General features: G+C 43.1%; 1 protein-coding gene across 1 annotated transcript; it reads right to left on the bottom strand.

The window, feature by feature from the left end:
• Nucleotides 1-110,735: 110,735 nt before the first annotated feature.
• On the bottom strand, nucleotides 110,736-270,465 carry EPM2A (EPM2A glucan phosphatase, laforin). Its single transcript, XM_075862833.1, has 5 exons — nucleotides 270,215-270,465; nucleotides 265,558-265,818; nucleotides 124,360-124,534; nucleotides 121,084-121,325; nucleotides 110,736-112,315 (listed from the first exon to the last, which is right to left on the bottom strand). Exons 2-5 carry the CDS (start codon nucleotides 265,811-265,813, stop codon nucleotides 112,038-112,040), a joined length of 951 nt encoding a protein of 316 aa, XP_075718948.1. The 5' UTR covers nucleotides 265,814-265,818; nucleotides 270,215-270,465; the 3' UTR covers nucleotides 110,736-112,037.
• Between the last annotated feature and the right edge of the window lie 17,893 nt (nucleotides 270,466-288,358).

Here is a 288,358-nt window from a genome sequence, read left to right as displayed (position 1 = left end):
ACTCAGGCTAGATCCCAGATAGAGCTGTGATCTATCCTGAGCTTTAGCCTTTAGGAGCAACAACGTATGAAATACATACTGGCTACTGAAGTTCCTCCCTACAAGGACGTATGACATTCATCCTTGGCAAGGAAAGGGTTAAACCCGCCTGAAAGGGACAAACAAGCCTTAGTTATCCTACCCTTTGCTTGCCCATAAGTCATAGTAAAATCATGAAATTATCACAAAATTCATATTACCCCTGGAGTACAGAAGTTCATGTTACCCCTCTCCCTGGAGTCATCTGCAGCCATACAGGAACAGGTAGAGGATCCCAGCAACTCCTCCTTTCCCTGGACACTGTAGGCATGCTGGCTAGAGCTAGAGCTGTGATCTAGCTTGAGCTTTAGCCTTTAGGAGCAACAACGTATGAGATACGTCCTTGGATACTGAAGTTCCTCCCTGTAAGGATGTATGATATTCATCCTTAGCAGGGAAAGGGTTAAACCTGCCTGAAAGGGACAAACAAGCCTTAGTTATCCTGCCCTTTGGTTGCCCATAAGTCGTAGTAAAATTATGAAATTATCACAAAATTATAATTATAACTGGAAAAGTCACATGACAATCGCGACAATCACAAGGCCTGAGACCATTAAACGTTTCTAAGTATAAATGTAAATAAAATAATTAAACTTGCAAAATTTCACAAAAAACTTTCTCTCAGGATTAATTCCACTTTTTCAAAGCAAAGCTATTTTACAACATAGATATGTAAATCCAAAGACTATTGATTTAATTTAATTACAGTGGATTGATTTTCAGTTAATTTTATTCGACCTAGCCCTAACCTTAACAGTAGTTCAATATAAAATGCAATAAACTACTTAAAATGTTTCTTAAAAAATTACTGTAACATTCCAAAAATCATAATATGATTTTATTTGGATTGCAATTAAAACTTATAAAGTATTTGATAATTCAATAGGAAACTGTTAATGAGATAAGTGTTCTTCTTAATAATAAAGCTAGCCATCCATATACACAGACAACTTTGGACATGTGTCTAAAATACAAGGGGCCGAAAAAATTCAGCACCCTTCATTTCACACCCTTAAATATGTAAGCCACATCTTCAACAAAATACCTAAAATAAAAGTGGATGACAGAAACACCTATTCACACAGTCTGGGACAGGCATATACTGTACACTACCACTATCAAAAAAATCAATATAACCAATATGGGCCACAATACATTGACTATATAGTGGTCAGATACAAGTTATACACAGGTACAAAGTATCATCACGATGCAGACTATACAAGAGGATAAAGTACTGACTAGACACGGGCAGAATCAACAACAATTATATCCAGTGACTCACAGGTGACGTTTACTTTAATTGGAGAAGTTCATTTTCCTTTTCTTCTCCATCCGACCCGGACAGCCATGACGACTTCTCCCAAAGACTGTAGAGTTTGCTGCCCAGACGTCTTTCGTCCCTCGCTTTTACTGACCATTCCTACCCTCTATAGCAACACAAATTCAGATCTCAGACCAGACCCCTAAATAATCCAGACCCCAGACTAGACCTCTAAATAAATGTTAATTGCATAAAGTGACAGTAACCTCATGGCTGTTAGCTATTCCAAATGATCTGAAAAAAGACAAGCCACAATTCAACCCACACAAGTGTGTAGAATATATCACCTATCGTAGTCTCTTCATATACTGAGCAGATGTCACTTACAACAAATATTACTTATAGTGAATCCATTAAACACCTCCCCTAATTAAAAATAACCCCACCTAGTAAATGTGACAGGATTCAGAAAGTAATCACTGCCATGTGCCCCCTACTGCGCATGCACCAGAATCTCTCAAACACTATTTCGCATGCCCAGAGACCAGCAAATCACAAAGGCCAGGTCAGGGTTACCAGAATAAAGCATTCAGATGCTGTCATTGCAACCATGAATAGTTTGTTGTTTTGTTTTTTTATTCTAACAAGATCACTTACCAACGGAAATTGTTAGAATATAAAGGCATCAAGCAACAATCTCCCTAACTACTTGAAGATAAGACCCCAACAGGCATATGAAGATAAAAGGTATAGTCCCCGTACTATGATTCATTATTATGGGGGCAGTAAAGGGAGGATGTGATAAAGAATATAGGGATGTGATATCTGAATTTGTTAAATGGAGTGTGGATAATGGGTTGGAATTAAATATTGGAAAAACAAAAGAAATGATTATTGATTTACGCAGGAAAAAAGAGATAGTGGTGCCAGTCTCTATTCTAAATCAGGAAGTGGAGAGAGTGACATCGTACAAATATTTGGGTATATATCTGGACCAGAAATTGGATTGGATCGAGAATACAGAAAAGGTGTACAAAAAGGCAATGAGCCGGTTGTATTTTTTACGTAATTTGCGCTCGTTTAATGTATGTGATAAAATGATATTACTGTTTTATAACTCTGTGGTCGCTAGCGTTATATTTTATGGTGCTGTCTGTTGGGGAGGTAACATTAGAGAAGCTGAAAAGAATAAATTGAATAAGGTGATCAAAAAGGGAAAAGCGATCATGGTTAGTGAGGTGCCTTTATTTGAGGAGGTATTAAATAAAAGGTTATTAAGGAAGATTAGTGCAATTAAATTAGAGGAATTGCATCCGTTGCATAGCATTTTAATCGATAAGCAAAGCCGTTTTAGTGATCGATTGCTACAATTTCGATGTAGGAAAGAACGATTTAAAAGATCTTTTATGCCAAAAGCTATTGCACTTTATAATATGTTTTTGTAGTGTGTGATGATGCTTTTTAATACATATTTTATTATATGTTGTCGATGTATGTTGTATTGTTTTTGTATAATATGTACTATAAATGGGAGTTCCAACTGTAAACCAATTTCCCTTTGGGGATAAATAAAGTATCTATCTATCTATCTATCTATCTATCTATCTATCTATCTATCTATCTATCTATCTATCTATCATGAATGCATGGCATTAAAGAATTCATTAGCAATAAGTTGTATTTTTTAAAACAAGCCCTCCTAGTGGTATCCCCTCCTAGTGGTATCATATATAGTTTACATATCAACCCGATCATAGCACTCCAAGTGCTTACCCTTCGCGCCATTATTCTATAAATGGCAGTTTAAGAGCCAGACACAAGGTGCAGCCTAGGAGGTTGTAACACTGAGGTCTCTTAACGATCCCAATGCCCAAATTGATGCCTCGAAGGCAAGTCAATAATAAGATAAATGAGCAGTTTATTGTAGAAAATAAGAAAAAATAAGGTAACAAGATAAACAAAATAAAAGGTTTAATGTATAAAAGCCCTAGTGAAATAACAAATGACTTAACGTGACTCCAATCCCGGAGGAGCAGCGGGTATGGGGGACAAGAAAATAAGACGTCAAAGCTAACCATGGTCAGCACAAAAACTCCTCACAGGCAGTGGTGTAACTATAGGGGTCGCAGCGGTCGCTATTGCCCCTGTTACTATAGTAACTGACAGTATACTTACACTCCTCGTCCCGGGGAGCAGCGGAGGTCCTGAAGTCTCTTCGTGTCATTGCATCACGATGCTGTGCGGCGCGCACAACATCCCGACGCAGGATGGAATCAGGACCTTTGCTGCGACCGGAGCCGAAGAGGAGGGTAAGTATACTATTAGGGTATGTTCACACGAGGGCGTCCGTAACGGCTGAAATTACGGGGATGTTTCAGCCTGAAAACATCCCCGTAATTTCAGCCGTAACGGCATGTGCAGGCGCTTGAACGCCGCGTCAATTACGTACGTAATTGGCGCTGCTATTCATTGGAGTCAATGAATAACGGCTCCAATTACGGACAAAGAAGTGACAGGTCACTTCTTTGACGCGGGCGTCTATTTACGCGCCGTCATTTGACAGCGGCGCGTAAATTACGCCTCGTGTGAACAGACAAACGTCTGCCCATTGCTTTCAATGGGCAGATGTTTGTCAGCGCTATTGAGGCGCTATTTTCGGACGTAATTCGGGGCAAAAACGCCCAAATTACGTCCGTAAATAGGCCGTGTGAACATACCCTTAGTCTGCTGGGCCCCGGGTTGTCCAGTCCCTAAAAATTGGGGTCCCCCTCAGGATAGGCCATCAATAGCTTATTGGGTCAGGGTTCGACTGCCGGGACCCCTGCCAATCAGCTGTTTTGAAGGGGGTGCAGCGCTCGTACGAGTGTTGCTTCCCCTTCATTCTGGTCACTTGCTCACACTGTGAATCGCATGAGCAAGTGACCGGAATGAAGGGGAAGCACTGCTCTTACGAGCGCTGCACCACCTTCAAAACAGCTGATTGGGGGGGACCTGACAGTCGGACCCCGACGCATCAGCTATTGATGGCCTTTCCTGAGGATAGGCCATTAATTTTTAGGGACTGAACAACCCCACCATGTGGTAGGCTTAGATGGTGTGATCCTGTCTGCTGGGCCCCGTATCTAAGCCAACCACATGGTAGGTTTAGATACATGGCCCACGTGTGATCCTGTCTGCTGGACCCTGTATCTATGTCTACCACAATGTGTTACTAATGGTATTTTTTGTGTGTTTGTGTTTTTATTACAGGTTTGGTCGTTGGACTACGTCGGATTTGAGGACTACTTCATTGACGGCTTTTTTTTATTCTCAATAAAATTATTAAACGAGGGTTATGTGTGGGATTTTATTTCAATAAAATATTTTTTTATGTATTTGTATTTTTTTTTACATTTATAACTACCTTAGTAATGGCCTCTGGCCTCAGCGTCCATTACTAAGGCAGGGCTTTGTGTTAATCGGTGTAGAGGCTAACACTAACCGCTACTATTACCCCGGTACCCACCACCACCAGAGGTGCCGGGAAGAGCCGGGTACGATCCAGTACCTGACCATCTGTAGTGATGGTCGGGTACTGGGGTGACTGCAGACTGATATTATTAGGTTGGGAAAGTCCAAAAACAGTGGGCCTTCCCACCCTGGTAATGCTAGGCTGCTATGTTGTATCTGACTGGTTATAAAAAATGAGGGGGACCCCAAGTAATTTACAAAAAATAAAAAAATAACCAGCCAGATACAACATAGCAGCAGCAGGCTAGCATTACCAGGTTGGGAAGGGCCACTGTTTCTGGCCTATCCTAGCCTAATAATAGCAGCCTGCGGCGACCCCACTGCCTAACCCTCGCTACAGATGGTCGGGTACTGGCGGTGGGTAGCGGGGTAATAATGGGGGTTTAGTGTTAACCTTTTCACTGGCTAACATTAAGCCCTGCCTTAGTAATTGACACTGTCAATCAGCCACCAGCCATTACTAAAGCGTTAGTAATAAATTTTTAATTAATAAAAGGAAATAGAAAAAATATTTTATTGAAATAAAAAAAAAACACAACCCTCATTAACCATTTTATTGAGAATAAAAAAAACGCCGTCATCGAAGTAGTCCTCAAATCCAAAGTCCAATAACCGAACTTGTAAAAAAACACAAACACACAAAAATAATTAGTAACACTTAAAAAAGCAAAACAATACTTATACGTACCTTTCCTGGGTTCAGCGATGGAGCCGCAATGTCAACGAGCTGGGCCCTATATCTAATCCTATCATGTGTGATAAAGTATGCTGAGCCAGTGTATCTAATCCTATCCATTGCTATAGGGTCGTAGAGCTATATATATGCTGTCTCCTATATATACATATACATTAAAAAAATTAGGGGACACACATATGTATTGTGGCTATTGCAGTGGCGGATTAAGTAGACCATGGGCCCTGGGCTGTTACCCAAACTTGGGCCCCCCTTCCGCCCTGCCGCGCCGTAACTATTTTTAACACTACCTTTTTGGGCAAGCACTAACAAATGGGTGTTACAATTACTGACAGTATCACACTGTGTAGGGACACATCCTCCTGACAAGGGGAATTGTTTATCAGTCCTGGACTTCAGAAAGACTTTTTTTGAAATACAAGGATTTCCCATAATAAACATGTCAGGAGAGGTGACAGATTCTCTATACACCGCGTTCCAAATTATTATGCAAATGTTATTTTTCGCTGATTTTCCTAAATAGTCGATGCAAATGACAGTCAGTATAATCTTCAAGCCATCAACCGTTGGAGTATAATGCAAATTTTATTGAACAAATCTCCTAAAGATAACAGAATTTTTTTTTAGAAGTAAAAACCTCAAAATGCACTGTTTCAAATTATTATGCACAACAGAGATCAAAACATTTTAAAGGTTGTAAAGAAAACTAAAATGGTAATTTGTTGAACTTGCAGCATCAGGAGGTCATATTTAGAGAAATCAAAAGCTCTCTCAATCAAAAAAAACTTAACAGGCCAAGTTACATGTTAACATAGGACCCCTTCTTTGATATCACCTTCACAATTCTTGCATCCATTGAATTTGTGAGTATTTGGACAGTTTCTGCTTGAATATACCGTATATATCGGCGTACAAGACGACTTTTTACACCCTTAAAAAAATGTCAAAAGTGTGGGGTCGTCTTATATGCCGGATATTGTCTACATTAGGGATGCACGATGCAGCCGCACAGCTCAGTATAGTAACACATGAATGTATGGGAGCGCGGCTGCGGCTGTGTAATTCAGCCACAGCCCCGCTCCTGAGTCATGATAAGTTCGCGGGGTCAGGATGATGCAATGCGGCCAGCGCTGCACTAATGAGCGGCGGCACTGGAGACAGAACATGGCGGGCGCGCTACAAAACACCCCCATGTTCTGTCTTCAGTGCCTGAACTGCCGCTCATTAGTGCAGCGCCAGCCGCATCACCTCATGCTGACCGCGCGCGCACTTCCTGTCAGGAGCGGGGCAATGGCTGTATTACACAGCCGCAGCCCCGCTCTATAACGGCGGAGATCAGAGAAACCTCTCATCTCTGCCGTTATTCCCCTGAATGCTGCGATCACAGCTGACTGCAGCATTCAGGGGAAAGTGAGAAGGGGGGATGCCCCTGGATCGCGTCACAGGGAATTCCTGACGCGATCGAGGGCCATACCATATATGGGCAGACAGCCCAGGGTCTATTGACGGACCCCAGGGCTGTCTTACCATATTTCATGTTGTTAGGACATACCCAAGTATGTCCTAACAACTGCCTGTGTATTATCCGTCCACAGGTTAATGTACTGGCACATATCTGATATATGTCAGTACATTAAAGTTTAAAAATAAAGTAAAAACAAAGTATTGTTAAATTTTTAAAAAAATACACCTTCACCTTTTTTACAATAAACATTAAAATAAGTCTCAATACATAAAATACACACATTCAGTAATGGCGCGGACAACAATGTTTTTGCATCATTTATGATGTGTACGCTGTAAAAAAATGAAATAAACACGGCTTTCATTCACTTATTAATGTGAGGCGCGAGGTGCGATGAATTTACCCTCCATGTTCCTCACATTAATAGTAATTAACCCCATCATGTACCTCGCACATTAACCCAATATGACTGAGAAACATGATGGGATTAATTACTATTAATGTGAGGCGCGTTCAAAATTCATCACACGTCGCGCCTCACATCAGAAAACGGAAGAATTTTTTTTTTATTACTGTTGGCAAAAGTATCGAAATTGGTATCGAAATCGCAATACTAAACGAAGTATCGGTATCGAAGTCCAAATTCTGGTATCGTGACATCCCTAGTCTACATATTGTCTACACACAGGTTGTGTGTTACCTTGTGAGCCTGCAGTCCGGTACACAGGCTCCCGGGATGCACGGAATCCGCCACGGATCTGAGGGAAGCCGGTATTAGCCGCCAGGGAACATCTCTGTAAGATCCTCTGGCCCGCCCTTTCCTCTCATTCCCTGCCTCTCAGATCTCGCGCGATGAATCAGCCTATCTGCACATGCGCGAGTTCAAAGAGACAGAGAGTCCTGGGTCCTGCCGCCGATGGCCATAGTGAAGCGCTCCTGCACGAAATGGTGAGTATATCTTAAATTCTATATTTTAAGGGTAAAAGTTGGGGGTCGTCTTATACGCCCTGTCGTCTTATACGCCGACATATACGGTATTTGCAGGATGTCAGAATAGCCTCCCAGAGCTTCTGTTCTGATGTGAACTGCCTCCCACCCTCATAGATATTTTGCTAGAGGATGCTCCAAAGGTTCTCAATAGGGTTGAGGTCAGGGGAATATGGGGGCCACACCATGAGTTTCTCTCCTTTTATGCCCATAGCAGCCAATGACACAGAGGTATTCTTTGCAGCATGAGATGGTGCATTGTCATGCATGAAGATAATTTTGCTACGGAAGGCACGGTTCTTCTTTTTGTACCACGGAAGAAAGTGGTCAGTCATAAACTCTACGTACTTTGCAGAGGTCATTTTCACACCATCAGGTACCCTAAAGGGGCCTACCAATTCTCTCCCCATGATTCCAGCCAAAAACATGACTCCGCCACCTCTTTGCTGACGTCATAGCCTTGTTGGGACATGGTGGCCATTCACCAACCATCCACTACTCCATCCATCTGGACCATCTAGGGTTGCACGGCACTCATCAGTAAACAACACGGTTTCAAAATTAGTCTTCATGTATTTCTGAGAAACTGCAACAGTTTCTGTTTGTGAGCATTGTTTAGGGGTGGCCGAATAATAGCTTTATACACACTTTCAAACCTCTGGAGGATCCTACACCTTGAGGTTCATGGGACTCCAGAGGCACCAGCGGCTTCAAATACCTGTTTGCTGCTTTGCAATGGCTTTTTAGCAGCTGCTCTCCTAATCCTATTCATTTGTCTGGCAGAAACCTTCCTCATTATGCCTTTATCTGAATGAACCCGTCTGTGCTCTGAATCAGCCACAAATCTTTTCACAGTACTATGATCACGCCTAAGTTTTCGTGAAATATCCAATGTTTTCATACCTTGTCCAAGGTATTGCATTATTTCACGCTTTTCGGCAGCAGAGAAATCCTTTTTCTTTCCCATATTGCTTAAAACCTGTGGCCTACTTAATAATGTGGAACGTCCTTCTAAAGTAGTTTTCCTTTGATTGGGCACACCTGGCAAACTAATTATCACAGGTGTCTGAGATTGATTATAATGATCCAAAGAGCCCTAAGACACAATACCATCCATGAGTTTAATTGAAAAACGAATAATTAAATGTTTATGACACTTAAATCCAATGTGCATAATAATTTGGAACACGGTGTGTATATCTAGTGACTCACAGGTGACGACGCCTCCGGTTCTAGTAGTTTTTTTCCTCTTTTCTTATCCATGCGGTCCAAAGCTCATGACGACTTCTCCCGGCCATGACCCATTTCTGCAGAATTTGCCACTCAGATGCCTGCGGCTCCTCACATTTCCAACATTTCCACACCTATAAACAAAAATAAAATGATCATGGTGCCACATACTGTGCCCCTAAATATAATAGCACCAAAGACTGCGATCCTGAATATAAGAATACCAAACACTGTAAAACACCACATATACACGGCCCCCTGTACATAGTGCCACACTCAGCTTTCTGTACATAGTGCCACACACAGCCCCTGTAGATATTACACTCCACCATAGATAGCGCCACACACAGCCCCTGTAGATATTACACCCCCTATAGCTAGCACCACACACATCCACCCGTAGAGAACTTTACACACAGCCCCCAATAGATAGCGCCATACTACCCTCCCCCTCTTGTAAATAGCGCCACAGAGCTCCCCCCTGTAAAGAGCGCCACATATATACCGCTGTGGATAGCGCCACACAGCCCCCCTTGTATAGTGTCACACAGCGCTCCCCCTTAGTATATAGGGCCACACAGCGCTCCCCCTTGCATATAGGGCCACTTAGCGCTCCCCCTTGTATATAGGGCCACATAGCGCTCCCTCTTGTATATAGGGCCACTTAGCGCTCCCTCTTGTATATAGGGCCACTTAGCGCTCCCCTTTGTATATAGGGCCACATAGCGGTCCCCCTTGTATATAGTGCACACAGCGCTCCCCCTTTGTATATAGTGCCACACAGCGCTCCCCTCCCCCTTGTATATAGTGTAACAGAGAACCCCCCTTGTATCTAGTGTCACAGAGCACTCCCCCCCTTTGTATATAGTGTCACACAGCGCTCCCCTCCCTTGTATATAGGCCCACACAGCGCTACCCTCCCCCTTGTATATAGGGCCACCCAGCACCCCCCTTGTATATAGTGTCACGTAGAACTCCCCCCTCCTTGAATATATGCACAGCGCTACACCCACGTAAAAAAATGAATATATATTTTACTTACCTTGCTGCATTCTCGTGGCGGCCGCTCAAGCTGGACGCATGTGAAGCCTCCGGACTAGACGCATGCGCAGACCGGCGTGATGCAGTACCTCATCACGCCGGCCTGCGCAGGGAGTCTTCCCAGCACCTGATAGGCTGCAAACCTAATGTGGCCTGCAGCCTATAATATTCGTTTGTATCTGAGGACTCAGATACAAATGAATGTGGCTGCCGCTAGCACCGGGGGCCCCCTCCGGTGCTAGCGATGCCACCGGGCATGAGGGGGCCCGTGCAGTCTTGTGCGGTTCAAGCGGCCATGGGCCCCCTGGGAGCCCGAACCGCCCTAATGATAATCCGCCACTGGGCTATTGCCCCTGATGTTTTAAGACCTTAGTGACGTCCCTGGCTGCTAGAGCTGCATCGTTGGGTCACTTAGAGGACCCAGCGATGCAGCTGAAAGCTACGGGCTGTCTACCATGAGAAGAATTTGGGAGTGGGTGGGGCCAAGAAGAACTTTTGCACCGGGGCCCATGAGCCTTTAGCTATGCCCCAGCTCACAGGCTTTGCGGTCTTTGACTTGTTATAGTTTAAATGATCACATGCTTGAGCAGCACAGATTGCTCCAATCAAATCAGCTTCTAATACCTATCCAGCTATATGCCTAAAATTTGTTTATAACACACACATATATTCTAAGACTGGCTAATTCCAGCAAGTGATTAAAAGCGCAGTTTACTTGGCCTTGCAGTTACAGAGAACATGTCAGATAGTAGATTATGAAATGCAGTCTGGATTCACAAAAAAATGGAAGGAGCCACACTCTGAGGATATACTATAAACTGCATTATACTACAGAGGTGAGAGGATCACTCCCCTTCGCGCACATAGTGCTATCCTGCCATGAGTTCAAGATGAATCCATCCCCAAATGGGGGGAAAAATTACTTTACAGGAATGGTAAACAATTAAAGAAAAAGTGGATACTAATTTGTGTCGACATGGAGCAGATATGGAACAAGCCAAAAGAATGAAATACTTTAGAGACATAGATGACTACAATCATGGACGTATGTCTAAATGGCAATCTTCAGGGAACCATTTTCAGGAGGCTTTTGCTTTAAGTGGACGGAGACAAAAGCCAAAGTGGGACCATAAACTGAACAGATGACCACGTGCTAATTTTGGCCACACTACATGACTCAATCTATTCTTCGGCAAAGGCCCCAAGGACAGGGACATTATATATCTTGTCGCAGGGGCATTATATGAAACTGTATATATATATATATATATATATATATATATATATATAGAGAGAGAGAGAGAGAGATATTTATATATATATATATATATATATATATATATATATATATATACATATTTTTTTAGACAAGTAATACGGGATTTATTACTAAATGTTTTTTCCCTTAGTGTACATAGGAAATCCTAGAATACAGGATTATTTTTTTCCTTCCAGAAATCGTCATGTTTTGCATCTCTCACTGGTCACATGATCGCCGGGACGCCGTTAGTGGCAGGCTGCTGCTGGGTCTTACTAGACCCAGCACAGCCCTGTTAGTGACAATCGTCACTATGAGAGGGCTGATTTCCCCTGTAACTGGGGCTGCTGTGCAGCTCCAGTTACATTGGTAAAGCATGGTGTAAAAGAAAGAAAAAAAATATATAGAGGTCCCAAAAGGTCTTTTTTGACCTTTGAGGGACAGACCACAGTAATAAAAAAATAGAAGTAAAGTAAAGTGCAAAAAAAATTAATAATAAATACACATAAAATACCCATCCCAAAAAAACGCTCCCCTCCCGCCAATCATTGTCGTAACGCTAGCCCGGACCCAATTACCCTAATATAGACATGTAATATATTAACATTTACGGTATACAATGACGATCACAAATAAAAGGTCTATTTTATGGTAAAACTAAGTTATTACCCCAAAAAATAGCTGAACCGTAAAAAAGCTTATTTTTTTACTATTATTTTCAAAATTTAAGAATAAAAATTCTAAAATATCAAAAAGGATGTGTATAAAAACGATAAAAAAAAGAAACCTGCATTGTCTACAGAAAAAACATCGCAAAAATCACGTTGTTAGCCCAACAAATAAAAAAGTTAGAGCCATTTAACTAACACGTGCTAAAAAGGGCTAAACGGTGTCTGGTCCTGAAGGTTTTGTGGGACTGTGTGGCGTTATCTACAGGGAGGACTGTATGGCGTTATCTAACGCCATACAGCCCCCACTGTAGAGAACGCCATACAGCCCCCCCTGTAGGGAACGCCATACAGCGCCCCCCCTGCAAGGAACGCCATACAGCACCCTCCCTGCAGGGAACGCCATACAGCGCCCGCCCCTGCAGGGAACGCCATACAGTGCCCCCCCCTGCAGGGAACGCCATACAGCACCCCCCCTGCAGGGAACGCCATACAGCCCCCCCTGCAGGGAACGCCATACAGCCCCCCCCTGCAGGGAACGCCATACAGCCCCCCCCCCTGCAGGGAACGCCATACAGCCCCCCCCCCCAAACAAAATGCGACCTATAGTGTGTCCTACAAATAACATGCATCCCCTATCCACAGGACAGGGGATACATGTGTGATCGCTGGCATTGATAGGGAGAACGGGGGACCGAAAGTCCCCTGAAGTTCTCCATCACAAACCTCTGACTTCCGGTGTCTGTGTCGGCAGCTCAATAAAAATGAAAGGAGCACTGGTCACGCATGCGCACAAGCGCGACCGGCGCTCCATTCATTTCTACGGAGCTGCCGACACAGACCCCGGAAGTCCGAGGTTTGTGATGAAGAACTTCAGGGGACTTTCAGTCCCCCGTTCTCCCTATCGCTGCCAGCGATCACACATGTATGCCCTATCCTGTGGATATCCTGTGGATATCCTGTGGATAGGGGATACATGTCTTTTGTTTAATGGCAGAGCGGGGAGATACCTCCCTGCTCTGCCGTAGTGTTCAGTGGCGTCCCGCTCTAGTAGGCATAGCGGCTGCTAGCGGAACCTGCGGCCATGGTGGGGGCCTGTGTCGGCGGGAGACACGGGCCCCCTCATGCCGCGGGCCCCGTAGCAGTCGCTACGGCTGCTACGGCGGTAGTTATGCCACTGGTCCTAGTTATATGCAACCCTGATCTCCATTTTACACTTCTTGTAAGAACATTTTATGTATCGTGTTCTTGTTTTATCATATATACATTAAGGTACAGTGTATTCTTTGTTGTTATTGGTCATTCCCTTTGTATTAGCAAATAGAGTATTCCCCAGATAGGTGCATTGCACCACTGTATTACAAATTTTGGATCATACTCTTCTTATGCACTAGTCTCTTTATACCCTATCAACCACACTGGTCCACAGTGGCTCTTATACAGTCCAATGTCATATTGGATCCTCTACCATTTTTAACCCCTTTATGACGAAGGACGGATATATCCGTCCTATGCAGGAGTTAGTTCCCGCAAAAGGACGGATATATCCGTCCTCTGATCGCGCGGGTACTGACAGTGTACCCACGCAATCAGTGGCAGGAGCACGGCTGTTATACACAGCCTGGCTCCTGTCACAACTGTCGGAATCGAAGCGCGCTCCGATTCCAGCAGTTTAACCAATTAAATGCCGCTGTCAATAGCGACAGCGACATCCAATGTGTTTGATAGAGGGAGGGAGCTCCCTCTGTCACCCCATCGGCGCCCCCGCAAAGAAATCGCAGGGCGCCATCGAGTTTCCAAGGCAGCCGGGGGCCTTCAGCAAATCCCTGTTAGGCCATGCTGGAGGCAATGATAGGCAATAATGCTTTGGTATACTCAGTATACCAAAGCATTATATATGCGATCAGCAGATCGCATAGTGAGGTCCCCTGGTTGGACTAAAAAAAAAAGTAAAGCAGTTAAATAAAGTTTGTGGAAAAAAATAAATAAATGAAACTCAAACCCAAAAAGTGGTTTTATTTAGTAAAAGTATGATATCCCCGCGATTGTAACGACTTGAACAATAAAATTAACACATTAATTAAACCGCCGGATGAAGGGCGTCCAAAAAATACGCAAAAAACTACGGCAAAATTCTCTCTTTTCTCCCATTCCCCCATAAAAAATGTAATAAAAGTTAATCTATAAGTCCTATGTACCACAAAATAGTACTAATGAAAACTACACCTTGGCCCGCAAAAATAAAGCCCACATTTACGGAAAAATAAAAACGTTACGGCTCTAGGAATGCGGCGATGCAAAAACAAGTAATTTTATTCTAAAAGGTTTTTATTGCGCAAACGTAGGAAAAAATATAAAACCTTTACATATTTGATATCCCTGTAATTATGCCGACCCATAGAATAAAGTTAACATGTTATTTACGCTGTATAGTAAACGGCGTAAATTTATAACGTGAAAAACAATGCTGGAATATCTGCTTATTTTCAATTCTTTCCTAAAATAAAGTTAATAAAAGTTCATTGATATATTATAAGCATCTAAAAATGTAGCAATTACAAAATACAACTCGTCCCGCAAAAAACAAGCCCTTATACGGCTATAATAAATACCTATATTGAACCAGACCTAACAATAAACGTTATAGTAAACGTCCACACATATCAAAAAAGAACAGACAATAAATACCTATAGCTGTATGTGAGGACAAATCGTAACTCCCCGAAGGGAAAGAATAACACCAAGTACAATCAGTAACTTGCAAAAAATATACACTCTTTATTATAATATACATAAGAACATGTTAGCCATCAGGACCTAAAAACCACAAACAATTAAAATACGCAATGTGGAAAACATAAGGCTACTCACAAATGGCATATATACAGTATTCAATAATGCCATACAGGGTCGCTCTGATAGTCATGCCATAAATGTATGTATTACAAGAATAACAGACACCTGAAAATAGGTCTCCAAAAACACATGCTAAAACAGAACAATGTAATACAGACCCTGTGAAGAATGGTATGCAGGAAAAACTAGTAACCAACACTAAATGGTCAGTGTAAATAAAGTGGTATAGAGACCAGGGTATCACCAAAAATCAGAATAGGTCCCAGAAGCCATACCAACCCGTATATTGCATATCAAGCCAAAAAATGAGTTTCCACAGCAAGAGCCCCGACGCGCGTTTCGCGGTAGCTTTTTCAAGGGGTACTAACTAGTGAGGTGACCAGCGTTGTATTTGTACTCAGTGGTAGGAGAGGTATGTTCAAAAATAGCCAATAGCAGTACAAATCCCCAATGCCGAACACCTGAAATATATCAGGTGTTCTGCATTGGTGAGTCAAAATGCCATACAATTACCTGAACTCTGATCAGTGGGCAGCAACAGACGCCATTGCCGATGTCGAGTATACGTCTGAGGGATGAGAACGCGCATGCGCGTGCGCATCAATCCAAAAGCGCCGCAGAAAAACTGTCATCGCATATGGATGACGTATCGCGCCATAGTGGCCATCACCTTATACGGCTATGTTGACGAAATAAAAAAAAAGTTACGACTCTTGGAATGCGACCGTGAAAAAACAAAAATAATCCTTGGTCATTAACGCGCAAAATGGCCTGGTCATTAAGGGGTTAATAGTATAATTCTGTATTTTCTATTTTTGTGTACTAATAAAGATTGTTTTGTTTTTTTCCATACTATTGATAGTCTATGACTCCTTATGTTCTCTTGTTTTATGTAAAGCTCAGGCAATGCAGAAAGGGGCAGAGTCTTTCTTCAGAGGCGTAGCTAGGTACTCCAGCACCTGGGGCAGAGATTCAGTTTGTCGCCCCCCCCCAACCTCTTTCCCGACATCTCCTTCCCCCTCACCGTGTTTGTTTTCTCTACCAATCGACGCGTCATTTCTTTTCCACATTTCTTTTTATATAACGTGAGCATAAAAACATTTGTATATTTTACAAGCAATATGGTTCTATACACAACACCAGAACCAAGCTCAGTACATATATATACAGCACCAGCACAAATACAGCTCAATTTAGTGCAACCCCTTCCGTATAGGTGTGTACGGCGTAAAACTACAGCTCCCAGCATGGCCCGAACAATGATAACATTATGCTGGAAGTTGCTGTTTCACAAAAAATAAATCCTATCATAATCATACCCCCCATCATCTCGATGCAGATCATACAGTGACTACATTACTGATTAGAGGCAGAATAAACATTTACATTAAGTGACTCACCGGTGACGTCTCAGATTCTAGTTCTTTTTCTCGATCCGGTCCAGACCTCTATGATGACTTCTCCCAGTCACAGCCCATTTCTGCAGTTTGCCGCTCACATGTCTTCAGCTTCTCACTTTTCCAACATTTCAGCACCTATAAATAAAGATAAAGTTCTCATTATACCACACACTACGCCCCTATATATAATAGCGCCATACACTGCACCTCTAATTATAATAGCACCATACACGTGTCCCACACACACACTGTGCCCCCTGTAGATAGTGCCTCCCATAGAGCCCCCTGTAAATAGTGCCCCCATATAGCCCACCCTTGTATAGTGTCCCACATATAGCTCCCCCTATAGTGCTCTACAGATAGCCCACCCCTGTATATAGCCCCCCTCTATATAGTGCTCCACGTATAGCCCAACCTTGTATATAGCCCCCCTGTAGATATAGCCCACCCCTGTATATAGCCTCCAGTAGATATAGCCTACCCCTGTATATAGCCTCCAGTAGATATAGCCCACCCCTGTATATAGCCTCCAGTAGATATAGCCTACCCCTGTATATAGTGCTCCACAGATAGGCCAACCCTGTATGTAGCCCCCTGTAGATATAGCCCACCCCTTTATATAGTGCTCCACATATAGTCCACCCCTGTATATAGTGTTTCACAGATAGCCCACCCCTGTATATAGCCCCCCTGTACATATAGTCCACCCCTGTATATAGTGCTCCACTAGATAGCCCACCCCTGTATATAGTGCTCCACAGATAGCCCACCCCTGTATATACTATATACAGGGGTGGGCTATATGTGGAGCACTATATACAGGGGTGGACTATATGTACAGGGGGGCTATATACAGGGGTGGGCTTTCTGTGGAGCACTGTAGGGGGAGCCATTTGTGGGAAACTATATACAGGGGTGGGCTATATCTACAGAGGTGGGCTATATCTACAGGGGTGGGCTATATCTACAGGGGTGAGCTATATCTACAGGGGAGCTATATCTACAGGGGGGCTATATCTACAGGGGAGCTATATCTACAGGGGGGCTATATACTATATAGCCGCCCTGTAGCTATAGCCCACCCCTGTATATGGTGCTCCATAGATAGCACCCTGTAGATAAACACCTCTCCGTAGATAAAGCCCCCCGCGTGTAGATAAAGCCCCCCCCGTAGATAAAGTCCCCCTTGTAGATAAAGCCCCCCCCCCCCGTGTAGACAAAGTCCCCCCTGCAGATAAAGTCCACCCCCCGTAGATAAAATTCACCCCCCGTAGATAAAGGCCCTCCCCTTGTAGACAAAGTCTTCCCCGTAGATAAAGTCCCTCTTGTAGACAAACTCCCCCCTCCGTAGAGCCACACACTTTTATTACATTTAAAAAAAAAAAAACAACAACTATTTAAACTCACCTTATTCCCGCTCCCACGCCGTCCGGCAGCAATGGAGACCTGCTCTCTTCTGCGCAGGGGTTGAATGCAGCATCTATGAAAGGCGCTGATTGGCTGGGAAGGATGACTTTCCCTGTCACTCAGCGCCTTTCATCGACGAAAGCTTCACTGGTACAAAAGGTACCAGTCGCTTCCCCGATGCAAAAGCGCTGAATAGCCGGGCACGGAACGTGCCCGGTCATTCATTGCTTCTAATTGTACCTGTGTCCTATAGACACAGGTACAATTACAGTGCAGGAGGAGGGGGCGCCGGCGCCCCCCTCTAAGTTGCGCCCGGGGCACATGCCCCGCCTGCCCCCCCCCCCTAGCTACGCCCCTGCTTTCTTATAGTCCAGGGGGCTCGTGGGCTAATTTGGTACTTTAACTCAGACTGAGAGCTACGTAATGGTAAGAGCAGAGTTCACAGCAGCGCAGAATATTTCAGGAGAGGAGCGTGCAGATTCAGAGCTGCTGTGAACTCTGCTCTTACCATTACGTAGCTCTCAGTCTGTTACCTCTCCTCCACTCCTGTCCTCAATAACACCTTCACATGATTGGCAAGTCACCACCCAGCACAAGATCCGCACGCTCATCTCCTGAAATACTCTGTGCTGCCTTAAACTCTGTGGACAGGTCAGGATTCTGTTTATTTTAAATGCTGCTGGGGAACCCGCTCGATCCACTATATAAGGCTGCGCCTCCATCCTCTTCTGCCCCAGTCACTTATTCCCATGCACTGTAGCGCAGCCTTCTATAGTGGATCGAGCGGGTTCCCCAGCAGCATTTAAAAGAAACAGGATCCTGACCTGTCCACAGAGTTTAAGGCAGCACAGAGTATTTCAGGAGATGAGCACGGCCGGGCACGGCCGGCCACGGGCAGCCGGTCGTTTTTCCGAGCCGTGCTCCCGTTATAAAGTATAGGAGCACGGCCCGTAAAATAAAAAAATAGAACATGTTCTATCTTTTTAACGGCACGGGCAACTTCACGTGAGAAAATGGGAAGGTACCCGTGGCTAACAGAAGTCTATGGGCCAGCTATTTCGGGTCGTAATTGTGTGCATGAGGCCCCGTAATGACGGGTGGCTACATGTGTGCTGTTACTGACACGTCAGTAAATAGTCACTGTCCAGGGTGCTGAAAGAGTTAACTGATTGGCAGTAACTGTTTCAGCACCCTGGACAGTGAATTCCGATCAGAATACAGAGTAACCTGTAAAAAAAAAAGACGTTCATACTTACCGAGAACTTTCTGCTTCCTCCAGTCCGGTCTCCCGGCCGTTGCCTTGGTGGCGCGTCCCTCTCGACATCCGGCCCGACATTCCTGGATGACGTTACAGCCCATGTGACCACTGCAGCCAATGGCAGGCTGCCGCGGCCTCTGCAGCCAATCACAGGCTGCAGCGGCTTCTGCAGCCAATCACAGGCTGCCGCGTCAGGAAAGAAGGTCGGACTGGAGGAAGAAGAGGGACTCGTCACCAAGACAACGACCGGGTACGTATGAAATGCTTTTTATTTTATTTTTAATCAGCAGCCTCTTTTCTCTATCAGTGATTGATAGAGACAAGTGGCTGCCGATTTGTATAATATTTTTGACCGGGTTCGGTCAAAACGTGTTCGGCTGAACCCGGTGAAGTTTGGATTTGCTGCGAACCGAACTTTTCCCGATGTTCGGACCGAAACCGGGTTCGGTTGTCCCGGTTCGCTCATCTCTACTTATATTGTAGGGATATGAATATTGTTTTGAACTTATACGTTTATCTGCTAAGGGGATAAGTTTTTTATGTTCATATAACTCTGGGCATATGTGCTTATACTTTTTATGATTCATGATTATGACCTATCTGTTTTTTCCATGAGTGATTTGTCCTTGAGCCTGACTTGGGTCTGAGCTAGGACTTGGGTCTGGAACATGGTTGTGCATTTTTAAATATTCTTAAATCTGTCTGTGTTCTTTTTTTGTATTATGTAATGTGTAATAACGTGATTTCATTCGTATTATAGGTGCAGTCTGATATACTTGTTTTCTTACTGTGGAATTTTTTATTAATTATGGTGTCTGATATAAGGTCTGAATTCATTTTAATGTCTGATGTCGGGACTGAATTTATTTAGGGGTCTGGTCAAAGGACTGGATTAATTTGGAGGCCTGGATACATTTTGGGGTTTGATCTGGTGTCTTAATTTATTTTGGGGTCTGGTCTGGGGTATGTCTTAATTTTTAAGTTCTGGTATTGGTCCCAAATTAATTATGGGCCCTGGTCTGAGGTCTGAATTTATTTTTGGATCTGGTTTCTGAAATTATTTAGTGGTCATGCCTGGGGTCTGAATTTATTTAGGGTCTTAATTAATTTTGACTTCCAATCTGGGGTGTGATTTTATTTTGGAATCTAGTGTATGGATTCATTTTGGGTTCTGTCAGTGGGTCACGCAGGATCCACCTGTTATCCATCACATCTAAGTTCATATGATTCAGGTCTTAGCGCACGTTACAGCTGCTCTGTATGCAGAATACAGAGCAGCTGTATCTCAAAAAGTAAAAATAATTTTTAATAAAAACTTATTATAAAGTTGCACAAAACACACTGATTGACCTTTTTATTAAAAAAATTAAATTGCTTACGAATGTGTACATAGCTTTAACCACAAAGAAAAGTAAGGAATAGTGGTGTAATCTATATCAAAACGGACCCTGTTTAATACAAATAAAAAAAATATTATGAAACTCTGATAGCTACAAAAGGAAAAGAAGGGGCTCTATACATTAATTATAAGTGTAGTGAATATTATCCAATAAGGATTTATTTTCCCCATGAGTGAAATTGATAAGCCCAATTAGCCAAATACCACAAAGTCAATCAGTTGATAGTATGGGGATACCATACTCACTTGTTTCTAGAAAGACTGTCCCTAAAAAAGTGAGGGGAAAGTGCTTACTTGAGTGGGGCAAACTTGTAATGTAATCGCATAAGAAGGTGGCCGTTGTTAAGGGTAATTATTTGGAACATTTATTATAAACCGGTTAAACCGGTTAAGTGCAATCAATTGAGTACAGAAGCACTTCCAACAAAAAAATAGCCGACTCCCATATATCATATGCAGAACAAGAGGACAATGAGTCACAAAGCCATAAATAAATAGAAAATAGTATAAATTTTATTATAATAAAAAAAGAGGATCTAAAGAACATTGTCTGTACGTGGACCACACACACAGTAATAGTACAATCACAGGTAGATGTTCATTGGTACACACGGAACAACGTTAAATACCATGAGGTTAGAAAGGGCACCTAGTTCAGTTGTATATACTGTAATGGTATCATATTGTTAGAACATGACATATAATTTAAACAGAAAAGTATAAATTGTACGTAAGACCATGTATGGAAACGAAGAAGAGATGCCCGAATTGCCACAAGTGCATAAAATCAGGATGTCCTGTAATAGCCCCAAGTATGAGTCTATACCCACTTAGTAAAAACAGGGGGGTCCGTGTGAAAAATCTTACCCATGGAGTCAGAAGGAGTGTGGCGGTCCGCAGAGTGATTACAGCGCCCAACGCGCGTTTCGCAAATACAGCTTCTTCAAGGGGGTTGGAACATTTATTGTAGCGTGACTATGGGGATTGTTGTCTCTGCAGAGTATCACATTGGTAATTCTCTGCAATCTACCCTTGTATTAATGGGGTACTCTCATCTCAGAAATGTATGGCATATCCACAGTATATGACATAAATGTCCGATAGATGCGGGTCCCACCTCTGGTCTCATCTCTAAAACTGGGCCCCCTGACCCCTGTCCTACCTTCTGCCGCTGTTGCTGGGCTCCAGCCGCTGTCTGACGAAGTGGGTGAATTTTCTGGAAACAGCTTAGTGCTTATTGCTACCCTGTTCCTGGAACTCTAATGGAACTCTTGAAGACAGTAGACAGTGGCCGTACTCCAGCAGCAGAAGATAGCACGGTGGTCAGGGGGCCGCATTCTAGAAAATATCCTGTGGTTATGCCATAGATGTCCGAGATGTAAATACCCCTTAAACACAAGTGTTGCGCTGTTAAAGTGGTAATAACCAAACTAATATTTGATGGTACAATATTTTAGGATTTGGAACACCACTTATAATATTGCCTAGGGCAACACCGGCCCTGTGGGTCTAGTGTGTATAAAGGTCTGCTCTCGGGTCGGAATTAATTTGTCTGATGACAATCAATTGTCAGATCATGCTGGGCGTTGGCACAGAAGTGTTTTTTTTCCTGTGATTCGGTTGGAAAATGTGCCCTTACCATAATTTTTACACATAGCTGATAAGCAAAAAAACTGAAAAACAAACTTGTATAAACATTACAGCACAGTCACTTTCTGACCAGTTCACATTCAATAACAATATCTCTTTTTAAAGTTTATGGCTGGGTCTACATGGTTTGCTGGAGACTTGACCCTTCTACATTGAGAGGGGAGTAATCCATGGTGAAAATCCCTAGCACAAACTTACTTGTTGCTCATTTTAAAATGTTCACCGCAGGAAAAAATTTGGCATTATGCAAGGGAGATTTGTTCAATTCTCATCCATATGGCGAGACTTGTAATCAGGGCCGGCCTTAGGCCTGTGCGAGACTCTCTATTGCCGCCCCCTACACAAACCAAAAATGAACCACATATATGGAAACGCACATACTGGAACATATATACTATACATACATAAAGACAGATATTTAGACATACAGGCAAACTGGAATATATACATACAGGTAAATATATATACCTACAGACACATATACACACGCACCGGCAGATAAATACACAGACAGGAACATATACAAATACATAAAAGGCACATACATAAAAGCACAAAGATACATTCACAAACAGACCCATATATACCCAGTACAGATAATGTAGTAAATTTCACATGAAGTCCTACATAACACCACAGATAACACAGTGATAACTCCCTGAGTACAGATAATGTAGTAGATTTCATGTGCAGCCCTATGTAACACCACAGATAACACACAGTGATAACTCTCTGAGTACAGATAAGGTAGTAGATGTTACCTGCAGTCCTATGTAACAACACAGATAACAGTGATAACTCTCTGAGTACAGGTAATGTAGTAGATGTTACCTGCAGTCCTATGTAACACCACAGATAACACAGTGATAACTCTCTGAGAACAGATAATGTACGAGTTTGTAGCCAGATGTATGTATACAAAATAAATATTTTTATTAACATGTATTAACCCCTTCCCGACATTTGCCGTAAATGTACGTCATGGAAAGCATTGACTTCCCGCAAAATGCCGTACATTTACGGCAAATGTTTGGCACCGGTTCAGAAGCTGAGTCGGTGCCATCATCGTCGGATCTCAGCTGTATCGTACAGCTGACATCCGACTGTAATGGCGGGGACCGAAATTAGCTTAGATCCCCGCCATTAACCCCTTAAGTGCAGCGCTCAAACGCGATCGCTGCACTTAAGGTGTTTTCAGCTCATTGGAACCCCAGCAATGAAATTGCCGGGGTTCCGGTGGCTGCAATGGCAACCGGAGGCCTAATACTGGCCTCCCGGTCTGCCTAGCACCGAAGCCGGTCAAGATCCGCCCGGCGGCGGAGCCTGATCGGCTTCCGTAGCTGCCGGCAAGATGGCGCCGGGTCAGAAGCTGATCCGGCGTCATCAGCGGTGGAAGTCAGCTGTACTGTACAGCTGACATCCACCTGTAATGGCAGGAACCGGAGCTAGCTCCGATCCCTGCCATTAACCCCTTCGATGCAGCAATCGAAAGCGATTGCTGCATCGTAGCGGTTACTAGCAGATCGCCAGCCCTGACAGGCAATCAGGACAGGCGACTGCTGTTATGGCAACAGGAGACACAATGGTCTCCTGCTCTGCCATTACGGAAGCCGATTTAGGCCCCGCCGGGAGGCGAAGTCTAATCGGCTTGTTGTCAGTGAATGATTGACAGATCTAATACATTGCACTACATAGGTAGTGCAATGTATTAGAAAAAAAAATATCTGACCATTGGACCTTCAAGTCCCCTAGTGGGACTTGAGAAAAAGTGTAAAAAAAGTATAAAAAAGTGTAAAAAAAAGTGCAAAAAATAAAAGTTTGAAAACAATAAAAGTTTCAAGTAATCAAATAAAACGCAATCCCCCTTTTACTCTTATCAAGTCCTTTATTATTGAAAAATAATAATAAAGCATACGTATTTGGTATCGCCGCGACCGTAACGACCTGAGGTATCAAAATATTATATTATTTAGTGCACGCGGTGAACAGCGTAAAAAAAAAAACGTAAAAAACTTTACCAGAGTTTCTGTTTTTTGGTCACTTTGCCCTACAAATATTAGAATAAAAAGTGATCAAAAAGTCGCACGTATCCAAAAATGGTACCAATAAAAACTATAGCTCGTCCCGCAAAAAACAAGCCCTCATACACCTCCGTCGATAAAAAAAATTAAAAAGTTATGGTTCTCACAACTTGGCGACAGAAAAAATACATTCTTTTTACAAAAGTAATTTTATTGTGCAAAAAGTTGTAAAACATAAAAAAGTGCTATAAATTAGGTATCGCCGGAATCGTACTGACCCGCAGAATAAAGTTAACATGTAATTTATAACGCATGGTGAACGCTGTATAAAAAAAACTAAAAAAGCTGTGCCAGAATTGCGTTTTTTTGTTTACCTGGCATCCCAAAAAATAGGATAAAAGGTGATCAAAAAGTTGCATGTAACCCAAAATGGTACCAATAATAACTACAGCTCGTCCCGCAACAAACCAGCCCTCATACCGATACGTCTATGAAAAATAAAATTAGTTATGGCTCCAATAAGTCAGGAAATAAAAAAATATGCAGTTGTGCCCGAGGGGAACATTTCTTCTGTTTCAAGAGGCGATTTATCAAGGACCTAAAATTAGGGAACCACGAAGGGGAGAGCCCAAACATATCCGCTGGAAGCGACGGTGCCCGTATTATACCAGGACAACACTTTCCCAGCAAAATTCCCCAAACTACAAAGGTGCGGAGTGTGGACCAAAAGGGGCATAAGAAAGGACGCCATTTATCAGTGCGACACCGGCCTGTGCAGAAAGGATTGCTTCACAGCATAACACACATCTATGGATTATTTTTTTTTTTTTTTTTACCCCATTATTATACCACCTGACTATGCCCATTATATACTCCGCCCCGCTTACATGTACCCCCACATTATAAATGTAAACACCAGCAATACTCAAACAAGTATAGTACCAAGCAAAATCCGCTCTCCAAAAGCCAAATGGTGCTCCCTCGGCTCTGGACCCTACAGCGTGCCCAAACAGCAGTTTCCTTCAACATATATGGCATCGTCATACCTGGGAGAACCCTTTTAACAAGGTTTCCATAATGGGGCCACTTCTCAGGGGTTTCTTTTTATTATTTCACATCTGACCCTCTGCAGTTGTGAACCAATACTTTGTAAATCGCCAAATTAGGCCTCCACTCCGCATGGTACTCTTCACTCCTGAGCCCTGTCATATGTCCAGGCAAAAGATTAGGGTCACATGTAGAGTGTTTCTAAAACCAGGAAACACCGCATAATAATTAGAAAGCTGTCTCGTTATGGTGGCACAAGCCGGCCACCACATATTGGCATATCTATGGAAAAAAATCCAATTTTCACTCTGCAACATTGAGTGCACACTAATTTCTACAAAACACCTGCAGGGTTAAAATGCTTACTACACCTCTTGGTAAATGCATTGAGGGGTGTAGTTTCCAAAATGGGGTCACTTCTGGGGGTTTCCACTGTTTTGGGCCCACAGGCGCCCAGAAACCAATCCAGCAACATCTGCACTCCAAATGGCGGTCCTTCCCTACTGAGCCCTGCCGTTTGCTCAAACAGCAGTTTATGACCACATATGGGGTATTGCCGTACTCGGGAGAAATTGCTTTACAAATGTTGGTTTCTTTTTTTCCTTTATTTGTTGAGAAAATGAAAAAATTTGCGCTAAAGCTACGTCTTATTGAAGAAAAAGGATTGTTTTTACTTTCACTGCCCAATTCTAATAAGTTCTATGAAACATCTGTGGGGTCAAAACGCTCACTACACCCCTAGATGAATTCCTCAAGAGGTGTAGTTTCCTAAATGGAGTCACTTTTTGGGCGTTTTCATTGTTTTGTCCCCTCAGGGGCTTTGCAAATGTGACCTGGCCTCCGCAAATCATTCCTGCTAAATGTGATCTCCAAAAGCCAAATAGCGCTCTTTCCCTTCTAAGCCTCGCCGTGTGTTCAAACAGCTGGTTATTACCACATGTGGGGTATTGTTTTACTCGGCAGAAATTGCTTTACAAATTTTATCCTTCACTCCTTGTGGAAATGAGAAAAAATTAGCTAAACCTACATTTTCTTTGAAAAAATTTAGATTGTCATTTTTACGGCCTACTTCCAATAATTTATGCAAAAAACCTGTGGGGTCAAAACACTCACTATACCCCTAGATAATTTCCACAATGGGTGTAGTTTCCAAAATGTGGTCACTTGTGGGGGGTTTCCACTGTTTTGTCCCCTCAGGGGCTTTGTAAATGTGACATGGACTCCGCAAACCATTCCTGCTAAATGTGAACTCCAAAAGCCAAATAGCGCTCTTTCCCTTCTCAGCTACGCCGTGTCTCCAAACAACCGTTTATGGGGTATTGTTTTACTCGGGTGAAATTGCTTTACAAATTTTGCGGTGCTTTTTCTCCTTCAGTCCTTGTGGAAATTATAAAAAATTAGCTAAACCTACATTTTCTTTGAAAAAATTTAGATTGTAATTTTCAGGGCCTACTTCCAATAATTTATGCAAAAAACCTGTGTGGTCAAAACACTCACTATACCTCTAGATAATTTCCTCAATGGGTGTAGTTTCCAAAATGGGGTCACTTGTGGGGGGTTTCCACTGTTTTGTCCCCTCAGGGGCTTTGTAAATGTGACATGGACTCCGCAAACCATTCCTGCTAAATGTGAACTCCAAAAGCCAAATAGCGCTCTTTCCCTTCTCAGCCACGCCGTGTCTCCAAACAACCGTTTATTGCCACATGTGGGGTATTGTTTTACTCGGGAGAAATTGCTTTACAAATTTTGCGGTGCTTTTTCTCCTTCAGTCCTTGTGGAAATGATAAAAAATTAGCTAAACCTACATTTTCTTTGAAAAAATTTAGATTTTAATTTTCACGGCCTACTTCCAATAATTTCTGTAAAAAAAACCTGTGTGGTCAAAATGCTCACTATACCCCTAGATAATTTCCTCAATGGGTGTAGTTTCCAAAATGGTGTCACTTGTGGGGGGTTTCCACTGTTTTGGCACCGCAAGAGCCCTTCAAACCTGACATGGTTCCTAAAATATATTCTAACAATAATAAGGCCCCAAAATCCACTAGGTGCTCCTTTGCTTCTGAGGCCGGTGCTTCAGTCCAGTAGCATGCTAGAGCCACACGTGGGATATTTCCTAAAACTGCAGAACCTGGGCAACAAATATTGAGTTGCATTTCTCTGGTAAAAACTTCTGTGTTCTAAAAAAAATTGTATTAAAAATGTATTTCTGCAAAAAAATATGAAATTTGTAAATTTCACCTCTACTTTGCTTTAATTCCTGTGAAATGTGTAAAGGGTTAAGACATTTTCTAAATGCTGTTTTGAATACTTTGAGGGGTGAAGTTTTTAAAATGGAGTGACTTTTTGGGGGTTTCTAATATATAAGGCCCTCAAAGCAACTTCACAACTGAACTGGCCCCTGTAAAAATAGCCTTTTGAAATTTTCTTGAAAATGTGAGAAATGCTGCTAAAGTTCTAAGCCTTGTAACGTCCTAAAAAAATAAAAGGATGTTCAAAAAACGATGCCAATCTAAAGTAGACATAAGGGGGATGTTAATTAGCAAGAATTTTGTGTATTATAACTGCCTGTCTTACAAGCAGATAAATTTAAATTGATAAAAATGCAAATCTTTGCAATTTTTCGCTAAATTTTGGTGTTTTTCACAATTAGATGTTACCTGCAGTCCTATGTAACACCACAGATAACAAACAGTGATAACTCTCTGAGTACAGATAATGTAGTAGTGTTACCTGCAGTCCTATGTAACACCACAGATAGCACAGCGATAACTCTCTGAGTACAGATAATGTAGTAGTGTTACCTGCAGTCCTATGTAACACCACAGATAACACACAGTGATAACTCTCTGATTGCAGATAATGTAGTAGAAGTTACCTGCAGTCTTATGTAACACTACAGATAACACCATGATAACTCTGAGTACAGACAATGTAGTAGTGTTACCTGTAGTCTTGTGTAACACCACAGATAACACAGTGATAACTCCCTGAGTACAGATAATGTAGATATTACCTGCAGTCCTATGTAACACCACAGATAACACAGTGATAACTCTCTGAGTACAGATAATGTAGTAGATGATAACTATACCCACAGACACATATAAACACACAGAGGCATATATATAAGGGCAGCAGAGTATATAAGGGACAGCAGGGTATATAGGGGTCAGTATGGTATATAGGGGTCAGCAGGGTATATAAGGGACAGCAGAGTATATAGGGGCAGCAGGGTATTTTGGGGGAAAAGGGTATATAGGGGCAGCAGGGTATATTGGGGCAGCAGGGTATATAGGAGGAAGCAGGGTATAGAGGAGGCAGCACAGATATCTGCATTTTATCTGTTCTACTTTAATATTTAACACACTTTTACAAAGAGACATAAACACATGCAGAGACAGAGACACATACACAAACACACTGTAACATATACACATACAAAAACAGAGACACATACTGTATACACAGACACATACTGTATACACACAGCGGTCACGATCACAGGTTTTTGCAGGACGGGCTGTGGGCGGAGCTTCCTCCTCTGCTCCTCGGCTGTTATTTACTCCGTGTGTTTAACAGCAGAGCACAGAGTAGAGGCAGAGCCCAGTGGCACCCCCTATATGCCGTTAGGGTGCAGCGCCCTGTGCGATCGCACAGCTCGCACACCCCTAAGGTCGGCCCTGCTTGTAATTCCTATGTGTGAACCTGGCCTCGCAGTTCAGATTTGTGCAGTATAAAAGTTATTAAAACTTCTAGTGACTATATTTAATTCAGCCATTTCTCAACTACTCACAAGTTTTAGGGAGAAAAAAAAACCTCATGTATCCCTGTGGCTAAGCTATTATCAAAGTCTATTTTTTATGACAAAATCAATGGCAAGTAGGAAATATACGCCTTGCAGGCATCATGGAATCAAGGGCAGTCAGGGAAGGACAGCTTCTCCTTGTTGTGAGGATATATTGAACCATGTTTTAGAAAAGATAAAGGGATATCTGATTTTTTTATTATTATTATTCTGTGCCACTGAATAGAATAATAAACTCTAGCATTCATTTCCTATTTGAAAAATGAATCCCCGGGTTTTAGAAGTAGAGCTATATTTTTATGGTCAATTTAGGTTGCATTTTTTAATCTAACATATGTTATATTTATAGAGGACATGTTAGCTCTTCTCACATTGCAGTTTTAGTAAATAATTGCATTTCCCATGAAATACCAATGCTGGAGCACCTTTTTTTCATAACTCAGCATTGTGCCATTCCTCAGTTATAACTCCTGGAAATGTACAAATAAATTGACAACTGGCAGCATAGGTGTTGTCAATAATTTGACATTGTCAGCACTGATTGGGATATGCCCTATTTGCAAGGGGAGCATTCATAAATGAATAACCGAGGAATGGCACAATTCAGATTTCTAAAAAAATATATAAAACAAATATTCCGGCAGTGTTATTTCATGTAGAATGCATGTATCTACTAAAACGGACATGGCAGGAGAGAGGACAAATCCTCTTTAATCTTTTTGTTGGCAGGGATTTTTGGACATTTTGTTACTCTGGTAGCAAGGACAATTTTTTAAGCTTTTGCACAAATAAAACCTAAATAATAAAATAAATAAAAACAATTCATACCCATATATTTTCAAAAAGTGGACAACCAGCACATTGTCAAAATGGCACTCAGATCTTTATACACACAGACACCTTAATGCAATTTTGCATCAAAATGTAATCTTTCATTAAAAAAAACTGCATACCTGTTAATATTTGTGTCTAAAAATATGACCCAAGCAGAAAATTAGGAGCATAACACAAAAAATAAAAGTTCAATATGTGCAGAGTTCATACATACCACTTTTGCCTATATCTACATGCCCATATCTTCATAAAATCACCAGAACTGGAGAGACCATAATCTGGTTTGAAGATGGAAATTTAAAAAAAGTAACCACTTATAAAACATGGGGATTACACACCTTAAAAACTGAGTGCACCCCAAACTCTATATTTTTCCTGAAAGCAGACAACCCGACAATTGCAGTCGTCTTGGTGTGCTGTTAACAGCCATGTCCATCTTCATATAACTTTGAAACAAATAGGAATTATTTTAAATAAATGTATTAATTATACTGTACATTTATGCCTAAAGTTCACATATAAGACAAAATTTACACATAAAATCAATGTAAAAATGCTTTACCAAGGTGTGCAAATTTCACATATCCCACAAGTATCTACATCAGTAAGACTTTGTGCTCCCAAAAATGCTGAAACGGAGGAATTGCAATATTTGGCACAAATACGTGATGAAAATATATACCGCATACGGAAAACAGCTTCTATGCTACCACCATTTTTTTTTTTTTAGAGTGCACAGCATACCGTGAATAAAAATGCACCTTTAGAATTGATACTCACAAATCTTCACAAAACTTTGCATCAGTAATCTCAAACAAAGATTGAAAAAAAGTTCAAGTTTGCGACTAATAAGCTTACTCAAGCAGACCTGTTATGCAAATAAAATGTACTCTGCAACTGTTAGATGTGAAGAGTTCATGCATACCACATATGTCTGCGTCCACAGGTGAGTTTTAAATAAATAGCAAAACCACAGGGATGCACCAACCAATTTTTGCATGCAAATTAAATTGCGGATTATATTTGTATATAGTTTGGCAAAACCCTAAACGAACTCTAGCTCTAATCCATTATCAAAAATCTCTAAACCTAATTCAATGTATTAACTAAAACTAGTTGGAAATGATCACTTACACCCTAGCAGGTAGGCACTTCTGTAGCCAAAGATAAAGTGAGATCTGCATATACTTGCAACTCTGACTTCAACCCATGCTTCTAAAAACTTTAGCTCAGACTAAATCACAGCTAAATCTTCGATCTAGGTATTGTTTTGAAGCTAAGAATCTTAGCTCTAGCTGAAATCTAGATTGGAGGTGAAATTTTTAAAATTTTTATTTTTTATTTTATGCCAGTGGCTAAGTGCGACGTTTCAGTCACATTGACCTTATCGGGCACTGAGCCATGCTGGGGACTGTTGTGAAATTCCTTTGGCAAGCGAGCATTTGAATATAAGCACCAAAAGGAATTTCACAACAGTCCCCAGCACGGCTCAGTGCCCGATGAAGGACCGAAACGTCGCACTTAGCCACTAGCATAAAATAAAATTTTTTAATTAAAAACATCCCACCTCCAATCTGTGTGCCGAATACTTCTTCATCAATTCTGTAATGGGTTGGGTCTCTTTTCATGCACCTATCTGATCTAGTGCTATCTGAACCTCCACACATCTAGATGAATCTAGACTGAGTTAGAGAAGGTTGAAGTGAGAGCTGCATATTTTTGCCACTTTAACTTCAGCCGTGCAGGGAGGAGAGAGGTGGACGTTCTGGCAGTGTGCATGGACAGGAGAAGAATCTGTGATCCTGATCCTGTACCTGTATGACTTCAGATTACCCTAGTGGGAGGGGTAGAAGGTTTTTTTGTTTGTCTACATTTCACATATGGAGGTATGTTTTTTTTCAGAAAAGGAGTGAAAAAATCAGTAGCTCATTTAAACATCTCTCTGTGCAACATGTAAATATAGCATGAAGAAAAACAAGGTACGATCCATTGCTGTTTGGTGATTAAAAAGGATCGATATTCCCACTTTTATTGGCATAGAAAAATACAGTGATTGTGAGTAGGTTGAAACCTTGTGGGTGGAATTTCAAAGGGAGGTAAACACTGAAAAAATTACTTTTGGTGTAATCTATAGACCCCCCCCCCCCCCCAATATAACTGAGGAGATGGAAGTTCAGCTACAGTGAAGGAAATAAGTATTTGATCCCTTGCTGATTTTGTAAGTTTGCCCACTGTCAAAGTCATGAACAGTCTAGAATTTTTAGGCTAGGTTAATTTTACCAGCGAGAGATAGATTATATAAAAAAAAAAAAAAACAGAAAATCACATAGTCAAAATTATATATATTTATTTGCATTGTGCACAGAGAAATAAGTATTTGATCCCTTTGGCAAACAAGACTTAATACTTGGTGGCAAAACACTTGTTGGTAAGCACAGCAGTCAGACGTTTTTTGTAGTTGATGATGAGGTTTGCACACATGTTAGATGGAATTTTGGCCCACTCCTCTTTGCAGATCATCTGTAAATCATTAAGATTTCGAGGCTGTCGCTTGGCAACTCGGATCTTCAGCTCCCTCCATAAGTTTTCGATGGTATTAAGGTCTGGAGACTGGCTAGGCCACTCCATGACCTTAATGTGCTTCTTTTTGAGCCACTCCTTTGTTGCTTTGGCTGTATGTTTCGGGTAATTGTCGTGCTGGAAGACCCAGCCACGAGACATTTTTAATGTCCTGGTGGAGGGAAGGAGGTTGTCACTCAGGATTTGATGGTACATGGCTCCATCCATTCTCCCATTGATGCGGTGAAGTAGTCCTGTGCCCTTAGCAGAGAAACACCCCCAAAACATAATGTTTCCACCTCCATGCTTGACAGTGGGGATGGTGTTCTTTGGGTCATAGGCAGCATTTCTCTTCCTCCAAACACGGCGAGTTGAGTTAACGCCAAAGAGCTCAATTTTTGTCTCATCTGACCACAGCACCTTCTCCCAATCACTCTCAGAATTATCCAGATGTTCATTTGCAAACTTCAGACGGGCCTGTACATGTGCCTTCTTGAGCCGGGGGACCTTGCGGGCACTGCAGGATTTTAATCCATTACGGTGTAATGTGTTACCAATGGTTTTCTTGGTGACTGTGGTCCCAGCTGCCTTGAGATCATTAACAAGTTCCCCCCGTGTCGTTTTCGGCTGAGCTCTCACCTTCCTCAGGATCAAGGATACCCCACGAGGTGAGATTTTGCATGGAGCCCCAGATCGATGTCGATTGACAGTCATTTTGTATGTCTTCCATTTTCTTACTATTGCACCAACAGTTGTCTCCTTCTCACCCAGCGTCTTACTTATGGTTTTGTAGCCCATTCCAGCCTTGTGCAGGTCTATGATCTTGTCCCTGACATCCTTAGAAAGCTCTTTGGTCTTGCCCATGTTGTAGAGGTTAGAGTCAGACTGATTAATTGATTCTGTGGACAGGAGTCTTTTATACAGGTGACCATTTAAGACAGCTGTCTCTAATGCAGGCACCAAGTTGATTTGGAGCGTGTAACTGGTCTGGAGGAGGCTGAACTCTTAATGGTTGGTAGGGGATCAAATACTTATTTCTCTGTGCACAATGCAAATAAATATATAGAATTTTGACTATGTGATTTTCTGTTTTGTTTTTTTTTATATAATCTATCTCTCACTGGTAAAATTAACCTAGCCTAAAAATTCTAGACTGTTCATGACTTTGACAGTGGGCAAAGTTACAAAATCAGCAAGGGATCAAATACCTATTTCCTTCACTGTAGATGAATGTAAAAGACACTGTATCAGGGTGGTTTCAAAATAGTAAGTATCGAAGCCTACGCGTTTCAAACACTGGCTGTGTTCTTAGTCATGGCAGGTCTTTCCCTATTATCTGGTCTAAATAAATTAGAAAAAAGGAGACACGGCGCCACAGAGGGACAAATGAGGATCTTATAGGATGATAAAAGGAGGATAGATGCGACAATTCCGCTCACCTCGGGTGGTGGACACCAATCGGTGTCAGAAAGGCTTGGCAAGCTGCAGCCAGGTCCACATCACAGTCAAACGAGGTTTTCTGTCGATCTGTAGTGCGATTCAAAATGAAGAAAAACGGGACCAACGGCGCTGCTTGAATAGATATTACACAACCATTGTGGTAGGTAAAGTTGATAAGGGCTTTATTGTTTAACAAGGCTACGCGTTTCGACGCCGAACTGACGTCTTCCTCAGGCCAATGCAGACTGTGCGGTTCCTGCCTCATTTATACATCAGGGCGAGGAAAAAAAAACCGCCAGAAGAAACAGGTCAAAGGTCACATAAACAACGGATACAAAACGATTTAGGAAATTTTAAAAAACACAAATGTATAGTGATTCAGTATAAGAAAAACAGAAGTAAAATGAGTTTGGAGGATGTTTTGTGTGTTAGAAATATATATACACACAGTGCTGGTGTCAGAATCATCTGACAGGTCATTACGGAATTCCACTCAAGAATCTCGTGTGTTCAAAATGTAAAATTCTGTGTATACGTCGGACTGTATGCACAAACAGTCACATAATTATTTATAGGTATAGACTTTTTCGGATTTTGGGAGATGTTAACATAGAAACAATATCGACCACAGGAGTGTTGCGTCAAAGCGTCCTTGGTTACTGAAGAACAGAAATACTACGGAGGCCGTGAGGGGTCAAACAGGCTTTAAATGGGCCGCATATTGACACGCATAGGAACGCGGTTCTCAACGGTAAGGAGTCAAGAGGAGACCAAAGCTCCGGAGATGGTGAGTGACACAATATCGTAACGAAAAAACATTTGAAGGGTTATAAATTGATAAAAACCCATATTATAGGTAGATAATATAGATAAAAAGGATAAAAACCTATTATCTAAAAAATATGTATATCTCTGGTTTATAGATTTCATAAAAAATAAAGGCATTTTTTTGAGAATTATAAAGCCGGATTATAAGAGCCTATTTTTTTATATCCGTAAGAATTGAGTTAAATATCAGTAAATATACATTTATAAAAGAACTAAACATAAGAATAAGGTACACTTTTTATATAAAAGACCTTATATTAATATTATCAGAGGAACCTCATATCTGTAAGCGGGGTCAGGGATTATAGCACATTAATGTGGGTGAATATGAATATCATAATTGATATTTTCACCACAACGACAGGGGTTATATAGCTGAGGGTGCTTATTTTATTTGTGGTTTTATTTTTTTCCTATTTGTTGGTTTTCATTTTCATTTTTATTCTAAAAGGGACTCCGTAAGGTCGTTTAAACCATTTGGATGTAGAGTTTCTAATTTGTAAATCCAAAAATTCTCCCTCTGCTTAAGCCTGATGAATCTATCTGGTAGGTCCGCTGGTATCTGTTCGATTGTAGTGACCTTAATGTCCGAAAAATTACATTTATGTTTGAACATACAGTGGCTGGACACACTTTGTTTTAAAAATCCCTTAGTGACATTGAACCTATGTTTGTTGATTCGATTTCTCAAAGTTTGTGTGGTCCGACCCACATATTGGAGTTTACAAGTGCATTGAAGTAAATAAATAACATATGAGCTCCCATAGTTTAAAAATTCCTTTATCATAAATTTTTCCCCCGTTATTGTAGAATGATATTCCTTGCATTTATTTACAATGTTATTACAACATAGGCATCTATTTTGGCCGCATCGAAATGAGCCTTTCAAATCTATTAGTAGGCTGTGGTTGGTTGTTTTCATCTTGCGCAATTTACTGGGGGCTACTAGATTTTTTATGGTTTTCGCCCGTCTATATGTAATATTAGGTCTGGCTGGTATCAGGGGTTTTAAAAAAGGATCATTTGTCAGAATATGCCAATGTTTTCTAAAGATGGTAGCGATGGTATTGCTTCCTTTATTAAATGATGTTATAAAGTTAGTTTTAAAGTTTTCACAACCTGATTTGATATTAATGTTTGGAGGTTTTTCTTGGATACAGTCATTTTGTGTCAGGCTCCTGGCTTTTGACTCTGCACCTTTGATAAGACTTTTTGGAAATCCTTTCTCTAAAAATCTCTGGTTTAAAATCTCACATTCTTGGTCAAAGGCTAAATTATCTGAGCAATTTTTCCTGATTCTTCGGTATTGGCCGAATGGGATATTTCTAAGCCATGGGGGATAGTGTGCGCTTTTGAAATCGAGATAGCTATTTACGTTAACCATTTTAAAATGAGTCCTGGTTGAAAAAAGGCCATTATTCTTTCCGATCGTTAGATCTAAGAAATCAATATTTAAATCTGAAAAATTGTGAGTGAAGGTAAGGCCAAAAGTATTATTATTTTAAAGCTTTATAAAATCACTAGCAGACTCAGAGTCGCCCTTCCATATAAAAAACAAGTCATCGATAAAACTTCTATAAAACAAGATTTTATCTCTAAAAATATGTTCACTGAGTATGCGGGCTTCCTCAAAGGCCCCCATATATAAGTTAGCATATGAGGGGGCAAACCGTGTCCCCATTGCACATCCCTTTAATTGTTTATATTATCTGGTCGGTATTGTCCCTAGCCGTCGAGTGCTGACGAGTGCTGATGACGTCACGGCTCTCTTGGCAATACCGACCAAATAATAGGGAAAGGAATACAGAGGGAGAGATTAGTACAATACAATACAAACTAATCTTACCATATCCAATAATAAGCTTTCAATCACAAAGAGATCGAGCGAGTGTAGTTTCGACACCACTCGTTCATGCTGCCTAGCTGTCAAGTGCTGATGACTTCACGGCACTCACGGCTGACACTCTGAATGTTACAAGCACGATACAGCCCATGATCTCGACCTCGCTGTTTGGAGGTGTGTGGCTACGGACTGGGAGCTTGTCTACCCCAGTGCAGTGAAAGCTGCGATCCCGGTCTCGCTGCTCGTCTGACAGGTCCTGGAGCAGCGACGCCCGGGATAATATACAAAGTCTGGATGCACACAACGACGGACTGGGAAACTTACCTTCTCCCAGTGCAGTCAAAGAGATATATAAGTCCTGACACACACAACCACAGACTAGGAAACTTACCTTTTTCTGGTGTAGTACATCTTAGCTGCTTGTCTGATACAGGCTGCAGCTTTAACCCTATGTTTGTGTGAATTCATGGACCAAGTTATAATTACAATACTAAGCTTTTTGGAGTACGCCCTCCTGTTTCTGGATGATGAATAGCCATGCAATGGCTTCTTAATCAATGGGATTTGAAGTACATAAAAATACTTGCAATAAATGAAACAATAAAAAAATAAGAAAAAATAAAAACAAAACCAAGAAATAAATAATAAACAGTTGGTTGGGGACATTGCACAACAAATTCCTTTTCCTACAACAGTCGGTATCAATAAAAATAATTGAAGGCGACATTGATAATTCTTGCTCTATTTTTCCTCTTTCCCCATACACATAATTTCTATAATTCAACTAGGTGGTGTACACCAGAGCAAGAACGGTTACTATAATTTTAAACTTAAAATAAAGAAATAAAATAGGAGGTTCACCTTTCCTAACCTTTCCTATTAATTAATTTATACATGGTATGCTATGTGATCTCAAATGTAAATTTTGGTAACATGGTAGATGTTTGTCACGTTCCCGCTACCCTCTGATTTTTATGCTAGTATTGGTCTGCATGGGACCAGCCTAGCCCTTTATATTACATGTCCTAATAAAAAAAACTGGCTAGATGATATGTGCTGACCACTACTGGTACCGTAAAAACCAGCGTAGAAACCAGCGTAGAAACTGCCACCCAGTGTCCCTTGTAGATGGTGTCCCACACTGCCTCCTGTAGATAGTGCCAAACACAGCCTATGTAGATAGTGCCACAGTTCCCCAGTAGATAGTGACACACACTGCCTCTTGATAGTGCCATACACAGCCCATGTAGATAGTGTGACAGTGCATCCAGCAGAGTGCCAAACACTGCTCCCAGTAGATATTGCCACAGTGCCTCACATAGCCCCCTGTGGATAGTGACATAGTGCCCTCTGTATATAGTGCCACACACCCCCTTTTGAGATAGTGCCACAGTGACCACTTTAGATAATGCCACAGTGCCCTCTGTAGATAGTGCCACATGGCCCTCTGTAGATAGTGCCACATGGCCCCCAGTAGATATTGCCACACACATTCCCCTGTAAATAGTGCTACACACAGCCTCCTGTAGATAATGATACACACAGCCCCCCATAGATATTTCCACACACTCCCCTTGTAGATAGTGCCACACTCCTGCTGTAGATACTGCCACACACCGCCCTGTAGATAGTGCCACTCATGTTCCCTTGTAGATAGTGCCACACTTGCCCCCTTGTAGATAGTGGCACACATGCCCCTTGTAGATAGTGGCACACATGCCCCCTTGTAGATAGTGCCACACTACCCCATTGTAGATAGTGCCACACACTTTTGATGAGCTATAAAAAATAACACCCCTGCATGTGACAACAGAAGAGGAATAATGCTTTCTGCTCCTGCAGCCCTCCACCTGTGCTCTTCACAAAGGCTGAAATGAATGCTGCAAGTATAAACAGCTCCCAGTTCAGCCTGCTCTAGCTTGGGATAGATTTCGGCTAGAGACATAATCCTAGTTTGTTTTAAAGAAAACATTATAGCCTGAGCTAGGGCCTTTAGTAGCAAGGACATATCAGACACATTCTTAGTTACTGAAGTGCTTGAAATGAAATGACTGCCAGGGCTTATGAGATATATCCTTAGAAGAGAAATGGTTAATAGTCATTTTCTGTTCGGTCTCCATTTAAAGAGGCTCTGTCACCAGAATAAAAATGCTCTATCTCCTACATCAGTTTATCGGCGCTGGAATGTAGTTACTAGCAATGTGTTTTTATTTTAAAAACAATGTTTTTTAACAAAGTTATGGCGTTTAGAGCATTTATGCAAATGAGGTCCTTAATGCCCAACTGGGCGTTTTTAAATTTTTAACCAAGTGGGCGTATGACAAAGAGGTGTATGACGCTGGCCAATCCGCACCATACACCTCTCTGCCTTACACCCAAGCTAGATTCACTGAGCAGCGTGATCTTGCGAGACCGCGCTGTGACGTCACTTCCGTCCACAGGTCCTTCATCCCTGCGTCTGAAGACAGCATCTTTAGTCTCCCTCCAGGCCGATGAGAAGTCCCAGTCGTCGGATCGGTAGTAGCAGCAGCAGCAGCAGCCTGGAGGGAGACGAAAGATGTTGTCTTCAGACGCAGGGATGAAGGACCTGTGGGCGGAAGTGACGTCACAGCGTGGTCTCACGAGATCACGCTGCTCAGTGAATCTAGCTTGGGTGTAAGGCAGAGAGGTGTATGATGCGGATTGGCCAGCGTCATACACCTCTTTGTCATACCACCACTTGGTTGAAAATTAAAAAACGCCCAGTTGGGCATTAAGGACCTCATTTGCATAAATGCTCTAAACGCCATAACTTTGTTAAAAAACATTGTTTTTAAAATAAAAACACATTGCTAGTAATTACATTCCAGCGCCGATAAACTGATGTAGGAGATAGAGCATTTTTACTCTGGTGACAGAGCCTCTTTAACCACTAAGAGCTCATATTAAAAGTGTTTTTTTTCCGGCTTATAAAAAAAATACAGTAGAGTACTTATATATGTGTCTGAATGCTCACCTGGTGATGTCACCATACTGGCGCTCAGAAGAAGTAATTTTTTTTTTTATCATCAAACCAAGCTCTGTTCTATACCTTTGTTTTGATGCTGCCAGAGCTTACTTTAGGTGAGATTATCATGTAAAGGACTACAGTTTCCAGAATTCTTCTCCCCTCTCAAACATTGCCTCTATTAACAGTTGCCTGCATGGCCCTTTATTACAATTCTTATGGCAGTACTGTAATTACTTACTGTCTGCTACTGAGACACAGTTCTACTGCTATAGTCTGCCCTATCCACTGCAAGGCAATTGAAATACAATCACTCCAGAGAGAGGGAAAGGGGGGAGAACAGGGAGCAGTGGAGGTAAGAGGCATGTGATGCGTGACATCTCATATTACAGGGACCGGGAGAAGGGAGATGAGTACATATTCAGTGTACAAAACATCACAAGAGAAGGGGATAAACACCAGACACAGGGCCGGCCTTAGGTTGGATGGCGCCCTGTGCGGGACTCCCTACACAAACTAAAAATTAACCACATATATAGACACGCACATACTGGAACATATATACTATAAATACATAAAGACAGATATTTAGACATACAGGCAAATATACATACACACATCTGGAATATATACATACAGGTAAATACACCGTGTTCCAAATTATTATGTACATTGGATTTAAGTGTCATAAACATTTAATTATTCGTTTTTCAATTAAACTCATGGATGGTATTGTGTCTTAGGGCTCTTTGGATTATTGTAATCAATCTCAGACACCTGTGATAATTATATAACCTAGAAAGAGAGGATGCTATAAAGACACATGATGTACAAAAAATAGAAAAATACTTTATTAGCATACATAATGTAAGACAATGAACAATGTATAAAAGCAAAAGAATCCATAGACCAACAGTTTAAAAAGGGACACAGGACTGAGTGTCTATCAGATATTCATAAATAGCAGATAAGTATCTGTGATTAAACTTCCAGAAAAAGACATATATAATAAGAGACCATATATGAAAATAAGAAATATATTTATATGAGTTTGTGGGAAAAAGACAGAGCCCACATTACGATTGCAAATTTGTCAAAAGGCCGTATATATGTAGCACTAAATAAAATACTGGCAGAACATTTATGCAAGGTATTATAACCACATAAGCATAAATGGAAAGTAAACAGACCATGCATATGGTTGAACATAAATATACACAGTCACTATACGTGTAGAGAGATAAATGCTGGAAGAGAAGTCAATGGATATACAATAAGAATGGCGTATTTACATGGGATGAAACATACCCATATTGAGATGCCAGGAGAGACACACACAGCCAGCGTCCACCCCCAGACGAAGGCATTTGCGCCGAAACTCATATAAATATATTTCTTATTTTCATATATGGTCTCTTATTATATATGTATTTTTCTGGAAGTTTAATCACAGATACTTATCTGCTATTTATGAATATCTGATAGACACCCAGTCCCGTGTCCCTTTTTAAACTGTTGGTCTATGGATTCTTTTGCTTTTATACATTGTTCATTGTCTTACATTATGTATGCTAATAAAGTATTTTTCTATTTTTTGTACATCATGTGTCTTTATAGCATCCTCTCTTTCTAGGTTATATATATTCCATTGCGATGCTTTTGGGTGAACGCCCTTGGATCAGCCCGTGTTACTTTCTTTAATATACTTTTCATTTTGTATAAATTAGTGGGCTATAATTGATTCATGCTGCTCCTTTCGGTTTGACCTGTGATAATTAGTTTGCCAGGTGTGCCCAATCAAAGGAAAACTACTTAAGAAGGACGTTCCACGTTATTAAGCAGGCCACAGGTTTCAAGCAATATGGGAAAGAAAAAGGATCTCTCTGCTGCCGAAAAGCGTGAAATAGTGCAATACCTTGGACAAGGTATGAAAACATTGGATATTTCAAGAAAACTTAGGCGTGATTATCGTACTGTGAAAAGATTTGTGGCTGATTCAGAGCACAGACATGTTCGTTCAGATAAAGTCATAATGAGGAAGGTTTCTGGCAGACAAATTAATAGGATTAGGAGAGCAGCTGCTAAAATGCCACTGCAAAGCAGCTAACAGGTTTTTTTAAGCCGCTGGTGCCTCTGGAGTCCCGCGAGCCTCAAGTGTGCATAAAGCTATTATTCGGCCACCCCTAAACAATGCTCACAAGCAGAAACTGTTGCATTGGGGTCAGAAAAACATGAAGACTAATTTTCAGACCGTGTTGTTTACTGATGAGTGCCGTGTAATCCTGGATGGTCCAGATGGATGGAGTAGTGGATGGTTGGTAAATGGCCACCATGTCCCAACAAGGCTGCGACGTCAGCAAGGAGGTGGCGGAGTCATGTTTTGGGCTGGAATCATGGGGAGAGAGCTGGTAGGCCCCTTTAGGGTCCCTGACGGTGTGAAAATGACCAACTGCAAAGTATGTAGAGTTTATGACTGACCACTTTCTTCCATGGTACAAAAAGAAGAACCGTGCCTTCCGTAGCAAAATTATCTTCAAGCATGACAATGCACCATCTCATGCTGCAAAGAATACCTCTGTGTCATTGGCTTCTATGGGCATAAAAGGAGAGAAACTCATGGTGTGACCCCCATGTTCCCCTGACCTCAACCCTATTGAGAACCTTTGGAGCATCCTCAAGTAAAATATCTATGGGGGTGGGAGGCAGTTCACATCAAAACAGAAACTCTGGGAGGCGATTCTAACATCCTGCAAAGATATTCAAGCAGAAACTGTCTAAATATTCACAAATTCATTGGATGCTAGAATTGTGAAGGTGATATCAAATATGGGGTCCTATGTTAACATGTAACTTGGTGTGTTACGTTTTTTTTAATTGAAAGAGCTTTTGATTTCTGTAAATATGACCTCCTGATGCTGCAAATTCAAAAAATTACTATTTTAGTTCTCTTTACAACCTTTAAAATGTTTTGATCTCTGTTGTGCATAATTTGAAACAGTGCATTTTGAGTTTTTTACTTCTAATAAAAAAATCTCTGTTATCATTAGGAGATTTGTTAAATAAAATTTGCATTATACTCCAACGGTTGATGGCTTGAAGATTATACTGACTGTCATTTGCATCGACTATTTAGGAAAATATGCGAAAGATAACATCTGCACAATAATTTGGAACGCGATGTATATAGACATACAGACACAAATATATATACACACACACACACACCGGCAGATAAATACACAGACAGGAACATATAAAAATACATAATAGGAACATATATACAAGCACAAAGACACATTCACAAACAGACCCATATATACCCAGTACAGATAATGTAGTAGATGTTATCTGCAGTCCTATGTAACACCGAAGATAACACATAGTGATAACTCTCTGAGTACAGATAACGTTGTAGATTTCACATGCAGCCCTATGTAACACCACAGATAACATACCATAATAACTGAGTACATATAATGTAGTAGACGTTACCTGCAGTCCTAAGTAACCAGGGCCGGCGTCAGAACCGGCAAACCCGGGCTACCCATGGGGGGCCCACTCGGCAACTGGGTGCTAACGCTGCCATCATGGCCCCTCCAGAAGTGGAATCCCCAGCCAGAGTCTTGCCAGGGATTCTGCTTCTAAACGGAGCCATGTCTAGGAGGCGGAGTAACTACCACTATAGTAGCCATAGCGGCTGCCACAGTGAACGTGGCATGAGGGGGCCCGTGCCGCCTGCCATCACGGCCCCCCTCATGCCCAGTGGCTTTGCTAGCAGCCGCGTATGGCTGCTACAGTGGTAGCGACACCACATTCAATAGTATCTGCATCCTTAGGATGCAGATACTATTGAACGCTATGGCAGAGCAGGGAGGTATCTCCCCACTCTGCCATTTACTACGCTACAGACTCCCAGGCAAAGTGCTAATAGCTAATAGACTCTGGTTCTCGGGAGGCCCTAGACATCATTGTCCATATATGGACAGTGATGTCAGGAGCAGAACAGTGTCCCAGGCAGAGTTCTAGTAGCGCTCTATCAGGGACTTTGGTTCTGGGGTTGCCCCTGACATCACTATCCATATATGGACAGTAATGTCAGGGGCTTCCCCAGAGCCGGAGTACTGGAGCAGATCCCAGAGCTTGGGACACTGCTCTGCTCCTGACATCACTGTCCATATATGGACAGTCATATCAGGGGCTTGCCCAGAGATGGAGTACCGGAGCTGAGCCTTTACTAGCGCTCTGCCCGGGACTTCAGCTCTGCTCTGGACATCACTGTCCATATCGCAATGAGCAATGCTCTGGCTGGGGATTCCACTCCTAGCGGGAGCCCCAAAGGTGCTACCTACAGGGAGGGGGCTAGGTGTCCCTACCCGGGAGGGGGCTGTGTGTTGCTGCCAGGCAGGGGAGCTGTGTGTCACTACCAGGTAAGGCGTCTGTGTGGCACTACCAGGGAAGGCGTCTGTGTGACACTATCTACAGAGGGCACTAAATTTATCGGGGTACAAACTGGGGGCCTAACATATATAGGAGAATAGACAGGGCCTAACATCTATATGGAGGCACAAAGTGACATTTTACTGCCGCCGTGAGTTCCCCCACAAAGGGGCCTACTAAGTCTGTGTTACCCAAGGGCCCACATAAACCTGGAGCTGGCCGTGTATGTAACACCACAGATAACACAGTGATAACTCTCTGAGAACAGATAATGTAGTAGCGTTACCTGCAGTTCTATGTAACACAACAGATAACACAGTGATAACTCTCTGAGTACAGATAATGTCGTAGATGATAACTATACCCACAGACACATATAAACACACAGAGGCATATATATAAGGGCAGCAGAGTATATAATGGGCAGCAGGGTTTATAAGGGGCAGCAAAGTATATAAGGGGCAGCAGGGTATAGAACGGCAGCAGGGTACATAAGGGGCAGCAGGGTATATAAGGGGCAGCAGGGTATATAAGGGGCAGCAGAGTATATAGGTGGCAGCAGAGTATATAAGGGTCAGCAGAGTATATAAGGGACAGCAGAGTATATAGGAGGCAGCAGGATATATAGGGGCAGCAGGATATATAGGGGCAGCTGTGTATATAAGGGGCAGTAAGTTATATAAGGGGCAGCAGGATATATAAGGGGTATCAGGATATATAAGGGGCATCAGGGTATATAAAGGAAAAACACAAAGAAGGCCATACTTACAAATGGACACACACAGGTCAGGAACGCTGATGAAGGAGAGTGAACAGGTGCATTAAATAATAATAATAGCTACTCCCACTAGTCTTGAGGGGAGTGGTGTGTGATACATGGGATGTGTAGTAAAGAATAATAAATGAATAGTGTATGTGCAAGTGATAATAATATAAGTGAAATATAGGGGGTAGTAATGAGTAAAGTGCCTAAATAAAAATAAATGAATAATGGGGTGCAAGTGTGTGAAACATGGAGGGATAGTGTGTAAGTCATGAGGCGCAGCGTGTATAGCCAGGTAGAAGCCTATTTGTGACGCCTTGATAATACATAGAGTGGGCTACCCTGCTTGCTATGCCAAACAACAACACACCATACTCTCCCAGCATCAAAGACCCGGCTGTGTCCAAAAGAAACAAATATAAGTAAGAATGAAAAATACCTGGGGTATTAGTAATCATTTTGGCCAAAAGGACGCAAGCTCGCAATCCACGACAAGGATCACCAGACTTGGAGGATATATAAGGGGTAGCAGGGTAAATAGGAGGCAGCAAGGTACATAAGGGCAGCAGGGTATATAAGGGCAGCAGGTTATATTAGGGCAGCAGGATATATAGGGAACAGCAGGATATATAGGGGCAGCAGGATATATAGGGGGCAGCATGGTATTTGGGGCAGCAGGGTATATAGGGGCAGCAGGGTATATAGGAGGCAGGACAGATATCTTCATTTAATCTGTTCTACTTTAATATTGAACAGACACTTTTACAAAGAGACATAAACACATGCAGAGACACACACACACACACGCACTAACATATACACAAACAAACGCAGAGACACATACTGTATACACACACACACATATACACACAGACCCACATAGAAACTTACCATCTCTCCCTGCTGACAGGATCACAGGCTTCGTGCAGGATGGGCTGTGGGCGGAGCTTCCTCCTCGGCTCTTATTTACTCTGTGTGTGTAACTAAGGACCGAGCACAGAGTAGAGGCAGAGCCTAGTGGCGCCACCTACATGCTGGGAGGGTGCAGCGCCTTGTGCGCTTGCACAGCTCGCACACCCCTAAAGCCGGCCCTGACCAGACACATGGTCATGTGAATGCATTTGAGACTGGACTGCAGAGACATTTCTGCTACAGACAGTACATTAGTAAGTGACTAATTTTATTGCGGTTAAACAATTTTTACACAATTTTTAAATATTAGAAAAATGTACAAACAGCACAAATGTATAGCAGTTCAGACAATCCTAACCATTTGAAATTAACAACACCTCTAATTATCTATTAACCCCTTAAAGACCGCCGATACGCCTTTTCACGGTGTTCATTAATAGTCTTTATTCTAGGCCGTCGCATTTTCATGGCGGCCTAATAAACTACCTGCATGGGTATCCCGTACATGCTGGAGCCGGGGGTCGGCTGTCTGATGACAGCAGTACTCCTGCTCCAACGGTAGCAATCGAAGTTTACTTTGATCACGGCCGTTTAACCCCTCAAATGCCGTGGTCATTAGCGAGCGCTGCATTTGAGTTGTTTACAGAGGGAGGGAGCTCCCTCTGTCACACATCGGCGGCCCGCAAATGCAATTGCAGGCAGCTGGGGGCCTAACAAAGGCCCACAGGTCTGCCCTGGATATATACCTATTAGGCTATATACCTAATAGATGCCTGTCAGTATTATACTGACAGGCAGTAATGCTCTGGTGTACGAAGTACTGTATATCAAAGCATTATATCTGCGATCTAAAGATCGCATAGTGAAGTTCCTAGTGGGACTAAAAAAATTATTAATGCAGAATAAAAATTAATAAAAAGGTACACGTAAAAAAAAAAAATTTTTTTTATTTATTTAGTAAAAGTGTAAAAATAAAATAAAAACTACACATATATGGTATCCCCGCAATCGTTATAACCCAAAAAATAAAGTTAGCATATTATTTAAACCTCAAGGTGAACGCCATAAAAAAAAGGCAAAAAACAATGGCAAAATTAAGAACATTTCCCATTCCCCCGCAAGAAATTCTAATAAAAGGTTAATCATTAAGTCCCATGTACGCCAATATGGTAGCAATGAAGTCCTGCAAAAAACAAGCCCTCATATGGCGACATTGACGGGAAAATACAAAAGTAATGGCTCTCGGAAAGCATAGAACAATGGCTAAATTGCAAATTTTTTTATATCCCCCCAAAAAAGTCAATAAAAGTTAATTTAAAAATTCTATATACCCCATAATGGTGCCATTGAAAAACACAACTCAACCCACAAAAAACAAATACTCATATAGCCATGTCCACGTGAAAATAAAAAACGTATAGCTCTTTGAATGTGTCGATGGAAAAACTTAAAAAACTGCTTGGTCATTAGGGCCCAGAATGCATACAGGGGGAAGGGGTTGAGGGACCTTGTTGTATTTACTTTATATCTTCAGGAAAACAATATTGAATTAATGAATTGCCGCATTAGAGCCAATTAATAATAGCAACGTGATTTTCTGTTTCGTAGATAACAGGCAATAAAATTAATGTTTTGTTTAGTTTCTGTAATGGGTTACTAAACCATTTATGCAGATTTCAACCTTGCATAACATAAAATAGGTATAATACTGAAAACAAGCTAACATTTATTATTAGAAGCATCTGACTTTATTAATGTCCAAGGGCTATGTTTAATACCTCATAGTTTAGTGTTATGTTATGACCATAAAAAATCGCAATCTGGCAACCCATAATAATATATTATAATAGCAGCAATAAAAATCAACAGAAATGAAGATAACTCACATATTGGATATATGTTGACAAACAACCCACAACAGCTTACAAATAAATGTTTCTCTAAAGTAAAGCATTGATAGATATTGACTCTATGGTCAGCAAATATAAAACCCAATATCTTTGTAATATGTTCTGTTATTTTTATTTTTTTTAAACTATAGATGGATTGACAAGAAGGACAAAAGCGCTTTATATTTGGGGTGCCTCTCATCCAATATGCTGACTCCCTTTCGTAATGTTGTAGTTCTTTAAGTTTGGTGAAGATGTTTTTTAGAGAGGAGGAATGGGAGAATACCAACTGAATGCAAGGGTCCATTTAGTAGCTGAAAAGATGTGAGATATCAATTAGTGAAGCCGTCTCATAAGACCCTCAACATCTGCATTAATGAAGGCAGACTAGAGAGATATTGCATAGAGTATGCAGTTTAGAGTTATTAAGATGCTCAGATCATTTTCACTATGTACACACTACTGGGCAAGTCCACCAGATGTTGGCTATAGTGGCGACCCTATGCTATTGCAAAAGCAAGTATTGGGGTAGGCAGGTTTAAAATTAGATAACCTATCCAGGGTAAGTTACCATTTTATAGTTGTACTACACAGTGAAACGTATATACAGTACAGTTTTATGTAGTGACACACAGATGACCTCTTCTTTGATTGGAGTCGTTCAATGCCTATTTTCTTCTTCTTTCCTGGCCCAGACTACAATGACAATTTCTCGTGGTCACAACCTGTCTCTGCCCGAAAACTCACCACCCTGCTATCCTCAATGCCCCAGTGCCTACACAGTAATCGTGCCCCCCTTTGTGCCCCACAAAGCAGTAGTGTTGCCTTTTCTACCCCACAAAGTGTTAGTGATTCACACAGTAATAATTCCCCCATTATGCAAAATAGTAATGCCTTCTTTATGCCCCAAACAACAATACCCCATACTGATAACTAACCCATGTGCTCATGCACAATAAAAATCCCCCTTTTGTGCTCCCCACATAGTAGTAACACCCCCTTTGTGCCCCCCATAGTAATAATCCCCCTGTGCTCCCAAAAATTAATAATTCTCCTTTGTGCATCCACAAAAACTATAGTGTCCCCTCTGTGCCACACACAGTAACAATACTCCATGCAGTCTGCACTGACTGTGGGGCTTGTAGCCACCTGCTGTTAATTCCTGACTCAGCCCTTACTTATTTTATATTGTTCCACCTGTGCAGCAGCACTTTAGAGTACCAGAAAAGAGGCGAGAGGGGAGTAGGAATCAGGATGCACAGGCTGCAACACGCCGCACTGTGCAGGATGGAAAGCATAAAATAAATAAGGGTACAGACAGCCATTGTGTGTTGAGGTGGGTCTGTGGACCCCTCAGTCTTAGGGACCCGATCACAACTGCAAATCATATAGCTACGCCACTTCATGTATGATACTGTTCCAGTGTGAATGACAGATCGAGCCTGACCATATAATATAGAGATAAGTTACTTCTATCTGGAGGAGTAACAGAAAAGTACCTCACAAAAAGTTATTTGTGACCTATGGTTGAGGACAGAAATGTTAGAGCTGTAAATATCGATAGTATTCCCCTGATGGGATTTGATAGTCCTGTCGAAGGGTATCAAAAGCCAGGACTTTGCTGTCCCTACATAATTTATGCAAAATGGTCAGTCCTTTGTGAGACCACTTCTGAAAATCAGAGGGGCAGAGAAGGGAAACCTGGGTTATGTAACAGAGGTTGTAATATGGAGGGGCATGATATGTTTATATGTTTATATTTATTGTCACTATCTGTGGGTGTATGGACCCACTGGGCCGCACCGCCATAGCGGTATGGCAGCTGACCGAACTACAGTGTACTAAGTCAATATATATAGTCCAAGCACAAGGGTACATGTAATAGTCCAGACAGTAGCAACGGCTAGGCACAGATGGGATCTTGACGGCAGGTGATGCAGACGAGACAGATGACACCAGACGTGGTGTAACACAGCAGACATGGCCGAGGACAGAATTCGACTCCAACACTGTAGTGGGCACAGGAACAACTACAACGCGGGATACAGGGTGCGGGTAGCAGGCCACGGGAACAGCGGGAACAGGATCACACTAAGGAACCATTTGCAAGACTAACAGAGGAATACGAACAACGCTCAGGCAAGGAGTAAAAAGGCAGATCCCTTCTCATAGTCCAGGGTGATCATGGGCTAATTACTGATTATTTAAATGTGCGTGCACTGGCCCTTTAAGTCTGGGTGCGAGCGTGCACGCGCACCCTACGGGACACAGCAGAGTGGAGCGAAAGTGGAGGAGATGGCGACCAGCGCTCACAAGTCCATGGCTGCGGCCGTCGAGGGGGGAGTAATCCCGACGGTCCGCGGCCGTGGATGTAACATTTATCACTGTATGACTTTCACACAGTAAGAGAATGGTGGACTATCTTGTTCGTTATAGTAGGCGAATGATTCTCTAGGGATAGGGGGACCCATCAGCACCATCAGTTATGACAGAGAGGGGGTGAGAGACTCAAATAGTACCAAGTGAACTGGAAGGGAATGAATCTGTAAAGCCTGCCCAAATAGGGAGCTCTAACCAAGCACATTAGTTTGGGAAAATCACCATTCTAATAGCTGTATAACCAGCCTGAAATGTGGTAAATTGAACACACCTCCAGAATGGTCACAATAGCGCTTCTCTTGGTTTCACTGTGATGATGTCACAATATTGCTCGCCTGGATTCCCAATGGTAATTGACTGGGTTTTGCTGTGATGATGTCATAATGGTACTGGTCTGGGTTCTACTGTTTTCTAATAGAAGCAACCATCTTGGCATAATTGCATAGATACAAATTAATTGGGTCACAGGATATTTCCATGCTTACATATGTCAAGTTTGATGCTTTCCATTGGAAGTCAAAGTCCCGTGAGAAGTTTTTCTAGAGTATTATTATTATTGATTTGGCACAGATTTGGTAGGGTTAAACTTCAGACTTAAAGAGGCTCTGTCACCACATTATAAGAGGCCTATCTCCTATATAAGGAGAGGGGCGCTATAATGTAGGTGACAGCAGTGCTTTTTATTTAATAAAACGATCTGTTTTCACCACTTTATTAGCGATTTTAGATTTATGCTAATGAGTTGCTTAATGCCCAAGTGGGCACATTTTTACTTTAGACCAAGTAGGCGTTGTACAGAGGAGTGTATGACGCTGACCAATCAGCGTCATGCACTCCTCTCCATTCATTTAGTCAGCGCATAGGGATCCTTTTAGATCAGTATGTGCTGTCTTATTAACACATTAACAATACTGAAGTGTACGGGATGTCTATTCACAATCTCTGCACTTCGTTACTGTTTCTATGGTAGTTACAGCAGAGCAAAGCGTAATCTCGCTGTAACCTGTCATTTACTGTGAAATCAGACAGAGTAACGAAGTGCAGGGATTGTGAATAGACATCCCGTGGAATGTCTATTCACTGTCTAAACACTTCAGTATTGTTAATGTGTTAGTATAAGACAGCACATAGCGATCTAAAAGGATCCCTATGCGCTGCCTAAATGAATGGAGAGGAGTTCATGACGCTGATTAGTCAGCGTCATACACTCCTCTGTACAACGCCTACTTGGTCTAAAGTAAAAATACGCCCACTTGGGCATTAAGCAACTCATTAGCATAAATATAAAATCGCTAATAAAGTGGTGAAAACAGATAGTTTTTTTAAAATAAAAAGCACTGCAGTCACCTACATTATAGCGCCCATCTCCTTATGTAGGAGATAGGGCACTTATAATGTGGTGACAGAGCCTCTTTAAAATAAAGGCTCGTGGGAACAGAACATCGTAATTCCCATGGGCAGATGTTTGTAGGCGTATTAGGGGCGTTTTTTCAGGCATAATTCGAGGCGTAAAACGCCTGAATTACGCCTGAAAACACTGCGTGAGAACATACCCTAGAAGTGCCCTGACATTATTTCAACATGTACTTGCCTTGCCCTTTAATTTTCCAAGTCTTCATTTTCTGTGAATTAACACAAACATATTTAGTATGCAAGCTGCTATCCTAAAGTAAATACATGCAATGTGTAGCAGCGAGATAGATGCATTAATATAAATTATACATTGAAGCTGGTTTTTAATTAAATTAAAAGAATGTAGATAAGAGATTCTGCAAAGGAAAAATATTTATTTCACCTATTTCTTTTTGGGAAAGAGATAGTAAATTTTACGGAAGAGTAACTATAAATGTGTGTAAATGTATTTGTCACCAGAAAATAATTATTGCAATGTCTCCATCTGCACTGAAGGGGCCAAGAAAAGGTCATGAAAACAATGTGGATATGCAGGGTACCGATGCCAGCTGTCCAATCAGTGTAATTAATATTTTGCCATAAATAATCCACAATGTTCTTGCAAATGAACTAATTATATGATTTGGAATAATGTTCCTTGTATATAAAAATTTAAAAATAGACAGTAATTCAAAATTAAAGGCAAATATACAGCTCACTAATTAGAGCAAAGCATCATAGGCCAATGGACCAGACCATGTCTTATGGCATAGCTGGATTTAGTAAATTTGATCTAAGGTAACACTGTAATGATTATTAGGATTTACAGCAGACATTAGATTAGGAGCTTATTATTTGGAGAAATTCAGCTTGCGTGCTATTTTAGTTGGCAGGGATCTGTGATTTGGCAAGTTAATTAGGAAAACTACAGCATATAATTCTAGTGTGGAACTAATCTTCAAGGCCTGAGGTTCAGCTGGTTAGTAGATAGGCTGCAACTATTGTTTAATTTCTTTAACTTTAATAAAGTAACAAATTCATTGTTTTTACTAAAGATGGTTGCCAAGCGACATTATTCTACTCTTCCGGTTTAGGCATAAATCCGAGACCGTTTAAGTGTCTTTTTCATTCATTGTGTGAGAAAGAGACCTAAGCTGTCTCAAAAGCTTGCATCTGTAATCTATTCAGCCCATAAAAAAGTTATCATTCAACTACGATTCTTGTCGCTACAGATGGGTAACAGTGTGCGAAACTGTGCTATGGTTGAGGTATACATCTGCATAACCAGGGCTTTCACGGGGATGTTTGAAGTCCTTCTTGAACCGTTCTTTGTCACACAGTAGCTCAACCTCAACAATCTACTTGAAAGTTGACTTTGCAACCATGTGAATGTAGGAACATATGCAGAATTTAGAAATAACAAAGTTCAATATTGGAAAATAAATATTTCATCAACCTGTGGGAAGAAAAAGCAAAGGCTTGGTACAATGGAAAATCGACAATAGTTCCATTGTGGAATCTTCAAGGACTGATGCAAAAGATACTTGCCTACTGACATTCTTACACTCTTCTGATTTAGGCAAAATCCTGCAAAAATCCTTCTTGGACCTTTGCTCCTCACACTGATCTTTGTATACCACCATATATTTTCTCTGCAGCATGTAGCATTACATGCCTTCCCTTGGCAAATCAATTGCCAACTATCTAATGCATGGATGGGCCAGATCCACCAGAGTGGGGGGTTCCCAAACGGTGGATTCCCCTTCTATAACATCCATGTGCACAGAATTTTACAGACCATTTTAAGCCTATCCCCAAATGCTTGTATCTTTGCTATGTGAAGCATTGCCTTTGAGTGCCCCCCACCCCCCCACCCCCCCACAGTGAAAATTTAGAGGAATGATGCCTGGAGTCCTCATAGGCCATTCTCTGAGACCATAGACCAATGCAGGAACCTGTAAACTACTCCCGAACCACCTCATTAAAAAGATTTATTTTAAGGTGATGATGTTGTGCAGAAGATGATATCATTGTGATCTGGAAGAAGAAAGCCCTTGTGAGGTCTGCACCAGTTAGTGAAAATATTTTTGTCTGGAGTTTTACTTCATGTTAAACTTGTGACTTACATATGAAAGACTTCACAACTTTTGCTTATCTATTTAATTAAAGTGCATCGTCAGATATTTATACTGTCCTGTCTGAGGGCAGCTTAAAGAAGTGATGCACATGCTGTTTTTAGCGTGCTGTCACTTATTAGTTAATGTTATTAGAATATAGAACTAATACTTGCGTTTAAGTCCAAGTATGTTCACATATATATATATATATATATATATATATATATATATATATATATATATATATATATATAAAAACAGAAAGGCATAAATAATTTGATGTTTTATTAATATAATGATCAAATGTTTTGCAAATGGAGCTACAGTTTTGAAAAATAAGTATATTCTCATGATTCTGTGGGGAAAAGACAGCAAAGATCAATGGAAAAGTTACATACAAAAGCTAATAAGATGATCTTTGCATTCTGCACCATTCTAGAGAAACATATACAGTAAAAGTTGAATTTCTATATTGAGAAAAGAAGGATATGTTTCAGAACAATTCCTCAAAGTAGACCTTAACACAAAGGGATGAACAGAAGAGCAGCACGCTCAGTGATAAGCAGGAAGGAAATCAACAGGAACCTTTCCCTTAGGGAGCAAAATATCAAGAGAACGAAACAAGAGTTTTTGTCAAAGTCAAATTTCAGATTTTATTTTAAAGTATCATAAGAGAAATACTAAACTCAACAGGGTCTGTAACACAGTAATTTAATTTATAGCTATATATTTTATGCCAAACTAATTTTAATCCCTTAAAGACCAAGCAATTTCTGACCTTTAGGGTGACACAAAATCTTTGAATATCAAAATGAATAACCTTTTCTTTTTTTTTTTTTTTTTTTTTTGCAACAATGCAGCAACATGGGGTATTGTTCTTTGAGGGTCAAGTTGTAGTTTCTATATGTGTCATTTTGGTGTAGCATATGTTAGCATTTCATTTTTACTCATTTAATTTTGGTGGGTAAAGAAAAAAAACATTCTCCCATTTTGTTTTTACATTGTTTATCGCTGACTTAAAATAGGTGTGTGTGTGTGTGTATATATATATATATATATATATATATATAGCCTACCTATGTTGTGATGACTATGGGGATACTAAATATGTAGGGGTTATATTATTGTATATGTGTTTTATACAAAGAAATATTCCTTTTTTTTTTTTAAAGAAAGTTTGTCATTTTTATAAAAAATAAAAAAAACACTCGAAGACTTTCATTTAACATAATTTTTTTTAGTTACATATACTAGGAATACTTATGGATACTAATTAGCATTTAGAACAGCTATCCAGGATTAAACCCTCATAAATATAATCAGTGCATAACACGGGGCCGTTCTAGAAGAAAACTTCAATGGCAAAAATTAAAAAAAGAAAAAAGGATTTTAAGAATACGTTTAGCACTCATTAAGGGGAAAATTCATACAAATGTATTAATTAATCTATGAAAAACAATTAATTACCATGCAATTGCCCTCTTGAATAAAGATACAAAAATAGTTCAGAATTACAAAAAGAACCGTCTATTTTCCCTTGTTAGGGTAACTCATATAATATAGCAAAACACGACCATATCAATCCCTTTCTGTATCTCGTATTCATCAATATACATAGACAATTCATAGTGTGCAAGAAAGTTATGTCTGCATGACTGTAGTGAAGATATAATAATAAACTCTGTTGCTTTGGATTGAATTTATGTGTTCACTAACAGGATTTTACAAGAGATATACTCCTATATAATGCCACAATCAGATCCAGGACTATTATGTCAAGGTGCAGAAAGGGGGTTACTACCCAACACTTGAAATGTATTCAGTCGGTTGCTTTTCAGACAAAAAAATCCATATTGGATATACAGCATGTAGTGCACGGTACAAGAGGAAAGAATCAGACATAAAGATATGAAATTGGAAAGTTGTTACTAAAACGTTATCTATTTTTGCATATAAGAAAAAAGTGGAGTCTCACCACATGGAAACGTTACTAGGCAAGTACTGAACAAGCAAAACAGAACAAAGGTTTAATTTTTGTAGCAGTGGGGATTGTGATTTATATATCCTGAATGTAAACAACCACTAACTCTGTAAATGGGAAATTCAGACAAAGGGATCTTCTGATATACGGTATCATAGATACAAATGATCACATTGGTAAAGTCTGTGATCTTGGACCAACCTTTTCAGAACAAAAGGGGTCTATGGAGTACGCAAAGTCCTTTAGTATTGTCAGAGATTTCTACACCCCTATGTTTTTAGTATTTATAAGTTATAGTCTGTTATGTTTTTTATTATAATGCCCATCTATTTAAACTGCGTTGTGTGAGTTATTACCAGTGGTAAAAAAAAATCTATGAGCAGTGCTAAAGGGGTTTGGACACTGTGTAATTTTGGAAATAAGCGGAAATCTGTGCTCACGGACTACACTCATTATCTGACATATGTCTTTAGCATGAAGATAAGAATCAGCAATAGTATCCATGGTCTTTAAAAATGGACCCTTTGTGAGGGCTAAAACATTACAGTTGTAACATGTTGATATGACAATAAACGACAGATATGTATGTTACAAAGTCAGTGGCGGATTAAGTAGACGATGGGCCCTGGGCTGTTACCCAAACTTGGGCCCCCCTTGCGCACCGCCGCCCTGTCGCGCCGTAACTATTTTTAACACTACCTTTTTGGGCAAGCACACAGAGTATTTTACAGGAGGAATATCTGCCTCAAAATTCCATTTGGAAGTTTGAGGCAGATTTTCCTCTCCCTTCACGCCGATTTTCGCTGAGTTTTTCGCCAGCGGCCATTGAGCGCCGCGGGCATAAAACACAGCAAAATACGCTTTTTCTGCCTCCCATTGAAGTCAATGGAAGGTCAGAGGCGGAAACGCCCGAAGATAGGGCATGTCGCTTCTTTTTCCCGCGAGGCAGTTTTACTGCTCGCGGGAAAAAGACGCAGACACCTCCCATTGAAATCAATGGGAGGCATTTTCGGGCCGTTTTTGACGGGTTTTGTGACGCGGTTTCCACATCAAAAAACTCGTCAAAATACTCAGTGTGAACATAGCCTTATAGTACTCTACCACACGTATACGAATAGCAAAGTGTCCCGAGGTCTGGTTGAGACAATTGACTTCAAGGGGAAGAGAGGCTGATGTGAAGCGACGGCCTTGGTGTAAATATAGAAAGAGATGCACTATATTTAGGCTCTGAATACGGATTGCATGTCTATATATCTTTCACACTTTATATAGGCAGATGCAAATAAATCTCACAGAAAAGAACACTGCTTTGTTTTGGAAAATAAAATGTGTTTCTATCATGGTTTGTCTCCTGTGCGCTGCAGCCGTTGTCAATATACTGTGTTGCAGAGGAACTTTTAGAGGAATGTCAAGTCGGCAGGCTCTAACCATCTAAGTGACTCCAGAGGACTCCATGAAGGGGGGAATAACCCCCCTATCCCATCCCCCATAGAGCCCTCAGTATTTATTATACAGCAGGGGGGGTTGAGCGTGTAACTAACTGCTGAGTGTCTATGGAGGGAAATTATTGTCCCCCCATAGAGTCCTCTGCAGTGAGTTACACGCTCAACCCCCCCTGCTGTATAATAAATACTGAGGGCGCTATGGGGGATGGGATAGGGGGGTTATTCCCCCCTTCATGGAGTCCTCTGGAGTCACTTAGATGTAAATGAAGATGGAGACAAACATGAACACTAACCTTCTCGTCGCTCGACCACCGCCCTTCTCGTCTGTTCCTCACTGGCGGTACGTGAAGCGTCAGAGGGGCGTGTTCTACCGCGACTAGCAGACGCAAGTCTGCTAGTCCATAGCCATCCCCCTCCTCATCAGCACTGCGCTGGCGGCTGCATTCTGTTGCAGTCCGCCCGCCCCTCCCTCTCAACAGCCATTAGCGGCGCTACTTCTGAACAGCCATTAGCGGCGCTACTTCTGAACGGCCATTAGCGGCGCTACTTCTGAACGGCCATTAGTGAGTCCTTAAGCGATTTAAAATTATGTGCGTGTCGGGCTGCGATGGGCCCCCAGGGAGCCTTGGGCCCCGGGCGGCCGCCCGAAACGCCCACATGATGATCCGCCACTGTACAAAGTGAATACTGTTTCTGATTCTCTACATAATCTACATGATCAATTATAGATGCATTTGGGCAAATAGTACTCACAAAGATAAAAACCTAAGCAATCAGAATTTAAAAACGTGGTATGCCAGTCTCCTACCCGACCCTGAGTTTAACCCATTGGCCTCTTCCCCGATGGGGTGAAACCCAGGGCCGGACAGGAGTCTGGCGTGTCGGGTGTTTTAAAATTTGATGTTACTTGATTATGTTTTTATCTTTGTCAGTACTGTAGCATTAAATACTTTTTCTATATGAAATTGGTGCAGTACTATTCTTGTAAAGGATCTGCCAGGCACAGCTTCGGGGTTAACGCCCATAGATAATCAGTCTGCACCAGCTTCTATGTCTGTGAGACTGACTCCATCTTCCACCACTCAGGGTGGCAGGCTTAGGAGTGGGAGAGCCTATCACAGCCTGGCCAGACGGAGCTAGCTCCCGCCCTCTGTCTATTTATACCTGCCTTTCCTGTTCCTCCTTTGCTTGTGATTCTTCTTGTTTGGTTTCCTGGCCCTGCTGCAGCTTCTTGTACCATTGTCCTTGCTTCATATTGACCCCGGCTTGCTGACTACTCTCCTGCTCTGCGTTTGGTACCTCGTACACTCCTGGTTTGACTCGGCTTGTTTACTACTCTTCTGCTCTGCGTTTGGCACCTCGTACTCTCCTGGTTTGACTTGGCTTGTTCACTTCTCTTGTTGCTCACGGTGTTGCCGTGGGCAACTGCCCCTTTCTCCCCCTAGCTCTGTGTACCCTTGTCTGTTTGTCTGTCGTGCACTTATTGAGCGTAGGGACCGTCGCCCAGTTGTACCCCGTCGCCTAGGGCGGGTCGTTGCAAGTAGGCAGGGACTGAGTGGTGGGTAGATTAGGGCTCACTTGTCTGTCTCCCCACCCCCGTCATTACAATTCTATGCGCTATATTCTTTTTGAGCAGCAGGTTCATAGGTGGGTCCCGAGATTTATCATCTTAATTTGCAGTAGAACCACAGAACCCCTCTGTTTTCAATCAAGAGAAGAATCCAACATGTTTGTTGCTAACCGCATGGTGTGATTAGGAAGTGTAACCTTCGGAGGATAGCTTAATATGGAATATTGATTAATAAAAATGGACAAAATTATCCACACCGATCACTATAACGAAGGGATAGAAGAAAACTAAGTGCTGTGCCCCTTCAGCCATGACCTGCTTTTTTTCTGTCTCTCCTTTGAGAAGCGTGGTCAGTGTTGTAGGGGCCATGGACTTTCTATAAGCCCATACACCACTATGCTTAGCTATTTCAGGCGCACTCAGGTGAGCACTTCTCCCCTTTACTTCCAGCAATTGGTGTGGGTCTCATCATCCTCAGCATGTCACTATAACATCATATCAAAGAAAAACACTATACTAACTGATACAGGGGCAGATTAAAACCCAGTAGGATGCGCACAAGCCACAATATTATATGAGGGAGGTCGTACCCGTGCAAAATACTGAGCACCCAGACACACGTCTACCACTCAGGAGGGGGGTGGCTGCTTAGTATTATAATTACACACAGATAAGGTCACTATGAAATGTCAAAAAGTTTTGGAGACAGTAAGTATATGTTAATGTTTACTAAGACAAGTAAAGAGGCTTTATATGGTCTTGAAAAACTCTTTTTTATTTTTTTTTACATAGGTGATATGGTTGTTGGATAATTTTATTCCTTAAATAAATTACAATGTTTTCATTTCTTTTTTAGTGATACCGGCCTATAGGCTGGGACTACACCATGGCATGGAGTCACAGTACAATCACGACATTACTGCGACTCCCACACAACTACAATGTTTTTCTTTGAGAGGAAAAGTTGAATTGTAGGAATTCTTGCAATTATCATGTGACTTTCTCTCTTAAGAAAACACTGAGATTCTCTAAAGTTTCACAGATTACTTTATGTCACCATAAAGCTCTACCCCTATAGTACTTTTGAATGTATTTAATACTATAAACAGTTCGTCCAGAATTTGGACAGTGACACAAGCTTTGGCATTTTAGCTGTTTACCAAAACATATTGAATATACAGTCATATAATCAATATGGGCTTAAAGTGCAGACTCGCAGCTTTAATTTGAGGGTATTCATATCCTAATTTGAGGAAGGGTTTAGGAATTACAGCTCTTTAATAAGTAGCTTCTTCTTTTTCAAGGGACCAAAGGTAATTGGAAAATTATCTCAATTAAACAGGTAACAGGTCTGGAGTGGATTCCAGGTGTGGCATTTGCATTTGGATGCTGTTGCTGTGAACCCACAACATGAGGTCAAAGGAGCTCTCAATGCAAGTGAAACAGACCATCGTTAGGCTGAAAAAAAATGAAGAAATCCATCAGAGAGATAGCACAAATGTTAGGAGTCGCCAAATCAAATGTTTAATATATTCTTGAAAAAAAAAAGAGCGTACTGGTGATCTCGTGAACTCTGAAAGGCCTGGACGTCCACAGAAGACAACAGTGGTGGATGATCACAGAATTCTTTCCATGGTGAAGAAAAACCCCTTCATAACATCTACCCAAGTGAAGAACACTCGTCTGGAAGTAGGTGTATCATAAAGAGAAGACTTCACGAGAGCAAATACAGAGGGTTCACCACAAGGTGCAAACCATTAATCAGCCTCAAAAATAGAAAGGCCAGATTAGACGTTGCCAAACAACATCTAAAAAAGCCAGCCCAGTTCTGGAACAGCATTCTTTGCACAGATGAAACTAAGATCAACCTGATCACAGAATCCTTTCCATGGTGAAGAAAAACCCCTTCACATCTACTTAAGTGAAGAACACTCTCCTGGAAGTAGGTGTATCAGTATCTAAGTCTACCATAAAGAGAAGACTTCATGAGAGCAAATCCAGAGGGTTCACCACAAGGTGCAAACCATTAATCCGCCTCAAAAATAGAAAGGCCAGATTAGACTTTGACAATCCAACATGTAACGAAGCCAGCCCAGTTCTGGAACAGCATTCTTTGGACAGATGGACCTAAGATCAACCTGTACCAGAATGATGGGAGGAAGAAAGTATTGAGACGGCTTGGAACGGCCCATGATCCAAAGCACACCACATCCTCTGTAAAACATGGTGGAGGCAGTGTGACGGCATGGGTATGATTGGCTGCCAAAGGCACTGGGTCACTAGTGTTTATCGATGATGTGACCAGGGGTGAACCTAGCCCGTCTGCCGCCTGAGGCGAACTATAAAAAGGCTCCCCCCCCAAAATCTATCGGAGTTTCCTCATTCCTAGCTTTACACATCAAACACGCAATATATACATTTTTTAAATAGGAAAACATTTGATGTTTATTTGTTAGGCCCTGTTCACACAGAGTATTTTGACAAGTTTTTGGGCGCGGAAACCGCTCCGCAAAACTCGTCAAAAACCGGCCGAAAATGCCTCCCGAGAAAGAAGGGACATGCCCTATCTTCGCACGTTTACGCCTCTGACCTCCTATTGACATCACTGGGAGGCAGAGAAAGGGTATTTCGCAGAGTTTTTTGCCCGTAGCACTCAATGGCCGTGAGCGAAAAACGCGGTGAAAATCGTGGCAAACGACGTGCAGGAAGGACAAAATCTGCCTCAAAATCAAAAACAGAATTTTGAGGCAGAATTTTCCTCCTGCAAAAAAACTCAGTGTGAACATAGCCTTAAAGTGCTGTTTGAAGTATGGAAAATATTTAAAGAATTATTCTTACTGCCAATCAGTGCAGTGCAAATAGTACAGTCTGCACTGCCCCATATCTTTCCTCGGCAGCCGGTCTTATTTGCGGTGTCACTCTCTGCAATTACATTCAGGCCAGTCCAGGAAGGATTGCACTTAGCGCAGTTTTGAAGCGGCACGTCCTGGGCCGGTTTCTTTGCTCTACCTGCTGTATTGTAGTGGTCTGCCTGTGCTGGCTTGATGCCAGTGGTGGATTAATATGATCTTAGGCCCTGGGCTGTACACAAGTTATGGGCCCACATCCCACACGTAAGTATCACCTACATGTCAAAGTGCATCACATGCCACTCTGCAGACTGTCTCTTAGCCTGATCATCTGCTGCTACACTCACACTTCCCCACAGCCCCCACCACAGTAATGTACATAGATTGTAACACCAACATTACCAATAATACCCCCATACTGTTACTGAATAATACCTCCATACTGTTACTGAATAATACCCCCATACAGTTACTGAATAATACCCCCATACTGTTACTGAATAATACCCCATACTGTTACTGAATAATACCCATAATACCCCATACTGTTACTGAATAATACCCCCATACAGTTACTGAATAATACCCCCATACAGTTACTGAATAATACCCCCATACTGTTACTAAATAATACCCCCATACAGTTACTGAATAATACCCCCATACAGTTACTGAATAATACCCCCATACGGTTACTGAATAATACCCCCATACTGTTACTGAATAATACTCCCATACTGTTACTGAATAATACCGCCATACAGTTACTGAATAATACCCCCATACTGTTACTGAATAATACCTCCAAACTGTTACTGAATAATACCCCCATACTATTACTGAATAATACCCTCATACTGTTGCTGAATAATACCTCCATACTGTTACTGAATAATACCCCATACTGTTACTGAATAATACCCCATACTGTTACTGAATAATACCTCCATACAGTTACTGAATAATACCCCATACTGTTACTGAATAATACCTCCATACAGTTACTGAATAATACCCCCATACTGTTACTGAATAATACTCCCATACTGTTACTGAATAATATCCCAATACGGTTACTGAATAAAACTACCAAACCATGATCACATATTACTACAACATTGTGTCAGAAAAAAAACACCATTCTGTTAGTGAATAAATCACACTATATATAGAACAATATTACCACCATATAGTGACCTTATAGAGGTAGTTGCCAGTTATACACAAGATATTTGCAAACCATATAAGTGATTACAGTATAGTTATATCGAGTGACTATTGTGGCAAATTGAAGTTTTTAAAATTTTTATACTGCTTTTTTTTGGTAGGTTCCGCTGGAGCGTTTGGACTACGTCGTAGATTCATTGGACTACTCCGATGATCTACTTTTAAAAAAATAAATAAAATGGTGAAAGAGGGTTGCATGGGGGAGTTTAGATTTCGATAAAAGTTTTTCTTGTCTGTTTTTTTTAATACTTTATTATGGCCTTAGTAATGGCTGCTGTCTGATTGAGAGTGTCCATTACTAAGAAGGGGCTTAGTGTTAGCCAGTAAAAAGGCTAGCACTAACCCCTATTATTACCCCGGTTCTCACTGCCGCGAGGGGAGTACGATCCAGTACCCAACCATCTGAAGTGACGGTAAGGCAGCAGGGCGGTCACAGGCTGGTTTTACCAGGCTGGGAAGAGATAAAAAACGTGGCCCTTCCCACACTGGGGATGCTAGGCTGCAGCTGCTTTATTGTATCTGGCTGGTTGTGAAAAATAGCGGGAACCCCACGTCTTTTAAAAAAAAAAATAATAGAAAAAAAATTACGTGAGATCCCCTCCATTTTTCATAACCAGCCAGATACAATAAAGCAGCAGCAGCCTAGCATTACCAGGGTGGGAAGGGCCATGGTTTTTGGCCATTCCGAGCCTGATAGTACCAGCCTGCGGCCACCCCAGTACCCGCCCTTCTCTTCAGACAGTCGGGTGCTGGATCGTACCCAGCTCTTCCCAGTACTCCTGGTGGCGGTGGGTACCGGGGTAATAATAGGGGTTAGTGCTAGCCTTATTACTGTCTAAGGCCTCATGCACACGACCGTATTTTTTCCCACCCGTAAATACTGGCGTAAATACGGGTCCGGTGTCACACGTATTCCACCCGTTTTGCACCAGTATTTACGAACCCGTGCCCGTAAATATGGGTCCGGTGTCACCCGTATTCCACCCGTATTTACGGGCACGTTTTTGGCGGCAAAATAGCGCTGCACTAATCGGTAGCCCCTTCTCTCTATCAGTGCAGGATAGAGAGAAGGGACAGCCTTTTCTGTAATAAAAGTTAAAGAAATTCATACTTACCCGGCCGTTGTCTTGGTGACGCGTCCCTCTCTTCACATCCAGCCCGACATCCCTGGATGACGCGGCAGTCCATGTGACCGCTGCAGCCTGTGATTGACCTGTGATTGGCTGCAGCGGTCACATGGCCTGAAACGTCATCCAGGACTTCGGGCCGGATGTCGAGAGGGACGCGTCACCAAGGCAACGGGCGGGAGACCGGACTGGAGGAAGCAGGAAGTTGTCGGTAAGTATGAACGTCTTTTATTTTTATTTTTTACAGGTTTATACTGATCGGTAGTCACTGTCCAGGGTGCTGAAAGAGTTACTGCCGATCAGTTAACTCTTTCAGCTCCCTGGACAGTGACTATTTACTGACGTCGCTTAGCAACGCTGCCGTAATGACGGGTGCACACATGTAGCCACCCGTTATTACGAGAGCTCCATAGACTTCTATGGACTGTCCGTGCCGTTATTACGGCCTGAAATAGGACATGTTCTATCTTTTTCAACGGCACGGGCACCTTCCCGTGAGAAAACGGGAAGGCACCCGTCGCCAATAGAAGTCTATGAGCCCGTTATTACGGGTCGTGATTACGACCCGTAATAACGGGCGTTTTTACGGTCGTGTGCATGAGGCCTTACACTAAGCCCCTTCTTAGTAATGGACGCTCTCAATCAGACAGCAGCCATTACTAAAGCGGTAATGAAGAATTAAAAAACAGAGACATAAAGAAATGTATTTTATTGAAATGACAACTCTTCCACACAATCCACTTTAACCATTTTATTAAAAAAAAAAAAGAAATAAAGCTTAAATCAGCGAAGTAGTCCAACAAATCTACGACGTAGTCTAAATGGTCCAGCGGAACCTACAAAACAAAAATTAGCAGTATGAAAAATAAAAATAAAGTTGGCTGCCCCCACAGAAGTACAAACATATGAATAAATAGCTACCTTCGGAAACATATTAAAATAATTAGAAAAATTAGGCCCATAAAATAAAACATATCAAATAAAAAAATTAGAACACCTTTCTTTTAAAGAGAACCTTTCATCTCCCCATACATGTGCAGCTGAATGCAGCATGTAATGGGGAGGGCTGCACAAACTCTGGGGCACTTTAGATTTTTTTCTTAGCCTCCTTCGTTATTTAGATATCAGTGCTGTAATATTTGGTGCCCGATATTTAAATAACCCCATGAACTGTCAATGGGGAGGTAATTGGCAAGGGGGCATGTAACATCGCTGTGACACTGTCCAATCAGCTACGGTCAGCGTTACAGCAAGAGCTGGAGAGAGAGCGTGTGCACGCGCAGCTCCGCCACCACTAAGGAACACAAGAGGAGAAGAAGAGTGTGAATTCTTCTTCTTCTGTTCCATGGCATCGGAGCTGTGCGCGCACGCACGCTCTCACTCTTTAGCTCTCGGCAGACAAGGACGACAAGACTGATCTCTCACCTGAGATCACAGTCTTGTACTTGCCTGCCGAGAGCTGAAGAGTGAGAGCATGCGTGCGCACATGATCTCCTCCCTCCAGCTCATGCTGTTGACATTGTCTGTAGCGGATTGTGTCACAGCGATGTTACACGTCCCCTTGCCAATTACCGCCCCATTGGCAGTTCATGGGGTTATTTAAATATCGGGCGCCAAATATTACAGCACCGATATCTAAGTAAGGACAGAGGGTAGGAAAAAATATATAAAGTGCCCCAGAGTTTGTGTAACCCTCCCCATTACACGCTGCACTCAAATGCAAATCTGTGGGCAGGTGAAAGATTCTCTTTAAAGTGTAACAACCTTTTTAAAAACTTTTGACATGTCAGAAGTTTTGATCAGTGGGGTCCGAGCACTGAGACCCTCCACTAGTCGCTAAAACTAAGCAGCAGAAGTGCTCGGGTGAGCGGTGTGCCGCTTCAATTCTGTTTGGCTTTCCTTGGAGCAGTGTACGGGCTCAATAGAAAGTCTAGGAGTCCGTACACCGCTCACTCGGCTGAAAGTCGATTATAAATGAAGCGGCACAGCGCTCACCTGAGCACTTCTGCTGCCTCGTTTTAGCGATCGGTGGGGGCCTAAGTGCTCGGTCCCCCACCGATGAAAACTTCGGACATGTCACTATGATATATAAAGATATCTATTAATGCAATTGGTGCAAGTTTTAATTACTTTTTATTGAAAATGATTTGCACTTTTTGAGATACAGCCGCTTTGTATCCTGTATACAGAACAGCTGTATATAGCGCTCAGACCTCAATCTATTAGGTCGCCTATTACCGATCACATCTAAGTTATAAACTTAGATGTGATTGGTAACAGCTCGATCCTGCAGGACTGAAGCTGAATCAGTCAGTCCCGCTGACCTGACGGATACAGGATACAGCACTATATACATTATATAATATATTTATTTTAATTAGCGGGGGCAGGTTTATGGGAAAGGATTAGGGCCTGTTCACATCAGCGTTGGCTTTCCGTTCCGGGGTTCCGTGGGAGGTTTCCGTCGGGTGAACCCCGCAACGGAAAGTCAAACTGAAACCACAGCTTCCGTTTCAGTCACCATTGAAATCAATGGTGACGGAAACATTGCTAATGGTTTCCGTTCGTCACCATTCCGGCAGGTTTCAGTTTTTGTGACGGAATCAATAGCGCAGTCGACTGTGCTAATGGTGACGGAAACGGAAGCTGTGGTTTCAGTTTGACTTTCCGTTGCGGGGTTACCTCCGACTGAACCCCAGAACGGAGAGCCAACGCTGATGTGAACAGGCCCTAAGGCTTCTTTCACACTAGCATTAATATACGTTTACCTCTCTTCCGTCAGAGGAAGAGAGGATCAATACGTTAAACGGAAAGCAACGGCTCCATTAGAATTACCATTGCTTTCAATGGTAATTCTTTTGTATCAGTTGCTTTCCGTTTTTCTCCGTTCGCTAAGTTTCCGTTTTTTTTAAAGGAAACAAAAGTGAAGTCTGCAGAACTTTTATTTCCGTTCAAAAGAACGGAAACCTAGCGAACGGAGACAAATGGAAAGCAACTGATACAAAAGAATTACCATTGAAAGCAATGATAATTCTAATGGAGCCGTTTCTTTCCGTTTAACGTATTGATCCTCTCTTCCTCTGACGGAAGAGAGGTAAATGTATATTAATGCTAGTGTGAACAAAGCCCAATACAAGTAATATATTTTAAAAAAAAAACCCAGCTGTGCTTTGAACCAGCAACCTCCATATATAAGGCAGACAAGCTAACCACTACTCTATAGAAAGCTTCATAGTCAATGCCTGTGAAACTGTAGTAGTTGAGGGTTTATTCAACGACAGGCACTATTAGTCTCTCCTGTCTGTCTGCCGCGTGTGGGTGGTGACTGGCCAGAGACTCACAGTCAGACTGGCTGCCGCAGCTGCCGCAGCTGCCGCATGCAGTGCACACTGGGAGTGACTGTGAGACTCACCAGTCACAGTCACGCTTGTAGCTTTCCCACGCTAATTAAGCACAGGACAGCTACTAAGCCAGGAGTATACTGCAAGGGGGGGGGGTCTGGGGCGTTTTACTGACAGCACAGGGCTCTATAGGGGGTAAAATGCCCAGACTCCCCCTTGCAGTATACTCACGTCATGGGTCACGGATCCCGGTCCCAGCAAGGAAGGAACGTACCTCATGCTGCTCGTGCTGCTCGTCGCTCCTCCTGCAGACTTGCTCCTCTCTGGCTGCATACAGCGTCAGAGAGGAGGAGGAGTGTTTCAGATGTTCGGCACGTCTGCTATCTATGTGCGTCTGCATGGCCCCTCCCCCTGGTCCAGTCCGTCCCGGGCTGAAAATGCCCCCCGTTTGGGTAGGCGGTGCCGCCTGAGGCCGTCGGCTCACCTGGCCTCATGGCAGGTGCGGCACTGGATGTGACTGAAGACAGAAGCAGCCGGATGAATTCTGAAGTGTTCAGGGATATACTTTCTGCTCAGATTCAACCAAATGCAGCAAGGTTGATTGGACGTCGTTTCACAGTACAGATGGACAATGACCCAAAACATACTGTGAAAGCAACCCAGAAGTTTTTTAAGGCAAAGAAGTGGAATATTCTGCAATGGCCAAGTCAATCACCAGATCTCAAGCCGATCGAGCATGCATTTCACTTGCTTAAAGGGGATGTGTCGCTAGAAAAAGTATTATTTTTTTTAGTTAAACAGTTAGTGTATAGGTGATTAAACATTGTTCTATTTTTTTTATTTTTTTCACGAGTCAGGAAATATTATAAATTAGATTCTAATTTATAATATTTCCCAGCGCTGGTCACTAGATGGAGCAATTCCCACATTGCTTTATGCTGCAAAATTTGAGAAAACTCACTCGCTCTAGTGAGCTCTCAGAATCCCCCCTCCTTTATCCTGGCTAGTGCCGGGAGAAAAGAGGGGATTGAACGGTCAAACCTCCTACACTGTGTGTTGCCATTTTTTGAGCTAACACACAGTGTAGTAGGTTAACATACAGTAGTAAACACACAGTAAAACACGTACATACACAGACCTAACTTACCTGCTCCTGCCGCCGCCGCTCCCTCCGGTCCGTCCGCTCCGTCTGCTACCGCCGCTACAAGTGCACAAGTCCGGAAGCTGCGACCGGAAGTAGCAATCTTACTTTCCGGCCGCAACTTCCGGTCCACAGGAAAATGGCGCCGGACGTCGCACAGTTCAACTTGGACTGTGTGGGAGCGGCGCATGCGCCGTTCCCACACAGACGGCGTACAGCATAGTGGATGGAACGGGCCCCGTTCGCATTCACTATGGGACTGTATGTGCCGTATTCCATGTCTGTATGTGTCGTTAATCGACACATACAGAGATGTAAAAAAAAATGGCAGCCCCCATAGGGAAGAAAAAGTGAAAAAATAAGAAAAAGTAAAACACAAACGCACAAATAAATAAAAAAATGTTTAATATAACACTAAAATCAAATTGATCTAAAAAAATTTTTTTTCGTGACACTGGTCCTTTAAGACGAAACTTAAGGCAGAAAGACCCACAAACAAGCAATAACTGAAGACCGCTGCAGTAAAGGCCTGGCAAAGCATCACACAAAGGAGGAAACCCAGCGTTTGGTGATGTCCATGGGTTCCACACTTCAGGCAGTCATTGCCTGCAAAGGATTCTCTAGAAAGTATTAACAAAAAAGATTTTATTCATGGTAATGTTAATTTGTCCAATTACTTTTGAGCTCCTGAAATGAGGAGGCTGTGTAGGAAAATGGTTGCAATTCCTAAACGTTTCACAGGATATTTTTGTTCAACCCCTTGAGTTAAACCTGAAAGTCTACACTTCAATACTTCAATTGCATCTCAGTTGTTTCATTTCAAATCCAATGTGATGGCATGCAGAGCCCAAATCATGAAGATTGTGTCACTGTCCAAATAATTCTGGATCTAACTGTATATGTTGACTTAACACTAGAATTTATTTGAAAAGAACAATGGAAGCAAAAAAAACTTTTAGACAGTACAAAACATATATGATCAAACTTAGATAAGAAATGATCATAGACTAGAAATTAACAAATATGATGAAGTATGTTGTCAAATGTTTGCGTGCAAACGTGTAATAAAATATTACGCAATGCGTGTGTCATAAAAGAATTTGTAACGTCCCACACTAACCTATCATGAGTCTTTTTAGCAGAAGAAAATAGCAGTAGTAGATCAAGATCAAATATCTCTTCCTCATTATGACTGTTTCAAAATAGTAAACACAATTCCTAAATTGCTTTTGAGAGTTTGGGGAGTAAAAATGAAGATGAAAAGAGAAAAATAGTCAGGGGGACTACAGTATGTTGACTTGCTTGACGTTTAAAGAGAGGCTTCTTTGCATTTTAATTGCATTTCTTAAACAGTGCAAAAGCGTTAGCCATCTCCATTAAAACCTTGTATTGATTCTCTTTTATGTATAACATTTCATACTGAAAAGTTATTGTGCTTGTTCAACTCTCAAGGTGCAAGGTAGTGAGGCTTCCAGAAAACATAATAGGAAAGGTCCCTACTGGCTTAATGGGGTTATTCCATGGCTACTTTACTGCAGACACTTTTCTCATTAACATATCTTAAGTTTAACTTTAACTCCCAGCAAAGCATAACATTGAATTACATGAGCTTCAAAAAGATATAGTCTAATAAAATGCTCACCAATTTTTGTAGTTTACTTTTAAGAATCTATAGACCTAAATTTGCGTTTAAAGGGCATTAATGGAAGTTAAATGGAACTTTTGACCTTCCTGAGAGAGCCTCATTTTTCAAATCTGACATGTTTCACTTTATGTGGTAATAACTTCAGAATGCTTTTAACTATCCAAGCAATTCTGAGATTATTTTCTTGTGACACATTGGACTTTATGTTACTGGCAAAATTTGCTCGATACATTCAGTATTAAATTGTGAAAAACACCAAAATTTTGCGAAAATGTGCAAAAATTTGCATTTTTCTAAATTTAAATGTATCTGCCTGTAAGACAGCCAGTTATTCCAAACAAAATTGTTGCTAATTAACATTCCCCATATGTCTACTTTAGATTGGCATTGTTTTTTGAACATCCTTTTATTTTTCTAGGACGTTACAAGGCTTAGAACTTTAGCAGCAATTTCTCACATTTTCAAGAAAATTTCAAAAGGCTGTTTTTTCATTGACCAGTTCAGTTGTGAAGTGGTTTTGAGGGCCTTATATATTAGAAACCCCCGAAAAGTCACCCCATTTTAAAGACTTCACCCCTCAAAGTATTCAAAACAGCATTTAGAAAGTTTCTTAACCCTTTAGACGTTTCACAGGAGTTAAAGCAAAGTAGAGGTCAAAATTAACAAATTTCATTTTTTTTTGCAGAAATTCATTTTTAATCCATTTTTTTTGTAACACAGAAAGTTTTACCAGAGAAATGCAACTCTATATTTATTGCCCAGGTTCTGCAGATTTAGTAAATATATCCCACATGTGGCCCGAGTGTGGTAATGTACTGAAGCACCGACCTCAGAAGCAATGGAGCACCTAAAGTATTTTGGGGCCTTCTTATTATTAGAATATATTTTAAGCACCATGTCAGGTTTGAAGGGCTCTTGCAGTGCCAAAACAGTGGAAATCCTCCAAAAATGACTCTATTTGGTAAACTACACACCTCAAGGAAATTATCTAGGGGTATAGTGAGCATCTTGACCCCACAGGTTTATTGCAGAAATTATAGAAAGTAGGCCGTAAAAATTAAAATCTACATTTAAAAAAAAAAAAATGTAGGTTTAGCTCATTTTTTCTCATTTCCACAAGGACTAAAGGATAAAAACCCCACAAATTTTGTAAAGCAATTTCTCCCGAGTAAAACAATATACCACATGTGGTCATAAACATCTGTTTGGACACACGGCAGGACTTAGAAGGGAAAGAGAACTATTTGGCTTTTGGAGCTCAAATTTAGCAGGAATGGTTTGCGGAGGCCATGTCGCATTTGCAAAGCCCCTGAGGGAACAAAACAATGAAAACACCCCAAAAAGTGACTCTATTTAGGAAACTACACCCCTTGAGGGATTCATCTAGGGGTGTAGTGAGCATTTTGACCCCACAGGTTTTTTTTATAGAATTTATTAGAATTGGGCAGTGAAAATAAAAAAAATCCCTTTTCTTCAATAAGACATAAGTTTAGCTAAAAAAATAAATAAATTCTCAACAAATAATGGAAAAAAAGAATCCCAACATTTGTAAAGCAATTTCTCCCGAGTATGGCAATACCCCATATGTGGTCATAAACTGCTGATTGGGCACACGGCAGAGCTCAGAAGGGAAGGAGCGGCATTTGGCTTTGGAGTGTAGATTTTGCTAGATTGGTTTCTGGGGGCTATGTCGCATTTGCAAAGCCCCTGTGTGACCAAAACAGTGGAAAGCCCCAAGAAGTGACCCCATTTTGGAAACTACACCCCTCAAGGTATTCACCTAGGGGAGTAGTGAGCATGTTAGCCCTGCAGGTGTATTGCAGAAATTAGTGTGCACTCGATGTTGCAGAGTGAAAATTTGATTTTTTTCCATAGATATGCCAATATGTGGTGCCCAGCTTGTGCCACCATAACAAGACAGCTCTCTAATTATTATGCTGTGTTTCCTGGTTTTAGAAACACCTTACATATGGCCGTAATATTTTGCCTGGACATTTGACAGGGCTCAGGAGAGAAAGAGTACCATGTAAAATTGAGGCCTAATTTGGTGATTTACAAAGTATTGGTTGACAATTGCAGAGGCTCTGATGTAAAATAATAAAAGAAACCCCTGAGAAGTGATCCCATTTTGCAAACTGCACCCCTCTAAGCATCTATTAAGGGGTGTAGTGAGCATTTTCACTCTACAGGATTTTTCCATAAATTATTGCGCTGCGGGTGGTGGAAAGTAAAAAATTTACATTTTTCCTTAGATATGCTATTTCAGTGGCAAATATGTCATACCCAGCTTATGCCACTGGAGACACACACCCCAATTTTTCTAAAAAGGGTTCTCCCAGGTATTGGTGATGCCATATATGTGGAAGTAAACAGTTGTTTGGGGACGCTGTAGCGTTCAGAGGGGAGGGAGCGCCATTTGGTTTTTGGAGCGTGGATTTTCTTGGTAGTAGTTTTGTTTGAGTATTGCTGGTGTTTCCATTTATAATGTGGGGGCATATGTAAGCTGGGCAGAGCATATCAGGGGCATAGTCAGGTAGTATAATAATTGGGTTAAAAAAAACAGTAAAATAATCCATAGATGTGTGTTACGCTGTGAAGCAATCCCTTCTGCACAGGCTGGTGTCGCACTGATAAATGTCCTTCCTTATCCCCCTGTTGGTCCACACGCCGCACTTTTGCAGTTTGGGGAATTTTGCTGGAAAAAGTGTTGTCCTGGTATAATGCGGGCGCCCTCGCTTCCAGCAGATATGTTTGGGCCCTACGCTTCTTGGTTCCCTAATTTTAGGGCCTTGATAAATCGCCTCTTGAAACAGAAGAAATTTTCCCCTCGGGCCTGCACAACTGCATATTTTTTCTTTCCTGGCTTATTGGAGCCTTAACTAATTTTATTTTTTCATACACGTAGTAGTATGAGGGCTGTTTTTTTGTGGGACGAGCTATAGTTTTTATTGGTACCATTTTGGGGTACATGCGACTTTTTGATCACTTTTTATCCTATTTTTTTGGAGGCAACGTGACCAAAAAACTGCAATTCTGGCATCGTTTTTTAGTTTTTTTACACAGCGTTCTCCATGCATTATAAACTACATGTTAACTTTATTCTGCGGGTCAGTCCGATTATTGTGATACCTAATTTATAGCACTTTTTTATGTTTTACAACTTTTTGCACAATAAAATTACTTTTGTAAAAATAATTTATTTTTTATTTTCGCCAAGGTGTGAGAACCATAATGTTTTAATTTTTTCGTTGACGGAGCTGTATGAGGGCTTGTTTTTTGCAAGACGAGCTATAGTTTAAATAGGTACCATTTTTGCATACAAGCAACTTTTTGATGACTTTTTATTCCAATATTTGTATGGCAAAGTGACCAAAAAACAGAAATTCTGGTATCGTTTTGTACGGCTTTTTTTACGCCGTTCACTGCGTCCACTAAGGGACTTGAAGGTCCAACTGTCTGATTTTTTTTTCTAATACATTGCACTACCTATTTAGTGCAATGTAATAGATCTGTCAGTTATTCACTGACAGCAAGCCGATTTTGCTTCGCCTCCCGGCAGGGGCCTACTCGGCTTCCGTAATGGCAGAGCAGGAGGCCATTGTTAGGCCTCCTGTTGCCATAGCAGCAGTTGGCAGCCCTGATTGCATGGCAGGGCTGCCGATCTGCTAGCAAACTCTAAGATGCAGCGATCACTTTCGATCGCTGCATCTAAGGGGTTAATTGCAGAAATCGGTGCTAGCTCTGTTTCTTGCCATTACAGGTTGATGTCAGCTGTAACATACAGCTGACATCCACCGCTGATGACGCTGGCTCAGCTCCTGAGTCGGCGCCTTCTTGCTGTCGGCTACGGAAGCCTTTCAGGCTCCACCTCTGGGCGGGGCCTGGAAAACTTCTGTGCTAAGCAGACCAGAGGCCAGTATTAGGACTCCGTTTGCCATTGCAGCCACCAGAACCCCTAAAATGTCATTGCTGGGGTTCCGATGAGCTGCAAACAACTTAAATGCAGCTATCGCTTTTGACCGCTGCATTTAAGGGGTTAATAGCGGGGATCGGAGCTAATTTCCGTCCCCGCCATTACAGCCTGATGTCAGCTGTAATACATCACTGACATCCGGCGATGAAGGCTTCTGAGCTAGTGCCATGCATTTGTTGTATGGATTCGGCAAAATGCGGGAAGCACTAGCTTTCCTTGACATATCCATACGGCAAATGTCGGGAAGGGGTTAAACGAATAAATATTACTCAGTACTAAGGAAGTACCTTACCACTCATTAACGCATGGTTGGGCTGAACTACCACAGATCCAGAGGATCCTCAGGTGGGACTAGACTCTGACACAATAAAGGGCCCCTAATACAGGGCCCAAAGCTCCAGAAAAAAAAAAACACAGAATATTTTCTTTTAGTGAGCCCAAGGATCCAGGTCTGACCCTAAAACGTGAGCTCTCTCAGTAATTTAAGAAAACTGAGAAGGATTGTATAAAACATGTCTATGCAGGCCTAAATTCCATGAAACATTCGTTTTTATGAAAGCATTAAAATGGCAGGGATAGGTTCTTCTGCTCCAATTGGCATATGTATGCACTTGTTCAACTTCAAGAGGGTGCTCATACACATGTCCTGGTTTAAAACAAAACTGCCCTCATAACATACTACCTTGAATCGTCATATGGCTGTGTTCAATCAGATTATTAAAAATCTTTTATCAGGTTCCCTTTGCATAGTATTACAATTTCTAAATAAAAACATTATCTTAGGCCTCATGCACACAAACGTATTTTTGTCCTCCCATAAATACTGGCATAAATACAGGTTCTTGGTCACACGTATTCGACCCGTATTGCACCAGTATTTACGGACCCGTGCCCGTAAATACGGGTCTGGTGTCACCAGTATTCCACCCGTATTTACGGGCACGTCTTCGCTGCAAAATTGCACTGCACTAATCGGCAGCCCTTCTCTCTATCAGTGCATAATAGAGAGAAGGGACAGACCTTTCCGCAATAAAAGTAAAAGAAATTCATACTTACCCGGCCATTGTCTTGGTGACGCGTCCCTCTCTTGACATCCAGTCCGACCTCCCTGGATGACGCGGCAGTCCATGTGACCGCTGCAGCCAGTGATTGGCCTGTGATTGGCTGCAGCGGTCACATGGGCTGAAACGTCATCCCGGGAGGCCAGACTGGAGGAAGAAGAAAAAGAAGAGTTCTGGGTAAGTTAACTTTTAATACTATTAACTCCAGCGGTAGTCACTGTCCCGGGTGCTGAGAGTTACTGCCGATCAGTTAAGTCTTTCAGCACCCTGGACAGTGACCATTCCCTGACATTGCCTAGCAACGCTCCCGTAATTACAGGTGCACACACCAGACTTCTATGGGCCTGCCCGTGCCGTTATTACTGCCTGAAATAGGACATGTTCTATATTTTTCAACGGCACGGGCACCTTCCAGTAAGCATACGGGAAGGTACCCATGGCCAATAGAAGTCTATGGGCCCGCAATAACGGGCCGTAATTACGGCTCGTAATTACGGGCGTTTTTATGTTCATGTGTAGAGATGAGCGAACTTATGAAAAGTTCGGTTCGGCAGGTTCGCCGAATTTCATGAAAAAGTTCGATTCGGACCGAACTAGTTCTGACCGAACCTGTAATACAAGAAAGCCCCTAAAAATCGTGTATAACACTGTTTAAAAGCCCTAGAAGCCCTGTATAACACTCTTAGGTCACCCATGAGTGTATCCACGTACTTTTGAGCTGTCTTTAAGGCAAAGTTAGTGTAAAAGTTACGCCAACATGTATGGCTATAGGAAAACGGATGGGACACGGTGATAACTAACAGAAACCACTGCACTTGTGCATGTTGTATGCTTAATGCATTGTTAAAAAAGGTACAAAAATTAAAAATTTTTGGCGACAGATGCCTGCCAGGGTTCATACATATAAGGTGGTAAAAGAAGAAGCAATGGATTTTGACAAGCCCTCAAAAAATTTACCCTTTATGGTGGCAGATGCCTGCCGGGGTTCTTCCATACATGGATGTAAAAGCAACAAGCAATGGCTTTTCACAAGCCCTCCAAAAATTGACCCTTTTTTTTGGCAGATGCCTGCCGGGGTTCTTCCATACATGGATGTAAAAGCAACAAGCAATGGCTTTTCACAAGCCCTCCAAAAATTGACCCTTTTTATTGGCAGATGCCTGCCGGGGTTCTTCCATACATGGATGTAAAAGCAACAAGCAATGGCTTTTCACAAGCCCTCCAAAAATTGACCCTTTTTATTGACAAGGGTGAGTAGTAGCAGCACATTAAAAGACACTGGACGACAGTCACAGGACAAAGCCCTGTGGTGGGGCAGGCCTGCTTGTAGCAGACGTGCGGCAGTGGAGGTGTATTGGTGGTAGTAGAGGTAGCCAACACAGACAGCAAGGGTGGTAGACTGGTAGTAGCAGCAGAACATTAAAAAAAGAGACTGGACGACAGTCACAGGACAAAGCCCTGTGGTGGGGCAGGCGTGCTTGTAGCAGACGGGTGGCAGTGGAGGTGTATTGGTGGTAGTAGAGGTAGACTAGCCAACACAGACAGCAAGGGTGGTAGACTGGTAGTAGCAGCAGCACATTAAAAAAAGAGATTGGACGACAGTCACAGGACAAAGCCCTGTGGTGGGGCAGGCCTCAGGCCTGCTTGTAGCAGACGGGTGACAGTGGAGGTGTATTGGTGGTAGTAGAGGTAGCCAGCGGACAGCAAGGGTGGTAGTAGTAGTAGCAGTAGCAGCACATTAAAAAAAGAGACTGGACAGTCACAGGACAAAGCCCTCTGGTGGGGCAGGCCTCAGGCCTGCTTGTAGCAGACGGCAGTGGAGGTGTATTGGTGGTAGAGGTAGCCAACACAGACAGCAAGGGTGGTAGTAGTAGTAGCAGCACATTAAAAAAAGAGACTGGACAGTCACAGGACAAAGCCCTGTGGTGGGGCAGGCCTCAGGCCTGCTTGTAGCAGACGGCAGTGGAGGTGTATTGGTGGTAGTAGAGGTGCCAACGGACAGCAAGGGTGGTAGTAGTAGTAGCAGTAGCAGCACATAAAAAAAAGAGACTGGACAGTCACAGGACAAAGCCCTCTGGTGGGGCAGGCCTCAGGCATGCTTGTAGCAGACGGCAGTGGAGGTGTATTGGTGGTAGAGGTAGCCAACACAGACAGCAAGGGTGGTAGTAGTAGTAGCAGCACATTAAAAAAAGAGACTGGACAGTCACAGGACAAAGCCCTGTGGTGAGGCAGGCCTCAGGCCTGCTTGTAGCAGACGGGTGACAGTGGAGGTGTATTGGTGGTAGTAGAGGTAGCCAACGGACAGCAAGGGTGGTAGTAGTAGTAGTAGCAGTAGCAGCACATTAAAAAAAGAGACTGGACAGTCACAGGACAAAGCCCTCTGGTGGGGCAGGCCTCAGGCCTGCTTGTAGCAGACGGCAGTGGAGGTGTATTGGTGGTAGAGGTAGCCAACACAGACAGCAAGGGTGGTAGTAGTAGTAGCAGCACATTAAAAAAAGAGACTGGACAGTCACAGGACAAAGCCCTGTGGTGGGGCAGGCCTCAGGCCTGCTTGTAGCAGACGGCAGTGGAGGTGTATTGGTGGTAGTAGAGGTGCCAACGGACAGCAAGGGTGGTAGTAGTAGTAGCAGTAGCAGCACACTAAAAAAAGAGACTGGACAGTCACAGGACAAAGCCCTGTGGTGGGGCAGGCCTCAGGCCTGCTTGTAGCAGACGGCAGTGGAGGTGTATTGGTGGTAGAGGTAGCCAACACAGACAGCAAGTGGTGGTAGTAGTAGTAGCAGCACATTAAAAAAAGAGACTGGACGACAGTCACAGGACAAAGCCCTGTGGTGGGGCAGGCCTGCTTGTAGCAGACATGTGGCAGTGGAGGTGTATTGGTGGTAGTAGAGGTAGCCAACGGACTGCAAGGGTGGTAGTAGTAGTAGCAGTAGCAGCACATTAAAAAAAGAGACTGGACAGTCACAGGACAAAGCCCTCTGGTGGGGCAGGCCTCAGGCCTGCTTGTAGCAGACGGCAGTGGAGGTATATTGGTGGTAGAGGTAGCCAACACAGACAGCAAGGGTGGTAGTAGTAGTAGCAGCACATTAAAAAAAGAGACTGGACAGTCACAGGATAAAGCCCTGTGGTGGGGCAGGCCTCAGGCCTGCTTGTAGCAGACGGCAGTGGAGGTGTATTGGTGGTAGTAGAGGTAGCCAACGGACAGCAAGGGTGGTAGTAGTAGTAGCAGTAGCAGCACATTTAAAAAAGAGACTGGACAGTCACAGGACAAAGCCCTGTGGTGGGGCAGGCCTCAGGCCTGCTTGTAGCAGACGGCAGTGGAGGTGTATTGGTGGTAGAGGTAGCCAACACAGAAAGCAAGGGTGGTAGTAGTAGTAGCAGCACATTAAAAAAAGAGACTGGACGACAGTCACAGGACAAAGCCCTGTGGTGGGGCAGGCCTGCTTGTAGCAAACGGGTGGCAGTGGAGGTGTACTGGTGGTAGTAGAGGTAGCCAACGGACAGCAAAGGTGGTAGTAGTAGTAGCAGTAGCAGCACATTAAAAAAAGAGACTGGACAGTCACAGGACAAAGCCCTCTGGTGGGGCAGGCCTCAGGCCTGCTTGTAGCAGACGGCAGTGGAGGTGTATTGGTGGTAGAGGTAGCCAACACAGACAGCAAGGGTGGTAGTAGTAGTAGCAGCACATTTAAAAAAAAGACTGGACAGTCACAGGACAAAGCCCTGTGGTGGGGCAGGCCTCAGGCCTGCTTGTAGCAGACGGCAGTGGAGGTGTATTGGTGGTAGAGGTAGCCAACACAGACAGCAAGGGTGGTAGTAGTAGTAGCAGCACATTAAAAAAAGAGACTGGACAACAGTCACAGGACAAATCCCTGTGGTGGGGCAGGCCTGCTTGTAGCAGACGGGTGGCAGTGGAGGTGTATTGGTGGTAGTAGAGGTAGCCAACGAACAGCAAGGGTGGTAGTAGTAGTAGCAGCACATTAAAAAAAGAGACTGGACAGTCACAGGACAAAGCCCTCTGGTGGGGCAGGCCTCAGGCCTGCTTGTAGCAGACGGCAGTGGAGGTGTATTGGTGGTAGAGGTAGCCAACACAGACAGCAAGGGTGGTAGTAGTAGTAGCAGCACATTAATAAAAGAGACTGGACAGTCACAGGACAAAGCCCTGTGGTGGGGCAGGCCTCAGGCCTGCTTGTAGCAGACGGCAGTGGAGGTGTATTGGGGGTAGTACAGGTAGCCAACGGACAGCAAGGGTGGTAGTAGTAGTAGCAGTAGCAGCACATTAAAAAAAGAGACTGGACAGTCACAGGACAAAGCCCTGTGGTGGGGCAGGCCTCAGGCCTGCTTGTAGCAGACGGCAGTGGAGGTGTATTGGTGGTAGAGGTAGCCAACACAGACAGCAAGGGTGGTAGTAGTAGTAGCAGCACATTAAAAAAAGAGACTGGACGACAGTCACAGGACAAAGCCCTGTGGTGGGGCAGGCCTGCTTGTAGCAGACGGGTGGCAGTGGAGGTGTATTGGTGGTAGTAGAGGTAGCCAACGGACAGCAAGGGTGGTAGTAGTAGTAGTAGCAGTAGCAGCACATTAAAAAAAGAGACTGGACAGTCACAGGACAAAGCCCTGTGGTGGGGCAGGCCTCAGGCCTGCTTGTAGCAGATGGCAGTGGAGGTGTATTGGTGGTAGTAGAGGTAGCCAACGGACAGCAAGGGTGGTAGTAGTAGTAGCAGTAGCAGCACATTAAAAAAAGAGACTGGACAGTCACAGGACAAAGCCCTCTGGTGGGGCAGGCCTCAGGCCTGCTTGTAGCAGACGGCAGTGGAGGTGTATTGGTGGTAGAGGTAGCCAACACAGACAGCAAGGGTGGTAGTAGTAGTAGCAGCACATTAAAAAAAGAGACTGGACAGTCACAGGACAAAGCCCTGTGGTGGGGCAGGCCTCAGGCCGGCTTGTAGCAGACGGACGGCAGTGGAGGTGTATTGGTGGTAGTAGAGGTAGCCAACGAACAGCAAGGGTGGTAGTAGTAGTAGCAGTAGCAGCACATTAAAAAAAGAGACTGGACAGTCACAGGACAAAGCCCTCTGGTGGGGCAGGCCTCAGGCCTGCTTGTAACAGACGGCAGCGGAGGTGTATTGGTGGTAGTAGAGGTTGCCAACGGACAGCAAGGGTGGTAGTAGTAGTAGCAGCACATTAAAAAAAGAGACTGGACAATCACAGGACAAAGCCCTGTGGTGGGGCAGGCCTGCTTGTAGCAGACGGCACTGGGGTGGATTGGTGGTAGAAGTAGTAGCAGCACCAACAGCGGCACATTAAAAAAAGAGTGGACAGGACAGAATCCCGTAGTAGCAGGCGGCAGTAGCAGGCGGCAGCGGCAGCAGCAGCAGCAGCAGCAATGTCAGATCTAATCAGTGGCATCAGGCACAGGGGTTTTAAAATCCTCACCGATCGACGCTTGATTCATTTTCAGAAACGTGAGATTTTCCAAGCTGTTGGCGGACAATCTTGTTCGCTTAGGGGTGACGAAGCCCCCTGCCGCGCTGAATACCCTCTCTGACGCTACACTGGAGGGTGGAAAAGACAGTACACCCATGGCAAACTGGGCCAGTTCTTGCCAATGATCCAATCTGCTGACCCAGAAGTTCATGGGGTCTGGGATCAGCATTTCTGACGGAGAAAGGGCACAGTCCAGGTATGAGTGAACCTGGTTGTTTAGGTGCTGCACCTGGTGATGGTGAACATCCCTTTGGTGACTACGATGTGTGTCAGGTCGGGGTATTGGATGTAAAAATGTTGTCATCATATTTTCCAAACTGAATTGGCTGCTGCTACTGCTGCTGCTGCCGCGGCTGCCGCCTATTGCAGAGGTAGCTCTGCCAGAGGCGGTGGAACGATGAGACAGTGGGGAGCGGAGAGTGGCCCCCCGGTCAGACATGCTTGCAGCAGGTGTTTGCCGTTTAAAAGCCGTGACAAGCTGGCTGCATAGCTTCTCTCGATAATAAGCCAATTTTGCCTCCCTCTCGGAAGGCGCAAAAAACTCCCCCATTCTGGCTTTATACCGAGGGTCTAAAAGTGTGGCTATCCAGTACTCATCTCTTTGCTTCATGCTAACAATACGACAGTCAGCGCGCAAGTAACGAAGCATACAGCTCGCCATCCTGGCCAGCGTTTCAGAGGGCCCGGTTGGTTCCATCTCTGCCCCATACTGCCATGGTTGTCTATCATCAAGGTCGTCGTCAGACTCGTCATCACCACCATCACTGTCATGTTGTGCGGCTGCCTCGTCCCCTATCCCTTCCTGTGATTCCATCTCCAAATCCAGCTCCTCTTCAGGTCCTGTTTCCTCATCCTCATCCTCCTCCTCCTCCTCAACATCCATAGCCAGATGTGATCCTTCCTCCATTTTTTGCTGAATTATCGCTGTGAGCGTTTGCTCCATAATGAATATCAGCGGCATAACATCGTTCATTCCGCTAGCGTCACGGCTCACAAATCGTGTGGCCTCTTCAAAGGGCCTCAAAACGCGACATGCGTCTCTAACCAGCTGCCAGTGCCTGAGCTCGAAATTACACTGGCTCCAAACGCTGCCCGTCTGCTGCATCAGGAAATCCTTCACGGCTTTCCGCTGTTCGTACAGACGGTCCAACATGTGCAGGGTGGAATTCCAGCGTGTTGGAACGTCGCAAATCAGGCTGTGTTCTGGGAGATTGTTTTGACGCTGCAAGTCCAGGAGGGCGTGCTTAAATGCATACGAACGTCTAAAGCGAACGCAAACCCTCCTGGACATGGCCAGCACACCCTTCAAACCAACATATGACTTTAAGAAGCGTGTTATGACCAGATTGATCACATGTGCCATGCAAGGAGCGTGTGTCAGGTGACCTAGACGCAGTGCAGCCACAACGTTCTGGCCGTTATCAGAGACAACATTGCCCAGTGTGAGTTTCAGAGGAGACAGCCAGCGTGCGATTTCCTCCTTGATGCACAGCAGCAGCTCCTGCCCTGTGTGGCTTTTCTCGCCCAGGCTCAGCAGGTGTAAGACAGCGTTGTGGCGCTTCACCTTGCACCTATGAAAAGAGGAGGGAGGAGGAGTGGAAGATACGCTGTGTCTTGTCGGGGACGGGAAGACCTCCAAGGAGGAAGGCAAGGAGGAGGAGGAGGAGTAGGAGGAGGAGGATGGTAGGCGCCTGGTGTCCGGAGTTGAACCAGAAAGATACAAGCGTGGAGGTGGTAATGCCTGGCATTGCTGCGGTGGTGCATCGGACTGCAAAATATTGACCCAGTGGGCCGTGAAAGACATGTACTGTCCCTGCCCATAGTTGCTGCTCCACGTGTCGACGGTGGCATGTACCCTGCTGCACTCGGATAATTGCAAGGACTGGCACACCTTTTCCTCCACATGCTTGTGCAAGGCAGGGACAGCTGTTTTGGAGAAGTAATGTCGGCTAGGTATTCGCCACCTAGGCTGAGCGCACGCCATCAATTGCTCGAAGCCGGCGGAGTCGACCAGGTGGTACGGCAGCGACTGCACCACCAACAACTTAGCCAGGTGTGAATTAAGCCGCACGACAAGTGGATGACTGGGTATATATTGTTGCTTATTGGACAACGATTCCGTAATGGATAACTGACGGGACGTAGGAGGAGCACTAAATGACAGTGATGATGATGATGACAACGACATGGTGGATAAGGCCTGGCTACTACTTAGATGACAGGGACTCGGAGCAGCAGCAGCGGAAGAGGAGTCTTCATTAGATGTACATGATGGTGGGGCATGTTGATTGTCCCACATGGCCTTGTGATGCCGTTCCATGTGTTTACGTAGAGCAGTAGTTCCTACATTGCTGCCCTGCCCACGCCTTACTTTCTGCTTGCAGATACGGCACGGTGCCATGTTTTCGTCCTCCGGGAAGGTACAGAAATATTGCCACACGGCAGAGTACCGTAAAGAGGTAGTACCACGTCCACCACCACCACCACCACAACCACCCGAGCTTGCCCCTTGTCTGGCAGGCTTTTTTCGGGAGCCTACACCAGCATCTGTGTCGCCGTCACCGGCTCCTGAGCTGACCCTACCGCTGCAACGTTTTGCAGATTGACTTCTGCCCCTACCTCGGCTGTTTATCACGCCCAGTGCCACCACTACTACCCTCCTCCTCTGACGCCGTCATCACCTCGTCACCTGGTTCCCACGTCCTGTCTAAAACAACATCATCATCATAGCCTTCCTCATCATCCCCGCCACTTCTGTCACTGTGTTGTGAATGTGATGTGACATCATGGCGGGCTCCATGCCCCCCCTCATTACTGCGTCTGCCACCACGGCTACCACCACCAACACCCCCACTACCGCAGCTATGCGTCTCGGTCACCGCTTCCACCTCCACCACCGCCGCAACACACACCGTTGGCTGACTCGCGGAAAACAAATCATCATCGTCATCATCATCATCATCACTATGTTGTTCAGTATCTTCCTTCGCACCCGAGGAGATGTCTCTTAGGACTCTCAGGAAAGATGGCTTCCCGCTAGGAAGGGGGAGCGAAGACATAGATGATGGAATGGAAACGCTAGAAATACCTATATTACTACTGTCACCGTGCCAAGGAACTGTAGAGGATCTGGAATCCAACAAACCTGGCTTGAAGCCAGATCGTCAGAGTCTTCCTGCTGAGATGACCGCGAGCCAGCCAACCAGTCCACAATGGCCGTATTGTCTAAAGTAACCCGCCCACCGGAGGAGATGGACAAGTCTGGCTTGCTGATACTACTACCAGCAGGCACATGGCAGCTGCTACTAGTGGAACTGGGCACATGTCTTGTGCCACAAATGCTGGTACTGGGTGTGGCACCAACAGATCCAACATTTGGACTGGAAGAGGAGATGGCATGGGTGTTTTTCCCTCTACCCCGTCCTTTCACAACCTTTTTTTTTCCCAGACATTTCAGAGCCCCTTCTAAAAGCGTATTCACACACTGACACTGGCTTGGCAAATGGCAATGAATGAGAATTTCAATCAGCCTCGCTGCAGTGCACTCAGGGAATGCTGGGCCTTGTAGTACTACTAGGCTGCCTGTATCGCAAGTTGGATTGTTATTCCTGTTAACGGCCGGGGATGAGCCCCTTCTAAAAGCGTATTCACACACTGACACTGGCTTGGCAAATGGCACTGAATGAGAATTTCAATCAGCCTCGCTGCAGTGCACTCAGGGAATGCTGGGCCTTGTAGTACTACTAGGCTGCCTGTATCGCAAGTTGGATTGTTTGTTATGTTAACGGCCGGGGATGAGCCCCTTCTAAAAGTGTATTCACACACTGACACTTGCTTGGCAAATGGCAATGAATGAGAATTTCAATCAGCCTCGCTGCATTGCACTCAGGGAATGCTGGGCCTTGTAGTACTACTAGGCTGCCTGTATCGCAAGTTGGATTGTTATTCCTGTTAACGGCCGGGGATGAACCCCTTCTAAAAGCGTATTCACACACTGACACTGGCTTGGCAAATGGCAATGAATGAGAATTTCAATCAGCCTCGCTGCAGTGCACTCAGGGAATGCTGGGCCTTGTAGTACTACTAGGCTGCCTGTATCGCAAGTTGGATTGTTTGTTATGTTAATGGCCGGGGATGAGCCCCTTCTAAAAGTGTATTCACACACTGACACTGGCTTGGCAAATGGCAATGAATGATAATTTCAATCCGCCTCGCTGCAGTGCACTCAGGGAATGCTGGGCCTTGTAGTACTACTAGGCTGCCTGTATCGCAAGTTGGATTGTTATTCCTGTTAACGGCCGGGGATGAACCCCTTCTAAAAGCGTATTCACCAACTGACACTGGCTTGGCAAATGGCAATGAATGAGAATTTCAATCAGCCTCGCTGCAGTGCACTCAGGGAATGCTGGGCCTTGTAGTACTACTAGGCTGCCTGTATCGCAAGTTGGATTGTTATTCCTGTTAACGGCCAGGGATGAGCCCCTTCTAAAAGTGTATTCACACAGTGACACTGGCTTGGCAAATGGCAATGAATGAGAATTTCAATCAGCCTCGCTGCAGTGCACTCAGGGAATGCTGGGCCTTGTAGTACTACTAGGCTGCCTGTATCGCAAGTTGGATTGTTATTCCTGTTAACGGCCGGGGGTGAGCCCCTTCTAAAAGCGTATTCACACACTGACACTGGCTTGGCAAATGGCAATGAATGAAAATTTCAATCAGCCTCGCTGCAGTGCACTCAGGGAATGCTGGGCCTTGTAGTACTACTACTACCACTACTACAAAGGCTGCCTGTATTGCAAGTTGGATGCAACGGGGATGAGCCCCTTATAAAAGCGTATTCACACACTGGCTGAGTAGTGAGTAGTGGATGAGCCCCTTCGATTTCTGGATTCCTGCCTTTTAGATTCCTAAAGCTTTCCCTTACTGCACAGAGATGCTATCCCTACAGCTCCTGTCTGTAAAATGGCCGCTGAGCTCCGTGCATAGACTTTTATTGCAGGCTTGAGCCCGCCCCTATGCTGCCTCCCGATTGGCTGGGAGAGCCGTTTGCAAGGCATTATGGGGTAGCCTGATGTCAGGTGATCTTGTGAAATCCTCCATTTTAGATGTAAGATGTGGCAGGCGCCAAAAATTTAGCTGGGTTCGGTCAAAACGGGTTCGGTCGTACCCGATGAAGTTCGGATTCGCTGCGAACCGAACTTTTCCTGAAGTTCGGACCGAAACCTGGTTCGGTTGTCCCGGTTCGCTCATCTCTATTCATGTGCATGAGGCCTAAATCTAATTTTGAGAGGAATCATGAATTTGAAGGTTAAAAGTTGATGCAACATATTTTTGGAAAACCTTAGAAGATAAATAAACATAAGGTGGAGTTAAAAAGTTTTTGGGGGGTTTTTTGTTTGCTATTAAGAATAAGAGGGCTTTTAAGTTTAATGTGTTAAAGAAAAGCCCTCCCTCCCTCCCTGCGATGTTCTACAAACCTGAGTGCCACTGCATGTAAACATTGTAGTGGTGCTCAGTCATGCATTGTTTAACCCTTTCTCGTCACATCCATTTTTTAAATTTTTTTGTTTTCATTTTTTCTTCCCCACATTCCAAAAGCCATAACTTTTTTATTTTTCACTGATAATGCCATATGAGGGTTTGTTTTTTGCTGGACAAGTTGTATATTTTCACGGCCCCATTTATTGTACCATATAATGTATTGGGAAACTGGAAAATAAATCTTTGGGCTGGAATAGGAAAAAAACAGTGATTCCTCAATCTTGTGAGGGGTTTCTTCTTTACGACTTTCACCGAACGGTAAAAATGGCAATACCAGTTGTTTTTAAATGGCAGGAGACTGCATAAGGGTTTCTACCTACTTGTTCTCAATTTGGCTACTGAGACTACTAGGAAAGGTGAGCTTTTGCCATCTGTTCACTTTTTTGTGGTGTAGTGTGGTGATCTTGGTTGCTGTGGTGCTGTATTTTTGGGGGGACGTGGCCCAGAGCCAAGGTGGCTTAGACTGGCAGCATGGGTGCTGTTGGTATCCTGGGTTGCTCCCTCTGCAGGTGCTGTGTTGCAACGGCACAGAATGCCATGCGATACTGCACTTGATTGAGTAGGGACCCACTTAAAAGAGGTTGCCGTATAGTGGCAAGTGGGCTTATCCATTTGGATCAAAATGTTTACTAAGAACCTCATGTTTGTACATTATTTTAATTTTACTGAGCCGCAATAGATCAAGTATAGCTAGTGGATGTGTGGTCCAAGTTTTCTACTTTCTTGTGGACTGAAAAAACATATATTATTTAAATTCACGCCGTTTACTGTGCGGCATAAATAACACATTACCTTTATTCTATGGGTCGCTACGATTACGGCGATACCACATATGTAGAGGTTTTTTATGTTTTACTACTTTTGCACAATAAAAACTCTTTTGAACTAAATTTATTTGTTTTTGTATCATCGCATTTCAAGAGCCGTCGTTTTTTTATTTTTCCATCAATGTAGTGATATGTGGGCTTGTTTTTTGCGGGACGAGAGGTAGTTTTGATTGGTACTGTTTTGGGGTACATGGGACGTATTTATTACATTTTATTATTACTTTTTTGGGGGTAATGGAAAAAAATAGCAATTTAGCAGTTTTTTTGCGGTTTGTTTTTTTACGATGTTCACCTTGCGGTTTAAATTACATGTTAACGTTACTGTTTGGGTATATGTGTATATATGTATATATACATGTATGTGTACTTTTGTATAATTTTTTAGACTTTTACTAAATAAAACCACTTTTTATGGAAAGAAATGGTTTTATTTGTTTTTTTACTGTAATATTTATTATTCATTTTTATTTCACATTTCTTACTTATTTTTTTTGTCCGACTACAGGACGTCACTGTACGATCTTTTGATCACTGCTATAGGGACAACCGATGCGGCGCGCGCAGTGCGTTGTGACAATTTTTTTTTTTTTTAAGCCACGCTTCTAATCCCACCCAATCCCCGCCCATACACACTTGATTCAGACCACACAGTATCATGCTCCCATAGTGCCTCCCACACAGTATAATACCAAATAGTTGCCCCCACACAGTATAATGCCTCCATAGCTGCCACCATACAGTATAATGCCCCCATAGCTGCCACCATACAGTATAATGCCCACACATATTCTCCCATGCAGTATAATGCCCAAACAGTTGCCCCATGCAGTATAATGCCCAAATTCCCCCATACAGCATAATGCCCCCCTAGCTGCCCAATACAGTATAATGCCCCCTTAGCTGCCCCTAGTGCCAGTGCCCTTGCAGATAGTGACACAGTGCCCATGTATATAGTGCCAAAGTACCTAGCGCCACAATGTCCCCTGTAGATAGTGCCCCTATATAGTGCCACAATGTCCAAGTAGATAGTGCCACACCCCCATGAAGATAGCGCCAGCCCCCCCTGTAGATAGCGCCATTGGGACTCCCCCTAGGAGCGGAATCCCCAGCCAGAACATAGGCCTGGGATTCCGCTCCTAGAGGGAAGCCCTGATGTCACTGTCCATATATAGACAGTGACGTCAGTGGCTACTGCTTTAGCGGAATCCTCATTGCCGACTCCGTTGCCCACAAAATTAATTCATGTTATTTTGGATGTGCTGCCTTGTTTTTTGAATTTTGCAGTCTCCATATATAGACAGTGACCTCAGGGGTTTCCTCTAGGAGCTGAATCCCCGGCCAGATCATCGGCAACAGGAATTCCGCTCTAGGAGTAGCCACTAATTCTGAAGCAGGGAACCATCAGCTCACTGCTGCAGAATTAGTTCAGAGCGGAGGAGCAGACGGAGCTCCTCCACTCACCGATGACTCCCCGGGCACAGTGCTACTCTAAGCGCTGTGCACGACGGTACTGTCTATATATGGAAAGTGACGTCAGTGGCTACTCTTTGAGCGGAATTCCTGTTGCGGACTCTGGCCGGGGATTTCGCTCTAGGAGGAGCCACTGACATCAATGTCCATATATGGACAGTAACTTCAGGGGTTTCCTCTAAGAGCGGAATCCCGGGCCAGATCATCGGCAGTTGGGATTCCGCTCAAGGAGTAGCCACTAATTCTGAAGCTGGGAATCATCAGCTCCCTGCTTCAGAATTAGTTCAGAGTGGAGGAGCAGAGGGAGCTCCTCCGCTCACCAAGGACTCCGCAGGCACAGCCAGGGGCGTAGCTAGGGGGGGCAGGCGGGGCATGTGCCCCGGGCGCAAGGGAAGGGGGGGCGCCGAAGAGCAGCTGATCGCTGCTGATAGGCGCCCCATATGTTTACACAGCGGCGTTCTGACTGGGTTCTGTGATGGCCAGGGAGTGGACCAGTCCAGTCACCTGACCTCACGTCAGTGACATGAGGTCAGATGACTCAGGTCAGGGGACGGGTCCACTCCCGTGCTGCAGCCTCCCTGCATCTGCCTCTACTCTGCTCTCCTGTTACACACAGCCGACGAGCAGAAGAGGAAGCTCCGCCCACAGCCCGTCCTGACCTGTCAGCAAGGAGACATGGTGAGTGTCTGTGTGTATATGTGTGTAGTGTGAATACAGTGTGTGTCTCTATCTTAGTATGTGTATATGTTACAGTGTGTGCGTGTGTGTGTGTGTGTGTGTGTGTGTGTGTGTGTGTGTGTGTGTGTGTGTGTCTCTGTCTGTGTCTCTGCATGTGTTTGTCTCTTACATCTACTACATTATCTGTACTCAGAGAGTTATCACTGTGTTATCTGTGGTGTTACATAGGACTGCAGGTAACACTACTACATTATCTGTACTCAGAGTGTTGTCACTGTGTTACCTGTGGTGTTACATAGGACTGCAGGTAACACTACTAGATTAACTGTACTCAGAGAATTATCACTGTGTTATCTGTGGTGTTACATAGGGCTGCAGGTAACACTACTACATTATCTGTACTCAGAGAGTTATCACTGTGTTATCTATGGTGTTACATAGGACTGCAGGTAACACTACTACATTATCTGTACTCAGAGTTATCACTGTGTTATCTGTGGTGTTACATAGGACTGCAGGTAACACTACCATCTGTATTTAGAGAGCTATCACTGTGTTATCTGTGGTGTTACATAGGACTGCAGGCAACATCTACTACATTATCTGTACTCAGAGAGTTATCACTGTGTTATCTGTGGTGTTACATAGGACTGCAGGTAACACTACTACATTATATGTACTCAGAGAGTTACCACTGTGTTATCTGTGGTGTTACATAGGACTGCAGGTAACACTACCATCTGTATTTAGAGAGTTATCACTGTGTTATCTGTGGTGTTACATAGGACTGCAGGCAACATCTACTACATTATCTGTACTCAGAGAGTTATCACTGTGTTATCGGTGGTGTTACATAGGACTGCAGGTAACATTACTACATTATCTGTAATCAGAGAGTTATCACTGTGTTATCTGTGGTGTTACATAGGACTGCAGGTAACACTACCATCTGTATTTAGAGAGTTATCACTGTGTTATCTGTGGTATTACATAGGACTGCAGTCAACATCTACTATATTATCTGTACTCAAAGCGTTATCACTGTGTTATCTGTGGTGTTACATAGGACTGCAGGTAACATTACTACATTATCTGTAATCAGAGAGTTATCACTGTTATCTGTGGTGTTACATAGGACTGCATGTAACATCTACTACATTATCTGTACTCACAGTTATCACTGTGTTATCTGTGGTGTTACATAGGACTGCAGGTAACATTACTACATTATCTGTACTCAGAGAGTTATCACTGTGTTATCTGTGGTTTTTACATAGGACTGCAGGTAACATTACTACATTATCTGTAATCAGAGAGTTAGCACTGTGTTATCTGTGGTGTTACATAGGACTGCATGTAACATCTACTACATTATCTGTACTCACAGTTATCACTGTGTTATCTGTGGTGTTACATAGGACTGCAGATAACACTACTACATTATCTGTGCTGTGTATATATGTGCCTGTGTGGGTATATATGGGTCTGTTTGTGAATGTGTCTTTGTGCTTGTATATATGTGCCTTTTATGTATTTGTATATGTCCCTGACTGTGTATTTATCTGCCGGTGTGTGTGTGTGTCTGTACGTCTATATATTTACCTGTATGTATGTATTCCAGAATGTGTGTATGTATATTTGCCTGTATGTCTAAATATCTGTCTTTATGTATGTACAGTATATATGTTCCAGCGTGTCTATATATGTGGTTAATTTTTGGTTTGTGTAGGGGGCGGCAATAGAGAGTCCCGCACAGGGAGCCATCCAAGCTAAGGCCGGCACTGGCTGTCACCAACCCTAGTCAGAAGGAACTCCGCCGCTGCCTGCGCCGCATGACCTCCTCGGCTCCTCCGGTAAGTCACACCAGGCAGAGTGGAGAGTGGTAGCGGTAGGCTACCGCTCACCGGTCTGTTCACAGTGTGGCGCTAAGTACAAGGGGGGAGTGTGGCGTTATTTAAAAGGGGGGGGTGTGGCGCTATTTACAAGGGGGCGGGAGTGTGGCGCTATTTAAAAGGGGGGAATGAGGCACTATTTACAAGAGGGGGGAAATGTGACGCTATTTACAAAGGCGCAACGGGCTGTGTGTGGCACTATCTACAAGGGGGGCTGTGTGGCACTATCTACAAGGAGGGCTGTGTGTGGCACTATCTACAAGGGGGCTGTGTGGCACTATCTACAAGGGGGGCTGTGTGGCACTTTCTACAAGGGGGGCTGTGTGGCGCTATCTACAGGGGGCTGTGTGTGGCCTCTTTAATTTATTTTCTTTTAATTTATTTTTATGTTAATTACATTATAGAACTACATCGCTTGTAAAATGTAGAAATGCTTTTATACTCGAGTTACATTAAAAAAAAATGTGAAAAACAATTACACCTCATTGATTGGTAGCGAAAGCAAACATGGCGAGGGGGAAGGAGATGTCGGGAAATAAGTTGGGGGGGGGCGCCAATCTGAATCTTTGCCCCGGGTGCAGGAGAACCTAGCTACGCCTCTGGGCACAGCGTTACTGTAAGCGCTGTGCTCCGGTAGCCTATGACGGTACTGTTTATATACAGTGACATCAGTGAATACTCCTTGAGCGTAATCCCCGTTGCTGACTCTGGCTGGGGATTCAACTCCAAGAGTAGCCACTGACATTACTGTCCACATATGAACAGTAACGTCAAGGGCTTCCCCGAGCACACCGCTTACATTAGCGCTGTGCCTGTGGAGTCCTCGACAAGTGGAGGAGCTCCCTCTGCTCTTCCGCTCTGAACTAATTCTGAAGCAGGGATCTGATGGTTCCCTGCTTCAGAAATAGTTTGACAGCGGGACATACCCACGGTCGCCCGGGACACTGCCCATAATCCAGGACTGTACCACTGAATCCAGGACGGTTGGGAGGTATGTTAGTATACCAGAGCATTATTGCTTGTCAGTGTAAAACTGACAGGCAATCCATTAGGATGTGCCTCTGGCATGTCCAAATAGGCATATAGCCATGGCAGACCTGGGGGCCTTTATCAGGCCCCTGGCTGCCATGGCACTCCATCAGAGGCCCACAATTTCATTTGTGGGTCGCTTATGGGTGAGAGATGTAGCTCCCTCCCTCTGCAAATGATTTAAATGCCACGGTCGCTATTGACTGCAGCATTTAACGGTTAAACGGCCGCAATCGAAGTAAACTTTGATCGCAACCATTGGAGCAGGAGCCCGGCTGTCATCAGACAGCCGAGTCCCCGTTCCAGCCTGCACGCTAAACCCGTGCAGGCCTTAGACTGGGCCATCGTGAAAAGGCGACGGCCTAGCCTAAGGCCCCTTAGTGACCTGCCGTGAAAAGGCATAATGGTGGTTACTAAGAGGTTAATGGGTTAGACATGGACACCAGGGTAAACACCAATAATTTGCACTGGAGAGAATATTTTCTAACTGAATTCATGACTCTGTTAAAAGGTTTTCAACTTGTCAGACTAATGCAGTTACTATGGGAACTAGAGATGAGACTTTCCAAGAGGTGAACCAGGAGATTCACTGCAAACCTTCACATTTTTAACAATAGGTTCCCTACCCAGCTGGCAAAGGTATGCTTAAGTCGTGCAATGTGTGCCACAGAAAATTATTCATACTCTAATGCACATAAAATAATTACAATATTTTAAATATAACATATATAATAGAGTCCATAGATACATATTTTTTTGTACGTAATGATAATTTTCCATATGTTTTTAAAACTTTATTCCTTCCCTAGCAATGACCCTAGACTATAGGCCACATCACTAAAACAATACCTGTTAATAGTTATATAACACTGCTATGGTTTCCAATTTAGTACTATACAGACAGGTTCAATAAAATTAGTGCTACAAAGTACAGCCAGAAATTGCTATACAATGCTACTAGAATAATCTCATAGTGTCCCCAGAAATAGTGCCAGACAGTGCCCCGAGGAACAATTCTTCACTTACCTGTCCTCGGTCCCATAACGAGACCAGCGATGCTGTCTGCAGGTCTCCTTTGTGTGCTGTAGTTTTGCTTGCCAAATAGCTTAAAAGGAATGTATCACCTATATATTTTTTTCATGATTAAAACTTGATAGAGAAAATCTTTTTTTTTCTAATCCGTTTTTATCTTAGCTGAGCTGCTGTTAAGAGCATTTAGAGATATTCGTTACAGCAGCCACATGGACCATAGGAACCTGTGAACAAGAGGGGTGCCAATTACGTCTATGGGAGAGTTTTCTAGGCACATTCTGTGACCTGTGCAGAGGTCATTGTTAAGCGAGGGGGAGGGGGGGAGCTGTGTCCATCACCTATTATAAATGGTGAATCCTGTGTTCTCTATATATAGGTGTTACCTTTCATTGTAATCCAGCCTGTGATGATAATGAGATGACTGCTGAAAAGTGATCCCTACAGAACAGGAAGTGTCAATCTATTATGAGGCTAAGTGGCCAGAATGAAAATTGCAATATTTTAGGATAATTTGTAATACAGATAATGACATAGAAAATAAAAATAAAAATTACCAAAAATTCTTAGAAGACATGTTTTACATAAAAACATTATTTAAACAATAGGTAATTTTCTGATTACACATTCCCTTTAATAGCTTTGAATAGGTGATCATTTATCTATCTTAATTCATCCCTTGACTAGTGTATCCATGGAATAGCTGTCAAAACATAGTTATGTATTGAACTGCTATTAATCATATTATTAAGTGTGCCTCCAGACGAAAATGACACCTTCACTGTGCTCCTGAATCTTTATGTGCAGCAGCTATTTGCATTTGTTTTCCTGTCAGCCATAGTAGTGCCTAGCTCTGTCTGCTGGTCAAGTGGAAAGTTGCCACATGTAGGGAATTTAAACATCCTTTCACAGGAGCAGGGGCAGGATGAGGGGTAGGGTGAGTAGGTTGTCACGAAGGGCAAATATTGTAGAGGGAGCCTCAATTTATGACTAAAAAAAAGGAAGGCAATGTTCTTTAAAATGTTTTTATCAATCAGTGTTTACCCGTATAAATAACAACACTAGGAATTGGTGGGGAAATTATAATTGTATCCCGATGATTGGTGATAAATGTTAATCTTGGGACAACCACTTAAATAGGGTTTTCCTGGTGCGGAGCCTGACAGTGGAAGGAGATGGACTCATGATTCGGAGTTCCCCTCCAGTTTCCTAGTTTGCCGCAACTTTTAATCCTCACTGACTGGTGAAACATGGGGAAAGTCAGCAAACACAGGGGTAAAGAGGTCACCAGTAGCCCAAGAGGGCAGAAATCACATTTGGACCTAGATAAAATCATTAGGAAGAAACTTTCCACCTCTTCTGCTGAAGTAACCAAGATGGTGTCTGATCCTGCTCCTGATTCTAAGGTCTCGGATGACTCTGAAAAGGAAGACAGCCTTACGATACGCAAGACGCCAGAGGATCGGATGACCTGGGCCCCATATCTCGCTCCTTTCTGATGCAAACAATTGCCCAAGCCTTATCCCCAGTGATAAATGGGCTACAGAAAAAAAAGGCGGAGGTGAAACATATTGGTAATAGTGTGGAGGCCATGCTATCTTTTAATGCAGCAGTCAAAAGAAAGTTTACAGAGCAGCATAGACAACTCAACACTGCTCTAACTATGTTACAAGACCAGGAGAACCGTAACAGACGGAAGAACCTGCTTCTGAAGAGACTGCCGGAGACCAAGGAATAAAAAAGAAAAATTCTCTTGAAGTGGTCTTTCACAAATTGGTTCAGAAAAAAAATCAGATTGATCTGTATAATACTCACATATACGAGGAGAGCTAGATCCATGCTCTCGTCTAGTCCACGATAGCCATGTATACATGTCCCTTGGCCTGACTTTTAGAAACCATACTAACTGGATCGTCAATAAATTTAATAAAGTATTTAATATAAAAAATTAATTGAAACAATTTATAAAAATGCTAGTATATCCATGCTTCCATGCATCTTGGGGCATCATCTTTCATTAGGAATAATTCGTTTCCAACATTACCTCTATTTAGATACTAGCACACAGTCCCGTGCACGCCCCCTCTGACTTCCCTCACCTATCACCAAAAGTAACATGGTGTTTGAAAGCGCTCTATCTTTTCCCCTAAAACAATGCCCAATGCTCTATAATACTTCATGTGTTACAGGAAGTGACGTTAAATTTGAAATCGCTCTAGCTTGCTATCAGTCTGAAAATCCTAGCGGGAGTCATTTGTAAAGGTAACTTTCGCTTTTGCATTTACATGGCCAGAAATGATATAATCAATATAAAACTGCTCTATATTAGAATTAGTCACTTAATATACAAAACATATGTAAAGAATATAGTGATATTACTCAGATAATACATACACTCTTTTTTTCTCCTAGACAAATAGGTAGGTCAAACTTACCTGACCCTAAAACGTCAAATACAGCTATACAATTGCAGTGTTGGCTGGATGTAAACAAATATGTGGGTAACTATTTCGCTTGGTGATGCTAAAGAGAAAGGTTCTGGACACTTTGCTAAAATATGTCTTTTGAAAGCCATCTCCTTCGGTTATTTATAATAGAATCCTAAATTCTCCTATCGAAGGGCATGGTGCAGTACGGAATAATAATTGACTCCCCGCTGTTAACTTACAGTTTGGTCCAGAATTATTTGGACAGTGGCACAAGTTTTGTCATTTTAGCTGTTTACCAAAACATATTGAATATACAGTTATATAATCAATATGGGCTTAAAGTGCAGACTCTCAGCTTTAATTTAAGGGTATTCACATCATAATTTGAGGAAGAGTTTAGGAATAACAGCTCTTTGATATGTAGATGCCTCTTTTTCAAGGGACCAAAAGTAATTGGACAATTATCTCAAAAGATATTTAATGGGCTGCATGGGCTATTCCCTCGTTAATCCATCATTTATTAAGCAGATAAAAGGTCTGGAGTTGATTTCAGGTGTGGCATTTCCATTTGTAAGCAATACAAATGATCCCATAAGTGAATACAAGCATTAAATATCAGATAACTCATTTACATTGGTTTAACAGATAGAAATCCGGACTCTGAATCCAAAAACAGAGGCATCCAGTCTCCATGACTGCCGCCCATATACTATGAACGGGAGCCAGGTCGCCTATCATATACTGACATTTCAACACATAATTACCTCAACCACGTCATCAGGTATGCATTTTAACCATTGTACAGGGATGTGCATCCAGTAACGGATAAAGATGACCATAGGTCCTGGGCTATTCTCCAACCTTGGGCCCCCTTTCCCCACCGCCGCTGCCAAATCTATAGTGAACACCATCTTTCTGTGTGATTATTGACAAATGGGTGTTACGATTCCGCTTGTCAAAGGGCTGTGTCCCTACATTCTGACAGTCTCTAACCATATCTGACAGTATCACACCATGTAGGGACACATCCTCATGAAAATAGGAATGGTAACACACATTAGTCCTGGGTACACAAAGACTTTATGTGGAATACAAGGATTTCTTATAACAAACTTGGCTTCTTGATAGAATGCTGGTGGAATGATACACTACCGCCCGCTTTTTTTCCGGTTTGAATCTAATGTTATAGGATTCGTATCAATTTAAAGTCTGCCTCGTTACGGGGAAAAAGCATTTGGATGTGCTCCCAAGACTTTGGACACCTCTCTTAGCTCTTCAGGAGACATTAACTCCCTCATGTGGCATCTGTTTCAGCCGCTTCTGACCTGTATCTATTGTTGATCTCAAACTGACTTGGCACACAATGAGTGATGCGACACCAGTACACGCAGGCTCCACTTACCAACGTCACTCTAGTTCCACTTCATCTTCTCATACTGGGAACACCTCAGTCATCAGTCCCTGGGGTGCAAGGGTTAGTTCTCCATCCTTCGCATTAATTGTCCGGCCTGGACTGTACACAGACTTCGGGGCATAGCTTCTCCTTCCCTCTGCAGGGCTTGTCCAATGGTAGTACCCTTTATTACTTTATGTGTGCCAACCGGTAAGGGCAACAATATTTCATCGCCGTCCAGCACTTCTACAGACCTGGAGGGGGGCACTCTTAACAAGTCTACTCTCCTAGGCCAATCAAGAAGTTTTCCATGGCCCCGCATTTGTTTCAACAATTTTTGGAGTGTGGCTTGTGACCGTTCTTGACCTAGAACATTGTTTCCAGTGTTTTAGCATTCTTTTGTTAGTCAGCACTTATTTCAGTTCTTACACTACCCCCGCTAGAGATTCCATCCCAGCCTCTATGCCTTTATTTTTTTCTGTTTCACTAGGGTAATGGCTTCTTTTAACATCTGATGAATAGTCAAATCAGGTTCTCTTTTTAATTTCTCCCTCAGATTTCTCCGCAGCGGCTGATTCTTGAAGGGGTTGTCCACTTTTAATTTGTTTTATTGATTTATTTATAGAATAGGAAATTGTATAGATTTCTAATATATACTTGTTTAAAATTTGGATCACATACCTTTCTTATATTAGTGCAGTTGCCTTTGTCTAAAAACAAAAACAAATGGTATAGCCCCAGATTAGCCCATAGAAATGCATCCATAGGATAACTGAAGGGTTACAGTCATGTGACCCACATCATGTGACCCATGGCATTCAGGTAACGCCGTACAGGTATATAACAGGTGAATAATAAGAACAGTGGACAGATGCAATGTGCTTGAGCACAGATATCCCAATTTCCCAGCTACTACTTGAATAGTGGCATTAAATAAAACATAACTTTTAATATTGAACTTTAGAATTGAAGTGCCATGAGAAACGGTAAACGTACAACATGGAATTGGAATAAAAATATACTGAGTCGGTTAGCGTGGTATTAGAGATGTGAGAGGTATTAACATCTCATGGACGTAATGGGGCTCGTATGTACGGCAGCTGCAGACTGCCTAAAGAGCCTGTGTCCTCCGTAGGATAGAGTGCAAAAGCTAAACAGCGACTGAGTTAGATTTAAAAGAGCACTAGCCCCCCCGACATGTTTCACTGCTGAGCAGCGTCTTCAGGGGATGATTCGGGGCTATTTGAATTACACATCCCTGCCAGCTTCTAGGGTCTTTTCTATCTCAATTTTAATAAGAACAGTGATCACGCTATTCCTGGCTGTTTAACTCCTCAAATGCTTCAGTCAATCGCAGCATCTGAGGCATTGAAAAGAGGGGGTGGCCCCCTCCGACATCTCATCGGCTCCACCACAATGCAATCATAGGGGCCGATGGTTGTCGTGACAACCCAGGAGCCTAATGAAGGCCCCCAGGTCTCCTCTGCTAAGTCATGCCTCCGGTGGGGCTTAACAGAAACCTGTACAAATGACAATATACTGCAAGTCCCCTAGGGGGGTTTATAAGGTATGTAAAAAATAATAAAAGTTGAATAAAATTATTATATATACATATATACTGTATATTGTAATATCCATGGCCGCAGACCGTCGGGATTACTCACCCCTCGATGGCCGCAGCCATGGTCTGGTGAGCGCAGATACAACATAGCAGCAGCAGGCTAGCATTACCAGGGTGGGAAGGGCCACTGCTTTTTGCCTTTCCCAGCCTAATAATACCAACCTGCGGCCGCCAACATGCCCCTCCTTCACTACAGATGGTCTGGTACTGGATCGTACTCGGCTCTTACCGGTACCCCTGGTGGTGGTGGGTACCAGGGTAATAATGGGGGTTAGTGTTAGCCTCTTCATGTCTAACATTAAGCCTCGCCTTAGTAATGGACGTTGTCAATTAGCCAGCAGCTATAAATAAGGCAGTAGTAATAAAGTTTAAAAAAATACAAAGACATAGATAATATATTTTATTGAAATAAAAATCCCACACAACCCTCGTTATCCATTTTATTGAGAATTTTAAAAAACGGCGTCATCTAAATAGTCCTCGAATCTGAAGTAGTCCAACAACTGAACTTGTAAAAAAAACACAAAAAAACACAAAAATAATTAGTAACACATAAAAAAGCAAAACAATTCTTACACTTACCTTTCCTGGATCCAGCGCTGGAGCCGCAATGTCAGCGAGCTGGGCCCTATATCTAATCCTATCATGTGTGATACTGTCTGCTGAGCAAATGTATCTAATCCTATAATGTGTGATACTGTCTGCTGAGACAATGTATCTAATTCTATCTATAGGGTCGTAGTGCTATAGATATGCTGTCTCATATATATATATATATATATATATATATATATATATATATATATATATATCTATCTATCTATCTATATATATATATATATATGTATATATATATATACAGTGAAGGAAATAAGTATTTGATCCCTTGCTGATTTTGTAAGTTTGCCCACTGTCAAAGACATGAACAGTCTAGAAATTTTAGGCTAGGTTAATTTTACCAGTGAGAGATAGATTATATTAAAAAAAAAAAGAAAATCACATTGTCAAAATTATATATATTTATTTGCATTGTGCACAGAGAAATAAGTATTTGATCCCCTACCAACCATTAAGAGTTCAGCCTCCTCCAGACCAGTTACACGCTCCAAATCAACTTGGTGCCTGTATAAAAGACTCCTGTCCACAGACTCAATTAATCAGTCTGACTCTAACCTCTACAACATGGGCAAGACCAAAGAGCTTTCTAAAGATGTCAGGAACAAGATCATAGACCTGCACAAGGCTGGAATGGGCTACAAAACCATAAGTAAGACGCTGGGTGAGAAGGAGACAACTGTTGGTGCAATAGTAAGAAAATGGAAGACATACAAAATGACTGTCAATCGACATCGATCTGGGGCTCCATGTAAAATCTCACCTCGTGGGGTATCCTTGATCCTGAGGAAGGTGAGAGCTCAGCCGAAAACTACATGGGGGGAACTTGTTAATGATCTCAAGGCAGCTGGGACCACAGTCACCAAGAAAACCATTGGTAACACATTATGCCGTAATGGATTAAAATCGTGCAGTGTCCGCAAGGTCCCCCTGCTCAAGAAGGCACATGTACAGGTACGTCTGAAGTTTGCAAATGAACATCTGGATGATTCTGAGAGTGATTGGGAGAAGGTGCTGTGGTCAGATGAGACTAAAATTGAGCTCTTTGGCATTAACTCTACTCGCCGTGTTTGGAAGAAGAGAAATGCTGCCTATGACCCAAAGAACGCCGTCCCCACTGTCAAGCATGGAGGTGGAAACATTATGTTTTGGGGGTGTTTCTCTGCTAAGGGCACAGGACTACTTCACCGCATCAATGGGAGAATGGATGGAGCCATGTACCGTCAAATCCTGAGTGACAACCTCCTTCCCTCCACCAGGACATTAAAAATGGCTCGTGGCTGGGTCTTCCAGCACGACAATGACCCGAAACATACAGCCAAGGCAACAAAGGAGTGGCTCAAAAAGAAGCACATTAAGGTCATGGAGTGGCCTAGCCAGTCTCCAGACCTTAATCCCATCGAAAACTTATGGAGGGAGCTGAAGATCCGAGTTGCCAAGCGACAGCCTCGAAATCTTAATGATTTACAGATGATCTGCAAAGAGGAGTGGGCCAAAATTCCATCTAACGTGTGCAAACCTCATCATCAACTACAAAAAAATGTCTGACTGCTGTGCTTGCCAACAAGGGTTTTGCCACCAAGTATTAAGTCTTGTTTGCCAAAGGGATCAAATACTTATTTCTCTGTGCACAATGCAAATAAATATATATAATTTTGACAATGTGATTTTCTTTTTTTTTTTTAATATAATCTATCTCTCACTGGTAAAATTAACCTAGCCTAAAAATTCTAGACTGTTCATGTCTTTGACAGTGGGCAAACTTACAAAATCAGCAAGGGATCAAATATTTATTTCCTTCACTGTATATATATATATATATATATATATATATATATATATATATATACACACACACATACATTTTTTTTGTCGGGGACACATATGTATTTCCCCATATGTTTTAAGTCCTTAGTGATGCCCCTGGCTGCTAGTACTGCTTTGTTGGGTCACTTAGGAGACCCAGCGATGCAGCTGAAAGCTGCGGGCCATCGGCCATGAGAAGTTTGGGGGGGCCCATGAGCCTGTGCATCGGGGCCCATGAGCCTCTAGCTACGCCCCTGCCCTGGACTCTAAGAAGGGCCCTGCCCCTTTGCTCATTGCCTGAGCGTTGTTAGTATTCCCATGTTAGTCATGCAAATGGTGTTATCCCTGAACCCGTTATTACCCATGTCCTGCTACCTGTACCTTGTGTTAACGCAATCATGGGCCAAAATATATTAGACTGAAATTTGTAATGGGTATGTCAACCGATACCCGCCCTCCAGTAATTTATCCAGCTTCCAAATCATAGGTGATAGATATATATATCTGAGAGAAAAGATGACACAAGAGACCATGCTTGTATGCTCAAAATCCTTCTCTGCTCTTTATTGATCCAAACAAGTATATAAGTATAATGACAGGAAAGGTGTGGGCTTTGGTTTCAGCCAATCATCTACAATATGATAATGACTCTGATTCAGCCAATGAGAATATTTCACTGCATTATAATAATTCTTCACCCTCCAAGCCCCAGGTGGCCTGAACCTTGTCCCATGGGAAGACACACATTTCAGAGACACAAGTTAATGTGTCTACTTCTTATCTCACTAGAGAATGGAGACTGCAGATAAGTTTAAATCATTTAAACAGAGGGCTGAATCCCCTTCCCTCATAGTAAACAATGTCATTGTTCATTCGACCAAGGCTATTTGATCTGCTCCTTACAAGAGTAATAAAACATTCAATTCAAGAACACATAACATAGAATTGCTTCAAGACATCTGCTGACATATTACTTTTTACTTATTAATCTCAAGATGGCTCCTTCAGGCCAAAAGATGGATTCCAACGATCCAAAATGGACGCCTACCATACAAATGCAAAATGTTATCTTTTAAACATATTCTAATCACTTTCACATTTCCCACCTTTTGTTTATATGAGGATATTTTGCATCCACGCCAGGTACTTAAAGGAGGGCTTATCCCCCCTTGAGGACTTACCTAACCGTTTCACCTCATCCCCTGGTCATTTCAACAAAATTCCTTCCCATAATTGTTTCACTCATAGGGTATACTTGATCAAAAGATCCAGTATGGCAGGTAATCATTTTAACCTTTGCTGCGAAGCATTGCCAACGTTTTGTCAGGCCTCAAAATATGAGCCTCAGAAGCAAATATAATGCAATACATAATAAACCTGCAGGACACACTAGAGCAGACCCATTACCCATCCCCCAACATCCTTAAACCAGTTAGAGGGATTGAGCCACGACAACCAATCTGGCCACTCCAGGTTCCAATCATCTTTAGACTTGGCTTTCCTGAACTCTTCCTTTATTTTCTCAGCTTTATTTACGGTCAAACTTGTCATACCTGCCTAATGCCAGTAGGGTCTATATAATGGCAACAGGCTGTATCAACTACTTGGCACATGCACATACCCCCCTTGGGCAGAGTTCAAAACATCAAACGCATAATCTGTAACAGTGTCCAATCTGTCGGCCACTTTCTCTATATTATGAGCATTTTTTACTGTTAAACCTACTAATATTGGCAAGAATCCAAACTTCTCCTCTATGGTACTTGTATTAGTCATAATTGTCGCACTGTCACTTACTGTCCTAATGGGACTTTTACCCCTGCAGATATAACAGGTTGTGGGCAGCATCTTCCCCAAACCTAAAGACACCCAGGTAACATAACCTCAGGGCTCTCATTGCTGCCATGTACTTCTTACTTATGAGTGACAACAACCAGTGACCTTCATCTCATACCACCACAGATCGTAATTTACAGTACCGTGGCATGTTTACATACATTATAATTATAAACCTTTAGACAATATAAACAATAGGGCCTCAATTAATAATATAATGCTATCACCAATCTCATGCTATCAACTCTCAGGTTTTGGGTCCCATCAGTTCATTGCAAGTCCTGTACATCATCGTCCTCTTCTTCTTCTGTCTTCTGCTACTGCTGACGGATTCACTCAGGTCTTTGCTTTGCTTTACTTTGATCTTTGCTGATGTCATCAGGACTTGGTTTGGTCCTTCTCATCTGTCTGACACCGTCTCTTTTAGTTTACGTCACCGGGCTGTACATAGCACCTCATGCTGTGAGCCTGGGGTGAGATCCCACGTAGACGGATTAATGTAGTTTTATTGTGACTACCACAAACCCTCCGCATCTATCCTCTTCCTCTGGTAAGTTACTTGTCTGGGCGGCTGCTTAGAATTGTGACACTGCCGACAGTTCAGGACAGGCGCGTTGTATTGGCTCAGGCTGCGCCTGCCGCATCTCAGTGATGGAGTTCATCATATTAAAAGTCTTCTAGTTCATGTTTACTGGCACTTGCTGGGGACCCCCAGCCCTTGTCAATTGTTAAAATAAATGCTAATCTGGTGATAACATCATCCGCATACACTATAAACGTTGTTCTAAGTACATACAATAATAATGACAGGCCCTTAAACTACATCAAACAAACACCTTTATGTAAGAAAAACTTCTCTGTTCCACTGGACAGTTACCTAGAAGATGTGTATTTACTTGGTACATTATATTTGCACTTGGTGTTACACTTTTCAGCAGGATTTATACCTTATTCTGAGCTGATTACTTTTAACAGCTTCTACTCACAGAAATATACACAGATACCATACGTTTTATCTGACAAGTGTCTCAAACCAATTTTCTCCCCCTACTCTGGTTCGTTTTACCTGGGAAGGCCTCTCAAGGTCTGTTCTCTTCGTGGGAGGCGGGTATGATAAGGTTGGAACCGGTCTGCCAGGACTGTTCTGTAGGCATATCAAACAGCTCTAACAGAATTTAGCAGCAACAGCTGTAAAACCTGGGACATACCAATTAGATCTTACCACATCGATCCTTGCAATCTTGGGGCATATGTGAGGTCACACCATCAATGCAAGTGCCATCAAGAGTGCCTTAGATGCTACCGGTTTACCTTCCTTTATCCGTCCACATTCTGTTAGAATCTGGTTTTCACGCCTTCCGTTCCCAGTTGAACTCTTCCTGTGGAGAACAATCTTTTTCATCGGATAACCATTAATTGATCTTAATCAGATAATTCAATTGAATTATCTGATCAACAATTACATATTTATGTTAAACGTTCACACTGGTCAGTAAGTAAAACTGATACATACAAACTGATTCTTCTTCTTTTTATTTATATATCTATATACTGCACAGAATTCTCTGCTCTAAAATTTTCCTTTCACAACAAAAATATTTTCAAATGGGAATCTACTTGCACTGAGAAGTTATCATTTACACAAATATAATACTGACGCCTCCAATAGTCCAATGCTAAGGCACGCTGGTCCAGAACTTTACATAAAACTTAACCTCAGTATTCAATATTCCCACAACACTTTTTGAATACCCTTATTAAACAAACTAAATTTGGAATAACATCTAGAGAACTGCTGATATCTTATTGTACAAACACCACTTCAATACTTAGGATAAAAACGATTCCCCTGTCACTACACACAACTTCTGCAGTGGGGAAGATACAGGCCGGGCTTCAGGCCCCCCTGAGAACAGGTCTACACACACGAGTACCGCGTCATACACTTCTACCTCGGGTAGTTGTATGTTCTGCAGTCGCTGGGACGGGTAATCTGGCCGGGCTGCACTTTTTACAGGTACCTTTGCTGTTTTACTTATGTCATTCCGTACGCCCATTATGCCGGCTGCTACAAACCTAGTGGTGGCATTATTGTATCCAGGGACAAGCCAATTTACTGACACCTGGCTGCACATACTCTATTTGCCAGGTCTTTCATCTCTTACGCTCTCAATTGGCTTACCCGATGATCCAATAAAGTTCCTACCACAAATTGGCCCATAATCGTGAGCGATACCAAAAGCGTACCTAGAGTCAGTGTAAATGTCGGCCGTCTTACCTTTTGCCAGGTTACAAACCTCAGCGAGCACCTCCAGCTCCGCTCCTTGAGATGAACAAGAAGGTGAGAGTGGTTTCTGGATAATTTACCTCGTGCCTCGTATCCTGTCTTGTACATACTGTATATGATCAAGTATTTCTACATTACAAATTTACATTAAAAAAAAAACCATGTCACATATAGATAGAACATTTCAAAGGGGTGGCATCTTCATTCTCAAAAATAAAAACAAATATTATACACTTCTCCACACTCATCTGATAATCCAGAATATTTGTAAATCTCACTTTTATCAGGTTCTCTAAATACTTGATCAATACCACAATAAAAATATTTTTACTAAAAATCTGGCATAAAATTAACAATGTTCAGATAATTTTCACCTCCTTCCCAACTAAATCTGTAAGGACTCCTGGTCTCTTACACAATACCTCATATTGAGTGGAGACTACAGCACAGCATACCCAGTGCCATATTTACCATTCTGGAAAAATCTACACACAAAAACCTCAAAATTTAGGTTACTGTCATAAACATTTAATGTGGATTACTCATTGGGGTCTCATACACATTTTGTAGACCTCCTCAAACCAAATTCATTAATTCCAAACAAAATAAAATTGTACCTGATCAGTCCCCTCACTACTCCCTCCTTTTTGGACTCTGCGAAAGTAATGTAGCAGGGTTCAAAACTACATATCTCAAACTAATAAGGTTGGGCACTCTGTCTGAGGGCACTAGTTTGCCCCTTTTAATACACAATAGCCTAAAACAAAAGTGACTTTCTCCTGTCAAAACAGCATGTTATCTTTTTAGATACCTTGCAACCATTTACTTTTAAAACCTCCATACATTTTCAAAAATTACATTTATGCAGCACTATAGCACTTCCCATGTATATGTAAAAACAAAAATAACAACTATAATTATTTATCCAATAAAACAGAAAATAATATATCTGCTAATGTTAATTACTGAAAACCAATAAACTATATGAGGGAGTAGGGAACAGTAGGGGTACATACATCTTCAAGACCCCATGTCTCACAATATCTGTATTTTAATTCATTTGAATTAAGTTCAAAACATCCCAACGTTAAATCTTATCACATCGTAACATAAATATGCAGCGTAACTTTTGTCTTATATGCAGACAAATTCTGACATAATATTTTACACACTCGGTACTTACGGACAACAGCGCATGCGCAAAGATAAGAAACATTTCTAACCACTGCAACCAGCGAGCGGCCTTCTCCTGTCACACATATGACCCCCTTAGGCCAATGCTTTTCTAAAATAACTCAAATTTTACCCTATACACAAAACACTAAAAATTTTTACACAGTACTGCTATTAAAAATGAGAACATACAATATAGATCTAAAATCAGTGCAATATTGTAATCACTTGTCTCATCAGTCCATGCTCTATATATAAGCTTATATCAGTCTGCTTTTCGGACTTCACACTGCACATGTTATATCACACACATGTTACATCACACAGCCCCTCTCCGTCACAATCGATATTTGTCATCATCATCATGAATTCCTTATATGCAGCACTGCAGATTCATTTTCTGTCTCTGTCTATTCACAAGCAGCATTTATTAACATCCACCTATATTTTTGAAAAATCAACTCATTTGACTTATATCTCATCCTCCCCACTCAGCCATTCACTCTGTGGGTGGGTCATTCTTTGCTTTGAACACAGATTGTTATGTTACAATGGTATTCATTTCCACCGGTGTTATATTAATACAGACTGACTGACTTGGATGTTATACTACATCAAAAGTCCATACCAGATTATCAAATGCGTGCTAGAAATCAGTCTGTACTGATCCCCACTTTATGCCAGTCTGACAATGCATACAACTGGTTGTTAAGGACCCTTACACATAATATTACAAGCTGGCAGTGTGTGCTAAAAGTGTATCAATGATCATTTAAAACAACTTTCAAAGTTTTTTCTATTGCACTGGGTAATACACCCTTATCACACGTCTCACATGCACTTTCATATATATTCATTTGACTACTACAATCCTGACAAAGAACCTATTATTACAGAACCCCTTTTAGTTGTTATAGCGTTTTCTTCCCATGTTTGTTACAATAATCTTTGGCTGTACGTCACACTACGGAGCTTCCCCTGTTGCTCTGCTCTCCAAGTTCTCCATTATCAGGACTTAACCACAGAAGTCCTTGTGGTACTAAAAATACTACAGGATATTACCTACGAATATCCAACCAACCTTTGTCACCTACGGACAGATTCTGCCACCTACGGACACATAGTACCACGCTGAACCAGGCGTCTCCGGCACTCGACTATCGTAGAGCAAGCAGGCAACAGGAAAACATTCCCCTTTGATCCTTAACAGTTTCTACACAACAGCCAAATAATAAATAACATTTTCAACAGACCTATAACAATACACAGTTCATTGCAGGTTCACTACACAGCATTCAGCTTCCTCATCTTACACAGACAGATGTACGCCATGGATTCACACTACCTCTGCACAAGTTTCTCTCTTTCTTCTTTTTCTTCCATGTCATCACATTTCACAGGAGGGGGTCACGCACTCACTCCTCACATCTTCTGTTCTCACAATCTTAACAATTTCAATGTTCAATGCCGGCAAAAATTCTCTCATAGATTCACACATCTGTACAACTCAAGATAACGTACGTATCTGCAATCATTCATCACACTAAAAGCGTTCAACATACCTGCTGGATAAACACTGCGTATCAGGAGATGTGACGTCATGACCGCTAATTCCGGCCTCGGCAATGAATGAGTGAATCATGTTTGTAAGAATAAGCTTCTTACGTACCGGCCAGTTTTTGATATTCACTGATGCAAATGCCGTCAGGCCTCCAGCGACAGCGTATCAGACGAGCAATCTCCCAGGTTTCGGCACCAAAAACTGTTAACGCAATCATGGGCCAAAATATATTAGACTGAAATTTGTAATGGGTATGTCAACCGATACCAGCCCTCCAGTAATTTATCCAGCTTCCAAATCATAGGTGATAGATATATATATCTGAGAGAAAAGATGACACAAGAGACCATGCTTGTATGCTCAAAATCCTTCTCTGCTCTTTATTGATCCAAACAAGTATATAAGTATAATGACAGGAAAGGTGTGGGCTTTGGTTTCAGCCAATCATCTACAATATGATAATGACTCTGATTCAGCCAATGAGAATATTTCACTGCATTATAATAATTCTTCACCCTCCAAGCCCCAGGTGGCCTGAACCTTGTCCCATGGGAAGACACACATTTCAGAGACACAAGTTAATGTGTCTACTTCTTATCTCACTAGAGAATGGAGACTGCAGATAAGTTTAAATCATTTAAACAGAGGGCTGAATCCCCTTCCCTCATAGTAAACAATGTCATTGTTCATTCGACCAAGGCTATTTGATCTGCTCCTTACAAGAGTAATAAAACATTCAATTCAAGAACACATAACATAGAATTGCTTCAAGACATCTGCTGACATATTACTTTTTACTTATTAATCTCAAGATGGCTCCTTCAGGCCAAAAGATGGATTCCAACGATCCAAAATGGAGGCCTACCATACAAAATGGAGTCCATGCAAAATGTTATCTTTTAAACATATTCTAATCACTTTCACACCTTGTATCCCGTGCTATTTGTTCTTGTGCCTTGAACCTTTCGGAGTCGTGTTGTGCTAACTATTCCGCCTGCTGTGTTACACCACGTCTGGTGTCTGCTGTCAAGGTCCCATCTTTGCCTAGCCGTTGCTACTGTCTGAACCACTACAGGTACCTTTGTGCTTGGATTATTTATATATTGACTTGGTACTCTGTTGGCCAGCTGCTAGCCCGCTACGGTCCACATACCCACAGATCGTGACATATATATATATATAATGTAAAAAAAGAAACAAAATTGGTATCGCTGCGTCCGTAAAAGTCTGAACTATTATAATAAACCATTATTTAAGTCGCACGGAGAAATCCGTAAAAAAATAATTTAAAACCCCAAACTCGCAAAAAATTACAGCTCGTCCCGCAAAAAACAAGCCCTCACACCGCTCAATTCACGGAAATATAAGGTTATGGCTCTGAGAATGTGGTGAAACAAAACCTATATGAATTTGCAATCACCGTAATCGTATTGAGCCACAAAATAAAGTTAAGTTGTCGTTTTTGCCGCACAGTGAAAGCCGTAAAAATGAAAACCAAAAAACAATGTAGAAATCATTTTTTTTCCAATTTCAGCCCGCAAATAGTTTTTCAGTTTCGCAGTACAATATATGGTACTTCAAATGATGCCATTACAAACTACAACTCCTCCAACAAAAAATAAGCCCTCACACCAGTCTATTGACGGAAAAATAAAGTTATGGCTCTTGCAAGGTGGGGAGTGAAAAATTAAGAAGTTAACATGACAAAATCCCCTAGAGACAAACCGCCATTTTACAAATCATCTAAAGACAGCAAACACAAGCACAGTAATGCAGTTGTTTATCATTATTCCACCATTAGTCCTATTTATTTAACCCATGTATGTGTGCTCTATTTGGCGACAACACATATATGTTGTGTAACCCTACCGCTGATTGTTAGGGGTCACATGATGTGCGTGGGGGAGGTCACCTGACTAACACCATGTTAAGTCATATTCAGTTAGGCCTCATTCACACGACAGGGTTTCCCGGCCGGGTGCCGGCCGCTCATAAATCGGCCGGCACCCGGCTGCATTAGGAATAATAGACCCCTAATGGCGCTATTCACACAACCGATTTTTTGACCGGCCGTCAAAAAATGGGACATGCTCTATTTTCGGCCGGGTACCCGGCCGCCCGGCTCCCATAGAAGTCTATGGGGCCGGGTAATACACGGCCATCACCGGAATGTGTCCCGAGTGATGGCCGGGTTTTCCGTCGCTTGCGCTCTATCTCCTCCTCCTCACAGCGCAGAGTGCATGTGAGGAGGAGGAGTTTATGCCATTCGGACGTATGGCTGTACGCTGTACACTGTGTGGCAGGGTGGGGGTGTACAGCAGGTGGAAGGGAGCGCTGCGCTGGCTCCCTTCCCCTGCTTGTTTTAAAAGCGCCCTGGCCCGGTGACACCTTCCATGGCACCGCTAGCAGCTGCTGCTGCGGCTGCTACTACTGTAGCGATGCCACTATAGCAGAGCCGGGAGGTATCTCCCCGCACTGCTATGTGCTAGCCCCACTTCAGCTCCTTGAAGGAGCGAAATCCCCGTGTTTTTGGGGATTCCACTCCTGGACAGAGCGCTTGATGTCTCTGTCCATATCTGGGCAGTGACATTAGGGGAAACTCCTGAAGCGGAATCCCCGAACACATGGGGATTCCACTTCAGGAGTTGCCGCTGATGTCACTGTCCAGATCTGCCCGGCCCGGAACGGATGCAAAACTTTATGCAAACCGGCCGGGAAAAATGGCCGATTTTACCGTCCGACACTCGGGCTCGGGCGGGACCCTGTCGTGTGAACCCAGCCTTATACTGTGGATGCATTACACAGGACTAATCTTTGGGCTATACCATTCTACTATGACTGGGGCCTCATGCACTATAAGACATGTATGTGAGCAGAATTTTTAAAACATGTATATAGAAAACTGTATGATTTCCTATTCTGCAAATAAATAAGGGAATAAATAAAAACTGGACAACTCCTTTAAGGCCTTACACATATTTATCCTGCAGTCCCACTTCCACATTTGTAAAAGACATGGAACCTTGTTCTTCTTTCCTTTTGTAAAACGGCTATCACTTCCTGTAATCCAATTGCGACATTTCCTCCTGTTTCTGATGCTGGACAAAGAATCTCTTCCATAACATGCCCTGTGATGACATATTGCTATACATGTCCTCTAGGACGCACGAAATGTGGTCAAATGCCCTCCTGTTTCTTACTCGTTGCAACAACACTGTCTTTCTGGCTTCACCCTCTAGTGTACTCTTAAGACAATTCCGCTTTTAGATGTGCGCCAAGACCCCCCCCCCCCGAGTCTCTCCCTTTAATCTTCCAACAGCATATTTGATCGATTAAACTTCAGTAGATGATTCAATAGGGCTCCCATCGGTATCATTGTATGTGTTGGGCTGGAGGATGATGTTATTTCTTCCATCATATCTGCATCTATCTGCCAACCAGCGCCAAGTTGCAATATGCGTAATAATGGAGGTGGAGACTGAGAACGATTCTTATAACTTTACCTTCGCAGAAGTTGCAAATGATTTGGAACAGCAGTATGATGAATTAGACTTCTGTTATAAATCTTACGGAGCTGTGGTATTGTTTACTATCTCAGTCCTGTTATAATGCAGCACAGTATTTCACTTGGATATGGTGATGGTGACTCTTCACTTATTCCACCCCAGGGGCTCTTTATTTACAAATTCTCTATGGACTTTTGCTTCTATTCTCTGTCCAGTCAACGTATTCCAGTACTCCCTCTGAATGTTTCCTCTGCTGGTTCTGTATAAACCGGCCGGCTTCCTTTCTTGTATTGCTACATCGGCCTCTGGCTGGTAGTTTTTACGAAGTGCAATCCCTCCAGAAGAGGGGCTCTCAGCTGTATCTAATTTTTTGTTTTAGCTCTCTGCAGCAAGTTCCTGCTCTCCTTACTGGCAGACTCTCAACGGATCTGAAACGTACCTCCTCCTTCTCACAGGAACTAACGGTGCGCACCACTTTCTTTCCAGCCCTTCCCGATTCTGTTTGTGTAGGGGAGGGGGGAGCTGATTGTGAGAGCAAGAAGAAAGATCACAGCCTTTTACTGCTATCTCTCCACCTGTAAACTCTTCCAGTGATGCCAGCAGTCTCATATCACCCCTTACCAATTAGAGAGAATGTGCTCCCCGATTGTCACATATAGTTTTCTTTTTTATTTTCTAAAGGGGCGAGAAGAATGAGTAGTTACGTGGTGACGTGGTGACTCTTTGACTCAAATCACAGGGATTATTTATTCTCTTTAGTTTTGGTGGTTTTGTAAAGATACAGTATGTGAATGTAGACATATGCATAAGTGGCACGTATGAACTCTGCAAACCTTTACATTTTATTTTTAGGATTTGAGTCTAAGGCTCTGCTTGGGTCAAACTTTTAGCAAGACGCATTAACTTTTATTCATTTTATTACAAACAATTTCACGTTTGATGCAAAATTGCACAAAGGCACCCATGAGTGACAAGTGTGGGTGGCATTTCACAATCTGGCAAGTGTCTACTTCTAAGTGTCTTTTATTTTACCATTCAGCTTTGTGTATGTCAAAAAAATTTAAAATTGTAGACTACCCTGAACTAAATCCTACACACAGTAGAACGGAGCTGACCAAACTTTTGATGGAAATCTCCCTCAGCACGCATCATAGCTTCCTCATCAATGTACACAGCCGGTCTTCTTGATGCTAGGAAGTACTGCACTTTTCGGAGGCTCCAACCAATCACATACATTAGAAAACCACAGACTGCAGCTGTAGATCTACCAACTCCAGCATTGCAGTGAACATAGACCGTGTGGCCATTTTCCAAAAGTCCAAACAAGAGATGTACAGCTTGTGGAAGCATCCGGATTCTGCCTATAGAAAATAGCAATAAAATACAGTATTTTATAATAGAAGTTCAAGCATGTATATTATGGCTAATAAATTTAGTACCAATCTATTTTAACTGAATTTAGACCTTGCATATAAATATGGAAGTATGATGAATAATTTGGAATATGGAATTAATAATAAAAACAAGTCCATATAAACTTAAAAAACTAATTTTGAACCCCTGTTGAAGGGGTCAACTAAGTGATGCATTGCTGTACCCAACAACTATAAAATGTAGAGGGGATACAAAAAGGAGTTTAGGCATTTACTAATTGATTTGTTTTATATTTTTCTGTTTGACAGCCAAAAACTGTAATCAGTGTTTATCAACCTGCAGCTTAGGAGCTATATGTTGTTTATGGGTCCCGTATGTAACTTCCCTGCTGTTAGCTACAGATACAATTGTGCTGATATGACATCTTGTCATAGTATCACTGAAACTGAACACCAGGTTCACAATCATATGACGGCTACCAGCCTAAGAACCATACTAGCTAATTCCTGCGTCAGGATCATATATTGGGCACATTGCATTGTCAAATTGGACATTTATCCATTGTTTTAAAGCAAACTCACTAAGGGCTAGCTCAATAGGGTTGCGCTTTTCAGGCCAATCGCCTTATAGGACACAATAGATTGCTATATGGTAAGGAATTATTTTACATGAAATTGATCTTAACTTTTCTACACGTGTGTATATGAATTTGGAAGTGGTCCCAAAGCTGGAAATCTGATGACCATTTCTCAATTTGGTGAGCTACCAATCATTTATTATATTGATTTATATTCATGTGCTGGTTTCAGTGGCGGACACAAACTGCAGAGGGCCCCTGTGCAAAGAATGTGCCTGGGCCCCCCATAAGCTAACCACACACGCGCGCCTATAAAACTATACAAATCTATATTGCACATTTTATTACTAGTTTAGAATACAAGAAACAAACATAAATAATGCAAATAATTCCCATATTTAACAACGGAGTATAACACAAAGCACTCATGTAACTAACTTATAATGACTTTATCTTGCTCATTGCACTGTCACTTATCAAGCAGGACTAACTTGCGATACTTCACCTATAGGAATGCAATAGAGCTAAACCGAGGAAGTGATGACAGAAAAGATAAAAATATATATTTTTTTTAAATAAATACTTGCGATTCTAATACCCAATGCACTAGTATACGTAAACTTACTTTATACAGCAAAATACTATAACCAAAATTGTCCTCCTATTTTGAGCCTTAATTATGATTACACAGCCAGCTTGAGTGTTATTGCTTCATTTTTGCAGGCTGGTTTTGAGCCATTCAGATTACATTGTTCTGGTTCATTTAGTAGTATGGGCTTATGCTCTTTCCTAAGATGGCGAACGCACTGCAGAGTTTGCGCATGCGCGTGCGTGTGCTGTGACAGTTTTATGTTAATGTGGGCTTGTTTCCCTCTTGTAAGATGGAGCCCGCTTTCCGCATCCCTAGTGTGCATGTGCTTATTTATTTTGTTTGTTAGAAGCTGGATGTCTATCATTGACATTGACAGTGCCAGCGCATGCGCGGTTTATGGTTTTACTTTGCTGTTAGCGGTCTTTCAATTGGATAGAGTTCCTGACATGCGTAGTGGCTAGCGGTTTATTGATTAGGGATGGTTAATTGGTGCTTTAACATGTGTGTTGGACAGTACATTTTGATATTTGTCCCCTAAATGAAATATTGTGTCACTTCTAATGTATTTACATTTTGTCTGAATATGTTTGCTGTAATTTTTTGCACATTTATTTTAATCACTTTGTAATTGCTTTTGACTCTGAGTCCTTATATACCTATCATTGTATGTGGTTGTACATGTTTGAGAAAGGTCTACTGGATTGAAAAGTCGCATTGGGTGAATAAATTCCCACTTTTATGGATGTGCTGCCTCGCTTTTCTTTGTGTGGACATTCACGTGCTGTCCGTTTTTCACGCATCAGTTGCTAAAGAAGTGCAGAGAAAAAAATCAAGTGAAACCAGAAAGTGTCTGCAGAGGAGAAACACGGACGAGATAATCGGATGACACACGGTAACCTCACTGACGCAACAGGTCTTATGTATGAAAAAACGGCTCATTTTTCTGCAGACACAAATCAGAACTGTTTGTGTGAATAAGGGTATGTTCACACGCTTAACAAAAAACGTCTGAAAATACGGAGCTGTTTTCAAGGGTAAACAACTCTTGATTTTCAGCCATTTTTTAAGCAACTTGTGTTTTTTGCAGCATTTTTTATGGCCGTTTTTGGAGCTGTTTTTCTATTGAGTCAATGAAAAACTGCTCCAAAAACAGCACAAGAAGTGAAATGCACTTCTTTTTATGAGGCGTTATTTTACGCGGACATTTTTAATCAATGGGCAGATGTTTGCAGGGGTTCAGCCCCTGCATTTTTAGCCATTTTTCGGGGCTTTTACGGCCCAAAAAAACGGCTGAAAATAGCCCGTGTGAACATACCCTTAGGCCTAAAAGTAAGGTCTATAGAAAAAAACAATGTTGATAAATTTTTGAAAAAGGTACAAGTAGAACCGCATACATTTTCACATAAAATAAAAATCTGAAATGAAGCTACCATTTCAAATAGAATTTGCCAGAATGAGCAGGATCCTCCACGATTCTTGCACCCTAATGCTTCATGTCCGTCATACACAGATACTGGCTGGTGACCGGCTCATGCAGCTTTACGTGTACTCTGTTTATAAAAAAAAATGGCTGGACCAAAACACGCACTTTTTACATTTTGTGTCTTTCGTATTTCCTCATAGATTGTAAGCTCTTGTGAGCGGGTCCTCACTTCCCTTCTTTGAATTGTTAATTAGTTTTCTCACTATGTAATGTCTGATACTGTCTGTATATGTAAGTAAAGATTATAATTATAGAATGTAGAGCTATTATAGAATTTACAGCTGGAAAGTTTACATATACATCATTCACCTTCTGTGCCTCTTTGTCTAGATAAAGCCTGCATCAAGGGAGTATTGTGCTTACATTTTCAGACTTTTACACTGCCCATGCATGGAACTAGTAGAGCAGTCTTTCTAGGATGTAAGATGGCCGCCGCACAGTGAATTTTACACTGCCCATTCATGGAACTAGTAGAGCAGTTTTTTCCAAGATGGCCGCCACGATGTGTGCGATTCAGTGTGCATGCACGGGAACTACTTGCAATCTCGCGCGATTTTGCGATGTACTGCAGGCGGGGATTGCAGTTCCAATACACGTGTGTGAAATACACTGTATTCACACATGGACATCTGAAACCAAGAGGAATTCGTCCTTTCCGGTTTGTGTAAATGACAGGTTGGAATTATTTCAATTATTATATACAACTGGGTGAGTCATTATACTATTAACACTTTTTTTTATACCAGGACTGTCTTTTCTTTGTTTCAGTCCCTTAACCCCTTAGGGTATGTGCACACACACTAATTATGTCCGTAATTGACGGACGTATTTCGGCCGCAAGTCCCGGACCGAACTCAGTGCAGGGAGCCGGGCTCCTAGCATCATACATATGTACGATGCTAGGAGTCCCTGCCCATATGTGGTAATAAACTGTTGTTTGGACCCACAGCAGGCCTCAGAAGAGAAGGAGCACCATTTGGATTTTGGATTTCTGATTTTGCTGGAATAGTTTTCAGTGCCGTGTCGCGTTTGCAATGCACTGGAGGGATGAAAACCGTGGAAACCCCCAATAGTGACCCCATTTTGGAAACTACACCCCTCAAGGAATTTTTCTAGGGGTAAAGTTAGCATTTTGACCCCACAGTTGTTTTGCTGAATTCATTGGAATTAGTCTGTAAAGGTAAAAATCTACTTTTTTTCTGTAAGAACTTTTAACTTTTAACTTAATTTTTACAAGGAATAAAGGAGAAAAAGCACCCCAACATTTGTAAAACAAGTTCTCCTGATTACGTAAATACCCCACATGTGGTAATAAACTGCTGTTTGGACCCACACCGGGGCTTAGAAGGGAAGGAGCGCTATTTGGCTTTTGGAGCACAAATTTAGCTGGAATAGTTTTTGGGTGTCATGTCGAATTTGCAAAGCCACTGAGAGACCGAAACAGTGGAAGCCTCCCAAAAGTAACCCCATTTGGGAAACTACACCACTTAAGGAATCTATCTAGGGGTATAGTGAGCATTTAGGCCCCACACGTCTTTTGCAGAATTTATTAGTATTAGGCTGTGAAAATTAATATCAACATTATTTCCACTAAAATGTTGAATTTTTTCAATCTCACAAAGGATAAAGGAGAAAATGCCGCCCAACATTTGTAAAGCAATTTCTCCCGAGTACGGAAATATCCCACGTGGTCATAAATGGTTTTTCATTAGAAAGTAATTAACCCTTTCCGAACTGATCCATGTTTTGCTTTTTTCCTCCCCGCTTTCCGAGAGCCACAACTTTTTTATTTTTCCGTCAATAGAGTGGTGTGAGGGCTTATTTTTTGCGGGACGAGCTGTAGTTTTATTGGTACCATTTTTTGGTACATAAGACTTTTTGAGCACTTTTTATTACATTTTTTGGTAGAGCCACGGTGACCAAAAAACTGAGATTTTGCAGTTTAAAATTCTTTATTTTTCACGGCCTTCACCGTGTGAGTTAAATAATGGTATATTGTAATAGCTTGGACTTTTACGGACGCAGCGATACCAATTTTGTGTATTTTTTTTATTTTTTTACATTACTTTAGAGAAAAAATGTGAAAAGGGTTTCTTTTTGGACTTTAAATATTTATAAAAAAATTTCCACTAATAATAACTATTTACTTTTGTTTTTACATATTTTATTAGTCCCCCTAGGAGACTTGAACCAGCAATCGTTAGATCACTGGTAGAATACACTGCAATACTAATGTATTGCAGTATATTGTGATTTTTACAGGCTCCTGTAACAGCGTGATCGCTGTTTCTGTCCGTTAGTCCCGGGTATCAGCTGTAATACACAGCTGACACCCGCAGCGTATGGCGCGGGCTCAGCGCGTGAGACGCTCCATATATCCCACACCACGACATGCTATTAAGTCGTGGTGCTCGAAGGGTTTAATGCGCAGCGGATGGTGCAGAGTGAAAATTACAATTTTCCACTGATGTGCCATTTTAGTGCACTATATGTTGTGCCCAGTTTGTGCCAGAAATACCACATAAAATATTAACCGGGTTCTCCCGGGTATGGCGATGCCATATCGGTGGACATAAACGGCTGTTTGGACACGCTGTAGGGCTCAGAAGGGAGGGACACCATTTGGCTTTTGGAGCGCATATTTTGCTTGGTAGTAGCTCTGGCGTTTTGCTGGTATTTCAGTTTATAATGTGGGGGCAAATGTAGACTGGGCAGAGTACATCAGGGGCATAATAAGAGGGTATAATAATGGGGTAAATAAATAATAATCCACAGATATGTGGCCTTTGTGGCACTTATAAATTGCACCCGATCCTATCCGCTTTTGGAACGCTCTGCACATTTTGCATCGCCATAATCTGGGAGCCCGAACTTTTTTTATTTTTTCACCACCGGAGCTGCGTGAGGGCTTATTTGTTGCGGGACAATCTGTAATTTTCATTGGTACCATTTTGGGGTATATGCGATTTTGTTGATCACTTTTTATGCCATTTTTCGGCAAGCCATGTGACCAAAAACCATAAATTCTGACAATGATTTTTATTTATTTTTGACGGCGTTTACCCTGGCCTATAAATGACCATTATACTTTATTCTGCAGGTCGGTACGATTACGGCGATACCATATGTATATAGGTTTTTTTATGTTTTGCAGCGTTTGTGCAATAAAATAACTTATTTAGAAAAAAAATTTTTCTTTGTGTCACCATATTCTGATAGCCGTAACTTTTTTTTTTTTCAGTCAAAAAAGCTGTGTAAGGGCTTGTTTTTTGCGGGACGGTTTGTAGTTTGTATCGGTACTATTTTGGCGTACATGTGACTTTTTGATCACTTTTTATTGCATATTTTGGGAGGGGTGGTGACCAAAAAATAGTGATTCTGGCATTTTTTTTCGTTTATTTTTTTGCGGTGTTCACAGTCCGGGAAAAATAATATTATAGTTTTATAGTTGGGGTCGCTACGAACGCAGTGATACCAAATATGTGTATTTTTTTTTAAATGTTCATTTTTTTCCTATAAAAAAAGACTTATTATAGGGAAAAAAAAGCAGTTCTTGTTTATATCACTTATAAATTTGATTTTTACACTTTTTTTAAAACATTTTTATTCTTTTTTTTACTTTTTTCACTTGTCCCACTAGGGGACACTTAGACTTGCAGCTCTGATCGCTGCTGGAATACATTACACTACACACGTAGTGTTATGCATTCCAACTGTCAGTGTGACGTCACAGTCACACTGACAGGAAGCCTACGACGACCACCCTCCGGCTGGTCCTCATAGGCTTCTGTACATGGCAGCCCGGAAGCCATTGTACCATCGCCAGCCCCCGTGATCTCACGTGGGGGCTGCCGATCGGCGCTAAACACCTTAATTGTGGCGTTCAAAATCGAACGCCGCAATTAAGGGGTTAACTGCCGAAATCAGCGGCGATGGGCCGCTGATCGGCAATGGGGAATGCAGGGCAGACACCCTGCACAGTTAACCGCAGCTGCGGTGTAGCGCCGCGTGGCGGTTAACTGTCAAAGCACAGACATAACTGCACGTCAAGGTGCGCAAACTTACTGCTCACCTCGACGTACAGTTACGTCAAGGTGCGTTAAGGGGTTAATCACCACTATGTATGTTTACATTGTCACTGGCATTAATGTCTGTAACTTCACATTGCATTTTTTCCTTTGTCCAGTCTGTTTTATATTGTATCATGTCTTAATCACTGTTTTATCTTGATTGGGCTTTGTGAGCCTTTATATACTTATGGCCTGATGTGTGTTTTTTAGGCTTGAAAAAAGTCCTGTTGGACTGAAACGTCGCACGGGTTAATAAAGTGCTGCCTCTGTCCATTTTTTGTCTGCCTGATATTGAGGACCGTGGACCAGGTCCAATTGAGGCGTGCACCCACCTGCAGTCCAGTGCTGTGGAAACTATTTGTTTTTGGTATTGTGGGTCTCATCCACGTTGCACGGACAGCGACTGCCATTGAGCACAAGCTTTATTATGGATACATCACCCGCAGTGTTTATGTACACGGACGATGACGGTGTGCGAATCATACAAGGCATTTCTGGAGATGCATCCTTTCCCAGTGTTCCATCTGCTGATCATGTGAAAAGGAAATGGGAGATGGAATCGAAGCGAGCCATCACCGTATATCTACACCTAGTCACCTTGGGGGAATACTTCAAGGTGGACCGTATCCCACATGGTATGAGATCAAGTTTAACACCTAACCTGTTTCCAAATAATGCTGAATTTTGTCAACGCTTTTGTCAAATATCCAACAAGTATGCTCGTGACATCATATTGTTGAATGTTGAGTTTTTACCAGTGGAATTAAAACTGGCCATACTGGGGTCAAATTTTCCTTGATCTAAGCAGAATTCTGATATCTTTTACTATTGGGATGTTGGTCATTAAAGGGCCATACATTGCAAGATATCTGCCATGATCTGCAAAATTTACTTTTTGGAAAATGGTTCCAATCTTGACTACTAATCATTTATGTGGATCTCTGCAAATTAATTTCTTTATAAATTTGGTATTTAAACACTATCAACATTGAATTTATTAAGTATCAACCAAGAAAAGTTTAAGTGAGCCTACAATCCATTACAACCAATAAAACAAATTTCCATTAGTAAAAACAAATAATTTTAGTCAAATATACTGGACAACAATTATTAAGAATTGTATTTTCCAGTCTTCTTCTTTAAGCGTACTTCAAGTTAAAGAAAGCCTCTGATATATAATATAGACATATCAGGAGTCTTTATTGGTGGGGATCTCAGAGCCCAGAGCCCTCATAGGGCCCATAGCAGCTTGCATTACTGTTGACCTCTCTCAGTTTTACTGCAATTCTTCAGGTCTTCTGGAAAAAGCTGATGAGAGCTGAAGCTTCTATGTACTCTAAAAGAGTGCTTCAGCAGCTTCATTGTAGCACAGTACCCAGACCCCCATTGATGAAAACTTCTGATATGTCCCTAAGTTTTCTGTAACTAGAGGTATGCTTAAACAATTATCCTTATGTGTATGGTCTTCTTTACCCACACTACTGCTGCTAATAAAGTATATGGAAGATTTACAGCTGTGAGCTAAAGGGGTTGTCCAGTCCCAAAAAATTGATAGCCTATCCTCAGTCGGTTGGGGCCCGACTCCCGGCACCCCTGCCGATCTGCTGATTTGAAGGGGTTGTGGTGCTCGTATGAGCGCTGCTTCGACTTCATTTCCTTTAATGCTCACACATTGAATCGCCGACACACACATGTAGCGGCGGTTCACAGTATTACAGCCCTCTCCCATTCACTTAATCGAGAGAAGGCTGTAATACTGTGATCCACCACTAAAAGTGTGTCGCCGATTCACAGTGTGAGAGGTAAAGGAAATGAAGGGGAGGCAGTGATTGTACGAGCGCCGTGGCCCCTTCAAAATAGCTGATTGGCAGGGGTGTCGGGAGTCGGACTCCGACCGATCAGATATTAATGGCCTATCCTGAGGATAACCATTTTTTGGGACTGGCCAACTCCTTTAAGATGTGCCTTCTTAAAATTTTTAGCTGAAACTGGTGGTACACTTTAGATGATAATGATGAAACCTGGACAGATACCTTCTGTGCTCATATCAGGTGTAGGAATCCATATATATGTCAGTCCAGCTTCATTATATAGCCTGAACATGGTGTCTGGGTTCATAGGCTCAGAATACTTATTGCAGCCTTTGGAATTCTGGATAACATCCCACTCTGTCTGGAAGTTCAGGACAGCGGTCACTCCTAATTCATGTTTCATCTTGATCGTAACGTGCTCCAATTGCTGAGGACAACTTCCAAGCCAGATATTGGGCAGTATTCTAGTTTTCAGAAACAAAATGCATAGATATTTTATCAAGACACTAATATACCCGCAAACTGCCTGCAAATCATTTGTATGCTTAACTTGTAGTTTATAGGCATCCAGTCTAAAATGTACATGTGTATTTGTATGTTATTACAGGGATGCCATCTGTGCAGGCAGTGCAAGGAATGAGGCACAGAAGGGTCTGGGGCCTCTGGCTGGAGGTGATGTCTGGTCATTCTCCCGACACTCCAGTAAGGTTACTCTGGGAGTAAGTGACAGCACAGCATTATCTCGCGAGATCATGCTGTGCTGTGAGTACAGCTGGAAATGAATAAAGAGAAGTGTATGATGCTGATTGGTCAGCGTCATACACTTCTCTTTACAATGCCCACTTGGTCAAAAGTAAAAAAAAAACGCCCAGTTGGGCATTTTAAACAAATTAGCATAAAACTAAAAATCATCAAAACTCGGTCAAAAATAAAAGTTTTTTAAGCAAAATATATATATATTGTTATCTACATTACAGCGCCTATCAGATTAGGTAGGAGATAGGGCACTTATAAACTGGTGACAGAGCCTCTTTAAGGCCTAATATAGGCTGGTCACTGAAGGGTTAATAAAGCGCTTCAATGCGATTTTTGGTTGCTTGACAGTTGCTGTAAAATTCCGAATTCCGAATTATTGCGATTGTCGCAAGTTGCCTGCAACTTTTTTTCACATAGGAAGCAGTGAGGTTGGAAGACTGTCATGGTAACCCGCTCTTCTACTACACCAAAAGTCACAGTACAGCAGTAGCCTAATTCCTTACCATTTCAAGGATCTCTGCCTGCTGTCAATGAACAAGAACATTTTCCTTTAGGCCTTCTTCACACAGGTTGTTTTTTATCTGGCATTTAAAAATGCTTGTAAAAACAAGCCTTTTTACAAGTGCTTTGGTGCCGTTTTTTATTTGGTGTCGTTTTGTACGTGCATTTTAAAGTAAAATCTGGCTGCAGCGTTTTGCACCTGAAAAACCCAAAAACAAAAACAGCAGTGAAAAACACCATCAAAGATGCAGCAAAAACGATGTGTGTGAATCCAGCCTAAGGGCTCATTCCCATGACTGTTATTCTCTTCAGGGTCCTATCCGTTTGCATAGTGAACCATTAATTTCTATGGGGCCATGCACACATCCATTTTTTTGCGGATCCGTGTGTCCATTCCGCTAAATTATAGAACATGTCCTATTCTTATCCATGTTTGCGTTCTGTCTCACCCATTCTAATGTATGGGTCCACAAAAATAAAAACGGACAGCACATGAAAGCCAATAGGACCTGTGTTTTGGGGTCCGTAAAACAGAAACGGTCTTGTGCATGATGCCTAAGGCCCCATGCACACAAACGTATTTTTTTCCTCCTGTAAATACTGGCGTAAATACAGGTCCTTTGTCACACGTATTCGACCCGTATTCCACCAGTATTTACGGACCTGTGCCCGTAAATATGGGTCCGTTGTCACCAGTATTCCACCCGTATTTACGGACCCGTTTTCTCTGCACTAATCGGCAACCCCTTCTCTCTATCAGTGCTGGATAGAGAGAAGGGGCAGCCCTTTCGGGTAGAGTTTCCGTAGCGATTGAAAGTAAAAAAAAGTTCATACGTACCCCGGCTGTTGTCTTGGTGACGCGTTCCTCTTTTGACATCCAGTCCGACCTCCCTGGTTGACGCGGCAGTCCATTTGACCACTGCAGCCTGTGATTGGCTGCAGCTGTCACATGGGATGAAACGTCATCCTGGGAGGCCGGACTGGAGGAAGAAGCAGGGAGTTCTGGGTAAGTTAACTTTTAATACTATTAACTCCAGCGGCAGTCACTGTCCCGGGTGCTGAAAGAGTTACTGCCGATCAGTTAACTCTTTCAGCACCCTGGACAGTGACTATCCCCTGACGTCGCTTAGCAACTCTCCCGTAATTATGAGTGCACACACGTAGCCACCCGTAATTACGGGAGCCCCATAGACTTCTATGGGCCTGCCTGTGCCGTAATTACGGCCTGAAATAAGACATTTTCCATATTTTTCAACGACCCGGGCACCTTCCCGTAAGCAAACGGGAAGGTACTCGTGGCCAATAGAAGTCTATGGGCCCGTAATTACGGGCCGTAATTATGGGCGTTTTTACATTCCTGTGCATGGGGCCTTATACTGAGAGAGTCTGTCCTGAGTTGGTCCTGCTCAGAAGAGAGAGATTTTATACACTTAAAAAGATGTACACCTGTGTGAGCAGGGGTACTGCATGTCAGGACAACTTCACATACAAGAATGTACTTTACAAGTTAAATAGAAATTTGTATAACTTTTCAGAATATAGTGAATAAAGCGACCTGTCACTAGGTAATATAAGTTAAACTGGTCTATTTTATTTCCAGAACCCCCCCCCCCCCTCCACCATTCCAGAGATATAGCCCACTGTTGTGTTGGCTCCCTATATGCTAATTTGCTTTAGGTAGCCAACGGGGTGGAGCTAGCTTCCCCGCCTCTGATGCTGACCAATCAGCGCAAGGCAGCTTGAGGGTAGTTCATTCCCTGTTGGCTAACTACAGCAAATGAGCATATAGGGAGCCAACACAACAGTCCATATCTTTGGAACGGTGGGGGGGGGGTCCAGGAAGAAAAAACAGCGCTGAAATCAGGGAGACAGCGCTATTCAGGTCAGTAAACCAGTTCAACTGATATAACCTAGTAACAGGTCCTCTTTAAGTCTCATTTTCATGAAACAAGAAAAAATCATTTACTTTTAAATATAACTTTCATTTTATTTAAGAACTACAACAGCAGCATACAGAAAAGGAAACTCTCAATATTCGAACACTGGAACACTAAAGAGGTTGTCCAGGATTAGATATTCTTTTTCCTCAAACAGTGCCACGCTTGTCCATAGGCTGTGATTGGTATTGCAGCTCATTTTCATTCGCATAAATGGGGCTGTGCTACATTACCAGACACAGCCCAAGTACAAGAATGGCCCTATTCCAGGGGGAAAAAAGCAGACCTTTTATTTATTTTTTACCTGGAGAAATGCATGGCCTGATTTTCTGCAATGTGGAAGTAGAAGTCTGTGGTGTGCTTCATTTCATCAGTATGTCCAGTGGTTTCAATCCAATGCCCAATTGGATAGCAATAAACACCATCTACTATGTTACTTTCTTCATAAACACAACAGCGGTCATGGTGTGGTCCATTACCTATAACGGTTTAGAGTAATGAATTATACAATGCAAGTGTGAACTTTACCCTATAGTTATGTCAACCTTTATTCAACTGGGTGCAATTGTGTATTGTTTACAATCAGACTTATATCTGCATTCGATGGATTTTTGACTAAATGTTTGTTGTAACTGCAAGTTGGCCATATTTTGGTCCTATTTCTGTTTTGTTTAAAACTGCAAAAATAAAACCTTTAAAAAAAGTATTTGTATAAAAAAATGTTAAAGGAACAAGTGCAGTGCCTGAGGGTTGTTACATGACACATGCATTCAAAGAACACTAAAGAAAGAATCCCTGTGTCATGCGCTCCGCCCTCACACACTGGTCTAGGCATAACAGTGTATACTAGGCATTTAGCACCGAAATGTGTGTTGGGGTAGACACTCCCTGTGTTGGTACTCATGGAAATTTATCATGGGTATGTTATGTCCATTTACATTTGTCTAAATGTTTCACTGACTTTTGCTCTTATTTATGCACTGACCACCCTTTGCATTGTATAGTTCTTCATACCATTTGGTATTTACACATTACCTATTGTACGCAGGTCTGTGCAGTAATGGGGTCATATTTAATCATTACTTCTCTTGTGAGTCACACAGTGAGCTCTCCTTTTTTTCTGTAGATCTGTGGATTCATTTTAATTGTATTGTCATGTAGCTTTTATTGGTCATTTCAATAAAGATTTTTCAATTTTCTATAATCATTTGATAGCATTAATTTTTTGTAGGTTGGATAACACAGTGTATACTGTAGGTTTAGCATAAAGTATTTATTTAATATGACCAGCGGTGTAAGTATAGATACTCAACACTGTCTGCAATAGGATTTGATACTTTGTACTCCTCCTTTCCACCCTAGCTCAGAAGTGCAAAAGAAGTGATAAAGTGAAAACTAAACTATTGTTAACCCCTTCCCGCCCTGCGCAATAGTATGTCCCAGGCAGAAGGTAATTAGCACAAAGTGACGTTATAATATGGTGCTGTATCAAGCGCTGGCCATCAGCGCATTTATCATGATAGAGCTGTGATGGCTGCTGTCCTAGACAGAAGCCTAACACAGCTGATCGCCCAGGGACCAATCGCTGTGCTCTTACTTCGGCAATCACTGCTATTGGTTAGTCAGTGATGATTGACCAATAGTAGCAATTGTTCTTGCCCTGTGCTGGCTTTTCTGCTACCACTCGCTCTGAATGTCTTAGATAGGGTTTGTGATTCATTCAGAGTGGTTGTTTAAGAGAAATGTGTGACTTAGCTCCATTTAGTGTTCTTGATCCTTGCCAGAGTATTGAATATTCCACTTCGATACCCTTCTTTACCCAAATTAACTACATTGTGTACCCAACACTTTTGATCACGGACTACTTTTTCTTGGTCCTTTTTTGGAGGCTTTTTATTTTATTTCCTTACATAAAAATATTTTTTTCATAGTTTTTATTTCTTAGCTTAGACAGGCATCCGCTACAGCATAGTTAGGGAACTTACTGTCAATAAGCGTAGTTAGGTTTAGTGTCAGGTACTGTAGTTACCGTGTTTCCCCGATAGTAAGACACCCCCGATTGTAAGACGTATCGGGGGTTTCAGGGGGGTCGGCTAATATAAGCCGTACCCCGAAAGTAAGACATATGTCTTACTTTCGGGGAAACACGGGGGTATTGCCGCCTCCTGCCCACTTCTGCGCCGCCCCCCTCTTAACGCCGAAGGACGGATATATCCGTCCTCAGCAGCTGCTAGTTCGCGCAGGAGGACGGATATATCCGTCCTGTGATGGCGCGGGTACTGAGACTGTACCCACGCGATCAGCGGCAGGAGCACGGCTGTTATACACAGCCTGGCTCCTGCTGCAACTGCCGGAATCGAAGCGCGCGCCGATTCCGGCAGTTTAACCCATTAAATGCCGCTGTCAATAGTGACAGCGGCATTTAATGTGTTTGACAGAGGGGGGAGCTCCCTCTGTCACCCGATCGGCGCCCCCGCAAACAAATCGCGGGTCGCCGTCGGGTTTCCATGACAGCCGGGGGTCTAACAAAGACCCCCAGGTCTGCCTTCAGCATCTGCCTGTTAGGCGATGCCGGAGGCATGACCTAATAGGTTGCCTGTCAGTTTTACACTGACAGGCAATAATGCTTCGGTATACTAAGTATACCAAAGCATTATATATGCGATCGGCACATCGCATAGTGAAGTCCCCTGGTGGGACTAAAAAAAAAAAATATAAAACAGTTAAATAAAGTTTGTGAAAAAAAAGAAAAAAAAAAAATTCGACAATTTTTTCCCAATATAAGACATACCCCGAAAGTAAGACATAGTGGGGCTTTTGGGGATAAAAAGAAAGTAAGACACTGTCTTACTTTCAGGGAAACACGGTAGGTGTAGAATCAGGGAACTTACTGTCAAACAGCGTAGTTAGGTTTACCATAAGGTAGTGTAGTTAGGTTTAGTGTCAGGGAACTTACTAATATAAAGCATTGTTAGGTTTAGCATCAGGGAAGTTAGCGTCAATTACTGTAGTTAAAGTTTCCTGACACTAATCCTAAGTCAAAAAGCGCAGTTAGGTTTTGCATCATCGATGTTAGGGGAGTATATTTTTCAATAACTTTCTCGTTTTTATGAAGTTTTGTATATATATATATGTAATTTTTGGTGTCTATACACAATTGTCTATTTTTGAGTGTCTATACAAAATGATCTAATTTTTTTTATATGTATTATACATATTATATAATGTAATTTTTGACTCACTAATAAAAATTTCCCTGAGTTCATTTAGTGCCAAATAGGTGTATGCATTTTATGCCTCTGACATGGAGTCAGAAAGTGATGATGACGCTCCGTCGTTCTTGCCGTCGTAATCATCCAGCGATGAGCATGTATCCCCATAAAGGCACCCCAGGACAACCGCAATTGAAGCCTCCAAGACAAGCAACACCATATGGACCCCCCTTCTAAAAATTATGAGCCTCAGATGCCTGAGTACACGGACAGCTCAGGGGTCAATTTTGACATGGCAGGGCTCAATGAGAGAGGTTGGGGTTTTTTAAGCACTTTTTCACTATTGATTTTATTTATTACCCAAAACCCCGCACCATTTTATGCCTGGACTCACAGGTGGACCCCCCGCCCACCCTTAGATGCCGCGCAGATGGGTAAATCCTGGGGCCTGATATTGAATATTGGACTTTTCAAGAAGCCATCCATCAGGGACTACTGGATCCTGGACATATTGTACCACACCCCAATGTACCACATGGCCATGTCTAGGGCCCGTTTTGGGGGAATACTTCAGTCCTGCATTATGACAACTTTGACTGTTTGTTTAAAAATTAGGCCCCTCAAAGACCATTTCAGTGCAAAGTTTGTCAAAGCATACACCACCTAGAAGTGCATTTCTACAGATAAGTCCCTGGTATATTTTAAAGGGAGGCTTCATTTCCATCAGTACCTGCCGAATAAAAGGGAAAACTGTGAAGATGTATAAACTGCGTGAGATTATATCAGGATACACCCCAATATTTAGGATATAGGAAAGGAAGGACACCAGCATTGACCCTCCAGAATGCCCTCTCTTACTGAGAATTACTGGGAAAATAGTGTGTGATTTGGTGCACACACTGCTGGACTAGGGTTACCATCTCTACATAGATTATTTTTAAACCTTATACCAGCACCCCACGATTCAAGCGCCACGCTTCCAGAAGTACTGCGGCATGCAGCACTGTAATAAAAAATACAGAGGCCTCTTCAGTTTGCTACTTGGGCAAACACTACGAAATGGCCATAGTAGGGCAGTATGCGGCTAATATATATTGTGTGTCTGTAATGTCCGTCAGCTCCAACCTTCCCCTGACAGCAGCAGCCACGAGTCAGCAAGCGCTGGCCCCAGCCTCCTCCTCCGGAGACACCAGCGCTCGCGTCCACTCACCTCAGCCGGATCCGTAGGGTGCGTGCGCACGCTATTTCCCGCTCTTAAAGGGGCAGCACTCGCACCGGACATTGGGGATGAACTTTGACCCGTGAGTACCCTGGGCTATAAGAGGGGTCCAGCCCCCTAGTTCGATGCCTGAGCTTTGCTGTTTTCCCTAGTTTGTCTATGTGATGGCCTCCTAGTGTGTTACCTGCTCCAGTCCAGTTCCAGTCCCTGTACCTATACCTGTTCCAGTTCCTGTTCCTATCATTCCATACATTCCTGGTCTAGCACCGAGTTGTGCCAAAGTTGTGCCATGCTGCTTCCATGTCTGACCTGCCTCACCTCGCCTGACGTCCGCCTGCTACCCAGTCCCAGTCGAGCTTGCCCTGCTGCTGTCTGAGATGCCACAAGTACCTATAGAACTATAGACTCTCACCTGCTCCCTGTTGGCCAGCTGCCTTAGCGCCAAGGCGGTACGGCCCAGTGGGTCCACAGACCCTTCGTGATAGTGTCAAGTATAAGGACAAGAGGGATGTCTTTATATTGAGCACAATACATGGCTATAGCAACATCCCTAACTATAATAAGTACATGGGAGGGGTTGACCTGCTGGATCAAGTGCTGAAGCCGTAGAGCAGAATGTGGAAATGTGGGTAAATGGGTAAATGTGGGTAAATGTGGGGAAGGGTGATGTACAAGTAGCTGGCCATGCACATTATACAGATGGCATTGTATAATGCTTATGTAATATATAGAATTGCAGGCCAGAAGGGAACCTTCCCGGAATTTCAAGAAAACATATCGGACAAAATTGACCACGAACAAAAAAATTTATAAGTTATAGCATTCCCAAATTATTAACACACGTCAGATTTGAGAAATGGAGCTGCGTGAATAAGGTTTGGGGAAAGAATCATAGCCTCTATTCGTCTCTTATATAAGGCTCCTGTGGCACGAGTACGGATGAATGGTGCTTTGACTGAACTGTTTGCGCTGGGTAGGGGTACTCGACAGGGATGACCTTTATCCCTGTTGTTATTTGCGATTGCCATATCCGACAGCATCCGGGGATTGTGGCTTTTCGACGAGGTAGGATAGAGGAAAGAATAGCCCTGTATGCTGACGACATGCTCCTCTTCTTGGGCGACATGGGTCAAACTTTGGAAAACGTAATTAGTGTCATCAGAAAATATGGATCATATTCTGGGTTAACCATTAATTGGACTAAATCTGACTTGCTCCCGCTAGATGAACCCCTGTTAGATTTAGCTAGGGAACATATCCCACAGCAATGCGCTACCATTATTAAATATTTGGGGATAAGGATATCAATAGTATTGACAGATTTTGAACGCCTAAATTTGGATCCCCTGATAACTAAATTTAGACATAAACGAATGGCCTGGTGTGGGTTACCTATATCATTAATAGGACGTACAAATCTCATTAAGATGGTGTGGATGCCTCAGCTGTTATACTTTCTGCACAATTCACCAGTTTGGATACCCCAACTCTTTTTCTATAATCGGATGTTTCGAGATCTTATATGGAGGAAGGGACATGTACGCATAAAGCTAGGCACCTTACAGAGAAGAAAGATGGAAGGAGGTTTGGCAGCCCCTAATCCGGGGTTCTATTATCTAGCGGCACAATTACAGCATCTTAGGGGATGGGGACTGGAAGAACCAGATTGTCTACAAGGCATAATGAGACATTACACGCAGTGTGACAGGCTATTTGCAGCTCTAGAGGTCGGTAAATTTAAGACACATACTAAGATATTGCTCACATTATACCAAATACATAGAGTATGGGGGAAGGTGAAGGACCTTCTGGGAATTTAAGGACATACACAGATTACTCCTCTATGGAACAATCCATGTTTACCAGAGGTTGCGAGCCTGGTAGGATTTGGGAGATGGAAATACAAGGGAATCTGGTGGTTGGTGCAGGTCTATAAGGAGGTTTTTTTTAAACTGTTCTCTGATTTACAATCTGAATTTGCTCTGTCTAATGATTCCTTTTTTGAATACTTACTGTAACGTCTATGGCCACGGTCCGTCGTTCGGTCGTTAACCTCGACGGCCGTGGCCATGGACTTCTTACCTCGCTGCAGCATCGTCCTCCTCTGAGGCGCCGGCACTCACTTCCGGACCTCGAGTGTCTCCGGCGGGCAAGCGCGTGCACGGCCTCAAAGGGCCAGTGCGCACATTTTTGCAGGAAGTCTGCAATCTATGACCTGGGCTATAAAAAGGGCTTTGTCCTCTTGCTCTTTGCCAGAGCGTTGTTTGTTACCCATCGTTTGTCGTGCTTATGGTCTCCCAGTCTTCCAGTTTCCCAGTGTACCTTGCTCCTGTATCCCGTGACCTGTTTCCGTGCTACCTAGTTCTAGTGCCGTGCTGTGCTGTTGCCGTGCTGTGCTACAGTCTATGCTTGATCTGCTACGCATCACCTGACGACTTCCCGCCGCCTGGTCCTGGATGTGCCTGCCTCGCTACTGCCTACGATTGCCTCAGGTACCTTCGCTGAACTAATTGAACTCTGTACTTACCTGTTTGGCCAGCCGCCATCCCACTACGCGGTACGTCCCAGTAAGTCCACACCCAGAATCGTGACAGTACGCTCTGGCCATGGACTCCGCTGGTCAATTCAAGGGCTTGGCACCCTCCCAAGCCATGCAGGCGGATCTGCTGGATCTCTGAGCTAGGCAGGATCAGCTCCTCGTGGCAGTGGACTCTATTGGGCAGCAGCTAGGGACGCTAGTTGCTTCTCTTCCTGCCTCTATGCAAGTCCTTCAAGCCGATCCTCCTGTTACTCCTCCTGGCAGTTCCTGTCCGGATCCTCGGTTCTCGCTGCCATTGCCCTCTCGGTTCGATAGAGACGCCAGTGCTTGTCGGGGGTTTCTGAACCATTGCCGCATTCATTTTACCCTGCACTCTCGAGCATTTCCGTCAGATGGAGCCAAGATCGCATTCATCATATCCCTCCTGACTGGCAAGGCACTGGCATGGGCTAATCCTATCTGGGAACGTCAGGGACCCGAGACCTGAGATTTCCAGGAGTTCGTACGAATATTCCGAACTGTTTTTGAGGAGCCTGGGCGAGTCTCATTGGCAGCCACTGCCATCTTCAACCTTCGCCAAGAGGACACCTCCGTGTGCGAGTATATGATCCAGTTCCGGACTCTGGCAGGAGAGCTATCCTGGAACAATGAGGCCTTCGTGGTATCCTATTGGCATGGCCTGTCGTCCGAGATCAAGGATGAACTGGCTGCTCGAGACCTGCCTTCTGCCTTGGACGACTTGATTCTGCTTGCCACTCGGGTAGACATAAGGCTGAGGGAAAGAACTCACGAGGTTCGTCAGGAGCGTCGGCGCCCTAGACTGGTTCCCAACTTTCAGCAACCCCTCTTGCCTGCTTCTATTGCTTTGCCCGAGGTCCCGATGCAAGTAGACCGACTAAAATTATCGGTCCAGGAAAAACAGCGCAGGCGCACCTCTGGACTTTGCTTATATTGCGGCCTTGCTGGCCATGTAGTGCGTCTGTGTCCTCACAAGACAAAAAAACCCAGCGCCTAGGTTTGGTTGGAGAGACAACGCTGGGCATCAACACATTGAATCAAGAACTCTCTTCAAAACTATTCATTCCCGTAACCATCATTGCTGGCGAGAGGTCCCATCAGGTCTCCGCATATCTGGATTCCGGCTCTGCAGCCAACTTCGTCTGCCAGGACCTTGTGGATCTCCTACAGTTGCCTACTATCCCGCTTGAAAGGCCGCTGATCGTTGCGTCGGTGGATGGACTGCCATTGCCGGACCCAGTTGTGTCCGTAACCAAGCCATTGAGACTCCAAGTGGGAGCCCTTCATGCTGAACTCCTCTCCCTGTTCATCCTGTACAAGGCCGTCAACCCCGTGCTGCTGGGTTTGCCTTTGCTTCGTCTGCACGCCCCCATCCTGGATTGGAACTCTGGAGAGGTCCTCCAGTGGGGTCCGAAGTGTCTTGACCGCTGTCTGGGCCATATCCAGCCACCACAGCCTGCTCCTCTTCAGTCTTTGACAGGGTTGCCTTCTTGTTTCTCCATGTTCTGCGATGTCCTCAATAAAAAGGAGGCTGAGACCTTGCCGCCACACCGGCCATATGACTGTCCGATTGACCTGGTACCGGAATCGTCTCCTCCTCGTGGTAGAGTGTACCCTCTCTCCCTGCCAGAGACCCAGTCCATGTCGGCCTACATTAAGGAGAACCTGGAGAGGGGTTTCATTAGCAAATCCTCATCCCCGGCCGGAGCGGGGGTTCTTCTTTGTTAAAAAGAAAGATGGATCATTAAGTCCTTGCATTGACTACCGAGGCCTAAACCAGATCACGGTGAAGAACAGATACCCCCTACCTTTGATTTCGAAACTGTTTGATCGCATACGGGGGGCAATTTTTTTTTCTAAAATAGACCTGCGGGGGGGGGGGCCTACAATCTGATTCGCATTCGTCGAGGTGACGAATGGAAGACTGCCTTTAATACTCGTGATGGGCACTACGAATACTTAGTTATGCCCTTCGGCCTGTGTTACGCCCCCGCAGTATTTCAAGAATTTGTCAATTAAATTTTTTGTGATTTCCTTTATGTTTGTGTTGTGGTGTATCTCGATGACATTTTGATTTTTTCCCCAGATCCAGTAACTCATCAGAGTCATGTCCGCCAGGTGTTGCTCCGTCTAAGAGAGAATCGCCTTTATGCCAAGTTGGAGAAGTGTGTTTTTGAGAAGTCGCTATCCTTCCTGGGCTATATTACCTCTGATCAGGGCCTCAAGATGGACCCCAGAAGGTAAAGGCTGTCCTGGAGTGGCCACGCCCCCAAGGCTTAAGGGCCATACAACGCTTCCTAGGATTCGCCAACTTCTACCGACTGTTCATCCCCAACTTCTCATCTTTGACTGCTCCTATCTCCACCCTCACTAAGAACATGTCGCTATGGACTTTGTCACGGATCTTCCTTCTTCTGCGAGTTGCAGTGTGATCTGGGTGGTGGTGGATCGATTTTCCAAAATGGCTCACTTCATTCCCTTGACCGCCCTGCCGTCTGCTACAAGATTGGCTGACCTCTTCATGCAACACGTCTTCCGTCTGCACGGCTTGCCCCTGCATATTGTCTCGGACCGAGGGGTCCAGTTCACCTCAAAGTTTTGGGGAGCCCTCTGCGGCTTCCTCGGTGTAAAATTGGACTTCTCTTCGGCCTATCATCCCAAGTCCAATGGGCAAGTCGGGAGAGTTAACCAGATTATGGAGAACTATCTACGTCACTTTGTTTCCAGGCGCCATGATGACTGGGTGCAGTTGCTCCCGTGGGCAGAGTTCTCTTATAACAACCACACCAGTGAGTCGACCACTTCCAGTCCATTCTTCATCGTCTACGGCCAACATCCTCGGATACCTCTTCCTGTTTCTACTATGTCCCAGGTGCCTGCAGCCGATTCTACCTTCAGGGACTTTCTACAGATATGGCAACAGATAACACAGATACCTATCACTTTATATTGCAAGTGTCAGTAATCGCTCCCATATTTATACTATGGTCTTGTCCTTTCATTCATTTTTTTAAACTTTGTTTGTCATATATGTTAATAACTTTATATCTTTTATATATTATTGGCTATAAGCTCTTGTTTCTTCTTTGTGGTTATTAGATATGGCAACAGACCCGATCTTCTATCCTGTTGGCGGTGGACCACATGAAGAGACAGGCAGATACAAGAAGACGGTTGCCTCCGCAGTTCCTTCCAGGGACTAAAGTTTGGTTGTCTTCTAGGAATATCCGGCTGAAGGTTCCGTCATGCAAATTTGCTCCTAGGTTCCTCGGACCCTTCGAAATCCTGCTACAAATCAACCCGATATCCTACAAGCTGCAGCTCCCCCCTACCCTCAGGATTCCTAACTCCTTTCACGTCTGCTTGCTGAAACCCGTGGTCCTGAACTGCTACTCCAGGACTCCTAGCTCCACAGTGGCCCCTGGCGGCTCATCGGGGACTTTCGAAGTAAAAGAGATTCTGGCTACCAAGAAGGTGGGAGGAAGGACATTTTATTTAGTGGATTGGAGGGGGTTCGGCCCAGAGGAGAGGTCTTGGGAGCCAGAGGAGAACATCGATGCTCCTGTCCTCGTGAGGAAGTTTCTCTCCCGCTCTGGTCCCATATGTAACGTCTATGGCCACGGTCCGTCGTTCGGTCGTTAACCTCGACGGCCGTGGCCATGGACATCTTACCTTGCTGCAGCATCGTCCTCCTGTGGGGCGCCGGCACTCACTTCCGGACCTCGAGTGTCTCCGGCGGGCATTTTTGCAGGAAGTCTGCAATCTAGCCCAGGATGCCCAGGGCTATAAAAAGGGCTCTGTCCTCCTGCTCTTTGCCAGAGCGTTGTTTGTTACCCATCGTTTGTCATGCTTATGGTCTCCCAGTCTTCCAGTTTCCCAGTGTACCTTGCTCCTGTATCCTGTTTCCGTGCTACCTAGTTCTAGTGCCGTGCTGTGCTATTGCCGTGCTGTGCTACAGTCTACGCTTGATCTGCTATGCCTCACCTGACGACTTTCCGCTGCCTGGTCCTGGACGTGCTTGCCTCGCTACTGCCTACGATTGCCTCAGGTACCCTTGCTGAACTAATTGAACTCTGTACTTACCTGTTTGGCCAGCCGCCATCCCGCTACGCGGTACGGCCCAGTGGGTCCACACCCCGCATCGTGACACTTACAGATGAGACATGCATTAGATAAAGAAGCCAATATAGGAACTCCCCTCACGTTCACTAAGAATCCAATTGTCACTTTCATTGGAGACACGGTGAAATCTAAGGGGCTTATCTAGATTGTGTATAATTATCTGATAGAGAACATTCTAAACTTCCTCTTGGTGTTAAAGCAAAGTGGGAAAGAGATATCGGTCCTATAGAGGATGCGCAGTGGCAGGAGATAGTGGCATACACACCTAGATTGTCTCTGAGTGAGGCACATAGGTTGTCGCACCTGTACCTTCTACACCGGGTATATAAAACACCTCAGTTTTTATTTGACATTGGATTGAGGGATAATCCCATATTCAATAGATACAAAATTGACAATGCAGATCTCATTCACATTATGTGTTCATACCCAAATCTGGAAACCTTCTGGAGGGAGGTAGTGAGTATTATTAATGTGGTGTATTCTGCTAATCTTACAATGACGCCATACGTGTGTGTGTTGGGTTATGTGGACGGGTTCTTATACATTTAAAACTGCTGTAGCTCGCCTGTTATATATGGCAAGGAAGTTGATTGCTCAGAGATGGTTGCAGGAGCTCCCACCTACACGGGTAGAGTATGTTGCTAAAGTGAACTGGCTCATATCCATGGAAAAACCCATCTATTTGAAAAGATGAAACTTAAAAAAATACGAGGAGATGTGGGCTCTCTGGTTGGACGGCTCGGATCTAGCTTCTGTGGAGTTGATAAGAGATAGGGGGACATATGTTATGTATTTTCTTTGTATTGCTCATACTTTTTGTACCTGTACATGCATGTATTGTGGAGAAATGTAAAAACTTTTGTGTTCAAATAAAAAGTTACTTGATTCAAAAAAGAAATGGAGCTGCGCCGGGGATTCCAAAACAGGCTATGTCTTAAGGGGGTTAATAAGTGTTTTGGGGAGAGTTCAATGAGCAGTAATAACTTCTTTGTACATGGTTGTGTCATTCTTTTTGGCCAAAAAAAAATAGTCATAATTCAGAGTAAAAGACTGCAGTATATTTTGTATTAAACAGAAGATGTAATTTGAAATCTTACATGACACAGTTTTATTTAATTTGTTTCTAAAGGTTCTGCCAGAAGAATAAGAAATATTTTTCAACTACTGATCTCCAATTAATTGACCATTTGCTCTGAGGAAGTGACACTAATGGTTTTCAAGGCCAAATATTTACAAAACAATAGAAGTGACACAAGTCCAAGACTGGTAATTGTATATGTATGATAACATATAATGTTCCCTAAAAAAATAAAAACAAACATAAATTGCGGCAAAGTAACACAATGGCAGCACTGACAAAAAAAAATTCTCATCGCAGGTTTGTAGAGATTAATTTGGGTTTAGAAGTCTTTAATTTTATTCTAAAGTGATTAGGAGGCAGTGAACATTAATTTCTAACCAAATAGCTGGGCAAAGAGACAAGAAAATCTTGCCACAGGCAATTCATGTAGAACATTAAGACATTTCTCAATGCTGCCTGACAGCTTGCTTAAAACAATTGGGGAATGATTTCGAGAACTCCTGCTTTTCTGTTGCCTGTCTGTCTACAATGTAAACCTAATGACAACTTTATTTCTATGGTAGTTTCTCAAGAAAGATCCATTTTGGTGTTTTACAATAACAGAATAAAAAACAAATAGGAAATATAAATGACATAGTACATGCAGGATTGTCATCCCCGGATGTAGAAATACCCTACATGTTGTAAGATCTAACAGTAGGGGTCTTAGTAGTCATGATTCTTTAAATGTATAGATTTATTATAGGTTAAATGTTACTAAAAACTACCAAGTATCAACAAAGTCAAATAATGCAGAGGTATTATAATGAACTTAAGAAGTGGACTGGTCAACAGAGATGGTTTGGCAGGTTTTTTAATAAGCAGATGAATGGGGACAGAGTGTAACCCCTTCGACAGAACACTCTAACTAAGTTTTAATCAAAGTTGCCAACAGTCTGTAAATTTCATGAAGAGGAGCTGGAGGAGTTTGCACATGTTTTGGGATTGTAATTATCATTTTAAAAGGTCACAGTACATGCTGCTAATGTGTTCATATAAGTATCGTAGGCTCAAGACATATATAACATAAAATCTTTAATTAAATTATGGTTTTCCAATTTGTCCGTAAAAATGTTGGTTGTCTGTGATTTTTTTAATAAATTGTCCAGCAAAAAGAAAAAAAAATCAGCTTAGCAACCCTAGTTTTCAGCATGCTGTGTCCGAACACTGTGGAAAGAGGGGCATCTTTTTAAGCTATAAACCAATATAGTCAGTGATATAACAAAGGATAATTGCGGTCATGGTGGCTGGTATTCTCACTGCCATAGCATAGTAGAGAAGCAGAGAGTCGATAAAAATTACCAGCGCCCACCACTGGTATTACATACCCCCTACTGCAGCGCTACTTTCCCACCATATTCCCCTCTTATCCAGTGGCAACGGAGTTTGATAACGGCTGTATCTATAGGCCAAGCCGTTACAAACCTTATTTTTGCCCACTTCCTATCTTTATCTGCATATCTAAACAGAGTGCTCCCGTTTATCTTCATAATATTGATGGGGTGAGAACCCTACCTACAGTACCTGAAGCATACACAGACTGCCACACATAATATTTGCGATAAAAATTACTGTATCAATGCCAGCTGGTCACAAGACAGCAGGACTAGGCTTCACCTATGGCACTCCCAGGACTACAGTAGGGCCGAATCATGAACCAACCGGACAATCGAAGTGAATGGAATTATGGAGCATGTATCACAATACTAAAAGGCAACAAGAAACCAGGGACTCACCGATTGCAGACAGGGATGAAACAAGATGATGTCAGACGGATGACGGGAACAAATGCATGATGGGTATTAATAAGTCAGATGACAAAAACCAAATGAATGATGGATTATAATAACAAACTAACTAGCCGTCTATATATCTAGCGCTGGATCTGTTCCTATGCACTGAGCCCAACACCACACCAATAACCCTCAGTGTCCCAATCGGAATTCCTAATCTGTAGACACTGTCCTTAACACAGCCCCAGGAAAACAGTAGGCAATGAAAACAGCACAAACCAATTGAAAACTCAGGGACACCAAGCAAGCAAAAAAGTGAGACAGTGAAACAGGATGAAACTAATAGGACTAAATACAAAAGCAAACAAGGAAAAGGAAATAGAAAAAAGTGGAGAAGTCCTCCAGCTCACCTGACACACTCCAGTGTGTCGTTGATAGCGCCCGGATCCTCGTGTCGGCACACGGAATATCAAGTAGAAACAGGGGACAAAGGTAGGATCCAGCGCTGGATCCTACCTTTGTCCCCTGTTTCGACAAAGGAAATACTCAGGCACATGTCTAACACACATAGCAAGTACTATAACCATCACCCTTAATCTGAGGCCAGGGATTCTTAAGGAGAGGCAGACTAACAAGGTTGATCTCTCTAAACCAACCACAGGCTCACATCACTGATAAATCAGCTGGGCAGCAGTTACCTCAACAACTGCCCCAGCTACTGCTCCATAACTAGGAGATGACGAGGATACAGAAATAGACCTGCTACTCCTAACAATTACTTAGAATTAAATTAAAAAATAAACTTTTATGATGTTGTTAGCTATACCTTTATTTAAAAAATATATAGATTTACAAAAAGTCTAGGAAGCAATCATAAAATGAAAGGCATTGGATTTAATGGCACTATTTTTGAACATTCTTCCTGAGAGCACATATTTCTGCTATAAATTTTCAACAACATTTACAAAGAAATTGAAATATATAAGAAAAGAAATAACAGGATGGAATGATGGCTTTTATGGAAGTTTACATTACATTTGTAAAAAAAAAACAAGGTTAATAATATTTTGTTTTGCCTCTAGCATCAGAAGATTAAATTAGTCACTCAAGGTCATCCAAACTTAAAAGCTCTTTCGAAAAGGTCTCTTATGGAAATTAGGAGCCCAGGGTTCATTATTCAAAAGCTCACCTGATAACCAATGCAATTTGATAAAGTAATTTACACTGAGAGATGCCAAGGTGTAATTAACTTACATTAACCCAAAGTGTCATTAACCTACCGTCTAAATTAATTGCCAAGAAAACAGAATACTTTGACTATTCCTGAACTACAATGCAAGACACGACTGTGAATAAAGTTTTTTCAAAACAAAATGCTGTATATTATTGTATTCAGCCTTTAGATAAAAGATGTAAAATGTTACAAAATATTTATTTTTTTTCTATACATTTCTGTGCATTTGTCAATGCAGAAAAAAAAATGCAGGTATCCCATAGCTGCATGATTGTTTGATGATCAGGCTTTTATAATATAACAATCATGCCGCAGCTTTCAATATAGAATGGTAAGAAAAAAAATTGTGCGTCCATCAATGTACAGTGTATCAGTATGTATGTACTTACTATACATTTACAAAGAGCCTATTACAAAATGTTTGACTAGGACTTAAAGGAGTTATGAGCTTTAGACAATGCTTTTTTTTGTTAAAAGAGTTCCCCGACAATAAGCCGATTACATGGTGCCCCATTGCTGAAACCCAGCGATCAGCTTTCATCATTGGGGAAACAAATCATAGAAATGAGGTATATTATTTTAAAATCACTGGAAAGGCCATACTTAATCACAATCGCAGGTACACATGGATGTTTATCGTTTATCATGGACACTTTTTCGGGATGCAGCCGGGCCTTGAAATACTGGGGGAGATTGGTGTGTCAGTACTTTGTGTGGTACACCTAGAATGTGCTGGGCAGCCCACCTGATCTAAAAGTATGGGCGTGACTAATAGGCTGAAAGCCAGCATGGAGCACTACATGTAACTGTGTGACTGGCACACTTATAGAAGCTATATCTGTGTGCAATGATAATACTAAGCAGCCACCCCCCTCATGAATAGTAGGCGTAAGAGTGGCCTCTCATCAGTATATTGCACCTGGGCAATCTCCCTCTACGTAGCATTGTGGTTTGTCCCCATCCCGTTGGGAAGTGGTGTGTGTACTGCCCTTATGAGTAAATATGGCCTTTCCAGTGATTTTAAAATAATATAGCTAATTTCTGTGATTTGTTTGTAATAGTAGTGTGGGGACTTGCAATACGATGAGGACCCTTGACGCAGGTTGTGAGCTTGCCTATTTTGGCTAAAATATCAACTAATACCTCATGTTTATCATGGATGTTTTTTCAGGATGCAACCTGGCCTCAAAATACTGGGGGCATTGGTGTGTCAGTACTTTGTGTGGTACATCTAGAAGGTGCTGGGTAGCCCGCCTGATCTAAAAGTATGGGCGTGACTAATAGGCTGTAAGCCAGCATAGTGCAATGCATGTAACTGTGTGACTGGCACACTTATAGAAGTTATAAATGTGTGCAATGATAATACTAAGCAGCCACCCCCACTCCCTCATGAATAGTAGGTGTGAGAGTGTCTGTTCATCAGTATATTGCACCTGGGCAATGTCCCCCTATGTAGCATAGTGGTTTGTCTCCATCCTGTTGCGAAGTGGTGTGTGTACCTGTCATTGTGAGTAATCATTGGGTTCAAGGGAAAACAGCTCCATATTTTCAGACGTTTTTTATTTTGTGTGTGCACATACCCTTACACACATTGAAAAGTCTACATGAACATATATTATATAGACAAAACCTCTCATTGAATTCAGGTGTTTCATTCAGTCCCATTGCCACAGGTGTATAAAATCTAGCACCCAGCCATGCAGTCTCCTTTACAAATATTTGTGAATGACTGGGTCGTTCCAAAGAGTTCACTGAATTCCAGCGTGGTACTGTAATAAGACGCAACCGTTGTAACAAGTCAGAAGACTCAGTTCCTGAAGTTTCTTTCCTCCTAGATATCCCACGATCAACTGTGAGTGGTATAATTTCAAAGTGGAAGCTTTTAGGAACTACAGCAACTCAGCCACGAAGTGGCAGACCACGTAAAGTTACAGAACGGAATCGCCGAGTGCATAGTGCATAAAAGTCGACAACACTCTGCTAACTGAATAACTGCAGAGTACCAACCCTCCTCTGGTATTAACATCCGCACAAAAACTGTGTCTGTAGTTTCATGGCACGGGTTTACATGGACAAGCAGCTGCATGCAAGCCTTACATCACCAAGCACAATGCCAAGCGTCGGATGGAGTGATGCAAAGTGTAGAGCAGGGGAAACATGTCCTGTGGAGTGACGAATCACGCTTCTCCATCTGGCAGTCTGATGGACGAGTCTGGGTTTGGCGAATGCCATGAGAATGCTACATGCCTGACTACATTGTGCCAACTGTAAAGTTTGGTGGAGGAAGGCTAATGCTATTGCAGTGTTTTTCAGGGGTTGGCCTAGGCCCCTTAGTTCCAGTGAAGGGAAATCTTAAGCATACCAAGACATTTTGGACAATTGCATGCCCGCACAGAGCCCAGACCTCAATCCCATGAAACACTTTTGGGATGAACTAGAACAGAGATTGCAAACCAGTCCCTCTCGTTCAACATCAGTGTCTGACCTTACTAATGCTCTTCTGGATGAATGGGAAAAAATTCCCACAGACACACTCCAAAAGGTGGTAGAAAGCCTTCCCAGAAGAGTGGAAGCTGTTTTAGCTGCAAAGGTGGGATCAACTCCATAGTAATGCCTATGGATTTAAAATGGGATGTCCCTGTAAGTGTAATGTGTAGGTGTTCCAATACTTTTGTCCATATAGTGAATCTTCATGCACGTCTTCATAAAATCACCAGAATTGGAGAGCCTCAACTACCGTATTTTTCGAACTATAAGACGCAGTGTTTAGCAAGAATAAATCTTGCTAAAAAGTCCTTGCGTCTTATAGCTGGCAATCAAGGGGCCCTCTAAACCCCGTTCTAGCATTTTGTGCTCTCCCAACCAAATGTCGAATTACTTAAAAAGTAAGCTGAGCTATGCTGTTTCCGTAACTCCCACAGAACTTCTGCTTCTGTAACTGCCATTCACTACTATGGGAGCGAGTTACGCTGTTTCCGTAACTCATCCATGTATTGCAGTGTATTGTACCAGCGATCTAATGATTGCTGGTTCAAGTCCCCTAGGGGAACTAATAAAATGTGTGAAAAAAACATATTTTACATACATTTTCAGGAGTGTAAAAAACATTTTAAAAGTTAAAAAAAAAACATCCCATTTTTCCCCAAGCACAATGTAAAAAATGTAAAAAAATTGGTAAAAGTCTGATCTATTACAATATACCATTAATTAACTCGCACGGTGAACGGCGTACATTTTTTGGGGAAAACACCTTAATTGTTGTTTTCTGGTCACCTTAGCACTAACAAAAATTTTTTTTTATAAAAAGTGATCAAAAAATCGTATGTACCAAAAAATGGTGCCAATAAAAACTACAGCTCGTCTTCGAAAAAATATGCCCTCACACCACTCAATTGATAAAAAAAATATATACAACTTATGGCTCTCAGAATGTGGTGAAACAGAACAAATATTTTTTAACAAATAGTTGTTGTTTTTTTAAAAGTAGTAAAATATGACATTATTATTTCCCTATTTTCTGTTGTCTAAAACCTGGGTGCGTCTTATAGTCTGAAAGCTACGGTATATGTGTAAAGCATAGATGTACTGGGTCCTCAAGCGAGAGAGAGGCCCTCTTTGTATTTGCTGTCTGCTAGTAGATTAGGATGCTAAACAGGAGACCCCTCTATTAGCTCAAAGTTCCCTAATAGTATTTGAAAGTGGATTTTGTAAAATAGACAAACCCTTTCAACCCATTCCCTGCCAAGGACGTATCTCATACTGAATTTTAAAGGGTTTTCTAGAAGTATAACATATAAATAAAAATACTGCATTATTGCATACTATAGTGTTAGAATGACATCTACCCACCTAAAGTAAAAAATACTTTTTTTGCACTAACTGCTGTGTTGTGTGTAATGTTTTCATATTGGTGACCTTAGAATTACTGAAAAGCTAACACAATGGGGCAATATACACATATACACACACGTTTCCTGGTTTTCGTCAGAAGCAGCTGCTTTAGTGGAAATGTAGTAATAAATGTGGCCATACAAATGGATGGCCATCCATGTTACACAGTGAAGGCCTGATTCCTCCAGAGTGAAAGCTGCTGGTTGTGTCTCTACGGTATTACACTCTTTTGGCAACTGTTGGGTAAAAAGGACCCTATGGATACGTTCAGTATATGTATCGGGAGCTTTCCCAGCGCATACGCCAAAAGTACACTGCAAGTGTAAGGTGAATAGTGTCTTGTCCGTTAACCCTCCAACACACAGTGCAAACTGCAATCCTTACATTTCTTTGTAACAGGATCATTACAAAGCAAATACATACATTGGTAGGTATGAATAAACTGTGCTGTTTTGAATCTAGGTGTTTGAGGAATATATGTGGACAATGAATGCTATAATATGATTTTCCATGGATTTTTTACATTTTTGTACAAGTTACCTTTTAACGGGCGGGCATTATTGTAAAAGGAAGTGTTTTATATATTTATATTTATGTACATGTGAGTGAAGATATGTATATATTTGTCCCTCCAGAAAGGTGTATATTCCTCCCTGTAGCGTCCATGGCCGCGGGCCGTCGGGTTTACTCACCTCCCGACGCCCGCAGCCATGGATCTGTGAGCGCTGGTCCCCATCTCCTTCCTAGGAGACGCCAGCGCTCACTTCCGCTCCGTTCGGCTGTGTCCCGTAGGGTGCACACGCACGCTCGTGCCCGGCCTTGAAGGGCCAGCGCGCGCAAATAGGAGGAAGTCATCATCATCAACTGCCACGATTTCCTGGTCTTCTAATCCTTGCCTGAGCGTTGTTAGTTTTCCCAGTCTGTCTTGCAAATGGTCCCTTAGTGTTTCCCGTTCCTGATGTGACCCGTGCCTTGTTCCCCGTTCCTGTTTCCCGTGCTGTTCCTTAGTATTAAGTCGTGCCACGTCCTGTGTCATCTGCCACGTCCGGAGGAAGCCGCCACGTTCTGTGTCATCTTCCACGTCCGGAGGAATCCGCCACGTTCTGTGTCATCTGCCACGTCCGGAGGAATCCGCCATGTTCTGTCATCTGCCACGTCCGGAGGAATCCGCCACGTCTGGTGCAACTTGCGGCTCCTGTGTCATCCGCCACGTTTGGCGCTGTCTGCTCCATTCATCTCCATCTGTGCCAGAGCTTCGGCCACCGTCTGGACTATCCAGGTACCCTTGTGCGGGACATTGTATTTCTGGGGTTTCCTGTTGTTTGGCCAGCTGCCTCCCCACTACGGCGGTACGGCCTAGTGGGTCCACTACCCGCTCCGTGACACTCCCCTCACAGGTAATTAGACACCCTGGGGGGTGGAAGCCATAAGCAGTGAACAAATCCTGTATTTCCATTAAGAAGGAAGTTCCAACTGCTTCCCCCCCCCCCCCTCACCAGGTAATGAGATTCCATGAGGGAGCCATAAACCCATGTCCCCCCCTTGCACGTGCATGAGATTGTGATGTCACACAGATGTGCACGGACAAGGTATAAGAGGGTCAACTGTCCCACTTTCACTCTCTTGTTCCTGCCTCCCTCCTTAGAGACCAACTCACCAACCTTGGACGACATGAACGGCTAAGTATCCACGTATAGCAGCAGCTACACGTAACAGTCTCTCCCCTCCTCACTTCAACCCTTTACCTGTGCATTCCCTGGTACCTGTACATTGCCTGGTACCTGTTTAACCCTTTACCTGCTACATAGCAACCCATTCCCCTTGTTAACCATTTATCCTCCTTATTCCATGTTAACCCTTTAGTGCACAGGGACAGTTATTGCTAGGAGGGAGTGGGACAGAAACAGTGAGCATGTGTATTGTATTGTATTGTAACTGTATTCATATGTATGTTTAGGTAAGTGGGTGGTGGTATAAGGATTGTGATACCTTGTTTATACTCCACTACATATAGTGTGGGTATACTCAGTATGTATTAACTTGTTATATGTATTGGGGTATACTGATACTATACTGTGATCAGTTACTGTGTTCTGTGTTTGGTGTATTTTATATGTAAGTGTGATTATTGTTAGTAATAAATATTACCCTTTATTTACTATACAATTGTATTTATTCAGTCGTATACACTTACATAGCAGCAAAGCAAGTAGACTAACGTTAGTACAAGAAAAGGTAGGGGAACTAAGCATAACCCTAGTGACTCTGATTATAAAGGAGGTAGTAATGGTGGGTGACATGAGTAGTGAATCCCACCTTGATACCAGCCCTTTAACATGTGGCGAGCCGAAGGCCCAAACTGCTTTCAGTTTATTTCTGTGTTTTGTACAATAAAATTTTGTTAAAACGTGAACTAAGATAGGCGGAGAGGTGTGGACAGATAACATACGTGCACGGTGAAGTGTTGTGTTATACTGTGCTCCTAGACCTTCAAGTTTGGACGAGTAACACAGTATTATTTAAGGCTTAATACAGGATACAATTGAGAACAGCGAACCTAGTTATATTTTGGGTTTTTTCTAAGGTATTAACTCTTTTATTTTGCTTTGCGGCGTGCTGCTCTACGGCGACAAATCGGCGGGCGATCGAGCAAAACATTAGAGTCTTGAGCAGTATCGACGTCGGACTCCTTCGTGTAAAATGTAGCTGGTCGGGAAAAAGTGTTCTGGGGTAAAAGGACCTTTTTCATGCAGCAAGGAACAAGAGGGAGAACACTAACCAAGATGACTTCTGATAGAGTGAGTATGGACTTCTCCACACTCAAACACCTTACTAAACATAGTTCATTCAATTCAGTAACACTCACTGCATATAAGTCAGCAGGAATGCTGTGGTCCACACTGCTGGACGAGGCTTATGCTCATGATAAGATGTGCATCAGCAAGAGGAGTGTTTTTAACAAAACCTCCAAAAGGCTCCACATGCTCGCTAAGCCAATCTCTGTGTATGAGGAGATGTGGAAGCCTGATCACTCAGAAATGAAGAGTGATTCCCCAAATATTCACTGCCAGTGTTGTGTCAACAATGTGAAGCAGGTTGGTGCTTTGCAGACACAACTTGCAGAGAATGCCCAATGTAAAATTGATAGAGATAAGCAAATTTGCATGCTGGAATCGCAGGTGATAATTTTGAGAAATCGTGGTGATGATATTGATGCACAGCTGACTGGGTCTTATGCTGTGATCAATGCATTTAAGGATAAGGCGGCATCTACGGATGCGATCATTGCCAAGTTGAATGATAAGCTTGCTACTAGGTCACAATTGGTTGCCAGTATGCCAAATATCATAAAAGATTTCTCAAAAATGTTACCGGTCTTGTCTTTTTCAAGGACTGATTCTGCTGTAAGTTTGCCCTCTAAAGGGCAAAAAGGGGGGAGTAGAAAGAGTGATGGACCAGATAAGCGTAAGCGTACGATAATCATAAGTGCATCCCTAGCCATGCAAAACTTTAAAAGATCATGCACTGGTGAATGACGTAAGTCCAGCAGAGCATGTACTGTTAAATGTTTTGCATGTGCCGGCTCAGGCCATATTGCGAAGTACTGCAAGTCCTTGGGTTCAAAGAAATATGGTCCTGTTAAATGTGGTCAGATGGGACACATTGCTAGGAACTGCCATAGTATAAGCAAATGTGGAAAGTCTAGTAATGAAGCAATAGAAAATGGCCACATTACATCAAATGGTGGATTTAGGAAAGGACAAAATGGCTACATGACAATCTCCTCCACACATGTGCTTCACCATGTGTTCAAAGACCAGCCACAGCTGGGGAGGAATTCGGATGTGAATTTTAAGTAGGCCATAATTTACATGTTCACAATTAGGTGTTATCTCTTTGATGTCTGTACTGTGTGTTTATGGTCTTTTGTGTTTGTTTTCAGTTCTTTTGTTGTCATTTGTGTTTTCTTTTGTGGTTCCTTCACAGATTCTATTGTGGTGTATCCCTGGTTATCAGTAGTTATGTAGTTATACTATATGGGTGTTGCCTGTATTTATAATACATAAGAAAGCCACTCCAGGAAATGCACTGGAGAATCAGCCAATGAATAGTGATGTATTTGCTTGTTCTGTGAACTAATATTAGGTATAGAGATGCGGACAGGTAACATAAGTTCACTTGTAGTGTTATGATATACTGCGCACCTAGACCTTGAAGTTCAGGATGGTAATGCATTTACATCTATAATCGCAAAATGTTTTAATTGCTCTCTATTTGGGATAATATTGTTGGAATTGTTATTAAACACAATTTCATCTGAGGCCTAATGCGAGTACAATTAAAAACAGCGAATAAAAGTATGGCTGATTCTTTTGTGTTTAACTGGAGTGGTCCTTTAGGAAAGGTTGACAGGGGGAGGTAAGCCTGGAATGACACCCATATCTTGATTTTAAGATAATGGGTTTGGTAAGATGGGGACATAGTTCCACAAACATGAGAATTGTGAAGATTCACAAAATGGTACTTCATCTACAGCTCCCCTCAGATATCCTAACCTATAAGGGCAGCCATCCACATCTGTCTGTACAGATGGATGTTGAAAGGAGGAGCATACAATCCTCTGCCAAGGTAGTTAGGACCGGGTGCTTAGACACCAGTGTTGAGATACCGAGGGAACCTGTGAGATGAAGGTCAACCCAATACCCTCTTCAAGCTTAAGATACATGGGTCAAGGGTATTGGAGTTGGTAACGAGTGCAATATGTTTACTACACAATCTGTGCGACTAATTGCACCGGAAGAGGAATACTCCTCCATGGAGCATTGTACCTTTTTGTATTGTCACAGGTAGCGATGTAGCAGAACGGAAGAACCCCAGTCACCCCTGAGTAGAGGCTCGATATCCGCCCAGATTCTCCTGTAAGACTCCAGATGATCCTGAGTTCAGTGAGGAAGAGGATATCGTGGAGAAGCTTAAAGAGTCCGAGAATCAAGCCTTCATCCCAACCCATGAAAAGACACTCAGAGGTGTCCTGGTGGGAGAGCCTGGTTGTGTACAACCCCAAAGCAATTTTGTTCTTCAACCTGCTCTTCCACCCTGTGATAGTACTGATGGGTGAAAGGATTTGCCGACCAAGTAAACTAGGTCAGGCGTAAAAGAATGAACTTGGACTAAGGACATAATACCAATAGTGTCCTGCGACCCGTAATTGTCGAGTTTATGTATATACCTATATTTGTGTAGTGTAATATGAATCAATGTGTCGTACAAAAACTTTCTAGGTGTACATATAGACATTCTAGGTGTAGATATGTGTCCGCAACATAGGCATACTCAATGAGGACATGCCTGTCCCACAGTGAGTGAGTGTGTACGTGTAGGCGGGCATATAGTTACAGCCTGTAGTCACCCCATTTACATGTGTACCTTGCACATGTTTATGGAGGAGTAGTGAGAGATGCTGTTTGAGCATGAATCTCTATATGTACATGTACCTATGGTTGGGGAGAATATTTTTGTATGTTTGATTATTTTACATTTTGTGTGTATGATTGGGTAGTGTGTAGGAACAGGTAAGGTACACACACACACTCTTGTAGGTAATTGCCACCTCAACCTGAGAAATGGTATGGTGCATACGATGATAGATTGAATGTTAGAGGGGAAATGGAAGGCGATGCTCCGCCCCCCGATTAGATTTCTAAGTACCAAGACATCACCTCCTCCTCAGGGATGTTAACCTGCCATGATAGATACATGGATATTGTCTTCAATCAAGATACTGAAAAGATTTGGAAAGATAACGTATTGCGTACAAAAGTTGTCGAAAGCCAGGCTAAGCCATTCCAAGGCTGACCGGGTCGGCATGCTAGAATTGTATCGGAACGCTGGAAAGACCCGCTGACGCCTCTAAAGTGGAAGAAATACCACGAAAGAAAGAATACGGACTTTGAGGTTCTCGTTTACACTGGACTTCTGAGTTTGAGGACTGGTGGGAAGGTGTCCTTGAGGGGATAAGTGATGTTGTGTACCTAAGTCCAAAGGTATACTTCATTCCATCTACGACCATTACCATTAATGAGTGAGGTTGAGGGGGTAATACGGAACAAACACTTTCACAAATTTCATTGTCGTGTTCCCGACAACAGGGTATTGTAAAGGGAAGTGTTTTATATATTTATATCTATGTACATCTGAGTGTAGATATATATATTTTTCCCTCCAGAAAGGTGTATATTCTTCCCCTCACCAGGTAATGAGATTCCATGAGGGAGCCATAAACCCATGTCCCCTCCCTTGCACATGCATGAGCATGTAATGTCAGACATATGTGCACAGACAAGGTGTAAGAGGGTCAACTGTCCCACTCCCACTCTCTTGTTCCTGCCTCCCTCCTCAGAGACCAACTCACCAACCTTGACAACATTAACGGCTAAGTATGCACGTGTAGCAGCAGCTACACGTAACAGTCTCCCCCCTCCTTACTTCAACCCTTTACCTGTACGTTAGTACAAGAAAAGGTAAGGAAACTAGGCATAACCCTAGTGACTGATTATAAAGGAGGTAGTAATGTTGGGTGACACGAGTAGGTGAATCCCACCTTTATACCAGCCCTTTAACAATTATAAACACAAGTGGTGGAGTGTGCTGGTCAGCCAAACAACTATACAATATATCTTACAAAAAGAGGCACACAGACTAAATTATATTTAAAGTGTAGCTAAACGTTCGACAAACTTCTGACATTTCATAGTGACATGTCAGAAGTTTGGATTGGTGGGGGTCCGAGCACGGAGACCCCCACCAATTGCTAGAACGAAGCAGCTGAAGCACTCGTGTGAGCACTCAGCTGCTTAGTTTCTGTTCGGCTTTTTCTGGAAAGCCGATGTATCGGAGTACGGGCTCATAGACTTTATTTTGACTCCGTACACTGATACATTTATTTCCGGAAAAAGCTGAACAGACACGAAGCAGCTGAGCGCTCACACGAGTATTTCAGCTGCTTCGTTCTAGCGATTGGTGGGGGTCTCCATGCTCGGATCCCCACCAATCCAAACTTCTGACATGTCACTATGACATGTCAGAAGTTTGTCGAATTTTTGTCGAATGTTTAGCTACACTTTAACCTTAAAATTAGCTTTAATAAATAATTAACTAATCAATTAAAAAACACAGACAATAATAATTGAACACTGCACACAAAAGGCTGAGGCAGCTCAGTCATAACCCCTTCCCGACATTTGACGTACATGTACGTCATGGAAAGCATTGACTTCCCGCAAAATGCCGTACATGTACGTCAAATGTTTGGCACCGGCTCAGAAACTGAGTCGGTGCCATCATCACCGGATCTCAGCTGTATCTTACAGCTGACATCCGACTGTAACGGCGGGGACCGAAATTAGCTTCGATCCCCGCCATTAACCCCTTAAGTGCAGCGCTCAAACGCGATCGCTGCACTTAAGGTGTTTGCAGCTCATCGGAGCCCCAGCAATGAAATTGCCGGGGTTCCGGTGGCTGCAATGGCAACCGGAGGCCTAATACTGGCCTCCCGGTCTGCCTAGCACCGAAGCCGGTCAAGATCCGCCCGGCGGCGGAGCCTGATCGGCTTCCGTAGCTGCCGGCAAGATGGCGCCGGGTCAGGAGCTGATCCGGCGTCATCAGCGGTGGATGTCAGCTGTACTGTACAGCTGACATCCACCTGTAACGGCAGGAACCGGAGCTAGCTCCGATCCCTGCCATTAACCCCTTCGATGCAGCAATCGAAAGCGATTGCTGCATCGTAGCGGTTACTAGCAGATCGCCAGCCCTGACAGGCAATCGGGACTGGCGACTGCTGTTATGGCAACAGGAGACACAATGGTCTCCTGCTCTGCCATTACGGAAGCCTATTAGGCCCCGCCGGGAGGCGAAGCCTAATCGGCTTGCTGTCAGTGAATGACTGACAGATCTAATACATTGCACTACATAGGTAGTGCAATGTATTAGAAAAAAAAAAATCTGACCGTTGGACCTTCAAGTCCCCTAGTGGGACTTGAAGAAAAGTGTAAAAAAAGTATAAAAAAGTGTAAAAAAGTGTAAAAAAAAAGGGCAAAAAATAAAAGTTTGAAAACAATAAAAGTTTCAAGTAATCAAATAAAACACAATCCCCCTTTTACTCTTATCAAGTCCTTTATTATTGAAAAATAATAATAAACCATATGTATTTGGTATCGCCACGACCGTAACGACCTGAGGTATCAAAATATTGTATTATTTATTGCACGCGGTGAACAGCGTAAAAAAAACCGTAAAAAACGTTGCCAGAGTTTCTGTTTTTTAGTCACTTTGCCCTACAAATATAAGAATAAAAAGTGATCAAAAAGTCGCACGTATCCAAAAATGGTACCTATAAAAACTATAGCTCGTCCCGCAAAAAACAAGCCCTCATACACCTCCGTCGACAAAAAAATTCAAACGTTATGGTTCTCACAACTTTGCGACAGAAAAAAAATACATTCTTTTTACAAAAGTAATTTTATTGTGAAAAAAGTTGTAAAACATAAAAAAATGCTATAAATTAGGTATCGCCAGAATCGTACTGACCCACAGAATAAAGTTAACATGTAGTTTATAACGCATGGTGAACGCTGTATAAAAAAACTGAAAAAAGCTGTGCCAGAATTGCATTTTTTTGTTTACCTGGCATCCCAAAAAATAGGATAAAAGGTGATCAAAAAGTCACATGTACCCCAAAATGGTACCAATAATAACTACAGCTCATCCCGCAACAAACCAGCCCTCATACCGCTACGTCTATGAAAAATAAAATTAGTTATGGCTCCAATAAGTCAGGAAATAAAAAAATATGCAGTTGTGCCCGAGGGGAACATTTCTTCTGTTTGAAGAGGCGATTTATCAAGGACCTAAAATTAGGGAACCAGGAAAGGGAGGGCCCAAACATATCCGCTGGAAGCGACGGTGCCCGTATTATACCAGGACAACATTTCCCAGCAAAATTCCTCAAACTACAAAGGTGCAGAGTGTGGACCAAAAGGGGGATAAGAAATTACACCATTTATCAGTGCGACACTGGCCTGTGCGGAAAGGATTGCTTCACAGCGTAACACACATCTATGGATTATTAATTTTTTTTCATACCACCTGACTATGCCCCTTATATACTCCGCCCCGCTTACATGTACCCCCACATTATAAAACACCAGCAATACTCAAACAAATTTAGTACCAAGCAAAATCCACTCTCCAAAAGCCAAATGGTGCTCCCTCGGCTCTGAACCCTACAGCGTGCCAAAACAGCAGTTTCCTTCAACATATATGGCATCGTCATACCCGGGAGAACCCTTTTAAAAAATTTTGGGGTGTGTGTCTCCAGTGTCATAAGCTTGGCATGACATATTTGCCACTGAATGGCATATCTAGGGAAAAATATAAATTTTTAATTTGCACCATCCGCAGTGCATTCATTTATGGAAAAGACCTGTTGGGTGAAAATCCTCACTACACCTCTTAATAAATGCCTTGAGGGGTACAGTTTCCATAATGGGGTCACTTCTCAGGGGTTTCTTTTTATTATTTCACATCTGAGCCTCTGCAGTTGTGAACCAATACTTTGTAAATCGCCAAATTAGGCCTCCACTCCGCATGGTACTCTTCACTCCTGAGCCCTGTCATATGTCCAGGCAAAAGATTAGGGCCACATGTAGGGTGTTTCTAAAACCGGGAAACACCGCATAATAATTAGAGGGCTGTCTTGTTATGGTGGCACAAGCCGGGCACCACATATTGGCATATCTATGGAAGAAAATCCCATTTTCACTCTGCAACATCGAGTGAACACTAATTTCTACAAAACACCTGCAGGGTTAAAATGCTTACTACACCCCTTGGTAAATGCATTGAGGGGTGTCGTTTCCAAAATGGGGTCACTTCTGGGGGGTTTCCACTGTTTTGGGCCCACAGGCGCCCAGAAACCAATCCAGCAACATCTGCACTCCAAATGGCGGTCCTTTCCTTCTGAGCCCTGCCGTTTGCCCAAACAGCAGTTTATGACCACATATGGGGTATTGCCGTACTCGGGAGAAATAGCTTTACAAATTTTGGGTTCTTTTTTTCCTTTATTTGTTGAGAAAATGAAAAAATGTGCGCTAAAGCTACGTCTTATTGAAGAAAAAGGACTGTTTTTATTTTCACTGCCTAATTCTAATAAATTCTATGAAACGTCTGTGGGGTCAAAATGCTTACTACACCCCTAGATGAATTCCTCAAGAGGTGTAGTTTCCTAAATGGAGTCCCTTTTTGGGCGTTTTCATTGTTTTGTCCCCTCAGGGGCTTTGCAAATGTGACATGGCCTCCGCAAACCATTCCTGCTAAATGTGATCTCAAAAAGCCAAATAGTGCTGTTTCCCTTCTAAGCCCTGCCGTGTGTCCAAACAGCCATTTATTACCACATGTGGGGTATTGTTTTACTCGGGAGAAATTGCTTTACAAATTTTGTGGTGCTTTTTCTCCTTCAGTCCTTCTGGAAATGAGAAAAAATTAGCTAAACCTAGATTTTTTGGGAAAAAATGTAGATTATTATTTTCAGGGCCTACTTCCAATATTTTCTGCAAAAAAACTGTGGGGTCAAATCGCTCACTATACCCCTAGATAATTTCCTCAATGGGTGTAGTCTCCAAAATGGGGTCACTTGTGGGGGGTTTCCACTGTTTTGTCCCCTCAGGGGCTTCGTAAATGTGACATGGCCTCCGAAAACCATTCCTGCTAAATGTGGACTCCAAAAGCCAAATGGCGCTCTTTCCCTTCTAAGCCCTGCCGTGTGTCCAAACAACCGTTTATTACCACATGTGGGGTATTGTTTTACTCGGGAGAAATTGCTTTACAAATTTTACGGTGCTTTTTCTCCTTCAGTCCTTGTGGAAATGAGAATAAATTAGCTAAAGCTACATTTTCTTTGAAAAAATTTAGATTATCATTTTCACAGCCTACTTCCAATAATTTATGCAAAAAACCTGTGGGGTCAAAACGCTCACTATACCCCTAGATAATTTCCTCAATGGGTGTAGTTTCCGAAATGGGGTCACTTGTGGGGGGTTTCCACTGTTTTGTCCCCTCAGGGGCTTTGTAAATGTGACATCGCCTCTCAAACCATTCCTGCTAAATTTGAGCTTCAAAAGCCAAACGGCGCTCTTTCCCTTCTAAGCCCTGCCGTGTGTCCAAATATCCATTTATTACCACATGTGGGGTAGTGTTTTACTCGGGAGAAATTGCTTTACAAATTTTGCGATGCTTTTTCTCCTTTAGTCCTTGTGGAAATGAGAAAAAAAATCGCTAAACCTACATTTTCTTTGAAGAAATGTTGATTTTAATTTTCACGGCCTACTTCCAATAATTTCCGTAAAAAACCTGTGCGGTCAAAATGCTCACTACACCCCTAGATAATTTCCTTGAGGTGTCTAGTTTCCCAGATGGGGTCACTTTTGGGGGATTTTCACTGTTTTGGCACCGCAAGAGCCCTTCAAACCTGACATGGTGCCTAAAATATATTCTAACAAAAATAAGGCCCCAAAATCCACTAGGTGCTCCTTTGCTTCTGAGGCCGGTGCTTCAGTCCAGTAGCACGCTACGGCCACATGTGGGATATTTCCTAAAACTGCAGAAACTGGGCAACAAATATTGAGTTGCATTTCTCTGGTAAAACCTTCTGTGTTATAAAAAAAATTGTATTAAAAATTTATTTCTGCAAAAAAATATGAAATTTGTCAATTTCACCTCTACTTTGCTTTAATTCCTGTGAAATGTGTAAAGGGTTAAGACATTTTCTAAATGCTGTTTTGAATACTTTGAGGGGTGAAGTTTTTAAAATGGGGTGACTTTTTGGGGGTTTCTAATATATAAGGCCCTCAAAACCACTTCACAACTGAACTGGCCCCTGTAAAAATAGCCTTTTGAAATTTTCTTGAAAATGTGAGAAATTGCTGCTAAAGTTCTAAGCCTTGTGAGGTCATAGAAAAATAAAAGGATGTTCAAAAAACGATGCCAATCTAAAGTAGACATATGGGGGATGTTAATTAGCAACAATTTTGTGTGGTATTACTGCCTGTCTTACAAGCAGATACATTTAAATTGAGAAAAATGCTAATTTTTGCAATTTTTCACTATATTTTCGTGTTTTTCACAATTAAATACTGAATGTATCGACCAAATTTTACCACTATCTTAAATTCCAATGTGTCACGAGAAAACAATCTCAGAATCGCCCGGATAGGTGAAAGCATTTCAACGTTATTACCACATAAAGTGAAACATGTCAGATTTGAAAAATGAGGCTCTGTCAGGAAGGTCAAAAGTGGCTAAAGAGGGAAGGGGTTAAAGATACATACTGCACATACATAACAAACATATTGAGGTGAAGATACCAATGAAGATCACAATATAACACAATGGATAGGTTCCAGTTAGATTACAGTTAGATAGCAGTCGCCATCTTCATCTTTATTTCTACCTTGCATAAGGCCGGCCATACACATCAGATACCTGTTGTTTGTCCGACAGCTATTTCTCCTGATCCACCCAAACACATTCTGAATGGGGAGAGGGGAGGAAGCCGCTACCAGACACTTCTGTCGGCTTATCTCCCCTGAGAACGAAAGGGTCGAGTATGTTGAAATTTAACATGGCCGATCCTTCTTTCCCCCAACATCTGCTGCAAGGGGCAATATGTATCTTATAGACTTCGCTGCCTCTGCCTTTTGTGTGCGATGTTTCATTTTACGATCTGTGTTTTTATTAATTAGTATTCCAATAAAGCTAATTTGTATTGTGTCCCCCTTTTTGTAGGTTATATTTTTGCATGTGTATATGGTTCATGAAATAGATTTTGCTCACAGCTGTTTTCAAAGATGATCAAAGCAGATTTCACAGCAGAACCAGGAAACAATCGTTTCCCTGTGTTCTACATTTTAGGAATTATCAGCTAACTCTGTTATCAGCGTTCCCATGTTGTAGTCAGATTTGACCCCAATACTGCACAGTCTATAAAAAATACAGATTTGAGAACTACTGATAATGGAATTCCTTAAAATGTTATGTTTAAGAACCAATTACTTTTTCCCAAGGTGATACGGATGTTTGATAAAACTGTTCCATACTAAATCCAGTAATAATTTTAAAGCAGGCTCCCGAATATAAATTTTGCACAAAAATAAGAAACTATTAAGTCTGGCAAATATGCGATAATAGTGGACAGCACTGTGTAAATCTGTCAAATACATTAGATGTACCTACCCTGCCGCACTGAATACTAGGTCCTGGCCTGGCCCCCATCACGGTGGGAAATTAATTTATAAACCAATTCCATACCCGTGACATGGGGAAGTAGAAGCTTTTAAGTAAAAGTAACTATGTTATCATTGACAGTCATATAATTAAGATGGAAACTCCAAAGTAAGGGCATGTTTAGACGTGGCGGAATTCTGTAGACACTGTCCGCATAAATGCCGCACATAATCTGCGTTGCAGATTACGTTGCGCCTTTGCCTAAAATTTGAAGTAAAATGCGGTGGATTAGTCGTTGCGGATTCAGGTGAAGAGTACATCCTGCTCTCTTTTAAAACATTCCATCTCAGTCTGGCTATAGACCTCAAAACACATAGGTCCAGCCAGATAGTGTATGCTGCGGACACCAAATTCTGCACCGCAGCCTATGGTCCGCAGCGGAGTTGTCCGCAACGTCTGCATGAAGATAACTAAAACGGTGTGGAAACCAATGGACAGACTGTCTGCTGTGGATTTCCAGTGCGGACTGTCCGCAGCGGAATTCCACAGCAATTCTGCCACGTGTGAACGTGCCCTAACTGTATGCATAATGTATGTGATATGACAAAGCAGAATTAAAGGAACACTCTGCCTGAGGCTGTTATATCTGTGCTACACAGGCAATTTACACTGCAAGTACACCTATAAAACACGCACACCCCAACTGAAAGCCCTAGTCTGTTAGATATATACACTATAGTGTCAGTTTTAACCCCTTAACGAACGCTTACCGTCTTTTAATGGCAGATGGTGCAGGTCCTTAATCTATAGCGACATCTTTTGGCATCGCTGTAGAAAAAGCTTCTGAGCGCTCATACTCTAAGCAGGTGCTGTAACTAACAGTTTCTGAATTTAGAGAAGCCTGCTAAATACAGCTGGGATTGAAGAAAACTCAGACCCCAACTGTTTAACCCTTTGATCGCCATGATCCATGACCGCAAAATGATGAAAGGGGACTCCCCTTTTTGATTGCATCACCGGAAACCCAGTGAAGCGATTGGAGACTGGGGGAACCCTCTATAGTCAGCCCTGGGGACCTAGAAACAGGGCCGCCATCAGGAATTTCAGGGCCCCCTACAGCTACATTTTCTGGGCCCCCCTACCGTGGCACCGCCTGTTAACGGTACTCCGTCCAGTACTATATCATGGTACCCAGGGCCGCCATCAGGGGGGGTATTAGGGGTACTGATGTGAGAGGCCCGGCCAAACCTAATTGAAAGGGGGGCCCGGCAAACTGCCGCGACTTGCCTTTGGTAGAAAAAAAACAGGCCCCTGCAATGGGGCCCGTTTTTTTCACCAAAAGAATGTCATGAGCTGCGGGCCCCCCTTTCAATTAGGTTTGGCCGGGCTTCTCACATCAGTACCCCTAATACCCCCCCTGATGGCGGCCCTGGGTAGCATGGGGGCCGTCAAACACCGCCGCCCGTGCGACCGATCACGCAAACTCCCGCGCATGCGCACCGGCAACCGCCTGGAAGCGCGCACCGAATTTTGAGGCAGATTTTGACCTGCCCACACTATCTTGCCGCGTTTTTTGCCTGCGGCGATTGAGGACAGCAGACAGAAAACGCAGCGAAAAATGCATTTTCTGCCTCCCATTGATTTAGATGGGAGGTCAGAGGCAGAACCGCGGCAAGAAAGGACGTGCTGCTTTTTCTTTTTTCCGCGACTGGCTCCCATTGATTTCAGATTAAATCAATGGGAGGCGGTTTTGGAAGTTTTTTGGTGCTGATTCTGACGCAGTGTCCGAGTCAATATCAAGACCCAAAAACTCTGTGAACTGGGCCTTATTGTTAGGGCTTATTCAGACGAACGTGTAATACATCCGTGCAACGTGCGTGATTTTCACGCGCCTCGCACGGACCTATGTTACTCTATGGGGCCGTGCAGACTGTCAGTGATTTTCACGCAGCGCGAGTCCGCTGCGTAAAACTCACGACATGTCCGATATTTGTGCATTGTTCGCGCATCACGCACCCATTGAAGTCAATGGGTGCGTGAAAATCACGCCCAGCACTTCCGCAGCCGTATAAACTATGAATGAAAACAGAAAAGCACCACGTGCTACAAACATACAAACAGAGTGTCATAATGATGGCGGCTGCGCGAAAATCACGCAGCCACGCATCATACGCTGCTGACACACGGAGCGGTTATGGACCTTTTGCAAGCGCAAAACGCCACGTTTTTGCGCGCGCAAAAAGCACACGCTCGTGTAAATCCGGCCTTAGGGAAGGAACACACTAGGCATGAACACTGCGGATTTTATGCAACACATTTTATTGTGGAAAATCCGCAGCGTATTACAGTCGCAGCCGAGGGGGTCAGATATGAACAAATCTCATCCACACGCTGCAAAAATAATGGACCTGCCGTGTGGCTTTTTAAGCCGCAGCGTGTCAATGTATTCTGTGGGATCGCTGCTCCTCTGTTGCAGAAATGCTGCGGTTCTGCCGCAAAAATCACAAATGAGAAAAAAAAAAAAAGCCACTTTTTTAAATTTATAAAAAAGTTTAGACTTGCCCCGGCCGTAGTCCTGGTGACGCGATCCTCTATTCTTAGCGCAGCCCGGCCTCCTGTCATGACGTTTCATCCCATGTGACTGCTGCAGCAGTCACATGGTCTACAGCGTCATCCCAGGAGGCGGAGCTACGTTCAGAAGAGAGAGATGCGTCACCTAAACTACGGCCGGGGTAAGTCTAAACTTTTTTTTCCCTGCAGGATTCCCGCAGCGGACACGCCTCACGAAACCTGCGCCACTATTTGGTGCGGTTTTGCTGGCGGAATTCCCTGCGGCTCCCGGGATAAGCTGTGTAGTTTTACTCAGCATATCCGCCTAGTGTGTCCCTTATGATGTCGCTCCTGGAGCTGCTGCCGCTCTCTAAATAGGCAATTGGTTCAGTAGAATTTGGAATTATTTTTTTTTTGTGAACCAGCTTAAAAAAATACAAAACTTTTGTGTTAGGGCCTGTTCACATCACTGTTCGCTTCCGTTCCGGGGTTCCGTCTGAGGTTTCTGTGGGGTGAACCCCGCAACGGAAAGTGAAAGTGACAGCACAGCTTCCGTTTCCATCACCATTAGCGCAGTCGACTGCGCTATTGATTACGTCCGAAAACCAGCCGGAATGGTGACGAACGGAAACCATTAGCGATGTTTCCGTCACCATTGAGATCAATGGTGACTGAAACGGAAGCTGTGCTGTCACTTTCACTTTCCGTTGCGGGGTTCACCCGACAGAAACCTCAGACGGAACCCCGGAGCGGTGGTTCGTCACCATTCCGGCTGGTTTTCGGACGGAATTAATAGCGCAGTCGACTGCGCTAATGGTGATGGAAACGGAAGCTGTGCTATCACTTTTACTTTCCGTTGCGGGGTTCACCCGACAGAAACCTCAGACAGAACCCCGGAACGGAAGCGAACAGTGATGTGAACAGGCCCTAACACAAAAGTTTTGTATTTTTTTAAGCTGGTTCACAAAAAAAAATAATTCCAAATTCTACTGGACCAACTGCCTATTTAGAGAGCGGCAGCAGCTCCAGGAGCGACATCATAAGGGACACACTAGGCGGATATGCTGAGTAAAACTACACAGCTTATCCCGGGAGCCGCAGGGAATTCTGCCAGCAAAACCGCACCAAATAGCGGCGCAGGTTTCGTGAGGCGTGTCCGCTGCGGGAATCCTGCAGGGAAAAAAAAGTTTAGACTTGCCCTGGCCGTAGTCCTGGTGACGCATCTCTCTCTTCTGAACGTAGCCCCGCCTCCTGGGATGACACTGTAGACCATGTGACCGCTGCAGCAGTCACATGGGATGAAACGTCATGACAGGAGGCCGGGCTGCGCTAATAATAGAGGATCGCGTCACCAGGACTACGGCCGGGGCAAGTCTAAACTTTATCAATTTAAAAAAGTACCTTTTTTTTCTTCTCTTGTGTGATTTTTGTGGCAGAACCGCAGCATTTCTGCAACAGAGGAGCAGCGATCCCACAGAATACATTGACATGCGACTTAAAAAGCCAAAGCCACACTGCAGGTCCATTATTTTTGCAGCGTGTGGATGAGATTTGTTCAGATCTGACCCACTCTGCTGCGACTGTAATACGCTGCGGATTATCCACAATAAAATGTGTTGCATAAAATCCACAGTGTTCATGCCTAGTGTGTTCCTACCCTAAGGCCGGATTTACACAAGCGTGTGCTTTTTGCACGCGCAAAAAACGTGGCGTTTTGCGCATGCAAAAGGTCCATAACAGCTCCGTGTGTCAGCAGCGTATGATGCGTGGCTGCGTGATTTTCGCGCAGCCGCCATCATTATGACACTCTGTTTGTAGCACGTGGTGCTTTTCTAATTTCATTCATAGTTTATACGGCTGCGGGCGTGCTGGGCGTGATTTTCACACACCCATTGACTTCAATGGGTGCGTGATGCGCGAACAATGCACAAATATAGGACATGTCGTGAGTTTTACGCAGCGGACACACGGACACACGCTGCGTGAAAATCACTGACAGTCCGCACGGCCCCATAGAGTAACATAGATCCGTGCGAGGCGCGTGAAAATCACGCACGTTGCACGGATGTATTACACGTTCGTCTGAATAAGCCCTAACAATAAGGCCCAGTTCACAGAGTTTTTGGGCCTTGATATTGACTCGGACACTGCGTCAGAATCAGCACCAAACAACTTCCAAAACCGCCTCCCATTGATTTAATCTGAAATCAATGGGAGCCAGTCGCGGAAAAAAGAAAAAGCAGCACGTCCTTTCTTGCCGCGGTTCTGCCTCTGACCTGTCATCGAAATCAATGGGAGGCAGAAAATGCATTTTTCGCTGCGTTGTTTGTCTACTTCCTCAATCGCCGCAGGCAAAAAACGCAGCAAAAAAACGCGGCAAGATAGTGTGGGCAGGTCAAAATCTGCCTCAAAATTCTTTAAGGAATTTTGAGGCAGATTTTTTTTTGCCTGCAAAATACTGTGTGAACAGGGCCATACATAAACAACACTTTGAGATAATTTACTCACTGTCAGAAGAGCTGCTCCCACTCCAGTCCTCTTCCGGCGATGTCTTCCAGGGGAGGTCTTCGGTCCAGACGTCCAGTCCTTCACCTCCAGCCAGGCTCCAGGTAAGTTTTGTCCATGTGTGTCCGCGGCCGGTCGCGGGTGCGCGCGCTTCGTTTGCGGGTGCGCGCGCGGTCGATCGCGGGTGCGCGCGCGGGCGGTCTCCAGTGCGGGCGTTCGTGGATGCGCGCTCGCGAGTGCGCACGCGCGGCAGTTTCATTGTGCGCGCGATCGGGTGCGCGCGCGGGCGGACGGTTTGACGGCCCCCCATGACGAGGGGAGGGGGCCCGCAGCAGCAGCAGCAGCTCACGACATTCTTTTGGTGAAAAAAACGGGCCCCATTGCAGGGGCCCGTTTTTTCCTACCAAAAGAATGTCGAGGCAGTTGCCGGGCCCCCCTTTCAATTAGTTTTGGCCGGGCCCCTCACACCACTACCCCTAATACCCCCCTGATGGCGGCCCTGCCTAGAAATGATTTATTCTTGCTAAAAACTGCGTCTTATAGTCCAAAAAAGACAGGAATTATTTAGCATAAAAATCTGTATTATTGCCCATATACTACATATATACTACACTAAACCTACACATATTAAGTATATAAATGACTGTAGTAACGTGAAGAATTAATTTAACAGGTTTTTTTAGCGTAAAATGTGAAAAACATTCACGCTGCAAAAATAAATTACATAACTTACACAGTAAATTGTTTGTACCCCAAACTTCATGGGAAAAAAAAATAGAATTTCTCCCTCATACAGCCATGTCAATTAAAAAAATGTTAAAAAGTTATGGCTGCTGAAAGGCAGGGAGGCAAAAACGAAAAAATGTAACTGGCCATTAAGGCCTTTTTACGCTTGGTCATTAATGGGTTAATATGTATTATTTATTATGCAGTGTGTCAATAGGTGGTAGAGAGTTTGACCCATCTGGAGCTTAGAGGCTCACTTTCAGATCCCCTTTCGCACTGTACCAAGCAGTCACACAAGGCCTAGCCAGCATGGACCGCTAGGCACAAGGCAACTACTTACCACATCGTTTCTCTATAGCCCCACTGTACACCAGGCACCTCATGCCCTCCTGACCACCAGGAATCGAAACCACTCCCGACAACAAGTACCCAGTTTCAGTTTTGTCACTCGGCATCAGGAATCAATACAGTATAAAACTACTCAAAACACATGCCATAAATTTAAAAAAAAAATGTGATTCCAGCAGGTCACTGATATAAGAAATCTCTTAAAATTTTCTACTCTCATAAATCAATCATTTCTAACCCACTGCCCTAATTCTACTTACATAAACATTGTCATATTGTAGGTGAGATTGCTGTTGGTACAATGTACAATGTTGAGCCTGGGAGCTCATACACTGTTTTAGAATTATACTGTATTATTTTGACCCCCTTGTCTTTTGGGGTCTTCTTCTTATGTTCTCCTCCCTTCTTTGCTACCTGTGACACTTTATTATAAATGTTAAATAAAGAATTAAAAAAATATATATTCATACATTCTAATATTATACCCACCCATTACATAGGGCTTTTTTTCTTTTAGTTAAGCTCATGCTTCTGTATTTTTATATGACAGATGATGTATGTATTCCTTACATAACCAGAGGCTGCTCTGGTACATTCTTTGGTAAGTACAATTTAGTTTGTGCTCCAACCATTGCAGTTACAATATACCACCAGTTGCAGTATACACCTAGAAGGCCCTTTAGTATAGTGTCATGCAAGTTCCTTGTTTGTCAGAACATAATATAATACACAGCCACCTTCCCTGCTTGGTGTTTGTTCCATTTTAGTGCTGTTTTTTGTTAAGAATTGATGCTACAGTTTTCAGACAGGAGAAATTTCGCTTTATCAGTCTTCTCCTTAGATCCTTCAATAAAAAATAAAAAAATGCAATGTGTGAACCCTGATTGGTTGCATTGTGGTAATGATGGGTGGTAAAGGGCTATCACTAATGATCTGTGTTAAGAATATCATTCTAGTGAGGAATGTTTAGTGTAATTTAATGTGTTTATATATGCAAACTATATGAATGATGGCCATCATGTAACCTTTTTATAATTTGTAATTGCGTTAGCATAAATAAACTTTAAAAAGTACCCAGAGAACAGAAAAAAACATATAGAAGATGCTTGGTATGCAAGATGCAGCTAATGCAACCTCCAAAGCTATTCCCTTACTAGATGTTCTAATGACAGAACACAGCAGAGTTATTTCCATTTGGCCAGTAAAAAAGGATTTATGTATCAGTTTTTACATATTTATCCGAGTGCATATACATTTTTGTTTAGCAAATCCTTAATGGGATGAAATAAATATAACTGAAGAATATATACATATTCTCTGGCTTTTTTTTTTTACTTAAAAAAGGTCAACATTTTGGCTCTAGTGCTTGGAAAAAAAGTTTCACACATTTATATTGCTTGTTAAAATAAACAAAATAAATATACATTTCTGAAAAATTCAGCCCCTTACCATCAGATCATAAGAAGGCGGAATATAGAGTAAATAAATGTAAGCAGTCAGTGTCTTGGTATTTATTACAAAATAAACTAAACAGAAAAAAAGAAAAACGCTGTAACTATAATAGTGATTTAATCATTGAAAAAAATATTAACACTTCTTAGCAAAATTAGTAAAATGGTTACAGCAATAGAACCAATTTTCAAGCTTTGGGAAGAGCAGAAATTTGAGGTGGGAGCCCTGCCAAATGCAATCAACCTGTGGCAGGCCATTCGTGGGTCATTTCTGATCTAACTGTGGAAGTTGAAAAAAAACTTCTGGCCAATAGACGGTCCGATCATTCATTTGTGCCACAAAAAAGGGAAGTAAGAAGTACACCACATATTTGCCGCTGGCAAGGTACAGACAGTATAGGAGATCCTACTGGTGCATAAGAAAATTGGAGCAGCTATCTCTGTGCCTGGCAATGCTCGTAAGACAGCGCATTTGTCTGTATATGGACAGCCAATAATTCAAGTAGTTAACAAGTTAGAGACTTGAGCATAAAATGTAATGTAATCTCATGCTAAACAGACCCAGCAAAGTCCTGTCAGACTGTTTCATCTGTTCTTCTTATGAGTTATAGTCATTTACTGATGGATGAAACATGGTGCCCTCTTCTACCTAAAAGCTCTTCTCCCTAACTTCCTCCTTGAGATTATCCCAATTTACTCATTAGCCTAGGCATAACGGTGACACTGTATCTGCTCTATGACGTTATAATCCCATTTCCCTTATTGATTTCAACACTTTATTTCCCTTACTTTTCCTATTGGACCCAAACCCAAGACCACCCTATGGTGTACACAGAATCCTACAAGCCATTGACATGGTAAATGTTACAAAGTTCTCCAAAACATGCTGCAAACTCGAACCTATCCTAACCTGCCACAGTACTCTATGATCAAACATTACAAAGCTCTTTTAATCATGCCTCTCATTCTCTATACTTCTACTGCGAGTGACAAGTTCAGCACACAAGATGCTCTAGGTCTGCACAATGTAAGTGAAAAAGATCTCTCTTCCTCTTGTGCGCGCTCTCTCGTGCACGCTCTCTTGACTTTTTCCAACTTTCATCTCCTGTCTTGGTTTTTTAGTATAGAGACTTGTGATTACATAACCACTCTTGTACTTTATGTTTTATTCTCAAATACAGGATGAAGGGTGTGCACAACTCTTCTCTGTCCTACTAACCACTAGATGCTGTTCCTATAAATCTTTTTTTGTGGTCTATCACCTGCTGTTATTCGTCATTTGACTAAAATCCTTCTTTTATCTAGATTTTTTCATCCTTTAGGCGTGCTCAGGTTAACCTCATCCTCAAGAATCCTACTTTTGACCTATCCTGACAAATAATGCCTTGTTTTTAACAGTTCACTGAAATGAGTAAAAAGATATCTTTAATAGTAACTAGTTTAAAAACAGGGGTAACACACCACTGTGACATAAGCCCCACCGTGAAAATTTTAAAAAATGTATTAAACAAAAAACACTGAGTTATTATGATACCTATATCTCTGTGTTTAAACGATATTTTTAGGAATCAGCATATACCCAGGGCACAACAGTAGTACAAGCCCTAATTGAAGCATAGGTGTCCGACAAAATCGGATCTCCTAACGCTGGGTGTAACACAATATAATTGTCCCCAATGCACACATTCCATAGACATTAAACGACCCTACGCGTTTCAGATACTCATCCTCAGGGGTCCGTATCTTGGTAACTCTGGCCTCATCACCAGCGATATTAGTATTCAACAGCGGATATTCCGCTGTGCGTCACGGGAAGATGCACGTATCGATGTCAACGGCATACTTCATTGCAGGCGTTAGGTTACTATAAACGCTAAACTCCACCCATCGTATTCGGCGGCAACACATGAATTGACCAATCACAACACCCTCTCGATTCGTGACACCTGCCCATGTGACCCCCCGCCGTTAGCTGACAGCCAGGGGTCATCATCGGCCGCATCAAGACGAACGCGCAGGCGCAGTGGAAGCCAAGGACGTATCGCCCGGACTGCCAAACACGAGGAGGTAAGCGCTAAAAGATAATGTGTTATAAGTATATCTTGCGGGACAGTAAAACACCGCAAGTGGGCAGCCTCACAAAGCAACTCAAGAGTAAATAAACACATATGAGGTGGACGAAGTTGCTGAAGTCCCTATTCCTTAGAAAAACTGACAAAACGATCTCTTTATGTGTTGGCTGATCAGTGTAGCCATCTCAAATAAGTAATACAAAATGCAGATAAACACTCACCCACCCCAAGGTAAACCACCTATAGGGGGATGGTATCACACATTTAGATAAAACATGTATAATTAGTCTGCTCATTTAAACCTGCTGGTTGTATACATTCCAGTCTATGGATCCATTGCGCTTCCTTCCGTAAAATCAGGTTGTCCCAGTCCCCTCCTCTTTTGGGGGGTCTGACGAGTTCAATTGCTTGAAACTTTAACACTGCTGCCTGGCCTTGGTGTTTAGAATGCACGTGCTTGGATATTGGGGTGTCCCTACCATGGATAATATCTCCAACATGCTCCCTAATACGACGACGAAATTGTCGTGCTGTTTTACCCACATAATTTAGGGGGCATGGGCATGTAATAAGGTAAACTACTCCTGCTGTCTTGCAATTGACATAATCCCGAATATTGTATTGTTTCTGTGTGACAACACTGGTAAAACTGTTCCCTTTAAGAATGAAATCACAGGCTTTACAGCTACCACATCTGAAAGTGCCTGGTATTTGTCTATCCAGCCATGTATCCCTAGGTGAAATGGGATCGAAACAGCTGTGCATGACTCTGTCCCTTATATTTTTCCCTCTCCGATACGTAACAGATGGCCTCTGTGTGATCTGGTCTACTAAATCTATATCAGAACTGAGAATACGCCAATACCTATTCAGTATCTGCATAATGTCATTTTGTTTTGAGTCATAGGTGCCTATGAGTCTGGTAACTTGTTCTTCTTTCCGTTTTTTAGGGACCAGGAGACATTGCCTATCTGCATCCCTTGCTCCCTCATAGGCCTTCCTAATGACACTCTCGGGGAAACCTCTATCCTTCAATCTTGTTTTGAGTTCCTGGGCCTGGTACTCAAAATCACCCATAGAGCTACAATTCCTGCGTACTCTCATGAATTGGCCTTTCGGAATGCCACGTTTGAGGGAATAAGGATGACAGCTATTCCATTGCAAAAAACTATTAGTTGCTGTTTCTTTCCGATGTACCTTTGTGCGGATTGTACCTTTGTGAGGAGAAAAAAATGTATGGAACTAGGGTTGGAAGAGTCTGATATGGAAGGCCTTGCAGCCTTGGAGGGGTTATTAGAGGAATCTGGAAGAGCTCCAGGTCTAGGTCCCTTTACCAACCTAAAAATGAAGAGTAGAAAGCTGCCACCTATAGGAGATTTTACCAATGTGGATTTATTTGTGGATATGGTGGGAGACGAGATCAAAAATCTTAGTCAGGACAGTAGGGGTATGGATAATAACTTGTCTTGGTCCGAACGACTAGCTCTGACCACTCTAGAGAAAAAACAGAACATCGTTCTAAAAGCATCTGATAAAGGTGGGAACATTGTGGTCATGAGTAGGGATGATTATAAAAAAATGTGTGAGGACATATTGTTTAACCATAACTGTTACACCATTTTAAAGGATAACCCCACAGCACTATTCAAGAAGGAGTTGCTGAGCATTCTGAGTGATGCAAAGAGCAGATCCTTGATTAGTGCAGGAGAGTTTGGGTTCCTGTACCCACAATTTCCTGTTATGGCGTGTTTCTATAGCCTGCCCAAAATCCACAAAGGGTATCCTCCCTTACGTGGCAGACCCATTGTTTCAGGCATTAATAATTTAACTCAAAATGTGAGTACTTATGTTGATCAGGTGTTGCGCCCTTTTGTCTTAAGTCTTACATCATATGTACGTGACACCATGGATGTCTTGAAACAGATTGATGGTATTTCTCTGGAGAAAGATACAATCCTGGCTAGTCTGGATGTTGAGGCGTTGTATTCATCCATACCTCACAAATGTGGTTATAAAGCGATCGAGTATTATTTGGGATCAAGAGGTACACAGTTTGCTGCCCATAACCAATTTGTTTTGCAGTTATTACAGTTTGTTCTTGAAAAAAATATATTTATTTTTGAAGACAAGATCTTTCATCAGCAATGTGGTACTGCAATGGGGAGTCCTGCTGCTCCCACCTATGCAAATTTATTTCTTGGCTGGTGGGAGGAGACAATTGTTTTTGGGGACAAATTTGTCAATTGGACTTCATCCGTTGGATTATGGATTAGATATATTGATGACGTGCTGATTCTCTGGAACTCTACAGCAGATGAGTTCCATAGGTTCGTAGCAGCCCTCAACAAAAATGATGTAGGACTTAGGTTTACATGTGAGATCAGTGAGAACGAACTGTCTTTTTTAGACTTGAAAATCACAAAAACGGAAGGAGGTACAATCCGCACAAAGGTACATCGGAAAGAAACAGCAACTAATAGTTTTTTGCAATGGAATAGCTGTCATCCTTATTCCCTCAAACGTGGCATTCCGAAAGGCCAATTCATGAGAGTACGCAGGAATTGTAGCTCTATGGGTGATTTTGAGTACCAGGCCCAGGAACTCAAAACAAGATTGAAGGATAGAGGTTTCCCCGAGAGTGTCATTAGGAAGGCCTATGAGGGAGCAAGGGATGCAGATAGGCAATGTCTCCTGGTCCCTAAAAAACGGAAAGAAGAACAAGTTACCAGACTCATAGGCACCTATGACTCAAAACAAAATGACATTATGCAGATACTGAATAGGTATTGGCGTATTCTCAGTTCTGATATAGATTTAGTAGACCAGATCACACAGAGGCCATCTGTTACGTATCGGAGAGGGAAAAATATAAGGGACAGAGTCATGCACAGCTGTTTCGACCCCATTTCACCTAGGGATACATGGCTGGATAGACAAATACCAGGCACTTTCAGATGTGGTAGCTGTAAAGCCTGTGATTTCATTCTTAAAGGGAACAGTTTTACCAGTGTTGTCACACAGAAACAATACAATATTCGGGATTATGTCAATTGCAAGACAGCAGGAGTAGTTTACCTTATTACATGCCCATGCCCCCTAAATTATGTGGGTAAAACAGCACGACAATTTCGTCGTCGTATTAGGGAGCATGTTGGAGATATTATCCATGGTAGGGACACCCCAATATCCAAGCACGTGCATTCTAAACACCAAGGCCAGGCAGCAGTGTTAAAGTTTCAAGCAATTGAACTCGTCAGACCCCCCAAAAGAGGAGGGGACTGGGACAACCTGATTTTACGGAAGGAAGCGCAATGGATCCATAGACTGGAATGTATACAACCAGCAGGTTTAAATGAGCAGACTAATTATACATGTTTTATCTAAATGTGTGATACCATCCCCCTATAGGTGGTTTACCTTGGGGTGGGTGAGTGTTTATCTGCATTTTGTATTACTTATTTGAGATGGCTACACTGATCAGCCAACACATAAAGAGATCGTTTTGTCAGTTTTTCTAAGGAATAGGGACTTCAGCAACTTCGTCCACCTCATATGTGTTTATTTACTCTTGAGTTGCTTTGTGAGGCTGCCCACTTGCGGTGTTTTACTGTCCCGCAAGATATACTTATAACACATTATCTTTTAGCGCTTACCTCCTCGTGTTTGGCAGTCCGGGCGATACGTCCTTGGCTTCCACTGCGCCTGCGCGTTCGTCTTGATGCGGCCGATGATGACCCCTGGCTGTCAGCTGACGGCGGGGGGTCACATGGGCAGGTGTCACGAATCGAGAGGGTGTTGTGATTGGTCAATTCATGTGTTGCCGCCGAATACGATGGGTGGAGTTTAGCGTTTATAGTAACCTAGCGCCTGCAATGAAGTATGCCGTTGACATCGATACGTGCATCTTCCCGTGACGCACAGCGGAATATCCGCTGTTGAATACTAATATCGCTGGTGATGAGGCCAGAGTTACCAAGATACGGACCCCTGAGGATGAGTATCTGAAACGCGTAGGGTCGTTTAATGTCTATGGAATGTGTGCATTGGGGACAATTATATTGTGTTACACCCAGCGTTAGGAGATCCGATTTTGTCGGACACCTATGCTTCAATTAGGGCTTGTACTACTGTTGTGCCCTGGGTATATGCTGATTCCTAAAAATATCGTTTAAACACAGAGATATAGGTATCATAATAACTCAGTGTTTTTTGTTTAATACATTTTTTAAAATTTTCACGGTGGGGCTTATGTCACAGTGGTGTGTTACCCCTGTTTTTAAACTAGTTACTATTAAAGATATCTTTTTACTCAGTTGTCATTTCAGTGAACCTTATAATTAAATTTCTTTATATTGTGGGAGCACAATTAGATTTCTATCTAACTATACAGTGAAATCTTGTTTTTAACAGTATTCGATGTGAAGGGACGATGGGAATAGCATGTGGTTCTACGAACAAAAAGTAAAATAATAAACATTATTAAATTGACATAGAAACAAATATTGTCGGTTATTATAAAAATGACCAATGTGGATCTACAATAATTTAAGTGCAGAAGACCCCCATTGCTGCACCATTTAAGGACAAAATTGGCCTTCACAAATAATTGCTAAGGGGATGGCAACTAAATAAGCAAAAATATCACCTTGTCGGGGGGGCGGAGCTTGCCGCTGACTGAGATGGCGGTGTGAGACAAGTCCTCCTGCACAACTTGTAGCTAACAAGCGGCTCACAGCGACAGATCGCCTTGTAAAGAAGCGGAATCACGAGGGTTCCACTCCTTAACCTTCCTAGCACCAGGGAGCATCATGACTGAGAGAAGGGGAGCGAAGGTAGAGCTGAAAAAGCTCCCGGACTACTTCCCAGCGACGGACCGGACCCAAGATGGTGCCGGCTCGCCTCCTGAGAAGGAGGAAGCGCATCCCTGTGCCTCATCAACGGCCAGCTCAGGTCAGTCTGCAGAAAGGGACATAATTCCCCAAGGGAGCTCAGACGATGTGGGTAACCCTGCCAAACGGGGGGCGACTCGCGCAGCACCCTCCCCACCTAACAGCATGAGCCCGGTGCATGAGAAAGCATATTCCCCCTCTCCATTAACGGCCCACGTGGGCGGCCTTACAGCTACTACTGTCCCTGAAGTGACGGATATCCCAGATGATGCTCCCCTTACCACTGCTATTATGAAGGGGTTAATACAGTCGTTACAGAGCTCAATATCGGAGACATTACATAAAATGATGTCACAGATTCAAACGTCGGTACATGAGCTAGGGTGCCGCACTGACCACATTGAACGAAAAATGGGAGATTACGCTGCCTTCCATAATACGCTTATAGATGCTCACTCTGCCCTTAAAGATGAAGTGGTATGGCTGAAGTCCAAACTAATGGATCAGGAAGACAGATCCAGACTAAACAACCTGAAGGTACGGGGGGTCCCAGAGACCGTCTCCCCTGGGTACTTGCAGGACATGTTTAAAGCTTTGTCACCTACGCTCGCTCCTCTAGACCTGACTCTAGATAGAACGCACAGGATCCCTAAATCTCGCTCAGCTCCTACCGATTCTCCAAGGGATGTATTAACGAGAGTACATTTTTATCAAACTAAAGATCGTATCCTTCAAGTGTCCAGAAGGCTGGGGAAACTTCCTGAACCCTACACCCAAGTCTCGATTTTTCCGGATTTATCTGCTTCTACGCTGATGCTTCGCAAACAATTCCAACCAATCACAGTCACTCTCAGGGAGCACAATTTCAAGTATAAATGGGGATTCCCGGTCAAGTTGATCGTCAATAAGAATGGATCCATTCATGTGATATCTTCCCCTTCTGACGGAGTATCGTTGCTGCGACAATGGAATATCCCGATCACCAACACGGCGGCCGTTCCCTCAAGAGCATCTCCACGCCGTATTTCCCCCGAATGGGAAACGGGTTAAAGACACCCAACGGATTGACTCTCAAAGGTGACTGTCTGACCATAAATACGCGATACATGCTACCTTAGTGCCTTTTTCTCTCCCCCCATGGAGGTTCTTTCGGCGCAGTGTAGGCTCCATGTGTTTTTCATTTATGTTTTAATGCTCTTGGTTTTTATGTTTAAAGTTGCCAGGTTTTGTCCATCCAGATGTCTTGCTTGGATCACCCGCAGCCAGCGGGCGACAACCAGATATTTAGCCCTCATTAACGCACCTTCAGATAAAATGTTATGCCTGTTACAATATCCTCCCTGAATGTTAAAGGGCTTAACAGCCCTTTCAAGCGCCAAATGATGTGGAAAGAGGCATTAGATTTGAAATGCGAGGTTTTTTTTGCACAGGAAACACACTTCTCACAACTCAACCCCCTAAATGTACACACTCCAAATTTGCGCATGTTTATCAGGCTAGTAGCTCCAAGAAAACTAAAGGAGTCCTTACTGCAATTAAGGAATCGGTGGTTTTCAAAGAGCACGAGGTGATCTTAGATCCCCAGGGTAGATTTTTGATCCTCATTTGTGATATTAATCATATAACGTATACTTTGGTTAATCTATATCTCCCGAACTCTCATCAACTCAGGGCCTTCCATAAAATTATCCGTAAAGTTCGGAAAGTAGAGAAGGGATTACTAATTATCGGCGGCGATTTCAATGAGGTAATGCACCCTATAATTGACTCCTCGAACACACTTAGGCCACGCTCCCAATTGCACCACACGATACATGGGGAGGAGCTGTATGATATTTGGCGCTGTCAGCACGGGAACGAACGTGACTTTACATATTTTTCTGCACCCCACAGGGTTTATTCTAGAATTGACATGTTCCTGGTATGTAAACGCAGCCTGCGATATATGTCTACATCGTTGATAGGAGATATATCGTGGTCTGACCATGCTCCGATTACTTTGGTAGTTTCGGATACATCCCCCTCCCCTCCTTTTTCTTCCTGGAAACTAAACGATCTGGTTCTAGATCATCCAATGACTGAGGATCTTATGAATAACCACCTCAATTTATACTTTGAGGTGAACTCTCCCTCTTCCGAGAATAGTTTCTCTCTATGGAACTCCCACACAAGGCGTACATGCGGGGAATGGGGATTCAGGCCGCGTCCAGACTAAAAAAACATCGGGAAAAAACGACTGCCGACATTCTCTCCCAACTACACAGTTTAGAGTCCCTCAATAAAAAACAGGTAACTCCGGACACTTCCCTCCGCATCAAAGCTCTTAGAGGGCAACGCCAAAGTGTGCTTATGTTAAGATATTTGACAATGTCAAAATATATGCAGTTGGGGTTTTATACTCAAGGCAATAGACCGGGAGCCTTACTAGCCAAAATGATCAAAAAGCGCAACGCTAAACAGAGAACTGCGTATCTATTAGATCGCAGGGGGGGTCACATTACTCACCCTCAGGAGATAAGTGAACAATTCAGGAACTATTATTATAGTCTATATAATCTGAAACAGGATCAATCGACTCACCAGCCTTCCCCGGTAGATATAAACAATTTCTTGGGCGGCCTGAATCTCCCTTCCCTCTCAGAAACCGATGGTGCTGCCCTAAAAGCACCTTTTACAGAAATGGAGCTCTCTCGAGCCATTAAAAGCTTGCCGCAGCACAAGGCACCGGGCCCCGATGGGTTCACTAATTATTATTATAAAAAAAATTCGAAGGTGTTGTCCCCACACCTGGTGGAGGTGTTCAACAAAACGGCGGCAGCCGTCTCCTTCCCAGAGGAGATGCTGTCCGCTACTATAGTCACACTCCCAAAACCTGGGAAGTCCCCGGACTCCCTGGCAAACTTCCGTCCCATTTCACTTTTGAATGTGGATATTAAACTTTACGCCAAGGTAATATCCAATAGATTGATTAATCTACTCCCTACCATTATACACGAGGACCAGGTGGGATTTGTTGCAGGCAGGCAGGCGCCTGATGGCACAAGGCGATATGTTAACCCCTTCCCGCTCCTTGACGTACTATTACGTCATGGCAGCTGTATCGTTCGCGCTCCATGCCGTAATAGTACGTCTCGGGAGTAACGGCCGTTTCGGCCGTCCTCCCGACACATACAGGAGCTGTGACGCTGCTGTCTTGTTCAGCAGCTGTCACAGCTCCTACAGCGGGGACCGATCGCTGTGTCCCCGCTGATTAACCCCTTAAAAGCCGCGTTCTATAGAGATCGCGGCTTTTTAGGGGTTAAGCTGCCATCGCCGGCCTGCTACGCGATAGCGGCCGGCGATGGTGACTATGGCAACCGGACACCAAACAATGGCGTCCGGCTATGCCATAGACGGAAGCCTAGTGGGTCCTGACAACGTCAGGACCCACTATGCTTGCTGTCAGTGAGTAGCTGACAGTTCTAATACACTGCACTACGCATGTAGTGCAGTGTATTAGAATAGCGATCAGAGCCTCCTGCCCTCATGTCCCCTAGTGGGACAAAGTAATAAAGTTAAAAAAAAGTTAAAAAAAGTTGTGTAAAAATAAGAAAATAAAAGATTTAAAAGTATTAAAAGTAAAAATCCCCCCTTTTCCCTTATCAGTCCTTTATTATTAATAAAAATATATAAACAAACAAATAAACTATACATAATTGGTATCGCCGCGTCCGTAACGGCCTGAACTACAAAATTATTTCATTATTTATCCCGCACGGTGAACGCCGTAAAATAAAATAATAATAAACCGAACCACAATCACAATTCTTTGGTCACTTCACCTCCCAAAAAATGGAATAAAAAGAGATCAAAAAGTCGCATGTACCTAAAAATGGTACTGATCGAAACTACAGTTCGTTACGCAAAAAATAAGTCCTCGCACGGCTTTATTGATTGAAAAATAAAAACGTTCTGGCTCTTAGAATAAGGTAACACAAAAAGTGAATGATTGTTTACAAAACGTATTTTATTGTGCAAACGCCATAAGACATAAAAAAAAACTATAAACATCTGGTATCGCCGTAATCGTATCGCCCCGCAGAATAAAGTGAATATGTCATTTATAGCGCACGGTGAACGCTGTAAAAAAAAACGAAAAAAAAACAATAGTAGAATTGCTGTTTTTTAGTCACCACGCCACCTAAAAATAGAATAAAAACTGATCAAAAAGCCGCATGCACCCCAAGAAAACTACAATGGATTCCTCAAGGGGTCTAGTTTCCAAATTGGGGTCACTTTTGGGGGGTTCCCAATGTTTTGGCACCACAAGACCTCTTCAAACCGGACATGGTGCCTAATAAAAAAGAGGCCTCAAAATCCACTGGGTGCTCCTTTGCTTCGGAGGCCGGTGCTTCAGTCCATTACCGCCCGAGGGCCACATGTGGGATATTTCTCAAAACTGCAGAATCTGGGCAATACGTATTAAGTTGCGTTTCTGTGATAAATCCTTTTGTGTTATAAAAAAAATGGTATAAAGAGGATTTTCTGACAAAAAAAAAATGTAAATTTCACCTCTACTTTGCTCTAAATTTTTGTGAAACACCTAAAGGGTTCATAAACTTTGTACATGCTGTTGTGGATACTTTGAGGGGTCTAGTTTCTAAAATGGGGTATTTGATAGGGGTTTCTAATATATGGGCCCCTCAAAGCAACTTCAGAACTGAACTGGAACCTAAAAAAATAAATAAATGAGGCAATACTTCGCTTCTTACATTATACTGATAATGAGCCGTGCCCACCCCGAGATTACCCCAGTTTTGACCGTTTGTCTAAACGGAGACCCCTATTAGACCGTTCCAGTGCCCGGTTTTCCCAAGCATACACCCCCGAGAAGTGTATTTCTATTGATGAGTCCCTGGTACATTTTAAAGGGAGGGTTCAATTCCGCGAGTACCTGCCGGGTAAGAGGGCAAGGTATGGCGTGAAGATGTATAAGCTGTGAGAGTGCATCAGGGTATACCTACAGGTTTAGGATATATGAAGGAAAGGCCACCCCCAAACCAGACTGCATCCTGGACTACAATAGGTACATGGGAGTGATGGACTTGTAAGATCAAGTCCTGAAGCCCTACAGTGCCATGCGGTGTGGTATAAGAAGCTGGCCGGGAACATCATATAGATGGCTTTGTACAATGCGTACGTGCTACGTCGATGTGCAGGCCAGACGCGAACTTTCCTGGAATTTCAAGAGGTGATTATCAAGAACCTAATCTTTAGGGACCAAGAAGGGGGGGCACCCAGTACTTCTGGAAGCGGGGCCACACGCATCGTACCAGGGCGGCAACACTTTCCAGGAGAAGTTCCCCAAACTGGCAAGAAGGGAAAAAGTCAAAAGAGGTGCAAAGTCTGCTATAAGAGGGGGATAAGGGGGATATTGTGAAAATAAGAAATTTTCAGCCAAAACTACATATTATTTGACAAAAATAATTTTGTTTTCATTCCCAGCCCAATTCAAATAAGTTCTGTGAAGAAACTATGGGGTCTAAATGGTCACATTACCCATAAATGAATTCCTTGAGGGGTGTAGTTTCCAAAATGGGGTCACTTCTGGTGGGTTTCCATTGCTTTGATACCTCTGGGGCTCTGCAAATGTGACATGGCACCCGAAAACCAATCCAACAAAATCTGTACTCCAAAGAACACACAGCGCTCCTTCCCTTCTGAGGCCTCCCATGGGCCCAAACGGCAGTTTATCACCACAAATGGGGTATTGCCGCACTCAGCACAAATTGGGCAACAAAATTGAGTATTTTATTTCTTGTGAAAATAAGAATTTTTGAGCTAAAATGACATATTATTGGAAAAAATATATTTTTTTTTAAATTCCCAGCCCAATTCAAATAAGTTCTGTGAAGAAACTATGGGGTCTAAATGGTCACATTACCCATAAATGAATTCCTTGAGGGGTGTAGTTTCCAAACTGGGGTCACTTCTGGTGGGTTTCCATTGCTTTGATACCTCTGGGGCTCTGCAAATGCGACATGGCACACGAAAACCAAACCAGCAAAATCTGTACTCCAAAGAACACACAGCGCTCCTTCCCTTCTGAGGCCTCCCATGGGCCCAAACGGCAGTTTATTGCCACAAATGGGGTATTGATGCACTCAGGAGAAATTGGGCAACAAAATTGAGTATTTTGTTCCCTGTGAAAATAAGAAATTTTGGTAAAAAATTACATCTTATTGGAAAAAATGACATTTTTTTAAAGTCACAGCCCAATTGAAATAGGTGCTGTGAAAAAACTGTGCGGTCAAAATGCTAACAACAACCATAAATGAATTCCTTGAGGGGTGTAGTTTCCAAAATGGGGTCACTTTTGGTGGGTTTCCATTGCTTTGATACCTCTGAGGCTCTGCAAATGCGACATGGCACCCGAAAACCAATCCAACAAAATCTGGACTCCAACAAACATATAGCGCTCCTTTCCTTCTGAGCCCTCCCATGGGCCCAAACGGCAGTTTATCACCACAAATGGGGTACTGCCACACTAAGGACAAATTGGGCAACAAAATGGGGTATTTTGTTCCCTGTGAAAATAAGAAATTTTGATCACAAATGACATTTTATTGGAAAAAATGACATTTTTTTCATTTCAGAGCCCAATTCAAATACGTGCTGTGAAAAAAATGTGCGGTCAAAATGGTAACAACAACCCTAAATGAATTCCTTGAGGGGTGTAGTTTACAAAATGGGGTCACTATTGGGGGATTCCTACTGTTTTGGCACCTCAACACCTCTTCAAACCTGGCATGCTGCCTAAAATATATTCTAATAAAAAAGAGGACTCAAAATGCACTAGGTGCTTCTTTGCTTCTAGGGCTTGTCTTTTAGTCCACGAGCGCAGTAGGGCCACATGTGGGACATTTCTAAAAACTGCAGAATCTGGAAAATACATATTTAGTAGTGTTTCTCTGGTAAAACCTTCTGTGTTACAGAAAAAAAAATGAATAAAATTGAAATTCAGCAAGAAAAATGAAATTTGCAAATTTCACCTCCACTTTGCTTTAATTCCTGTGAAATGCCTGAAGGGTTAAAAAACTTTATAACTGCTGTTTTGAATACTTTGAGGGGTCTAGTTTTTAAAATGGGGTGTTTTATCAGGGTTTCTAATACATAGGCCCCACAAAGCCACTTCAGAACTCAAGAGGTACCTTAAAAAAAAGGCTTTTGAAATTTTCTTAAAAATATGAGAAATTGCTGTTTATGTTCTAAGCCTTGTAACGTCCAAGAAAAATAAAAGAATGTTCAAAAAACGATGCCAATCTAAAGTAGACATATGGGAAATGTGAACTAGTAACTATTTTGGGTGGTATAACCGTCTGTTTTACAAGCAGATGCATTTAAATTCTGAAAAATGCAATTTTTTCAAAATTTTCTCTACATTTTGCAATTTTTCACCAATAAACACTGAATATATCGACCAAATTTTACCACGAACATGAAGCCCAATGTGTCACGAGAAAACAATCTCAGAATCGCTTGGGTAGGTTTAAGCATTCCGACGTTATTACCACATAAAGTGAAATATGTCAGATTTGAAAAATGGGCTCTGAGCCTTAAGGCCAAAACTAGGCTGCGTCCTTAAGGGGTTAATCTGATAGACTGGGCTGAAAAACGGCGAGTGCCTTCTGTGCTCCTTGCTCTGGACGCGGAGAAGGCATTCGACAGGGTTCACTGGGGATACCTGGGCGCGATCCTTACCAAATTCGGGTTCACAGGATGGATTAAATCTGCGATTCTAGCGTTATACTCTAACCCTTCCGCCCGAGTCTTAGCCTCTGGCTTCCTTTCCACACCATTTCCCATTACTAATGGTACTCGACAGGGATGCCCACTCTCCCCTCTGATATTTGCTTTAGTAATGGAGCCATTAGCGGAGGCAATCCGGCAGAATACTGATATACATGGAATTCAAGTTAGTCATACCCTTCATAAAATAGGGCTATACGCGGACGATGTGATTCTCTCCTTAACAAACCCATTAGCTTCTCTGACAGAAGCTCAAAAGACGCTAGACAAATTTGGGGAGGTGTCATATTACAAGGTCAACTGCAACAAATCCCACTTGCTGAACGTAGGTCTTCCTCTACATGTCTAAGCCTCTATACAGAGCGCCTTTCCCTTTCAATGGAATCCCCTTAAAATTTCGTATCTAGGCATTTCTCTTACCACGTCCACTAATCTCCTTTTTAAACATAACTTTAGCCCACTATTGCAAACCATTCCTCAACTGTTGGCATCATACTCCCATGTCAGTACGTCCTGGGCGGGCAGAATCGCGGTCATTAAAATGATGATTATACCCATAATTTTGTACCAATTTCGTACGGTGATAATACCCCTTCCTAACTCGTATTTGAGAGACCTCCAGAGATTGCTGAACAATTTCACATGGGCGCACAAAAAACCAAGAATCAGGATGCACAAAATGTACAGACACTGGCGGAGGGGTGGGATGGGGGTGCCGGATGTCCAGAGATACTACCGGGCGGCTATTCTTGATCAGCTAAAGTTCTGGTGCACGTCTACGCCCTCAAAACACTGGGCCCATATAGAGCAGACCATAGTAGACCAACCTCTTCTATCTCTCCTGAGGGTAAACCCCAAGGTAAACATTAAGCCTTCTGGGGTACTGTCCCCACCTATCACAGCTTCACTTAAAGCTTGGAAGCACTACTCAACATATCTCCCCTCATCAGCTCTTACACCTATAAAAAATGTACCTTTGAAATTTCTGACCTCTGAGCTGCCGGGGGTGTCTCTGGACAATTGGATATCCTCTGGAATCTCTCATATACACAAGCTGTTCATGGGCAGCACTCTGCTGGCGTTTTCTGATCTGGTGTCGGAGTACTCTATCCCGAATAGGGATTTCTATAAGTATTTATGCATTAGGCATCTCTTCACCTCTCTGAATGTTAATGTGCCCCTATTCCCTTCTGTGGCCCAAACTTATTATTTCGGTCCTGTAAATCAAAAGAAGGGTATTTCTATGTTTTATGAGGACCTGTGTGCTCGCCTTCTCTCCAGCAAGCCTCCTTATTGTGAAAAATGGGAGGGAGAATTACGCTCATCCTTCACATTGAAGGAATGGGGTTCGGCCTTCATTTGGACTAGGAAAATCTCTAAGGGGGTAAAACATTGGGAATCGTCTCAAAAACTACTACTACGATGGTATATGACTCCTTCACAGATTGCGAGATCGGATCCTACCTACTCGGAGGCATGCTGGAGGGGATGTGGGTGCAGGGGTTCATATTTCCACATGTGGTGGCAATGCCCTGAGGTCCACTCATTTTGGGTTAAGGTATTTGAAATGATTTCCCAAGTGTCTTCCTGCATTGTTAAACCAAATCCGGCTATGGCCTTGTGTTTTCTTGAAATGTCAGAGATCCCAGCGGTGTATGGGACAGTGTCTAGTCACATTATTGTAGCGGCCCGTTTGTTGATTGCTAGGTCATGGAAATGTAGCGACACCATTCCCATTCCTGAACTTGTCAATCTAGTGAATGTTTCCTCTACGATGGAACGTATGTATGCGCTGCGAACACACCGGTTGCCTAAAATTCTAAAGCTCTGGGAGCCATGGCAGACTTATCTGGCTTCCTCAATCCCGAGCTCCAACTCGGGAGCTACTATATGTCCCATAGCTTGATCCCGTTAAAAGCAGACACTTGGGATTTCATCGGGGATTCAGGGACTCCGTGGCAGGGAAATGACTGGCTAAGTCCTGACGCTCAGATATCTGGGTACGAGTAATACTGGCCGGCATCATGCTTCTACCTCTCCCACAGGCATGGAACGAGGCTAACACATGCTTAGATCTGGATGGACGATGGTTGTTGTTCTTCTTGTTTTTTCTTGTTTTATTTGCTTTATTATATTTTTCTTTTCTATGAGTAATTCACTGATATGCACTGCAACTGCCCGGGTTTTATGTCTCAATGTAAATAACGCGACAAGAATTGTTCATTGTGAATAACGTGTGTTATCTATATATTTTGTCACTGATAACCTGATTGGAGATATATTGCCGTATTTACTATTTTTGTATTACCTGAAAACATTAATAAAAATTCAATGTTGAAAAAAAAAATATATCACCTTGTCTCCATTTCCCTGTTTTTAACATGTCCTTTGCTTCTAAACTTCCAAACTCCCGTTACACACATATTCGGTCTACTATCTCTATGCTAATTCTCTAATGAAACTTACAATTTGGGCAATTGTGTGCCTTACATGCTTTAGAAATGCCTCTAACCGTAAATGATAACAATCTCTTAACTGTCGGGTCTAATAGACAAAACTATGCGTTGCTGGTTTTATCTTCTTTGCCTGTTTTTATTTTCAAGATCAACTGAATTCCGATTTCACCCAACTTGACATTTACTTTCGTGAAATTGCTGCTGCTCTTCTGAAAAGAAACAAGTGAGTATATGTCGGGTTGTTTGTGCTGTCATGTCCTTTTAATATCTCAAACTCAATCTTCCCAAAGTTGATCTCCTAACTCTCTTAAGATGGATGTTTCCTTTATGTGTGCACAGCTACCCTACCTACAAGACCCCAGGACAGCTGTCTTGGGAGTTATTTTATCCTCCAGTCTGTCCAATATTTCTTATATCCAGCCTATTGCTAAATTGTGTTGCCTTCATTCAAGAATATCCACGAATATTATTCAAGAATATTTGATTTGCATTTTTCATTACCTCACAACTGTCCCTACTAAACCAGGGTCTAGTAATTTCTCCTTATAACTACTGTAACTAATCTTTTGCTTGCTGTTATTTTTTTTTTTAACCAATCATGAACACGGTAACCAGGCTTTTAGACAACACTCTAGAGAGCTTTAAACTTTCAATACATCTCCACTGAACAGTCCTGATTCTTGGACTCCTAATAGGGTAACCATCACCAAAAAAGAGACATAAAGACTTTCATATTAGAAAGCAGTAAAAATAGTGGTGTTGTTCGTGGCAACCAAACAGATTTTACCTGTCATTGTCTAGTTAAAGGGATTGTCCAACAACAAATAAACATGGTTTGTGGTGTCAAAATGTGAAAGACACTTAGTAATATATTGTTATTTTTAAAACTGCACGGTTCGCCCAATTGCAGCAACAGTCATGTGGTTCCGTTAGTCATGAGGCTTTCAGGTAGGCTGCGATGGTCACGTCACGATTTTCTCCAGTAGAAGTCAATGTAGACTGATAAATAGCATACGTGTTTACAGATCTGGGTGAAAATCTCAATACAGCTACTGTACAAGTAACTTTTTTCTCTCCAAAACTTTTGGCAATGAGAGCTGGCTTTGAAGCGGGATAAAGTTCGGAACTTATACGGTACTTGTACAAAAAAACATTCTAAAAGTGCTCATTTTTCATTTGTTGTTGCTGAAGAACGGATAATTTTTCATATTGTATGTTTCCCTATATTTTACATCACAACCTATTACTGTTATGTGTAAAGTGAAATAAAAGTCAGCTGTAAAAATGAGAAATTGCTCATTATCCATGTAGCATAAAAGGCAAAGGCTTATTTGCAAGTACTTTTCTAAAAGTTTACCAGTGGTTTGAAAAAGGATTTCTAAGAAGATCTATCAGGCTTTAGTTTTCCTAAAGCACAGAAGCTTCTTCAGTTACATATTGCCACAGAGACTACTTGCAGAATCTCACACAATATAAAGGTAAATGGTGACACCTAATGGCTACATATAACACACATCCACCTTCATCCAGGATTAAAAACCAAAATGTATTTATCTTTATTATTTTCTCCAAATATTCTCATATCATTTTTCAAAACCCCCTTTCACACGCTATGGAAAAATCTGCAACATGATATAAATGTGGTGGATTTCTTCCTGATTTTTGTGCCACATTTAACCATTTTCAAAATCCATGGCATAATCCTCATGTAACATGGCAGAATTATTTTGCCATGTGTGCCTAAAAATAAATTGAGACTTTTCTCAATTTTAAACATGCCAAAAAAAGATGTATAACCCAGGTTTAGATAATACAAATTTATTTTTTATTATGGTGCAATCATTAAAATCCACATAGTATTAAATAGTCCATATGAGGCGTACATGCTATATATTAGTGTGACCAAAAAAAAATCGGTGAAATTGCACTCTTCAGAAAAAAAACACAAAAATTAAATGTAAAAACGTTTAGCCATCATATGCATAATGCATAAAATATGACATAAAATACTAAAGTGACAAATACAAGCCATTAGGTCAGCTAAATCTCCCACACTGGAAGATAAAAGAGTCCTAAAAAGTAAAACAGCAAGAAAATGTCAGTATATGCTTTTCGTAACAGTTTCTTCCAGGGGTTGTGGACCGTGATGAAAGTGAGGTTCTTTATTTGCCCCTCACCCGATTTCTTATGCTTTTGCTAATTTGTCACATTTACATGTTTCAGATCATCCAACAAATTTTAATATAAGGCCTAATGTATACGACCGTGCAGTATTTACAATCAGTAAATACAACACAGACGGGCCGTGAAGTGGACTTGGATTTGCGGACCATGCTCACAGTAATAAGTACAGGAGCATTTTTTGTGGCCTATTTCTACGGGAAATATACGGGAAGATGTCCTTGGCCTATAGAAATTAATATGTCCTTATTTTATCCTCAATTACGGAACGGTAATTGCGGATAAAAATTGTGGTCGTGGCCTAAGATAATGACAACACAAGTAAACACAAACTGCAGCTTTTAAATTAGCATTCCATCTATTGAGGATACAGATTAATTCCAAACCTATATCACCCATGTTGATAAAGTTATTTCCCCCCGGAAACTAATAACTGGTTGTGACACCCTTAGGAGTAACAACAGCAATCAAATATTTGCCATAATTTGCTATGAGTCATTTACATCACTGAGGAGGAATTTTGGCCCACTCTTCTTTGCAGAATATTTTTTAATTTGGCTACATTGGAGATTTTTCAAGTATGATCTGCGAGTTTAAATTCTTGCCACAGCATCTCAATGAAATTCAAGTCAGGACTTTGACTCGGCGACTCCAAAACCTTAATTTTGCTTCTTTTGAGTCATTCAGAGGTGGACTGATTGGCAGACATTCTCCGTCAGGATTTTCTAAAAGAGAATAGAATTCATGGTTGCAGCAATTATGACAAGTCGTCCAGGTCCTGCAGAAGCAGCCCCAGACCATCATACTTTCACCACCTTGTTTGACTGTTGGTACAATTTATTTAAGGTGATTAGCTTTACGTCAGTTGTAATGATACCCATACGTTCCAAAAAGTTCCACCTTTGACTCATCAGTCCACAGAAAATTATCCCAAACATTTAGGGGGTCATCTAGGAGTTTTTGGGAAAATGTGAGACAAGCCTTCCTGTTCTATTTGGTCAGCAGTGGTTTGCACCTTGAAACTCTCCCATGAATGCCATATTTGCCCACTGTCTTTCTTATTGTGCAATTTTATACATTGAACTTAACTGAGGCAAGTAAGGTCTGCAGTTCTTTAAATGTTTGTCTGGGTTTTGTGACCTCCTGGATTAGTCATCAATGCGCTCTTGGTGAAATTTTAGTAGACCGACTACTCCTGGGAAGGTTCACTACTGTTCCAAGTTTCCTTCATTTATGGATAATGGCTCTCGCTGAAGTCTCAGAGCCTTAGCAATGGCTTTGTAACCCTTTCAAGACTAATAGATTTCAATTACTTTGTTTGGTATCTGTATTTGAATGTCTTTTGAGACCTTCCAGCCTATTTTACATTGTTAGACAGGTTTTATTTAAGAGATATTTAGATATTCAACAGGTCTGGCACAGTGTTCCCAACAAGATGCGCGGCTGTGCACCTTCCACGGTCCACCCGCTCACTTAAGTTTAATGCCCGCGCACTGTAACAGGTGGATGCAGTGGCGTTGCTAGCACCAGAGGGGGCTCCGGTGCTAGCGACAGCCACATTCACTTGTATGTGCGTCCTTATAGCCTGCAGCCTATAAGGCGCTGGGAGTCGCGCAGGCCGGCATGATGACGTCACATCATGCCGGTCTGTGCATGCGTCCCGCCGGATAGGCAGTTTAGCACTCTGTTGCGGGAACAGGGCAAGGTAAGTAAAAACTTTTTGGTTTTTTTAAGGAGCTGTGGGGGAGGGGGCTGTGTAGCGCTATATACTAGGGGAGGAGTGGGGCTGTGTAGCACTATATACAAAGGGGGAATTGTTGTGTTACACTATATACACAAGGGGAGGAGGGGTACTGTGTAGCACTATATACAGGGGGAAATTGCTGTGTAGCACTATATACAATAGGAGGGGAGCTGTGTAGCACTATATACAGTGGGGAATTGCTGTGTATCGCTATATACAAGGGGAGAGGGGAGGCTGTGTAGCACTATATACAAGGGGAGGAGGGGGTGGTGTAGCACTATACACACAAGGGGAGGGGGCTGTATAGCACTATATACAAGGGGAGGGGCTGTGTAGCACTATATAGACAAGGGGAGGAGGGGATCTGTGTAGCACTATATACAGGGGGGAATTGCTGTGTAGCGCAGGCAGAGGGCGGCTGTATAACAACACTATATACAAGGGGAGAGGGGGGCTGTGTATCACTATATATAAGGGGAGGGGGCTGTGCAGTGCTATATACACAAGGGGAGGAGGCTGTGTAGCGCTATATACAACGGGAGAGGGGGGCTGTTTAGCGCTATATACAAGGGGAGAGGGGGGCTGTGTATCACTATACACAAGGGAAGAGGGGGCTGTGTATCACTATATATAAGGGGACAGGAGGGCTGTGTAGCACTATATACAAGGGGAGAGGGGACTGTGTCACATCATGCCGGTCTGCGCATGCGTCCCGCCGGATAGGCAGTGTAGCACTCTGTCACGGGAACGGGGAAAGGTAAGTAAAAACTTTTTGGTTTTTTTTAAGGAGCTGTGGGGGAGGGGGCTGTGTAGCGCATTGTACAAGGGGATGAGTGGGGCCGTGTAGCACTATATACAATGGGGGAATTGCTGTGTAACACTATATACACAAGGGGAGGAGGGGGACTGTGTAGCACTATATACAGGAGGAAATTGCTGTGTAGCGCTATATACAATGGGAGGGGAGCTGTGTAGCACTATATACAGTGGGGAATTGCTGTGTAGCACTATATACAAGAGGAGGGGTGCTGTGTAGCACTATATACAGGGGGGAATTGCTGTGTATCGCTATATACAAGGGGAGGGGGGACGCTGTGTAGCACTATATACAAGGGGAGAGGGGGGCTGTGTAGCGCATCACTGAGGAGGAATTTTGGCCCACTCTTCTTTGCAGAATATTTTTAATTTGGCTACATTGGAGATTTTTCAAGTATGATCTGCGAATTTAAATTCTTGCCACAGCATCTCAATGAAATTCAAGTCAGGACTTTGACTCGGCGACTCCAAAACCTTAATTTTGCTTCTTTTGAGTCATTCAGAGGTGGACTGATTGGCAGACATTCTCCGTCAGGATTTTCTAAAAGAGAATAGAATTCATGGTTGCAGCAATTATGACAAGTCGTCCAGGTCCTGCAGAAGCAGCCCCAGACCATCATACTTTCACCACCTTGTTTGACTGTTGGTACAATTTATTTAAGGTGATTAGCTTTACGTCAGTTGTAATGATACCCATACGTTCCAAAAAGTTCCACCTTTGACTCATCAGTCCACAGAAAATTATCCCAAACATTTAGGGGGTCATCTAGGAGTTTTTGGGAAAATGTGAGACAAGCCTTCCTGTTCTATTTGGTCAGCAGTGGTTTGCACCTTGAAACTCTCCCATGAATGCCATATTTGCCCACTGTCTTTCTTATTGTGCAATTTTATACATTGAACTTAACTGAGGCAAGTAAGGTCTGCAGTTCTTTAAATGTTTGTCTGGGTTTTGTGACCTCCTGGATTAGTCGTCAATGCGCTCTTGGTGAAATTTTAGTAGACCGACTACTCCTGGGAAGGTTCACTACTGTTCCAAGTTTCCTTCATTTGTGGATAATGGCTCTCGCTGAAGTCTCAGAGCCTTAGCAATGGCTTTGTAACCCTTTCAAGACTAATAGATTTCAATTACTTTGTTTGGTATCTGTATTTGAATGTCTTTTGAGACCTTCCAGCCTATTTTACATTGTTAGACAGGTTTTATTTAAGAGATATTTAGATATTCAACAGGTCTGGCACAGTGTTCCCAACAAGATGCGCGGCTGTGCACCTTCCACGGTCCACCCGCTCACTTAAGTTTAATGCCCGCGCACTGTAACAAAGTGGATGCAGTGGCGTTGCTAGCACCAGAGGGGGCTCCGGTGCTAGCGACAGCCACATTCACTTGTATGTGCGTCCTTATAGCCTGCAGCCTATAAGGCGCTGGGAGTCACGCAGGCCGGCATGATGACGTCACATCATGCCGGTCTGTGCATGCGTCCCGCCGGATAGGCAGTTTAGCACTCTGTTGCGGGAACAGGGCAAGGTAAGTAAAAACTTTTTGGTTTTTTTAAGGAGCTGTGGGGGAGGGCGCTATATACTAGGGGAGGAGTGGGGCTGTGTAGCACTATATACAATGGGGGAATTGTTGTGTAACACTATATACACAAGGGGAGGAGGGGTACTGTGTAGCACTATATACAGGGGGAAATTGCTGTGTAGCACTATATACAATAGGAGGGGAGCTGTGTAGCACTATATACAGTGGGGAATTGCTGTGTATCGCTATATACAAGGGGAGAGGGGAGGCTGTGTAGCACTATATACAAGGGGAGGAGGGGGTGGTGTAGCACTATACACACAAGGGGAGGGGGCTGTATAGCACTATATACAAGGGGAGGGGCTGTGTAGCACTATATAGACAAGGGGAGGAGGGGATCTGTGTAGCACTATATACAGGGGGGAATTGCTGTGTAGCGCAGGCAGAGGGCGGCTGTATAACAACACTATATACAAGGGGAGAGGGGGGCTGTGTATCACTATATATAAGGGGAGGGGGCTGTGCAGTGCTATATACACAAGGGGAGGAGGCTGTGTAGCGCTATATACAACGGGAGAGGGGGGCTGTTTAGCGCTATATACAAGGGGAGAGGGGGGCTGTGTATCACTATACACAAGGGAAGAGGGGGCTGTGTATCACTATATATAAGGGGACAGGAGGGCTGTGTAGCACTATATACAAGGGGAGAGGGGGCTGTGTCACATCATGCCGGTCTGCGCATGCGTCCCGCCGGATAGGCAGTGTAGCACTCTGTCACGGGAACGGGGAAAGGTAAGTAAAAACTTTTTGGTTTTTTTTAAGGAGCTGTGGGGGAGGGGGCTGTGTAGCGCATTATACAAGGGGATGAGTGGGGCCGTGTAGCACTATATACAATGGGGGAATTGCTGTGTAACACTATATACACAAGGGGAGGAGGGGGACTGTGTAGCACTATATACAGGAGGAAATTGCTGTGTAGCGCTATATACAATGGGAGGGGAGCTGTGTAGCACTATATACAGTGGGGAATTGCTGTGTAGCACTATATACAAGAGGAGGGGTGCTGTGTAGCACTATATACAGTGGGGAATTGCTGTGTATCGCTATATACAAGGGGAGGGGGGACGCTGTGTAGCACTATATACAAGGGGAGAGGGGGGCTGTGTAGCGCATCACTGAGGAGGAATTTTGGCCCACTCTTCTTTGCAGAATATTTTTAATTTGGCTACATTGGAGATTTTTCAAGTATGATCTGTGAGTTTAAATTCTTGCCACAGCATCTCAATGAAATTCAAGTCAGGACTTTGACTCGGCGACTCCAAAACCTTAATTTTGCTTCTTTTGAGTCATTCAGAGGTGGACTGATTGGCAGACATTCTCCGTCAGGATTTTCTAAAAGAGAATAGAATTCATGGTTGCAGCAATTATGACAAGTCGTCCAGGTCCTGCAGAAGCAGCCCCAGACCATCATACTTTCACCACCTTGTTTGACTGTTGGTACAATTTATTTAAGGTGATTAGCTTTACGTCAGTTGTAATGATACCCATACGTTCCAAAAAGTTCCACCTTTGACTCATCAGTCCACAGAAAATTATCCCAAACATTTAGGGGGTCATCTAGGAGTTTTTGGGAAAATGTGAGACAAGCCTTCCTGTTCTATTTGGTCAGCAGTGGTTTGCACCTTGAAACTCTCCCATGAATGCCATATTTGCCCACTGTCTTTCTTATTGTGCAATTTTATACATTGAACTTAACTGAGGCAAGTAAGGTCTGCAGTTCTTTAAATGTTTGTCTGGGTTTTGTGACCTCCTGGATTAGTCGTCAATGCGCTCTTGGTGAAATTTTAGTAGACCGACTACTCCTGGGAAGGTTCACTACTGTTCCAAGTTTCCTTCATTTGTGGATAATGGCTCTCGCTGAAGTCTCAGAGCCTTAGCAATGGCTTTGTAACCCTTTCAAGACTAATAGATTTCAATTACTTTGTTTGGTATCTGTATTTGAATGTCTTTTGAGACCTTCCAGCCTATTTTACATTGTTAGACAGGTTTTATTTAAGAGATATTTAGATATTCAACAGGTCTGGCACAGTGTTCCCAACAAGATGCGCGGCTGTGCACCTTCCACGGTCCACCCGCTCACTTAAGTTTAATGCCCGCGCACTGTAACAAAGTGGATGCAGTGGCGTTGCTAGCACCAGAGGGGGCTCCGGTGCTAGCGACAGCCACATTCACTTGTATGTGCGTCCTTATAGCCTGCAGCCTATAAGGCGCTGGGAGTCACGCAGGCCGGCATGATGACGTCACATCATGCCGGTCTGTGCATGCGTCCCGCCGGATAGGCAGTTTAGCACTCTGTTGCGGGAACAGGGCAAGGTAAGTAAAAACTTTTTGGTTTTTTTAAGGAGCTGTGGGGGAGGGCGCTATATACTAGGGGAGGAGTGGGGCTGTGTAGCACTATATACAATGGGGGAATTGTTGTGTAACACTATATACACAAGGGGAGGAGGGGTACTGTGTAGCACTATATACAGGGGGAAATTGCTGTGTAGCACTATATACAATAGGAGGGGAGCTGTGTAGCACTATATACAGTGGGGAATTGCTGTGTATCGCTATATACAAGGGGAGAGGGGAGGCTGTGTAGAACTATATACAAGGGGAGGAGGGGTGGTGTAGCACTATACACACAAGGGGAGGGGGCTGTATAGCACTATATACAAGGGGAGGGGCTGTGTAGCACTATATAGACAAGGGGAGGAGGGGATCTGTGTAGCACTATATACAGGGGGGAATTGCTGTGTAGCGCAGGCAGAGGGCGGCTGTATAACAACACTATATACAAGGGGAGAGGGGGGCTGTGTATCACTATATATAAGGGGAGGGGGCTGTGCAGTGCTATATACACAAGGGGAGGAGGCTGTGTAGCGCTATATACAACGGGAGAGGGGGGCTGTTTAGCGCTATATACAAGGGGAGAGGGGGGCTGTGTATCACTATACACAAGGGAAGAGGGGGCTGTGTATCACTATATATAAGGGGACAGGAGGGCTGTGTAGCACTATATACAAGGGGAGAGGGGGCTGTGTCACATCATGCTGGTCTGCGCATGCGTCCCGCCGGATAGGCAGTGTAGTACTCTGTCACGGGAACGGGGAAAGGTAAGTAAAAACTTTTAGTTTTTTTTTAAGGAGCTGTGGGGGAGGGGGCTGTGTAGCGCATTATACAAGGGGATGAGTGGGGCCGTGTAGCACTATATACAATGGGGGAATTGCTGTGTAACACTATATACACAAGGGGAGGAGGGGAACTGTGTAGCACTATATACAGGAGGAAATTGCTGTGTAGCGCTATATACAATGGGAGAGGAGCTGTGTAGCACTATATAAAGTGGGGAATTGCTGTGTAGCACTATATACAAGAGGAGGGGTGCTGTGTAGCACTATATACAGGGGGGAATTGCTGTGTATCGCTATATACAAGGGGAGGGGGGACGCTGTGTAGCACTATATACAAGGGGAGAGGGGGCTGTGTAGCGCTATATACAAGGGGAGCGGGGGGCTGTGTATTACTATACACAAGGGAAGAGGGGGGCTGTGTATCACTAAATATAAGGGGACAGGGGGGCTGTGTAGCACTATATACAAGGGGAGAGGGGGCTGTGTAGCACTATATACAAGGGGAGGGGGGCTGAGTAGCACGATATACAAGGGGAGGAGGGGGGCTGTGTAGCACGATATACAAGAGGAGAGGAGGGCTGTGTAGCACTATATACAAGGGGAGGAGGGGGGCTGTGTAGCACTATATACAGGGGGGAGCTGTGTAGCACTATATACAGGGGGGAGCTGTGTAGCGCTATATACAAGGGGAAGGGGGGCTGTGTAGCACTATATACAGCGGGGAATTGCTGTGTAGCACTATATACCAGGGGAAGGATTGCTGTGTAGCACTATATACAGGGGGGAATTGCTGTGTAACACTATATACACAAGGGGAGGAGGGGAGCTGTATAGCACTATGTACAGGGGGGAATTGCTCTGTAGCACTATATACAAGGGGAGTGGGGCCGTGTAGCACTATATACAGTGGGGAATTGCTGTGTAGCACTATATACAAGGGGAGGGGGCTGGGTAGTGCTATATACACAAGGGGAGGAGGGAGGCTGTGTAGCACTATATACAAGGGGAGGAGGGGGGCTGTGTAGCACTATATACACAAGGGGAGGAGGGGGCTGTATAGCACTATATAGACAAGGGGATGAGGGGAGCTGTGTAGCACAATATACAAGGGGAGAGGGCGAATGTATAACACTATATACAAGGGAAGAGGGGGGCTGTGTATCACTATATACAAGGGGAGAGGGGGGCTGTTTAGCGTGATATACAAGGGGAGGGGGGCTGTGCAGCACTATATACACAAGGGGAGGAAAGTGGTTGTGTAGCGCTATAAACACAAGGGGAGAGGGGGCTGTGTATCACTATATACAAGGGGAGAGGGGGGCTATGTAGCGCTACATACAGGGGGAGAGGGGGCTGTGTATCACTATATACAAGGGAAGAGGGGGCTGTGTATCACTATATACAAGGGGAGAGGGGGCTGTGTAGCACTATAAACCAGGGGAGAGGGGGCTGTGTAGCACTATATACAAGGGGAGGGGGCTGAGTAGCACGATATACAAGTGGAGAGGGGGGCTGTGTAGCACTATATAGAAGGGGAGGAGGGGGGCTGTGTAGCCCTATATACAAGGGGAGGAGGGGGGCTGTGTAGCACTATATACAAGGGGAGGAGGGGGGCTGTATAGCACTATATACAAGGGGAGAGGGGACTGTGTAGCACTATATACAGGGGGGAATTGCTGTGTAGCGCTATATACAAGGGGAGACGGGGGCTGTTTAGCACTATATAGAAGGGGAGAGGGGGCTGTGTAGCACTATATACAAGGGGGTAGTGGGGCTGTGTAGCACTATAAACAGGGGGGATTGCTGTGTGGCACTATATACAAGGCGCTGTGTGGCCTTATATATACACTGTGTGGCGCTATCTACATGGGGGTCTATGTGGCGCTATCTACAGGGGAGTCCGTGTGGCGATATCTACAGGGGGGTCTGTGTGGCGCTATCTACAGGGGGGTCTGTGTGGCGCTATCTACAGGGGGGTTTGTGTGGCGCTATCTACAGGGGGTATGTGTGATGCTACCTACAGGGGGGCGGCTGTGTGTGGCGCTATCTATGGGGACAGTGGTGTAATGAGGGATTTTTCTCTTATTGAGTACGCTATATTAGCGTTTACTGGGGTATTACTTTTGGTCATCAGATCGCCCACCATTGATGGAGACTTGCCCTGCTCCCTAACTGCCCCTATCAGGACTTGGTCTGTCAGTAATCATGCCGGGGTGTGGTCTGAATTTGGTTAACTAGTTGATTTAGTAGCTAAGGGGGAAATTACTTTTTCACATATGGCCAGGTAGGGCTGAATGCCATTTTTCCTTCAATAAATGAAATAATTTAAAAACAACATTTTGTGCTTAAAGGGTTATCTTTCTCGAATATTAACCCCTACCTGCACGAGTAAGTAACTATACGTCGTCGTGGGAGTTTACTTCCCGCATGAGGATGTATAGTTACTGAGTTGTTTCCGGTGCACACTGTCGGCGCCAGTGTGCACCAGGAATCGGGAGGTCAGCTGTCGCCGACAGCTGACACTCCACTCTTTTGCTGGCCAGCGGTGCTTTGCCGCTGATTTCAGCGAATTAAGCCCTTAAATTCGGCGATCGGTTGCAATCGCCGAATTTTAGGGGTTTCTAGCATATCGGCAGATCCGGGTACGAATTCGCGAGGTTTTCCGATAGTTAGCATGCCAAACAATGGCTTCCGTGTCTGCCATGGACAGAAGCCCATCAGGACCAACTTTCAGCTGGTCCTGATAGGCTTCCTGTCAGAGTGACATAAAGTCACTGTGTCGTTCCCGATGCACACTGTCGGCGACAGCTGACACTCCAGTGTTGCCGATCAGCGGCTCATCGCCGATGATTTCGGCAATTAACTCGATAAATGTGGTGCTCGATTGCGATCGCCACATTTAGGGGGTTTGTAGCACATCAGCAGCCCCCATGCAATTGTGTCGGTTGCTGATGCTTGTGATGGCATCCAGAGGCCAGGCAACGGCCTCTGGGTCTGCCATGTATGGAAGCCTATGAGGACCAGCCTCTGGCTAGTCCTCGTAGACACTGTCAGAGTGACTGTGACGTCACACTGACAAAATAGACGAGGAGACAGCACTTCCAAAATATGTCAGCTTTTTAATCACCCGTGCGACGTTTCAGTCCAGCAGGACTTTTCTCAAGCGTGACGTCACACTGACAGTTGGAATATGTTAAACTACCTAGGTAGTGTAATGTATTCTAGCAGCGATCAGAGTTGCAGGTGAAAAAAAAAAAGTGTAAAAAGTAAAAAATAAGAGTTAATAAACAAAAAAAGTGTAAAAAGGAAAAAAAATGTTTTATAAAAGTGCAAAAATAAAAGTTTTTGTTTTCCTATAATAAAAGTCATTTATTACTGGAAAAAAATGAAAACGTTAAAAAAAAAAGTACACATATTTGGTATCAACGTGTTTATAACAACCCAAACTATGAAACTACAATTTTTTTTTTTCCGCACGGTGAACGCCGCAAACAAAATAAACGGAAAACTATGTCAGCATCGCTATTTTTTGGTCACCACCCCTCCCAAGATATAGAATAAAAAGTGATCAAAAAGTCACATTTACCCCAAAATACTACCAATAAAACGTACAACCCGTCCCGCAAAAAACAAGACTTTTTTGACGAAAAAATGTAAAAGTTACAGCTCAGAATATGGTGTCTCAGAAAATAAATTATTTTATAGAAACGTAATTTTATTGTGCAACGCTGCATAACGTAAAAAATACTATATACATATGGTATCGCCGTCCCGACCCGCAGAATAAAGTAAAATATAATTTATTGCGCACAGTGAACGCTGTAAGAAATAAAGAATTTAAAGCGCCAAAATCGCTGTTTTTTGGTCACTTTAGCTCTAATAAAAGATCCTGTGGGGTCAAAATGCTCACTATACCCCTAGAAAAATTCCTTGAGGGGAGTAGTTTCCCAAATAGGGTCAATTTTGGGGGTTTTCACTGTTTTGGTCCCTCTGGGGCGTTGCAAACCCGACATGACACTGAAAACCAATCCACCAAAATCTGCGCTCCAAAATCCAAAAGGCGCTCCTTCCCTCCTGAGCCCTGCTGTGGGTCCAAACATCAGTTTGTGACCACATATGGGGTATTGCCGTAATCGGGAGAAATTGTGTTTACAAATGTTGCCGTGCTTTTTGTCCTTTATTCCTTGTAAAAATGAAAAAAATCTATGTTTCCACAGAAAAAAAGGTGATTTTCATCTTCACAGACTAATTCCACTAAATTCTGTAAAAAAAACTGTGGGGTCAAAATGCTAACTATGCCCCTAGAAAAATGCATTGAGGGGTGTAGATTCCAAAATGGGGTCACTTTCAGGGGGTTTCGACTGTTTAGATACCACAAGATTTCTTCAAACCTGACATGGTGCCTAAAATATATTCCTAAAAAAGGAGGCCCCAAAATCCACTAGGTGCACCTTTGCTTCTGAGGCCGGTGCTTCAGTCCATTAGGACACTAGGGCCACATGTTGGATATTTCTAAAAACTGCAGAATCTGGGCAATAAATATTGAGTTGCGTTTCTCTGGTAAAATCTTCTGTGTTACAGAATTTTTTTTATTACAAATTAATTTCGGCAAAAAAAATGTAAATTTCACCTCTACTTTGCCTTAATTCCTGTGAAACACCTAAAGGGTTAAAATAATTTCTGAATGTGGTTTTGAATACTTTGAGGGGTGCAGTTTTCAAAATGGGGTGATTTATGGGGAATTTCTAATATATAAGGCCCTCAAAGCCACTTCAGAACTCAACTGGTCCCTGAAAAAATAGCCTTTTGAAACTTTCTTGAAAATATGAGAAATTGCTGCTAAAGTTCTAAGCCTTGTAACGTCCTAGAAAAATAAAAGGACGTGAAAAAAAACAATGCAAACATAAAGTAGACATATGGGGGAAGTTAACTAGTAACTATTTTGTGTGGTATTACTATCTGTTTTACAAGCAAATACATTTAAATTTAGAAAAATGCTAATTTTTGCACATTTTCGCTAAAATTAGATGTTTTTCACAAATAAATATTGAGTTTATCGACCATATTTTTTTACTAACATAAAGTACAATATGTCACGAGAAAACAATCTCAGAATCGCTTGGATAGGTAAAAGCATTCCAGAGTTATTACCACACAAAAAATGACATGTCAGATTTGAAAAAATCATCTGTGTCCACGAGGCCAAAACAGGCTGTGTCCTAAAGGGGTTAAAAGTAGTTTAATGATCTGAAACGTTCAAGTGTTACAAAATGCAAAAATAGTAGAAATTGGGAAAAAACTTTTTTACAACACAATAAATGAGCTATCCTACAATAATACACAAATCTTTCTCCTATATGGGTGGTCCCTCCTGTAGTTACCTGCCTCTCAGTCCGGTGTCCATGCAAACAGTAGTCAACGTGCCACGCAGACCAGGTTTGTACTAGGCAATGGAGATTGGCAACTTCAACACGCCAGTCACATAGGTGCAGGTCAGAGCACACGTACTTGTTCTTTTAGAAAGGCAGGTCACGAATAGTACTGGACAGACAAACAATGAGTTAAAACATTCAGCTTAACTCATCTAGTGGTGGATAGTAATAATTAGTCACCAGCAATATAAAGTGCTCATGAAGTGCTGCCATCTTGTTAATAAAAATGATAGGTACATAGGTATATGTGAACAATTTATAAATGGAAGAAATGATGCATGAATAATAAATATATAATACATACCTAATGATGTGAAAAAAGTAATAAATTAACCGGTTAAGGACTAGGCTGTTTTACAGCTAAATGACCAGAGCAAATTTCACAATTTTGCTATGCGCTTCTTTAGATGACTATAACTCTGCAGGTGAATAAAGTTCATCTTTGAATTTTACACTCTTTTTAAAGGACAGATAGGGCTTTGTTTTAGTGGCATTTGTCAGTATATATCATTTTTATTTTTTTCTCTAAAGTGGGCAAAATTGGAAAAAAATGCAAGAATTTAGCAATTGCGTCAGTTTATGCTAGCATTTTCCACACACAGTATGGACCACGGACAAAATTAATCTCCTTTCACATTCTTCCACTTCTCCCGTGCATGGGGATACCAAATATGTGTGCCTTATTCACTGTGCGGGCATGTGCCAGGGCTTGGCATAAAAGGAGGCTTTTTGGTCCAGGAATTCTGCATTTGATTTTATAGCAGCATACTGTTTTCTGGGGGGCCTAATGCTGCTGAAAGATTAGAAACACCCCATAAATGACTTCATTCACACAAGTAGACCCCACAAGGTTTTCTTCAAGGGGTTTATCATATTTTTAGACAGTCCAGTTTTCTTCTGAAAGTTTCTTGAATAAGATGGATCAAAATAAAATTAGCAATTTTTTAGCAAATGCGTCAGTTTATACCAGCATTTTTCACACACAGTATAGACCACGGTCAAAATTAATCTCCTTTCACATTCTGCCACTTCTCCTGTGCATGGGGATACCAAATATGTGGGCCTTATTATCACATAGAGATGTAGGAGGGCGGACGATAGAAGCTTATTTCACAAATCGCTTTTTTTCAAAGCTGGTTTTACAAAACTCAACAGAGTTTCTATAACACTTCCAAAATATCTGCTCTTGAAGCAGAAATCCCAAAATATTCATCTAGGGGTATAATGGGAATTTATTTTTTGGGGTTTTATAAAATAAGAAATTGCAGGTTTATGCAAATGGAGCTCTCCAGCAGATGAACTTTAGAAAATATGCAAATGTGACATCCCCCCCACCCATTCCCTCCCTCACCCTTGGAGTAAAATCAGGGGAAAAATAAAAAAGTAATGTAGGGCAAATATATTTTCAACGAATTAACTAAAATCTAATAATGCAGAACAGTGTGGTATTTTTTTAAAACATGGCTCAATGCACAGGCCTGGTTACGAGGGACATGAGGGACAGAAATATCGGGAATCTTTGCGGTGCCCGTCTTTTCTGCAGACGCGGCACTTTTTCTGGGGGTTGCTTCTGGTTGGTGTTGGGGGAATCCGACTGATGAAGTGTCTTTCAGTCAGTCGCGTGACATCCTCAGACTGGGGGCATTCTCGGATTTCCTGAACATCAAAAATGAGGCCTTCAATAATTTTCTCCTGGAAATCCAGGTATGTGTCTCTGCCTCTGTTTTTTTTGTAGAGCACAAATGAATTGTGGATGGCCACCTGTAACAAATAAATGGCCACTTTCTTGTACCAGGTTTTTGTTTTTCGCTTTACTAAATAGGGCTGTAAAACCTGGTCGCTTAAATCCACCCCCCCATGTACTTGTTATATTCGGACACGCTCACTGGTTTGTGCTTGTCCGATGTTGCCCCTCTTTCCCTCACTGCCACTGTTCCTGCGGTATGAATCGTGCTTAGCACATACACGTCTTTGCGATCCCTGAACTTGACCGCCAGCAATTCCTCAGATGCATAAGCACAGGAGTCCCCCTTTACCATGCGCTTCCCCACTAATTGCTGTGGAAAACCAATTCGGTTTTTGCGCATGGTACCACATGCCCCAGTCCTTGCAGCATGCAAATGCCTAAACAGGGGCACACTAGAATAAAAATTGTCGCAGTACAGGTGGTACCCCTTGTGAAGCAGAGGCTGCATTATCTCCCACACAATTTTGCTGCTGGTGGAAAGATCAGGGGGGCATCCAGGAACATTTATTGAGCGGTCCCGCCCTTCATAAATCCTGAAGGCGGTGGTATATCCTGACCCGCTTTCGCACAGTTTATAAAGCTTAACGCCATATCTTGCCCTTTTGGAAGGTAGATATTGGCGAAAGCTAAGTCTGCCATGGAAGTTGAGGAGGGATTCGTCCACACTTACATTCTGCTCAGGGGTGTAGAGTTGCAGAAATAAATTATTCAGGGAATTTATTAGCGGTCTTATTTTGAACAACCGATCCCGGTTTGCATCGGTACTTGGGGGGGCCTGTGCGTTGTCGTTGAAGTGGAGGAACCTCATTATTGTCTCATAACGAGACCTGGGCATTACTGCAGAATACACTGGGGTGGCTTGGGCGGGTCTTGTTGACCAGTAAGACCTAATGGAGGGCTTTTTGACAATACCCATATTTAGGGTGAGCCCCAAAATTTTTTTTAATTCCTGCAAATTGGTGGGCGTCCAATCTCTGGCATGGGTGGATGAAGGTTTCTGCCTTATATATTGAGTGGCATATAAATTTGTTTCGTGGACAATCTGATTTAGGATGTCGTCCGTTATAAATAAATGGAAGTAATCCATTTGGACAAAATTTGTATTGTCCATGGTTATGCCAGGAGTGGCAGTAAATCCGTGGATTCTAGGCCCAAAAGATGGGGCAGGTGCCCATACAAGAGCCTGGACTGGAGGGACCAGGCTGTCCCGTGCTACAGCGCTACTTGGCCCTGCGCTTTCATGTTCTGCAGTTTCAACTGCATCAGGGACAACGTCCCCTGAAGATGAACCTGAAGTGACGCTGTCATCGTCACTTCCCAAAACAGGTTCCATCTCTGACGCCATCTCTGATGCGGTCTCCGACTCAGACCACAGCATGGCGTATGCCTCCTCGGCTCTAAACAACTTCCTCGCCATAACTTCACTAACACTAACTAAACAAATGTTTTTTGTTTTTTTTATAAAACACACAAACTAACTGCTATATATATCTACACTACCGCTAACAAAAAAATAAACCGCTATTGCTATATATATTATATATATGTGGATATATATATATAATTATATACTCCCTACCTGCCTATTCTAATAGAATAAAAGAAAGAAAGGTAGATAGATAGAAAAAAAGATAGATGGATAGATTGTATAGATAGATAGAAATCTATCTATACAGAGAATGTTTTACAGTGTAACACTTTTTTTTCACAGTATTCTTCTGGCAGCAATTCTCTCGAGTCTCTTCTTCTCCTCAAACTGAAACAATGTTTGAGGAGAAGAAAAGAGGCAGGAGATTTGCTGCCAGAAAAGTCAAAATAAAACAAATGTGGTCGCTGTGATAGGTTTTCACAGCGACCACATGTTCAGGGACCATCAGATTGGTCCCTGATACTCTGCCCAGTGCCCAGAGCTGTTGGTAACAGCGTGGGCACAGGGCTGTGTGCACGCGATCGCGTGCACACTGTTTTATATGCAGAAATGCATGTGATCGCTGTGATTGGTTGTCACAGCGATCACATGTTCAGGGGCCAAAAGATTGGCCCCTGACATTCTGCCCAGTGCCCATAGCTGTTAGCAACAGCCAGGGCATAGAGCTGTGTGCACGCGATCGCGCGTGCACAGTCTCTGAAGTGCCGCCGTAATTAGTCTATACGGCGGACTTCAGAGACCCTGACCGCTGGCCGTATAAATACAGCCAGCGGTCGGGAACCTGTTAAAGGGAAACTCCGGCCAAAACGAAAGTTTCCCATGTGCTCCATTATGGTATTCCATGTGTCAATCTCTCACCTGTTATTTTTCTTGCTGCTTCTATTCTATATATCAGACTGGGATGGTTGCTTAGCAGCAGTGTGAATCAGGCTTGGTGACACACTTTCTCTACTTGAGTCTATGGAGATCTAGGTGTCACCCATCACAGCCTTCAGCAGCTCCTGTACCACATTAGTTTTGCACAGTGGGGTGGGGGGACAGAAACTTCTATCATCAGCTACCACTGATACATAGACAGTTTCCGATCACACAGGTATAATGTAGAAGAAAATAGTGCAGCCTCTCTGTCTGTATACTTATGGCTTCTCAGCTTTTATTAGGAGATCATAGAGAAAATGATGATCACAGTGTCCCCCAGCATGCAGAAATTGTATGGTCTTTAGCTAGTCATGTGATGCTGTGCTGAAGCATCATGGGATTGATAGCAAAGCAGAGAGGAAGAGAAAGCTGGGGAAATCTAAATCAGTATGGAGGCTTTTTTAAAGCACGGACAAGGCAGCAGTTCAATAAGTAAGTGGAGGATACATAAAAGAAGTGTAGAGTGTGGTACACAGTCAGGTGGGGAATGCAGACATGGAAAGTTGTGTTACCACTGGAGGTATTCTTTAGTTAAAAATACAAAGATAAAAATGCTTTTTTGTTTATCTTTTCCTGTTTAGCTACAAAAAGTGCATCAATCTTTGTAATGGATTATAAGTAAATCCAGACATGTCACTTGACTATCACAAATTAATTCCATGTTTAAGAGTGAGATTCTGACAAATTAGATTTAGATGTGAAGGACACAGGGGAAATTAAAAAATATATTTTTTTAAAAACTACTTAGAAAAGAATGAGTGTTTGGTGGAATAAAGTCTCCCTAGAGAACTACCTACAGAATGGATTAAAACCGAGGGGTTTACAGATTTAAGTATTTCCCTCTTTTCCAATTACGGATTCATTATTTAGAAAAATGTGGGAAGAGTCATGAAATTTATTGTTCCGCATTTGATTGAATTAGACAGAACAGACACTGGAACAATTAGAAAAGCAAATTAAGGAGTTAGAAAATAAGTTGATACGTGACATGAAATAGAACAAACTCCAATCATTTAATGATAAAATTAAAGATTCCTCCAGAGTGGGAAAGACACACACAGCAAAAAGTCCAAAAATTCCAAAGTGATACTTTGTATTTTTAACAGGATAGTGCACAAATGGGTTCATAAGCATCCTCAGGGGGGGATCACGCAACCATTCCTCATAAATTTCACCTTTGTCCTCGATAAGTGAAAATAATGATCCCATTGCAAATGAATGTTGGGCTTGGGCCTTACCTTTTCTCCTACTTCTACCTTTAAATATTTTACAGCCTTGAAGGATTGAAATCTTTGTAACTGTTAATAAGTCCCAAAGAAGCTGTATGACACTATATATGTTCAATTGTGGAGACTAATGAATGTTATTATTTATTTTCAGACAGATTATGATTATGTATGAATTCATGGCTGGGGAAGTGTGAAACTTATCTTTTATATGTTTTTTTTTTTGTAGTTTGGAGTGTTTTTTACACTAGTTATGTCGGACTCCAATAGTGTAGCGAGACAACTTTAATTTGTGTAAATTGTATATTGCTATTTTTTTAATCTATCTATTTCATTCACTTATTTTTAATCAACCCCTTAAGGACGCAGCGTTTTTTGTTTTTCGTTTTCTCATCACTGCGTTCTGTGGGTCATAACTTTTTCCATCGATTTTTTGGGTGCATAAAACGTATTAACTTTTATTAACTTTTTTTGAGGGAGATTGAAAAAAAAACAGTAATTTTATTATATTTTTTTTGCATTCTAAATTAACGCCTTTATGCTTGAAAAAAGTCCTAATGTTGGACTGAAACGTCTCACTTTTTCTATGTTGGCTTGAATAAAAAAACACAGTTTTTCATCTATTCTATCGGAGTGCTGCAAGATTTATTTCTTTGGGATATCGATATAGTCTCTGGATCTGGACTACTTGCTGGCACCCGTTTACATATCAATTTGACTGTGTTGGAGTGCTGCTGTCTTTTCTGCTGGTATATATATATATATATATATATATATATATATATATATATATATATATAAGTTTTTTTTTTTTTATGTTTTACTACTTTTGCACAATAATAGCACATTTCATGGAAAGATCGTTTTTATGTTGCTGCATTCCAAGAGCCATAGCGTTTCTTATTTTTTCATCCATGTAGCTGTATTAGAGCTTGTTTTTTGAGAGAGAAAAGTCATATTTTTTAATAGAACCATTTTGGAGTACATGTAATTTTATTTGATTAAATCTCAAATTTTTCACGTCGTTTATTGCGGGGATTAAATAATGTTTGACATTATTATACGGGTCGTTACAATAGAAGCAATACCATATATGTACATTATTTTTTTTTAAAAACACATCTAAATGAAACCACTTTTTAATGGAATACAAATGGTTTTATTTTATTTTTACTATGGAACACTTTATTTTCTCCCTAATAAACTTTATTAAACTTGAATTAACTACTTTCTTAGTTCCACTAGGGGACTTCTAAATGTGATCTAATGATCGCTTAGATAATGCTCTGGTAATGCTCTGGTATACTCAGTATACCAAAGCATTATTGTCTGTCGGTGTAAAACTGGCCCTCAATCTATTAGGTCATGCCTTAGGCATACAGCCACCTCCCACTGAAGTCACTTAGATGCCGCTGTCAACATTGCAGCGGGATGTCAGCTGTATATTACAACTGGCACCCGTTGCGCATGACGTGGGCACAGCTCACGTGCCCATGCCATCCACTGGGCATACCATTACGCCCTATTGCATTCAATAGACCGCCATTAGGGCATAATGGTACTGCCATTTGCATAACTGGTTTAGGGGTTTAACAAAAAAAATTGCATTAACCCTCCATTTTCACAGGAGAAAAAGTAACAAATAGTTTACAGTCAATGAATGCCTGAAGTCTGAAACCAATGGTCATCACCAAATATTAAGTTGACTCCCTTAAGATGCTGTGCCAGGCCTTTACTGCAGCCTCCTTCAGCTGCTTCTTGTTTGTGTGACTGTCTGCCAGTTTTGTCTTCAGTAAGTAAAAAAAGGATGCTCACTCGGGTTGGGGTCAGGTTACTTGAAGAATATGCAATTTCTTTAACATAAAAAGCTCTTGGGTTGCTTTTACAGTATATATTATTATACATCTGTACTGTAATGCGCTGTTTTATCAGTTTTACAGGATTTGACATAACATAAGCAGAAAATCTTGCTCTATACACTTCAGAATTGATAATGCTACTTCTATCCGCAATTACATCATCAATAAAAACCAGTGACCCAGTTCCATTGGCACCTATACATGTCCATGCCATTAATTTTATGTCTCTACCATGACAGATTATGTGCTATGCTTCCTTCTCCATACTGTTCTCTTCCGATCATTCTGGTACAAGTTAAAGCAGCACTGCAGCGTTTTTTGCTCATTTAATCCCAATATGTTGTGTTATTAAATAATATAATTGATTCCCTGTTTACCATTTTACTTATCATAACCGCTTTTTCTACATTTTCAGGATCGGCAGCCATCTTGGGAGCATCATCTTCTCTCTGAGGAAGAGCTCCCGCTTACGTCCCCATGCCTAGCCACGCCGCAGAGGATTACCCCAGGAGATGGTGACCCCTTCCAAACATAAATACACCAATATTTCATGGGGGTCACTATTGGATCATGCGGCCAATGGACCAGAAGGAAACAAGGATTTTACCCATAGAAAGCAAAAAGAAAATAAAGTAATACCAGCACCATTGTCGATGTGTTCCTCACATGGAACATTTTATATCAAAGCGACCCTCCAGTCAAAATTGTATATTTTATTTCCTCTTATCTCAAAAGATCTTGAAATGTGTGTTGTGAGATTACCAGTTTAAAAAAAAAAACACATGATTTTGCGATATTCTATTATGAGGTGTCTATGTGTTGCGCAGTGGTTGTGATATGAGTTGCAGACTGTCAAGGGTTGTGCTAGCATGTCGCGATATTGCATTGAAATGGTTACAAAATTGGAGTCCTTAACCCCTTCAGGACGCATGCCTGTTTTGCCCTTCAGGATGCAGCCAATTTTTTCAAATCTGACATGTTTCACTTTATGTGGTAATAACTTCAGAATGCTTTTACCTATCCAAGCGATTCTGAGACTGATTTCTCATGACACAATGGACTTTATCTTACTGGCAAAATTTGCTCGATACATTAAGTATTTAATTGTGAAAAACACCAAAATGTTGCAAAAAATTGCAAAAATAAGCATTTTTCTAAATTTATATGTATCTGCTTGTAAGACAGATAGTAATACCACACAAAATTGTTGCTAATTAACATCACCCATATGTCTACTTTAGATTGGCATTGTTTTTTGAACATCCTTTTATTTTTCTATGACATAACAAGGCTTAGAACTTTAGCAGCAATTTCTCTCATTTTCAAGAAAATTTCAAAAGGCTATTTTTACAGGGACCAGTTCAGTTGTGAAGCGGATTTTAGGGCCTTATATATTAGAAACCCTCGATAAGTCATCCCATTTTAAAAACCTTACCCCTCAAAGTATTCAAAACAGCATTTAGAAAGTTGCTTAACCCTTTAGATGTTTCACAGGAATTAAGGCAAAGTAGATGTGAAATTTTCACATTTCTTTTTTTTTTTGCAGAAAGTCATTTTTCATCTATTTTTTTTGTAACACAGAAAGTTTTACCAGAGAAATGCAACTCAATATCTATTGGCCAGATTCTGCAGTTTTTAGAAATACCCCACATGTGGCCCTAGTGTGGTAATAGACTGAAGCACCGGCCTCAGAAACAAAGAAGCACCTAGAGGATTTTGGGGCCTCCTTTTTATTAGAAAATATTTCAGGCCCCATGTCGGGTTTGAAAGGCTTTTGCGGTGCCAAAACAGTGGAAATCCCCCAAAAGTGACCCCATTTTGGAAACTATACCCCTTGAGGAAATTATCTAGAGGTATAGTGAGCATTTTGACCCCGCAGGTTTTTTGCAGAAATTATTGGAAGAAGGCCGTGAAAATGAAAATCTACATTTTTTTCAAAGAAAATGTAGGTTTAGCTAATTTTTTCTAATTTCCACAAGGACTAAAAGGAGAAAATGCACCACTACATTTGTAAAGCTATTTCTCCCGAGTAAAACAATACCCCGCATGTGGTCATAAACGGCTGTTTGGACACACGGCAGGGCTTAGAAGGGAAAGAGCGCCATTTGGCTTTTGGAGCTCAAATTTAGCAGGAATGGTTTGCGGAGACCACGTCGCATTTGCAAAGCCCCTAAGGGACCAAAACAGTGAAAACACCAAAAAAGTGACTCCATTTAGGAAACTACACCCCTTGAAGAATCCATCTAGGGGTGTAGTGAGCATTTTGAACCCACAGGGGTTTCATATATTTTATTAGAGTTGGGAAGTGAAGATAAAAAAAACTCCTTTTTTTCCAATAAGACGTAGCTTTAGCTCAAAATTTTTCATTTTCTCAACAAATAAAGGAATAAAAGAACCCCAACATTTGTAAAGCAACTTCTCTGGAGTACGGCAATACCCGATTTGTGGTCATAAACTGCTGTTTGGGCACGCGGCAAGGATTAGAAGAGAAGGAGCGCCATTTGGCCTTTGGAGCACAGATTTTGCTGGATTGGTTTCTTGACACCATGTCACTTTTGCAAAGCTCCTAAGGTACCAGTACAGTGGAAACTCCCCAAAAGTGACTCGATTCACAAAACTACACCCCTTGAAGAATTCATCTAGGGGTGTAGTAAGCATTTTGACCCCACAGGTATTTCATAGATTTTATTAGAATTGGGCAGTGAAAATAAAAAAAATCCTTTTTCTTCAATAAGACGTAGTTTTAGCAGAACATTTTTCATTTTCTCAACAAATAAATGAAAAAAAGCACCCCAACACTTGTAAAGCAACTTCTCCTGTGTACGGCAATACCACATATGTGGTCATAAACTGCTGTTTGGGCACAGAGTAGGGCTCAGAAGGGAAGGAGCGCCATTTGGCTTTTGGAGTACAGATTTTGATGGATTGGTTTCTGGGTGCTATGTCGCATTTGCAAAGTCCCTGTGGGACCAAAATAGTGGATCCCCCCCAGAAGTGACCCCATTTTGGAAACTACACCCCTCAAGGTATTCACCTAGGGGTGTAGTGAGCATATTAACCCCGGTTTTAGAAACACCCTACGTGTGGCCCTAATCTGTTGCCTGGACATTCGATCAGGCTCAGGAGTGAAAGTGTACCCTGTAAAATTAAGGCCTAATTTGGCAATTTCCAAAGTACTGGATCACAATTGCAGAGGCTCTGATGTGAAATAATAAAAGAAACTGCTGAGAAGTGACCTCATTTTGGAAACTGCACCCCTCAAGGCATTTATTAAGGGAGCATTTTCACCCCACAGGCCTTTTCCATGAATGATTGCGCTGCGGAAGGTGCAAAGTAAAAATTTAAATTTTTCCCCAGATATGCCATATTAGTGGGAAATATGTCATGCCCAGCTTGTGCCACTGAAGACAAACAACCCCAAAAATTGCTAAAAGGGTTCTCCCGGGTATGGCAATGCCATTTATGTGGAAGTAAACTGCTATTTGGGCACACTGTAGGGTTCAGAAGGGAGGTAGCGCCATTTGGCTTTTGGAGCATGGATTTTGCTTGGTAGTAGTTTTGTTTGGAGTCTTACTGGTGTTTCCGTTTATAATGTGAGGGTACATGTAAGCCGGGCAGAGTATATAAGGGGCATAATCAGGTGGTAAAATAATGGGGTAAAAAAAAACAATAAAATAATCCATAGATATTTGTTACGCTGTGACACAATCCTTTCTGCACAGGCCGGTGTCGCACTAATAAATGGTTCTTACTTATTCCCCTTTTGGTCCACACTCGGCATCTTTGCAGTTTGAGGAATTTTGCTGAGAAGTGTTGTCCTGGTATAATACGGGCACCCTCGCTTCCAGCAGATATGTTTGGGCCCCCCCCCCTTCCTGGTTCCCGAAGTTTAGGGGCCTTGATAATTCGCCACTTGAAACAGAAGAAATGTTCCCCTCGGGTCAGCACAACTGCATATTTTTTTCTTTCCTGACTTATTGGAGCCTTAACTAATTTTATTTTTTCATAGACGTTGTGGTATGAAGGTTGTTTTTGTTTTTTTTGCGGAACGAGCTGTCGTTTTTATTGGTACCATTTTGGGGTACATACGACTTTTTGATGACTTGTTATCCTTTTTTTTTTTGGAAGGCAAGGTGACCAAAAAACAGCAATTCTGGCATATGTTTTTAGTTCTTTTTATACAGCGTTCACCACGCGTTATAAATTACATGTTACCTTTATTCTGCGGGTCAGTCCGATTCCGGTGATACCTAATTTATAGCACTTTTTTATGTTTTGCAACTTTTTGCACAATAAAAGAGAATGGATTTTTTTCTGTCGCCAAGTTGTAAGAGCCATAACGTTTTTAATTTTTTCGTCGACAGAGCTGTATGAGGGCTTGTTTTTAGCGAGACGAGTTAGGCTGGGCTCACACAACCTATTTTCAGGCATAAACGAGGCGTATTATGCCTCGATTTACGCCTGAAAATACGGCTCCAATACGTCGGCAAACATCTGCCCATTCATTTGAATGGGTTTGCCGACGTACTGTGCCCACGACCTGTAATTTACGCGTCATCGTTTGACAGCTGTCAAACAACGACGCGTAAAATGACTGCCTCGTCAAAGAAGTGCAGGACACTTCTTTGGACGTAATTTGAGCAGTTTTTCATTGAATTCAATGAAGAACAGCTCAAATTTACGGCCATCAAAGACGCCTCGCATAATGCGAGGAGGAGCAATTACGTCTGAAACGACGGAGCTGTTTTCTCCTGAAAACAGTCTGTAATTTCAGACGTAAAAGGCAGCTATCGTGTGCACATACCCTTATAGTTTTTATAGTTTCCATTTTTGGGTACATGCGACTTTTTGGTCACTTTTTATTTACATTTTTGGAAGACAAAGTGACCAAAATATAGCAATTATGTCAGTATTTGTTTGTTTTTTTTACAGCGTTCACTGTGCAGAATAAATAACATAATAGTTTTATAGTTCAGGTCGTTACGGTCGCAGCGATACCAAATATGTTTGGCTTTATTATTTTTTTCAATAATAAATGACTTGATAAGGGAAAAAGGGCGATTTGTGTTTTATTTTATTACTTGAAACTATTATTGTATTTTTTACAACTTTTATTTTTACTTTTTTTTTTTATACTATTCTTTAGTCCCACTAGAGGACTTGAAGCTCCAACTGTTTGTTTGATGTACTAATACATTGCACTACCTATGTAGTGCAATGTATTAGAACTGTCAGTTGTTCACTGACAGCAAGCCGATCAGGCTCCGCCTCCGGACGGAGCCTAATCAGCTTCCGTAATGGCAGATGGGAAGCCATTGTTAGGCCTCCTGTTGCCATGGTAGCATTCGCCAGCCTTGCCATCGCATGGCAGACTGCCGATTTCATACAAACCACTTTGATGCAGCGATTGCATTGGATCGATGCATTGAAGGGGTTAATGGCAGGAATTGGAGATAGCTCCGGTCCTGGCCGATACCTCAGGGTGCCAGCTGTAACATACAGCTGTCACCCGGCGGTGAAGTCGCTGGCTCAGCTCCTGAGCCAGCTCCATCTCTTTCACGTACAGTTACGTGGAATTGCGGGAAAACACCAGCTCCCATCACGTAACTGTACGTGAAATTTCGGGAAGGGGTTAACCAAATTCAAACAAAGGTAAGGGTGGACACATCTGTATATTACAAATGTATAGTCTTCATACCTGTGCACTCCTCCAAACGAGACTGCCGCCTTTCCAGCGTTTCGATCCCCTGTTGTAATAATTTTAAAATAGCCGCTGCCGTCTGAAACTTCCCAATGCAGAGCGTTCTTAGGGAGTCTGAGACCTCACTTCTCCCCTCTCCACTGCCCTCCGATGGCATAAAAGGCGCCCTGAGTCATCAGCGCTGGTCCATCAGAGGGCTGTTGAGATGGGGGTGTGTCTCAGGCTTCCTAAAAATGCTCTAGAAAGGAGACTGTAGCAGCCATTTTTCAGAGATGACTACGTGGGAATGGAACATTAGAACGGCAGCAGGATCATTCAGGAGGAGGACACAAGGTATGATGACTATACATTTGTAATGTATAATCAAATTTTAATTTTTAACTGAAGAGTTGCTTTGAAGCGGCTCTGTCACTAGTGTAGTAATGCCCTATCTCCTAGCTAATCTAATAGGAGCTGTCACACTGATGGGTGTCAGCACCAGCAATTCTCCTGAGATTGAGCTACCTCACAGCCTCTAACGCTTGTCCTATCCGCATGAAGCTGCTTCACACAGTGTAAGTGACTAAAGCTGGAGCGAAGGGGGATTGCTTCAAATAGCCATATCTCGGGCTGTGGACAACCTAGAACAGTGATTCTGGTGGCATATGAAAGATGAGATTCTAATCTTTAATTTTACACAGGATCGCAGTTCTAGCTGTGAAATATCGGAAATATCACCAGTTGAAAATACAGTCAGGAATGGAAGCTGTATACTATATGATCACACTCTATTGATGGGCAGGGAAGGGAGAGAAGCTGTATGCGGATTGGACCGCGTCATACAGAAAACATTACACCACCCAGAGTGAATAGAAAGTCACCTCTTATTTAGCGATTATAGCCAAATTAGCATATTTTGAAAAATGCTCATAACTTTGCAAGTTTTAAACATTTTTGAAAACAAATAACACTGTAGTTATCAGAATCATAGCACCTATTAAATTAGTTACGAGATAGGGAAATAATAAACTAGTGACAGATCCTCTTTAAGTAGAGTTTAATGATGAGGTTTAATTACTTGCTTCAGATAAGAACATTAAAGACTTCTACATATTGCGAAACTCATTAGATAGTATTTCAAATACTCCAGGGCAAACACAATTTGCAGTCGACTTAGAAACAATGCTAACGAATGGATTCAAGCTGTCAGGTACGCATCTTTTGCAATCATGGTTGGGTAGATCTGTATATCACAAAAAGTAGAGTAGGAAGAAGAAAAAACGATATCTGGAATTAGGTTTCAGAGCTTGTATTAAGGTTTTTGATATTCATTTTTTTAGTTCTTTTTCTAGTTTTCAGGAACTAAATCTCATATTGAGCAATGTGTTTCCGAGTACAGAAGACACTGCCTTAGCATTCAGGCAATTGCCAGGGGAACCCCTGGCAGAGGGGCCTGGAGTTCATGCATTCCCTGTGGCAAAGAGGGCTTTCAGAGAAGAAATGATCTGTGTCTTTTCTGCATGCTTCTGTACAGAGATCACTGGTAACATTGATCTACTAATGATCTGTTACCAATATATTACTGTTACCAGTTATCTGTATTTGGGAACTGCAAGGTTCTGCTAACCTAAGCCCCGATGGTATAAAATAAATTAATTAAAAGGGGTATTATGGTTTCTGTAAATAAATGTTATACTTTGTATAATTAAAACTTGTAAAAAAAAAAATTATGTACTTTCTGCATCAATTCTAGGGATGCACGATGCATCGAAACTTCGATACTGTTTCGATACTGTGCATCCCCAAACGGTTCGATACCGTTATTTCATGTATTCCGATACTAAGATGTGCGGCCGCACAGCTAAGTATAGTAACACTTGAATGTATGAGAGCGGGGCTGCGGCTGTGTAATACAGCCAGTGCCCCGCTCCTGAGTCCTGACATGTGCGCACGGTCAGAATGATGCGATTCGGCCGGCGCTGCACTAATGAGAGGCGGCACTGAAGACAGAACATGGCAGGCGCACTGCAAAACACCCCCATGTTCTGCCTTCAGTGCCTGCGCCGCCACTCATTAGTGCAGCGCTGGCCGCATCTCCTCATGTTGACCGCGCACGCACTTCCTGTCAGGAGCGGGGCAATGACTGTATTACACAGGCACAGCCCCGCTGGCAGAGATCAGAGAAACCTCAACTCCGCCGCTATTCCCGTGAATGCTGCGCTCACAGCGGACAGCAGCATTCAGGAGAAAATGAGAAGGGGGGATGCCCCTTGGATCGATTGAGGGACATACCATAGATGGGCAGACACCCCAGGGTTTATTGAAGGATCCTAGGGCTTGTCTGACCATATTTCCTGTTAGGGCATACTTAGGTATGTCCTAACAACTGACTGTGTACTATCAGTACACAGGATAATCTACTGGAATATAGATATATGCCAGTACATTAAAGTTTAAAAAATAAAGTAAAAACATAAAGTAATGTTAAATTTAAAAAAATACACATAAACCTTTTTTACAATAAACATTAAAATAAGTCTCAATACATAAAATATACACACAATCAGTATTGGCACGGCCGTAATAACCTGCAGAACAATTTTTTTGCATCATTTATGATGTGTACGCGGTAAAAAAATAAAATAAAAACTGCTCTCTATCACTTATTAGGCCTCATGCACACGACCGTAGCCATGTGCAAGGCCGTGATTTTCGGGTCGGTCGGCAGAGGACTGTCAGCCGCGAGCTGCCCGCAAATCGCGGGCCATGCACATGGCCGCGGCAATTATTTTCAATGAGCCCGGACCGCAGAAGACGGCCGTAATAAGACATTTCCAGTCTTTCTGCGGTGCCGGCTCCCGGACCATGCACGGACCGTAAAAACTATGGTCGTGTGCATGGCCCCATAAGAATGAATGTGGCCGCAATTCTCACGTGGATTTTCGGGGGAATTGCAGCCACAAAAGCACGTTCATGTGCATGGGGCCTTATTGTGGGGCACAAGGTGTGATGAATTTAACCTCCATGTGCCTCACATTAATAGTAATTAACCCGATCATGCACCTTACATATTAACCCATTATGACTGAGAAAAATGATGGGGTTAATTACTATTAATGTGAGGCACGTGGAGGTTAAATTCATCATCCCACCACGCGCCTCACATCAGAGAATGGAAGAACTTTTTTTTTTTTATTACTTTTGGCAAAGTATCGAATTGGTATAGAAATCGCAATACTAAACGAAGTATCGGTATCGAAGTCCAAATTCTGGTATCGTGACATCCCTAATCAATTCCTCACAGTTTGAAGTTCTCTACTTACAGTCATTAAATAGGAATCTGCGTTTACGTCCGGTGGACGCACCGGTGCTTGGCTTGTGGGAAGTCAAAGCTCTGATAGCTACTGTCACGAGCACAGGGTATGTGGACCCACTAGGCCGCTCCGCCGTAGCGGGGAGGCAGCTGACCAGGTCACAGTCTAAGCAGAAGTAAATGGCAGACAGTATGCTTGGGTATCTGAAATAGTCCGGGCGGTGGCTGTGGCTTCAGCACGGATGGAGGCAGGTGCGGAAAGTGGCGCCAGACGTGGCGGGCAGTATCCGATGACACTTGACGTGGAATATGGCACTTGACGTGGCAGATGACACTTGACGTGGCAGATGGCACTTGACGTGGCAGAAGACACTTGACGTGGCAGATGGCACTTGACGTGGCAGATGGCACTTGTCGTGGCAGAAGGCACTTGACGTGGCAGATGGCACTTGACGTGGCAGATGGCACTTGACGTGGCAGAAGACACTTGACGTGGCAGATGGCACTTGACGTGGCAGATGGCACTTGACGTGGCAGATGGCAGTTGACGTGGCAGATGGCACTTGACGTGGCAGAAGACACTTGACGTGGCAGATGGCACTTGACGTGGCAGAAGACACTTGATGTGGCAGATGGCACTTGACGTGGCAGAAGACACTTGAGTGTCTACTTGTGGGTAGGCACAGGAACAACACGGAATACAGGAACGGTAACAGGGCACGGGTAACAGCTGGAACGGGAGACACTACGGAACCATTTGCGAGACAGACTGGGAAAGACTAACAACGCTCAGGCAAGGATTAGAAGGCCAGGGGCCTTCTTATAGACCAGGAAATCATGGCAGTTGATGGTGATGATGATTTCCTAATTGCGCGCGCTAGCCCTTTAAGGCCGGGCGCGAGCGCACCCTACGGGATCCAGCCGAACGGAGCGGAAGTGAGCGCTGGCATCTCCTAGGAGGGAGACCGAGGCCAGCGCTCACAGATCCATGGCTGCGGGCGTCGGGAGGTGAGTAAACCCGACGGACCGCGGCCATGGGCGCTACAGCTGTGCTGTAACACTTGGGCTGGGTGCACACATTCAATATGCGTTTTTGCAGTGAACTGTGGTAAAACCACAACACTCCGCCACAATTTTCGGAAGTTCGCAGCAAAATAACGCATTTTTTCTGGAGTGTTGCTGTTGTTTGTCGCGAAAACAGCATTTTTTATCACGACGTGTGAACCCAGCCTATCAAACCGAGCACCTGTGTGATCATCAGGAGAAGAGAATGCAGGAGCAGGTAATAAAAATATGACAGTTCCCATAAATGAAAGCAGAGAACTTGGAAACTATGAGGAATTGGTACAGAAAGTATATTGGAACATTTTTATTTTTCATTGTGCCTTTACTTGCTGAAAACGTAATACCTCTTTAAAGCTTACTTAAGAATTTTTACAGGGCCTCTCCATGTAGCGGGTTTTGTCTGAGGCCATGGCAACTCAACTATTCGGTGAATTTTATGCAGGGGCCTCTAGGTCGGTCTCGATACCGGCCGGGTAGCGGAGCACTATCTGTATCGCTTTTTGAGCGGATTCTGGGCTGTTTGTTCTTCGATATAATACTGTATACTTACTACAAGGGGTCTCTGGTTTGTCATGGCCCGATATACCTCTGTGTATACACGTAGTGTATATTTTGCTATGCAGGTCTGGGAGGGAGGGGGAGGGAGGGATGTGTTTTGCACACCAGAAAAAAGTGAAGTCTCTCACGCTAATGGGTACTAGGGGGTTGATTGCCCTTACCGCAGGCGTTCTTTTACTTTCTTTTTGTCCAAGTCTGTTGACCTTGAGTTGGCGTTTAATTTTGTTCTCTAAACCAGGTTTTGGTTATGTTCGTAATGTTCATACATGGTTTTTATGTAAAGATGGATCCGACTCCCCGAACCGATCACGACTTTTTGACGTCTTGGCTCATTTAATGCACAGCCCAGTAACATGAAAATAGTTACATGGAATGTCAAGGGGCTTAGATCACCGCAAAAAAGGACCAAACTATTACGACACATGAAAAGGCTACATCCAGATGTAGCCCTGTTACAGGAAACTCACCTTACCGAACCAGAATTTAAATATTTACACAAATTCTGGGTGGGTCAAGTTTTTGGCTCGGCTGCTAAAGACAGTAAGGCGGGAGTTATTATACTGATGCACAAAAATGTTACTTTTACACTGATGTCCCAGGAGCATGATGATGAGGGCCATTGGATCCATCTAGTGGTGGAGCATGCATGGGAAACTTTTAGTATCTATAATGTTTATGGTCCGAACGCGACCAATACCCGATTTTTCTGTCAGTTGGAAACCAAACTTCAACAAGATCGCACTAAGTTATTAGTGCTAAGGGGAGACCTTAACACTGTAAGGTCGACTAGGGAGGACAGAAGCGCAGTGTCTATATCGCAAAGGCACAGGGACTTAGTCTTGGCAGACTTTCTGAGACGCACGGCCCTTACAGATGCTTGGAGATGCTTACATCCTGATGCTCGGGAGTTCACTTATTACTCCCATGTCCATCAATCGTGGTCGCGCATTGATTATTTATTGGTGAGTGATACATTTTCCCGCCGGTTACGAGACGCGACAATAGAGGATCTAGTCATCTCTGATCATTCCCCGGTTACCATTACAATGTCCGACACAGTAGCTAAGGAACAGGATTTTGTATGGAGGTTCCCATCCTTTCTGACGAAGGATGAGGGGTTCTTACAGAAGCTAAAGGGATGGTGGACGGAATTTGATGGGGATAATGCGGCACATCGATCGGACCCATCGTTGTATTGGCGTACAGCTAAAGCAGTGATTCGTGGGAAAATCATGCAATTCATGTCTTTCCTTAAGCGTAAGACTATAGAAGGGTATAAGGCGGCGAGCGAACGTTTAAGGAATGCATACACAGCATTCCTACAGTCTCCTTCAACGACTCTGGGGGATGACTGGGGGGAAGCCAAGCGGCAATTTGATCACTGGCTAGATAAAAGAGAAAATATATATAGGTCACAATTTGATGCTGACCTTATGCGGTTCGGCAACAAAGCGGGCAAATTACTGGCACGCCTAGCAAGGGGGAGATATACCCCATCACACATTTCAACCCTTAAAGATACCACTGGAATTCGTACGTCAGACCCTAAAAAAAAATCAACACTATTTTACGTTCATACTACCAAGCCCTTTACGCAAACACGCCCATTGACCCCCAAAAAGGCAGGGATTTCTTGGGGAAGGTCAGCCTACCCGGGCTCACTCAGGAGCAGAATGAGTTCTTGAGCGTAGAGGTCACATTGGAGGAAATTTTCGAGTACCATTCGGACCCTATCTAATGGAAAGGCCCCGGGACCAGACGGGTTTACGGGAGAATTTTTTAAGTCACTCAGAGAGGAAGTTAGCCCCGTCTTGGTGGAGTATTATAACATTTTACTAAGGACAGGTTCCTTTCCAGCGGAGGCCAAAATAGCACATATAAAGGTGTTGCCCAAGAAAGGGAAAGATCCTCTTGACCCGGGGTCCTATAGCCCTATATCATTGATAGATCAAGACCAGAAGTTACTCTCTAAATTTAGCAAACCGTTTGGCTCTGTATTTACCAACTTAGGTGGGGATATCCCAAGTGGGCTTTGTTAAGGGTCGGGCATGCAGTGACCAATCTGCGTAGGGTGTTGACGGTGTTAGAAACAGTCAGGCATGATCCCCAGCCAGGTACCCGACCGACACTCTTGGCGCTGGACGCAGAGAAAGCTTTTGATAACATACAGTGGGAATGGCTGGGGATGGTGCTAGATAAGATGAATGTCCAGGGAGCCTTTAGGACCTATTTGAATGGTGTCTACGCTAATCCCCAGGCTCACGTTTATTCCTCAGGATTTCTGTCGACTCCCTTTCAATTGTACAAAGGAACCCTTCAGGGTTGTCCCCTGTCGCCACTACTGTTTAATTTAGCTCTGGAGCCTATGGCAAGATTTATGGAGGAGTCCGCAGTGTTTAGAGGTATTCAGGTGGGAACTATGGCAGTTAAGTTAGCCTTGTTTGCTGACGATGGTATACTTTTTATGTCTAATCCCCAAGAGCATTTACTGCCAGTTTTTAATTTTCTGCATGACTTTGGGCAATGCTCAGGATACAAAGTAAATGTAGCTAAAAGCGAACTGATGGAGTTAGGTAAACCGTTACCGAGGACCTTTTGGCACTCCTTGGGCTGTGGAATTTCTCCGGTTAAACAGTGTATCACTTATCTAGGCATTAAGATAGGGAAGGTGCCCGAAACCCTGTATTGCCTGAACTATCCACCACTATTTAAAAAAATACAGGCGGAACTCACAAGATGGCGTCAGTTGCCGTTATCCCTTTTGGGGAGGTGCCTTTTGATTAAGACTTTTGTATCCCTTTCAAACGCTCCAGCTCCTGCTGAAGCATACGGATGTCTCCAAATTAAATGCCTCATTTACAAAATTCATATGGGCAGGGAAGAAGCCTCACATTGCACTCACTAAGCTTATGCTGGGTAAACATGAGGGGGGGCTGAAGTTCCCAAATGTAAGGGGTTACAGTGTACTATGTCTCTTCCGCCATGTAGTGGACTGGCTCCATGAAACGAGTCATCATTCCAACTTAGATCTGGAAGGGGCGTATGCCTCGCCCTGGAACTTGAAAGCCTTGTTACACTGTAGAGTTGCTTCTCTTCCGTGCCGTCTCAAAACCTCCATTGTTCTGAGAGATACAGTTCAGGCCTGGAAAGCGGTTCGTAAAATCTTTGACCTGCCTCACTTACTCTCTAAATATATGCCGTTGTGTGGACACCCGGAATTCTTACCGGGAGTAGACAGTGGGGATAGATTTACCTCTTGGGGGCAGGCAGGAAAGATGGACGCAAGATCCGGCTATAGGGGAGATCATACTGGAAGGTTGGGAGATGGTACGGAAGGTTATTGTGAACGAGAGCTGGAGGGAAACCTATTTTAAATTAATGCATTCAGCTATATATGGCTTCAATATTTTACCTTCGCAGTCCTTCCCCGATCGTATCACTGGCTGCCCCAAATGCAGCCTGACAAATTTGTGGCATGGAGTATGGGGTTGTGCTCATGCTAAACGATACTGGGGGATGGTCCAAAACTATATTTCGGACCATTGGAAGGTGAAACTTCCAATAACGCCTCAGGCACTGCTGTTCCATCAGGCGCGGCCGCCGGAAGAGGATGGTGCTCGGAGGACGAGACCTCCTCCCACATTGATACACACAATTTTACTGGTGGCCTTGAGATGCCTTCTATGTAAATGGCTGGAAGCCAATACACCGGGTCTTGACATGTTAGTGTTACATTTAAAACAGTTATTAACTCTTGAGCGGGTGGAGGTGGAAAGACGGAAAGAAGCGGGGCTCAGAAGTTATTTGCTAAATGGCGGATATTTATTGAAACGCAATGCACAGCTGCCGAGGTGGCAGACATTGTTACACTTGGTATCATACGAAACTTCTGGCAGGCACTTTAGGAGGTTTGCAACTTTAGCGCTGAGAGGGAATGATATGGGGGGAGGTCTCGGGATCTCGTAGACACCGGTTTCTTCTTACTAACATAATCCAGACGTAGTTAAATTTTGCTGACATAAGTCGGGCTCGGGGGTGGGGGAGGTCGGGTTCATTATTTTGTTATGAAGATCGAACCATAAGCCAAGTTTTTGTATTGTTTGCGGTTGCGCGCTGTTCACTTAAGACGCAACCTCTGTGTAATATGTTAATAAGAAAATGTGAAAATTGTCAATAAAAAATTATGTTTTTTTTTAAAAAAAAGCTTACTTAAAAATAAATGTGCACACCTCCCCAAACCCGTATTACATATCCTGCACGGCAAAAATGCTTTTTGCATGAGTATCAGATGCTCAGCCAATAATAAATTTATATTACACACAATACATATTATCCCAAACACCTAAAAATGACTCTGTTCTACCCTGGTCCTATCTGCTGTTACACCTTCACTAACAAATTTCTGTACTGGGATGCTTATCACGCATGTGCAGAGGCTGCAAAATAAGCTATGGGAGAGAGATACATCTAAAACTAAGGTTTTTTTTTCCGTAGCGCAACATCATACAGTAGGCAATGCACAGTTGGCAAGGATATGCATGGGAGAATTAGAGGATTTATTTTAAGGGTGAATATTATTGATTTAGCCAACTACCTTTGGCATTTTTCTCTCTTTCCTGTATCGGCCCACAAAAGATTTAAATTCCAATTTAGAAAAAAACATAAAGCCTTATTTGTCCCACAATTAAAAAGAGGATAATTGGGAAGACTAAAAAAATCGATTTTAGAATGCAGCATTCGAAAAGGTGAACATTTTCTCTGGCATCAAGACCCAAAAACACCGCCGGACATTATTATGTAAAGACAATGGACTTCTTATTTACCTACTAAAAGGATGCTAGGTTTGTCAGAATCCACAATTAAAACTAATGGTGATTGGGGGGGGGGGTGATTTTTGGCGGCAAAGCTTTGGTCCAGATGTGTCCTCGAAGAGCTCCCCTCTCAATAGCTATTTTTTACTACAAAATCAAAGCATTGGACCATGGGACAACCCAAAACTCTCAGGAAACCTACTGTACCTCTCAGCCTCAGGCTTCCCAATATTCCGGAAAATCAGTCAACTTGTTAAAAGTTCTGCACCCATCATTGCCAAATACTTGAAAAAGAGAGGCCACACTATTGCACTGTCCACCTTTTCCATCCGTCGCCTGTGCTCAGCTTATCTTGCCTATTGGTGTTGCCAACCTTGTCGAAATGCAGGTGCGCCCCAAACCTGCGGTCACTAACTACAGACCCATGACCCCTGCAGAACAACCTGAAACCTAGAGGCCATTTGAACACAGAACATGACACAGCCTCTCAATGCCACTATCTTCTGACCAATGTGACCTTTGCCAGCACTATCGAGCCTCCAGTTTCTGCCTCATTCCTGTCTGGCAGCTGCTTCTCCCTGGTTAATTGCTTTGACTAATTATACCACTACTAGACTGCGTGATGGACATAATTTAGGTACTTTAAGCTGGACTCGGCACATCTTCCCTTTAAACTGTGGGTATGTAAAGTATTTTTCATACTCTTAGCTAATCCATGGTATTCTGACTTACTACTTGGTTTGCTGAATATCCTTTTATGTGTTTTTGGGTCATTAGGCCCATTTGGCTAGCTGTCTCTCCCCACACCTTCACTGGACAAGGGTATCTTCCTGTTAAAAAACATGTATCAGAGGATGGCATCCTGTTTTGTAAGCCAACCATTGCAATTTGCACTACACTTATGTTAATTAGTACTTCTACTACTTCTATATTAGTACTACTACTCTCCGCATACATCTTTCACATGATTTGGAATGTCATAGACTTTGTTTCCTAGAAGATTCTACGTATAGTACAAAACTTACGACTAATCATTCTTGTGTAACTTACATACCAGTTTACAATACATGCTACTTTTGTGCCTACAAGTCCCTAATGGCATTGGTTTCTTGCTTTTGCTTGTGACTATTATGAGTTACTTGCCTCTGTCCCTGCAGGTTATTTGTGCCTTAAAGGAGTTTTCTGGTTTTATGTATATAAAGCTGAATCCTAAAGTTAGTAATAATATTAATAATAATATAACTAAAAAGTTTAGAGGCTGGGCGGCAAGGGGAGGTGATGTACTCCACATGAGCTCTGCATTTTGTACTCTTTAAAATGCACACTTTTGCCGTTTTTCGTCATGGGAAAGGGAAAAAATAACTAGATCCTCTTTCAAATTTAGACCTCTCCCTGGAAGCATGGACCTGGTTTTAGACAAACTCTTGAGACAGGAGAATGAAGAGTTCACAGAGACCTACTATACAGAACAGCGTGACACCCCGCTAATGGTGCCGTACACCTCTCCTCCTGCTTTGTCTGCTGTCACCCACATCTCAGCCGTTGGTATCCTCTATCCCAAGTTCCCGTGAAATGCCTGTCTAGAGCTGCCAATGGTCAGAAGAAACTGGTGGGATCATCTGCAGAGGTAAGTGTCTCCAATTCACCGCCTCTTGTCTCAACCGGCGTAATGGCCTGATCCTCGGCGCAGCTAACAAGACCCTGCTGTCTCACTATGGACATAAATCTCCAATCCACAGGAGCTTCACTGACCCCAAGAAACTCCAGATGCTGAGGAGAGAACCTGCTTAACCCACAGGTCCCCGAGTCCTCCTATTCTGGAGAATGAGGCATGAGCTACCCTGCTCATTCCCCCTCGGTACCATCCATGGCTTGCTCAACTGCCCCTCCTAAAGTCATTACATCAAGGGAGGACAGATTGGTCAGATGACTATCTTCCCTATTTAGTGCAGACTTAGAAGGAGTTGCGTCTCATCTTGAATAGGCACTACCTGCTGAACTCAGAGATGTTAAAATAGACCTGAATCTCACAACTAAACATGTGGATATGTTGGAGGAATCTCATGCCACTTGCAGTCCTCATTGCTTTTTACTCAGAACCTAATACATGGCAACCAACTCATTGGCTACCAGCTACGATGTCTGATTGACGATATGGACAATAAAATACACCTAGGTAACCTTAAAATCAGGGGCCCAGTGGACTCAGTACCAGATCAGAAACTGGTCACAGTTCTGTCCTCTGTATTCTCTACAACACTGGGACGTCAACAAGATAAACCTGTACTCTTACTATTGACCCATCGATTGAGGCAAGATAGAGTGCAAACCCATCTACACCACCGAATATGATTTGCATATTGTCCACGACGGGGGAACGATCCACCTTGCTTAGGCGTCTATGTACCAGGGTTATAGTCTTGAAATTCTTCTTGACCAGTCAAGGTGGACTCTAGCCCAATGTGCAGCTCTTAAAGGGGTTTTTTCACTTTAAAAAAATGATTTAGAAAAATATACAAAATAGGTATTAACCCCTTAATGACCGGGCCTGAAAAGACGTTAATGACCAGCTCAATTTTTCTGTTTTTGCCTCTCTGCGCTTCAGCAGCCATAACTTTTTTATTTTTTCATTGACGTGGCTGTATGAGGCCTTGTTTTATGCGAGAAAAATAGTATTTTTCTTTTCCCACAGATTGGTGGTAAAAAAATTTTTTTTACAGCGTTAATATAGGAAAAAGCGATTCTCGGAATAGTTTTTTTTGTTTATTTTTTATCCCGTTCACGTTTCACACTAAATAACCCATTAGATTAATTCTTCAGGTTATTACGGTCGTGTAGATACCTAATATGCATAGGTTTTTTTGTTTTTATTTAGTGTAGGGGCAATAAAATGTATTTTATGCAAAATAAAGACTCTTTTTGGGACTTTTTTTATTTATTTATTTGTTTTGTTACTTTTTTTTTTTTAATCCCATCAAGGGATAACTTTATTTGTAACTTTATTTTTTACTTGTAATGTATTAGCATACTCCTGTATGCTAATACATTACACTGTGTCACTATGACACAGGCTGCTGATCGGGCAGCACATAGTGTGCCCGAACAGCAGGCACACGGAACAGACAGCCCTGGGGTCCTTTGTAGGTCCCCAGGGCTGACTGCAGAGGGATTCCCCGGTGTTTGATCGCATCACTGGAATCCCGGTGATGCGATCAAAGAGGGGAATTCCCTTTGATCTTGCCGCGGTCACGAGTTAAACAGCTGGGGTTGGAATGTTTGCCGACCCCAGCTGTGTTCAGGAGACTGCTCTAAGATCAGGAGCTGTTAGTAACAGCTCCTGCTTAGAGGATGAGTGCTCTCACGAGCGCTCATCAGCCTGATCTGCAGTGACGCCAAAAGACGTCTCTGTAGATTAAGCACCCGCACCGCCTGACGTCAAAAGACAGTGGGCGGTCGGGAAGGTGTTAAACTAACATTCAAATATACTTACCTTTTGAAAGATCTTAATTTCTTCCAGTCGTGATTATTGTTACGTGACGCCATCCCCATTGAAATTCAGCAAATCTGATGACATCCCGACCGTTCTTCTTTCCTCTGAACTTCCGGACAAAGTCCTCTTCCGGCCTTCTCCCTCAATAGTGCGTCATCAGTAATGTTCGTTCAGTGGGTTGTACCAGTTGACGATGTCCAAAACTCGCGCTTGTGCAGTTCAAATAATCTCTCTTTGAACCACGTATGCTCTCTCAAATAATAATGCATTGAGCCCGCGCAGCCTTTCTGTCAGTAGGGGAAAATAAAGTTTTATTATCATGCTGGAAGGGACAATGGTGTTTGTTGCAGCACTGTGTTTCATAATCATTCGCTTTTGCTGCTCTCAGTGATGTACGGAGAGCAGTAAAATGGCGAAGGGGAGGAGGGAACGTAGACATGTGGGCAGGGGCATCGCTTGCACCGGGCCTTCAAGGCCGGATCCCCGGCGACTGCCACATCCGTTTCACAAATAGCGATCGGGCCGTGGCCGCCCGCATCTATAAAAGCTACTATAGTAACTTGGGCCGTTGTAATAAAATACACGGGCCCCTGTTACTATAGTAACCACACATACTTACCCATCTTCCTTCCCGAGCGCAGAGGAAGTCCTGACGTCTTCTCGCGTGATGACGTCACAATGCGGTGCGCAGCAGATTGCGTCACAACACTAGATGGTGTTCTGACATCCGCTGCACCCGGAGCCGAAGAGGAGGTAAGTGTAACGTTGCGGTCTGCTGGGGTCCTGTATCTAAGCTTGCCTTGTGGTAGGCTTAGATACAGGGTCTAACAGACAGTATCACACATGGACCCTGTATCTAAGCCTTCCACGTTAGGTTTAGATAAAGGGCCCCAGCAGACAGTAATCTTATACAGTATAAAATTACTGTCTGCTGTGGTCCTGCATCTAAGCCTACCTTGTTGTAAGCTTAGATACAGGGTCTAACAGACCGTGTCACGCACGGACCCTGTATCTAAGCCTACCCCACAATATTCTTAGATACATGGCCCATGTCTGATGGGCCCTGTATCTAAGCCTACCACATGTGTTACTAATGGTTTATTTTTGTGTTTTTTTACAGGTTCGTTTGTTGGACTATGTCGGATTCTAGGACTACTTCGATGACGGCTTTTTTTATTTTCAATAAAATGGTTAATGAGGGTTGCGTGGGGGGTTTAATTTCAATAAAATATTGTATTTGTATTTTCTTATAAACTTTATTACTACCGCCTTAGTAATGACCGCTCGCCGTTTCACAGAGTCCATTACTAAGGCGGGGCTTAGTGTTAGCCAGTGCAGAGGCTAACACTAACCCCCCAATATTACCCCAGTACCCACCACCACCAGGGGTACTGGGAAGAGCCAGGGTTACTTACTATTAATGTGAGGCACATTAAAAATTCATCACAACACGTGCCTCACATGTTTTTTTATTACTGTTGGCAAAGTATCGATTTGGTATCGAAAATCGCCATACTACACAAAGTATCGGTATCGAAGTCCAAATTCAAGTAACGTGACAACCCTAGTAGAGCGTTCCCCACACAATGCCCCTTGTATATAGTGTCACAACCGCATGAATGGTTCCAAACTCAGTCCCCCTGCCATACATCCCCCTTGTAGACAGTGCCATGCAGTCCCCTGTAGGTAGTCCCACATACCTACCTTGTCTCAGCAGACAGTATCACACATGATAGACTTCGATACAGTGCCCCAGTAGTCAGTATCACACATGATAGGCTTAGATACACGGCCCCAGCAGACTATCACACATGATAGGCTTAGATACATGGCAGACTAGCATTACTAGGGTAGGGCCACTGTTTTTGGGCATCACTGTTTGTCTGCCAATATATGGTATGTCCCTCAGTCGCATCACAGGGGTTCCCTGTGACGCGATCCAAGGGGCATCCCCTTCTCATTTTCTCCTAGAATGCTTTGATCACAGCATTCAGGGGAATACACCCTTAGAGCGGGGCTGCGGCTGTGTAATACAGCCATTGCCCTGCTCCTGACAAGTGCTCGCGCGGTCAGCATGAGGTGATGCGGCCGGCGCTGCACTAATGGGCGCAGGTGCTGAGGACAGAACATGGGGGTGTTTTGTGGTGCGCCGGCCATGTTCTAACTTCAGTGCCGGCGCTCATTAGTGCGTGCAGCGCTGGTCGTATCACATCATGCTGACCACGCGCGCACTTGTCAGGTCTCAGGAACAGGACAATGGCTGTATCACACAGCCGCAGCCCCGCTCTCATACATTCATGTGTTACAATGCTAAGCTGTGCAGCGGCACAGCTTAGTATCGAAATACATGAAATAATGGTATTGAACCATTTGAGGGTGCACGGCATCGAAACAGTATTGAAGTTTAGATGCATCGTGCATCCCTACACCCTACAGGTGTCTTTGATTAGAGCCCCGAGACATAACTTTGCTTGGGGCCCCAGAAATGCCAAATTTGCCCCTGAGGGTTAGTACAAGGATAGTTACTGCTGGGGACCTGTATCTAAGGCCACATCTGGTCGTATACAATGCGTTTTGCATCACTGTGCTTTGCGTATGTCATGTGTTTTTCACTTGCAAGCACTTTTTTTTTTCAATGTATTTGATGCGTGAAACACGGGCATGTCGTCTGTGTGCTGTCCGTGGTTTTCACGCAACCATTGACTTCAATGGGCGACTAGGTGCGTGAAATACTCCAATATAGGACATGCAGCGAGTTTCACGCAACGGACACCTGCTGTGTGAAAACTCACGCATGTGTGAATAGCCCCATTGAAATCAACGGATCCGTGTGCTGTGCGTTATTTTAACGCTCGTCTGAATAAGCCCTAAGTCTATCATGTGTGATACTGTCTGCTGGGGCAATGTATCTAAGCCTATCACTTGTGATACTGTCTACTGGGGCCATTTATCTAAGTCTATCATGTATGATAGGGTCTGCTGAGATAATGCATCCAATTCTATCCAGCGGTGTAGCTATAGGAGCCTTAGGCTGGGTTCACACGACCATGTTACGTCCGTAATGTACGGAACGTATTTCGGCCGGAAGACCCGGACCGAACACACTGCAGGGGGCCGGGCTCCTAGCATCATAGTGATGTACGACGCTAGGAGTCCCTGCCTCTGCGTGGAACTACTGTCCCGTACTGTAATCATGATTACAGTACGGGACAATTGTCCTGCAGCGAGGCAGGGACTCCTAGCATCGTACATCACTATGATGCTAGGAGCCCGACTCCCTGCACTGTGTTCGGTCCGGGTCTTCCGGCCGAAATACGTTCCGTACTTTACGGACGTAACATGGTCGTGTGAACTCACCCTAAGTCTTATAGATATGCGATCTCTGATAGATATGTAAAAAAATAAAAAATCCGGGGGGAATATATGTCTCGGGGCTTGTGCCCCTGATCTATTGACCCTAGCACCGCCCCTGCATGTGGGTATACTAGGCGTGTTTGAAAGTCCTTGCTCCCGGCGCATGGCATGCTGGGAGGAGGCGGACCGGAAGAGCCGAATGACCGAATGGAGGGATGTAAATAAACTGCAGAGATTATGAATTGTAAAGAAAAAGAATATAAGGTATTCAGGGGGATTTATGGTACATAAAAGTGGTGGGGGATTTTTTTTTTTACATTTTAGATCTAGGAAAACCCCTTTAAGGGTGTGTGTATTCACATCACCATTAGGGTTCTGTTGATGGATGCCTCCAGACCTTTCTGTCGGAGGAACCCATCAACGGAAAGGCAAATGGTAACCATAGCTTCCGTTTTCATTACCATTGATTTCAATGAGAAAGCTTCTGTTACAAATGGTATCCATTTGTCTCTGTTCCGTAAGGTTTCAAATTTTTTTAGTCGGAAACAATAGCGCAAACAATGGTAATGCAAAGGAAAGCTATGGTTTCCGTTTTTTTCCATTTATGGGTTCCTCTGATGGGACTTTTCTCTTATGGTGTCACATACAATTGGCGATTTCCTTTTTCCCTTCAGTCTATGATGAATTATCACCCGGTCACCTTGCAGTCTCCATTGGACTTGCAACTGTCTCTCCACAACACTGGAGTGGGAGAGATTCTGCTACCTAGATGGAATCTGCAGCCTGCACCGTCCCCAGCAATAGATTCAAGTGGTCTTAGAACACCACTAGGAGACGACTCCAAGTCACCATTAAGAAGTCTTCTCCTGCTAACTGCACGTATTTAAAGTCAATGTGGCCGCGTTGCGTGAGCAGACAGTCGCAAAAAATCCAGCAACTTGGATTTTTTGCAACTGCCAGGTTGCCACGAGTCGCAAGTGGCCACATGGACTTTAATAATGTGCGATGCACTGAGGTGCATACGGCGATCTTTGGCCAAATTCATCGTGTAGCCCTAACCTTAGTCAGACTATATTTGGTTCTTGGCCTTTACAACACCTTATTAGAACCTTTGCTGTGTGATTTTTGTTGCTTTCTGATTATGGTGTCTATAGACTTATGTTCCCTACAGCTCCTTTGCCGCTCTTCATGAGATAACATCTTCCCCCCACTAAGGGCTGGAGGCATAGTACCTTCTGTTGCAACATAGTTGCCACATCAACTCCCTGACATGCAGAATGTATTCTGTACATTCCTATAGTAGTTTTCCCTCTTTCCCCCATAGGGTACCACTAGATGGTCCTAGTCTTTATCTATTCCAGTCTTGCCTAGACCTTTAGTAACTTTCCATCTGTATGACATACTTATTTACATTTATCTGTAATGTTATTGTCTATTCTCTTACTGATGGACATAAATTTGTTTTTTCCTCCTGATACAGGACTATTCTGTTTCTTACGTGTTGTACTCTCCAGCATCCCCTTGAATATTATATACCCAAAAAAAACGTGGAAAATGTTGTACCATTTGTACCTGTATTTGTATTCACAAACAAAAAAACATTCTAATATAGTTTAGGGGGAATTCATTAACTATTGTATGCCCGTTTTCTGTCATAAATGTTGCATCTTGCGAGAAAAATTGCCTCTTTTGTTCCATTTTTGCCACTCATGACAATTTTCTTTTAAAAAAATAAATTTAAATTTTAAAAAAAAAACAGTGGGTGGAGCTTAGCAGGAGGGGCAATGCCTCCTGCAGCCTGACATGTTAATTATAATTTATGCCAGCTAGATTTCACTCTGTAGTGTGCAGGCAGCCGAAGATGCGACAAATTTATTACGGCCGAGCCTGCCTTGCTACTGTCCGAGCTGCCACAGGTACACTATACGAACTAAAGACTGTGACCTGCACCCTGTTGGCCAGCTGCCATATCATCAAGGCGGTATGGCCCAGTGGGTTCACAAACCCAACGTGACAGTACACTCAGGCCATGGACCCCGCTGGTCGATCCAAGACCAAGATGACGTTACAAGAGATGCGGATGGATATGCTAGACTTCCGGTCTCAACAGAACCAACTCCTCCAGGCCTTGAACATTATCGCATGTCGGCAGCAGGCGCTAGCTGCCGTTCCTCCTACACCTCCTGGCAGCGTTGATCCTCAGACTACACCTCCTGGCAGTGTTGATCCCCGTTTTTCTTTGCCACTTCCTGACCGCTATGATGGAGACGCAGGGACCTGTCGTGGATTTTTGAACCAGTGCCAGATCCAAATCAGTCTGTATGCAAGGGCATTTTCGTCTGATGGCGCAAGGGTCGCTTTCATCATCTCTCTCCTCACTGGCAAGGCCCTTGCATGGGCGAATCCTATCTGGGAGAGACAAGGACCAGAGACCTCTGGACATTTCGCACGTTGTTTGAGGAGCCTGGACGAGTCTCGTCTGCAGCGACTTTCTTGCTGAACCTACGCCAAGGAGACACCTCCGTGGGCGAGTACGCCATCCACTTCCGCACCCTGGCGGGAGAACTGTTGTGGAACAATGAGGCCCTGGTGGCTACATTTTGTCAGGGACTGTCTCCTAAAATTAAGGACGAACTTGCCGCTCGAGATCTACCGTCTACCCTGGATGACCTCATCCTTCTGACCACCCGGATTGAGATAAGGATCCAAGAACAGCTCCAAGAAGCTAGTCAGGAGGGAGGCTTCCCTAGTCCGGTCTCTATCTTGCAGCGACCCCTGCTGTCCTCTGATGCCGACCCTCCTAAGGAGTCTGTGAGGATGGACCAGTGTAAGCTTTTTACCCAGGAGAGACAACGCAGACGCACTTCGGGACTATGTCTATATTGCGGCCTCGGAGGCCATCTTGTGTGTCTCTGTCCCCAAAAGCCCCAAAGCCTAGGGTTGGTAGGAGAGACAACCTTGGGTAAAGAGTGACTTCCGTCTAAATTATCCATCCCCGTGACCCTAGTGTCCGGTGAGAAAACGCTTTGGGTCTCTGCGTATCTGGACTCTGGATCCGCTGCTAATTTCATTCGTAGAGACCTGGTGGATCGTCTCCAATTGCCTACTACCCCTCTGGAGAAGCTGTTGGTGGTTGCATCTGTGAATGGACTACCTCTGCCAGACCCAGTTATCACTGTGACCAAGCCGCTGAGGCTCCAAGTAGGAGCTCTCCACTCAGAGCTCCTCTCGTTCTTTGTCTTGTTCAAAGCTGTTAACCCTGTGCTGCTGGGCCTGCCTTGGCTCCGACTACATGCTCCAGTCCCAGACTGGAACTCTGGAGAGGTTCTCCAGTGGTGCCCCGGGTGTCACAACCATTGCCTGGTACAGATTAGTTCGGCTCAGCCTCCTCTGCCTCTGTCAGGATTACCTGGTCGTTATGCTGCATTTTCAGACATCTTCAGCAAGAGGGAGGCGGAAACGCTGCCCCCACAATGGGCGTATGACTGTCCTATCGAGCTGATTCCTGGTGCATCCCTTCCCCGTGGTAGGGTATATCCTCTCTCCTTGCCAGAGACTCTGTCCATGTACGCCTATGTTAAAGAGAACTTGGAGAGGGGCTTCATACGGAAGTCTTCCTCCCTGGAGCCGGGTACTTCTTAGTCAAGAAAAAGGATTGTTCCCTGCGTCCTACCGGGGTCTCAACCAGATCACGGTGAACAATAAGTATCCATTGCCATTAATGTCAGAACTGCTTGATCGTATACGTGGTGCCAAGATTTTTTCAAAGCTAGATCTGTGTGGGGCTTAGAACCTAATCCGGATTCGCCGGGGTGACGAATGGAAGACTGCATTTAACACCCGTGACGGACACTATGAATATCTAGTAATGCCCTTGGGCCTGTGTAATGCTCCCGCGGTCTTCCAGGATTTCATTAATGACATCTTCTGTGACCTCCTCTATGTTTGTGTAGTAGTCTATCTTGAGGACATCTTGATTTTTTCTCCAGATCCTATGAGAAAGATGCTGTACCCTTCCTGGGCTACATCGTCTCGAATCAAGGTCTCGAGATGGATCCTGAAAAGGTAAAGTCCGTCCTGGAATGGCCATGCTCTCAAGGCTTGAGGGCCATACAGCGCTTTCTGGGATTCACCAATTTTTACAGACAGTTCATCCCAAACTTCTCCTCACTGAATTCTCTTATCACTAACCTCACGAAGAAGGGCATGAACGCCAAGGTGTGGACTCCTAATGCAGAGTCCGCATTAATTAGCCTGAAGAGTGCCTTCACATCAGCCTCTATCCTCCATAATCCAGATGTTTCTCTACAGCTCTCGTTGGAGGTGGACGCCTCCTCTGTCGGCGCTGGTGCACTCCTCTTCCAGAGAGGTTCCAAGGGCAAGTCAATGGTATGTGGATATGTCTCTAAGGTCTTCTCTTCTGCAGAACGCAACTACTCGATTTGGGTATCAGGAGTTACTAGCCATCAAATTGGCTCTGGAGGGGTGGAGACATATACTAGAGGGCGCAGCTCATCCCATCCTAATTTTTACGGACCACAAGAATCTCACCTAACTCCAGACGGCCCAACGGCTGAATCCTCGTCAGGCCAGGTGGTCACTGTTCTTTACCAGGTTCCAGTTTGAGCTCCATTATCGCCCAGCTGACGAGAATGTGAGGGCCGATGCCTTGTCCAGACCTTTCGAGACAGAGGACACCATGGAGATTCCACAGAATATTATTGACCCATCTTGCATTGTCTCTGTCAACCCCCTGCAAGTTGGGGACATTCCTCCAGGGAGGACCTTTGTGCGCCTGGCTGACAGATGGAGAATCTTCCGCTGGGGACACTGCTCTAGACTGGCAGGTCACGCAGGTTCTTGTAAAACCCGAGACATGATTGCCCGTCATTTATGGTGGTCCACGCTGACCAAAGACATTCTGGACTTTGTTTCTTCCTGCTCAGTGTGTGCAGCGAACGAGGTCGCTCACTCCAGACCTGCTTGTCTGCTCCAGCCATTGCCTGTGCCCGATGCTCCCTAGCAGCATATAGCTATGGACTTTGTTACAGACCTGCCTCCCTCTGTGGGATGCAGTACTATCTGGGTGGTGGTGGACCGATTTTGGAAGATGGCCCACTTCGTTCCGCTGACCAGTCTTCCATCTGCTCCTCAACTGGCCAACCTTTTCACCTAACACATCTTCTGCCTGCACGTCTTGCCGCGGCATACTGTGTCTGATCGGGGGGTTCAGTTCACCTCGAAGTTCTGGAGAGCCCTCTGCGGACTGCTCGGTGTGAACTTGGACTTTTTCTCAGCCTACCATCCTCTGTCAAATGGTCAGGTTGAGAGGATCAATCAGATCTTGGAGAACTACCTACGCCACTTCAACTCCAAGCAGCATGATGACTGGGTGCAGGTGCTTCCGTGTTCTCATATAATAATCACACCAGCGAGTCCACAAGGAATACAGCGTTCTTCATTGTCTACGGCCAACACCCACAAATTCCTCTCCCGGTGCCCTATACGTCCAAGGTACGAGCGGCTGACTCTGCTTTTAGAGACTTCCTGCAGATCTGGCAGAAGACTCGATCCTCCATCCTACTGGCAGTCGACTGTATGAAATGGAAGGCTGACACAAGGAGAAGAGAACTTCCTCAATTTCTCCCTGTCACGAAGGTCTGGCTGTCCTCTAGGAATATCCGACTAAGGGTGCCATTATACAAATTTTCTCCCAGGTTCCTCGGATCCTTCGGGATACTACAGCAGATCAACCCTGTCGCCTACAAGCTTTGGCTACATCCTACCCTCAAGATCCCCAACTCCTTCCATGTCTCCCTCCTGAAGCCGGTGGTTCTGAACCGCTATACCAAGACTCCTAGCCCTGTGGTTGCCTCCAGCGGTCTTTCAGACACCTTCACGGTTAAGGAGATCCTGGACATTAAAAAAGTAAGAGGAAGAACCTTTTATTTAGTAGATTGGAAGGGGTTTGGTCCAGAAGAGAGGTCCTGGGAGCCAGAAGAGAATCTCAATGCTCCTACCCTCATTAAGAAGTTTCTCTCTCGTCCTGGTCCAAAGAGGAGGGGGCATAAGAGGGGGGATACTGTAACGTCCATGGTCGCTGACCACGAACTCCTTCCATCCAGTCGACGCCCTTCTCTCCAGAGATGACTGCACATACGGCTGTCCTGTTCCACAGTGACCACCAGGGTGCGCTCGCGAGCTCAGTCCAGACTTAAGAAGCCAAAGCGCACGCAGGTGGGAGATTTAGCTGATTGCTCCCAGAACACCCTGGGCTATAAGAAGGGCCCAGCCCCTTCCTCCCATACCTGAGCGTTGTTGTCATACCCAAAGTTTGTCTATGCAAATGGTCTCTTAGTGTTTTCCAGTTCCCAGTGTTCCCCGTACCTGTATCCCGTGCTATCCTGGTCAAGTGCCATGCTGAGCTGTAGTCGTGCTGTGCTGTATTCCACGCCTGCCCTGCTACTCCACGCCTGACGTCTACCTGCTGCCTAGTCACAGCCGAGCCTGCCTTGCTACTGTCCGAGCTGCCACTGGTACACTATACGAACTATAGACTGTGACCTCCGCCCTGTTGTCCAGCTGCCATACCGTCAAGGCGGTACGGCCCAGTGGGTCCACGAATCCAACGTGACAACTAGTGTATAAAACGCCAGTCTCAATAAATCTTCTCCTTTGTGTTTCATCACCATTTTCAAGATATTAGTTTGCTGTGAGTGAATGATAACACTCTTGTTTACATTGCAAAAGGCCCCATTCACATCGTGTACGCTATTCCATACCTGAAAAAAAAAATACTAGCACGATGGAGCCAAAGGGACACTATTTTTGCCTCCGTCGGGCTAATGGAGCCTATGAAAGTGATTAAAATGTGTTTAAGTGATTCCATTTTGTGTAAACTCCATTTTGTATATCTTGCATCCATCTTGTATTCTAAATAATCAATTTTGTGATTAAGAGGTCATCTGTTCTTTTAAGACAGTATATTCATGCTGGGATCATCTGTTTCTCAGCTATGTGTCTCTCTGTTCCTTATCCTAGTCTGTTACAAGAAATGTGTGCTGGCCTTGGGGTTGCAACTCTATGAAAAGGTTTTTCATGAAACTGAACAGGCCAGAAGATAAGAATGTATTCTCCTGAGAATCTACAGCAGGTGTTGGCTAATCAGTAGGGATGAAGTAGAGTTTCATGGGAATATAGTTTACATTTAAAAGTCTTTCTTGCGTGAGATTGGATAACCTCAAGCCTACTTCTCTAATGAAAGGTATTATTGTGATGAGATTTTGGCAATAAACTAGAGAAGAATATTAGAGCATACGAGAAGTGTCTGTGTCTCTTACTTCTCTCCGATATAACCTATGATTTGGATCTGGATAAATTTACTGGGCGAGTGTCAGTTGATACACTCATCTAAAACCTCAGTCTAATATATTTTGGCCATGATTGCGTCAACAGAGCCCTAGGTACACGTATAGAATGTATGTTGATAGCTTTGCCAACGTACACTCTAAACGTAGTGCAAAAACATAATGTGAATAAGGCCTTACATAGCTAGTCCTGGTATGTAAGTAGATACAATTGTTTACAGTGGAGACAATGATCTGTGAGCGAAATATATAAGCAGTTGCTGCACAAATCTCTTTGGTAGTTTGCTACAATGTATCATTCTGCAGTCCAGGATGTTTTGCTCAGGCCCCATGCACACGATCGTAGTTTTCATCCGTAATTACGGATAAAATTGCAGACCCATTCATTTCTATTGGCCATGGACACCTTTCCGTATATTTACGGATGTGTGTCAGGGCCATAGAAATGATCCGCAAATATAGAACATGTCTACGGCGCTTCCGCAATTGCAAACAGCTACGGTTGTGTATCCATAGCCGTCTGATCCGTATTTGCAGACAGTAAACCGCCTTAAAGGGAATGTGTGGCTAGAGAATTTTTTTATTTTTTTTTTAGTTAAACAATTAATATTTAAGTGATTACACATTGTTTTAATTTTTTCACAAGTCAGGAAATATTATAAATTAATTCTAATTTATAACATTTCCATGTGCTGGCCACTAGAGGGAGCAGTTCCCAAAATTGCAGCATGGTAAATGTGGTAAAGCAACCTCATTGCTTTATGCTGCAAATTTGGGGTAGACACACTTTCTCTAGTGTCCTCACACAATCCCCCCTCCCTTATTCTGGCTAGTGCCAGGAAAAAGAGGGGTTTGAATCTTCAAACCTCCTACACTGTGTGCCGCCATTTTCTGAGCGACTGCACAGTGTAGGAGGATTAGATACAGTGCTCAGCAGACAGTATAACACGAACATACACGAACATAATACACACATCACATACACGAACATAAATTACCTGCCCCTGCCGCTTATGCCGCCTCCGCCCCTATTCCTTGCACCTTCGCTTCCTTGAAAATATGTCAAGAAGCCGCGGCCGGAAATCGTCATCTTACTGTCCGGCAGCGGCTTCCAGTCCACAAGAAAATGGCGCCGGATTTCTCTCTGCGAACGAGCTTCGTTTTGGTCTGTGTGGGAGCGGCGCATGTGCCGTTCCCTCACAGACGGTGTACGCTGCAGAGAATGGAACGGCTCCCGTTCGCATTCTGTATGGGGTTGTTTGTGCCGTATTCCATCTGTGTATGTGTCGTTAATCGACACATACAGAGATGAAAAAAAAATGGCAGCCCCATAGAGAAGTAAAAATAAGTAAAAAATAAAAAGTAGAACACAAGAACACAAATAAATAAAATTTATGTTAATATCATATTAAAAGCAATATGATAAAAAAAAACAAATTTCATGACACCTTCCCTTTAAGCTCATGTGAATGAGGCCTCAGAGAGTATTACTTTGATTGCATAAAATTAGCAGGACAAGCTATGTATGGACTTGCTTCCTGGGAATGTAAACAAGAGTGTTAACATTCAGACAGCAAACTAATATCTTGAAAATGGTGAGGAATTGAAACATAAAGTATATTATAAAGTTGTAGAACTTTTTATTTATACAGTGATTAGCTTTATTAAATAAAACCAGAAAACCCTTTAACTTTGTATTCTGATATACTAAGGGTGAAAAGACACGCAGTGGCGGAAACAACGCTCACATTGATTGTTAAACGGCACATGGTATAATAGAATTGTAAAACTGTTAAAATAAAAAATATAAAAGGTAATAATATCTGTAATTGCTATATGCAAGAGTAGCCTTGGTAACTCTTGATAAACAAGAAATATATTTTATCATATTTGCAATAATACAAGTAATAAATTACTTGAATGCGTGTATTGATAATGTGACACCAGCATCTTGAATTGTAGGAGAGAAGACCACTACCAGTTTTCAGAGAAACATTAAGATTACGGGTATATTTTTTCTTTAGTTTGTGTGCTGGGTTTAAATAGAGGCATAGGTCTGAGGCTGAAAAATAAGCCACACTGGACTTTTCCTATATTACCCAATTTTATAGAAACTAGACTAAAACTAAGGTCTCATGCACGTGATCATAGTTGGGATCTGTATCACAAGAATACCAAATACAGTGGTAATGGCTATCAATAAACATTTTGCCAGTTCAGAAAGATTATTTTCTGTGGATGCCGCACAAAAAATTGCACCATTATATTGGACTGATTTATGGCCAAATGGAACTATTTGGCTCAAAATATGGTGCACAATGAGGTTTCATGTTGTGCACTGTACTAAAGACTGAAATGCACATGATCTTTTATACATATTTATATATGTCTCTTAAGAATACATTTTAATAGTAGAGCTGTATATATTTATTATTTCTTATATTTGTAAATTACTTTCACATTTATACAGCTAATATTCACATTCTTAAGAGCCTCTGAGAACCAGCATCCTAAAATAATGCAGCACTATGATTCATGATAAGTAGAAAAAAAACCGAATGTAACAAGCTTTACAGATAAAGAGGGGATACATTAAACATGATGTTTTACTAAAATAGCTTCCATTTACGTTAATGTAAATTTAAAAAATCATATAAGTTGATTAATCACACTTTAAAAAACGTAAACGGAAAAATTGTGTATTGAATTTTAGCAAACAAAATGGAAAATAAAATTGTCCTTTGTGTATGATGTTTTCTTGCTCATCACCATAAATCATATCACAGCTTTTGGAGGAGTCAATGCTATAGTATGAGAAATATGCAGACAGATTTTCTTAATGCACATTATTGACTTTTCATATGGGTTTCACCTTATATACAGCCACTAATGGCCGAATTATGAATAAAGGGAAGCTAGAAGGCTCATGAACTAAGAAGGGGTTTTCTGGTTTTAGGTTCATGAAGCTTAATTACTGTACGAATAATAAGTTCTCCAACTTTCTAATATACTTTGTGTTACAATTTCTAGCTATTTTCAATATATTAGTTTACTGTGAGAGAATGAGAACACTCTTGTTTACATTCAGAGGCAGCAAACCTGTACATAGCTAGTCCTGCTCTAAGCTTAGTAGTGGATACAATTGCATCTGGTCCATGCAATGCTCTGTGAGCTAAATACATCAGCAGCTGCTGCACAAATCTCACTGATAGTTTGCTAGTCTGGAGTCCAGACTGTTTAGCTTACAGAGCATTGCCTAAACGGCATACAGTTGCATCCTCTTCTAAGATGAGAGCAGCCCCATCCTCCCAGGTAGTGTCACACAGCTCCCCCTCCCTGGTAGTGCCACACAGCCCACCTCCTTGTAGGTAGCAACTTTGGGGTTCCCCCTAGGAGTGGAATCCCCAGCCAGAGCATTGCATGTGCTCTGGCAGGAGATTCCACTTCAGGAGAAACAGCTTACGTCACTGACCATATATGACAGTTTTGTCAGGGGCAACCCCAGAGCCATAGTCCCGGGCAGAGCACTACTAGCACTCTGCCTGGGACTCCTGCACCACTCTTGACATATATGGATAGCGATGTCTGGATCAGAGCTGAAAGCCCAGGCAGAGCGCTAGTAATTGCTCTGCTTCGGTACTCTAGCTCTGGGGAAGCCCCGGACATCACTGTCCATATACGGCTAGTGATGTCAGGGGCAACCCCAGAGCCAAAGTCCCGGGCAGAGCGCTACTAGCACTCTGCCTGGGACACTGCTATGCTCCTGACAACACTGTTCATACATGGACAGTGATATCAGGGTCTTCCCCAGAGACGGAGTCCCGGAGCAGAGCCACTTCTATCGCTCTGCCTGGGACTCCTTTTCTTTTCCTGACATCACTGTCCATATTTGGACAGTGATGTCAGGGGCTTCCCCACAGACGGAGTCCCAGAGCAGAGCCGCTCGCGCTCTGCCTGGGACTCCTCTCCTCCTGACATCACTGTCCATATATGAACAGTGATGTCAGGGGCTTCCCAAGAGACAGAGTCACAGAGCAGAGCCGCTTGTAGCGCTCTGCCTGGGACTCCTCTCCCTCTTACATCACTGTCGATATATGGACAGTAATATCAGGGGCTTCCCCAGAGACGAAGTCCCGGAGCAGAGCCGCTAGCGCTCTGCCTGGGACTCCTTCTTTGCTCCTGACATCACTGTCCATATATATGGACAGTGATGTCAGGGGCTTCACCAGAGACGGAGTCCCGGAGCAGAGCCACTTGTAGTGCTCTGCCTTGGACTCCTTCTCTCCCTCTGACATCACTGTCCATATATGGACAATGATGTCAGGGGCTTCCCCAGAGACGGGGTCCCGGAGCAGAGCCGCAAGCGCTCTGCCTGGGACTCCTTCTCTCCTCCCGACATCACTGTCCCTATATGGACAGTGATGCCGTGACGACGGCAGCGACAGCACCCAGCGGCCGAGTGGGCCCCCCCAAGGGTAGTGGGCCCCGGCACTTGCCAGGTTTCTGATGCCGGCCCTGCTGGGCGTATACGGGTTTGCAGCCTGTGAATGTGGACAAGAGTGTTCCCATTCACTGTCAGGAAAGAAATATCTTGAAAAGGATGAGGAACTGTAACATAAAGTCTATTAGAAAGTTGTATACATTTTAATTTATATAGCGATTAAACTTTATATAAATCTGGAAAATCTCTTTAAGAACTTGAGCCCGTGGCCTTCTCCAGGGCTGTTAAACAAAGCCTTTACGTCCTATTGCCATTAAGAAAAAGAACAGTCTGGCAAGAAATGCACACTAGGGAAGGAATAATCAGTCAAAAGTCTAGTATTTATCAGGGCCTTGTTTTCCCTACTTATAAGGCTGCAGTATTGCACTATTTATCTGGAAGACACTATATATCTGGGTCCTGTATGCATGTTTATCTGGTTGCAATATTGCACTATTTTCCTTACGACTGTATGCACTATTTATCAGGATGCTGCATGGTCTTTCTGGTTGCAGCATTGCACTATTTTCCTTAAGACTGTATGCACTATTTATCAGGATGCTGCATGGTCTTTCTGGTTGCAGTATTGCACTATTTTCCTTAAGACTGTATGCACTATTTATCAGGATGCTGCATGGTCTGTCTGGTTGCAGTGTTGCACTATTTTCCTTAGGAATGTATGCATGGCCGGCCTTAGCTACGTGCGACACGTGCAGTCACACAGGGCGCCGGGCGCCATGCTGTAAGGGGGGCGCCTGCGGGTGAACTTCTCCTGCTCTGCGACTACTGCTCGGGGCGCCAGCGGGTCAGGTGTCACTCACTGACCTCATTACTGGCTTCCCCGCGCCGCGACTACCGCTCCCCCTCTTCCCCTCCTGGTCTTACGTCCTGAGTGATGATATGGCGTGATGACATCACTCAGGACGCAAGACAGGGAGGAGACTATCTTACCATGCGGTCCTGCTCTGGCTGTTTCCCCAGGGCTCCGTTCCAGCAGCAACAGCGGACGCAGTGCACTGTAAGAAGCCCAGCAGGTCAGTCAGACTGTGGGCTTTGGTTGTATGGGAGCACTGATGGGGGTCTAAAAATGGCAAATGGGTAGAGGATTCAGTGCCACCTTGGTGCTCATTTGCCACTTATTGCCCCTTTAGTGTCCTGTTCAGTGCCCCTTCGATGCCCATTTGCCATTTATTGCTCATTTATTGTTCTGTGACAAAGGGTGCTAAAGGGGAAGTAAATGGCAAATATGCATCAAGGGGGCACTGAACATAAGGACACTAAAGGGGCAATAAGTGGAAAATTAGCACCAAGGTGGCACAGAACAACACTGTTAATAAATGGCAGATGGGCACATTGTTCAGTTGCTCCATAGTGCACATTTACCATTTGTTGCCTTTTTAGACCCTGTGCACACTATGTTAAATAGGTTAAAAATAAATCCTGTTGAAGCAGTAGAGGAGAAGTTAAAACAAAAAATAACTTATACTTACCTCTCTCTTCCCAGACGTTCCTGCGCTGGGGGCTCCCGTCACCTCTGATCACTGTTTGTATACAGAGCAGCTGCACTGTACTGTCAACGTAATGTCACCACTGCAGCCGCTCTGTATTCAAACCGAGAACAGAGGTGACGGGAGCCCCCAACGCAGGGACGTCTGGGAAGAGAGAGGTAGGTATGGGCTGCTTTCTTATTTTAACCCTTTCAGGCCTGAGACATTTATTGCTTTTTCATACGTTGTTCACTACCTGCCTTCCTAGAGCCATAACTTTTTTATTTTTCCGTCAATAGGATGGTGGTTATTTTTTTGCGACATGAGTTGTAGTTTCCATTGGTAGCATTTAAAGTACCATATAATGTACTGGGAAACTGTAAAAAATTATTTGAGGACTGAAATTAGAAAAAAACTGATTCCTCCATAGGTCGGTAAACACGACAACTTAACTTTATACTGCGGCTCAATACGATTACGTAGATACCAAAATTTATATAGGTTTTTCATATATTTTACTACTTTTACAAAGAGAACTATTTGTTAAAAAAATAAATGGTGTTTCACCACATTATGAGAGACATACACTACTGTTCAAAAGTTTGTGGTCACCCAGACAATTTTGTGTTTTCTATGAAAACTCACACTTATATTTATCAAATGAGTTGCAAAATGACTAGAAAATATAGTCAAGACATTGACAAGGTTAGAAATAATGATTTTTATTTCAAATAATAATTTTCTCCTTCAAACTTTGCTTTCGTCAAAGAATGCTCCATTTGCATCAATTACAGCATTGCAGACCTTTGGCATTCTAGCTGTTAATTTGCTGAGGTAATCGGGAGAAATTTCACCCCATGCTTCCAGAAGCCCCTCCCACAAGTTGGATTGGCTTGATGGGCACTTCTTGCGTACCATACGGTCAAGCTGCTCCCACAACAGCTCTATGGGGTTGAGATCTGGTGACTGCGCTGGCCACTCCATTACAGATAGAATACCAGCTGCCTGCTTCTTCCCTAAATAGTTCTTGCATAATTTGGAGGTGTGCTTTGGGTCATTGTCCTGTTGTAGGATGAAATTGGCTCCAATCAAGCGCTGTCCATAGGGTATGGCATGGCGTTGCAAAATGGAGTGATAGCCTTCCTTATTCAAAATCCCTTTTACCTTGTACAAATCTCCCACTTTACCAGCACCAAAGCAACCCCAGACCATCACATTACCTCCACCATGCTTGACAGATGGCGTCAGGCACTCTTCCAGCATCTTTTCAGTTGTTCTAAGTCTCACAAATGTTCTTCTGTGTGATCCAAACACCTCAAACTTTGATTCGTCTGTCCATAACACTTTTTTCCAATCTTCCTCTGTCCAATGTCTGTGTGCTTTTGCCCATATTAAGCTTTTCCTTTTATTAGCCAGTCTCAGATATGGCTTTTTCTTTGCCACTCTTCTCTGAAGGCCAGCAAATAATAAATAAATCCAACAAAGAAAATGATCGACTGAAGCACGACAAATTAGTAGCAAAAAATACAAAATTTTATTAACATGAAAACATGACAAAGGTTAAAACTGGAACAGGGAATGAGTCACTCAATAAAAAGACATCGAGAACAATCATGCACTGGATGTTAATGTGACATGAATCTATACAGACTTATTTGTTTGTTGATACAGCAAAAGAGAATAGTGTGCGTGCCTATGCGGACCTGTAGCTGATAAAGCCTGATGAATAATGGCAAAAAGACGGTCAACAAGGAATAAAATGCATGTATGTACTGTCTGGGTTGCCTCTATAAGAGTGTATAGATTGTAGTGATAATATGCAGATCTGAAGGCCAGCATCCCGGAGTCGCCTCTTCACTGTAGACGTTGACACTGGCGTTTTGCGGGTACTATTTAATTAAGCTGCCAGTTGAGGACCTGTGAGGCGTCTATTTCTCAAACTAGAGACTCTAATGTACTTGTCTTGTTGCTCAGTTGTGCAGCGGGGCCTCCCACTTCTCTTTCTACTCTGGTTAGAGCCTGTTTGTGCTGTCCTCTAAAGGAAGTAGTACACACCATTGTAGGAAATCTTCAGTTTCTTGGCAATTTCTCGCATGGAATAGCCTTAATTTCTAAGAACAAGAATAGACTGTCGAGATTCACATGAAAGCTCTCTTTTTCTAGCCATTTTGGGAGTTTAATCGAACCCACAAATGTAATGCTCCAGATTCTCAACTAGCTCAAAGGAAGGTCAGTTTTATAGCTCCTCTAAACAGAAAAACTGTTTACAGTGGTGCTAACATAATTGCACAAGGGTTTTCAAGTGTTTTCTAATCATCCATTAGCCCTCTAACACAGTTAGCAAACACAATATACCATTAGAACACTGGAGTGATGGTCGCTGGAAATGGGCCTCTATACACCTATGTAGATATTGCATTAAAAACCAGACGTTTGCAGCTAGAATAGTCATTTAGCACATTAACAATGTATAGAGTGTATTTCTGATTAATTTAATGTTATCTTCATTGAAAAAACTGTGCTTTTCTTGCAAAAATAAGGAAATTTCTAAGTGACCCTAAACTTTTGAACGGTAGTGTAACTTTTATTGGTAAAATATTTTGCTACATGCAACTTTTTTATAATTTTTTATTAATTTTTTTTAGAGCTAATATGAACAAAAAACAGCGATTTTGGCTATTTAATTTTTTAAATGTACTAACATTGCCCACGCGGACAGCAGTTTTAATATTTTTTCCTGTTATACAAAAGATAGCCTTTGAGTAAACGGAGTAAGTGCCAGTTCACACGTTGCGTAAATACTGCGGATTTCCCGCAACGGAATTCGTTGCAGGAAATCTGCAGCAAATACAATAGCAGTAAAGTGGATGAGATAAAACAATCTCATCCACATGCTGCGTAAATACTGAGCGGAAAAAACTGACCTGCGGTGCAATGTTTTAGGCCTCATTTACACGAGCGTAATATACGCGCGTGCGACGCGCGTGCTTTTCACGCGTGTCGTACGCACCTATATTACTCTATGGGGCAGTTTAGACGATGCGTGAATTTTGCGCAGCGTGTGTCCGCTGCGTAAAACTCACGACATGTTCTATAATCGTGCGTTTTTCGCGCATCCACGCACCCATTGAAGTCAATGGGTGCGTGAAAACCACGCATGCCGCACGGAAGCAATTCCGTGCGAACTGCGTGATTCGCGCAAGAGCTGTCAAAAGGATGAATGTAAACATAAAAGCACCACGTGCTTTTCTGTTTACAAACATCCAAACGGAGTGTCAAATTAGAGATGAGCGCACCGAACTTCACCGGGTTCGGCCGAACTCGTTTTGACCGAACCCGGCCAAAAATGTTCGGGTACGCGACGTCAGGAGACAGTCACTGCCCACGGTGCTGAAAGACTTAAACTGTTTCAGCACCATGGACAGTGACTTTCGATCACAATATACATATACGTGTAAAAAAAAAACAGAAGTTCGGACTTACCGATAAGTCCCGGCTCCTTCCTCCAGTCCGACCTCCCGGGATGACAATTCAGTCCAAGTGACAGCTGCAGCCAATCACAGGCCAAGCACAGGCTGCAGCCAATCACAGGCTGCAGCGGTCTCATGGACTGCCGCGTCATCCTGGGAGGTGGGGCCGGATGACAAGAGAGGGACGCGTCACCAAGGCAACGGCCGGGAGACCGGACTGGAGGAAGCAGGCAGTTCATGGTAAGTTTGAACGTCTTTTTTAATTCACAGGTTGGTGTATATTGTGATCGGCATTCACTGTCGAGGGTGCTGAAAGAGTTACTGCCGATCAGTTAGCTCTTTCAGCACCTTGGACAGTGACGGGCGTCGACTAGCCTCATCTCTATGATGGCGGCTGCGCGAAAATCACGCAGCCGCGCATCATACACGGATGACACACGGAGCTGTCAAGTGCCTTTTGCGCGCGCAAAACGCAGCGTTTTTTGCGCGCGCAAAACGCACACGCTCGTGTAAATCAGGCCTTATTCTGCAGCATGTCAGTTGTATTTGTGTATACGCACATTATTTGTTGCGGGTTTTCCCCGTTGTATGCAATGGGGAGGTAAATTCCGCAACAAATAGCAGTTGTGTTTTTTTGGTGCGGGTTCGCAGCGATCCTGCCGCAAAAAACGCCACTCAGAAAACAAACAATATATTATACTTACCTAGGAATCTGTGTTTTATCCTCCAGAAGACCGGCCTGCAAGCAGGCTGGATAAGTGCTGCAGTTTTTCGCAGCAGACAATCCAGGCGAGAAACTGCCCCACAGTTTGGTGCGGTATCTCCTCAAATTCCCAGCGGCGCACAGGGCGGATACACTGCGTTCTTTTACGCAGCGTATCCACCCCATGTGAACTCAGCCTAAAGGTAATTTCACATTACATCCTGCCCATCCATGTAATGTATGCACCGGGAAAGCTCCCAGAACATATGGTAAACAGTCTCATACACCTGATGGAGGTTAAAAAAGCCTCAGTTCAGAGGGTACTGCGCTATTTTATGCAGTGGCGTCCAGTAAAAAAAATATATACTGCATGTTTTTTGTGTCCATTTTCCGCACCATATGATAAATGGACAAGCAGGAAGTAATGTGAAAACAGCCTTACCAAAACATAGGCCTTGTTCACACTGTACTAAAAACGTAGGAAAAATCGTAAGTAGAACGCCTCCAAACATCTGCCCATTGGAAAAACGGCATTCTGTTCCAACAGGGTGTTTTTTACACGGCCGTTTTTTAATACGGCCAGGAAAAAGAAGTGCATGTCACTTCTTCAGCCTTTTTTGGGGCAGTTTTTCATAGACTATAGAAAAACAGCTCCAAAAACGGATGTTAAAAACGCAGTGAAAAACGTGACTTTGAATAAAAAACGGCTAAAAATTAGGAGCTGTTTTCCCTTGAAAACAGCTTCGTATTTTGAGACGTTTTTTATTTTGTGTGTGCACATACCCTTAAAAACACTAGTGTTTTTGTAAAGTTCTTTTTAAACTACAGGCGCTTTTGACGCATATTCATCGCGTGTTTTGCCACTCAATCAGAACTCCCGTTGACTATAGAAATTACGTGCGAGTTTGGCGCATTTTCGGCGCGTTTTACGTGCCGAAAAATTGATCTGACACTAATTTTTTTACGCGACACATTTTTTAAAAAAACGTGTTGTATGCACTAAAGGCGCATGATGTCAATGGGACGCTTAAAGAGGCTCTGTCACCACATTATAAGTGCCCTATCTCCTACATAAGGAGATGGGCGCTGTAATGTAGGTGACAGTAATGCTTTTTATTTAAAAAAAACGATCTATTTTCACCACTTTATTAGCAATTTTAGATTTATGCTAATGAGTTGCTTAATGACCAAGTGGGCGTGTTTTTACTTTAGACCAAGTGGGCGTTGTACAGAGGAGTGTATGATGCTGACCAATCAGCGTCATGCACTCCTCTCCATTCATTTAGTCAGCGCATAGGGATCCTTTTAGACAGTGTTTAGACAGTGAATAGACATTCCACGGGATGTCTATTCACAATCCCTGCACTTCGTTACTGTTTCTGTGGTAGTTACAGCAGAGCAAAGCGTAATCTCGTTGTAACCTGTCATTTACAGCGTAATCTCGCGAGATTACGCTTGCTCTGCTGCAAGTACCACAGACAGAGTAACGAAGTCCAGGGATTGTGAATAGACATCCTGTGGAATGTCTATTCACTGTCTAAACACTTCAGTATTGTTAATGTGTTAGTATAAGACAGCTAATTGCGATCTTAAAGGATCCCTATGCGCTGCCTAAATGAATGGAGAGAAGTGTATGACACTGATTGATCAGCGTCATACACTCCTCTGTAAAACGCCCACTTGGCATAAAGTACAAATACGCCCACTTGGGCATTAAGCTACTCATTAGCATAAAATAATGTGGTGACAGAGCCTCTTTAAAGAGGCTCTGTCACCAGATTTTGCAACCCCTATCTGCTATTGCAGCAGATAGGCGCTGCAATGTAGATTACAGTAACGTTTTTATTTTTAAAAAACGAGCATTTTTGGCCAAGTTATGACCATTTTTGTATTTATGCAAATGAGGCTTGCAAAAGTACAACTGGGCGTGTTGAAAAGTAAAAGTACAACTGGGCGTTTATTATGTGTGTTTACTACTTTTACTAGCTGGGCGTTCTGATGAGAAGTATCATCCACTTCTCTTCAGAACGCCCAGCTTCTGGCAGTGCAGACACAGCCGTGTTCTCGAGAGATCACGCTGTGTCGTCACTCACAGGTCCTGCATCGTGTCAGACGAGCGAGGACACATCGGCACCAGAGGCTACAGATGACGAAAAGTATCCACTTCTCTTCAGAACGCCCAGCTTCTGGCAGTGCAGACACACAGCGTGTTCTCGAGAGATCACGCTGTGACGTCACTTCCCCAGGTCCTGGCATCGTGTCAGACGAGCGAGGACACATCGGCACCAGAGGCTACAGATGATTCTGCAGCAGCATCGGCGTTTGCAGGTAAGTCGATGTAGCTACTTACCTGCAAACGCTGATGCTGCTGCAGAATCAACTGTAGCCTCTGGTGCCGATGTGTCCTCGCTCGTCTGACACGATGCAGGACCTGGGGAAATGACGTCACAGCGTGATCTGCCAGAAGCTGGGCGTTCTGAAGAGAAGTGGATGATACTTCACGTCAGAACGCCCAGCTAGTAAAAGAAGTAAAAAGGCCCCGATGTACGCACATAATACACGCCCAGTTGTACTTTTACTTTTCAACACGCCCAGTTGTACTTTTGCAAGCCTCATACAAAAATGGTCATAACTTGGCCAAAAATGCTAGTTTTTTAAAAATAAAAACGTTACTGTAATCTACATTGCAGCGCCTATCTGCTGCAATAGCAGATAGGGGTTGCAAAATCTGGTGACAGAGCCTCTTTAAGCCAAGCATTTTTGAAGCGTTTTTCGGCGTGACAAATGCACAAACAAAATCACCAAATGCCGACAATACCTATCAATGATAAATTAAGTGGGGGGCACCAAAGGGCAATTCCGCACAGGGCACACTGTAGCCTAAGGCCGGCCCTGGTTGTCATTGTAGTCTGGGCCATTCGAACATTTTTTACTTTTTTTTTTTACTGTGAACACGTTTTTTTCAAATATTTTTTTTTAACAACTTTGTTTAAATATGCCTTTATAGTTCCACTAGGGGACTTCACAATGCGGTACTTTAATCGCTTATAAAATGATTTTGTGTACTCCGTATACCAGAGCATTAACCCCTTAAGGACGCAGCTTTGTTTTGACCTTAAGGCCTCATTTACACGAGCGTGTGCGTTTTGCGCGCGCAAAAAACGCTGCGTTTTGCGCGCGCAAAAGGCACTTGGCAGCTCCGTGTGTCATCCGTGTATGATGCGCGGCTGCGTGATTTTCACGCAGCCGCCATCATAGAGATGAGGCTAGTCGACGCCCGTCACTGTCCAAGGTGCTGAAAGAGCTAACTGATCGGCAGTAACTCTTTCAGCACCCTCGACAGTGAATGCCGAACACAATATACACCAACCTGTGAATAAAAAAAAAATTTCATACTTACCAAGAACTTCCTGCTTCCCCCAGTCCGGGCTCCCGGCCGTTGCCTTGGTGACGCGTCCCTCTCTTGTCATCCGGCCCCACCTCCCAGGATGACGCCGCAGTCCATGAGACCGCTGCAGCCTGTGATTGGCTGCAGCCTGTGCTTGGCCTGTGATTGGCTGCAGCTGTCACTTGGACTAAACTGTCATCCCGGGAGTTCGGACCGGAGTTATCGGTAAGTCAGAACGTCTTTTTTTTTTTACAGGTTCATGGATTTTCGGAGCGGAAGTCACTGTCCATGGTGCTGAACCAGTTTAACGCTTTCAGCACCGTGGACAGTGACTGTCTCCTGACGTCGCGTACCCGAACATTTTTTACCGGTTTCGGTCAAAACGAGTTTGGCCGAACCCGGTGAAGTTCGGTGCGCTCATCTCGAATTTGACACTCCGTTTGGATGTTTGTAAACAGAAAAGCACGTGGTGCTTTTCTGTTTACATTCAGGAGTTTGACAGCTCTTGCGTGATTTTCGCGCATGCAACGCAGGACCGTCCGTGTGGCATGCGTTGTTTTCACGCACCCATTGAAGTCAATGGGTGCGTGTTGCGTGAAAAACGCAAGAATATAGAACATGTCGTGAGTTTTACGCAACGCACTCACGCAGCGCAAAATTCACGCATCGTCTAAACAGCCCCATAGACTATTATAGGTGCGTACGACACGCGTGAAAAGTAGCTACTTACCTGCAAATGCTGATGCTGCTGCAGAATCAAGTGTAGCCTCTGGTGCCGACACGATGCAGGACCTGTGAGTGACGTCACAGTGCTGCACTGCCAGAAGCTGGGCGTTGTGAAGAGAAGTGGATGATACTTCTATACACAACGCCCAGCTAGTAATAGTAGTAAACACGCCCCGATGTACGCACATAATACACGCCCAGTTGTACTTTTACTTTTCAACACGCCCAGTTGTACTTTTGCAAGCCTCATTTGCATAAATACGAAAATGGTCATAACTTGGCCAAAAATGCTCGTTTTTTAAAAATAAAAACGTTACTGTAATCTACATTGCAGCGCCTATCTGCTGCAATAGCAGATAGGGGCTGCAAAATCTGGTGACAGAGCCTCTTTAAGTGGAGTTCCAAAAACCGGATTGATTTACTGTGTTGTGTGTGACAAAGTGGGGGGCCATTGTATGTGATATATGTATTGATTGCTTGCTTGCTACAAAGTTTGCAAAAGTGACATAATTTGTAACCTTTTTTTTCCTTTGCAGTTTCCTGAGTAGCTGAGTAAGGGGGAGGGCTTAGCTGCTACCAGGTGGTATAAATCAGGCCTCACTACTCTGTAGAGCCTGCTCTGTGGCTTGAATTGCAAGTGGTTTGTATATTAAGTGGAGTTCCAAAAACCGGATTGATTTACTGTGTTGTGTGTGACAAAGTGGGGGGCCATTGTATGTGATATATGTATTGATTGCTTGCTTGCTACAAAGTTTGCAAAAGTGACATAATTTGTAACCTTTTTTTTCCTTTGCAGTTTCCTGAGTAGCTGAGTAAGGGGGAGGGCTTAGCTGCTACCAGGTGGTATAAATCAGGCCTCACTACTCTGTAGAGCCTGCTCTGTGGCTTGAATTGCAAGTGGTTTGTATATTAAGTGGAGTTCCAAAAACCGGATTGATTTACTGTGTTGTGTGTGACAAAGTGGGGGGCCATTGTATGTGATATATGTATTGATTGCTTGCTTGCTACAAAGTTTGCAAAAGTGACATAATTTGTAACCTTTTTTTTCCTTTGCAGTTTCCTGAGTAGCTGAGTAAGGGGGAGGGCTTAGCTGCTACCAGGTGGTATAAATCAGGCCTCACTACTCTGTAGAGCCTGCTCTGTGGCTTGAATTGCAAGTGGTTTGTATATTAAGTGGAGTTCCAAAAACCGGATTGATTTACTGTGTTGTGTGTGACAAAGTGGGGGGCCATTGTATGTGATATATGTATTGATTGCTTGCTTGCTACAAAGTTTGCAAAAGTGACATAATTTGTAACCTTTTTTTTCCTTTGCAGTTTCCTGAGTAGCTGAGTAAGGGGGAGGGCTTAGCTGCTACCAGGTGGTATAAATCAGGCCTCACTACTCTGTAGAGCCTGCTCTGTGGCTTGAATTGCAAGTGGTTTGTATATTAAGTGGAGTTCCAAAAACCGGATTGATTTACTGTGTTGTGTGTGACAAAGTGGGGGGCCATTGTATGTGATATATGTATTGATTGCTTGCTTGCTACAAAGTTTGCAAAAGTGACATAATTTGTAACCTTTTTTTTCCTTTTCAGTTTCCTGAGTAGCTGAGTAAGGGGGAGGGCTTAGCTGCTACCAGGTGGTATAAATCAGGCCTCACTACTCTGTAGAGCCTGCTCTGTGGCTTGAATTGCAAGTGGTTTGTATATTAAGTGGAGTTCCAAAAACCGGATTGATTTACTGTGTTGTGTGTGACAAAGTGGGGGGCCATTGTATGTGATATATGTATTGATTGCTTGCTTGCTACAAAGTTTGCAAAAGTGACATAATTTGTAACCTTTTTTTTCCTTTGCAGTTTCCTGAGTAGCTGAGTAAGGGGGAGGGCTTAGCTGCTACCAGGTGGTATAAATCAGGCCTCACTACTCTGTAGAGCCTGCTCTGTGGCTTGAATTGCAAGTGGTTTGTATATTAAGTGGAGTTCCAAAAACCGGATTGATTTACTGTGTTGTGTGTGACAAAGTGGGGGGCCATTGTATGTGATATATGTATTGATTGCTTGCTTGCTACAAAGTTTGCAAAAGTGACATAATTTGTAACCTTTTTTTTCCTTTGCAGTTTCCTGAGTAGCTGAGTAAGGGGGAGGGCTTAGCTGCTACCAGGTGGTATAAATCAGGCCTCACTACTCTGTAGAGCCTGCTCTGTGGCTTGAATTGCAAGTGGTTTGTATATTAAGTGGAGTTCCAAAAACCGGATTGATTTACTGTGTTGTGTGTGACAAAGTGGGGGGCCATTGTATGTGATATATGTATTGATTGCTTGCTTGCTACAAAGTTTGCAAAAGTGACATAATTTGTAACCTTTTTTTTCCTTTGCAGTTTCCTGAGTAGCTGAGTAAGGGGGAGGGCTTAGCTGCTACCAGGTGGTATAAATCAGGCCTCACTACTCTGTAGAGCCTGCTCTGTGGCTTGAATTGCAAGTGGTTTGTATATTAAGTGGAGTTCCAAAAACCGGATTGATTTACTGTGTTGTGTGTGACAAAGTGGGGGGCCATTGTATGTGATATATGTATTGATTGCTTGCTTGCTACAAAGTTTGCAAAAGTGACATAATTTGTAACCTTTTTTTTCCTTTGCAGTTTCCTGAGTAGCTGAGTAAGGGGGAGGGCTTAGCTGCTACCAGGTGGTATAAATCAGGCCTCACTACTCTGTAGAGCCTGCTCTGTGGCTTGAATTGCAAGTGGTTTGTATATTAAGTGGAGTTCCAAAAACCGGATTGATTTACTGTGTTGTGTGTGACAAAGTGTGGGGCCATTGTATGTGATATATGTATTGATTGCTTGCTTGCTACAAAGTTTGCAAAAGTGACATAATTTGTAACCTTTTTTTTCCTTTGCAGTTTCCTGAGTAGCTGAGTAAGGGGGAGGGCTTAGCTGCTACCAGGTGGTATAAATCAGGCCTCACTACTCTGTAGAGCCTGCTCTGTGGCTTGAATTGCAAGTGGTTTGTATATTAAGTGGAGTTCCAAAAACCGGATTGATTTACTGTGTTGTGTGTGACAAAGTGGGGGGCCATTGTATGTGATATATGTATTGATTGCTTGCTTGCTACAAAGTTTGCAAAAGTGGCATAATTTGTAACCTTTTTTTTCCTTTGCAGTTTCCTGAGTAGCTGAGTAAGGGGGAGGGCTTAGCTGCTACCAGGTGGTATAAATCAGGCCTCACTACTCTGTAGAGCCTGCTCTGTGGCTTGAATTGCAAGTGGTTTGTATATTAAGTGGAGTTCCAAAAACCGGATTGATTTACTGTGTTGTGTGTGACAAAGTGGGGGGCCATTGTATGTGATATATGTATTGATTGCTTGCTTGCTACAAAGTTTGCAAAAGTGACATAATTTGTAACCTTTTTTTTCCTTTGCAGTTTCCTGAGTAGCTGAGTAAGGGGGAGGGCTTAGCTGCTACCAGGTGGTATAAATCAGGCCTCACTACTCTGTAGAGCCTGCTCTGTGGCTTGAATTGCAAGTGGTTTGTATATTAAGTGGAGTTCCAAAAACCGGATTGATTTACTGTGTTGTGTGTGACAAAGTGGGGGGCCATTGTATGTGATATATGTATTGATTGCTTGCTTGCTACAAAGTTTGCAAAAGTGACATAATTTGTAACCTTTTTTTTCCTTTGCAGTTTCCTGAGTAGCTGAGTAAGGGGGAGGGCTTAGCTGCTACCAGGTGGTATAAATCAGGCCTCACTACTCTGTAGAGCCTGCTCTGTGGCTTGAATTGCAAGTGGTTTGTATATTAAGTGGAGTTCCAAAAACCGGATTGATTTACTGTGTTGTGTGTGACAAAGTGGGGGGCCATTGTATGTGATATATGTATTGATTGCTTGCTTGCTACAAAGTTTGCAAAAGTGACATAATTTGTAACCTTTTTTTTCCTTTGCAGTTTCCTGAGTAGCTGAGTAAGGGGGAGGGCTTAGCTGCTACCAGGTGGTATAAATCAGGCCTCACTACTCTGTAGAGCCTGCTCTGTGGCTTGAATTGCAAGTGGTTTGTATATTAAGTGGAGTTCCAAAAACCGGATTGATTTACTGTGTTGTGTGTGACAAAGTGGGGGGCCATTGTATGTGATATATGTATTGATTGCTTGCTTGCTACAAAGTTTGCAAAAGTGACATAATTTGTAACCTTTTTTTTCCTTTGCAGTTTCCTGAGTAGCTGAGTAAGGGGGAGGGCTTAGCTGCTACCAGGTGGTATAAATCAGGCCTCACTACTCTGTAGAGCCTGCTCTGTGGCTTGAATTGCAAGTGGTTTGTATATTAAGTGGAGTTCCAAAAACCGGATTGATTTACTGTGTTGTGTGTGACAAAGTGGGGGGCCATTGTATGTGATATATGTATTGATTGCTTGCTTGCTACAAAGTTTGCAAAAGTGACATAATTTGTAACCTTTTTTTTCATTTGCAGTTTCCTGAGTAGCTGAGTAAGGGGGAGGGCTTAGCTGCTACCAGGTGGTATAAATCAGGCCTCACTACTCTGTAGAGCCTGCTCTGTGGCTTGAATTGCAAGTGGTTTGTATATTAAGTGGAGTTCCAAAAACCGGATTGATTTACTGTGTTGTGTGTGACAAAGTGGGGGGCCATTGTATGTGATATATGTATTGATTGCTTGCTTGCTACAAAGTTTGCAAAAGTGACATAATTTGTAACCTTTTTTTTCCTTTGCAGTTTCCTGAGTAGCTGAGTAAGGGGGAGGGCTTAGCTGCTACCAGGTGGTATAAATCAGGCCTCACTACTCTGTAGAGCCTGCTCTGTGGCTTGAATTGCAAGTGGTTTGTATATTAAGTGGAGTTCCAAAAACCGGAGTTCAAAAGAGGAGTTAAAGCCCAAGTAAGTGCTCTTCTACTTCTTTATCTTTTTGGTTAACACCTGTTCGCTGTTTTTTTGTTACTGGGATAATGGACAGCAAGATTGGAGGTTTTCTTCAGTGCACAGTTTGCCATATGTATGCACGACTGGAGCCGGAGTTCCAGGGTGAATATCTCTGTGGCAGATGTGAGCATATTGTTCACCTGGAAGCTCGTATTAGAGATCTGGAGGAGCAGAATGCAACACTGAGGAGGATAGACAATTTTGAACGGAGCTTGCTGCTCACAGAGCATGCAGTTAGTGGGTTACAACTGGAGGGTGAAGACATGGGTGAGCAGGATCAGGTAAGTAGCTGGGTTAATGTAGTTAGGGGCAGTAGAAAGGGGTCAAAGACAAGGAAGGCCGATCCGGTTTCTGACATTCCAGGCAAAATTGCCAAGTTGGGTGATGATGCGAGGGTGTCAGTCTCAGAAATGGCAGCCCTAGTGGATACTGATCTCCCTAACAGCCGGGAGAACAGCCCAGCTAGTAGTCGGCGGGATGGTAATGCAGGTAAGCCAAGACAATTGATAGTCGTAGGGGATTCTATAATCAGGAAGACGGATAGAATTATTTGTCGCCAAGACCACCTCAACCGAATGGTTTGCGGTCTCCCTGGTGCCAGGGTTCGGCATGTGGTGGAACGGGTGGACAAATTGCTGGGAGGGGCTGGTGATGATCCAGCTGTCGTGGTCCATGTCGGTACCAACGACAGAATAAATGGTAGGTGGAGGAGCCTTAAGAATAATTTTAAAGAACTAGGCTACAAGCTGAAGGGAAGGACCTCCAAGGTTGTATTCTCAGGAATACTGCCTGTGCCATGCGCATCACAGGAAAGACAGCGGGAGCTTAGGGAGTTAAATGCATGGCTGAAGTCTTGGTGTAGAGGAGAAGGATTTGGGTTCCTAGAGCACTGGGCTGACTTTTCATTGGGGTACAAACTGTATTCTGCAGATGATTTGCACCTAAATGGAAGGGGGTCCGCTGTGCTGGGGGAGAGAATTCTAGCTGGGGTGGCGGAGTATTTAAACTAGGGCTGAGGAGGGAGGTCAATGTAGAAAAAAAAGGGGTAGCCAGGTTAGAGAGGGGTCAGACTATATTGGTGGGGGGAGAAACAGAATGTGGGGAGAGGACTAGACAACAGGATAAGGAGATCCTTTCGTTACAAAACATCAGTGTAAATAAAAAGGACCGATTAATGTCAAATCACATTTCTGATAATAAAAGTGAAAAACTGACAGGCAAGTTAAAGTGTATGTTCACAAATGCCAGAAGTCTAGCAAGTAAAATGGGGGAGCTGGAGGCCTTGATACTGGAAGAAAATATAGATATAGTTGGTGTTGCTGAAACATGGCTGGACTCTTCACATGACTGGGCTGTAAATCTACAGGGTTTTACACTTTTTCGTAAAGACAGGACAAAAAGGAAAGGTGGTGGTGTATGTCTGTATGTGAGAAATGATATGAAGGCGAGTGTGAAAGAGACAATAGTGGGTGAAGACTGTGAGGAGGTTGAAACCTTGTGGGTGGAACTAGAAAGGGAGGTAAACAGTGAAAAAATTACTTTTGGTGTAATCTATAGACCCCCCAATATAACTGAGGAGATGGAAGTTCAGCTATATAAACAGATGGAGCGGGCTGCACAGGCGGGTACTGTAGTGATAATGGGATGTTTTAATTTCCGGGATATTAATTGGTGTCATGGTTCGGCTTCAACTGCAAAGGGGAGACATTTCCTCAACCTGTTGCAGGAAAATTTTATGGGCCAGTTTGTGGAAGACCCGACTAGAGGTGAAGCTCTGTTGGATCTGGTCATTTCTAATAATGCAGATCTTGTTGGGAATGTCAATGTTCGTGAAAACCTCGGTAACAGTGATCACAATATAGTTACATTTTACCTATACTGTAAAAAACAAACGCAGGCTGGGAGGGCAAAAACATTTAATTTTAAGAAAGCCAATTTCCCCAGGATGAGGGCTGCAATTCAGGATATGGACTGGGAAGAACTAATGTCAAATAATGGAACAAATGATAAATGGGAGATTTTCAAATCTACTTTGAGTTATTATAGTGCAAAATTTATTCCTACAGGTAATAAGTATAAACGACTCAAATTAAACCCCACATGGCTTACACCTTCTGTGAAAGGGGCAATACATGACAAAAAAAGGGCATTTAAAAAATACAAATCTGAGGGTACAGCTGTAGCCTTTGTAAAATATAAAGAGCTTAATAAAATCTGTAAAAATGTAATAAAATTAGCAAAAATACAAAATGAAAGGCAGGTGGCCAAGGATAGTAAAACAAATCCTAAAAAATTCTTCAAGCATATAAATGCAAAAAAGCCAAGGTCTGAACATGTAGGACCGCTAGATAATGGTAATGGGGAGTTGATCACAGGGGATCAAGAGAAGGCAGAGTTACTAAATGGGTTCTTTAGCTCTGTATATACAACTGAAGAAAGAGCAGCTGATGTAGCCGGTGCCAGTGCTGTTAATATATCGGCTGATATACTGAATTGGATGAATGTAGAGATGGTCCAAGCTAAATTAAATAAAATAAATGTGCACAAGGCCCCGGGACCAGATGGGTTACACCCTAGAATTCTTAAAGAGCTTAGTTCAGTTATTTCTGTCCCCCTTTTCATAATATTCAGAGAATCTCTAGTGACTGGTATAGTGCCAAGGGACTGGCGCAGGGCAAATGTGGTGCCTATTTTCAAAAAGGGCTCTAGGTCTTCCCCGGGTAATTATAGACCAGTAAGCTTAACATCCATCGTGGGGAAAATGTTTGAGGGGCTATTGAGGGACTATATACAGGATTATGTGACAATAAATAGCATTATAAGTGACAGCCAGCATGGTTTTACTAAGGACAGAAGTTGTCAAACTAACCTAATCTGTTTTTATGAAGAGGTAAGCAGAAGTCTAGACAGAGGGGCCGCTGTGGATTTAGTGTTTTTGGACTTTGCAAAGGCATTTGACACTGTCCCCCATAGACGCCTAATGGGTAAATTACGGACTATAGGTTTAGAAAATATAGTTTGTAATTGGATTGAGAATTGGCTCAAGGACCGTATCCAGAGGGTTGTGGTCAATGATTCCTACTCTGAATGGTCCCCGGTTATAAGTGGTGTACCCCAGGGTTCAGTGCTGGGACCACTATTATTCAACTTATTTATTAATGATATAGAGGATGGGATTAATAGGACTATTTCTATTTTTGCAGATGACACCAAGCTATGTAATATAGTTCAGACTATGGAAGATGTTTGTGAATTGCAGGCAGATTTAAACAAACTAAGTGTTTGGGCGTCCACTTGGCAAATGAAGTTTAATGTAGATAAATGTAAAGTTATGCATCTGGGTACCAACAACCTGCATGCATCATATGTCCTACGGGGAGCTACACTGGCGGATTCACTTGTTGAGAAGGATCTGGGTGTTCTTGTAAATCATAAACTCAATAACAGCATGCAGTGTCAATCAGCTGCTTCAAAGGCCAGCAAGATATTGTCGTGTATTAAAAGAGGCATGGACTCGCGGGACAGAGATGTAATATTGCCACTTTACAAAGCATTAGTGAGGCCCCATCTAGAATATGCAGTTCAGTTCTGGGCTCCAGTTCATAGAAAGGATGCCCTGGAGTTGGAAAAAATACAAAGAAGAGCAACGAAGCTAATAAGGGGCATGGAGAATTTAAGTTATGAGGAAAGATTGAAAGAATTAAACCTATTTAGCCTTGAAAAAAGACGACTAAGGGGGGACATGATTAACTTATATAAATATATTAATGGCACATAAAAAAAATATGGTGATATCCTGTTCCTTGTAAAACCCCCTCAAAAAACAAGGGGGCACTCCCTCCGTCTGGAGAAAAAAAGGTTCAAGCTGCAGAGGCGACAAGGCTTCTTTACAGTAAGAACTGTGAATCTATGGAATAGCCTACCGCAGGAGCTGGTCACAGCAGGGACAGTAGATGGCTTTAAAAAAGGGTTAGATAATTTCCTAGAACAAAAAAATATTAGCTCCTATGTGTAGAAATTTTTCCTTCCCTTTTCCCTTCCCTTGGTTGGACTTGATGGACATGTGTCTTTTTTCAGCCGTACTAACTATGTAACTATGTAACTATGTAAGAACGCCCAGCTTCTGGCAGTGCAGACACAGCCGTGTTCTCGAGAGATTACGCTGTGTCGTCACTCACAGGTCCTGCATCGTGTCAGACGAGCGAGGACACATCGGCACCAGAGGCTACAGATGATTCTGCAGCGGCATCGGCGTTTGCAGGTAAGTCGATGTAGCTACTTACCTGCAAATGCTGATGCTGCTGCAGAATCAACTGTAGCCTCTGGTGCCGACACGATGCAGGACCTGTGAGTGACGTCACAGATCTGCACTGCCAGAAGCTGGGCGTTGTGAAGAGAAGTGGATGATACTTCTCATCAGAACGCCCAGCTAGTAAAAGTAGTAAACACGCCCCGATGTACACACATAATACACGCCCAGTTGTACTTTTACTTTTCAACACGCCCAGTTGTACTTTTGCAAGCATAAATACAAAAATGGTCATAACTTGGCCAAAAATGCTCGTTTTTTAAAAATAAAAACGTTACTGTAATCTACATTGCAGCGCCTATCTGCTGCAATAGCAGATAGGGGTTGCAAAATCTGGTGACAGAGCCTCTTTAAGCCAAGCATTTTTGAAGCGTTTTTCGGCGTGACAAATGCACAAACAAAATCACCAAATGCCGACAATACCTATCAATGATAAATTAAGTGGGGGGCACCAAAGGGCAATTCCGCACAGGGCACACTGTAGCCTAAGGCCGGCCCTGGTTGTCATTGTAGTCTGGGCCATGAAAGAAGAAGAAAATAGGCATTGAACGACTCCAATCAAAGAAGAGGTCATCTGTGTGTCACTGCATAAAACTATACTGTATATACTTTTCACTGAGTAGTACAACTATAAAATGGTAACTTACCCTGGATAGGTTATCTAATTTTAAACCTGCCTACCCCAATACTTGCTTTTGCAATAGCATAGGACAGCCACTATAGCCAACATCTGGTGGACTTGCCCAGTAGTGTGTACCTAGTGAAAATGATCTGAGCATCTTAATAACTCTAAACTGCATACTCTATGCAATATCTCTCTAGTCTGCCTTCATTAATGCAGATGTTGAGGGTCTTATGAGACGGCTTCACTAATTGATACCTCACGTCCTTTCAGCTACTACATGGACCCTTGCATTCAGTTGGTATTCTCCCATTCCTCCTCTCTAAAAAACATCTTCACCAAACTTAAAGAACTACAACATTACGAAAGGGAGTCAGTATATAGGATGAGAGGCACCCCAAATATAAAGCGCTTTTGACCTTTTTGTCAACCCATCTATAGATTTATTTATTTTTTCAAAAGAGAATAATAGAACATATTACAAAGATATTGGGTTTTATATTTGCCGACCATAGAGTCAATATGTACCAATGCTTTACTTTAGAGAAACATTTTATTTGTAAGATGATGTGGGTTGTTTGTCAACATATATCCAATATGTGAGTTGTCTTCATTTCTGTTGATTTTTATTGCTGCTATTATAATATATTATTATGGGTTGCCAGATTGCGATTTTTTATGGTCATAACATAACACTAAACTATGAGGTATTAAACATAGCCCTTGGACATTAATAAAGTCAGATGCTTCTAATAATAAATGTTAGCTTGTTTTCAGTATTATACCTATTTTATGTTATGCAAGGTTGAAATCTACATAAATGGTTAGTAACTCATTACAGAAACTAAACAAAACATAAATTTTATTGCCTGTTATCTACGAAACAGAAAACCACGTTGCTATTATTAATTGGCTCTAATGCGGCAATTCATTAATTCAATAATGTTTTCCTGAAGATATAAAGTAAATACAACAAGGTCCCTCAACCCCTTCCCCCTGTATGCATTCTGGGCCCTAATGACCAAGCAATTTTTTAAGTTTTTCCATCGTTACATTCAAAGAGCTATAACTTTTTTATGTTCACGTGGACATGGCTATATGAGGATTTGTTTTTTGCAGGTTGAGTTGTATTTTTCAATGGCACCATTATGGGGTATATAGAATTTTTAAATTAACTTTTATTTCCTTATTTTGGGGGGATATAACAAAAACAGCAATTTACCCATGGTTCTATGCATTTTACATTTATGCCGTTTACTGTGCGGCATAAATAACATGCTACCTTTATTCTATGGGTTGGTACGATTACGACGATACCACATATGTACACTTTATTTATGTTTTACTACTCTTGCACAATAAAAACACTTTTAAACTAAAATATTTTTATTTTGCATCGCCGCTTTCCAAGAGCCATTACTATTTTATTTATCAATGTCAATGTCGCCATATGAGGGCTTGTTTTTTGCGGGATTTCATTGCTACCATTTTGGAGTACATGGGACTTAATGATTAACCTTTTATTATTATTTTTTCTGCGCGGAATGGGAATTTTTTTTTATGGCGTTCACCTTGAGGTTTAAATAATATGCTAACTTTATTTTTTGGGGTCATTACGATTGCGGGGATACCATATATGTGTAGTTTTTATTTTATTTTTACACTTTTACTAAATAAATCCATTTTTTTATGGGAAAAATATTTTTATTTTTTTTTGTTTACCTTTTTATTCATTTTTATTCCACATTAATTATTTTTTTTAGTCCCACTCGGGACTTCACTATGCGATCTTGAGATCGCAGATATAATGCTTTGATATACTTCGTATACCAGAGCATTACTGCCTGTCAGTATAATACGGACGCCTCGAATTACGCCTGAAAAGACGGCTCCAATACGTCTGCAAACATCTGCCCATTGCTTGCAATGGGTCTTACGATGTTCTGCTCAGACGAGGTGTAATTTAACGCGTCGCTGTCAAAAGACGGCGCGTAAAATGACGCCTGCGTCAAAGAAGTGCGGGACACTTCTTGGGACGTTTTTGGAGCCGTTTTTCATTGACTCCAATGAAGAACAGCTCCAATTACGTCCGTAAAAGACGCAGCGAAAAACGCAAGTACATGCAAAAACTTCTGAAATTTAGGAGCGGTTTTCTCCTGAAAACAGCTCCGTAATTTCAGACATATTTTGCGTTGTCGTGTGAACATACGCTTAGAATAAAGCCCCTTAATGACCACCATGAAAAGGCGTATCGGCGTTCTTTAAGGGGTTAATAAGTAATTAGGTGTTGTTAATTTCAAATGGTTAGCATTGTCTGAACTGCTATACATTTCTGCTGTTTGTACATTTTTCTAATATTTAAAATTGTGTAAAAATTGTTTAACCGCAATAAGATTAGTCACTTACTAACGTACTGTCCGTAGCAGAAATGTCTCTGCAGTCCAGTCTCAAATGCATTCACATGACCATGTGTCTGGTTAGGGCCGGCCTTAGTGGTGTGCGAGCTGTGCAAAAAGCACAGGGCGCTGCACCCTCCCAGCATGTAGGTGGCACCACTGGGCTCTGCCTCTACTCTGTGCTCGGTTCTTAGATACACACACACAGAGTAAATAAGAGCCGAGGAGGAAGGTCCGCCCACAGCCCGTCCTGCACGAAGCCTGTGATCCTGTTAGCATGGAAAGATGGTAAGTTTCTATGTGTGTCTGTGTGTATATATGTGTGTATACAGTATGTGTCTCGGCATGTATGTGTGTGTCTCTGCATGTCTTTATGACTCTTTGTAAAAGTGTGTGCTCAATATTAAAGTAGCACAGATAAAACTAAGATATCTGTGCTGGATCCTATATACCCTGCTGACCCTATATACCCTGATGCCCCTTATATACACTGATGTCCCTTATATAACCTGCTGCCCCCTATATACACAGCTGCACCGATATACCCTGCTGCCATTTATATACCCTGTTGCCCCTTATATACCCTGCTGCCCCTTATATACCCTGCTGCCCCTTATATACCCTACTGCCTCTTATATACGCTGCTGCCACTTATATAATCTGCTGCCCCTTATATACTTTGCTGCCCCTTATAAACCCTGCTGCCTCTGTGTGTGTGTGTGTGTGTGTGTGTGTGTGTGTGTGTGTGTGTGTATGTGTGTGTTTATATGTGTCTGTGGGTATAGTTATCATCCACGACATTATCTGTACTCAGAGAGTTATCACTGTGTTATCTGTTGTGTTACATACACGGCCGGCTCCAGGTTTATGTGGGCCCTTGGGCAACACAGACTTAGTAGGCCCCTTTGTGGGGGAATTCACGGCGGCAGTAAAATGGCAGAAAATGTCACTTTGTGCCCCCATATAGATGTTAGGCCCTGTCTATGCTCCTATATATAAGTTAGGCCCCCAGTTTGTACCCCGATAAATTTAGTGCCCTCTGTAGATAGTCACATAGCCCCCCTCCCAGGTAGTGCCACACAGCCCCCTCCTCCCAGGTAGTGCAACACAGCCCCGCCTCCCAGGTAGTGTCACACAGCCCCCCTTCCCCGTAGTGCCACACAGACGCCTTCCCTGGTAGTGCCACACAGCCCCCCCTCCCTGGTAGTGCCACATAGCCCCCCTCCCTGGTAGCAACACACAGCCCCCTCCCTGGTAGTGACACACAGCCTCCCTCCCTGTAGGTACCACCTTTGGGGCTCCCTCTAGGAGTGGAATCCCCAGCCAGAGCATTGCTCATTGCTACATAGACAGTGATGTCCAGAGCAGAGCTGAAGTCCCGGGCAGAGCGCTAGTAAAAGCTCAGCTCCAGTACTCCGGCTCTGGGGAAGCCCCTGACATTACTGTCCATATATGGATAGTGATGTCAGGAGCAACCCCAGAGCCAAAGTCCCCGGCAGAGCGCTACTAGAACTCTGCTCTGCTCCTGACATCACTGTCCATATATGGAGCCCCGGAGCAGAGCCGCTTCCAGTGCTCTGCCTGGGAACTCCTTCTCTCCTCCTGACAACACTGTCCATATATGGACAATGATGTCTAGGGCTACCCCAGAGTCTATTAGCTATTAGCACTTTGCCTGGGAGTCTGTAGCGTAGTAAATGGCAGAGTAGTGAGATACCTCCCTGCTCTGCCATAGCGTTCAATGGTATCTGCATACTAAGGATGCAGATACTATTGAATGTGGTGTCGCTACCACTGTATAAGCCATACGCGGCTGCTAGCAAAGCCACTGGGCATGAGTGGGGGCCGTGATGGTGGGCGGCACGGGCCCCCTTATGCCACGTTCACTGTGGCAGCCGCTATGGCTACTACAGCGGTAGTTACTCCGCCTCCTAGACATGGCTCAGTTTAGAAGAAGAATCTCTGGCAAGACTCTGGCCGGGGATTCCACTCCTGGAGGAACCATGATGGCAGCGCTAGCACCCGGTGGCCGAGTGGGCCCCCCATGGGTAGTGGGCCCCGGCACTTGCCCGGGTTCGCCGGTTCTGATGCTGGCCCTGGTTACTTAGGACAGCAGGTAACGTCTACTACATTATCTGTACTCAGTTATTACTGTATGTTATCTTTGGTGTTACATAGGACTGCAGATAACATCTACTACATTATCTGTACTGGGTATATATGCGTCTGTTTGTTTATGTGCGTTTGTGCATGTATATATGTGCCTTTTATGTATTTGTATATATTCCGGTCTGTGTATGTGTGTGTGTGTGTGTGTGTGTGTGTGTGTGTGTGTGTGTGTGTCTGTACGTCTGTATATTTACCTGTATGTATATATTCCAGATGTGTGTATGTATATTTGCCTGTATGTCTGAATAGCTGTCTTTATGTATGTACAGTATATATGTTCCAGTATGTGCGTGTCTATATATGCATACCTCCCAACTTTTGAATTCGGAAAAGAGGGACATTTTAAGCCACGCCCTCTAACCATGCCCAATATCCCGCATCAACACATCAAATCACGACCAGATCATTCTGCAAATAACAAGCGCACATTGTCACTGCGGATCTCTGGACTGTCTGGATATCACAGATATTATGGATCCGGTTACATCGTCTTTATGTTACTTTTCCTATCTTGGGTATAACATTTGCTCATCACAGCGGCAGCAGCTGCAGGACAAACCAAAAGGCTGAGAACAATGAAAGTCAAGAGGGAGACCATGATGACTTTTCAATTGACAGGTAGCAGAGATACATGATGGGGATTTTTTTCCCAGTTGTGTAACTCTGCTACCGGTCAATGGAAAAATCATCCACCAGAGCCCCCCTGTACATAGCTCCAGATACAGCCCCCCTGTAGATCGCTCCACACACAGCCCCCCTGTAGATTGCTCCACATACAGCCCCCCTGTAGATTGCTCCACACACAGCCCCCCTGTAGATCGCTCAAAACACAGCCCCCCCTAGATAGCTCCACACATAGCCCCCCTGTAGATAGCGCCACACACAGCCCCACTGTACATAGCGCCAGACACAGCCCCCCTGTACATAGCTCCAGATACAGCCCCCTGTAGATAGCGCCAGATACAGCCCCCCTGTAAATAGCTCCACACAGCCCCCCTATACATAGCACCAGACACAGCACCCCTGTAGATAGTTCCCTGTAGGTAGCGCAACACAACCCCCTTATAAGAGGTAGCCGGCCCTACTGCTGCCACTCTCCGCTCTGCTTTAACTCACCGTCAGAAGAAGGCAGTTGTCTTGCGGCGGCGTTCTCACTGGTGTCGAAGCCGGCCCGGGAGTGGACCAGTCCAGTCACCTGACCTGTCACCTGACCGGTGAGGTCAGATGACAGGTCAGGTGACTGGACTGGTCCACTCCCATGCCGGCATCGATCCCAGTGAGAACACTGCCACCAGACTCCTGCCTTCTTTTGATCGCTGCAGCGATCAGCTGTTTTGATACAGCTGCAGTGCCCAGCGGAATATTTTGCAGACCGCCCGGGACGGTGGGACAGCGGTGAGAAACCGGGACTGTCCCGCCGGATCTGGGACGGTTGGGAGGTATGTATATGTGGTCAATTTTTGGTTTGTGTAGGGGGCTGCAATAGAGAGTCCCGCACAGGGCACCGTCCAACCTAAGGCCGGCCCTGACTGTATGCGCTATTTATCAGGATGCTGCATGGTCTATCTGGTTTCAGTATTGTACTATTTCCCTTAGGACTGTATGCACTATTTATCAGGATGCTGCATGGTCTATCTGGTTTCAGTATTGTACTATTTCCCTTAGGACTGTATGCACTATTTATCAGGATGCTGCATGGTCTATCTGGTTGCAGTATTGCACTATTTGGACACTGTATGATAATTTTTTATCAGATCACTGTGTGCACTATTGTCTGCATGCTGTGTGAAACTGGAAAATTGGGTGCTGTATGCTTTGATAGCAGCATTGCTCTATTTTCCTTAAGACTGTATGCATTATTTTTCTGGATGCTGTATACACTATTTGCAGTTTTGTACTATTTAGACACTGTACGACACTTTTTATCAGATCACTATATACACTAATTATCTGGATATAGTAAAACACAGTTTATCTGGTCATAGATGAATACAAGTGTGAATACAGCCTACCGCAATCTACTGAGTTAAATTTAGTCAATTGGTTAAATAGATATAAAATCCCAGCAAAAAAAACAAACACCATGTGACCACGATGTGTGACTACCCCCTAAGTGCTCAAGCACACAGCAGTCATGTGCATGGAGCCTGTATGGCTGTAGGGTCTCAGATAGAACATGGTAACATCCTTTCTCTGTCAGGTTCCATGTGACTCTAAATGCAAAATCCTCTGTATGTCTAATATGGTCTATTCAATTTTTATGGGGTTTTTTAATAAAAAAAAGCAGATCTCCCAAACATGAAAGAGGCCTAACATGTTGTATCTAGAAAAGACGGAAACAAAAGCATGCTGTATTTGGCTGTCTCTGTCAGACCCATACGCTGCTCCATTCAAAGTCTGATGGCAGTGAGGAGGAACGAAGGGGTCCCAGTGCTGGGACCCCCAGCTAGAGATGAGCGAACCGGGACAACCGAACCCGGTTTCGGTCCGAACATCGTGAAAAGTTCAGTTCGCAGCGAATCCGAATTTCACCGGGTTCGGCCGAACACGTTTTGACCAAACCCGGCTTGTGAGTCACTGATTTTCCGGTACGCGACGTCAGGAGATAGTCACTGTCCAGGGTGCTGAAAGAGTTAAGCGATCGGCAGTAACTGTTTCAGCACCCTGGACAGTGACTTCCGATCACAATATACATCAACGTGTAAAAAAAATAGAAGTTCCTACTTACCGATAACTCCCTGCTTCTTGCTCCAGTCCGACCTCCCGGGATGACGATTCAGTCCAAGTGACCGCTGCAGCCAATCACAGGCCAGTCATGTCAGCCAGTCATGGGCTGAAACGTCATCCAGAGAGGGACGCATCACCAAGGCAACAGTGACGCGTCCCTCTCTTGACATCCAGCCCGACATCCCTGGATGACGCGACAGTGCATGTGACCGCTGCAGCATGTGATTGACCTGTGATTGGCTGCAGTGGTCACATTGGCTGAAACGTCATCCAGGGATGTCGGGCCGGATGTCGAGAGAGACGCGTCACCAAGACAACGGCCGGGAGGCCGGACTGGAGGAAGAAGCAGGAAGTTCTCGGTAAGTACGAACGTCTTTTCTTTTTTTTTTTACAGTTTGCTCTATATTGTGATCGGAATTCACTGTCCAGGGTGCTGAAAGAGTTACTGCCGATCAGTTAACTCTTTCAGCAACCTGGACAGTGACTATTTACTGACGTCGCCTAGCAACGCTGCCGTAATGCCGGGTGCACACATGTAGCCACTCGTCATTACGGGAGCTCCATAGACTTCTATGGGCTGCCCGTGCCGTTATCACAGCCACGATTTTTATGGGCTTTCTTGAATTACAGGTTCGGTCCGAATCGAACTTTTTCATGAAATTCGGCGAACCAGCCGAACCGAACTTATCATAAGTTCGCTCATCTCTACCCACAACGATCATACATTTATCACCTATCCTGTGGATAGGTGATAAATGTTATTAGTGGGAAAATCCCTTTAGAGCCCCATGCACATGAGCATATTTTCATCCATACGTAAATACTGTCCGCAAATACAGATCTGTAGTCATCCGCATATACGGAACATTATCCGCAAATACGGTCCGTCATGCATCCGTATATACGGATCTGCAAAAAAAAGAAAACCACAAATGATGTGCAACATCTGCAAAACTGGCGTCGCCTAGAAACGCTTTTGTAATTATGGATCGCTATGGTGCACATCCGTAGCCGTCCATAATTACAGAAGCGCCCATAGACTTCGATGGGAAGTCTCTGCCGTAATTACGGACAAAAATAAGACATGTTCTATATTTTACAAGTCATTTCTACGGAATGGTCACCCATCGGTAAAAATAAGGAAAGGTGTCCGTAGCCTATAGAAATTAATGGGTCCGTAATTACGGTCTGTAATTCCGGATGAAAAATACGGTTGTGTGCATGGAGCCTAGGCATGTATAATAGATTTCAGTATTAACGCAAGTTAATAAAACAATTTCACTTAGTACCTTCCCAAATTAACACTCCAGCTTCTTTTTTGATAAACTTGAACCAAAATTTGTTAGCGTATGGCTCTTCCAATAGTACCTCTCCCACCCAAAGAGATGGCTCAATAGTGGATAAAGGACAGCGTGTAGGCTTCATTGGTACTGCAAACTGGGGGTCCCAGGCTCCCATTTCTGCTCTTGATCCAAGCACCAGGAGTTCAGTATCTGTGTGACTGAGAGTGATGACGACACCAAATCTGAATAACATCTGCTTCATGGTCACTACAAAAGATTAAGTCATTAAATACGCAAATAGGCAAACTGTAATTGTTTCTATTATATAAATATTAGGCTTATATCACAGGCTGGCAAACAGAATACATTTAAAAGGCCTCGTTCACATCTGCGTTGGAGGCTCAGTTAGGGGCCTGCGTCGCAGTTCCGGCCGAGATTACAGCAGGAAATAGCGCAGACATCACGGACACCCCGACGGAGAGCCGATGGAACCTATTTAAGTCAATGGGTTCCATCGGCCGCGACCGTTGTGCAGCAGAACCGTTGCTTCCGTTATTCCCATGTTCTGCTCCTCTGACAGAGCAGAGCAATGGAACACACTGACGCAGGTGTGAATGAAGCCTAAGTTACAAGTCAAGAGAACTTACTGATACTGCGTGTCATTTTAAAATGTATCAGACATTGAAAATAATTATTAAATAGACGTGATACTTAATCCCTTCATACCACACTTATTTGTGGCTTAGCGGGGATGTCTCATCAAAGTGGGGTGTCCCCCTTTATGAGCCAGAGCAGAGAGATGCGGCTTTGGTGGACCAGCGGCTTTGGTGGACCAGAGCCATCCATAGAGTGCAGTCATACGTGGCGTACTTACCTTGTATTTCCACAGCATATACACTGCCGAAAACTTGTAAGTCTATGGGGATTCCACAAAGCAAGAACTAGAGAAATCTAGTTGCAAAATATTTTTCCCATAAGCATATTTTGTCGTTTTCTGCAGAACATTTTTGCGCTGCGAAAATACAAAGCTAGTACGCCACGTGTGACTACACCCTTACATGGACAGTAATTAATGTGAATGGTTGCACTAAAGCTATGTAAAACCAACAGAACAAATTGTGGCCTACTCCATTGTATACTATATTACGGAGGTATTCTCCCCATGGTAACACACGGAATGCTTGTAGCTCTGTAGGACGGAGACAAAAGGTCTTTGGGTGTGTCGAAGTCTGGTGCATTTTGCTTAATATTAGGCCTAGGATTTCAATGGTGACGGATTCATTCTGAAGGAATGAATAGCGCAGTCGACTACGGTATTGATTCCGGCAAAATGACGGAACCCTTGTACAACGGTGACAAACGGAAACCATTTGCACCGGATCCGTCACCATTGAAATCAATGGTGATGCAAACGGAAACCTATGGTTTCCGTTTGTATTCCGTTCATGAGTTCCCCTGACGGAAAGCTCCAACGGAACCCATGAAAGGAGTATCAAAGCAGATGTGAACGAAGCCTTAGATGAGCTCTGTACCATGATGGATAGCCATGACGGATAACATTGGCCTCCCGACTTACAATGTGATCCAGCGTTTTCACGGGAAATCCAGTCTAGTTTGACGCGATCTTCGATGGAAGCTCCGAATGGACCCTCAGACACAGATGTGAACACGGCTATATTCACACGACAGTGAAAAAAAATGCCATTAAAATCTGATCAACTGTCAGTTTTTCATGGCTGTTCTGCTTCAGTGTGTCTCCAAATTTTCATCCATTTCCAGTCCGTCTGTCCATTTTTAATGGCCGTTTGTCAGGCTTTTTTTTTCCCAACCCCCTAAAAACACCCAAAGGAAGGTCATTGTCATGATTGTTTCACAGACCCCCTGTATACGATGCCACACAGACCCCCTCCCTGACGATGGCTCACAGTCGCTTTAACAGAACCCATGAGACTAGAGACCATGCCTGAAGAGGACGGCGCCTCCGATAGCCAGTAAGGGAACCAATTGTTCCCTTGCCTCTTGAATCCCCATGTCACAGATTCGTTTTTAATGGTTGTTACATGTATTGACAGCCGTTAAAAACTGATCCATTGACATGTCCTATTTTTTGATGGCCAATATAAACGGGCCGTTAAAAAACGGCCGTGTGAATACACCCATAGAACATCATTGTTCTGAAAACGGACATGTGACGGCCGTTCAAAGAACGGCCGTTTTTCACCGTCGTGTGAATGTGGCCTAAGGCCCCATGCACACGAACGTGCTTTTGCGGCCGTAATTCCCCTGAAAATCCACGGGAGAATTACAGCCCCATTCATTCCTATGGGGCCATGCACACGACCGTGCATTTTCACGGTCCGTGCTTGGCCCCGGAGCCCGGACCGCAGAAAGAATGGGCAAACCTTATTACGGCTGTGTTCTGCGGTCCGGGTTCATTGAAAATAATGGCCATGGCCATGTGCACAGCCTGCGATTTGCGGGGCGGCTCGCGACTGTCACTCCGTGGCCGGCCGACCCGGAAATCACGGGCGTGCACATGGCTACGGTCGTGTACACGAGGCCTAAATCTCCCCCATAGTATCCATTTTGCTTCTGTCATGGAGACAGACAGACTTCTTTATGTATTAGGTGCCTTAATAAAACTAAGCTAGTGTGTGCTTTTGGTGAATAAGCAGCGCACTCCCCACTCCACAACTCCTTTTTTGCAGAGAGGGAAGTGTAGATTAGATTACAGGGAACAAACCCATAGGGTAGGTTCACACCAGTGGCGTAGCTATAGGGGTCGCAGTTGCGACCGGGCCCCTAAGCCTTGGGGGCCCACGGGCCCCCGTTGCCATACAGCATGCTTATTAAATACATTTTCTGTGCCGTGAAGCCGGCACTTCCTGGTTACGGTCACATGGTACACTTCGTGCACCATGTGACCGTGTTGTCACATGACACGTCTTCCAGCCAGTGCAGTGGAAGAGCCGATGCGGAGGACTACAGGTGAGCATGCGGTTCCATTCAATGCTGGAGCAAGGCGCTGACGTCTCCGTGCTCCAGCATTCACTGTGCCCGGAGCGGCTCGACGTAGGCAGGCGGGATGTAGCGACATCATCGCGCCTGTCTGCGCCGAGTCACTCATAGCACACACCGGAGGAGGCGAAGGAATGGGGACAGGTAAGTAATTATGCTATTTTTCTATTATGCACATATGAGGGCATTATACTGCATGGGGGGCTAATATGGCATGGGGTCTGATAAGATGAGGGCATTATACTGCATGGGGGCTGATATGAGGGAATTATACTGTATGGGGAGGGCTGATATGGGGGGCATTATACTGTATGGGGAGCTGATATGGAGGCATTATACTGTATGGGGAGCTCATATGGGGCATTATACTGTATGGGGGGCTGATATGGGGGGCATTATACTGTATGGGAGCTGATATGGAGGGGCATTATACTGCATGGGGTGGCTGACATGGAGGGGCATTATACTGTATGGGGAGCTGATATGGGGGTATTATACTGTATGGGGGCTGATATGGGGGCATTATACTGTATGGGGAGCTGATATAGGGGGCATTTTACTGTATGGGGAGCTGATATGGGGGACATTATACTGTATGGGGGCTGATATGGGGGACATTATACTGTATGGGGAGCTGATATGGAGGGGCGTTATACTGTATGGGGAGCTCATATGGGGGCATTATACTGTATGGGAAGCTCATATGGGGGCATTATATTATATGGGGAGCTCATATGAGGGGGCATTATACTGTATGGGGGCAGCTATGTGGGGCATTATACTGTGGGGGCTGATATGGTTAGCATTATACGGTATGGGGCCGTTATGGGGGCATTATACTGTATGGGGCATTATACTGTGTGGGGCAGCTATGGGAGCATTATACTGTAGGGGGGCATTATTCTATGGGGGCTGTTGGGCAAGGCGTCTAGGCATAGGCGTGCGAAGGGGTCTGATGATGGTGGTGGTGTTGGGGAGGGGTAGGGGGACCCAAGCTGAATTCTTGCAGCCGGGCCGATGAGCCTTTAGCTACGCCCCTGGTTCACACAGAGTTCTTTGACGCGGAAACCGTGCCAAAAAACGGCCGAAACGTGGCAAAGAGAGTGCAGACCGGTCAAAATCTGTGCAGATTTTCCCACCTGAAAAAAAAACTATGTGTAAACTAGCCCTTATGGCCCCCCAAAGTACATGCCATAACATAAAAATGTCTGCCTCCATGACAAAATGTGCCTTGATGAATCTGTTGCATGCTGCACTGAGGGGGTTACTGGCGCAGTATTAGTTTGGTGCACCGGTATTACTGAATCTGCCCCAATGAGTGGTACACCAATCTGGTGAACCATTGTAGCGTGCAAACATGGCACATGCCAGCTATAAAATATCATTTAAAAAAATAAATAATTAAATTACCCTTATTATTCTAACTGCACACATCACAACTGCAAAATTACTAATTAATTTCTCTAACGTCATATGTTTACAAGAGGGGTATTGTAATTTACACTCCAATAGAATAAACAATTACTCCTAGAACATACATAGACTACACGGTAAAAGCTCGTAGCGCCCCTGAGAGGCACCGCTGACAACTACATGCAGGTACGAATATTGGTAATAAGTGAACGCCCGCACGTAGGCTCCGTACCTGTGTGTGGAGCTCAGGCCTATATAGGACAAGCCTTCTGCCTGCAACACTGAGGCTGAGGACGCTGCGGCCCCGCCCACCTGCCTTGCGTCCATCATAGGAGAGCTCTAGTCACCATGAGGAGGACGGAATATATTATTACTCGTGATGTTATAATGATACTATTATATCTTGCGGTTCTATTTTACAGTCGGTTTTGAACCCAATACGCCGAATGTAACATAACAGATTCTCCTATCGTATGTTGCAATGTTACCAGTCCGCTCTGTTATTGGAAACTGTAGTGACATACTACTTCGGATCCAGCAGAGGGCGTTCTTCATTCGGCGCCGTTCAGTTAGCGGTCGGTCAGTCAGTCACATAGGTGCTGAGCTGTTTATGTATGCCTATAGTTTATAATGGTCCCGCATGGCGTCTAGACTGAGAACTGACGTGCGGTTTACAAGCTTTTGAGCTTTGTATGTATTTAGTACAAATTTTTAGTGTTGAAAGTAGCATTGACTCTAAAGTAACAAATAGCGGTAAGGGCATGTTCACACATATGTTTGAGGCTATGTTCACACGCACAAGTAAAAACGGAGAAAATTACAGATCTGTTTTCACAGCCTCTGACTTTCAGCCGTTTTTAAAGCTGAAAACGTTTTTTTAGGCTATGTTCACACAGAGTTTTTTGACGCGGAAACCGTGCCGCAGAACTCGTCAAAAACGGCCCGAAAATGCCTCCCATTGATTTCAATGGGAGGCGGGGGCGGTTTGTAAAACTCATGTGAATCCAGCCTAATACAAGCATTTTACACTCCAAAATAAGCCGTGTGAACATACCCTCACCAGGCCATTTTAACACAAGCATAAGGGTACAGCCACATGTAGCGGCCCTGACAAGGTCGCAACGCGGCCAACCACAACGCTGGCACTATGTAGGAGCGACTGTCAAATACCTTGTTAAGGGGTATTCCGGTTACATGCGCACTGCCGCTCCATTCATTCTCTATGGGAGCGCTGGAGATAGCCAAGTGCAGTGCAGTGCAGGCTTTTTCCGGCGTTGCCATAGAAAATGAATAGGAGGTAAGTTGTTGTAATTTTCAAAATCTTTGCAGATAAAGGGATGGTTTACCCACGTTAACATGCGGCCACCAACGAGCTGTTTGACAACCGCACTGAACATGGTGTAGACGCGGTAGTTAGCCGCGTTGCGACCGTGTCAGGGCCGCTCCGTGTGGCCCTACCCTTTCTGAACCTCCTGCCCTTCATGAGTACCAGACCATAGAAGCCTTTTGTGCTCTAACTCTAGTTCCAATGAACCGTGGAAGGCCCAGGTGTTGCATCCGTAATATGGGCGCAAAAAAGCACATGTATTATGCTCGTGTGAAAGTGGCCTAATTCAGAGAAACTCCGTTTAAAAAAATGGTGCCGATTTATCAATTCAGTTTTCTGACGTAAATACAGTGACGACTATGGCATTCAGGATGAACATCTCACATGTGAAGCCATTCTAACACTTTTTCTGACTCATTTGAACGTGAGAAAAAAAAAAAAAAAAAAAAGAGTGCAGGGTTTATGCAGATGCAGTTGTAATCTCCTGTCTGATCCGACATCACTATGGCAACGGTAGCACGCCGCTGGAGTATCATGCGCGTGTCCCATTTAATTTATAGGACAATACTCTCAAGGCATCGTATGGTTTCAATGGCAACTACCACTAAACATGCAGTAGCGTCTCTACACGCCCCATAATGGATTAGGTGGGATATCAGAATTGGAGGAATACTGGTATCCAGCCAAATAATCTCCTATCCACAGTTCGGTAGACCTTGGTGTCCCATCCACCCAGCGGCACAATCGCAGCGAGGAGTTTGAATAGATCAGCAGTAAAGCATGTGCGCTGCCGCTCCATTCAAACTCAATGGGAGTGACCTAAACAGCCGAGCACAATAGATAGGTGATGAATGTTTTTGGCTGGAATACCCTTTCAAGAGTCTCACGGATCACTTATCAGTATACATAGAAAAGTAGATAACAATAGCGTTTTATTTTTTTTCACGTTCTACATTCATCAACATGGCCCTGATGAATGTTTTACGCGGACATAAAGATACTGGTGCCAGTTACTAACAGCGTATCAATGTATTTATGACAGTTTTCGGTCGTAAATAATTTAATACATGTGGGCCTGTTTTTCATTGTTTGCTTATTCGTGGGGCACGATGGCAGGGCACCGATGGAATAACAAAGGCCCCCAGGCTTGCCATGGCTATATATCTATTAAGCTGTACAAAAGGCCTGGCCTAATAGATTGCTTGTCAGTTTTAGGCAGGACGGATACACTGAGTAAAAGCACTAGGCGTATCCATCCTGTGCACCGCAGGGAATTCCGGGCGAAAAAACGCATCAAAGTGTGGTGCAGTTTTTCGCCCGGGATGTCCGCTGCGGAAAACTGCAGCACCAGCAGACCTGCTGGCACGTTTCATCCCAGAAGACCGCTGCAGCCTGTGATTGGCTGCAGCGGTGGTCACCTGGGATGAGGCATCATCCCAGGAGGCCAGCCTTCTCACGCCACCCAAGCCGGCCTCCTTGGATGACGTTTCATCCCATGTGACCGTCACTACAGCCTTTGATTGGCTGCAGCAGTCACATGGGATAAAACATCATCCCAGGAGGTTGCGTTTTTTGTGACGGGATCGCTGCGAACCGGCCGCAAAAAACGCAACAACAACAACAACACATAAGCAGCATTTTCGGAAATACAATTGACATGCTACAGAATAGAACTCCGTACCGCAGGTCAATTTCTGAGCGTTTTTTTCCGCTCATCATTTACGCAGCGTGTGGATAAGATTTGTTCTATCTCATTCTCTTTGCTGCTACTATATTTGCTGGGGATTTCCGCAGTATTTGCGCAACGTGTGAACTGACCCTTAGGGCTTATTCAGACAAACGCGCGCGTCGCACGGACCTATGTTAGTCAATGGGGCCGTTCAGACGACTGTTAGTGATTTTCACGCAGCGTATGTCCGCTGCGCAAAACTCACGACATTTCCTATATTTGCCAGTTTTTCGCACGGCACACAGACACAGACGTGATGCGCGCTACAGTAGTACAAACATAAAAACAGAGTGTCATAATGATGGCGGCTGCATGAAAATCACGCAGCCACGCATCATATGCTGCTGACACACGGAGCTTTTATGAACCTTTTGCGCACAAGCTCGTGTGAATCCGGCGTTACACTGACATCTATTAACACTTTAGCGCGCCAGGACGCACCGGTACGTCCTGGTGCAGGGGGCGATGTTTGGAGCACGCTCCATATGCTGCAGGCGTCGGCTGTGTTTTACAGCCGACACTCAGGACTAACTGCCAGGAGCAGCGATCGCGCTGTTCCTGGATGTTTAACCCATCAAATTCTGCCGTCAATCGCTACCACAGCATCTGAGGCGTTGAAAAGAGGTGGGCAGCCCACTCCGACAGCTCATCGCCGCCCTCCGCAAAGAGATCCGGGGGTGACGATGGCTTTTTAAGGCAGCCTAGGGGCCTAATGAAGGCCCCCATGGCTACCTTCACTCTGCCTCTGTTAAGCCCTGCCTGTGGCAGCTTAACAGATGCCTGTAAAAATAACGATATATTGCAATACATTAGTATTGCAGTATATTGTACCAGTACCAGCGATCTAACAATCGGTGGTTCAAGTCCCCTAGGGGGACTAATAAAATGTGTAAAAAGAAGGCACATAAAGTTTTTAGTAGTGCAAAAAAAATAAAAAAAAATAAAAACTTTAAAAAAAAAACTTTTCCCATTTTTCTTCTAAAGTAATGTAAAAAATAAAACAAGTAAACAAAATTGGTATAGCTGCGTCCGTAAAAGTCTGAACTATTACAATATAGCGTTATTTATTGCGCACTGTGAAGGCTGGAAAACCCATGTAGTGCAGTGTATTAGAATAGCGATCAGGGCCTCCTGCCCTCAAGTCCCCTAGTGGGACAAAGTAGTAAAGTAAAAAAAAAGAAAAAAGATGTGTAAAAATAAGAAAATAAAAGTTTTAAAAGCAATAAAAATAAAAATCCCCCTTTTTACCTTATCAGTCACTTATTATTAAGAAAACGTATTTTATTGTGCAAACGCCATAAAAATAACTATAAACATATGGTATCGCCGTAATCGTATCGCCCCGCAGAATAAAGTGAATATGTAATTTATAGCGCACGGTGAACGCTGTAAAAAAAAAAATAAAGGAATAAAAAACAATAGTAGAATTGCTGTTTTTTAGTCACCACGCCACCTAAAAATAGAATAAAAACTGATCAAAAAGCTGCATGCACCCCATGAAAACTACAATGAATTCCTCAAGGGGTCTAGTTTCCAAAATAGGGTCACTTTTGGGGGTTTCCACTGTTTTGGCACCACAAGACCTTGTCAAACCGGACATGGTGCCTAATAAAAAGGAGGCTTCAAAATCCACTAGGTGCTCCTTTGCTTCGGAGGCCGGTGCTTCAGTCCATTACCGCATTAGGGCCACATGTGGGATATTTCTCAAAACTGCAGAATCTGGGCAATAAATATTGAGTTGCGTTTCTCTGGTAAAACCTTCTGTTTTACAGAAAAAAATGGCATAAATAGGATTTTCTGACAAAAAAAATAAATATGTAAATTTCACCTCTACTCTAAATTCCTGTGAAACACCTAAAAGGTTAATAAACTTTATATATGCTGTTGTGAATACTTTGAAGAGTCTAGTTTCTAAAATGGGGTGTTTGATGGGGGTGTCTAATATATAGGCCCCTCAAAGCAACTTCAGAACTGAACTGGAAGCTAAAAAATAAAATAAAAAAATGAGGCAATACTTCACTTCTTACATTATACTGATAATGAGCATTGCCCACCCCGAGATGACCCCAGTTTTGACCGTTTGTGTAAACGGAGACCCCTATTAGACCGTTCCAGTGCCCGGTTTTCCCAAGCATACACCCCCGAGAAGTGTATTTCTATTGATGAGTCCTTGGTACATTTTAAAGGGAGGCTTCAATTCCGCCAGTACCTGCCGAGTAAGAGGGCAAGGTATGGCATGAAGATGTATAAGCTGTGTGAGAGTGCATCAGGGTATACCTACAAATTTAGGATATATGAAGGGAAGGACACCAGTATTCAGCTCCCAGAATGCCCCCCCCCCCTTACTGAGAGTTAATGAAATAATTGTGTGGGATTTGGTGCACCCACTTCTGGACCAGGGTTACCACCTCTATCTGGATTATTTTTATCCCAGCGTCCCACTCTTCAACTGCCTCGCTTACAGAAGTACTGCGGCATGCGGCATGCGGCACTGCTAGAAGAAATCTAAGAGGCCTCCCTAAGACTCTGCTTGGGCAAACACTCAGAAGGGGTGAGAGCAGGGCACAATCCAGCAGCAACATATTGTGTGTCAAGTACAAGGACAAGAGAGATGTCCTTGTATTGACAACAATACAGGCCCACACCAGTACCCACATACCTGTACGAGGTACCAGTACAGAGACCCCCAAACCAGACTGCATCCTGGACTACAATAGATACATGGAAGGGGTGGACTTGTCAGATCAAGTCCTGAAGCCCTACAGCGCCATGCGGTGTGGTATAAGAAGCTGGCCGTGCACATCATACAGATGGCATTGTACAATGCGTACAGCCTACAACGATGTGCAGGCCATAGGGGAACTTTCCTGGAATTTCAAGAGGTTGTTTTTAAGAACCTAATCTTTAGGGACCAAGAAGGGGGACACCCAGTACTTCTGGAACCGAGGCCCACATGCATCATACCAGGGCAACACTTTCTAGGAGAAGTTCCCCAAACCGGCAAGAAGGGGAAAAAGTCAAAAGAGGTGCAAAGTCTGCTATAAGAGGGGGATAAGGAAGGACACAATATACCAATGTAACACGTGTCCCGAAAAACCAGGGCTCTGTATGATAGTTTTAAAATTTATCATACATCCCTTAGATTTTTAATCTACCCTGACGCACTCCGCACAGCTTATCCCCCTCATCTTTCCCTTCAGAGCCCTGCGGTGTGCCCAGGCAGCTGATAACAGCCACATGTAGGGTATTGCCGTACCCAGGAGAACCCACATTACAGTTTATGGGGTGTATATCTCCGGTGGCGCATGCTGGGCACAATATATTGGATACTGAAATGGCATATATGTATAGAAAATTGCAAATCTCACTCTGCACCATCTGCTGCGCATTAACTTTTACACAATACCTGTGGGATTAAAAAGCTCACTACACCTCTAGATGAATGCCTTAAAGGGTGTAGTTTCCAAAATGGGGTCACTTCTAGTGTTTTTCCATTGCTTTGATACCTCTGGGGCTCTGCAAATGCGACATGGCACCCGAAAACCAATCCAGCAAAATCTGGACTCCAAAGAACACATAGCGCTCCTTTCCTTTTGAGACCTCCTATGCGCCCAAACGGCAGTGTATCACCACAAATGGGGTATTGCCGCACTCAGGACAAATTGGGCAACAAAATGGGGTATTTTATTTCTTGTGAAAATAAGACATTTTGATAAAATGTCATTTTTTTAATTTCACAGCCCAATTCAAATACGTGCTGTGAAAAAACTGTGTGGTCAAAATGGTAACAACAACCATACATGAATTCCTTGAGGGGTGTAGATTCCAAAATGGGGTCACTTTTGGGGTTTTTCTACTGTTTTGGCACCTCAACACCTCTTCAAACCTGGCATGCTGCCTAAAATATATTCTAATATAAAAGAGGCCCCAAAATCCACTAGGTGCTTCTTTGCTTCTGGGGCTTGTTTTTTTTAGTCTACGAGCACACTAGAGCCACATGTGGGACATTTCTAAAAACTGCAGAATCTGGACAATACATATTTAGTAGTGTTTCTCTGGTAAAACCTTCTGTGTTACAGAAAAAAGAAAATGGAATAAAATTGAAATTCAGCAAGAAAAATTAAATTTGCAAATGTCACCTCTACTTTGCTTTAATTCCTGTGAAATGCCTAAAGGGTTAACAAAAACAGCTTTCTAAATGCTGTTTTGAATACTTTGAGGGGTCTAGTTTTTAAAATGGGGTGTTTTATGGGGTGTCTAATACTTAGGCCTTGGATAAGTTTAAAGAGGCTCTGTCACCAGATTTTGCAACCCCTATCTGCTACTCTACTTCTCTTCAGAACGCCCAGCTTCTGGCAGTGCAGATCTGTGACGTCACTCACAGGTCCTGCATCGTGTCGGCACCAGAGGCTACAGTTGATTCTGCAGCAGCATCAGCATTTGCAGGTAAGTAGCTACATCGACTTACCTGCAAACGCCGATGCTGCTGCAGAATCATCTGTAGCCTCTGGTGCCGATGTGTCCTCGCTCGTCTGACACGATGCAGGACCTGTGAGTGACGACACAGCGTGATCTCTCGAGAACACGGCTGTGTCTGCACTGCCAGAAGCTGGGCGTTCTGAAGAGAAGTGGATGATACTTCTCATCAGAGCGCCCAGCTAGTAAAAGAAGTAAAAACGCCCCGATGTACGCACATAATACACGCCCAGTTGTACTTTTACTTTTCAACACGCCCAGTTGTACTTTTGTAAGCCTCATTTGCATAAATACGAAAATGGCCATAACTTGGCCAAAAATGCTTGTTTTTTAAAAATAAAAACTTTACTGTAATCTACATTGCAGCGCCGATCTGCTGCAATAGCAGATATGGGTTGCAAAATCTGGTGACAGAGCCTCTTTAAGCATTCCGAAGTTATTACCACATAAAGTGAAATATGTCAGATTTCAAAAATGGGCTCTGAGCCTTAAGGTCAAAACAAAGCTGCGTCCTTAAGGGGTTAATGCTCTGGTATACGGAGTACACAAAATCATTTTATAAGCGATTAAAGTACCGCATTGTGAAGTCCCCTAGTGGAACTATAAAGGCATATTTAAACAAAGTTGTTAAAAAAAAATATTTGAAAAAAACGTGTTCACAGTAAAAAAAAAAAGTAAAAAATGTTCGCATGACATGTGGTTTTATTTAGCGAAAGTGTTTCAACTAAATAATACACGAATTGTATCGTCACGACCCGTATAATAAAGTTAAAACACGACGGTATTGCTTCTTATTTTCCCAAAAATTCTTAAAATGTAAATCGATAATTTATATGCACCCCAATATGGTTCTTTTAAAAAAATATGACTCGCCCCCCAAAAAAAAAAAACAAGTCCACATACAGCTACATCAATGGAAAAATAAAACAATATGACTTTTGGACTATGGCGACATAAAAAAAAATATTGTTGTCCGCACGACCATTGTGCAACAATAGTAAAACATATAAAGACATACATATTTGGAATCGCCGTAGTTGTAACTACCCATCGAATAAAGGTAACATGTTATTGTAAAAAAATAATGTTTTTATTATGCAATAGTAACAGAAAAAAAATATATAAATGTGGTATCACTGACTTGTTGAATAAAGTAAACATGTAATTTTTACCGCATGGTCAACTCCGTGAAAACGAAAACCTCAAAAACAATGGTGTAACTGCAGTTTTTAGAAAAAAAAAAAAATCTAATAAAAGTATAATACATTTTATGTGATCTATCAATTGTGCTATTAAAAAAAAATAACACTTGTCCTGCAAGAAACAAGCCCGAATACGGCTATGTCGATGGAAAAATTAAAAAAAGTTGTGTCCCTCAAAATGCAGTTCTGTAAAAATGAAAAATTCGCTCTGTTCTCACGGCCCAAAATAGCTGCATTCTGAAGGGGTTAAATTGGTTGTCCGGGACATTGACGACCTATCAGGATAGGTCATCAATGTCAGATCTGTGGGAGTTCAAATCAGCGGATTAAAGGGACGTGATGCTCCGTCCTCTGCATTGCTTACCAGCACAGCTCTGTACATTTGATAGTGACTGTTCTTGGTAACGTAGATCTTTGCAGTTCAGTGCCATATAAATGGGGGCACAGGCACTACTGAATGTGCCTGGTAAGCAAGTTGGACTCCTACCGATCTGATATTGATGACCTATCCAAGGATCTTAACCAGTGGCGGATTAAGTGGACCATAGGCCCTGGGCTGTTACCCAAACTTGGGCCCCCCTTCTGCATTGCCGCCCTGCAACTATTGTGAAGACTACCTTTTTGGGCAAGCATTAACAAATGGTTGTTACGATTCCCCTTGTCACAGGGTTGTGTCCCTACATACTGATAGTATCACACTGTGCAGGGACACGTCCTCCTGACAAGGGGAATTGTCTATCAGTCCTGGACTGCAGAAAGACTTTGTGAAATACAAGGATTTCCTATAATAAACATGTCAGGAGAAGTGACAGATTCTCTATAAATCTAGTGACGACGTCTTAGATTCTAGTAGTTTTTTTCCTCTTTTTTTCTCCATCCGGACCAGAGCTAATGACGACTTCTCCCGGCCATAACTCATTTCTGCAGAATTTGCCACTCAGATGTCTTCGGCTCATCACTTTTCCAACATTTCCACACCTATAAACGAAAATAAATTTATCATTGTGCCACATACTGTGCGCCTAAATATAATAGCACCAAACACTGCGCGCCTGAATATAATAATATCATACACTGTAAAACACCACATACACACATCCCCCCGTAGAGAGCGTTACACACAGCTCTTATAGATAGTGCCATACAGCCCCCCCTGTAGAGAGCGCCACACAGCCCTCCCCCTCTTGTAAATAGTGTCACAGAGCCCCCCCTGTAAAGAGTGGCACACACATACCGTTGTGGATAGCGCCACAGCCCCCCTTGTATATAGTGTCACACAGCGCTCCCCCCCTTGTATATAGGGCCACATAGCGCTCCCCCCTTGTATATAGGGCCATATAGCACTCCCCCTTGTATATAGTGCACACAGCGCAGCCCCCCTTGTATATAGGGCCACATAGCGCTCCCCCTTGCTTATAGGGTCACATAGCGCTCCACCCTTGTATATAGTGCACACAGCGCTTCCCTTCCCCTTGTATATAGGCCCACACAGCGCTACTCTCCCCCTTGTATATAGGGACACCCAGCACTTGCCCTTGTATATAGTGTAACAGAGCACTCCCCCCTCCTTAAATATATACACCTAAAAAAACTAATATATATTTAAATTACCTTGCCCCGTGGCGGCCGCTCCAGCTGGACGCATGTGAATCCTCCAGACTAGAAGCATGCGCAGACCGGGGTGATGCAGTACCTCATCACGCCGGAATGCCCCCAGCACCTTATAGGCTGAAAGCCTAACGTGGCCTGCAGCCTAGAATATTCATTAGTATCCTGAGGACTCCGATACAAATTAATATGGCTGCCACTAGCGCCGTGGCCCCGTCCGGTGCTAGCGACACCACCGGGCATGAGGGGGCCCGTGCGGTCATGTGTTTTGGCCTTCAGGACAAAGCCGATTTTTCAAATCTGACGTGTCACTTTATGTGGTAATAACTTCGGAATGCTTTTACCTATCCAAGTGATTCTGAGACTGTTTTCTCGTGACATAAAGTACAATATGTTAGGGGAAAAATTTGGTCGATAAATTTAATATTTATTTGTAAAAAAGATTTGGAAAAAATTAGCAAAAATTTGCATTTTCCTAAATTTAAATGTATCCGATTGTAAAACACCACAAAATAGTTACTAGCTTACATTTCCCATATGTGTACTTTATGCTTGCATCATTATTTTTAACAATTTTATTTTTCTAGGACGTTACAAGGCTTAGAACTATAGCAGCAATTTCTCATATTTTCAAGAAATTTTAAAAGGCTATTTTTTCAGGATACAGTTCAGTTCCGTGGCTTTGAGGGCCTTATATATTAGAAAGTCCCCATAAATCACCCCATTTTGAAACCTGCACCCCTCGTATTCAAAACAGCAATCAGAAATTGTTTTAACCCTTTAGGCAATTCACAGGAATTAAAGCAAAATTAATTTGTAATACATTATTTTCTGTACCACAAAAGGTTTTACCCAAGAAATGTAACTCAATATTTATTGGCCAGATTCTGAAGTTTTTAGAAATATCCCACATGTGGCCCTAGTGTGCTAATGAACTGAAACACAGGCCTCAGAATTAAAGGAGCACCTAGTGGATTTTGGGGCCTCTTTTTTTTTTTTAGAATATATTATAGGCACCATTAAGGGCTTTAAGAGGTTTTGTGGGGCCAAAACCGTAAAGACTCCCCCAAAAGTGACCCCATTTGGGAAACTACACCCCTCAAGGAATCTATCTAGGGGTATAGTTAGCATTTTAAACCCACAGTTTTTTTGCTAAATTTATTTGAATTAGTATGTGAAGATGAAAATCTACTTTTTTTCTGAAAAAAGACATTTTTCATTTTTACAAGGAATAAAAGGAGAAAAAACACCCCAACCTATGTGAAGCAATTTCTCCCGATTATAGCAATACCCCATATGTGAGAATAAACTGCTGTTTCGACCCACAGTAGGGCTCAGAAGGGAAGGAGCACCATTTGGATTTCTGATTTTGCTGGAATAGTTTTCAGTGCCATGTCACGTTTGCAATCCACTGGAGGGGCCAAAACAGTGGAAACCCCCAAAAGTTACACCATTTTGCAAACTACACCCCTCAATGACTGTTTCTAGGGGTAAAGTTAGCATTTTGACCCCACACTGGTTTTGCTGAATTCATTGGAATAAGTCTGTAAAGCTAAAAATGTACTTTTTTTCTGAAAAAATATAAATTTTTAATTTTTACAAGGAATAAAGGAGAAAAAGCACCCCAAAATTTGTAAAACAATTTCTCCCGATTACAGAAATATGCCATATGTGGTAATAAACTGCTGTTTGGACCCACATCGGGGCTTAGAAGGGTAGGAGCGCTATTTGGCTTTTGGAGGGCAAATTTAGCGGAAATGGATTTTGGGTGTCATGTCGCATTTGCAAAGCCTGTGAGAGGCCAAAACAGTGGAAACCACACAAAAGTGACCCCATTTGGGAAACTACACCACTTAAGGAATCCATCTAGGGGTATAGTGAGCATTTACACCCCACAGCTCTTTTGCAGAATTTTTTAGAATTCATATCAACATTATTTCCACTAAAATGTTGAATTTTTTCACAAAAGGATAAAAGGAGGAAAAAGCACCACAACATTTGTAACGCAATTTCTCCCGAGTACGGCAATACCCCACATGTGGTCATAAATGTTCTTTCATTAGAAATTAACCCTTTTCGGACTGAATCATTTTTAGTTTTTCCCTCCCCGCTTTCCAAGAGCCATAACTTTTTTTTATTTTTTCCGTCAATAGAGTGGTGTGAGGGCTTATTTTTTGCGGGATGAGCTGTAGTTTTTATTGGTACCATTTTTTGGTACATACAAATGATTACATTTTTTTTGGTAGAGCCAAGGTGATCAAAAAACAGCGATTTTGCAGTTTCAATTTAATAATTTCTTTATTTTTCACGGCGTTCACCGTACGAGTTAAATAATGGTATATTGTAATAGTTTGGACTTTTACAGACACAGTGATACCAAATTTGTGTATTTTTTTTACATTACTTTAGAGAAAAAATGTGAAAAGTTTTTTTTTGGACTTTAAATATTTAATTTTTTTCACTAATAATAACTATTTACTTTTGTTTTTACACATTTTATTAGTCCCCATAGGAGACTTGAATCAGAAAACAGTAGATAGCTGGTACAATATACTGCAATACTAATGTATTGCAGTATATTGTAATTTTTACAGGCTCCTGTAACAGCGCGATCGCTGTTCCTGTCCGTTAGTCCTGGGTGTCATCTAAAATACACAGCTGACACCCGCAGCGTATGAGCCCGCTCCATACATCACCCCCCACACCACGACATGCTATTAAGTTGAGGTGCGCGAAGGGGGTTAATGCGCAGCGGATGGTGCAGTGAAAATTAACATTTTCCACTGATGTGCCATTATAGTGCACTATATGTTATGCCCAGTTTGTGCCACTGAAGACAAATACCTCATAAAATATTAACCGTGTTCTCCCAGGTATAGCGATGCCCTATCAGTGGACGTAAACTGCTGCTTGGGCACGCTGTAGGGCTCAGAAGGGAGGGTGCAGCATTTGGCTATTGGAGTGCAGATTTATCTTCGTCGTTTGGCGTTTTGCTGGTATTTCAGTTTATAATGTGGGGGTATATGTAAGCTGTGCAGGGTACATCAGGGCAAAATAAGCGGGTATAATAATGGGGTAAATAAATAATAATCCGCAGCTATGTGGCCAGTGTCGCACTGATAGATTGTGCCCAATCTAATCCACTTTTGGAACACTGCACATTTTGTATCGCCATATTCTGAGAGCCAGAACTTCTTTATTATTTCTTCACCGGAGAAGTGAGGGCTTATTTGTTGTGGGACAATCTGTAGTTTTCAGTGGTACCATTTTGGGGTATATGCGATTTTTTTTTTGATTACTTTTTATTCCAATTTTTGGCAAGCAAGGTGACCAAAAACCATCAATTCTGACAATGACTTTTTTGTATTATTTTTTTTTTATGCCGTTCACCCTGGGCTTTAAATTACCATTTTACTTTATTCTGCGGGTCGGTACGATTAGGGCGATAGCATATGTATATAGTTTTTTTTATGTTTTGCAGCGTTTGCGCAATAAAATCCTTTATTTATAAAATAAATTATTTTTTGTGTCACCATATTCTGAGACATAACTTTTTTATTTTTCAGTCAGAAAAGCTGTGTAAGGGCTTGTATTTTACAGGACAGGTTGTAATTTGTATTGGTACTATTTTGGCGTACATGCGACTTTATAGATTTTTATTGTATATTTTGGGTGGGGTGGTGACCAAAAAATAGTGGTTCTAGCATTGTTAATTTACTTTTTTTTTTTGCGGTGTTCACCGTGCGGGAAAAGTATTATAGTTTTATAGTTGGGGTCGTTACGAACGAGGGGATACCAAATATGTGTACTTTTTTTAACGTGTTAATTTTTTTCCTATAATAAAAAAAAGTGTTTGTTTATGTAACTTATAACTTTACACTTTTTTAAAACATTTTTATTATCTTTTTTTTTTTTACTTGTCCCACTAGGGGGCATTTAGACTTGCAGCCCTGATCGCTGCTGGAATAAATTACACTACCTACGTAGTGTAATGCATTCCAACGGTCATTGTGACGGGTCAGTCACTCACGTACATGGCAGCCCGGAGTCCATTGTCTGGCCTCCGGTTGCCATGACAAGGATCCCCAGTCACCGTAAATGCATGTGGGAACTGCCGATCTGCTCTAAACCTCTTAAATGCGGCGATCGCAAACGACCACCGCATCGAAGAGGTTAATTGCCGAAATCAGAAGCGATGGGCCGCTGATCGGCAAAACGGAGGACAGAGCAGACGGCCTGCAAAGTTAACCGCCGCTGCGGTGTAGCACTGCGCGGCGGATAACTGTTAAAGTGTAGCCGTAACTGCACGCCCAGGTGCGCGAAGTCACTGCTCACCTGGGCGTGCATTTACGCCAAGGTGCGAGAAGTGGTTGTCACACGATGACAACCCCTTACCATAGGCACAATAAGGGCATACAGGCATTCCTCCCAACCTGTGTCCAAGCATCACATGGCTTGGCCATTTATTTGATTGTATGGCCACCCTGGCTTCCCGGCAATAGCAGCAAATTTCTGGGGCTTTGAGAAGCCAGGCATGCAGCAATCATTAGTCCAGCTTCTATTTTGCAAAAAGTTGTCCTTTTGACAAGCCCTTTAGGCCGGGTTCCCACGTAGCGTAAATGCTGCAAAATTTCCGCAGCGGAATTCTGTGCGCAAATTCCGCAGCATTTAGAGTAGCAGCAAAGTGGATGAGCTTTAAAAAAAATTCAGCCGCAACAGAAAGCCAAGTGTTGCGACTTTTGAGGCAAATTCTAAGCGATTACGCCACAAAAATCACATCTATTGGAAAAAAATAAATAAATCATACTTACACAGAACGCCCTTCTTCCTGCAGTCCGGCCTCCTGGGATGACGTTTCATCCCATGTGACGGCTGCAGCCAACCACAGGCTGCAGCATCACATGGCATGCAACATCACTGTAGGAGGCCAGACTACGCGCAGAGAAGACCAAGGGGGTAAGTATGAAAGGCTTTCTTCCGCAGCGGGAATTCCGTTCGAAGAACCGCACCACAATGTGATGCGATTTTTCGGGCGGAACATACTGCGGGTTCCATGTCGGACACGCTGCGTGATTTTTACGCAGCGTATTTAACTTGTGGGAATCCGGCCTTAGGGTAGGAATACACTAGGCGTAAACACTGCGGATTTTCCGCAACGGATTTAATTGCGGGAAATCCGCAGCGTATTACAGTAGCAGCAGTGTCGGTGAGATTTTAACAAATCTCCCCCCCCACACAGCAAAAAAAAATTAAAAAAAAGACATAAAATTGACCTGCAGTGCGTTTTTTTCAGCCGTAGCATGTCGATTAATGCTGCGGAATCGCTGCTCGTGTGTGTTGCGATATTCCGCCGCAAAAATCGCAAGAAAAAAAAAAATTATACTTACCCAGAGTTCCCTGCTTCTTCTCCAGTCTGGCCTCCTGGGGTGACGTTTCATTCCATGTGACAGCTGCAGCGGTCACATGGCAGGCAACGTCATCCCATAAGGCCAGACTACACACAGAAGAGGAAGTAGTATGAATGTTTTGCTTTTGTTTTTTTACGGCTCTGCTTTCCGCAGTGGAAATTACCAGAAAAAGTGCAACGGTTTTTCAAACGGCATTCCCTGCGGTGTTCAGGTTGTGCAGCTTGAAGCAGCTATGGTTATGAAGCTGTAGAGTCAGACGAACTTAACAGGAGGGTATGTTATAATCTCTAGTTCTGGGCTAAAGTTAATAAAAAAATAATAATTATGGGTATAATAAAGACTATATTTAAGCGCTCCCCTATGAAATCGCAAAAACCTAGTACAATTTTGTTCTTTTCAAAGATTCAAATTTTGGTTAAGTAGGAGCCTATCAAGAGTCTCTCACTCCTTATTGGACAAAAATACTATTTGGGGAATCAAAAGAGGAGTTTGAAGAAACAAACTAATATTTTCAATATTGAAAACATAAGATACAGTACTTGGTTGCAAGGTGTGGACATAGATTAAAGCCTATAATTTCAGAAAAAAACATTGCGTGTGTGTCAGTTTTCCTGACCAAAAAGTGTCACCCGTAGGGTGATTTCACACGCAGCGCTTTACTGGATTGGTACAGAGCTGCTGTGAGTTGCAGTACCAGGCGCAGCCACAACCAATTATATGGCACTGAGCTTAAGTAGACATTAACGGGACCCCTTCGTGCAGTTGATCGGTGAAGGGGGTGCCAGGAATCCGACCATAATCAATTAGGAATTGGTTAGAGACATCTAACGATAGGCAATCAATACTAGTCCTGGAAAATCCCTTTAAATGCACAATATCAACATTTTTAAAGAATACCCCTCAACTTAATTTTTTTATATTAACGAATAACATGCAGTTACCTTACCTTTTCAAACAATATTCACAGGGGTATATTTGCTACCTATCACAAATGTGAAATAGCTGCTGCCATTTTGAATACATTAATATAGGTTTGTTCCGCTCAGTTTCTTTTCTACTGCACGCACAGGAAAATAAAACCAGGAAATGACTGGATAAACAGGCGGACTGACTGTTTGACTGACCGCTATTTCTCCTTATTCCATGCATCATAAACATGCATACTTGGTTCGAACTAGCATATTTATTTTAATTGGGGGAGAGGAGGGGAATAAGTCACTGCTAGACCACTCTAGCAGTACCATACAGTTAGGTCCAGAATTATTTGGACAGTGACAAGTTTTGGCATTTTAGATGTTTATCAAAACATATTGAATATACAGTTATATAAATCAATATGAGCTTAAAAGGGCAGACTCCGATTTGAGGGTATTCACATCCTAATTTGAGGAAGGGTTTAGAAATTACAGCGCTTTAATATGTAGCTACCTCTTTTTCAAGGGTAGTTGGACAATTATCTCAAAAGCTATTTAATGGGCTATTCCCTCGTTATTCCATCATCAATTAAGAAGGTAAAAGGTCTGGAGTGGATACCAGGTGTGGCATTTGCATTTGGAAGCTGTTGCTGTGAACCCACAACATGAGGCCAAAGGAGCTCTCAAGGCAAGTGAAACAGACCATCGTTGGGCTGAAAAAAAAATAAGAAATCAGAGAGATAGAACAAATGTTAGGAGTGGCCAAATCAAGTTTGGTACATTCTTTGAAAAAAAAAAAGGAACGCACTGGTGATCTCATTCACTCCAAAAGGCCTGGACGTCCACGGAAGACAACAGTGGTGGATGATTGCAGAATGTTTTCCATGGTGAAGAAAAAACCCTGCACAACATCTACCCAAGTGAACACTCTCCTGGAAGTAGGTGTATCAGTATCGAAGTCTACCATAAAGAGAAGACTTCATAAGAGCAAATACAGAAGGTTCACCACAAGGTGCAAACCATTAATCAGCCTCAAAAAATAGAAAAGCCAGATTAGACTTTGCCAAATAACATGTAAAGCCGGCCCAGTTCTGGAACAGCGTTCTTTGGACAGATGAAAGAAACTAAGATCACCTGTACTAGAATGATGGGAGGAAGAAAGTATGGAGTAGGCTTGGAACGACTGATGATCCAAAGCACATCACATCCTCTGTGAAACATGGTGGAGGCAGTGTGATGTATGGGCATGCATGGCTGCCAAAGGCACTGGATCACTAGTGTTTATTGATGATGTGACTGAAGACCGAAGCAGCCGAATGAGTTCTAAAGTGTTCAGGGATATACTTTCTGCTCAGATTCAACCAAATGCAGCAAGGTTGATTGTCCATCTGTACGGTGAAGCGACGTCCAATGACCCAAAACAAACTGCGGAAGCAACCCAAGAGTTTAAGGCAAAGAAGTGGAATATTCTGCAATGGCCAAGTCAATCACCAAATCTCAACCCATTCGAGCTGCATTTCACTTACTTAAGGCAAAACTTAAGGCAGAAAGACCCACAAACAAGCAACAACTGAAGACCGCTGCCATAAAGGCCTGGCAAAGACTCACAAAGGAGGAAACCCAGCGTTTGGTGATGTCCGTGGGTTCCAGACTTTAGGCAGACATTGCCTGCAAAGGATTCCCTACAAAGTATTAAGAAAAATGTTTTATTT

The sequence above is a fragment of the Rhinoderma darwinii genome, chromosome 4 (assembly GCF_050947455.1).
Source record: "Rhinoderma darwinii isolate aRhiDar2 chromosome 4, aRhiDar2.hap1, whole genome shotgun sequence".
NCBI lineage: Eukaryota > Metazoa > Chordata > Amphibia > Anura > Rhinodermatidae > Rhinoderma > Rhinoderma darwinii.
Note: the sequence above shows the minus strand (reverse complement) of the source record. Positions and strands in the feature narration are given on the sequence as shown.

Excerpts from the sequence above, each read along its gene's own strand:
- EPM2A (XM_075862833.1), bottom strand. The coding sequence starts at position 265,813 with ATGAAGCAGATGTTATTCAGATTTGGTGTCGTCATCACTCTCAGTCAC. Across the intron at positions 124,535-265,557 it reads TGGAGTGTTAATTTGGGAAG|GTAATGGACCACACCATGAC; the intron begins GTACTAAGTGAA and ends AAACCGTTATAG. Across the intron at positions 112,316-121,083 it reads ACCTGATATGAGCACAGAAG|GCAGAATCCGGATGCTTCCA; the intron begins GTATCTGTCCAG and ends TATTTTCTATAG.